This window comes from Daldinia loculata (assembly GCF_022478755.1).
Source record: "Daldinia loculata strain CBS 113971 unplaced genomic scaffold F4817scaffold_44, whole genome shotgun sequence".
NCBI classification, from domain to species: domain Eukaryota; kingdom Fungi; phylum Ascomycota; class Sordariomycetes; order Xylariales; family Hypoxylaceae; genus Daldinia; species Daldinia loculata.
In genome coordinates, this window is record NW_026054898.1 from 1 (window position 1) to 258,569 (window position 258,569).

The following is a 258,569-nucleotide window of genomic DNA, read 5'->3' on the forward strand; positions in this document are numbered from 1 at the left end:
AATAACCCGCATCCTTTCGGTTACTTCTTTTTTCTTCTCTATCCCCCACCTCGCCGGTCCGGGGGGCGCCCCGACCCCGCTTTGCTGCCCCCCCCCCCCCCCCCCCCCCCCCATAACTCAATTCTCTTGAAGGGCGATCCTACCAGCGAGCCTTTCTACTTCACACATTCGCACATCGCTAACTCCTTCCCGACCTCGCCAAATCGCAACCCTGGCTCTTCAACCTAAGGCCTTCGGCGAAGGCCCTGAAGCTGTGGCCAAAATGGCCCAGCCAACAGGCGAGCCCGTCGAGGAGTACGAGTATGTTTCCCCTTCCTCAGGCCTATCACTCAATAATAGACGCCAGCATGATGGTTATACGGGATACTGACTTAGACTGCCTCACTAGCTATGAGTCTCTGCCCCCTAATTTCTCCTTAGCCCAAAATATGATCGCTGGCGCCTTCGCCGGTATTGCCGTAAGCCCGATTACTTTTGCCTTTCGGGGTCAACCCGTGATTGCTAACAGGATGCTAGGAACACACAGTTATGTACCCAATTGACGCGATCAAGGTTCGTCACGCTTAAACCTATCCGACTATCCGACTTAATACTAACTAGGGATATTACAGACGCGAATGCAGATACTTAACCCGGTGGGGGCGAACGCAGTCTACAAAGGCATGATACAGAGTACCATGCGCATAGCAAGTGGAGAGGGTGTATTGAAGTTATGGCGGGGGATGTCAAGTGTTGTCGTCGGAGCTGGTAGGTTCTCCTGAGAGACTGATATAGCTCATTTCTCACCACTTGGACTATTAGGGCCTGCGCACGCAGTCTACTTTGCGACATATGAGGCCGTTAAGCATCTTATGGGTGGCAACCGAGCTGGTGTACACCACCCACTAGCAGCAGGTATGCTACTAACCTCCCCAGCTTGATCCTCTTCCTCAGCAATACATGTCTAACATTTACCCTTTTTCTAGCAACAAGTGGGGCTTGCGCAACCATAGCCAGTGATGCGCTTATGAACCCCTTTGACGGTATGGTAGAGCCTTGAAGACACTAATTGGTCGTATCTATCTAACTCTGACCATAGTGATCAAGCAACGCATGCAGATACAAAATTCGAGCAAGATGTACCGCTCTATGATGGACTGCGCTCGATACGTCTACAGAACCGAAGGTTTATCGGCCTTCTACGTCTCATATCCAACCACTTTATCTATGACTGTACCCTTTACAGCCCTCCAATTCCTCGCATACGAATCTATATCTACGACAATGAATCCCAGCAAGACGTACGATCCGTTTACGCATTGCATGGCAGGCGCCGTTGCGGGGGGTTTCGCAGCAGCTCTAACTACACCAATGGACGTTATCAAAACTATGCTACAAACCCGAGGTACAGCTTCCGACCCGGAGCTTAGGTCGGTGAATGGATTCACGGCAGGCTGCAGGCTAATGTACCAACGGGAGGGCCTACGCGGGTTCTTTAAAGGAGTTCGGCCGAGAGTGGTCACCACAATGCCGAGCACAGCCATCTGCTGGTCAGCTTACGAAGCTTCCAAGTAAGTGTACCTTTGTCTAATACTCTAAGTCGTCTATACTTATAATTATGTCAAAGGGCATACTTCATTCGTGCCAACACGTCATCGTCCGTGATGGGTTGAATCAGGCAACAATCCAGTGTTGTTTTCTTGAGGTATCCATGAAGACTCCACAAATCGGCTCCCTTTGTTGCCGATCCTCCCGCCATCAGGATATCTCCGAGGTACAAGACCGAGCCCGAGGCTGCGAAGTCTGTTATCCTAAATTTGTCTGACTTGGGCTGCTTGGGCTGACGTGCCCTGTCGCACAAGAAAAGCATTAGCCTCATTCTATAGGCTCACCGAACCCCCCGCAGGCGTCATGTGAAATGCAATGAAGATGATTAGTTTCCTGGATTACCTGTATCCATTGGAGTTTTGCGTGGGGTTGTTTCCCGTGGACTTCCGAGAGTTTCCACCCTTTCCGGGCGACGACGCAAAAAGATATTTCACGAGCAATCGGGAATAAAATTTCTAAAAACGGGTGGAGAGAGGGGGCGGGCGGTTAAAGGGGGGGGGTTATGTGTCTGGGTAGACACTAAAATCGAAATGTACATATCAACTTGCTTTTTCGTACCAATGTCCTCGGATATCTGCCTCATAGGCCCAGCCCATAGGTTGGAGAGAGGATCGAAATGAATGATACTGGCAGGAGTTTTGCGAGAGGACCGGTGTTCTACTCAAGTTCCCTGATTTTTTCCCACAATCTTTTTATTCGCTTATGATCCTCGAGTAACGATTCAACAACCGATGCTCGGTGCCAGATGGATGGATAGAAATCACATCATACATACACACATACTACGAGGCTTACCTATAACTATAGGGAAAAGGAGATCTGATTGATCTGGTAGTGGCAGTGGTAGGATTTACTGCAGATTTGGGCTCAACTCGCCGTGTACAGATATATTGGTTATTTAAGACTGTGCACTAGTGCCGTACGACATAGACGGACGAAGATGGGATGGGACTGGACAAACGCTGATTTCACGCGGTACATGCGGTTATAGTTATGATTTGCAGGTATGTCGCCGTCAATGCTGACGTCTGAATCGAGCAGTTCACCTCTGAATCTGATTTTTACTGCTTAACTTAAGGCAGAGTAGATGAATAAGTGGCTGTTTATCCGTAGATATGGATATCGTTATGTGTTATCCTATGCTGCTTATCGGAGATGTCAATGTGAGGCCGAGGACTTTCATACACATGCTCTCCCTTAGATCCAGTGTCCCCTGAGATCTTAACCTAGATGCTTGGAAGATAGGAAGATTATATGTTATAGTCTTGACATATATATTTATTTATACATTAACGCTGATATGATATAATATGATGTGATAGATTGGGGGGTATATAAGCCTACTTTCTTGCACTGAGCAACTTAGAGCTCAATATTTAGGCCGAAGAGATGTATACCTACGTAACCTAAAGTATGTAAATTATTTATTTGCACGCAAGCCTATACTGTATAATCAAATGTAGATGAAGCAAACTAACACCAATGGTAGCGCATACCTAACTCTAGTAGTCAAGTTACTAAATGAATAAAAGAGGCAATGTGCATTTGTAAATCTACTAGGTTAGTCCGGAGTCCATAAACTCCAGCTCCGCCGTGATGTGCCGGCCGAGAGATATCGTATTGCCTTATACGTAATATAGTCTCGGCCTAGATATCTACACACATATATAATTATATATTCACATGTAAGGGGAAATGTAATGCAAGCCAAGTGCGTAAATACCTAGTTACTACTTGATTATTAAATATAGTACTCGAGAGAACCTAAACAGATTGACGAGATCGCCATCTCGATAACCTACCTCCAACCTACGTAAGTATCTAAGTGGACGGACAACCAGATTCACCCACCCGCCAATAAAGCAATTCCAATTACAAAATATACAACAACACGCATGTCTTACATCTTACACCTACCAACCTTGCAATATGTAAATCTCAGAATTACTCAAAAAGCATAACCATATCAACAGCCACAAGGTTGAAAACCCGCGTCTCTTATACTACTTAGTTACTGATAAAGTACGCACGTACCTAATGTATATATACACAACCAAGCAAGAAACATGGCTTCGACCGCTCCCTTGACTAAACGAATATTTACTTTACTTGACCTCCTTGCCCCTGCCCCTGCTCCAAGCCTTCTCGAACTCGAACTTAAACCCAAAACAACTCCACAAACTCCAACCCGCCTGTGCCAGTGCATGCAAGAATTCTTCATCTTCATCTTCGTCTTATCTATTCTCGTTGTTAAAAACCCCTTACTCTTTCTTAACCGAACGGGAAACCACCCGGGAAACCACCACCTCCCGAACCAAACTTGAAGTGGAACTGCTGGCCGCCGCCTTGTTGGTACATGAACGGTTGGCCCTGCTGGAACGGATTGCCCTGCTGTTCGTGAGAATTCGGGTCGTCACCGCGATCGAATCTTTCACGGAGCTCGGGGTTGCTCAGCACCTCGTACGCCTCGTTGATCGATGCCATTTTCTTCTCCGCCTCCTCCTTGCTTAAACCCTGCTTGGCCGCCTTGTCGGGATGGTGAATCTTGGTGAGTTTTCGGTAGGCCGACTTGATCTGTCGTTCGTCCGCGTCGTGCGACACGCCGAGGACCTTGTAGTAATCCTTTGTCTTGCTGCGCTTGAGAGCGACCTGGGCTTTCTGCATTAGGGGGTTGATGATGTTATTCTTGTCCGGTCTGGCTTCTGCTGCTTTCTTCAGAGTTGCGATGCAGGGCTCGAAATCTTCGGCGTCTAGCTGCGTCTTGGCTTTGTATAAGAGACCGTATAGAGAATTCTCATCTAGTGCTAGAGACTTTGGACAATATATGCTGGCCTTCTTGCTATTTGCCTGTAGAGTAGTTAGCGACTTGTTGTTTTCTCAAATTTGAAAAGATAATGGTAGTACCTCGTAGTAAGCCTGGCAAGCAGTCTCGACTAATCTAGCCAGCAACACATTGGGTGCGAGTTCCGGGATGATACCAGCCTTCTTGTGCTCCTTAATCTGCTCTTCCACCTCGTTGATCAGACCCGGTTCATCACCAGACGGTACTAACAACTTGACGGCGGTCATAGGCTGATTCCTCTCCAAAGCCTTGTTAACTTTTGCTAACGTCTTATCGATGTTCTTTTCTTGCTTTAATAACTTCTTGCAGGGCTTAGACTCGGGATCGGAGTGCAGACACTTCTTGACCTGCGCTATACCCTGTTCTATATCTCCTAAAGCGTAAAATGTAGTAGCTGAGATCTGTAGATAAGGAGTAGTGTCGCCCGCTTTCATCTGCAGGATATGTTGTAAGTCGCCCATCGCGCCTTCAACCTCTCCTTTCTCGAACCGACACTTGATGCGTAGTTCTCGCAGGTTGGGGGCCCGGTTTGCGACGAGGATGGCATCGCTGGCCTGACTTATACATTCATCCCAGTTTCCCTTTTGCGCGGCTGCTTCTGCCAACTTAGCGGCGCCCTGTGCTTCGACCAGTTTCTCGAATTCGGAGGATCCTTGCTTCTGCTTGGCTAAGAGGTAGTGTTCCACAGCTCCATCCCAATCAGCACCTCTGGCCTTTAACTTGCCCAGTTGCAGATGCGCTCCTTCGAAGTCCGGCTTCAGCTGTAAGACCTTGTTGAAGTCCGAAGTAGCCTGCGACGTGCGACCAAGCGAAAGGTAGGTGGTAGCCCGTTTGAAGTACGTTAGGTAGTCGTTTGGATCGCGGGCAACAGCGGCATCGTAGAACGTTAGAGCCTCGTTTGTTTCGCCCTTAGTTAAGTGTGATTGCGCCGAAGAGAGGAGGGTCGAGATAGGAGTGTCGGCGGGGATATCCGAAGCAGAGAGGGCTTGAACGAAACCGGTAGAAGTGAGCGCAGTGGCTGCGAGAGCCAGCGCTGATAGAGGGACAATCATGATGACGCGATAATTAGACGATTACAATAGACTTGATTGCCTGTTGGCGCGGACGCCGTCAGGTTTTTGTTTGCAGGAGCAGAAGAATTAGATATGTAGTATTACAGGAAAGACGACGAAGAAGTAGGAAGTAGAAACACAGAGAAATATAGAAACGTGGAAGTTAATGAAGGTATAAACGACTTAAAAGGTCCAGATACATACAAAAGATTAACAAGTGGCTACTACGCGTATCTAGCACTATCTGCTAGTCAAGTACTTGAAAAACTATTCAGTCTAGGCTGTTACTAGTAAGTACTCGCTAAACAAATTTATCCCTGCATGGACAACCTGGCCACTTCTAACTGCCTTTTAGAGGCGACATGAACAAACCCGGCGCGAATCTTCCAATATGTATTGTCCATGTGGACTACGTACCGATCATGCGCCACAATTAGCTGTTTCCTAAAGAGGCAAGAGGGGCTACAGGACCCGACGGGGACTGCAGCCGGCCAACTTTACCCCACCAATCCCCAATGCATCCCTGCCCGTCGCGTGTATTCGACGTGTAACTTGTCGACGTCTCCAAATTTGAAGCTTCATTAATGTTATCAATAAAAAGTCAATTCTCCAATTCCACACATCTCTCAATCTAATTATATAAATAATTATATAAATGTAACCAAACAAACTTCCACATCCTCACAATGTCGCACCTCCCCCCCTCCCAAGCAATATTCTCCCCCTCCGTCGCCCGCGCCGCCGCCTCCACCGCAAAAGACTGGTCCTACATCGACACCTGGCTGCGCAGCATCTTCGCCAACTCCTCCAACTCCTCTTCCAACCGCGCCTCCCGCCCTCCCCCCTTCGAGCGCAACCCCGAAACCCTGAAGGCCCTGCTCGCCTTAGCCACGGCCAACGAAGCCGCCGACGAGCACCGCGAGCAGCTCGCGCGCGTCGAGGAGGCCGCGCTGGAAGAAGTGCGCTCCGTTGAAAGAGAGCGCGAGGAGCGGCGGAGGAGGATTGATGCTCGAAAACAGAAACAACAGGAAGGGCGGGAAGAAGCAGAAGAGGCGGAAGAAGCTCTCGACGGTGACATCCTAGCCACAGACCTGCTCTCCGCGCTCGAATCCTCCCTAAGCAAAGACGGCGCCGCAGCCCTCGACGCCATGGCCTCTATGGCCGTCGAGCTAGGCGTCGCGTATCCCACCCCCGAAATCCTCGGGTCCAAGTTCGCCGAGCTGCAAGGACGAGCATTCGAGCTAGAAGACGGAATCGAGAGGGTAGATTTACTACGGCGGTACTTAGACCGGGAATCTGCTCGCGCCGAGACCTTTCTCGCAGAGCTACAGCAGTCCAATACCGACTCCAGCCTCAATACCCACAACGATAACGACAGCACCGTCGGCGGTAGCGGTAGTGGTAGCAGCGCCAGCATATTCACACTCCCCCCCACTCTCCCAAAGCAAAACCTCTCCCTGCAACGCCTAGTCAAGAGCACATCCAGCCACCTCCCCGACCTAACCCACCAAGTCCACTCTTTAGAAAAAACCATCGGTCTCCCAAGTCTAACCGTCGACGACGTGCGCGCCGACGAGGAAGCATACCTAGACCTGCTATCCCGCAAAAAGGATCTCGACGCGCAGGTCCGCGCCTTCGCCGGCCTACCCCCTGATATCGACGCCGCACGCGCTGAACTAGAAGCTTTACGTTCCGAGCTCCGGCACGCGACGGAGCGGCGCGATGAGGACTTTGAGAGGTTGGTTGAACGGGAGAGTCCGGTGAAGAGTAGGAGGAGGCCTAGACTAGACTAAATTAGATTATACTATCCTCAAGTAGGCCTCAAAACAGCTGCAGAAATACTCATCTCAGTATATAATGCAATCCAATATGTGCATAAAAACGCCATTAATCATTACTTATCTATTTGAACTCTCAGGTATCCTCGCTGTACACAATCATATGCTGACAGTACTCGGTACAAGACATAATAATCTATCTGGAACGAATCGCTTCTTCAAAAATCACCTCCCTTGTAGTAAGTAGGTCACCCTCTCTACGACGACGTAGATGAATGACTGCAAAACCCGACGGCATAACCAACTTCACTTCTATTGGGGCTGCGATCGTTTCCCTCTGCCTGAGACGGACGCGCCCAGTCGTCCAAACTGTTTCCCTAATCCCGAACGCTTTGGCGGCGGCGCAGCGGGCGGCGTCGAGTCTTTCGGTGGTACGGACGGGGCCGGGAGAGGCCGTGGGGGCTCTCGTTCTGTGATACGTAGTCCGCCGAAGTCTAACCCGTCGTCGAGGTTACTGCCGTCCTGCATCCTCTGTGCCCGTCTCGCCTTTTCCTGTACGCTCCTGAACTTTTCCAAGAGCTGGTCCCATCGTATCGTATTGTCTTCGCGGCCCTTCCCCAACCTGTTTGGGCGGTCATAATTTGAAGCGCTAGGTGTAGTTGCAGGACTAAGAACGCATGAAGAATAAGTGTCATGGACGCTTTTGGAACGAGGGTGGTGGCTTTGGTAAGAGGAGATGGCTTCGGCCACTGAACCTTGCCAGGGGATTGTCAAAGGGGCAGTGAGATAGGGTACATACGGTCGAGGCCCGGTCTGCAAGTATCCTATCGCGCTTACGCTGTTCAACCTATTCTTGAGAGCCGCAAAAGCAGAGGACTGCGGCAAAAGCATCAAAATTCCATAAAGACATTTATAGAGGTATGGATACTTCTCGGGTTCGAGAAGCTGGAGTCGCAAATCTAGTAGTCCAACATTGACTCGTTAACGTATATAGCCAAAAGCAGGATGAATATTAGGTAACTCACATGTGAAGACGGGAGACTCAATCAGTTGGACAAGCTTGTCGATCTGGATGAGAATGTGGACTGTCATCTCTAGCTCCGCACTTGTATCTGTTAGTGGATTGTCCAGTAATTATGTTTCCCCTATTCTACAACACTCACAAAATCTGCAAGAGATTGTACGCAGCTTCGTATGCCTGAGCGAGTAGACACAAGGAGAAGGTTGCAACGGCGTTGTAACACCAAGAACGGAACAAGGCGACGAAGAACACCTGGCCCTCCTATAGAAATAGTCAGTATGGCCTAAGCCAAATTACTGGGTGGTTAAACAACGTTACCTTCGTCTCTAGGTTCCGTAATCGTTTCCTCAAGTCGGCTAGTTCCGGCGCCGTAATTAGGTTATTGTTGAGATTCTGCACCATTATGCTGGCAAACTCAACATCCTCTTCTTTCTCAATCGTTTCGGCTAGAGTACGGTATATCCTCTCGGGGCTCAGAGTCATACATAATTGGCGTATGATCAGGTTTCCTCGAGTCTCTAGTAGCTTTCTATCAGTAGAGAAAAGTTGCAGAAGACTGACCATAAAATTAGAAAAGTAGTCGTCTTCGCTGTTTCTAGATATTTGAGATAGTAACTGTAAGTCCTTGGTAACGACAGCTTCTGCCGGGTCTGAAAGCGTCTTGAGGAGGGCAGGGAATGTTCCGTCGTTGAACGCAACGATTTTCCTAGGTGCTTTTCGGTGCAACATGATGAGCCAAGTTAGTGCAGCAACGCGGGTTTCCTCGTGGTCATTTAAGAATAGCAAGGTGAGAGAATTAACTGCGGCAGCATAATCCAAGTCTGGCTGAGGCTGAGATGGTTGAGCGGGGGTTGATGCTCTGCGGTTTTGAGCCGGTGTGGGACTGCGTAGATCTATTTCGCGATTGCTCGACAAGGAGGCGCGTGTACTGGACGCTCCTTCGGGGCGGTCAGTAGCAGGTGCAGACAGTCGTGACGTTGACGGGCCCGGGGCCACTTCGGTTTCGTCTGTAAGAGAGACAACATATTCCATCAGTGATGTGTTCACTCTTGTCGCAGCCTGGCGAATCGGCTCGACCCCGCTAGCCATCGCTGGGAGAAGGTGGGCTAATATTTTAGGAGTAAATGGTAAGACTTCTTCAGGGCAGATATCTAGAAACGATACTATCCATCGTAGGCTTTCTAGAAGGCTGTCTTCCTCTATCGCGATATTAGTATTCATAATCATATTATCGAGCCAAGAGCATTTACCCAGGGGGGAATCAAGGGTCGCAGTGAGGATCTCAAGGATGGCCTTATAGTTAATCTGCACATCTTGTCCCGGAATCCAGTCATCCTCACTGCTAACTTCATCATCATCCTCGTTGGCCGTAGTAGAGCCTGCTTCCTCGGCGTCATCTGCTGCCAGACGCATACTACCGCTATCGACAGAGTCCTCCCGCTTCCTCTTTCCATCTCCCTTCGACTTTCTGCTCTCGGCGATACCCTTCTTCACTCGGGCAATTCTCTTGATCTCGTTCAAGAACTTATCCAGACAGGCCTGCGTTGCCGCATGGACGTCGGCATTGTTGCCACTGAGAAACTTGAGCAAACCACCCAGAAACTCGGGCAGGTACGTAACCAGTTCGAGATCCGGAATCGAGTCGAGTAGAGTAATCCAACCGACAAGGAACGTTCTAGTAAACGGGTTCATAACCCATATCCGTTCCTTTAGGAGAGGGATAAAATCTGGGAGGGAGAAAGCTGTTGGGAGGTTCGAATTAGGGGAAGCGCCTTGCTCAGAGTCCTTCGCATCATAAGGCGGGGGAGGTTCACTCTCGAGCACGGACACGTAAGTAGCCGCTGACTCGGAGACAATATCCTTGATTAGACGATCGAGAAGTTCGGCGCCGTTTTTCACAGAAAGTTCTGAGTCTGCGCCTAGCTGTGGTAGAAAGAATAGATGTCAGATCAAATGAAAAGAGTTCTCGGATAGAAGCATCGAATTACCTTGCATAAAGCATCAAAAATGTGGTTAAAATATTTCAAAATCTCGCCTTTGGCAACCTTGGCAATGTTATACATAGACTCGCATGCATAATATCGAACGCGAGCATCTTGGTCGGTAAAACAAGCCAGAACAGGCGGCACGATAACCTCGAGATATCTCGGCAGCTCCTTAACACGATGTCAGATTAAACAGTATCAAGAGAGACAAGAAAAGGCGTTCCGGAAACAATAGGACGAGAGAAAAAGAAACATACTGAACCGAGGGCGATGGCAGCAGCGGCCAAACCGATCAAACCTCCATTTCGTGCATGGGGTTGATGGACAGCATAAGCGTATTCGTTACACAACTGCTCAAGGATATCCTTAACCCTTTTGTAGTCCTTGGCCGCTGTCAGCTCCCGAATAGAGCGTTCGAGTCTGTACTTAAGTTAGTAAACTCAATTCGATACTATCTACAAGTTTAGGGGGGTATGCAGCATACTCAAGGGCACCGGTCTTCCTCTTGTCGTACAGCTTATCGTTAAGAAGGCGCTGGACGTTGGGTTCCATTGCTGCGTCTTCGTCTCAGCAAGCAGGTCACGTTACCATGCTGTGCCGGGATGTGGATAATGTGGTTGGGTGGTTCATCAATGACGCTGGGTGGAATATCTGATTGATTATTCAAATTCAAGTGGTTGGATAAATGGACAATGGACAGCTGACAATGGACTTGATAAGAAAAGAAGGACAGAAAGGCAACAAGTCGGATTACAATAGTGTCTGAATATTCTATCAAAGTATTAGGACTTGCTGTAGTCGGTATTGAGATAACCTAACAGTTTAAGAGTTAGAGGGATTGGGATTGGGAGGAGACGACAAGGCTGAGTGATGAAGCATCAATGATGTATGTGTACCAAGTAAAATGTATGGGCGAGTTCTCATGTCTGGGTACATCTTGCTGCACTTTCATGCAAGGATTAAGGTTTAGCGGGGGGGCAGCACTAACCAGCTGACCGTTAAAGGCTGACGAGGCTGAACCTTATCTGTAAGAAGGTACTAGATTCTAACAAGAGCACAAGTAGAACCTTAGAGAAGCTGCTTGGAAGTACTTGCTTATCGGCGAGATGTGGCGTCTGCGCCAAGGTCCCTAAGCCAGTGCGCTGGGACAAACTCAAAGCTACGGACGTTGCAACCGTTGACTTAAGACACCAATTGCAACAGCTAAGGCGCTGTCAAGATTAGCCTATGACAACGGCCAGATTCAGTCGCATGGCGCGCTTGGATTGAAATCTAACCAAAATCAACCCGTTTGATTCAGAAGCATGCACTTCCAATCATTAACTTTATTCGAAGCCACGAGAAAGCAAGCCAATAAAACATCTAACCGATTCCATTACAACCTAATGTTATAAACAATATACGATAATACTCCGTGATATTTATTACAGCTGTAAAAGCCATGACTACCTACTTACTACTTAACTTTTCTATATATCTCCCGATGATTTATATATGAGGTACTCAAGGTATATGACTCCGGTCTTCACCGAGTTACAAGTTATATTCTCCAAAGCTTCCGACCACATTACGGCCGAAGCATATGTATAAGCAGTGATGTTATCACGAGTCCTTAAGAAGGTCAGAGCACTCAAAACGCATTGTCGGCGATGAATTAAGGAGGTGAGGGGGGAATACCAGCATGCCGAAGTAGCCCGGCCGTGTAAAAAAGTGCCTAAATCAACCTCTCGCGTTGGGAGTCAATAAGTCGTTCGACTTTTCTACGTCTACCTATGGTCCTATGTTGGCTTCTGTTGGCTTCACAGGGTGTATCTTCCATCGGCCATTCGCCAGGGGTCAGTGAGCCGACAGCAAAACATGGGCTCCTGTTTGCGTGCATAACATACCGAGGGTCCCGACGGTATAGGTAGCGAGCCATCTTACGGTCCTAGCCAATGCAAGAGTTTCTTCTTTAGCCGCCGCAGCCACAGCCACAACAACCCCGTCGGCTACTCGCGGATACGAGTCTTTTATTTGCGTGCTTCGACCAGTTTCTCGCTCCCTCAGGGTGCCGGGCGGATCAAGCGATATGTGAATCGGCAATGGCAATTTTTCCTAATGTCACTGCTGCTAGGATGGAGAAGATCAGCCCTAGATATATTAAATATATGCCTGCTATAATCTAAGATCATAGCAGATCCTCTGCCGAGTAAGACAATGCACATGTACAATGACGTGGAAAGATGCTACGCATTTAGTCCCGTCCTTGTACTAGCCGACCAGATCTTCAGATGAGCCCAATTTATCTGGAGATCGGCTGCTGGGATAGTTAGCTGTTCGTTACTTCAATGCTTAGATAATTTATATGCACGTATTTTAGACGAACATTATATGTAATGGATGCTACAGCTTTGTGAGACGTTTGCTAAAAGATGATATGGGATCAATTTTATAACGCTCTATCAGTCAAATAAGCGGTGTGAATTTAGTTGTGTGTTAGACTTAGGTCTCAACTTTATTGGTGAATCCGTATGAACATGCGTTATTTGGTATTGTTACTCTCGGAGTATCATCACTATTATGTTTTTATCAACTCTCATATTTTTTCTTTTGGTCCTCCTATTTTCGTCAGTTCTATTATACACCTTTTACTATAGCCCCTCATAATACTACCTATAATATCACATATTATATTATTAACATCATAAATGCGTTTTCACGGTAGCACAAGAGAAGCAATCCCGCCTATACATCCCCTTTTCAGGTAGGTAAGCCGCATCAATTTGGAGATACCCAGACCCGATCAGCTGGTATAGATAGGCATGTCACATTGGATACAAGTTTAATCTGCTGCCTGGGCTGCTTCTAAAACGACCTTGTTGGGGTACTTCGTACCTAAACACTACCCTAAAACTGGAATTAGGCATATGCTGATCTTGGTAACGACAGTATGCTCCCCCTTTTCGACCGGAGAATTCTCGAAGCAGCCAATCGTGAAAGATGAGGTAGCCTGTACAAAAACCATCCTACCATACTCGACTAAGCATACCATAGCTGACCAAGCCTACCTACGGCGTCAAAGAAAAAAAGGAAAGGAAAAAAAAGCCAGGCTTAGCTTATCCCGATATATCCCGCTTCCCGTCCACGATCATGTGCACCACGATGGTGACCTTGATGCCACCTCCTACTTACAACTCTTTTTCCGCAGCTCTACCAGTCCAACGCGGTTCAGATCCTCATCTTCAGCTAGGTAGCTAAGATAGCACTTGATGATCTATCACAAGGGGCCCGTCTAGATCTTCAGTTCCTAGCCTCTATCCAGCAGAGCTCGCGCCACTATCAGCCGTATAGATCTGCTGATTGGACCGGGGGAAGCCCCGAATCCTTTTACTTTTCTTGGCCACCGTCCTTTTTCTTCTGGTTCGAGTCGCTCTTCCGCCAGGATCCGTCCGAGCTGTCGCCCCTCTGATCCTTGTTATTTTTAGCGGCCATACCTGCACGCTTTGCGAAAGGGTCCTGCTCCGTGGTGAGTATCTTGACCATTGTTCGGAGGCGGTACCTAGGTGTAATACGGTCTTCCCGCGGGACTTAGCGATCCGCGCGGCTGATTTCTCATCCATCTTAGTCGGTCCCATTTTGTGATGATCAACGTCCCGATGACTTGAGAACTGTATGTGGAAGAACGACCAACCCACGGTTGGGTATAAGTGTGGCTGAGGAGGACTAAACGGTAAGCAAAAAGAAGAAGCGTGTCAGAGGTTGAAGCAGCGAGGCGAGGTTAGTATATATAGTCTAAACTATGCCGTCAGGAAAAGACCGGTTTATCAACCTTCCCGAATCCGAACCAACCGTCAGGGTCACAAGGTACTTGCTTTTTGCACTTTTCACTGAAGATATCGTGACCGTGCACATAAGGCAAGCCTTGTCTCTTTCGCTTCTAGCGCGTCACTGGCCGCGGAATCTTGAGCGCCATGCAAGGAAGGGAAGCTGCAGGAAGCACGGTATATGTAAGACTGTAGCAAACAATAGAGTAACTGACATGATGTAGGGTTATATGCGAGGCACATTTCTGCCAATCTTGTACTCGGCCCCAGATCACTAATGTATCAGAGCAGAGTATAGGATCCAGGGATCTATATTGGTTGGCGAAGGACCGCACGATGTCCTCTCCCTCTCAGCCGTGTAGCAGCCGCGGATCCAAACATACGTACCTGGGTATATTCTGCTAAGCCGGGGCCAGATTCCTGCGAGAAACCGACGGGAACAGCCGTGTATCGACTTATGATGCACAATGCCGTTTGGCAGGCCAAGTCTTCCGACCTCGCAGGATTCACGCGGCTGTCAAGGAGAGCATTTCTTTAGCCGCCGAAAGACAAAATCCAATAAGGCTAATACAAGAACGAGAACCGTGACAGACGTAAGTAACAGAAGAGGTAATCGAAGCAAACCACCACTAATAACATCTCCGCGGCCTCAGCTGTCTATACTTGGTTATACGTAACCTGGATTGAGACGCAAGGGGCCAGTGAGCGTTGCACAAGAGCATTAAATCAATCTATATGATAATTGCCAAAATCAGCTCACAATAAGGCAACCTCTCAGGCACGCATATGTCCCTCTCGTCCGGTAGGGCAGCAACGTAGTCGACTGTCTTCTCTATGACCGTGGGAACCTGATTTGGATGAAAACCCCTACGATAGCGCAGCCCACGGCTCAATTCTAACAAGATAGTTGACAAGTCGGAGACAAAATTACTAGACCTAGGTTTGATTTACCTGGCTAGACATCGTATTGGTTCGCTACGGGATGCTTTCGTCTTGGAACCTGAAAGTTATCAATTTTCCATTCATCCAGAATGGTTAGATGGTCCGACTGCAATATCGCTAAGTTTAAGAACACCATCTCTCGTAAGAATCCCAACGACGTTGCATTAGGTTTTGAGAGGGTCGTAAGGCATAACGTCTGAGAAACTTCTCCAACATCATACCGAGTCAACCCCATTCCATTTTCCGTTGGTTGGCCTCCGCCACGGGAAGACACCGCTACCTATTTACAGGGCTTATCAAAAGCTACGACAATATGGGTAACACCATGCTAAAATATTAATGATGGTGTCCATGAATTGCATCCTCGCCCTCGGAGATGACCTTCTGACACTTGGCAAGGATGGCTGCTTGCCTCGATACTTCGGCTAGCGTGCCAACAACCTGCCTATTCCCATCCACGAAGCCGTATAATGCGTACGGGATACCAACATCGTTACAGAAATCCTGTACTAGCTTTTGCGTGCGGCGGAGATTATGACGCGGAATCCTGGGGAACAAATGGTGGATGACTTGGAACTGCAGGCCGCCGTGGAAAAAGTCCAACCATTGGGGGCATTCGATGTCCATGGTCGTGCGGAGCATCTTCTGGGGAAATGATTCGTGGGGCCCCATATCAGAGGTGCTCATCGCAAAGTGGGAAAGGCAGATCTGCGCGTGGACTGGCATGGGCACCATATGGCTGATCAAGAAGAAGACAAGTCGATCCGAGTTATTAGGAATCGATTTGTACAATACTCCATAGAAGTACCAGGTGATGAAACAGAGCTGTCCAGTTATCTCGAACCACCCGTGCCACCAAGCAGGTCCTTTCGTAGGGCCTCTGCGAGCAAGCAAAAAGTCCCAGGATAGGCGGTAGAGGTTCAAGCGCCCAAAGAGGAGAAGTATGTAGTAAGTGTAAGGTTGAATTCTGAGCATGAATTTTGCTACAGCATCGTATTCCATTACGCGGTCGTAAAAAGTGGAACGCATCGATGTGAAGAACCGGTGAGACACAGCCATGAACGGCATATGTTCGATATCCGGGTCATGCTCCGGTGCATTTGTAACGATGTGATGCACGTTATGGTTCCGCTTCCACCATCCTATTGAGAGACCACCGAAGAAGTCAGCAACGATGATGCCGATAACCGTGTCCGTGTGGAAGCCATGGGTAATACCCATGTGACCAGCATCGTGAGCCGTGAAAACGAGCTGATGCCAGAATGCGCCTAAACACACCGCACTCGCAACGTACCAACCCCAGTTCAAGAAGAGGAAGGTGAGGCTGAAAAGGATTGAGTATCGTGTGACCTCGATTGCATACGCCCAATAATTGCATTTATAAAGATCTTCGGCCTTGATTCGCTCGCCAAGATCGCGATACTTGGCCACGATGGCATCCTGGGTATCAAAATCCAGGGAGGGATACTTTTCCAAGTCTAGAGTCGTCTTTTCCCTGGTAACGGTGTCGAGGTATGACATGCCATCATCATCAGGTTCCACCGAAGATACGGAAGATGTAGATGAAGATTTCGGTACTGATCCATCAACGCCACGTCGCTTTCGAATCACGGCTTCTGCGCTGTCATCGAAAACCGGGGAAGGCTCCCGGGAACTTGGGCTGCTCGACACGCCCGTAGAAATGACGTCGCCTTCCTCAACCTCGTCCTCAACCTCGTCGCCGTCCAGCAATGGTCTGAATTTACCGCCTTGGACAGGGGGGATGAAGTTGGTCCACCTTCCTTCAATTCTACCAATTCGATAACGGTTCATCCGCTCTCTTGTTTCGGGGGAATGGAGACTATAGTAACAAGACATGTTAGAGACAGATGATCCTAATGCAATGCTCGTATAGGGTTATACAGGTGAGGGCAGCACTAACGCAGTGACTTCGTCGGTAGCATCTCGACCAACCATGTGTAGGATCGCCTTGTCACCGCCTGGGTGATACGGTAGCCATGGATCGGCCTTGAATACGTATTGGTTGGCAATGAAGATGCGTCGTCCGTCTGCGATTAAACCTTCGATCTGCCTTCTCGACAGTACTGGGTATGCTTTTTCGGCCATTGTCGTCCACCAGCCTCTTTAGGCTCTTAGGTACGTATAGGAAAGGGACACAAATGGTCTAGCTCGATGTTCCCGGTGACAATTTTACGCAACCATTTCAATCTATCGCGAAAGGGAGGGTATATGGAACTATGAGGGGTTGTACAAGAGATTAGGCACGTTTTATCAAAAAAGAATTAAAACCAATTGACATTAAAATGTTAAAGATTAAGGTACGCCCCTTGTCAAGGGAACCTTGGGAGTCTAAGCAGTCTCGGACGAAGAGCTTTGGGAGTTTGGGAGCTAAGGAAGAGCGGTGGGAACCGAAAAATGGGGGTTAAAACTCACCGTAACTATCTGCACATTTCGTTTGGGTGAATCCCCTGAAGGCCTGGCCAATGAAATAGGCCAATTGAGCCACGACGCTTTCCCCACTACCTCCACCTCCCCAACTACATGTACATAGGTACCTACAAACTTACATTACATAGTACAAACCCAACCCTAGCAAGACCTTCCATTGAAGCTAAAATCTACACAGCCACAACAACTATCAACATTTAAGAATTATCTTCCAGTTAACTAACTATCACTTGTTAACCTATGTAGTATCATAGTATCATACATCACGTAAGGTATACAATTATGAGGGCAATCGAAAAGGTATTAGTTGAAGATTCAAACAGCTGCTTAAGGCTCTAAGGAATCCTTATCATCAATGCACATACGCACATACGCACAAACCCAGCTGATCCAACACTTACAAAAGCTAGGTTCCGAGCTCTCAACTACATATCTAGCTCATATGTAACTGCATGGGACGACTTGCAAATCACATCCTTGCAGTCGAATGACGCACAAGCACGCTAGATTCCGAAGCAATAAAAAATATCTTTCCATAACTCAAGCTCCTCGAATCACAGGATTTATCTGAAAAATCGATCAGTCACTTATAAGTATCCTTATTAAGCTGCAGTAGGTATTATATCATCGTTGAATACAACGTTGAGAGTAACTAATAGTCTAATATCAAGGTTGTATCATTCTAAATAGCTTAACCGGTGTTACGTCAATTGGAAGACGATATGTATAGCACCCTGTACCCAAAATACTCAACAGGCCATGATCATCCGAGCCAATTTAAAATACAACTTCCCATTTTGATTAACTAGTTAAGTCTTAGTTCACCTATCATTCAAACGAGCCATCTATTGGCAACGGTAGACACGTTTTACCTTGGCAACAGGATTTCCTCAATAATTGTAAAATAGAAACCACATTACAAGGCAAATCATCTATACGTTTACCCCATGTTCAAAAAAAAGGGGGAAACCTCTAGGGGTAGGATACCTACAAATTGCTTCGTAGTCCATGTTAGTCTTATATCAATAGACAGAACATGGAAGTCTCCGTCTATGCTATAAAGCTTCCCTAATGGTGTGAATCATAAGACCTTTGAATATCAGCTGGGTCAGAACAACCACAATGTTCGTTTTGAGTTAGCCTACTAGGCATTTAATACTCATAGACCATCCTCCTTCCACTAGCCTTGATAACGGTGACCCTGCTGGATACATACTATAAACGTCGTTTTCTACCCCTTTCACATGAATAGGAAAATGCAAACTAGGTACTAAGCCAGCAAGCCCAGAGTTCCTCTTATATCAATACATAAGAAAGCGAATTCTATAGACGCAGGAATAAGTCAAAATACCACAGGCATACTACATAAACTTAACAATATAATAACCATACATCGTGTTTACCCAGGTAGTCAATAGTAACGTCGTAAATGTACATGCAGCCTTATATGTGCTACACCAAGCGCTCGAATAGAATACCTTATACCAGCCAAGTTTATCATTAAATCAAGAAACCAAGTTACATTTTAGAAAATGCCTTGGCGCGCGCCCCTAAAGGAGGGCTCGAGTTACAATGTCGGACTCGCGAACCGGATCCCGCGTCGTGGTATTTCGGGGGGTTCCGCCGCAGAGAAGAATGGTAACATACGTAGACGTCAACGGTTTTGTTAGAGCCACCAAGAAAATATATACCCGGTGCCGTGTTTGCCGTGGCCGGGTTAGTAATCATGTCAACCTATACGGCCTCCGCAACGACTTACGGAGAATTCCCAACCTCGAAATAAGAGGAACTGTGAAATGGGTATAATCTAACCTACCTAATGTAAGGGTGAAGAGTACACACGCAGACGACGACCTTGAGTATTAAACACTAGCAAGAGCTGCATAGACTTGGCCTAGCAACCCATCATCCAAACCAACCCAAACGGAATCTTCTACCTATATAAGCAAGACATACCTTCAAACTCCATCACATAATCTGATATAACACATAAAATCATACCAATTTATATAGATAAAGACGAAATCAAATTACGTTTATATAGGCCTAGATATATTCCTATTCCAACTAATCCCCATACCCATATCCATCCCTTACCCCCACCCCATCACTCGTAGTCCGAACCATATCCTCAGACCTTCTCCCATACCGGATAATGTTGAAAAGTGTTTCTATCCCGACTAGAGATTCTTTAAAAAAAGAAAAAAGAGGAAAATCGCGTATTCGTATTGCCGTCTTAGTGTTGAGCTGCTTCTCAAAAGCGCTTATGGAAGACGTGTGGCCCAAGAATATATTGAAAGTACGCTTGATGAAGGCTACCGCTCAAACATACTGCGATCGCCTCTCATGTCGACTCCCAATATTACTAATACTATCGCTCGGTGCTACACTCCCCGCATCATCATCATCCCAGACTACATAGCCGCTGCCGGCATGGCTCTCCGGACGCCTCACACTCCGTGATCTGTTACCCCCAGACCCTTTAACCGAATACCGAGTTCCGGCTTTCGACTGAGGTCGCGGGGGTGAGGTCCGTGTGCCGCGAATCGTGCCAGCCGATTTGTCGGTGCGAGCTGAGACATACGTCTCGTTCTCTGCCTCGCGCGGCCGCGACGACGCAGATGTGTGCTTGGAACTTACGTACGTGCGCCAGTCTGACTCCGAGTCAGGCGAGTGTCGCGAGCTCGCGTGGCTGCGGGAGTCAGGGGCGGGGGCGTGTCTGGACCGGCCTGTGTTACTGCGGTACTCTGATTCCACTGGTCGCCTCTCGCCATGTTTCGATCCGGCACCACTTCTATTCTCATGCTCGTCGATAATTAGTGGGCGTCTGGACGAGGATGCCTCGCTGCGGCCGCGCGACCGACTTCTGGTAGTGTAGTGGCTTGAGTAACGACTAGCGCGGTCGTCCATGTTTTCGATCGCCCTGCCTCGCGGACTACCAGCCTGAGAGTGACCACCATTGTAGCTACTGGGAGGGTAGTACCGTGGCTTATCCGGAGATTGGTCCGGGTATGTGGACCGTCTAGTAAAGGGCGGCATATCATGACCCTGGAACGCCATATGCTCTTGCTCTTGCTCTTGCTCTTGCTTGTTCTTTATCGAGTTATAGGTTAGCGCGCCACCGACAGCAGCGCCCACCGCCAGACCGAAGACGGCACCCAGGACGGTGGTAGTATTCAATCCTTTTGGGGCCTCCTGAGGTGGAGTCTCGATGGTTGATGATGTCGTAACGCTTTGTCGCGCCATAGTATAGGACTCGCCGCTAGAAGCGCGGCTGCCCACCGTGGTGCTAGGCCCACTAGATCCGGCGATAGACCGTGGTAAAGGAACCAGGGGGGCGCCAACATCTAGAGTCCAGTCAAGGACACGACTGGTTTCCTGGGTAGAGGAGGGTTGAGACCGGCTTACCGTCGAGCCCGCACGACTCGAGGCATACTTCTTGGAAGAATTAGCATGGACAACCTCCATGATGTTTCCGTCAAAATCGCCGATGATAGCGCGGCTCTCTTCGTCTGGATCTGAGTTCTGTATGCGTAGATAGTTGACGCTGTAGTTGCCGTCCTTTAGTTTAGGGTTCGAACGCAAGGCAGCTCCGTGGAAAGCAGCAACAGCCGAGGGTGATCTCGCCGAAAGAACTAGGCGACAGGGTTGCACAAATTGTGAGTCCGGGTTGGTATTCTGCTTCACTTCGAAGACCGGTTCGGGGGAAGACGAAGAAGTATCGCCAAACACTATTGAGGTGGGAGTGGAAGATATATAACGGAGACCGAGGGGTTGAGCCACAGCGGCGTAGAACGAAGCCGAGGGAGCTAGGTCTTTGACTTGGACAAATGGTAGGACATGCATATCTCTAGGAGATACTGGTCCGTGACAAATTATCAGATAAAGTAGAATGGGACGTTAAAACGACTAGGTAGTCGAAGCTGAGTGACTCGGAATACAACTGGCTCTGGTGATAGCAGTATGCACGAATACTGATCGAGAAGACGGAAAAGCGTTGCAAGGGAGATGCAGCTAACCAGCCAGCAGCGATGTGGAGCAGGCCTGAAGGTATGAGCAACGAATGGTAAGGTAGAAATCGTAAAATCGAAAAGCCGAAAGTAGTATATTAGGTGGGACAGGGTGGAAACGAAGAGTGTTGTCGATATTCCAATCTAAGTGTATAGGCGTCTTGATATGCAAGCCAAGTATGGCGTGTTTTAAATTCAAGAGGGGGATTTTATAAGTAAATATTATTGAGTTGATAGAACTCGACGTTTATTAGATATTTCAACTTCGGTCTAATAGAATTAATAATTAGAATTAGAACGATGATGAACGAAAAGAAGTCGAGAAACGAGCAAATTCATGAGTAGAAATATACCAACCTCAATACCCACCTGGTATCATGGCGGGAATATCCATGTGTGAGCCGCCAATAGACGAGCTTCTCCCAAAAAGACGATAGTTAGGTACTGATGCAGGAGACATCTTTGACCTGTCTTTCAGAATTCTCCGGAAGGTGATCCACCCCCAAATAATCCGATGCAACTGGATACCTGAGTTGGTCTAGTTGCGTCTATCTCACTCATTCATACACGTGTATTGTGATAGATTGAATGATGAACAACCTGGCGGGGGTTTTGTAGTGGCAAGACGAATATCCACTATAGCTGTATGTGCACGATGGCCCATGAAAAAGATTCGCGATCCATGGTTATTGATATCGTAGAAATATGATTCAGCTGAACCATAGGAAGATACGAGATGGGTGGCTCGAGTCCGAATGGCACATGGTGGTCTTCATAATGATGTTGCGATGCAGATAGCAAGCAGGCTGCTTGAAGCGACTATTGTTTTTATGATTTTTTGGCGGGAAAATGGCGCTGACTCTAAAAATGTCTACTATGGCAGCGGCGGAAGGGCTGCCACGTTAGATTTGTGCCCTATATTGAATTGCCGCATGCTTGAAACACCTTCCGACACGAACTTGACTCGAAATAGGTAGCCAAATATGAATAAGCTGATTGGACTAATAAGTCCAATAAGTTGGTCGAGGGGAATGTAGGTAGACTTGCAGTAATGTGGAATAGTTTAGTGGAACAGTTTAACTAAGTGGAATAGATGCGTGCAAAAATATAGAAAGGTAAAGAGGGTAAGTGACTATCCCCCTCCGCGGACCAAACAGAATGGCACTTGCCCTACTAAACTACATACTCCAAATTCTTAATGCAGACTCTCCACAACCCCATTCGACTTTTAGACTTTCTACCTTAGGCATGTATGGTTATATGTAGTTACAGTTACACATCGTGGAACTTGACAACACAATGTCTAGTACGCTCAAGTACAGACCAGCGTCGTGTGAGGTGGGTGTAGGTACACGTAAGGACCAGATAAATCAATTTTAACAGGCATTCCCAGTTTGACCTTGTGTATTAATTGCGTGGCTCTGAAACTAGGTTCCTATGAGGTAGGTATACATAGACCCATGATGGGAGATTATGTATGTCTAGTATTACATCCCCCCATTTCCTTGCCGAAGATTCGTAGATTCGCAATCCTGACCGAGACCGACATTAAAACGGCTAGGTGTGATCGACGCATAATAATGCCATCCCCCCAGACGCAGACTTAACCATAAGATCTTCATCTTGCACCCTAATACATACATATCCATCTTCCAACCAAGCATCACCAGATTAAGGTATCCAATGCCTACCTAGAAGTAGATCAATAGTGAAGAGGATTATGAGGGGACGCTGCCCCAACGAACTGATGCCTCCACCCTGCCTACTTTTATCGCTGACGCCGATGTCCGTTCCTAGAAGCGGATGGCTCAACAGCAGATGCTCCAATATCCAGCTCACTCTTCCGCAGCTTAATCCGCTTGAACTCATCTGATAGGCACGGCGTAAAGCCGACGTATTGTTCTGTTACAAAGATTAGGTCCGCTCTCAGCTAAGCCATGAGAACCTCGTGAAAGGCGGGCTGCACGTCTAATGACTTTGGCCCCAAGCACTTGTCTTGTCCCATGGTCGACGCAAATCCTGGTATCGGACTAGAGAGGTGAGCTAGCATAAGGGGGAATTTGTTAAAAAAGGGAAACAAAGAAAGAGGGCTGTGGGCCAAGTTGAAGTGGCCCACATAAGACGGCGAAAACGTCTTGGATCTCATGTTGAACGCCTGATGTTTTGGTTGCAAAAACAGAGACTGAACAAAACCCGTAGACCCAAGCTCCGGGGATACCTGCGTCTGCCACCATGTTGTATGGCGGGTTTCGCAAGGCACACCCGCTTTATCATTCATACCTAATACGTTCCACTACCTACCCTCCTCTTACTTTCCCCTTTTCCTCCTCGAGGGGCTCAGCTTAGGAGACTATCTTAGAGGATGTCCCAGACGTCCTCAGCAGCGTGGCAAAACTTGCTGCATGCAACACTAGCCGAAAGACTGTATTGGCTAATTGAGATCTTCTCGTCTACATACTCGTCGGCGAAGTTGTCTGGGCCTTTGGCCATGGCACCCACGAAGACACATATGCTTTCCTTTGGTCCAAGCGTTTGGATGTAGTCTCGTACGCGCACGGTGGCCGAGTCAAAGCTTAGCGTGATCTTGCGGCAATTGGGTGGGAGATGGTCCGTGATCGGGTTCTGGATGACTCGAAGGAGTTTCTCTTGCGAATTGGTCGAGCGGATGGATAGGCGATGGAGCAGCTGAACCATCAAACCAGCAAATCGCTTGAACGTTCGGGGAATGCGGACAGTAGGTGACACCTCGATGAGGACACCCTTTGCAGTCTGTATATATATTTGCAGCTTGCCTGCTTTGTTGATGGGCGAATCCAGAAGGGTAAGGAGACACTACATCAGTGGGACACAACGTCAGCATGTTGAATGCCAACCTAAGACTAATGACTTGTTGAAGAGTAAGCGAAATATGGTGCTGTAGCGTACCTGATGTGTAATATCCGGTCGGGCGTCGCTAATATCTCGGTTCATCTTGCGCATCACTCCTATGTGCTCGTCGCTGTTGAGAAGCGAGTACTTATCCTCACGCTGCATACCAGCACGGCCAGCACCGTTACCGTGGGAGGCCTTGTATGTCTCTAGACTGGCATTGGATAAGACTACTATGAGTCTCTGGCTGTCCTTGTCATTGGAGGCTATGGGTACGTGCTGTTCGGCGACAAGCTGGGGGAGAGCCGGAGGTGGTAGAGATTGGGTGCCTGCGGAAGTAGCCATTGTCGTTAGAAAAGTTGTTTATAATTGTGAATGGGCGGAGAAAGATGGAGGGTTGTGTTTGTAGATGTATGAACTCCCAAGGGGCTTTGGCGCGGCCAAAGGGTTTCATTTAATCCAACAGATCATAGTGGTGTGGACAGGTGGACAAGTCGCAAAGTACAAGTGTGCGGCTGAGTTGAGGGTAAAGCTCGGAGCAACTAATATGCAATAGGTGAAACAACCAAGATGATTTCCGTCTCTTTCCTTTTACCTAGAAACAGTAGACGGGAGTAAAAAAAAAAAAAAAAGCAATTGTCGAACTTACGAGGTCGCTTCCCAGCGCGATATTCTACTGTAGAAGGCATGGTCGATTTGCAAAGTAATAACACGAGGTGATAAAGTTTTTAGCAGAGTTCGTTAATGCAAGAGCAATATAGCGTATAGTGACTGTAGTAAGTAGTAGTGACAAATAGTTATGTTTCGTGAGAATGTTGTATAAAACTGAGAGTGAAAGGTCGTCAACGGGGACGGAGAATTGAAGTGAAGAAATTGTTAAAAAGAATTCGGGTTAAGCTACGGATGTGGGGAGGATTTTTGTTTGTACATATCGAGTCCGGTTTGGACCCCACCGGTTTGGACCCCGCCGGTATAAAGGATTGGTACATAATAAAGGATTGTTATCGGTGCAGTGACTTCCTTTTTGCCCCACTACAGGTGCTACCCACTCGCAGTTGCCCTTGCTGAAAGCTTAAAGGTACAGCACGTTGTTCTAAAAAGACAGTTATTCGGGTACCTTATCGCAAGCACGTGTAGTATGTATTCTGTTTTATCCGGCATTCTTATGCGAGTCTCAGTGTTATTAATCTCACTTTTCTACATCTTAGGTGAAGATAACTACTTCGGTACCTAGGCACGCTAAAAGGAAAAGCAAACTCCCCTTACTGCTACCTATGCACTAATATGTAAAAGTGTTTGCGCCGATAGGATTGGATTATGTAAATCACCGTTCTTTTAAACATCGCCAGCTTGTTTCTAACTTACATATGCTTACGCTTACCCCTCCCATGCCTATGCTTCCTACCGTTCCGGCCTAGAATCGGGATATATAGGTGGCATCATGTGTTGGATCCAGTTACCAAACAGAATTTCATCGGAGTACGGGTTCCATTAGAAACAACGCTACGATGCAAGCCATCGGCTCTATCCCCGAGCCCGACCTCCGACTCCGTAATTTTCTACACTCCAACATATATGTCGTCTTTAAAATCTACTAAAAGCAAGCAGAAAGGCAACGAATAAGCAGTATAATACTTCCTCCCGGTATCGCAAAAAATAAGCGAGCTCGCTTCTTCCGAAACGATCTGTCAGATGCGAAGGATTATGGAAGTGCTTATGGTTTAACCCGTAGGCATAACCGATGGAATGGTGAGCCTTACTCAGCCTGCGCCCCGGTTCCTACGAATAGGGCTTCAAGCCTTTCGGACAAACTCAACCGGCTACCTGCAGTTAGAACTTTCTGCAGGTGATACGAGTCCCGTCGCGGGGAAGCTTTCTAACTTCTTGAGGTGAAAGAAAGGTCTGAGCTCTAGCAATCAGATCATACCAATAGTGCCACATAGGTAGTCTAGGCGTTACGACTGTATGTCTTTCCTAATATAAAAGAACTAACGTTATCAGGTATGATAACATCGAGATAGGCATATGTTCTCCTCACGCGAGCTGGCTAGCTCCAAGCGTTTTAAATTATATTAAAATAGCTTCCCTGCGCTTCGTAATAGACTAGGAAGGGATGAGTACCTATGCCCTGATAGTATAGTTGACTAAGCGGTAAGTATGGCCATGTAGATATTAGACGCTAAGGGTATAGAGGGTCTTATATAGGAAAGATATTCGAAAGTTATCCCGAACACACATGTAAGCTGACATACCCCGGGTTTATAGAACTGACTGCTTCGGCCGAGAATAATCCTTGCATGATACAGCAATCAATATATGTAACTAACAATCAAAAAATACGTATATTTCATATACAAGCCGTTATTCGCCGATCGAGATGCATCCAAAGGTCAACCGGCAGTTTGCCGCTGTATGAATAGTATATATTTTATGCAAGCCAGGCTTAGAACTTTTCCGAATAAGACCAGCATGTCCGAGCGGGATATCCAGACTCGATAAGCAAGTGCAGGTCATTTATCACATCCCAATTGGTTCTTCGGGTTTCCGAGTTCGGTCCTGGACGTTTATGGTAAGTATCAGCTCGTAACGTAGATGGCTATCGTAGCTAGGTATACCTATTCACGGTTTCGAGTTAAGAGAAAGGGGTCTATTAAGAGATAAGAGTAACCTAGGTTAAAGAGATAATAAGCAACATTGGTAGTATATACGATGAGCTAATTGCCTCTCTACACATCGCGTATGGTCATTTTTGCCCGGTATTATGACATGATCAAGTGGAAACATTCAATGTTAAACATTCAAGGTAGAACTCCTAATCCTCGGATATGGTTCATATTCCGTAGCAATAGAAGGTTTGGTTGTAATATTTACGGTTTATATCAAACGACAATGTCACTAGTAAGTACGTGATAAGTCTACTCAAGGTGCTGCTTGACGTATACGGCATTCGCCATCAAAGTATCATCATGCTAAAAGACTATTGAACCATGACCAACTAAACTCCTTATAGAGGCTTAGCATCACAATCATCTATGTACTAATGTAACACATTTCATAGGCATTTAATACCTTCTTAATCACCCCTGAGCCTTAAGCGCTCGAGAAGCCAGCAAATACATATGGGAGTCCACCGCCATCTAAAGTTACCAATAATAAAATTTCATATGTCTTATGACGACTTAAAAGGTTGAAGATATAATATGAACATTAAGGGTGCAATTGCCAAGCATTACGGTCTATAAAACGTCTCTTAAACGTCTATGCAGCTTGGGTCTACTAATATGAGAAACAATAGATCATTTAAACTGGATAGGATAGTTATAGAGAACACCTAGGTAGGTATTCATAATAACGAAAGGGTGCGATAGGATTAGTGTACGTCTGTAACTAGTATGATGTTAGACGTATTCACCTTGAAAAAAGACACCTTGAAAAAATTAAGTTGAACTTGGAGACGGTTTCGAGAATAATGATTAGTTACCGTATATCTAACAGCATCATGATGAGTCAACAGCATTCAGAGGATATTGACAAATACGAATAAGGGGTTCTCCGTATGCTCAACCCCATACGGTGGAGCGCTTTAAAAATGGTGGCGATTATTATTAGAATACCTGAAGGTAACTATTTGAGAAAAAAGGGGAAAAATAAAGGGCACCTATGGGGTTCGAACCCATGATCTCTCCCAAAGTTTGCAACTTGAAGTTACCCAAAGGGAGCGAGTTTCCACTTCTCCAAGGCACCGCTACGTTATTTGGTTGTGATATTACAGATAGCAAGTAGGATATTTAACTTGCTTGCTGTTGCGCTGGTACCAGATACGAGGTACCAGGCAACCAGGAAGCTATCTGCAACTGCAACGAGATGTTAAGGCCCATGCGCATTCTAGGGCACTTGGCGTCATAACTTCATGAATCACCCCGTAGACGGTAATACCCTTAATCTTCAAGCATACCCCCTTATTTATATCCATCTCAACACTCGGGAGAGCCATATGGATGAAGAAAGACTATAACATCGGCTGTCCTATGGTTTAGTGTTACACAATCTTTCAACCCTATACATGATAAGTTAAAGGTTTGCGTAATATTGATTGTACAGCTTCATCAAACAGAGCAGCTTCAGAATTAGTTTACCTTGGAGCAAAAATGGCGACTTATTTGGCCTCAATACAAGTGCCTATTCTTATGTTATGTAGTTGTTACTAAATATAAGACTAAATTTATAAATATATAGACCAACCCTTCTGTCTATATCATTCCTAGACGTACTTCTTGTAGCTTCTAGGTTTACTACAACGCGTCTCTAAAAACTGATATCTAGACCATAACAAGGCGGTGAAGGATTTGCTACAGCCCCAATGAACGAAAACTTATACTTTACATCCCGTATCAACTTCTACAAGCTTACTCCATTCCCCGGAACAACAAATATTCTAAGGAAAGGACATAAGTCTAGAATATATCAAGTAACCCAGAAACTTTCTAGAAAATACTCATGCCGCCTTTAAAAAGACCAAAATCAACAAGCTAATTATCCAATAAAAGCGGCCCGTGATGTACCCATTAGCAGGAGAAAAATCCCCCAAGCAAAAGTATTCTAAACGCAGCAACAAGAATTGTTCCAATTAGCTACCTAGGTACCTAATGTATTAGCCAGAAGCCAATTTCTTCAACTGCGTGACTGCAACACCACGTTAGCCAAGAGACAAGAACAGAGAAAAAAAAAATAAGCAACACCAGGTACTCACGATCGCCATTAAACGTATCCGAATCGCCCCCATACTTATACGCATCATTAAACTGCCAAATCGTATAATACGGCCACCCCCCCGGCAACGCACCCGCGCTACCAGCATACCGCGCAAGCACAAGCGGATTCGTATTGACGAACGCGCCCGACCCGCCCGTACAACTCGACCACCACGACGGATTCGTATACAGCAGGGGATACCGCCCCGTCCTGCCGCGATACGTATCGCTAAAGTCCCCGATCCACGAGACCATGGCGCTGGTCGACAAGCCCGCGCAATCGCCTTCTAGGTCCAGCATCCCCGGCAGCGTGATCCCGTCGCCCGACCACCCGCCGCCGTGCGCGAGGAAGTACGTTGCCTGGGCGGCGCCGGAGGACGAGCCGGGGCGCGCGAAGTGGTAGCTGCCGCGGATGAGGCCGGCTTTGGTGGCGCCGGTGTAGTGGGTGCTGAAACTGGGGTCTTGGTAGGTGGTGCCTTCTGTAGCCTATTTTCATCTGGTAAGTTCCGAGGGGGGTATGCTTTGGTTCGTAGATATATGTGATTAGGTAAAACTCACTTTGATGATAACGAAACGAGCTCCAGAGCTATATGCTGCCCCAAAGTCTACGCTCGACTGGTAGTGAGAAATGTCAAAGCCCGGGACAGCAGCGAGGGCAAGGCTGCTGAAGCCTAGACAGGTAGCAACGAAAGTCTTCATGTTCATGATGATTAATCTAGTGTCTGTACTCTAATGCTTCACATTCTGGGAATATGTAAACGCCTGACTTGTCTCTACGGCAGGCTTTATAGTTCTTGAGACAATCCGGAGGATAGCTATAATATACTAGACTCATAGTTATGATGAAGAGTATGGCATGGTTAGATAGGGGTTTAGACTATCTTGATCGAGATGCAGGGTTGGCAGTAGGTAGTATAATTTAGACATCGCTTGGATACTATTGGCTATTCAGAGTTGGTATTCTTTCAGCTCGACTTGGAAATTGTCGATCTTCCTTAGTCTGGGAAAATGCTCGTGAACATTGTATCGTGGTCTGAAATTTGTATATGCACGATTATGATTCTAGCAAGTTTAGAAGAGTTCCCTTCTAGCCAAATAGCCATGTGAGACCATGTCTTGATGTCGTGACTTCAGCTGCTTACTATATCGCCGTCCTGTCTAAGTTGAAAACTTAGCTAGTGTTGTTTTAACTAACAGAAATTCGGATGTTTTCGTGCTTTCCAAGGTTCTGAAGTGGTATGGTATAACATCCGGACGCACATGTACTACTTGGTTGCTCTTAAGGAGGCAGGTGGAGCAATGGTTTACCCGACTCGACTAGAAGAGCTGAGATCCTTTCGAGCGAGTATGTTACAAACCTCATCTACGCTCCTTCCAAAATTGGTAAAAGTGGTGTTCGTACGACTGGATGAATGACGAAACTGGGTGGTTAGTAGCATCACTTAATTATATCACTAACCCCATCTTGTAAGGAGAATCTGGTCGGCGAGTAGTTATCGTATTGTGAAGTCAAAACCGCGGAATGCTTCCGTACTGACAACATGCTAGGTTGAATGAAGCTAGCATGTTTCAGTCACCTTCTTAATTTGATATCTGCTGTAGAAAAGCACTTTTACGTGAGGGTTAAGTGTAATAGGGGGGGATAAAGCTGGGTGATCAGGGACTTTACATATGTATTGACGCTTCGAAGCTTCCATTCATTGTAGGCTGTTATTTTAAACTACAGGTGGATCCTGCCCTACCGCCGATCCCCTATCGATAACACCCGGTGGAACCTTTTCCCTTAGTGTACAGTCCCGCCTGCAGTTATCTTATCCAAGTACGTACCGCCAAAAAGATTTTGGCGCATTGGTGGGATTGTGGAACGAAATAGCAGCAGCAGCAGCTCGACGACGACGACGACGACACGACACGACTTTGCGCCCGACACAAAAAATACCACACCAATTGGATAAGGCAGCGACAACGGAAGACATCGCTAGCGGGGTTGGAGCGGAAAACACCAAAAAAAAAATGGCGTCTGAAGTCGCAGCCGCAGCCGTCAATGTCGTGCGGCGGGCCGGCAAGGAAATGCACGGCATCGTGGTGTCCGCCGGGCTCATGGACAAGACGGTGAAAGTCAAGCTGGGGGGTCTGCGATGGGAGCCGCGGGTGCAGAAGGTTAGTCTTGCTGACCTTGAACCCCCCCCATATATTATATACTACTCTACCCTCCCTACACCAGCCAACTAACTAACTCTCTTCTTTTCTTTCTCACTGTAATATAGTTCTTCAAAGAACCCCGATTCAAACTAGTCCACGACCCAGCCAACTCCGTCCGCCAAGGCGACGTAATCGCCATCGAGCCCAGCTGGCGCGTCTCCCAGCACGTCCGCCACGTAGTCAAGCACATCATCGCGCCCTACGGCGCCCCCATCGAAGAACGGCCCCCAGTCCCCACCCTCGAAGAGCGCGCCGCCGAACGGGCCGCCAAGCGCGCTGCGAAAGACGAGCGTCGGGCTTTGAGGCGCGAGGAGCAGGCGAGGATTGCGGAGGAGGAGAGGGAGGCGGCGCTGGAGGAGAAGAGGATAAGACTGGAGGAGAGGAAGAAAAGATTGGAGGAGAAGGAGAGGGAGAGACTAAAAGGGGCAGAGACGAGCTTGAGTGATGTCGACTGAAATGAATGAATGTCTTATCGGTCGGAAGAGGGAAGAGGGTTTATGATCTAGGGCGACAAAGCCCAGGCTAGCTGACCAGCTACGACGACCGAACTGCGACTGTGACTGTGACTGCGGAAGATAACTACAGTTCCACACGGTAAACCTGTATATACCGGAATCGCCTATACATGTAACATACCTACATATATGTACAACCACCGTTCAGTACGGCTCTAGTTTACTATCATGTGAAAAGGTGTGAAAAGAAGATGTCAGTCACATCATCGACATAATTCATATTGAACTGAACAGACGGTCTGGTCCCAGACCTAGGTATCGTATGCCAACCCGTCGCTGCCCTCCCCAGAACGCCGATGTTACGTACGCACACAGCCGGTTATTTCGGTTATTTATATCTACCTCTCAAACAGTCCCCCTGATCGCAATGAGTATTGATTTCACCCGCCACGCTCTCCAAATCTCCTTGCCCAGTCCTCGTACTCCCTGAGACCCTCTCTACTAACGCTCGGGCGGATATTGCGAAGACTAGCTTTGAAGTCGGCCAGCTCTATGGGCCGAATCTGGTCCATCGTCATGTGCAGGAGAGCCTCGCCGAGCGCGCGCAGGGGGCCCATTGCTGCGTCCTTTGCCAGCGCTGTGATATCCGAGCCAGAGAAGCCTATATAGATCGATTAGCGCCCTCTTATAAACACAATGTAACTGTTAATTAATATTACCATCTGTTAGGTCTACCAATTCCGCAATATCAGCATCCGTAAGACTATGCTTCTGCTGGCCTAGTAATGTTTTCAACTGGGTAGTCCTGGTTTCTGCCTCGGGCAATGGTATATACTGGCGCCTTACAAACCTCCTCCTTGCTGCTTCGTCGATCGCCCATGGCAGGTTGGTAGCCGCTAGCACGAGGACTCGATTCGGATCGCCTCGCTCCTTATTTGTCCCGCTATTGCTCTCGCGTCCCGCTGCGGCCCGCTGTAGATCGCTCCACTGGATGAGGAATTCGGTCTTGATCCTTCTTGTCGCCTCGTGCTCTCCAGACCCCGACCGTTGTGAGAGAAGCGAGTCTATCTCGTCCACAAATATGATACTTGGTGCCATCATCTTAGCCAATCCAAATAACGCACGTACGAGCTTCTCAGACTCGCCAAGGTATTTACTCGTTAGACTACTCGCCGAGATAGAGAAGAAAGTAGACTTCGACTCTGTCGCGACGGCACGGGCTAGCATCGTCTTCCCCGTCCCTGGAGGTCCAAAAAGTAGCATGCCCCTAGCTGGTTCGCGAAGGCCCATGAATAGGTCCGGTCGTAAAAACGGGTACACCACCGCCTCCCTTAATGCATTTTTTGCAATTTCTAATCCGGCGACATCGCTCCAATGGACCTCATCCCCTTGCACAACGATTTCATTGAATATTGCCTTTGCGGCTGCCTCATCTACACCTGCCGGTAAATTCTTCATTATTTCCTTTCTCGTCTTTTCCCAATCGTCCTTAGTCTTATCCCCTTCTTCGGCAGCTGAAGTTGTCGTGGACCGGTCTTCAGTATCGGACGTTATGAGGGATTCCTTCTGCTTACCCTTAAGCTTCCGGCGGGAAGGGCTCGCCCGAAATTGATCGTCGCTAGACGATGCTTCCTCTCTTTTTCCATCATAATTAGATATTTGCCGGCCGACTCGCTTTCTAGCGCTATTCGGCTCAAACACCTTATCATGGGTCAAGGGTTTTCTCCTTATTGAGCCACTCTTAGAACTTGTTCTAGGGGTGGTTTCCAGAGACTCCAAGACTCGAGAGGTAGTATTATTTCGTTCATCATAACTTAAGCTGCCCGTTTTCCTTGGTGTTGGTCTCCGCTCTGTTCGAATTCCTACAGAACTAGGCTCGTCTCGGTCTTGAATGGTTAGAGCTCCCAAAGCACTCGATGCAGCACCAAGGGCGAGAGAGGATGGAGCAGGAGACGAGTAATCGGCCGAAATTTGCATCGAAGCTTCAGGACTTGGGCGGGATGGTATAGATGTAGAACTGGACGCTTCGGGAGAGACTACCAACCTTCTCGTGTGGCTATCCCAATGTCTTGGAGTTGGTGTAGAACTCTTTCGCCCTTGCTCGTAAGACCGCCGTGCCTCTAAAAGTCTCAATGGACTGGTTGCATCAGCAGATGTTCCCCTCTCGAGGCTACTCCAAGCCAATGTGGCAGCCTTGCTGGCCCCAGGACCTTTGGTTATCTTGGCTGGTGTATGCCGGGATGACCTTGAAGATTTGTCTTGTTTGCTTGTCCGCAGCGTCGTTCGCATCGTGTGCTTTTCCGGACTAGGCGATCTTGACGATCTCTTTCTCTGGGCGGATATACCATAAGGGGGGAGTGAAGGTGGCGTAGCTGCCGAAGATGATAGCTCTTGGTCTAGTATCGCATTACGGAGTCCAGCAACTGCTTGCTCCGATGACTTTCTGGAAGGGAACGACGGTCGTTTGGGGAGTGGTGGCTTGGACAGCTCTGTATACGTTATGGCGGGTATTGTTCCGTCACCAATCCATCCTCTTTCCGGCGTGTTGGTGTTCGACCGTGTGCCCAAGCTTCCTTCGGTGCCGATACTCGATTGTGTAAATTGGAATGTTGGGTCCTCCTCTCGGGATATTCGAAGGGCTTCTAGTAGATCGATTCTCTCTTTACACTGCACCTCCAACTCGCGCAAACTTTCTAGCAAAGCACGTTCTGTCTCGGATTTGGGGGAGTAGATGCCCTGTTTCTTATTCGTTGTGCTCTGCCGTATTTGGTCGAGGGCGTTCCTCCAACATGACATCGCCTCTTTTTCATCCCCCTAGATGTAGAGCAACATAGGTAGTTAGCACGATTAGACATTCGTCGACTGGCGGTGTTAAACAAAGGGGGTCCTGGTCAGCACGTGTACATACCTGGCTCTCATAGTAGACAGCTGTCGAGCACTTTAGATAGGCTTCATCGTATGTTTTTTGGAGACTAGAAACGCTGCTACTGGGCCACATCCTTGTCTTACGCTTGCTTATTTGTTGCTTCGTCTAGAACGAGGGTATGTGGTTCCTTAAACGATGTCGCAGACACATAGGTTGCGGAGAGGGAGGTTTTATGATTGCATAGGATAAGACATCACAAGAGTAACCTTCTAAAGCCATGTAACGGACGCGTAGGAGGTTTGATATTTTTGATATTACAAGCGTAAGTATCTTAGAGCCGGATCCAGAAACGACGTTGAAGATCTTAAAGTCCAGATTCACGGTCCGGGCCTTACATACATATTTTAGAATGACCCAGTGACGTCGCGTCGTGATTCTTAGTGGGGTTTGATGACCCAACCCGGTGTGGCTCAGGCGCTTTATATAGTGGGGCGTCACTAATAGGTACAAGTTACATACACCTATACACTACCTAGATGTACGTACTATCAAACCAGACCCCTTTTCATCTTGGTTCACTAACCTCATCAACTTACAGATCAGATTGAAAAAAGATAAAACTAATCAATCCTCCTCCTCTTCATCCTCATCCCGGGGAAGCTGTAAACCCATCATACCAAGAATGTTACCTGCAGGACCTGCCATTCCGGCTTGGCTCTTGAAGCTTTCTAGCAGATTCTTGGCGAGGTTATAGTCGACATCAACCTCATCCTCACTGCTCTCTTCTTCGTTGTCAACTTTTTGTTCCAGACCAGCTTTCCCTTTCCCCTTAGAACCGTCTCCATCTTTTGCTTCTATTGCTTTCGTTTTTCCGGCCTGAGGATCAAGTTGTAATGCACCATGCTCTTTCAATTCGACTTCCATCTGAGCAGCCAATTGCCTTATGGCATTATCCTCGTCTTCTTCAATAGTAGTACCGTGTGTAGCAACGGATGCTGAGGTCCCAGACACTTTCTCCGAATTCGTAGGCTCCACAGTGGGCAATCCCATCATCTCCCTCATCATCTTCGAAAACTGCTCTTCGTCAAAACTGACTTCTTTATCCTCATCGTCGCTATCTTCCTCCTCATCCGAGATATCATCATCTTCATCCATATCTTCCAATTCAGCACCTTCTACGCCGGCACTTTCGTCGTTCAGGAAAGCCTCAAAACGGGATACGATCTTTTTCAAATCTGCCTGCGCCGAAGGATCGCCAAATTCACCCTTCGGCCGGCTTCGAGGGCCACGGTTTCCTTGCAACTCGTCTTCGAAGTCTTCAAAGTTGATGTCTAGCCAAGATTCGTCGTCCTCTCTGTGCACATCATCCCAAGTTTCGATATCTTCGTTAGTCGGGAGTGCCTGAGCCCCGTCTTCTTCAACATCTTCGAGTAGCATAGCAAATTCACGCGCAAGACGATTATCTTTTGTGTCTGCGTTAGTAGCAAGCATCTCGAAGCCGCTTGTTACCTTCATGCCCATTTCTAAACTCGCTAAACTCTTTTGCTTATCATCTGCGTTAGAAATATGCTTCTCGGCAGCTTCAAATGCAGCGCTCCATATCGGAGGCGGCGAGAAACGCTGGGACTTGAGCTGTGCGAAAAGTATCTTTGTGAATTTTATACTGACGGTCACAAGGTCCTCGGGTGGGAAATGTATCTTCGCAGAAGGTGATGTGAGAGGTTTCATTGCAACTGGGTCTCGAAGGTAAAACGCCTCGATAGCAGGGGCAATAGTGGAAGGCTTTTCGTGCAATATATAAGCGAGCTTTCTAGGTATCGTAACCAGCGAACGGTGTATTGAATCTGTGATTTGACCAGGGTACTTCTCCAACCTGTAGAAAGCTTCGGCTTCGACGAATGCAGAATGCACTAGGGAGTTGGGATTCGACTTGATATATCGAACAGCTTCGGTTAAGGATAACGGTCGCTTCACTCCCGAACTTGCAGCTAGGGGAAGTAGATGAAGGTTTCCACCGTGGATCCATGATCGATTGCTATCTATCTCCGGGCTTAACCATTTTGGTAAGACGTTAGCTGCCTCGACAAGCAGAAATTCGCCATCATCGTCGAAGATTCTGACCCAAAGATTGGGAAAAGATTTGGTCAATTCTCGAAGTAGGTAGACTATGAGCCATTCATCCTCAACCGAGTCTCCGTAGTCTGTGGTCCCATGCAGGTAGACCAGATCCTGATCTCTTTCGATACGTAGTTGAAAGGAATCTCGTTGCCATATGTATTCCTTAGCAATGCTATCGCAGAGCTGTGTAGCTGCTTTTCGGATATTTTCAAGCTCCGAGAGAAGGTTGCGCGATTCAAGTTTACTGTCGATAACGAATAATAAATATTCCACACAATTTTCTGGTAGTCCCCTGGGGAACTCGTTGAACCCTCCCTCGGAGAATCCAATATTACCTTCAGAATCCATCGACCGAGACTTAGTAGGTACCAAGTGCGAGAAGATAGAGTAGACTATCTCAATATGGTAACTCTTAGAAATGATAGAAAATTTGTGGTTAAATGCCCCAGAAGCATATAGTGTTCAGATGGCCAATAGGGATAGAAGTGACAAAGAGTCAAGTCGATAGGTGAGCTTTGTAATGAGAGTTATACTGGTCGATAATGCTAGGCTGATGTTAGTGACGTTAGGATATAATCATAGAAAATATGTGGGTAGAACTTGTTTAGATTCACATACGTTATTTAAAAAAAAATTTGTTGAGCATTATGAAGCATCCTTCTTAATTAGTATAATAATAACTTTAGTGAATAATCGCTCTAACCCTTTTCTCTCTCTTTAGTTTGAAGCCATCTTGATACATGCTGATACAAGCACCTACCTAAGGTTAGGTAACATCTGAGGTAGTTCAGTACCTCATTAGTTAGCAAGGTTTTCGTTAAACCCCTGCTATTTGAAGAAACTAAAGGCAGGTGGGGCAGGTTCCTTACGAGGTACATAGTACGGATTACGTACATATATATAGTGGGCACGTTACCAGGGTTCGCGCCTGACAACCGCGTCTCAATTGTCGCGTCAGGTTCTTTACGAAATTCGATTAATTGCATTTACATACTAGTCCATTCCGTTTGAGTCTCTCCCCGTTTGACCATATACCCCTTTCCCCCGTTGACCGTTACCCACAATGACCTACCCTTTCTGACAATAGCAATTGTCTTACCCCGGAGGATTCGGCCTTCTTCTATGTAAAATCTAAGACGAGCCCCTCAATTCAGTTAGCATAGCCAACCTATAAAGCAAACGAAACAGTCATGGCCCCCGCATCTACGAAGCGCTCTCGCGGCGCTGCATTCGACGGAGATGAAGAAGATGGAGTTACTATTGCCCAAGCTAGTTCTAGTCTGAGAAGTGAATCCGTGAGTAGACAATCCCATTCCATGATGTAAGTACACCCCGACGAATTGCGATCTAACATCTTGTATACAGCACCGAAAGAAGATGCGAACCTCAAATGCCGGTCCAAGTAGAAAATCAGCTTGGACGCCTCATCAAGAAAGTACTTCTAGCTCTGATGAGGACGAAGCGATGCAGGAGCCCGAAGAGCATCCGAGCCCACCAGCTGCAACGCAGTACGAGATGATGCGCGATGCCGGCTTTAGACATCTTGAGAATACCGATTTAGATGATCAGCGAGCAACACAACGTCTAAAGAGCCGTCCTCATATACTTGGCGAAAACCAGGTAGCCCTCAATGCTATCATCGAAAGCATCACCTGCTTCAACTTCATGTGCCACACAAGACTGCATGTCGAACTCGGACCTCTGCTCAACTTCATAGTGGGAGAGAACGGAAGCGGCAAGAGCGCTATCCTAACAGCAATAACGCTATGCTTAGGCGGTAAAGCTAGCGCGACGAATCGTGGCGGAAGTCTACGGAGTTTCGTTAAGGAGGGTCAAGAGAATGCCGTTCTAATCGTCAAGATCAAGAACCAAGGTCCCGATGCGTATAAGCCGGAGCATTACGGGGAGTCTATAATTGTGGAACGACATTTCAGCAAATCTGGTGCGAGCGGGTTCAAGCTGAAATCATCTACCAATCGGATTATATCGACCAAGAAAGGCGATGTAGATGATGTCGTTGAGTACTACTGCCTTCAAGTCGATAACCCTCTTAATGTACTCTCTCAAGATAATGCACGCCAATTCCTTAATGCTGCTTCCCCTGCCGCCAAGTACAAATACTTCGTCCAGGGTACCCAGCTAGAGCAACTCGACCAGGATTACCAACTTCTTCAAGAAACGCTTGAAGCAAATGAGACAAGACTTATAGCGTTCCAGGATAATATCACGTTTCTCAAAGAAAAGAGCGAAAAGGCTGTAAAACTGAGAGACGCACTCACAAAGAGTGCGGAGATGCGAAGGCAATCCAAGGTTTACTCGAACCAGTTGGCGTGGGCCCAAGTCATGGAACAGGAGGCTATTCTACAGCAGAAAGAGGACGCCATACTGGCATCTCAAGAAGATATTCGCCGAATGGAAGTGACGATTGAAGAGAAGACAGGAATCCTCGAAAATATCGACGATAAAGTCCGAGAAGCTAGTGAAGCCTTGGACTTACTTCGCCAGGAAGAAGGTCAATTCAAGGAGAAAGAAGAAGAAGCCAAGGCAAACTATGAACGTGCAAGGCAATCGATCGAGACAACCCATACGCAAGAGAGGGACATCCATCAGCAACTCAACAATGCTTCCCAGAAGGTCAAGGAATACGAGAGGAAGATCCATGAAGAAGAGCGGCGTCTAGAGGAAGTAAACGGTGGCGTCCTTGCCGAGAAGCAAAAAGAACTAGACGACGCAAAACGTGCCGTGGAAGATATCAGAGAATCGCAGAAGACCCATGCCGAACGCAACTCTAGTCTCTTCAACGAACGTGACGAGGCCCAGAGGAAAGCACAAGAGTCTGAAGACTTGGTCGGACAGAAGCGGCAGGAAGTTTCAGCTGCCGAATCTCGGATACGCATTCTATCCCAAAACCGCAGCGACCCGTTTGCAGGTTTCGAACCGCAAGTGCCCCAGCTTCTACGGCTCATCGAGAGTGACAACGGGTTTTCGCAGAAGCCTATTGGCCCTATGGGCACCTATGTTCAGTTAACTAAGCCCAAGTGGTCGTCGATTCTTGAGAAGATATTCGGAGCAAGTCTTAACGGGTTCGTCGTTACAAGCAAAGCCGACCACGCCCGGTTATTCTCACATATGGAGAGACTGAAACTCCGAAATTGTCCCATCTTCATAGGTTCAAGGACTGTGATTAGTAACTTAAGGGAGCCTGATAGGAACTTTGATACGATATTAAGGGTATTGAAAATCGACGACCCGCGCGTAAGAGATCAACTGGTCATCAACCACCACATTGAGCAGACTATCTTGATCGAACAACGAGAAGAAGCACAGCGCGTCATGTTTGACGGACAACTACCGGAGAATGTCGCAGCGTGTTTATCCTTTCACGACAAGAAAAGGGGCCACGGCCTACGACTTTCGAGACGCGGTCAGAGCATAGCTACCACCCCGGTTGCGCCTAGCAATGATCAAAAGCCTCGTATGAAGACCGAGGATGTAGAGTCACAGATCAATTACTTCAAAGAATCCCTTGAGCAGCTTAGGGCGGAGTATCGGGAGTTGGAGATTTCCAGAAGGTCCTCCCAGCAAGCGGTCCAGCGTTGCGTCCAGGCTATTTCTCAGCACAAGAGGCAAGAAAACGGGTTCGAGAAAGACTTGCGCAACGCCCAAGCTCGAGTTACTCACATCGAAGAAGAGCTCGACAAGTTTGAAGGCGTCGACAACAAACTACAAGGATACAGGAATGACCTCCAAGAAGCTATGAGTCAGAAGGACCACTACGGCAATCAGTATGGTGAGCTAGCCATGCAGAAGCGGGAGATGAATAAGGAGGTAGAGGGTATGAAAGAAGAATTCAACAAGGTTAAATTAGCCTATCGGGACTACAAAGCCAGAATCACCAAGGCTGAAGATAAAGTTAAGAGGTTCGAGGAGACTCGGCGCGTAGCCCTGGTCGAAAAGAATCAAGCTTACGAAAATCTTGACGTGGCGAAGGAGGGCAAAGCCGACGCAGAAAGGTCCAAGAAAAGACAAGAGGAATTGGTTGCCGATTATATACGACAGGCGAGTGATGTCGCCGCCGAGCGTGCTTACATACCTGAAGGGGAAACTGTCCGAAGCATCGAACGCAAATTTGAGTCCATCAAGGAGCAGCTAAGGAAGATCCGCAGTCAGCTCGGCGCATCAGATGAGGAAATTCAGAATCGTGCCTCGCAAGCAATCCAGGAATACCGAGAGGCCAAGAGAAACCACAAGAACCTCACTTCGCTTGTGGACGAGCTGAAGAAGGCGCTGATGGATCGACTACGCAAGTGGAGGACATTCCAGCGTCTTATCTCTGCACATGCCCGATGCAACTTCAACTACCTTCTTAGCGAGCGTGGCTTCAGAGGCGAGCTCTTTCTCGACCACAAGGCCAAGAGGCTTCGAGTTCAAGTCGAGCCGGATGAGACGAGGAAGAGTAGCGCAGGTCGAAATACGAAAACTCTATCTGGTGGAGAGAAATCGTTCTCATCCATATGTCTTCTTCTTGCCATCTGGGACGCAATGGGATCTCCCTTACGATGTCTCGACGAGTTTGACGTTTTCATGGACAACGTCAACCGTGCTATTAGCACAAACATGCTGGTAAGTTCCTACGTCTCTGTGAGTGACATCATCTTGCTAATTAATGCCGCAGATTACCACCGCTCGTCGCTCCGTCGGCAAGCAATTCATTCTCATCACCCCTAATGCTATCGAGGGCCGTGCAAAGATTGACAAGGATGTCAAAATTATCAGGCAAGTCCTCATTCTTCAATTATCACCATGGCATGTACTAGATACTAGAACTAACAGTATACCAGGCTCACGGATCCACGACAACGGCTTCTCGCTGACCATTAATATAACTCGGTCTATCATTACGGCTATAGGAGTTTCGTGTAGGGTTAGCACAGCATCCATCCGGCGGCTAAGGGCATTCGGTGGTCGTGTCTCAGGGAATCATGGTGTTAGAGCGTTTTTGAGGTAACTTCAGGCCCTCGTGCCGGCATGGTATTAGGAGGGAAGGAAAAAAGTAAAGGTCCGGACGTAAACTAGTGTTGGCTTCATTGCCTTTTCGAGTATATTGTACAAATAGAGCCGAGCTGTTCAATATAGATTACGCATATATCTGCGACTTGACTACCGCTGTAGTCTTGATCTCATTTTGTAGACGCCACCTGCCTGTAACCGTTACCAATAGTAATTATGTAGAATACATACCGGGTTTCTCTATCGAGTACGCCTTCAGACTTCTGCCCTCCCACAGGCTAGTAAGCCCGCCCGGAAATACTCAGACTTCCTCAACTCAACTTAGTTATCCCAACTTATCTTATATTCTAACACCCTTACTCCTCAACACATTCACACCCGCAGACGCCGTAAACCCAACCCACTGGGCGACGCTGCCTAGGGCACCGCCCACGGTGCTCGTCTCGTCGAGGCGCCGCTGTAAAAAGGCCCGCGTCTCGCCGTACCCCGGGGACCGGTCGTTGGTCATGAATAGCTCGGACGAGGCGTAGATGACGGAGAGAGTGCCGCGCTTCGTGTACCAGGATGGGTCGACTGATGTGTCGCCGGAGAGGAAGTAGATCTCGTCGGCGAGGAGGGCGAGTTCGTGGAGGGAGGAGGGGATGTGGGAGGGTTGGGCCATTAGGGCTAGGGCCTGGAGGAAGGGGAGTTAGTATAGATGTCATAGGTTTGAGCAGAGAAGACTAGACTAGACTAGACTAGACTGACCTCCTGCCACCGATGATTAACCTCCGAATTCGATACCAATCTCTCCCACGTCAATCTCTCCACCTTCTCGGGCACCTTCAACAACTCCCCTTGCTCCCCCTCGCTACCGAAAATGGCCTTGGCCCACGGCGCCAGCGCCTCCCGTTTTGTTACTAGGTGGTACCGGATCAGGCTATACGGTCCCTCGGGCACGACGTTCGTGCTGATGTCCGGGTACCCGGCGTCGCGGGCGCCGAGGGCTAGGGCGTGCTGGGTGAAGCCGTGCTCGGGGACGTGCTTGTAGGCGGAGGAGAGGATGGCGCGCTCGGCGGTGCTGAAGGTGCTGGGGGGTGGTGGGTGGTCGTAGGAGTGGTAGTGGCGGGGGAGGATGGGGGTAGTAGTGCGGGTGCGGGTGCGGGTGGTTTGGCGTAGGAGGGTTGTTGCCAGGCGTGTTGGGGCCCGTGATGGGGCCATGGTTTAATCTCTAATCTCTAAGGTATGCTAGCCGAGTTTATATGTTTCAATTGGTTGGCTAATTTGACCCAATGGACTAGAAGTCAGATCGTGAAGCTCGGATGTAAGTGACGATCTTTTTTACTATGTAGAGACGAGATTTGTTAAATCGCTCCGGCTCCAGCTGTCACGGACCGTTCGGGCTGGCCCGCAAAGCTTTGACCCGGACATATCCCGACTTCTCGGGGGACAGAAACTTGGTGGTGGATCCCCTGGCAACAACATGGATAAATAGTGTAAATCTAAGTCCCCACATGGCTCTTCTTTATGTACCATGGTACCGACTACAGTCTACATATGAGATGCTACTATGTAGGTAATACATACAAATTCCAGTTCCAACAAGGTACCTACTTGATTACCTCGGTACTTAGACCTCAAAAGGGCAAAGGGATAAAGGAAAAGGGAATACGGATATTCTAGACCTAATACGGAATTTTTGAAGATTTTTTTGGTTTTGTTTTGCTTTTTCCCTTTTCTGCGCATGGGGGTAAGGCCGCGACGTTGGGTGACCTATCCCTTTTGCAGTTATCATCCCGCTTTAAATCGTCAGCTCCGAGAAACGTCTATGTGTGATGAGATTCGAGAAGACTTTGCTATGGGAAGAGCAACCTTAGGTGGGTTTTAGATAAAGTGGTTAGTTAGGGGTGGGTTGAGGACTTTTCTGATATTGTCAGATTTATAGGGGGGGTACTGGTAGGTATTAATGGCATTTCTATTAATAATAAGGGTGGTTCTAGAAGCTATACATAAGCTATGTCTTTATCATGATCTTAAAAGTGTAGGTTTGGTATTAATGGTATGGATGTTAGTCCCAAGGTTTAAAGCCTGTTATAGAGGTACTCTTTTCGATAATCGACAATAGATCTAGGTATTGTTCCGGATCGCTTCCCTGTTCTGCCTTGATTCGTATTCCATTTCCACGGCTTCCTATCCATACGTAGACCTCCAGCATAGTAATAATCCTTTGCATATGTACCTAGTTCATGTTAGCAGCCCTACGAGGACTTGGTAAACGACGGTCGATCTTCCTATTGGATTCCCTATTTGCGGAATAGCGGTGATGTGACGAAATATCCTCTGAAGTGGGTAGCGACAACCAGGGGCGATGTGACTTGGCGTTGTCATCCTTATTAGACGATATAGAAGTTCACGAACGCACATCATTCTATCCGTAATAACAGGTACATACATAGGTACATAGTAAACCAGTGCTGTAACAAATGACACGATGAGTTCGCCGGTTTCCCGGGAAGTGGTAGCAGTGAAAAACGCCACAGCGCCTATTCCCCTGACGTCCCCGCTGGTAAGATAGGCATCGGGGTCTGGTATTGGGTAACTTCGCGTGCTATGAGAACCTATCACCTAGTGTTGCCTCACGGCGGAGCAGGGGTTTAGCAGGCATGAACCGTAGCCCCTCAGGTCTCCTCTCGCGGTTACGGGTATGTCTATGTACAAGAGGGGTCAAGGCTCTGAGTGCGACGGCTTTGGTCGGCGCCCATACAAAAAATCTATTCAACTATATGTCTTACATGCTTGTCCTGACGGCGGATATGGAAGTGACGGCAATATCTTCACGGCTTCCAACTATAAGCAAGCCATAAGCATCGTAAAGTAAAGCGCCTATCGGCAGTAGCATTGTGATCGAGGACAAACATTATATGTCGGTTCCCAAGCTTGTTGTACATGCATAGTATGGGGGAGGAGATGCGACTAATGACCTGCTTTTAATAGGCAGATAGGCAGGCTTTGGAAGTGATGCTACGAAGCCATGTTCCCTTCTAGCTAGTAAGGGAATAATCTAGTAACACCACGTCTGCTGTGTCACCACCGCGTTGCAACTGAGGACGAATATTGGCTCCTGGTCCTAGAGAAGCGGCACTTTGCGAAGGGGCAGGACGCCAATCACTATTGGAGCGGCCTCTGGGTGTGTGAATAGGGGAAACTCCTTATAGCCTAGCCACCTACACGCGAATTCGGCAACGATGATGCTACCGCTTTTGTCCTGATCTGATATAGCGATTAGTGACAATGATGATGGACCTGTGTCATTGCACCGGATGTCTTGAGTGTTAATACTGCCAGCGGAGATGCAGGGGTATTTCCGCCAGGATGTAACCCGCTTGAATCAGTCTTATTTTTCTATGGCGGTGAACTAGAGCAGGCTCGCCGGTGAACTATACATACATACACGTTGCTCTTCCATCGAACCGCGTAGCAATTCGTAGAACCTGCTAGGATTTCTGCTGCGATCTAGGTTCGTGTCTATCCGTAGTAGGAATGTTGATGCAATATGGGGCTAGGATTCCCAACTCATTCAAGTGGCTAACAGTTAGTTTCCCACAATGGGTGAACATTATGGATTTTTCCGGTATTATTCTCGACGAAAACGGATGGTTTACTATCCGCTAACCTCCTTCTGAAGAACAAGGAGATCGATCACCGCGGTACAATACTAAGGACGGGATAGGAGTTATAGTTACGATTTACACTAACGCGCTATCGTATATGTAACCTAATCTGCTAAGGAGAATATTTACTATTTACACGCTTACGAATCGATTGTTCGGAGAAGCTGGTGGAATATATATAAACGGTCAAGGCGACGAGTTGGTCAGATATAGGCGTAACATCTAAGCCCGGCACGACGCGCACCAACGAATACACACTTGAAAACTCTTTTGTATATACAGCTAGTTATAGAAATGTAAGAACTTTCTGCATAAGCAAATCTCTAAAGGCATCGTGCGGAGGCTCGGAGCCGAAAAGTAGAAAGACTTGGTTCGCGCTGCAGCCGACCATTTAAGGACCAACGCTGCATTTTGATGTGATAGATCAGAAAAAGAAGAAGGAAAAGAAAAATCTGGGTAAGCCCCCTAGCGTCTTAAGGTGACTAAACCGACCAGTTTTTGCATCTCGAATCGCAACGAACTGCCATGCCTGGCGGGCAAAAATTCAAGTATCAGGGTCTTCGAGGGGGCCAATCCACTGAACGCACTTATTATATATTAATAGACAAGCCCGATAGAAGCAGGCTACGGTCCTGTCCTGTACGATGGGGTGCTGTGTGCGTGTGCGTGTGTGTGCGTGTGTGTGTACTTTGCATGGTTTGCATGGTTTGCATACCTAGGATGTGGATGCGACTGTGGCAATGATCCCAGATGTTGGTACATACATAAATAGTATGGGCATACCTCTATGGGAGGTAGGAATGTAGACTTGAGACATGGCTGGCTGCAGCGGGCCGACCTATCCAATGCGGTGGCCGCGGCACCAACCGCCGTTAAGGCTTGCGTGCATCGACCAATTCATGTTTTGCACTACTCATACATACATACGCAAGAAGGGTCGAGGAACTGTAGGGTTGTCTCGTGGGAATATCTCGTATGGATCGGAGGAGAGGTAGACTTGGTCGTAGATGGAACAAGAAAAAAAAGAGATCCATCAAGGTACCAAGCTTGGGCCACTATGGCCGGGGTTTCCGGAGACGATGCCATCTCTAGAAAATCCTACATGAGATACCTATCATATATACATTAGATATAACTACCTATATAATAAAAGGCCAAGGTTATGGTAGATAACTGAACACCGCCCCTTTTTATATAAGTAACAGGTATAGCACTGAAGACTTTACTTACGCTACTTTCATATAACTAGATACTTTATTCCACACATATCTTACCTCTAGGACATCACATGCTTAGGTATTTATATCTTGTCGAATACCTATATGTAATCGGATAGGTACCTGTGGGATGACGGCAAGTGCCAAGGTCGTGCGTTCTTCAGGGATTTAAGAGCGGGAACTATTTAATCCTTGCTCCATCACTAATAGAAACATCCAGATACATATACATGTGCATGTACGTACACGATGTGCCTACCCGTTGCCTTGACTGTAATATGTTGTGCTTCCTGGCGTGAGGTATTCCTTACGAAAGGAACAGAATTAGGTTACCCTATGCACGTCCTAAACATGGCGAATAAATAGATAAGGACACCTATAACATCGTAAAGTGCCTGGAGATTGTCAAGCTCAGACACGAAATATATACATGGCATTGGGTAAGATTTAGATCGAAGTACTCGACAACGGATTGGCCAAACCCTTCTAGCGATACCCCATACGTCCATAGTATGACATATGTAGCGTCGATAGTTTCCCGTTCTACAGTATGTAGTAGTTACGGTAGGGCTAGCCTGTCAGAGTCCCGTACATACCTAGGTATTGTAAAGTACCTAGCACTCCCGGATCCTAAGCCAAGCCTATCTACCTCTTATAGAAAGAGGCAATCGAAACTTACCTCACGATCGGCACTATTTGGATACTCAATCCTTGGATACTTTACCTTGTAAACCAAACAGGCCCCAGGCTTTACTCCTCCAATTCAGGATTAGTAGCTACGATGGTCGACAGATTTGGGTCCGTGTTTGGGGGACCGTTCTTACCAAGCAAATAGGATATTGGATTGGCACGTGCTTCTTACATCAAGCAGAGTTACCTTGCATTTCTGTACATAAGTAAGTGTGTCGACTTGCAAGACCCTGGCATATCTCGCCCGACCATAGCCAAGCCAACATAATACCGGTATGTAAAAGACCAAACAAATTGTACTGACTGGATCTTCAGCTCTACGTATGTTATAACTGATATATATCAATTTGTTTGAATAGCCAGTTTTGCCCATAGCCGGTGTGGAATTCTCATGACAGCCTGACAAAGCGGCCACGTAAGCACCAGCTAAAATACACAGTTTGCACATTTGTATATAATATAATGAATAGGTATATTAGGTGAGTAGTCCATGGGTGGGTAGGCTTCGGGCATAGCTAAAAAGTGGAAGTATATATGAAAACAAAGAACATGCCATCGCTAACATTCAAGGAGGTAGATATACCAAAGATATTGCAAAGCTTCCACCATGTTATATATGCAAGTACCTAGCAAATGGATCTAGATCTTTTGTTATAACATAAGAATAACTTGAATCTTTAAAATATAGTTAACAGGTAAGATTGCATAAGACTAATAGTTGAAGTATTAATATTTGGGACAGTAACCAAAGTTGATACATATGTAAACGTTTAATGGTAAGCACTTAACTAACGAAATAAACATTAAAATAATTTTTTAGTACGAAGTACGGTGTAAGATGCGGTTAAACACGGTTGATGGAAACTGTATCTAATTTAGTGACAGGGGTAGTAAAAGCATAACATATGCATTAGTGGAGAATAATCACGATTACGGGGCTAATTTTCCTGGTCCGAAAAGGCCAGTTGCCCTAAAATGGACCAATGGCAGCTAGCAGTTCAGCTGACTCGGACGCGGTAATCTTCCCTTCCTATTTTGGGGGCCGCTTTTTCCAATCGCGTTGCTTTCAGCCCAATTCCCATCCCATCCACACACAACCAGCCATATTCACACATCGAACGCATCTCCCCAGATTTTTCCCTTTCCCTTCCTATTCTCGTCGATATTGGGGACTGGTACCCTCTCCTGCAGCACATCACCGTTCAAGTTCAGGTACGTACGTATGAGAGCCGCCGACCATCTGGTCGCATATGCACACCCATCTAACCCCCAAGCTACCCTTTTGTTGTTTTATTTCATTTTTTATTAATCATATTTTTATTTATTCCCCAACCTTTTATTTTGCCCGCGCCTAGCACCAACCAAGAAGTCGCTGTACACACCAGATATCGCGCGACACCGTCAAACAGCACCTCGCCTCACCTGACATTGCATTCAGAAAAGAGATACACACGTTCGCGTCTCTAGCCTCAACTATCTATAAACAGCACAACAGCAAAACAGCTAGCGCCCTCTCGGGTGTACTACCGCGTATCCCCAGGAGTCGCTGCTATTTGATGGTTGCTTGTTGTTACGGATAGTGGGTAGGCTGGAGTTGGTATCGCTGCCTGTGGTCACTTTTCTCTTCCTGCATGCAATACATACATATACATACCTACCTACATCCTACATACCATACCATACCATACCATACCCATCTACCACCTACCCGTATACGGGACCAACCTAGAGAGGCGCTCTGTCAGCACTGCCTATTGTGCAATACGAATGCAGATGCGCTGAATCACACCCGATACAAGCACTCTTGTACCTCCTACACTCTTGTCCTTTTTATTCTCTCAGGCCTTAGTTCCCCCCCTTTTTATTCCCTCCAGCTAGCGAGGGGTCCCAACCTGTTGCTGTCTAATAATCCCCCCCGAGAGATTCGACACACTCCTTGTCACTTCGAAGGCTCACCCCTCCAATACAGATATACCTCTCTTCCCGGCGTTCTCGTTGGTACACTACTGTCGTCGGAGAAAAAAAATCTTCTCAGACAAGGCGGCCAAGCTCGACAAAGTGCTTTCTGAACATATTTAACTATGGGTAAGTCCACACCACCATCTTGATATCTTCGAGCTACACAAACGTCTATACAACGTTGTGGATTGTTTTTCTACTCACCGGGTCTCGCGCGTCTTCCGAGTCCTTCTCGTTCTTCCTTTCCCTCTCCTTCTCTTTCATAGCCCATTATCCCTATCCATCATATCCACATCCCACACTACCTATCCAACTTTGTACAGGCGTACGTACGTACATACATACATACTACCTCCTGCACTCGCATACTCCCCCGGTTGCCGAATCAGATCCTGCCCTGGCTACCCGTTAACGGTATTCCTTACCCCAAAATCTTGCCTAGAGGCATAAAACAAATGCCTCTGCGACGTGTTACTACCTCTACCTTCACGTCTGGCTTGTAACAGCCCACAGCATTACCCGCTCCCATATTCCTACCTTCTCCCAAACCCCCCACCACCCAATCACACTCTTCCCTGGCACCCTTTGCTCGGTTCACTCCACAGGTTTCTCTATCATCACTGCCAGCCTACCTACCCTCTGTGCCGTTTCATACAAGCCGCAACCCATCCCGAGGCCTTTAATACGCCGCGTTCCCTCCCCACCCCCGTCCCTGGACGCTTTCCCTTCCCGATCCACTAATGGTCTGGCCTTCGAACACTTCCGTATGCGACCACGGCACGTCAGATCGCTACAGTTGAAACTTTCCAATTTAACCTATTGTTCATAACAATTGCTTCTTTTCATATTCGCTCTTTGGGATTTGGCTTCTAACTCGCGACCTTTTGAATAGCTGATTCCGGAGATACATATCGCCCTGTGAAGGTAAGCAAAATCAGCAGTCAATTTTCTGAGTTTGATCGGTTGGAATCTGGATCCCAGCCAAGTCCCAGAATTATTTGTTTATCACCTTCTTTGGCGGGTCGGTTGCTTTGAATGACGGCAAAACTTTAAATGAATAATTCGCCCGTGCAAGGGGGAAATAGTTGTGCCTGACAGCCTTTCTCCACGCTATCTTTTGCTTTTGAGCTAGAAGGGGTACCAAGACAAATCGAGTCGACTCTAGCATATAAAGTTTGCTCCCTCCCCGAGGAACCGCGTGCAAGTTTTTGAACGTTGTATCCTCCACCGAATCGAGGGATTTTCTTACCACAGCTTAGCAAATCCGCCCAGAGAGAATCCAGGCCCCAACAATTGATTCCGTCGAAGCTCGCTGGCTTAACGGCGTGCTGATTTCTGCTTCTAATGTCATTCATACCCCACCTAGATGCTGACGAGTCGCAGCGCGAGAGATCTCGCTCTCCCCGACGTGGCCGTTCGAGGAGCCCGGGCCGCCCAGGTCGCCGCCGATCATATTCGCCACGGAGCCGGTCTCGAAGCCGGGACGATTATCGTAGATCGGATAGACGATCGCGATCTCCCATGACTGGAGCTGGGGCGCCAGTTGGAGGATCAGGTTCGGGTTACGGTGGACCACCTCAACGGTCGTACGAGGAGCGTGCGGCAGCACGAGAACAGATGATGAATAACATTCGCGAGACGTCGCAGCAGGACCGACGTGTTTACGTCGGCAACCTGTCCTACGATGTAAAATGGCACCATCTCAAGGATTTTATGCGGCAGGGTAAGTCATCACTTATCAGAGTACTAATCCTGAAAGAGTGATTTCATGGCTAACGGCGGTTTGTCTTATAGCTGGAGAAGTTCTCTTTGCCGATGTTTTATTGCTTCCGAATGGGATGTCTAAGGTGGGCTTCTACACGTGATTCATGGCTGGTTTTCTCTTTGGTTCCTTCTCCTCTGGCTCTTGTTGGAATTGATGGATTGACGGGTTGGGACATTGTCCACGGGTTTTTGTAGGGATGCGGGTAAGTCAAGACATTCACTCGTCGGAATTGGATTATCCAAGGTTACTAATACTGTCTAGAATTGTGGAATATGCTACAAGGGAGCAAGCGCAAACAGCTGTCCAGACTCTCAGCAACCAGAATTTGATGGGACGACTCGTCTACGTTCGTGAAGTAGGGCACCCTCCGAAGTTCGTTGTTATGGTAGATACTGAAGGCGGGGTTAGGATCGAGAAGCGGAACCACGATTTATCGGCGCAACCGGAGGCCGCGGTGGCTACGGCGGCGGAATGCAAGGCGGCTACAGTGCCGGCGGCGGTGCTGGAGGCGGTGGAGGCGGTAGTGCCTACGGTGGTGGTGGTGGTGGTGCCGGTGGCGGCGGCGGCGGCGGCGGTGGCATGGGTGGTGGCAACCGCCAGATCTACGTGTCCAACGTTTGTTTATTCCCGCTCCTTTCTCTCCCGTTACTAATTTAGGTGGCTGTTTTTCGTATTAACTTCACATGTAGCTTCCTTACACCGTAGGCTGGCAAGATCTTAAAGACTTGTTCCGCCAAGCTGGTCAGTTTCCCCGTTTAATTAACCAATATGTATATGTCGCGAGTCCGCTGCTGATATCAGGTGACGATAGCTCGAAATGGCCAGGTGATCCGAGCCGATGTCCACCTAGGTCCAGATGGCAGACCGAAGGGTTCCGGAATTGTCATGTTCGAGCACCCCGAGGATACGCGCAACGCCATCCAGCAATTTAACGGCTTTGAATGGCAAGGCCGTCTACTCGAAGTTCGCGAGGACCGTTTTGCCCACCAAGGAGTGGGAGGATACGGCCGAGGCGGTTTCGGTGGCCGAGGAGGCTTTGGCGGCTCTTATGGTGGTCGCGGGGGCTTCGGTGGTCGTGGTGGCTTCGGCGGCGGTGGCGGCTACGGAGGACGTGGAGGTTACGGCGGTGGAGGCGGCGGTGGTGGGCCCGCTGGTGGATTCGATGCCACCAACACTACACCAGCCGCTCCAAACGCGTTTACGGATTTCGCCACCTCAGGAACCGATCCAAGTGAGACAATTTACGTCCGAAATGTATGGTTGCATGATCTCCCTATTTACCTCTTAATTTGTTGCTGACATAATCTTCGCATTAGCTTCCTTGGTCTACCAGTAATGAAGATTTGGTTGAGCTCTTCACGACGATCGGCAAGGTCGAACAAGCTGAGATTCAGTATGAACCCAGCGGAAGATCTAGAGGATCCGGTGTTGTTCGTTTCGACAGTACCGCGACTGCAGAGACCGCCATTTCTAAGTTTCAGGGTTACCACTACGGAGGACGGCCTCTTGGCCTGAGCTTCATCAAATACGTAACCCCAGGTGGAGGAGACAGCATGGAGACGGATGCGCATGGTGGTCTGACCCAAGATCAGATCATGTAGAACACTACCTTTCCGGTGTTTATTCTCGCTCTGCCCCGATCGTGGGCTTCCCTAGGTCGTCCGACATCGCTAGTATCTCGATAGTTTCCATACGATAACTATCACATGGGGTGTATCGATCTTCTATGGAGATTTGGGTGGGATGGAATGGGCGGGGGCCATGTCCGTTTTGCATATCTGTACTATTTACTTCGTTCTCGTTTTCCGTTTAGCACTCGCTTTGTCTCTTTCTATTTCTATTCAACATGTATCCCTCTACTGGAAGTGGCAACAAATCCGAGGTTCTCATGGCGAGGAATTGCCGCGGATTAAGACCATTGTTTCGGCGACGAGCTCCTACCATAACTAGTAATTTACGAAGGAGGGGAATGACTGACTTTGCGGTCCTCTATCGATATGACGCGACGCGAGGGCGAGCGGTCAACGCTCCATGCTGTTCGGCGAGGCACAGAAAAAGGGTTATTTTCTTCTTTTTTTTTCTTTGGGTTCTTCCCCTTTTCTTCTAGCGTTATTAAAAAGGGCGGCGATGATTGGGGGGTGGCTTTTTTATTAATGAGACGCCCCTTACAACACTACACCTACATGGAAACGAGAAAGCTTGAGACGCATAAAATTAGATTGTACCTCGCGAATAGCATTTCGGATTTTTCTGGACGTGGGCTAAGTGAGGTTGTTGTTGGCCTGGCTTGGTTCGGGCTTTATCTACTATCCTGGCCTGGAGGCTTTAACTATAAGGGCAGTGGTTAAGCTCGGTACCGAGGTCATTGCGAGAGTGAGAGTGAGAAAGTCGTAGGATTGATTGTGGTAATTAATGTGTAGTAGGGTGTAGTGTAGGCAATGAACACGAACGCGAAATTTCGGGCGGCTTGGTGTATGTGTATATATGTGTATGTGTGTGTCGTTGCATGTCGTACGTCGTTGTATGTCGTATGGCGGCTACGGTGCATAGTAACAGACAGAGACTGGTCTAATGTTGAGTCAGGAGTGCTAGTGGCATAGGATAGAGTCTATCGTCGTCTACGCAACTTCATATAGGCAAATGAACACGACATGTAGAAGAAAGCCTTCCGCCATGGCCAGCATGACAGTTCCGATTGCATCGTATATGTATGTCATAAGTAATAAGTAGCGTTTCAACGAAGGCTATAGAGATACTTCCACGGATAGCAGTAACCTAGAGAAGTAGTAACTGCCCACGTACACCGAGAAAGCTCACGTCTACTCGTAAAGCACGATCTGATGTAGGTGATGCCTCAAATATACACACATACCGTAGAACTTAACTATGATTCCGTTTTGAAGCATCGATAATGTGGGTTGACTTGTAGATGGATATTTCCCTGGCCGTGTGTACCTATACATAGCTTATTTACCTAGGATATATTATGACATGTCGTCGCGACTCTTTACACGAAGTAGAAGAGAAGAGAAGATCAAACTGAAATGTATGTTTTTTATAGACCTAAACTCAACTTACTTACTTGACATCTATTTACTCCAAGCAGTATCAAAGTTAACCCAAAAGTGATTTAAGCTTAGTTAACAGTAATGTGATCATCTATTCCGTAGTCTGATATTAGCACTAGCACTGATACTGATACTTTCTGTACCTATGCCAATGCCGATGCCGATGCCCTAACCAAAGATAAAAACAAAAACAAAAAAAAACAAAAACACCGCCTGAACTCCATGTCCGTTCCCTCGTAGCTCGTTGTGTAATGTTATGTTATATTAGTTAACCCTTGCTAACCAGCTCTCTTATACAGACAGGGTATGTATGTTAAGTATGTTAAGTAGGCAAGCAAGCAAGCAAGCAAGCCAGCAGAACCACCCTTCTAAACCCAAACCCCTAACCTGGTTTGCCCGTCCATTACATAACGCCCCGCCGATCCAAATGCGCCTGCTGGAACTGCTTCAGCATCGTCACGACGCCCGGGCCATCGTCGCCATCGGTAGCATTACTCCCCTCGCGGCTCATACCGTGCCTAGGCGAGCCCTCCCACGTAGACTCTCCCAATCGCGCCACGCTTTCTTCAACATCGCCGTCGTCCGTATACGCCGTATCGTGCCGACGGATAACGCTTCGCGAGGGCCCATCTTCCGTCGATTCCTCGATGATATTCGTGTCACCCGAGGGCATGCCACGCTGCTGGCGCGTACGCTGTGGGGTAGTCCGGGTCGCGATGAATGAGGCGGAGGGTTGGTGGTGCGGATCGAGGAGCATGGAGGCCATTGGCGAGGGCGCGACGGCGGGGCCGAAGCGTGGTGTTCTGCTTGGGATTGGTGCTCGGCTTCTAGGTCGCTCGCTGGGTCCGATGCGCGAGGAGTACATGTCTGCGGCGAGGGTAGGCGACATGAGGCCTGGGAAAGCGGGCGGGGGGTGGAATTGGTGACGTCCGACTGGGCCCATGGCGTGATTTCCGGGAAGACCAGTTCTAGGGTGGTAGACGTAGTTATCCAGGAAGCCGTGGACGGAAGCCTGCATCTTCCCGTGTTTGGTAGCGTAATAATCCTCCCTGGCATCATTCATATTACCGGGCTGCTGCTTTGTCGTGCGCTGGTCTTTCTGGAAGTCGAACACGGCAAACGAGCACACGTAGCCTAGCCCGTCGACGTGGATTGTAAATTCGCGGAAGAAATCGATGATCTGATCGCTGCACTTTGGCAAGCTGAAGAAGAGCACCAGGGGCGTGACCAAGACACTGGTGATTTCCTCCAGGAAGATGATGATTCTCGACTTGTAAAGTTCGGAAAACTCGGCCTTGACCTCGTAGCTATGGAGTCTACCTTTCCACTGATCTGGTTGGTAATGCGTGTATTCGATGACGCTCTGCATCGCAAATTCGGGATCGAACACGTCGTTCTCTTCGGATATCATTCCACGAGCGACGGCCCATGTTGTTGTTAGAAGTGCAACGAAAGCGAATGTATTCATCCCCGGGAACAGTTCAAATTCGACAAACATCTCGGGGTCGGAGAATCCCACGATGGCCAAAACAGCAATAAGTGCGCCAGAAAAGAACTGAACCGTTCGGGCGGCTGACTCTGTCTTCTTTTTTGGAAACTGGTCTATGTAGTGTTTCGCGAAAGGATACGACATATTCAAGCGTTCCTCGAACAGGTGTGGGAGCTCGTTGAACTCGCGGAACTTCCACCTGGCAAGCGGCGTGTACTGTCTTGCCCCTAGAGATGAGGTATTGGTTTTGAATTCCTAGTGAATAGGTAGGTAAGCATAATGCAATTCATGCGTCCGATCGAACGATACTCACATTGTAGTACGTGAAGATGAAGTCAACAAGGAGGGCAGATGCTACAAACGGGGCGAATATGAGGTTCATCACTGCTGCAAATGCAAATCTCGTTTGCATTTCCCTGCTGAGGTGTCCACGATGATCGGATTTGAGGACTCGTTGATGGACCTGGCCACCCTCGTTGAAGACTAAGTCTAAAACGCCGAACTGAACCGTCCACTCTAGAGATTTCGAGAATAGTTGCCGATTTCGTAGAAATGGAACCGGGGCCGTGAGATCTAATACGTCCTTGTTGAAGAGAGCAATGATATAGTTCTCTCGTCTCATTAACCTGTTTGCAATATCGTGGGCATCGAGTCTTTCTTTTGATTGGCTTGCTATGTGATGTCCCAGCTGCTTAGACAAGAAACGGCGTTGCGATGGTGTTATATTGGTAGCTGTCTTCACATTCTCGTCGCGAAGGGCGGTGATCTTGGCCACAACATCCTGCCACGAGACGGTTTGCATGTCATCCTCGGGGATTTCCAGGAGGTAGACGAAGAAATCGCGGATGTGCATCAAACGCGGTATATCAAGAATCCACTGAATGCTCTTCCAGACAAAGTAAAAACTGCAAACCCAGAGGCTCAAGTTCCATATTCCCCACATGTGCTTCGTGCACTGGGGAATCATGATCTGCGACAGGCTCTTACTATCGCGGATCTTGCTGTAATCTATACACTGCGATAATAGTGTGAGTAAAGTCGCAACGAAGATAACCTTTAATAAATGTAGGACCCTGTCGAGTAGGATACACCATATTCCCGCTCCTAGGTAATAGTCGTAGACATCCCTGATGAAGACGTCTAGATTGGAGACGTTAGCCCATCTAAACATAGCCTTGTCTTTGGGGCTGCCTATGAATCCCGGACCCCTCACAGTGCCGCCTCTCTGGGGCTGGTCGCTGGTTGACGGACCGTATTCCTCGTCTTGATGTAGCCTCTGATGCGCCTGCGCAGTTTCCCACTGCGCTTGTATCCTCCGGTTCGAAGAGTGGCGTCTAGTAGAATTCCGTGCCTGCTGAGGGCTTGTCCTGTATTGGTTTGGCTTGGATGCGGTGGCATCGGGACCTTCTACTAGGAGAGAGGCGGGAACATCGTTATCCATATCGTCCTCTTGTGTAAGCCATCGCGATCTCGCCTCGTGTGGGTTTGCTCTCGCAGCGGTGCGACGAGCTCTACTTGCGGCAGCGACAGGGCTGCGTGGTGCGGAAATGTGGCTATCATCGAGACTAGGACCACCGGCGTGGTCGAGGTCATCATCTTGGAAATGTTGGGCTAGGTTTTCCTCGTCTAGGTCGAGGCCAGCTCTACTTTCGATATCGTCATCTTGACCGTTTCTAAGTCGGTCGTACAAGGGTCTATCGTCGCCGGACGGTACGAAGCGGGAGAAGAGGTTTGGAGGCATCGTATCGGCTCATGGGTATGTCGAGTTTAATAGGGTCCGTGTTTCTTCCTTATCATGATCAAACCGGCTGCATGGGAAGAGTAGGGTAGATATATTATGTAAAAAGAGGAGCCGTCGAGCGTCTCAAAGCTTAAGATGAATACCTAAGCTACCTGGGTTAGGTTTAACTTGTAGCATAGGGCAAAGGTTATAATATAAGCTCTAACTTAGAGCTTGAACAATATGAAGCATAAGGACCTTTTACAACATGTACATGCCATTAACCATGACATAGAACATTAAAGGTCCTATGATTTAAGGATGTCTGTAAAGAAGAGGCTAAGCATCAGGTGTGCTTTTTACTAAAAATGGTGAATAAGTTGTAGTTGGTCATTCGGACTCTGAACTGTCAAACGGACCTAATGACTTGATGTTCACAGGCAGCCGCGCGCGTTCATGGGTCAAGTACCTGTCTGCCCGAGCGTTACATACTAGTATCCTTATCACTATCGTTATCGTATAGATGAAGTCATTTGATTCGATAAGGCGTAGCATTTCCCAGCATACCTTGTACGAAGTACCTAAGATTAGGTACCTATTACACCTATTAAACTTGCACTAATCTCTCCAGCTGTCAGACATAATTTCCCAGGTGGCGCCTCTCACACAGTGGACATATTCAACAACACAACAACATCCTACGATATTCGAGATACTCCCTAGCAATTTGGCGCTTCTTTTTTTCTTGAATCTTATCCCTTAGTAAGATGGAAATGAGATGACGTAAGTTAAGCTAGTCCGGGATCGTTTCAAGTAATTAGAAATATGAAATATGGCCTCAGATGGCCTTGCCTCACCCCGTCTACCTGGACATGATGGAATACCGTTGTCGCCCGCGAGCGCCTCATTTCCGGGCCGATCATCAAATCCGCTGTCGTCTAAGGTGACATCTGTTTTATCGACTTCATATGCCGATGCTGAGTTCCGCGAGTCTCTGGCTTTGCTGGATGAGCGCGGCATCAGCAACACGGCTGATACCCGGAGACAGTTGCGGCTAGACGTCCAGAAAGAGGTCATCGATAGTAATGGGAAAATAATCACAGAGTTCGGCCGGGTAGCCGAGCAATTAAGGAGAATCGGCACAACTATTAATAAGCTCAACAAGAATTACCAAGAGATGAGAGGTCATGCCACAGCGGCTCACGAGTCGACTTCCTCTATACTCGAGGAAGCATCTTCTCTCATGACCCAGAGGAAGAATATAGAGACGAAGCAGCAGGTCTTAAAGGCCTTCCACGAGCACTTCCTTCTATCGGAGGACGAGATCGCCTCTTTGACTTTAACGGCTGAGCCTGTCGACGACCGCTTCTTCGCCGTCCTAGCCAAGGCAAAGCGCATCAGGAAAGACTGCGAATTCCTGCTCGGTTTCGAGAGTCAGACCCTAGGCCTAGAGATCATGGACCAGACTTCCAAGAACTTGAACCTGGCCATGCAGAAGCTGTATCGCTGGGTCCAGAAGGAGTTTAAGACGCTCAACCTCGAGAACCCCCAGATCAACTCGCCTGTGCGCCGCGCCATCCGCGTGCTTGCCGAGAGGCCCTCTCTCTTTCAGAGTTGTCTGGATTTCTTCGCCGAGGCCAGGGAGCAGATCCTATCTGATTCTTTCTACCTCGCACTGACAGGTACATCCGCAGCCGGTAGCAAGGATAACTCGGTAAAGCCGATCGAGCTCGTAGCTCACGATCCGCTACGGTATGCGGGAGACATGCTGGCGTGGACGCATTCCGCCGCTGTCAGCGAGCGCGAAGCCCTCGAGATCCTGTTTATATCCGATGGTAACGAGATTGCTAAGGGCATCCAAGAGGGCCGGGAGAACGAACGATGGATGATGATGGCTGACGAGGCAGATGGGCCTCCGGAATTCGACGCCGTCAAGGCCCTGAACGAGCTAGTCGACCGGGATGTCTCCGGCGCAGCGCGCATATTAAGGCAACGAGTTGAGCAGGTCATCCAAACCAACGAGGAGACCATTCTAGCGTACAAGCTAGCCAACCTCCTCGGGTTCTACCGCGTGACATTTTCCAAGCTTCTCGGCGAGGACTCAGTCCTGCTCCAGTCAATGAGCAACTTGGAATCCGAAGCGCTACGGCAATTCCGCTCTCTAATGCGCGATCACATCACCACCCTCGAGGGCGAATTCCAACACACGCCGTCGGACCTCGGACCACCCGAGTTCCTGCAAGACTGCCTAAAACAACTAACAGCCATTATGAAAACCTACGAGACCTCACTCGCCGCAGACGGCGACCGCGAGGCGGACTTCGAGCCCATCCTAGCCGAATCCTTCGACCCTTTCTTCGCCGGCTGCTCTAACATGGCCAAGAACATCTCCGCACCGTCTAACTCCATATTCCTCATAAACTGCCTCCTCGCCGCCCAGACCGCCTTCGAGCCCTTCCAATCCTTCACACGCACCCGCCTCGAGCGTCTACGCTCTACAATCGCCGACCACAGCGCCCGCCTCGTCGAAAACCAATACGCCTTTTTCCGCACCGAATCTTCCCTCGAACCCTTATTCACGGCCCTATCCCCCCTAAGCGACGCGCGTCCCTCCGACGTAGCCAAGCTCCCCTCTCTCCCGGAACTTCAACCAGAGTCCCTAGCGCGCGCAGCCCAGGGTCTAGACGACTTCCTACCGTCGGCCGTCATGGACGCGCTGGAGAACGTCAAGAACCTCCAGGACGCGCGGCTGGCGCGCGAGGTTACGGAGGAGGCGGCGGATCGGTTCTGTGCTGATTTCGAGCATGTAGAGGAGTTGCTTGTTGCGGCGGATGAGGCGGCTGAGGAACGAAGGGGAGGGGATAATGGGGGGGAGGAGAGGGCGGGGTTGAGAGCGATGTTCCCGAGGACGACGGGGGAGATTAGGGTTTTGTTGTCTTGAGGGATTGGAGGGGAGAGGAGGGTTATCTTGGTATATAGAGGGGAAAGGAGAAGAAGTAGGTATATGAGTAGTCTGGTCCGTATTGCGTGTATAGTTTAGTATATATATTACTATATACTATTCACGGCAAAGTATAGGTAGGTAGACAGACAGGAAGCAAACAAATCCAGAGGGAACTGGAATTATAAAATCAGGCACGATATTACATACAAACGCTAGCATGGCAAGATTTCTCTTCATGATTACCTATATCGTGTTATATATATGATATGTCCATCTATCCATACACATAGTCTCCAGCTACTTACATGTATCTAGGTAGGTACCTAACCTATGTACGAAGTATGTAATTAGTATCCCTCCTATATACAAGACCAGCAATTAAATACATCAAGGCCCACGTATATATTCATCTTTCTCAATCGACTCATACACCTTTTCCTCATCTTCCTCCTCCTCCTTTATCCTCCCCCTTTCCATCCCCCCACCCCCCTCCCCTTTTCCTACATTAACCCCTTCCCCTTCTCTCTCTCCCTCCCCCTCCCCCTCCCCCCTACTCCTCTTAACAGGCCACGCCTCCACATTCGCACTAGGCCTCCGCGCCCGTTTCCCCACAATCTCATCGTCGACATCATCAAGCTGCTTCAGCGCCGCAGCCAGCCGTCGACGCGCCGCGATCTCGCGGTCGCTGCTGCTGGGGCCGGGCCGGTAGAATTGCTGCACTACGCCTACGGTGGCGTGGTAGCACTCGTAGAGGAGGAGGCGCGCGGAGGCGCTGGCTGGGTCTTCGATGAGGTTGGGGTGGTTGTTGGGGTGGTGGAAGCCGCGGAGGAAGTCTGGGGTGGGGTCTTGGCTGAAGATTTCGCTGAAGAGAGGGTCGCCGAAGATGCTGTTGCTCCAGTCGCGGAGGCCGGTGACGGTGATGGGGTGGTGATTTGCGTCGGGTGGTTCTATGGTCTTGTCTCCTGGGGTTTGTTCTGGTATTGTTCTCTCGGATATGTCTTCTGTTTTGATTTGATTTGTATCTTGGGTGGGTATTAACTGTTTGTTGTTCTCGTCTTTGCTACCATTCTGGTTTGAAGTCCGCGATACTAGTATGTTTAAGTCATCGGCTGCATCTAGTATTACCAGCCGGGCAGTGGTTACACCGTCCAGGAGGTGTCCTAGTCTATTGAAGTAGCTTCTGATTGGCTCGTAGCTAATTGTAACGGCCATATCCTCCGCGTCTCGTAGTACGCCCTCTAGGAGAGAATGGAAAGTTTGTTTCCACGTTCTCGAGTTACGAAGGCCGAGATTAGCTAGTTGTGCCGCGTGTAAGTCGGTGGACGGTGGCTGTGGACTGATAACCGCCGTAGCCGGTCCGAAGAGCCCTTCCGGTGACACGAAGCTCGAAAGTTGTCGTACGAGTTGGCCTTTTTGAAAGTCTACCATACTTCTCTCAGATGGTGCTAAGGGCGTAGGGAGTTCACGAATAGTGACCCCTCTTGCTGGCTCGAAGATGTTGAATGGAGAACCCAACTCCGTCGACGAAGGGACATGGGTGACGAGGACGGGAAGACACTTGAGCACATCTCGTCTCAAGCTCATTTCCCTCTCAAAGCTACTCTCCAGTTCATCCTTCACCAGTGTGCCTTGAGCGTGCTGATCGGAGCTGATATTTCTCCGGGCTATATTCTCAACCTTAATAGGAGGCTCAAGTACTGCTTCAAGAACCCACTTTGTTACAAGGGTCTCTGAAAGATTCAAGCTCCTCTCAGACCGGAGTAATCTCAGTGTCGGAGGTGGTGGCAGGCTGAGAACTAATGCTCTGCCATCCGAGATCTTAACGTTGAAAAATCTTAGGAGTCGACAGGTCGGTAATGGGCTAACAGACTCGACGGTAATATTTGGCAACGCTTTTTGTATTGCCAAGCGTATTAATTCGAGCGGGTTAATTCGGTCCATGGAGGATATAGGAAACGATCGCTGGGCTCGTGAAACAGAAGATGGTTGGTGACGTGAAGGAAGCCATCTTGTGGAACAGAATAGGCCGGGTACTTCGAGGCCCCCTTTGTACGGACGAGCTTGAGTAGGAGACTCGGGAATATGGAGTGAAAGAAAATGGCCACCGGGGCCGACGTAGCAAGGGTCGACTGGTGCTGCTAAGGCCACCCTTGAATTTGGGTGCATTACTTGTACTTGTTGCATGTGCCTTTCTATAGGATAAAGTACTATAACAAGGACAAATAATGGCTCAAAGTAGAAGGTTGAGACGGGTGCTTGCTCTTCGGTGAATGATAGGAATACTCAAACCGGACATATGCCGAGACGAGAACCTACTTAAATGAACTCGTCAGCAAATTCCTGAACCTGCAGATCGGCTTGACAACCCCAGATCTGCAAGTCTTATGTTTAAAAAAAAGCAGGCAGCTAGTTTGTGGATCTGCAGACGTTGGCGTCCAGGATATAGGCTCTTAGACGACTCTAGGTAGCAAACGGGCAGGACAAAGTAACATCCTAAAATAGTGAGCAATATCGTCGATTTAAGAGCCTTTATACGAGGAAACGGAGGCCATATACAGCCAGCTGTCTCGGCATAGCAAGCTAATAGACGAGCGTTGTCCGATGGGATCCGCAGGACATGTTCAGCCCAAGGGCAAAAGAGCGGTATTACACGATACGATAGGTATGAAAGGACGACAGGAACATCTACACTAGCGAGGCTAATATGGGATACATCAACGGTTGTTAGCGAATAAGGCGTGGCGGCCAGGCGAAGAGAGAGACAATCCGACTCGCGGCTCAGAAGGGAACTAAGGTAATAACAGGTAATACTCGCCTAAGTAAGGCGCAAATAGGTCAAAGGAAGTGGAGCTAAAGATCTCGAGTGGCTGCAGCCCATGTACATTGTACGTCGAAATGGACAAACGCATGTTATCCATGGTGAAACGACGAAGTATGATGGAAGTGTGTATTCCGCTCAAGGGCAATAAGTATCCGAACGCCAAGGCGCCAGGCGAGAGATTCCAGACTTCTCGAAGCCCGAGTTGCATTACTTGAGATTCCCACGGCCGGGATCCCAGCTAGGGTGCGGCAAGCGGGCGAGCTGAGAAAAAGCTCATGAGGAGGCAGGCGGGCTGCTGTGGGACTCATTTTAATGTAGTCCCACGCGTTAATCCGTATATGACTATTATAGTGTATGACGCCAAAGTGTACCCAAGGTTAAAGTCCAAAGCCCCGAGTTGAAATCGGGATTTGTAGAAACAGAATAGCTACATATCCGTCATTGGGTTTTGACAAGCGATGTTGCATTGGCACGATAGCTGTCTCAATATCCATCAGGGTTGCGTACCAATCCAGCGGTGTGCGTAACAGAGTGCCACGAGAATAACACGATGGTTAGGTAGGTAGTTAGTGATTAGGTGATTAATTAGTTGCTTAATCTAGGTGGTAGTTAGTTGCTGGCCTATACTAGGTTTAAAGGTTAAGGGTTAAGGGCAGTCGAACTTGGTTAGATCTTTTTTTTTGATAGATGTATGTAATGAGCAACGTGGGACTGTGGGTTTGAAGGTTGGCGGTTTGATTAAGCTACTACGTATGTGGTAGGTCGAGATCATGTTATGTGAGGTAACTATGTCATGTACTTGGGTATACTACCTCATAATGTAGATCCGTGGAGGTTTCCCAGCATTGGGTACGTGAATTACATAGTACATACATGAAGTTGCATTAGCAAGCGAGACGGGGAATTTCTGATTGGTTGGCAGTAAGCGAAAATGGTTGAAAGTAGTAAGGTCCCGAGCCTGAATTATGGGTCACTCCGTTCCGCCCTTGCACCTTAAGCCTCCTTTCTAATGGGGAGTCCGCGAATCTTTAGTACCTACATACTTTAGTACATGCGTAGTATAATACTACCCATCCACCCCTGTGCTGCTGCTGCTGCTGCTGCTGCTATTGCTGACTCTACCATTCCATCATCAAATATGCCAATCTGCCAATATGCGTATGCTCATGTAAGAGAGACGATGCATGCTTGGCCTATCACATCTCCAACGGTATTCGATATTTCTCGAACTTGTCTACAGTCTTCTTACATGTATCTTACGGCCTCACGAGATATTTCGCCACTAACTACTTACACAGAGTCCAGTACTGCAAAATCTTACTACATACCTAAGTACTTGCTCTCTAAGTCCCCGTCTTAGGTAAAGAAACAAATATGTCCATTTCCAGGTATACATCTTACACGTAGAATCCCATCCCGGTCCGGCAACTATATTACTTCTTTCGTAAATATGTTATGCCGTCTCGGCTCCTTCGATGCAAGGTGATGTGCGGTGCCGGCAGCACGGAACAATCCAGACCTCCATCGTCCCCGCGTAATATACGCATATGTGCGTACATGGCAGTTTTAAAGGCTCGAGACATCGCCATTCTTAATTTTCACTCGCCGGAATACGCAGTAGCATCCATCTACCCGCGCCATGCCGGCTCCTTCACGATCGTCAACGGCCTGCAACGAGCAAACAAATGATAGCTCAACCATAGCGATGCTCGCAATGGTCCGTATGTATGTAGTTTGTCGTCAATTCTTCCGCAACAGGGCTTAGCGCAGCTGTGCCTCGGTCTGCTCGGTGAGGGATGAGGGCTTCGTGTTAAAAATGTAAGGAGGGTTTCGCAAACACGGCCTGTTCCTTTATTCCTTGAGAATCCTTTACCTACGATCCACACAGCCTCTCTTGAATAATCGAGCACGTTGTCATTTTTAACTCGGCGTGTCCGTGCCCTGATCCCTTTATTGCGTATTTTGTTTTTAATGAGCAGGCGGTATTAAGGAGTAGTGGCTGATCCCAGTAATCACAACTCAGGTTCATTGGAACGTTACGAGAGTTCGGGATTTTAGATAATAATAGCTACCTCGTAGGCCAATCTCTTAGTAAACTAATAGTCTATTGTTTCTATAACCCCGTATTATGAGTTAGCGAACTCCCAGCGTTCAAATATGGACAAACCCCAATTTACATTACCAAAAGAAAACCTGACGGCTTCTTACATCTCTATCTAGTTAGTATATAATAAGCAGGTAAGTCCTTCGGATTCTTCTATAAAACTACAAAAAATGGCAGTCGGATCACTCCTTGTAATTGATCCAAAACCCAGCTGAACCTAGATAAGGGGTAAAATTTAACACGTAGACGCGGTCATCTCATGGCGTTGGTCGTATTATTGTGACGTGTTAGTCTCCTGCCCCTTAAATGTTCCAAGTAATTGTATGTGGCTTAAAGGCAACAGCCCTAGCTTCACGCATAGGCAGGATATCATGATACCAGACGACGTTATTGGCTCAGATCTACCTATTCGGCGAAAGCCACTAAGGGTCTCCAACAACCCCCTAGAGTAAAACACCAGGTCAAAAAGTTGAGCGAATCATATACCCCATCCCGAACAAACGAAAGCGAGTATGAGTAGCTGCACCTCCCAACATTTAAGATGCCATTGGCCTAGAGTATGCGCTACTTGAACCCCATATAAGCAGCCGGGGCGTTCCATCTCCGGGCTTCGATCATCGATGGAGTCAATGTGACCCTCCACGAATGGCATCTTTATCGGTCCCGCGAAGCTAAACGGTAATCTTAAGCGAAAAGCCCCTGTTTATAGCTAGGATAGCTTGTCTTCCCCACATCCAAAGTGCCTTTGTAAGGTCTTAGTCCGGGATGCATTGCCGTTGCCAAGTCGAGATAGGCCAAAGACTCGGTTCTCTAGCTTCCAATGTAACGCTTCCTAGGTAGTGGTAAACCGACGAGTTTAGTCCATCAAGGGTTCGCTTGTTAAAGAACCTCACCTCACCACTTCCAGATAGAAAAATGGTTACATCCCGAGTCTTAACTCTAGACCAAGGTATCGACTGACATACCGGTGCTCTCAGGCTCTTTTGAATAGAGACTCAACTGGTGAAGGCTTTACCTCCTTTGTGATAGTATATAAGCTCCTCTTGGGTCTTGCAGGGCCTAGCACAAATCAAATATCAGCCTCAGAGTACCAATCCTTGGCGATGCCGGTCTAGTTGACGTAGATCTATCGATAGAATATGTTACGCTCGGGCATCATTCATAAGTAGCTTGTGGGTATGCCTGCATACATCCCCATCATGTTACCGGTAAAGCATGACAGCTGAAATTTAGCTGTATGGTGTGGATACAGAAGTTAAAGCCTTTCGGTATTACGTTGCATTTGAATAGCATTTTGACAACGTGGGTCCATTAAATAATAGAATTCGCTGAAGGGATAATATTGCCACACATGAGTCTTTAAATGGCTTAAAGAGGCATACCGAGTCGAAGCACTACCTATGTACATGATGCCATTCCAACTTACTATGTATAAGAGTGTTGAGTTTAACTGGAGCCCATTAAAAACGCCGTAACAAATATTTAATAATCCAACGATGATGTCTAACAAGACATCAAAAATCCCGGAACCTCCCAAAGCTTCGGTACTATGTCGATCACGCACCAGCACAACAAACAACCCGTACTCAAGTGGATACGGTCCCATTCCCCGAGTCCAAAACCTAGGTACGATCCGGGAGATTCGCAAATCGATAAGATCTCGAAGCAATCAACCACTTGTGATATGCAGCTAAACTAGTAGAGCCGCCGATCCGGTTCGCTTCCAAGCTTTTTGAAATTTAAGGGGCTTCGGCGCCTCGGCATTCGGAATCTAGGGAATTATGATGCCCCTACCTTACGTTGAAGCTGGTGTCGCCGACATACCCGGGCTTAACGTCGCCGACTTGTTTAACGTGATAATCGAGTAGTATGCTCGCACTAACAAAAATGCCTCGCTAATTCTTCTAGGTTAGAGAAACTTAAGTGTATAATAGATATTGAGCTGGAGCGATGTTCTTGAGGGACACTATGGCACTCCCTTCTCTCAGGATTGCAGACCAGAAGATTCGCATATTTCCAACTGTCAGATAGAAAGAACCTTCGGTTGATGTCATACATAGATTGAATGTCGGGATAGTCGAATTGAATTATTAACGCCTGGCCCTCTACCTTCTTCCGAGGGCGCTGCACGCCTTTTATATATACCCAATCCTAGTAGGTCTACCCCTGAATCTACCCCTAACCCACTTATTCCCTGACACCAACCACTCAGAGTCTTAGGTATTGATTGGAGCATGTGCCGACTAAGTATGACAAGAACTGGCAAGACGATGATGTCTATTTCCATATGTCAAGGTCTTAGAAGTAGATCATAGGTATTGCAGATAAGTAATATATTCGATGAGCGCTTGTAAAAGCTCTTATTCTTAGGGGTATTCAGCCAGAACTATCAACTAGCCCTACCAGGCCGACAGACTAGTTGCTATACCTACCACTCCTTTAGAATTAATAGCAACGCTTTCTTTCCAATGAATAGTTATTACTATCCCATACACTCTTATAAACAAATTATCCAGGAGCACTAGTTACATTTCATACGATGGTGGCTCGTTTCCTTACGATCATCAGTTACTTGTGAGGCTATCCAGCTCTTAGGTCGATAAACGCGATATTTGCAAGACTTGAAACTTATTTGTAGCCTTTTTGAACTGTCTCCTTTATTTCGAGGCGTATCTGATGCGTAGCATAAATATATGAATAGCTGCTAAAGTAGGCTAAGTAAGATACCATTCGTTCCCAGAAAAGGGGAAATAATTACCTAGGCTAGTTGCTAGTCCTGTAAGGCTGATACCTCAGCAAACTACATTAAATACTACAATTAGCTATAACCTCTCCTTTTAAACCGAATTATAACTCTTCTCCATAAAGTTATTTCAGCACCTCTCTCGAAAACTGCCAGCTCCGGCGTATCACTTGGTGGTATACCTACCATTAGGCTGACCATCGTGGCGGGCGTGCCTCATATAGCCAGCCCCGACAACTACCCTGTGAACTACCCCGTGAACTATAATAAGAGTCATTTAGAACAAATGATACTGTCAGTATATATAGCCGTAAGCTCCCATAGTTAGCTTAAAGTTCCTCGCGGGACAGTGAAGTTGTTTCCTTGCTTCTTGCTCCACCTCACGACAGACGCATTTAATTCCTAAGTTATATTCATGAATTTGTTATTTTTTTCATTCCTTTAATTGAACCAAAAGCTTCCTTACGAAAAGGACGAAAAGGGTATATCATGCCGCAGAAAGACTATCAACTCTAACCTTCTCAAACCCCTCCTCACGCAACCGATCCTGGAAATTCCGTCCAAGCCCCTCATCTCGAATAAGAACCGTAAACTCCACCCGACTCGACAGCAGCTCAAGCGGCGCTACGATCTTATTTATCATGCAATACCACTCGTCCTCTAGTAAAGGGTGTTCGAACGCCAGCACGCGAATCGTCAGGCGTCTCAGGCCCGTCATAGCTACGACGGCGTCGCAGATCTCCTGCCAGCTCTCGTTGTGGTTCAGAGGCGACCCTAGAGTCTCCTTTTCTTCGAACCGCGCCCAGTAGTAAAACCCGGACCAGTCGAGCTCAATCGACCGCACGGCTTCGAGGCCCGCTGTTGGCGAAAGTACGAGAAAGCGGTAAAACGCCTCCATCCTCTCGAACTTGAAGTGTCGTCTGTATAATAGACCTAATGTCTCCCAGTACCTAATTTTTTTCATGTTAACATCGGTAGTAATCTTATTTCTCTTCGAAATGAGTCAACTTACATCCGTTTGCAGCTCTGGAGGGACGTCAGCATGTTAAACTCGGCCGTTACATCATCTGCCAGGAACCGTCTCTCAGCCCCGGCCTCCCTCCAGAGCGGTTGGTAGGCGCGTCTCCTATTCTGGTCCGCCTCATCGAGTCTCCCCTGGTCACGCGGAAGCACGACGTGCGCGAGCTTATTTACTTTCCTCAGTATGCACGCGTCGTCGTCTCCAAGCGCGTACTCCCATATCGCAAGCCGTATCTCAGGCGGCATTTGTAAGAGCAGACACTGGCTTTGATCTGAATAGGATACGGTATTTGCCAGCCCCAGATAGCCAGCTAGTCGTGAAGGCGCCCATCTGAATCTCCGCCAAGCCTCGGATGTCGAATTCGGAATCCATCCGCCTCCGTCCGGGGATTTCTGCTCGGCTATTGTTCCTCTCCGCCTCTGACAACAGATATCCCTCCACTCATAACAATATTTAGTACTTGGGTGGAGACGACCCATGGTTTCGTGTCCTGTAGCCTTGTCTTACGCCGCAATGCGACAGTGTAACATACACCAACGTCTTTGCGGGGAAAGAAAAGATACTATGTAAAGGATGGTTTAGCTTTTAGATTAACTAGAGCCTTGCTTTTTCTTCAATCAAATATAAACGTCGAGTAACACACTTAAAGCTAAATAAGCACTAAAGTTCCATCGGTTTTTATATTTTAACAAGTCCTGTTACCTGCTTGTTTTAGTAGGCGGTAATAAGACGGTATCGGTCCGTTCTGATTAATAATGTTAGTGTAAAAAGTTAAGGGATGTAAGGGATGTACGGGATGTAATAAGGGATGTAAGGGGTATTAGTGGAATGAGGGAATAATTACTCCCCGCATGCCATCGGTTGGTCAATCTACGTCACATTCAATATAAAACATACATAACGACTTACATCTCGTACAGCTGCTGTCACGTCACGTAGTAGCATTAGCATCGCATTATTATGCCTCTTTCAACATTATACGATATATACGACGCATATATGTTTCTTCTCCCGACGATACGCGTCGCGCGCTTAGTACCGACCACCTTAACTCGAGTTCGTAACTCGTAAATAAAAGAGAAAACCAAAAAAATAGATGTCATCGTATCTCGGAACGAATACCGGCTAACCAATCATATCAATATTAATGTCTTATTATAGAAAGGCTCAAGTCTAACCGCCGGCAGTGACTTAAACCGCTCCAACGGGGCCGTCGGGCACTGTGCATTCGTGGGGAAATCAGAAGTTAGGATTTAAGCATAATCTCCGACCCAATATTTGTGTGATATAGGTTCAAATTTTTTGATATAAAAGGCAACTCTCTAATTCCTCGATGTTGAGTGATATTGGTTGCTTCAATAGGGAATCCGCGTGTCATTGGGGGCGTTTCGTACCATGGGATTTCTAATAGGTAACATGCAATGACTCCTTTCCTCTAAATATCTCCGCGGCCTTGGGATCCTGAGGATGAGCCTTGTACCTAGTAATCCACTGCATTGGCTTAGACAGGCAGTTCTTTTTTAGCAAGACTCCGAAACTCCCTGCTAACAGTGAAGTTACAGCATATGATCTCCAAGAAAGCCGGGGAGTCATAAATCGTGTTATGTCCGTTTCCAAACAAGATTACGCCAAGATGTGGTTGACAGTGAATGTAAGCAACATTTCTCCCATGGCTACCGCCTTAGAGGCTCGGTTACCATAGCGCGTAATGTACACGTTGAAAGGGTAGAATAGATGAAGTTGGGTTGTCTCACTTGACTAAAGGGTTTACTTTTAAGCAGAATATAAGTATCAAGTACTGCATCGACTATAGTAAAAGGGGGGTATTAAGGAAGCGTATAACATGAACAATACATGCACCTAAAGTATGCTTTAATAACGAATTACCTATCAAAATACTTAGAAAAAGGCCGGTCAGGTACCTTATAATATACCATTATTGCTTTGGGGTAACTATACAATTCTCCAAACGTAATATCATAACCTCTTCAAGTGAGAAATTCCCACTTGATAATCAACCACCAAATATTCACCATCTGTCAACCTTTATGGAATATGTAAGAGGTACCTAGGCAGGTAGTCGAAAGAGGGTATAGGATTAGCTCAGCAAATCGACCTGAAATCCGGGGTAGGACTAATGCGTGCAACGCAAAACACCAATTACCTCTCATAATCAAATACTAGTGCATAGTCTACGTTACATTCCACGAGTATTAGCGCAGTTTATCTAATGTAGCATCGCACTATATGGAAGCCTATCATATTCTGTAAATTATAGCTTTTTACTGGCTTCATGTGAGGCTGGTCTTGATGTTTGAGAGTTATAATAGTGTGCGAAGGGGGGATGTAAGATACAAAATAGAACACCACCTTCTAGTTCTTATATTATTGATGACATAGATTAGCTCTCAAGCAGCGTAGTCAATATAATGATTTATGTTAGGTACTTTTCTTTTTCTCATTGTTGTAAGCATCTTAGTATGTCTCTAGATAGTACACGAATGATAGCATACACACAGAGCTATAACTTGGCTCTCGCGCGGCGCGCAAACTTCGGCAACACCACACGATTATATACACCCGAAGACATTTTGCGCGGGGGCCAACTCTAATCCTTAGATTCTTCCGTCTGTACAACATTCTCCCGCTTCTTCTTCTCGTCGGGCCCCAGCGCCGACAGGTATATCTCGTGGAGATTATATCGCTTCAGAGACTCCCAGTCTCCGTCGACGACGCTCATGCCGCAGAATGTCTGTGATAGTTAGTTTGGGGGTTTTAAGTACGGGGGGTAATTTTGGGGGCACAGATGTACCTGGTAAATGTCGATAAGAATGACCTTGTCCGGGGATGAGAGGTTGACCTTGTGGCGCGGCGCGATGAGCGATGCGACTTTCTTGATCACATCGTCGCGCTTGAGAGTGTTGTGGGCGCGGAAGCTAGGCCGAATGGCGTACTAACTCAAGCTGTCAGTAATTTCCCCCTTGGAGGCGAATTGGGGAGTGAGCGCACCGAATAAGCATCCCCCTTAGGGACCTCCTCCTGCTCGTCCTCGCCTGCAAGCTGGAAGTGCTTAGCTAGGACATTCTTGGCAACCTCCTCAACGCCAGCCTCGGTAGCTTTCGCAGTCAGCGCGACGGGGGTAAACCGGTTGATGAATCTCGTTCGCCGCTGAGACTTCTCGGTAATCTCCTTTGCATCCTTGCAGATCTGCTGAACGAGCGCGACGGGGTCGACAGGCGGCTTCGTCCGTATGAAAAGCAAACAATCGAGATTCATGCGCATGGGCTCGAATACCGAGTCCTTCGATTTGCTCGCAGGTTTCATCTCTTGGATTTCCTTCTTGATGGATGATTCGATATCATCATCATCCTCGTCATCCTGGGCTTCGGCGGGTTCTTGCCGTTTGATGTCGTAAAGCTTCTCTCCGTACTAGATATAGGTACGTTGAGCATCGCAGAACAAGATGGCGGAATTAAGTGATAGGAATACCTCTTCGCAAAGATCCATCATTTCTCCTAAGGCCTGTCGCTCCTTGCCTTTAACACATGTGGTCCAGATGCCCATGTCACCCACTTCTAGACTTCTGCCTTTTATGGCCTCGAGTTTGGCCTTCTGATGAGGTGTCTGCCATCTACCATTGCTACCTCCCTGCAAAATGGTAAGATATTGAACATATAGGCTAGAGACGGTTATATATAATCTCACTTTGCTTTTTTTAACGGGACGACCGTCGGACCCATTAGAGGGAGGCTGTTTTCTCTTCTCAGAAGAATCCATGGCTCGGATGACGGTATTGAATTAGGATTGAGGAAGGTAATTCTTGCTGATTTGACGCTAGCTGTATTATGAATTGGAGTTTGGTTCGTGGTGTTATAATTGTGATTTAATTGCAGAGGCAAGAGGTACATAGCACAAGTTTATGATTATGGTGGTCACGTGGGTCGCACGTGCAGTGCACATACCACCTGATATGGATTCTGAATGTGGATACGTAGGTAGGTACGTACTTGGAAGCTTATTTGAATCCTAGGGATTCCCCTCTGCATTTAGATTTGCCTCGTCCTCTCCCCTATTCGAATGTCATTAAATCTGTCACGCGATAGGCGGTACTGCAAGGCCTCATGTAAGTGCACATTTTTAAGCAAAGTTATTTACTCAACTACCTACATAAAGTATATTAAATAGCACCTACTTAAGTACTTTTCTAGGTTAGCCAAGGTGCTTTAAGCTCTTAAAGAGCATTATACCCAATCTATTTACGAAGTAGTATCGACTAATTGGGGCGGGTATAGGCCATTATACTAATTAGGTTTTATTATTATATTCGTAAAAACAAATACTGGTAACTGTTAATACTTCATCTAGTAATATCGATATAGCGAGTGTGTTAGTGGCTTGTTGTCGCGATATCATCACCGGTGAGTGCTACAAGCTCGACAACCCCTTACGAACCGTGATAGTATCCCTTACCCTTAACAGTAAAATCCCGTCAACATTATCTTTTTTTATTTCAGAGCCATTAGTAGAATTTGTCGCGAGGGCATAAAGCCGATAATTATTGTAATCGTTCGAGGGAAATCTCCCTTAACGGGATAATGGCGTTCAATACATATACGCGCCGACACCTTGACTAAGCTTAGCTGCAAACAGGACTAGGAATTGTATTATAGTTTTTACACATAATTATAATGTGGCTCTGTTATCAAGCTATCTTAGGATCGACAATATAGTACATCTTGATATCTTAGTGTCATGTTGTCCTGACCCCTTCTATCCGCACAGGTATGCCTTAGCCTTGGGTTGCTTATAAACTCGGTGACTAAAAAGTAAGCAGATCGCCGACTGCAGAGGGATGATCCAGTACTACCAACTGACTCTCAGTGGCAGGGGTACATTAATATGGATTCCCATTCCTCAATGCTTCCTCGCCCATACCGTGTTACTGTAGGTTGTATGGTAGATCGGAAAGCCCTTTTCGTGACATCGGGCGGGCGCATCGGGCTTTGTTGGCCTGTGGTAGAAGTGGGAGATGAAGTATGGATCTTGGATGGCGCCAACACGCCGTTTCTCCTGCGGAATCCCCCGATAGATAGCCCGGATAACCATCGACTACTGGTGGGAGACGTGTACCTCTATGGAGTAATGAAAGGAGAGGTCGTTGATGAGGCTCAAGCGAGTGAACCAGTCATTTTGGTGTAAGACTCTAGATAATTTCCGTTGGCCATACTTCGAGCCTATAAGTGTTGAGTCCAGCTTCCACCCAGTATAACTAGGGGCTACACCTCTTACTATTAACGCAGAATATACCATATATACTTGTAGTGAACTTCGAGAAATATGTATGAAATGATTGTGGTACATAGTAGATCCGAGGATCAAAGGATGTTGTATTGTGTAAGTTTCCAGGTAGGATGGGCTCCCCTCAAGATCTTGAATACCCTTTCACAGTACTTCGACTTCGTACTTCCCTTCCAATTGAAGGTAAACACCTAGGTATCTATAACACTAAAGTTTAATTCATGTGATACCTTTACACTCGGTTTCTCTGAATCCAAAGAAATCACCCTGTAATTCGAACTCCTCAATCAACGACCAGATATGAAAAAGGGGTAACATTAAATCTCATAATCCACCTCGTCCATGGCCCCTAGAAACCAACTCTTACCATATCCATCTATTCGCTTATATTTCTAGCCTCACCCTATTGTCATCTATAGGATTCTATCTCCAGCTAATATCTATTCCAACCATCACCACTCCTCCAAGCGCAGAGTAACACATATGCATATCGTCCCAGTAAAATACAATACACTGACTACCCTATAAAGTATACATATCATCTCAGTCCCTTCATTAATATTTATTTATGACAACCATATTTTGTTCACAATTCCAGTTCTAATCTAACTCGTCATCCCACGTTAGACTTTAATCCTCCTCTTCGTAAATCTTAACATTATCCGCATACTCGCGAATATTACTAACGATATAGTCGTCAATCGTGGAGCCCTTTCCAGCTACAACGCGTAGGATTAATTCATTAAGCTTCTGTCGCCCCAGGATATCCACGTGGTCTGCTGTATTGGGCCCTCCGCGAGGATTAAATCTTTCAGGTTCGTGAGGCATTTCCACGACGGTGACCTTGGCGCCAGCCGGGTTATATCGCTTCATACGCCAGCCCTTAGAGCACATGTAACCGCTACTTAGAAGATTAACTGTGCCATCGCCTTCTCCCATGACAACACCGTGATCAATTTCATCAACGGTCAGACCTGTATCGATTGTGACATTTAAGTTTGTGAACGCCGGGTATTCCGGGCTGCGGTAGTAGTATGCTCGCTCAGTTGGTTTCCCCACGCCGTAAAAACAATAAATCTTCAAGTTCGGAGCTAGGGGTAGCCGCGTCTCCAGGGGATTGCCCCATTTGCGACTGTCAAGCTCATTGGCTTCTACCTCGGCAGTGGTATGAGCCACTCCATGAGAGAAGCTCTTCTTGACCTGATCTCGGTACCAATCATCGGTCGTGTCCATGAGATATTTCATCGAGTCGCTAACGGTGAAGTTTTGATCCGGCGTGGTCCAGTTAACACCACGACGGAAGTTTAAAAATGAACCGAACGAGTTCTTCTGCCCTGGTTGGTCATCTGGTGCCCATGTTAGATTCCCCCAGACCGCATCTCCACCAAGTGGTAGCATAGCCGACATTCCTGGCATCGCTCGAAATATTTCAGCTCGTTCATCTTTGCTGAGGAACTTCTCGAGCCCGTACACTGCAAAGGAATTAAGCTGCGCTGTATCGCGCATCTCGCCGGAGAGAATAGCGGTCACATCCTTAACTGCACCTAGCATACATCCACTAATATTGATCCAGGCTTCGACATGACGCTCGACCCAATCGTCACCGCCTTTACCGCCTTGTGCAGATGCTACCCAATGGAAAAAATAGAATAGAACTTGGCTGCCCATACTGTGGGATACAAGAACCACCTTTTGACCAGAGAATTCGTGTGCCAGCTCCACATAGCTTTTCAACCTCGTAAAGTATTGGTCCCGAAGCTCAAGGTTTTGATACGTCAAGCGCCAATCGTAAGCAGCCGTGAATGAGTTGGTTGGGTCGTAGCCTAACGATGCCAGATTCTCCACGATTTTACTCCAGATCCAGTACCCCGTAATGAAGAAGTCGGTCGCATCAAAGCCCTGCGCAGCTCTCAATTTGATATTCGGCGGATCTAACCCGGTTTTCTTATCCAACATGATGTGCTTCTTCCATATCTCCTTGTCCATAACTAGCGCTTTCATCATAGTCCAGCTACCCCAGAGCCGCTTTCTAAAGTACGGACGAGATATATTCGCAGTGCCCCAAGATTCGAGGCCTGTTGAGATGACACCGGGAACCAGAATGACGGGATGGTGAACGTTAAGCCCTTCGGTCCGGGCTTTCACCCCTACGGAAAAGGAATCGTAGCTATCGACAAATTCCCGCTCACCTTTCTACAAATCACAGAGCTTATTAGTTTAGTCGGACCCTCTTTGAAGGCAGAGACGTACCATAAGATCCCTCATATCCTTAACTAAACCCGCTGGTAACACGTCAAGAAAACTGTCCATACTAAGTTCACCAATCTCCGGAAGTTCAATTAAGTCATTATTCCTAGCCAGGAGGCCGGCAGCTATAAGACCGAACAAGCTACCCATTAAGAAAATAAATGTATTACGTCTCTTGCCCGTCTTCGGCTTATGTTCATGATGTACGATCTCGACCTTGTCGCCCGGCTTTACCGGACTTTCGTCTCTCGGCGTAGGCACCAGCGACAACGAGGTTTCGGATGAGTTATCGGGGGCGAGCGCCCTGCGTCGGAGAGTTGATGCCATCGTCGGGCAGGCCTACATGACCAGGCAGAAAAGCTCGGTGTGCAAAAGTGGACGGTGGAGAGAGAGGGGAGATCGGACACGGAACCGCAGCGGCGCTGTCGGAATGGGGCTTGATCGTCGTTAAATGGGACCAAGCAAGCAACGTCAGCTACCGTATTGTCGAGCGGTATGGAACTTGGGGAAGAGAGGTGGGAATAATGTTTTTGTTCTGCTAGGTTCGCGGATAATTCATGGCTGAAAGCTAAAAAGGCTATAAAAAAGCTAAAAAGGCTGTACCTGATCAAACGGTATCAATTTGCAGCAGGTGAGGAACATTTGAAAGTCTAGACAGAAACAATAACTAGCATTGAAATTGGTAGCACTTTTGACGTCAGTACATTAGATAGTGGGTCCCCGTTACCATGTGCTGCCTTCTTTCTTCAAGTACCGACCAATCAGCAGTCCAGAACGGCAGAAAAGCTCGGAACGTTTCAGGCCGTTGGTCAGTAGTGCTTTCGGGGTTTTGGTCTTCTGGTACCACTGCATGACAAGCATGGATTACATTTAAACTCCATCTAAACTCAAATCGGGCGGCCCCGCGGAACTATTCCTATCCTAGAGGTCAGCTCGCTCGAATTCTTTTTGGCTTGCATGTGAAAGCGGCCCGTCTTGTCATCTTTCGTCTCAAATCTATTACTGTAACGGGCCATCTGTCCGTCTTAGTCAACTCATGTTTCTAGTATATCAGCCATTATAACGCCCCGCCCCGGTTTCTCAACGGCGCGCCTTTTAGAACTTACCTTTGGCTTTACTCCGCTATTGACCGTGTGTGCATACTAAGTTTACAAGCCCGACGGACGATACCGATAGCGGCGCTTAACTTCTTGGATCTCTTGCTACCGACAGACCTTCGTACCCAGCCCGTAGAAAAGCTATGGAAATAGCTCGCGCGAAAGAGCTTCCGGGGGAACTCTTATATATACAATACGAACATGCACTAGAAGAAAAGTATCTACCCGCTATCCGGGCCTTGATTTCGAAAGATCTCAGCGAGCCCTATAGCATATATGTTTACCGGTATTTCTTGTACCAATGGGCTCACTTGTGCTATATGGTAAGCTTATGCACGTGTATTCGTACTGCCGTTAGGCGTTTTACTAATATTTCGATACCCTGATACCAGGCACTTAATCCTGTCGATAAATCTCTTATGGGCGTCATCATCTGCAAACTCGAACATCATGCCTCGCATTCACCCCCGACCCATCGAGGTTATATAGCTATGCTCGCCGTATCGTCTGCCTTCAGGGGTCACGGCATAGCCACGGCGCTAGTGAGGATGGCGATCGATGCAATGGCTGAGCGCCATGCCGACGAAATTGTCTTAGAGACCGAAGAAACGAACGTACCGGCTATGAGACTATATGAGCGGTTGGGATTCTTACGATCGAAGAAGCTCCATCGATACTATCTAAATGGTAATAGCGCTTATAGGCTTGTACTACTCTTGAAGTCGGCAGACCTCGAACCTGGCCAGCAACCTGACTAGAGGCGGGTTGGGTTACTTCTATACCGTCGGCGCGTGAGCCGTGGATATATTATGATTAGAACTAGCATGCAGAACGCATGCAGAACGCATGCAGAACGCACGCAGTCTCAACGGTGTTTCAGACTATCAGCAATTTATTGAGTCTCCCGAAAGACTACTGTGGAAGGAGGGAGGGTGGTACGACTAGGGTGCCGCAAGACCAAGCTGTGGAATTTGGATGATATTAGCATGGAAGGTCAATGCATTGGTGGCGTTAAAAGGGTAGTAAGTAAGCATTGGGATCCTATTTGGGTCACATTCAGATTAGTACTTGTACTTCTCAAAGTCTCTGATTATGCATGAAGCAAGCTTTCGGTGGCAAAGGGTATCTCGACGAATTCAACTATTTTCCATGAGAACTCATATTTCTCCATTTTCTTCGATTCTGGCTCTCTTCTCCCATCCTACCCTTTCTTAAGCATAGAGGTACTATCGTATATAGAGGCCCTTATCTCCCAAGGATTGCCACGTGCTATGCCTAGGTAAGTGTACACATCTAATCTGGTAAGCGTCGTCCCGACAGAAGCTGTTCAGATAATAAACTTACCAGGTTTGTAGTAAATTGCTCGATCCCTAGCCTGGATGAGTCCGAGCTGCTTCAACTTCTCGGCGACTCTCTTGACGTCCTTCGTATCGGAGAAATCGGCAGTGTAGACGCAGATGAGCCGGTCCGTTCTCTTATCCGTAGTCGATCGTGGCGCAACCTTGGCGCCAATACCAAGCTCATTATTTGCCGTAGCTTTGGCGACAGTCTCCCAAACCTCGTTAACCTGGAAGACAGAACAGAAGAGCATCCACTAGCATATATCAGGAATGATGGTTCAAGCATATACTCATATGTGATGATGTACTGACCTTGCCACATCTCACGCGTAGCATCCTTGCGAGGTTGAGAATATCTTTGGCCGCGTCCATCCCGGCTTTTCGACATTCTCGAGTGATAGCACCTGGCTGGTTTCCGGACTTCTTGCATGCATCGATGAATTCTGAGGCAAGATGTAGTCTTGCCATCCCGCCCTCAACCACACTAGGCAAGTCTGCGCCAACCTCTTCGGGGGCTTCGTCTTCGCCGCCGGGGATCATTTGATTACTTGCTTCATGTTTCTTTTTGCGATTGATGTATGGATTACAAACCCAAATCCAGGGGTCTTCTGGAGTTTCGTCTGTTGTTGCAGGCGGAACGCGTTGTACGAATTCTTCAATGGTCTCGGTAAGTTGCCAGGCGTTCTTAAGACCGGCATACGGGTTATGGAGATGAGAGATATCTACGGTTTCCTTCTTTTGCGCCTGCATCTTGAGCGGTGTATCGAGAGTTCGGTATTGTTCCCACCAAGCTTCAACGTCGAATACCTTTACTTTGGCTTTGAGATCTGCCAGAACTTCGTCGTCGCCTAAGGCCGCGAATTAGTAATCTAGCGTTAGTTAAATAGACCGAATATCTCCACCATAGAAATCGGAGTCCTCGGAACTCATGGTCGCAATTTAAAATAGATGAGTATGTACCTAGGTACGCCAAATTGATAAACAGTAGTTCCTACGATGAGAATAAGAACGGAGAAGAAATGAAAGTTATATAATAAATATTGTATAACTAGTCGAAGTCAATTGTCAATGATACGAGTCAGGCTTAGAAATTGGAAACATGAGGTATCTATCTGGGTAGGTTGGAAGGCCAAGTAGTTGAAGACGATTTAAAAGTAAAAGTCCTTGCTCCATGAGACCGGGGGTTGTTGAATAATTGACGTGCTCTTGCCAACCCAAGTGTCCGACTCCCCTCGTTCTTGCAGCTTCGATTATTACCACAGTATTTCCATAAGAGGAACATTGAAATGGCTGCAAGTCTGCAAGTGAAGGAACCAGGCGCTCGGGCACTAATTGGACCAGGTCCAATAATAAGGCTGGCTAGCTATACTCCAGGGTTTACATATACCGCATCTACTAAAAAATAATTGATTCTAGGGCACAGACTAATTAAATTAATGGCAAATCAATAATATATGTTTAAATAGGTTAATCGTATAACATCCACTTTTTTCGTAACTTTAAAATTATAAAATACCATTTAAAAAATTAATTAAATTAATAAAACAATTTTAAATAATTTATTTAATAAAATTAAAATAATTTATTAATTATATTAATAACAATTATTAATATATTATATAAAATCCTTTATTTATTAAAAATTTAAATATTAATATATTAATTTAAATTAATTTTTTTTAAACATTTTAAAATTAATTTTAAAATTTAATCATTTTTACTTTTATAATATATACATATTATAATACCGTATATCTTTTTCCTTATATTTAAATTTAAAAATATTTATAAATAACTTTTAAAAAATTCATTATAATTAAGTTATAAAAAAAACGCGTTATTACGTTAAATTATATTTATAAGTTAAAAAACGCGTTTAATTAATAATTAAACATATATATAATAATTAAAAAAAAATTTATAAAAATAAATAAAAATTATATATAAATAAAATATATAAAAAATGGAAATTAAAAGTTAAAACATTTAATATATTAAATAATTTTTTAAAATTTATTAAATTTAAAAAAATTATTATAAAATATTTTTTTAAAATTAAAATTCCATTTAATTTTTTAAAAATTTAAAGGTTTAAAAAAAAAAAAGTTTTAATAAATTTAAATTTATTACCTTAAACGCATTTAAATTTTTATTTAAATTAATTATAACCGTTTTTTACTCTATAAAAATCTTTTAAAAGAAATATTTTTTATTTTATTTTTTTAAACATTTAATTAATTTAACTTTATTTTTATTAATTTTAAATTAACATTAATAATAAAGTTTTATTAATATAACTTTTTTTAAAAAACGGTATAAATTATATAATAATGTTAAAACTTTTTTAATAATAATTAATATTTCGATATTATTTAATTTATTTAATATTACATTATATTAAAAATCTTTAATTAAGTAAAAAACAAACCAATTATTAAGGTATAATAAAAATAAATTAATTTTTTTAATATAAATTAAATTATTTTCGTTTTTAAACGGGTGGATAATTATCCCGATATAAATAAAAAAATCTTTAATTAAAACTTTATTATAAAATTATTTAAAATATTTTTATAACTTTTTAATAATATAAATAATTATAATTTTTTTATTTATAAAAACCCACTTTTTAAAAAGTTTATTAATAATTTTTAACTTATTTAAATATAACTTTATTTTTTTTTAAAAAACTTTTTTAAAAAATCCATTAATAATAACGTTAAAAAGTTAAAAATAAAAAATTAACCTTAATAAAATTATTGTTATAACAATACCATTATTTTTTAACTTTAATTTTAAATCTTTAATTTTATAAAATATAACCACATTTATAACTAATAAAGTTTTTTTATTATTAATATATAAAAGTAACTTTTTATTAATTTATTACATAAATAAAACCTCGTTATTATACGTTATATTGTTAAATTTAATAATAACGCTTAAATAATAAAACCGTTATTTTTTTTTTTTAACAATACTTTTACCATAAAAGATAATTTTAAAGTGTAAAAACATTAACCCGTTTATAAAAATATATAATATTAAAGTAATTTATCTTTTATTTTAACCATTTTTATTTATTTTTCCAGTTATTAATTTAATTTTTTTTAAATTATATATATATTTTTTAAAAAATTTAAATAATAAAAAAGTTTTATTTATATTAAAAATTAATTTAAAAAAAAATCGATAAAAAGTAAAGTTAATAATAAAGTTATTAAATAAAATTATATTAATAAAATTTATTTTATAAAAAACTTTTTAAATATATTAAAAAAAATTATTTATATATTTTATTATTTTATTAAAAGGTTTAAAAGTTATATAAATAATTTAACGTTTTATAATTTAATATTTTCGAAAAAAAGTTATAAATTAACCGTTTAAAAAAATAAAGATTTAAAAGTATTAAAAGTATAAATTTTAAAATAACGTTTAAAATTTCTTTTAAAACTAATATTATATAATTATTTTATAAGTTTTATAAACGGTTATAAATTAAACCCATAATTAATTTTTTAATAAAAGCCATTATAATAAATACTTTTTAGTTATAAACTTTTTACTTTTAAATAACTTATATTTTTTATTTCACCAATTTAATATAAATTGTAAATTTTTTATTAAAAAATACTTTTAAACTTTAATTAAATACAATCGTTTAAAACTTTTTTTAATAATAAATATACCATTTAATAAACGTTTTAAATATATATATTTTTTTATTTTATTACTTTTTAATAATATACGATAATTTTTTAAAAATAAAATAACTTTAAATTTTCGTTAATAAAAATAAATACAATAAATTCGAGAAATTTATTTTAATAATATATAATTATTTTAAACAATAAACTTTTGCTTTTTATTTTAACATATAATAACAACAATAATAAAAATTAATTTCATTTTTAATAAATAAATTAAAATATTTTACATTATTTTACATTATTTATAATAATTTTTATAAAAAGTTAATTTTTTTCGTAAAATTTTCGTAATATTCACTAAAAAAGCCACAGCCGTATATAGTTTAAGTTATACCAAATATAGTACGTGGTCCGTGCCCTAAAATCAATTGTTTCTTAATGGATACGGTATAACAAGTATGATTCCGAGCCGCTGTTTAAAACCGGCATGTGTGAGATGTACCTTAGTACATCTCAACACGTGACTGCTCGTCACGTGTCATTCAGACATTCAGATTCATCTTGAGTGTTTGTAAAAAAAAATAATAATGTTTTATTTTATTAGTTAGTTCAATAGATCAATTTATCCAACAGCATGCATGCTGTAGCTGTGTATGTGTCCCACTTTTAGTATAAGTCTCCACTATCTCCTCTAAAAAAGCAACTTCAAAAAATTGAGGGGGTAGATTTCCTCTCGACATCTACATACGCGGGGCTTAATATCTATATGTCTTATGTCACTAATTGCTGACATATTCTCCGTTGACGAATATAAACGTGGTAGAAACGCCCCTCAAAAGTGCAACGTCATGGATACGCACGGACGCAGCATCATGCCGTTGAAATCATTAACCCTGGACCTCCCCCCAAGCTGTATCGAATTCTGTCCAGGTCATCCGGACTATTTTGTCGTTGGCACATATAACTTACAGAAAGAAGATAATGCAGATACGGGCGTTTCTTCTGGAGATGACCAAGAACAACATCAAGTAAAGAAGACTCAGACTCGGGATGGAAGTCTTGTTCTCTTTAAGTTGTTAGAGACTGTAGATATGTAAGCTAATATACCCGTCCATCTCAATTATTCAATTTTAATATCAAATTTACCATTGGATAGAAAGCACGTACAAACTGTCCCCTACCCTTCAGCTCTCCTTGACCTTCATTTTCACCCTAGTCGAGAAGACTCTACTGTGCTGGCTGTCGTTTCCAGTACTGGAAGCCTGTCGTTCTTCAAACTTTCCGCTTCAGAAGAATATCCGGCTTCCTTAAAGGAAATCGGTACTCACAAGCCGCTTAGTGATGATGAGGGAGTTCTACTCCTATCATGCTCGTGGCATCCACATATTCCTGAGCTCCTAGCAATTACAACCTCCAACTACGAAGTCCATATCCTGCGTGTTACTGACTCATGGGATGTCTCTAAGACGAGTGATGGGCCTGTGATAACTCACACCCTTGAAGCTTGGACAGTGGCATTTTCATCGTTGACACCAAGCAAGCCTAGCTCGGATGCCGCAGGTTCTCCAGAGGAAAGCTCTGAGCAGTTTGCAGTATTTTCGGGAGGTGACGATTCTAAACTCCTTACTACAAATTGTACTTACTATTCAGCTCGCATTGATACTGAAGAGAGCTTGGTCGAGACCTCATACCCGCCAATTGCGTTCAAGGGGCACGAAGCAGGCGTAACTGCTATACTCCCTCTAAACCTGCAAGTTTCATCGCACGATTCCGTGGTTGTTACTGGAAGCTACGACGACTACATTAGAGTATACGCGATCGATGAGCAGAGAAAGGGAATGCCACCTTACAGGCCCAGGTTATTGGCAGAGCAGAACTTACAAGGAGGTGTATGGAGACTTAAACTGATAAGATTAGAAAAAGCTACGGAGAACACCAAGGGAGACAGCCAGCATTGGAAAGTCTTTATTCTTGCCTCATGCATGCATGCGGGATCACGGGTACTTGAGATCTCGGGTGGTACAGAGTCTCAACTTTGTGAGATCAAAATACTCGGACGGTTCGAGGAGCACAAGAGCATGAACTACGGGAGCGATTTTCAACCGGGTTCCGAAACGGGAGGTAGAAATCTCCGGTGTGTATCAACAAGTTTTTATGATAAGTTATTGTGTTTATGGGAATATCAATATTTATTTTGAGTGTTGAAATTGTTTGATCTGACCTTGTTTATGTTACAACCTTTATACTAGTGATAAATACCTAATGTCAATAGACTCCTAAGCTAATAAACACTACGAATTAACGTGAGCTCGGTGATGTAATACAAATAGGTAGTCTCAATACCACTTTGGAATGTGACGGATGCGGTTTCTTACGTTTCGCTTAGTTATTCTTTAGTAACGTATTGTAGAGAATCGCGATCTCCCAAGCTATATCATTGTATACTTATACAATCTCTCCATCTTCAAATAAGTCGGTATAGTTTGATTTGTCGTTGAAACAAAATGAGAGCTATGCTTGGCAGAATGAAGTAGACAAACAAATGTTGTAGAATGTGGAGTACAGCAGCGCCATGGGGCGTCTTAGGTGCAATTTTGGAATTGTTCTAGTGCTTCCAGAACAGCGGTTTCCCTGCTGAACCAAACAGCTAATTGGTCATGCGGATAAGTACATAATAATACATGATAGGTAACAAGCCTATGAAGGTGGAGTTGCTGTATGGCAGGGCAAGGCAGGTACACCCTGATAACAATGCTTTAGTATATGCATTGTACATGGCAGCATGATTATACTGCGCGGAGAGGTGAAAATGTACCTACCTGAGCTTAAGGACTAAGGACTCAGGACTTAAGGTGGACCCACCAATAGTCGCGTGAAGAAGGCACGGTCTACATATGTACTGCCGCCGAGCTGAAGCAACATTACCACATCACCTGTAAATTTCCGCCAGAAACACGAACCTCAAGCACGGTACCTTAGTTTAGCGCATAGGTAATTTATACCTAGGTAGTCATCGTTCCACCTCAAGCAAAAACATATCGAGAATCTAAAAATTCGTCATCCTATCAACAAAGGTGCTCCTTACTGAATTGCCATTACTAATTCAGTATACCCTCACTGCCTTTCCATCTTTCATTCTACCTCATAACCAATCTTATCTAGACTTTGCCTGATGATTCACACCTGAAGCAAGGTTGACCTATAGCTCCCGACAGCTCCCGCCCACCCCTCCAAGATCGTCGCCGACCGCGCATCTCCCAGTTCCCCCAACACGATGGCTACACATACTGCGATCAATGGTAATATGGGATCGGGCGGCGTAGGTTTTGGCGCCGACAACATGGAGGTCCTGCCGAAGATCCACAAGGCACTAGAGGTCATTCATAATCCTCACTCTCCCAACGATGCACGGCAAGATGCTCAGATGTTCCTCGAAGACGTAAAGAATAATGGAAATGCCTCTTTTTACGGCTTTCATCTCTCCGTCGACAAGACTCAGTCCCCTGTGGTGCGACATTATGCTCTATCACTGCTAGAGTATGTAATCAAACACAAATGGGCTGATTACACCGAAGATCAGGCTACCGATCTGCGTAACGGCGTCCTGGAGCTCTCCCGAGGTATAACGAGAGATGACCCGGCTTATTTGAGAAACAAGATTGCCCTGTTATGGGTTGAGGTCGCAAAAAGGACCTGGGCTGGAGAGTGGATGGATATGGACGCACTGCTTTGCCAACTGTGGTCAGGCCCTGCGGTACACAAGGAGCTTGTCCTGTGCATCTTGGAGATGCTATCCGATGATATTTTTAGTGGCGATGACACAGTAGTAGCAGTTCGCGAGGGTGTCCTTAGCAAGGCATCTGTTGAGATCTTCACACCCGCCGCTGTCCTAGTAGAGACATTCCCTAACCGGCAGGCTGGGCCGGATGTGAGATGTGGCAGTGAAGGCTGGCTTGCAAGAATCACAGACCTATTAAGTCGTTGCTTAACGGAAGATATACAGAACGACTCGGAAATACGAAGCTGCGCAATTCGTGCTCTCGGCGTACTCTACTCTCTGCTGCCCTGGGTCGTCCCCAACGCCGTCACCGCTACCCAGTGTGTACCGGTAATGTGCGAGGCACTTCGTGCAAACCACATTGAAGTCCAGAAGGTAGGTCGTGGCTCTGCCAATCTTATATGTACCCGTAGCTAATCGTCAAAGGCATCTCTAGAAGCTCTACATTCTCTCTATTCAAGAACAAGCTTTGTCGACCAGGAGTTTATAGACCTCGTTGTCCCGCTATACAGCAGCAAATATGTCGATCTACTCAGACAGCTTTTCCAGTGGTCGGTTGTTGATCCAGAGGATATTGATGATGATAAATATCAATTCTCTAAGAAACTATCTGAGGTAAGTTTGACTGTGAAGGTCTACTTGCTATTCCCGCTAATAATATAAAGGTGATTTCGTTCCTAGGTACTTATATGGACCGACGTTTTAATGTTCTACCAAACGACCCGACCCGCATCGACTTCCAAGGATTTTTGCAACTTCTTCTGCTGGTTGCCCAGAGTCAGAGCCTGGTAGTCTCAATCCCTGTCCTTGTAACATGGACTCGACTCCTGAATAACGAGTCTCTCGGACGAAACATTGCAAGTCTTCCTTCGCTCATTGGTCCTCTTTTAGAATGTTGTAGTTCGAGGCTCGTTCGATACGAAAGCTTGCCTGAAGATACCCAGGATCCTACGTTTCTATTCCTATTAGAAGATACAGACACAATCCCCGAGCGCCATGCTTTCCTGGGGAACTATAGACGCTATAGCTCAACAGTGATCGAGCTCATCGTTGAATTGCAGACGACTGATGCAATGCAACACATCTTGGGCCAAACGGATAATATCTTAGAGCATCTTTATGATGAGGGACCGGCCTTTAATAGTATGTCTTGCTCGAGTTTGTGAAGATATCGGTCTAACTCTTAGCAGTGGCAAATTATACCAAGACATCTCCACAGGTCCTCCGGGTTGATGCTCAAGCAACAGTAATTGAAGCAGCTTTAAAGGGGTACGGAAGGTGGCGAGAATTTGTTGTTGCAGATGAGGTTAGTATGAGCATATATAATTTCCACTTGACACCGAAATCTCTACTAACGTTTCGTAGCAGCAAAATGCGGTAGAAGCAAGTTTAGAGTCCTGGTGTAATCGTCTGCTGGCGATGAACTTTGAGGTGCGTATTCCTATTTTGGCATTCTGCAGATGTATACTTATTGCTGTAGGACCCTCTGATCCGAAAGCGAATTCTGGAGCTTCTCGTCGCTTTCTCCGTCAATGCGCTTCATCGGAATGCAGGATTCATGCTGAAAGTCCTAGAACACATTCTTGTAACTTGGCCAGCTACGCATCCTGATTACCGAGTATATACGGATGCAATTAAGGAGTTGCAGACGGAGAGCATGGTTGAGCTTCAAAGGCTTGCAGCCAAGATGCCCAACCATTTGCTGGTGAGAATACAACGCTATTTATTTAATACACCTAACTACCTAATATATATTAACGAGGATTCTAGGATGTTTATGACCAGATAGAAGCAAAGGTAAACGAGATGATTGCTTCGGGGACACTAGACGAGAAACGTCAGATTACGTATCAGACTTTTCTATTTACTATAGTGTAAGCTCCTAATTCTGTGCCATCTTGAAGGCGTACTAACTAGCCTAGCCACCGCTCTACTCGGCTCGACCAGGCTACGAAAGCCCAGAAGCTACGAGGATTCATTGACCCCGTCGTGGCTCAATGGCAAAATGACCGCCTCAAACAGGCGTTATCATCATATGCGGGCTTTTGCGAACTCATGGCTCTTGACAAAGCACAGAACTATCTTGCACGAATGCAGATGCAAAATATCTCGGATTGGGGTTCAGTTGAACTCGATGCCGAGGGACAAGCACTACAAGCCGAGCTCGAAGAGCGACAAACTGTTAGGACATCTCGTATCTCATGTCGGAAATTGTTCGCTAACGCAGCGTGCAGGTTCTCCCACTACGACCTACAAAGTCATTCCTGACTTGTTCCGCCGATAAGGTAGAGAAGGATAGCGATCCTTACCAAGTTTCGTGCGCCTTGTGGCAGGATGGATTCCCGGTTATCCTTCCTCAATTGCTTAATTTCTTGAAGTAAGAGCCCCACGGCTTTCACATGATGGCAAACAGACTAACATTCGTATCTAGCCATGCGCACGCTTCGCATACCCCTAACAATTGGACAGGATTGCCGCCCGAGATGAGATCGATCGTTGGCCGCGTCCTTACTGATAGATTCTGGCAAGCCGGTATTTCAGAAGGTAGTAAAGATGAGTTTTATGCTCGCGTGCTTGAGAAGAAGCTCACACTGGAGGGGCTTGCCTCGACGATTCGAGGTTCTATACGCTTTGTGCGCGAATCGTGCTACGCAATAATCTACTGCATGACACGCTTAGACGTGCAGTTCTACGGCTTTAACGAGCTGCCAGGACCCTTGGCTCATGCACTCCTTGCCGATTCCTTCAGTCTTTCAGCCCACCAGTTAATCAATGTCCTTAATCTGGTTAGATATCTGGTGGACAATTGTCCAGTTCCTCTGCGAGAGCATTTCCTCCCTCCAATTCTAGCTGCATGCTGTCAGCAGATGGATGCCAGGATAAACTCCGAGTGGATGAAACTTGAGCATCAGCAGGCGGTGAAAACGGGAGGAGATGCTCTGACCGAAGAGATGAAGGCGGAAAGCATCCTAAGACAATTGACGAACGCAGCTGTAATGATGGTTGCGGACTTCCTAGACCCAGCCCGGCTCAGTAAGTTTAACTCATCAGCGACCTATTTGCATGAAACATAGATTCTAACTTTGCGCCTAGACAGCAATGATGCAGGAAATCACCTTACGCTTCGAGAATTTTGCTTGGAGCATTCCTCCGTCGTAGAGCCCCTCCTGATGTTCTGCACTCATGCGATAAGGTGGCATGATTCCCGGTGCTGCGGTATCATGCTGAGGGTTTTCCGCTCCATTATCCCGGACTTTACAACAGGCCTTCCACCCGCAAGCACAGCTGCCGCCATCCGCGAATACATATCGTCGGATGTTGTAAAAGCATGTATCACGTCTATTCACGAACCATATTTTGTTGACTTGCAAAAGGAATTTGCTTCTCTGATCGCCACGGTCCTAGTGACATATAACGACTTCACGAAGACAGCCAGGGATGTACTACTCTCGCTCCCCAACGTGAAGCAGGCCGACGTCGACAGTGGGATAGAATACATGATGAGGAAGGAAACAAGCTCTCGTGGTCAACGAGCAGTCGTCCTTCAGTTACTAGGTGATATAAAGGGTGTGAGCGTGTCGGAGATGGGCAAGTTAAGCAAAAGCACCAGAATGCCTACCAAGGCACCTTCGGCAAAGAGACCATCCCGCAGTAGAATGGCCCAGCAGTTCATGACTGTACCAAGCCACGATGCGTCGAGACCAGGCGCCACAAGCAACGACAGAGAGAACGGCAACGGAGACAATCTAGAAGGCCTCGCCAGCCTCTTTGATTCGTAGCGCGCATTGGGTAGCTGGCACTGCATTCAAAGACTGGATTAGTCGTGGTCAACTTATTCCTCGTATTTTTGTTGTATATTGAGTTCATATGCTCATTGACACTGGTATACTAGCAAAGATAAATTCGTAAGAGGTGGGGGCGCGATATTGGTGGATTGGCCACTACCAGAGCCAGGACGACACCGGTGACAAGGTCAGACAGTCAGACCAGTTTGCCAGAACCTTACTTTGGACCGTTGACGCTGACATGCCGTGGCAGGGTCTCTTCCTGGATCCGGACACTCGTGGCCCGAATGTAGATATAGTTGATCTGTTACTGAACTCTGGCCGTACCTTAGTTAGGTAGCATTTGCAGGCGTCTAAACTTAGCAATAAACATGAAAAAAGAATTCATTTATAAATAGGTACTTAGGCAGTTAAGGAAAGATAGAGCCTAGTACTTAGCAAGTTTAATAGTAGATGATGATTTGGTAATTATAGCTGCGGTACCTTTTAGTTATTTAATATTAATACACGTTTTGTTGGGTTATCCTTTCATAGTTGTCTCTTTTATAAGACATAGTTACTATATAGATTATAAGGTCTTGGAATAAATATGTGACTACCTGGTTAAGACCTACAGAAGCTTCAACAAGACTACATTAAGAGTGAACCAAAAGATCCCTGTTTAAGAAACTTTCAGGTTCGGTCTTTTGATATATTTTTAAACCTAGGTGCTGAGTAAGTAAGATATGTGACGGAGGGAGGCTATGCTCGAAGTTGGTACATCTGATCAGTATTTTTCATTGTGTAAAAACTTGTAATCATTGATGTAGTAAGATTCAACCTGACGGTCGAGTCAGGTGGTATTGTATTATAAAGTTGGTTTCTTTTAAAATGATGGTAAATTAAATTGTACATGTCTTACAGGTATGTAGGTAGAATGCCAAGTCCTAGCCCCGCAGTTTAATTGTGATAACCGTTAGATTAATACATAAGCTGCATAGATAACAGAACATCCCTTTGGTTATGAGTTCATAAACCTAAAAATGGCTTGTGCCCGACGCGGGGAATTCGTAGATGACCCATGGGCCATGGCGAAAATGGAAAATACCCTGCCCTTTTTTTTCCTATTCATCCACTAAACCCGCCAACCCATTTTATTGTTACAAGCACGTCTGATCGGCGGTTCAACTCGGTTTACCCTCAGACCCTTCACATTACGGGGACCCCCAGCCACAACACGAACTCCTAGGTTCGGTTATGATTCCACATCGTAGACCCGTTGGCTATTTATCATTTGTTGTCTTATTCTATTAGTATTCATTGCGCGCTTTCAGATTCGTCCCGCTTCGTGACGCGATGCCGGACACGTTGATGGGGTTCTGATCTTCAATATGGCCGACTCCGAAGACAGTTTCTCGATAGAGAGCGAGGAACAATTATGGACTGGTTCGTTGAGGATACTTGGTTATCTCGTCCCCTTTAAACTCAGCTAATCTTATTTCTATAGAGCTAAGTAAAGCTGTCGCTACTAATTGTCCTGCCGAAGCCCACGAGACCATCGATGATGCCTTGCGATCGTGGTTATATCTCGCGTCGCGATGCCGAGACGAGTTTTCCCAGTCCGAAGATGACGTAGTCAATTGCTCGCAAATACTCCTCCATGGGAACCTCTTCTATATCAACCCGGACTACGTGCGCACGCAGATTATCTATAGTTTACTGCAGGAAGATGAACCCGGGCCCCTATATGTCATCGCTAATTTCCTTCTGCTCGATGGTCGAGCAGATGAAGCAACGTTCAAAAGGATGATTGAGGAGAGTTGTTTCCACCGTCTACTCGAACTGATCAACGGGCGAAAAGACAACGATCCGGGTTTACATCGACTGCTATTGGATTTGATGTACGAGATGTCGCGAATTGAACAGCTTCGCGTCGAGGATCTGCTACACGTTGACGATGGATTTGTTACCTATCTATTCGAACTTATTGAGGACTTTTCTGACGATGCACACGATCCATATCATTATCCCATCATCCGTGTCCTAGTAGGTTGAAAGCTATTCATGAAATATAATTAAATATACTTCATATGCTAACTTGTCGCTAGCTTGTCCTCAACGAGCAATACATGGTCGCATCCACGGCCGCGATGAATGACCCCACGCTGACTGCGCCGCTGACAAACAAAGTCGTTAAGTGCCTTAGCTTACACGGTCCGAATTATAGGACATTCGGCGAAAATATTATACTACTTCTCAACCGCGAAACCGAGACATCTTTACAGCTTCTCATCTTGAAGCTCTTATACTTACTTTTTACTACCAAAGCCACATATGAATATTTCTACACCAATGACTTGCGAGTACTTCTTGATGTCATCATCCGCAACCTTCTCGACCTCCCGGAAGAATTGATGGCTTTACGACATACGTACCTTCGTGTGATGTACCCCTTGCTTGCCCATACGCAACTTAACCAGCCGCCTCATTACAAAAAGGACGAGGTGCAGAAACTACTCAGAATACTAGCCGGGTCGGGAAATACCCACTTCGCTCCAGCGGACGAGACAACTCTGAGGCTTGTAGACCGCGTATCTAAAGTCAAGTGGCTTTCTGATGAGGGCACCGGTGCTGGAGAGATCGCGCGCAAATTGCTCGGCATTAGCCTCTCGCATGCGGAAACCGCCAGCAACGTTAGCGTCGTGCATGTGGCGGCGGTTATGGAGAAGCCGGGCGTTCAGACGCCGAGCCGGAAAGCCGAGGCCGAAGCCGTAGCTAAAGATGAGGCAGAAGCAGAAACCAAGACTAGAATTGACAATGGAGTAGAAGTCAAGAACGAAGTACCCCGTCCAAGCTCCAGCCGTGGGGAAGCTAGAACGAAGGAGACATCAAAGCCAAGCAGGCCGAAGAAACCACTTCCTGAGGTGCCGAAGCACCGGCACGGAGTACCGTATGTTTCTATAGGACATGAAAATAGCACTAGGAGTGTTAAGAAGGCACCACCCAAGGCGCCGCCGCCGAGACGGAGAGGAAGAATTAAGCATACTACAACTACGGAGACGGTGAGGTCTATATCAGAGCTAGTTTGAGGTTTAGGAGCTTTCCAAGAAAGAGCAAGGATGTAATTTGATTAATTATGGGCGGGGGCACTCCAGCGGTGGAGATTGGACCTCGTGTCGTGTGGGAACGACCAGCAGAGAATGGCATTTTTGACATGGGAAATGGCGTACCGAGTAAGCCGATGCTTGAGAATCGATATCCCAGAGATAGCATTTGCATAGGCGAGGCGTTTAGGAAAGGGAGGACGGGGAGAGGTTTTACTTTCTTGGAGTCGAACAAGGAATAACCGAATGACGCCTGCGCCCTATAGTCCGTAAGAAATAGTTAATGTTCATGATAATTTTAGTATTCACAACTATGTGTGGGTTTCTGAGGGCGAGCTGTGATAGATTGATGAGAATGGTCCTTTAATATAAGTCTCCTGGGTCTTGATGCAGAACTGAGTATAGAGTGTTGTAGACTTGTCTCGTTTTAATATGTGTATGCAGGTACGACGTAGTAGTACAGCATGGCGAAGGGCGATTATACACATGGTTGTAAGCTCATGATGGTGATGAGGGACGTAGGTGGCTTGTACCTCTATTAGAGGTGTAAGCAATAGAGGGTATCTGGGGGCAGTATGGGGTTATGAACAACTATTCTTGCATTTACTTCTACAACCCTGAGCCAATGATGGCCTTATCAAATATCCATCTATGCAGAGTAGGGTGTGCTGCTTCTATTGGACGGGATTCAGTGATTCTGATAGACGGAAACGTGCGGAACCTTGGATTCACATGCAATGGATGGTTGCATTACTTAAGTGCGTATATAAAATAGATAGAGGAGTCTACCTAGGTAGATATCTAAATTGGAGCGAGTCAAAGATCCAAATATAAATGAGTATGACTCTGGTGGGCTGGCGGTTATTATATTCATAGAATTCGTAAGGTTGATTAAATGAGGCATCGGGACAAACATACAAAACTTGGTTTTTGCATGGAAGCCTGTGTTATGTAGTGTATTAATCTTGATATGATATCTGATGTGTGATGCTCAGTTACCTAAAGAATCAATAATATGTAGAAGACACATGCGGATATGTCCGTATACGCCGACGGATAGGCTACGTCATAGTATTGTCTGACAAAGACTCGTGCAATAACGCCAAACCCCGCCAACCCGCCTATGTAGTGGGCCGACTTTGCCGGACCCTTGCTGGCTCGAAATTCCGAATGCGGATGGTACGAACCGACAGCTGGTAAGCGTATGAAGTTTTACGTATGGCAGCGGCCAACGGTACATGCGTTATGGTAGATCCTAGCTAAGCTAAGCTCTTTTGGGCCTGTTTGTGAAGAGAATCGGGCATGGCAAAGCTGGGGGGGGAAGTCGCAAAGGTGACGACAACCACATCATCGTCACTGCGCATCCCTCTCCGAGCTATTCTCTTTTTTCCCTTTTCTTTTTCCATGTCTACATAGGGACCCGACCCTATTTTCTCGTCGATACCCATTACTCCAGAATTCTACCACGAATTCCACTTCAATCGCGAGACTATTAGCCCCGTAAGTATGAATGACCCTTACTTCATACTAGAGCCCAATTGAGCTGCCGCCCAACTTCCAACGATAAGGATATCCTGAATCGTGTACGAAGTACGTCGACCCAATTTGTGACGGTCCTTTGAGCTTATCGGCTAGACCTAGCCACTTTTTGATACTTCGACTTAAACATTGAGATATTCCTGACTGTTGCAGCATAGAACAATGCCCAACGAAGTAACTCACTAGGTGTACATGATTTCTTTAGGCTAACTTGCTAGTCATTATTTAGGATTAAAACATTGCTTTAACAAAAGTCAAAGACGCCATTCGTTACCACAATCTACAGCCATCTCAAACCCTATGCACCTCGCCTCGCTACTATCCACGAATCTACGCTGTCAGTCGGTGCTACTTAGTCGCGCATTCTAAAAGATCCAAAAGTTCTAGGCAAGGTACGCTAGTGAGACTTTGTAAGACTAAGACTGCTTAAGCCTACGGGCTTGTCGCCCTCTATTCATTAGTCTTAAACCTTCTCGGCTGAATTCTCTCTAACCGGCACTTATATCTAGAGTTACGTCAACGCTTTCATGTCCGCCAAGCCTTTACTACCTCTCGCTCCGCCCACCATCGAACCCAATATGATGAACCAGCCCGCCACCACTACCCTAGATCCCGTAGCATTCCCTACCAACGGTAACACAGGTAGCTACTCGAGGTCCAACTCTGGTGGCTACTTTCCGTATCACCAGCCACAAAGACCTCAAGTACATGACGAAACTCTGTCCAACACGCTAGCCAATTCTCATATTACACCACCCCAGAACGATAACTACCAAACTGCCAATCGTCAGACCAAGTTTACCGAGGAGTGGGATGCGAGTGTGAGAGGTGACTCGGTCGTCGACGGTCCAACATCCCAGCAGAATAATTACCAGCATTCCACCATGCAACGCTCGAACTCGATATCCTCACGACCCGAAATCCTTAATACCGGCGATGGCGCAAGCACTCACGCCATATCCCTATCGAGGGGAAATACCCTAAAGAAGAAGAACTCTCTTCGTAGGAGTGGTAGTCTCAAGCGCAGCAGCAGTCGCAGGAGCATGAAGGCCGGCAGCGTGAGGAGTCTCGCTTTACAAAGTTCTCACGATTCAGACGAGGTCCACAGCGCATTCTATTGCCCTGTACCGACTTCGGGTAGCCCGACAGAAATACTGGCCGAGAGATTTCAGTGTAGGTTGTGACGTCTTCCGTGACTTGTTCGTCTCGTATATGTTTCGTTGCCACTAACGTTAATGTGTAGCTTGGAGGAAGATTCTCAAGGATCTCATCGCATATTTTAGGGAAATACAATCGCACTACGAGCATCGATCTAAGTCGCTTCTTAAGCTTGCTAATGTTCTTAACAATACGTCAACGCCGCCCGGCTTCCTCTCGTCCGGTGGGCTGGATGATGCGCTCCAGATCTTGAGAGACCATCACAAAAACATGATTATAGAGGCCAACAAAGCCAAGGAGATTGAACAAGATGTCATTCTAGCGCTAACCGGTCTAAGAAGCGATCTTAATCAGAAGATAAAGGAGATAAGGGGCCTATCCAGCGACTTTAAGAATTCGGTCGAGAAGGAAATGGACAGTACCAGAAGGGCTGTCAACGCGTTGCAAGAAGTCCTAGGACAGAGCGAGTTAGATTCCTCTACGACTACGGGAAAGCAAGATCCATATCTCTTGAGACTTGCGGTAGATCGCCAGCTTGAAAGGCAGCTCGACGAAGAGAACTATTTGCACAAGGTAAAACAATTCCCAATACACATAACTGGGTAAAATCAAAATCTCACAGAAGTACAGGCATACTTGAACCTCGAGTCGTCAGGTAGAGAGCTTGAATCGATTGTCGTTGGTGAGATTCAGAAATCGTACAACGCGTACGTAGGTATTATCAAGCGGGAAGCAGACGCGGCGTACAACGCCATCGACGAACTCCGCGCCGGCCCCATTACGATGCCTAAGGACTACGAGTGGATCACCTTCATTCAGAGAGACTCGCAGTTCGTCGATCCCGACGTGCCCCTAAGATCGGCCGAGCATATCCATTACCCAGGTCGAGATCATTTCGCTTGTCAAGAGATCCGTGCAGGTCTTCTTGAGCGCAAGAGCAAATACTTGAAGAGTTATACGGCCGGATGGTGAGGTGTTCCTTTTCGAAATCATAAACTGCGAGTAAGCTAACATGAAGGGGTAGGTACGTATTATCGCCAACTCATCTGCACGAATTCAAATCTGCAGACAAGACTCAAGCGCCTGTCATGTCTCTGTATCTTCCCGAGCAGAAGCTGGGTTCTCACTCCACAGAAGGTGGTTCTTCCAACAAGTTCATCCTCAAGGGGCGACAGACTGGGGCTATGCACCGCGGTCATACTTGGGTCTTCCGTGCCGAAAGCCACGATACTATGATGGCTTGGTATGAGGATATCAAAGCTCTTACGGAGAAGTCTCCCGAGGAGCTTAGCAACTTTGTTCGGGGCCACTCTCGCGCGTATTCGCGGGCTTCGCAGCGTACTACGAGTTCAGATGGTATAGTAGACGATGAGGACGACGAGCCGTTTTCGGTCGACCCCGCCGTCGCGAGCACAGGTTCTCGACAGGACTCTATGCAAAACAGGCCTGAGCCAGGAGGTCGGTTCCCATCCGACATACAAGTCAACGCACAGAGGGGCTTACAAGTACCGCGCTCTCCCAGTAGTGTCGGCTCAGGGCTTGTAGGGAACGAATACGCACTTAGCGGCGCCAACGGGGACATCAACCAAGATCGAGTCGTAATCGCAGCCGCGGGCGCATTACCTGGAAGCGGCATGGGCGAGCTTTATCCTATGAATCGGGCATCGCAGATAGTTGGCCAGTCCTACGGGAATACTCCAAGCGTGAGATTGGATCAGGCGCACAGCCAAGCAGTAGTTATTGACAATGAGGCGCGAGCAGATGGCATAAATCCTTATAACGGAGAACCTATCCAGCAGCAGCAGCAGCAGCAGCAGCAGAGAGGACTGCCCAGCCGGCCCGCCATCATCTCCGGCCCGACGTCTAATAGCACGTCGCAGAGCCTAGAGACTACTATCAGCCAAGACTCGGGGAAACCCGGCGCATACGAAATAGCTACCGACGTGCAGCAGAAATATACGCCGAGCGCGGAGGCGGCTTATAGCATACCAAGCAAGGAGCAGCCGCAGATCGTCGGCGCAGGGAACGGGTTCGTGAAGCCGTTGCCAAATCCGGCTACAGGTATGCCGTTTTCGGGGCAGAATGGACAGCCGAGGCCGTACGGTGATGGGACGAGCAGTAACCCTCATATCCCTGGTGAGTACCCGCGGGGCACACCGGGGAGTACGCCAGGTGCTTATTAGATGCCTGGAAGGATTTGATTAGCGGCTTGGACAGAACGGATATCCTATTGCAGTGGTGGATTGGAGATTTTGCGCTATAAAGCCTCGGGTTCCCTCCTAGATCGTTTGGACAGGGCGAGCGAGTGCTGTTCTTAGTTTATGCTCGATAGAAAGGGGATGATTTAACTGTCTTTGTAAGCGATGGATGCTGGAAGTATACCTTTTCCTTTCCCTTTTCTTTTTTTTTTTCTGCGCGGCGTTGGTTTCTCTCGTTTTTTTGTATACCAGAGCTAGCCGAGGTTGCAAAAAAAGGGGACGGGGCGGCGGCGGGTTGAATCCTTGTGTTGGTTTGTTTTTCCTTACGATGGGATTCTTAGAGTAGGGGGTGGATAGATACCCTGCTCGTACGAGTTGCAGGATGCAATGGGAGTTGAATTCGTGATGTGCGGGTGGGTTGGGTTAGGTTGGGGATAAGTGGGATATGAATATTGAATATTGAATATTGATATAAGTATGGATAGGGATGACTACGAGTACGGGGTATGGGTATGGGTATACGCAATAAGAAATATGATTTTTTTTTTCGAATTGTTTAGAGTGAGTGCGGTGTTGCTGTGTGAGTGTTTGTTTGCGTGACTAGTGGCTGGGTAGTTGTTGTGATGACAAAGTTGAGAAATGTCTAAGAGAGATAGATATGTTAAGTTACGGGATACGTCTCGTGGCTTGAGTACCTTAGTTATGCTTAGGAGGACGTTGGATCGAAAAAATCTCCTATTAACTTGATTGCTGGAAATATATCACATCGAGCCTCTTGTCCAATTTAGAAAGTTAATATTACCGTGGCTAACCTCAAGACTTGGCTAGCTCTTACGTTTGGTATATAAACTGATGTGGTCACTCACTCACTCACTCACTCACAGGTACCTATACTTCTTGGCTGGCTGGCTCTGCCATGGGCTCTGAGATCCGGAAATATAGTCTCTGAACGTTCGGCCAAGTCGTTGTGTACCTAGGTTTCGATCACTTTATTTACGTATTACTGACTTCCACCAAAGCATATATAGGATTCTAAACAGGTAAATTGAGGCTATTAAGATTTACCCCAACATTCACGTTCAATCTCTTATAGAACTCCAAATACATAGGTATATATATCTATGTTTATGTCTTCCTGGTTACTCATGACTCAAGGTCTTTCATCAAACCAGTCGTTATTCGAATAGAGAACCACCCCCTTCCTTAGTATCTCCGGTAAGTTAGGTACTTGAAATAGCTCGAGTTCGATATATATAGATATATATAGATATAGCTATCTTGAGATTAGGAAGTATGTTAGAGCATTTCATAGCCCAACACTTCACAATTTAATCAATTAATCAATCAATCAATAATACAAACTAACAGATCAACACACGGTAACTAATACAAATTCAACTACGTTCACGCAATTCATATGCCTACCTAAACACCCGTATATTTACAGCCAACCGGTAGGTATCCCGGCCTAACCAACAGAGCATTTCGTTCGTCCGTTCGTTCGTTTGTTCGTTTGTTTATTTATTTACCTTGGGGTAGGTACCTATATGCAAGCAAGTGCGAAAGAAGAAAAAAAAAAAAAAAGACAAGACATTTTTAAAATGAATCAGAACTTCCTCGTAACGCCATTCCCGTACCACGTGAGAACATTTGAATGAGCGGGCCCATTACTACTACTACGACGACGGGTCCGTGGTGCATTTCGTGTCGTGTCCGCCAGGAGAACAAAATCGGGAGGCGGGGGGCGGGGGGTATATCTATCTCGCTCTCAGCTTTTAGAATCGACCTCCTCGGCTGAAACCGCCCCGTCCCCTACCACCACCACCACCACTACCGCCGAAGCCACCACCGCTGCCGCCGCGGCTAAATCCACCGCTACCCCCGCGACCACCACCACCTCCCCGGCCGCCGCCGAAGCCACTGCCGCCAAAGCCGCCGCGACCACCTCTCGACGGGCCCCCTCTCCCGCCGCCAAATCCACCCCGTCCACCGCCTCTTATCGGGCCACCACGTCCACCACCAAACCCACCACGACCGCCCCCGCGACTAGGTTTCTTGACCTTAGGCGCGCCGGGCGGGGGCTTAGGCCTAGGGAGGAACTTCTCCAGGGGGAGGAGCTTCTCTGAGCCGATGAAGAACTTGTCGCCGGGCTTGAAGGAGGTAGCCTGGATGCCCTCGGTGGGCTTGATAGTGAAGTAGACCTGGTTGATGGGGCCGAGGACCTCGTCGACCTTTCCCACGGCGGTCTTGTTCTCGAGGAAGATCTGCGCGTTGAAGTGCGGTACTTTGGGGTTGATGCTCTCGCACACCATTTCCCCCTCGCACGCGTGCAGGAAGCTGCCCATCTCTAGGATCTGGTCCGGCGGGCCGAAGTCTCGCTGTCCGAAGCCGCCGCGGCCTGATATTTATAGAATACTTTATTAGCCTTGCGCGCATTATATTTAGGGGTTTGGGAGATTTTATAGTATAGAATTAAAGCTGCAAGAATAAAATCAACACGTACCGCCTCGACCACCTCCTCCTCCGCGACCTCCACCGAAACCACCTCCGAAGCCGCCCCGTCCGCGCGGCGCTCCTCTCGACATAGTGACGTGTGTTGCGAGGTCAATTGGCCTCTACGGGGTTGATTGACGATGCGCGTTTTCGCGAATTGGGAAATTTGTCGAAAGGTTTTTGAAGCTTCGGAAACCTCGAATAATAATTTTGCTGGAGCTAAAGTTCCCACCTGCACTTTTTTCTCGGGCGGAAAAACGTGCGCGGATGGATAAGGTGTTATCGATAGTGGTTGATAAGAATTGTGCAGCTGGTGGATTAGGTAATTAGCACCAAATCACCTTCGATACGGTATACCTAGCTTCAATTTGGTACTACATTGTACTTACACCATCACAGATAACTAACGTAATTCGTGCCTTGGCTGTAAGACAGATGCAGGCAGACGGTCTAGACTGGACTGCTTGTCAAACACCCATCCTCCTCTCATTTTGCTCAAAACGACTTGTTTCCAATATCGAGCCAATAGGAGCGGGTGAAAACAGGTACTCAATCCTGCTAAACTTGTCCTTGTCCTATAGCAACGAGGGGAATCCCTTCGAGAACAACACTCCTGATTTTAGTACTAACTAAGCAGGTTTTCGTTCTAGTTTGTCATCCACGGGGGCTATGTTAAGGATTTGTTGTACTTCCCCATCGGACCGTAATATCAAGTCTTTTGACAAATGATTATGTCTAACCCAATCTTGCAGAAGCAACCCGGAGGCCTTATCCGATGTAACTCAACTAACAAGTTTTAGAAGCACAGAAACACAGAGATGTCTTAGAAATATAAAAGTCATGAAACCAACCTGTTCCCTCAGGGGGTGTTTGTGACCCACGAGATAGACCCTCGATGCGAGCCATTCTTAACAGCCTCCTGACTGGTTCACTGCTGTGTTGCTTCGGGATTTGGCCAAATAGAGGGCCATCATTTGCCATTTACACCACAGCCCGGGGTTATATCAAATGACAAGCAGCTTTGTCATCCTGTAATAATCATGGCTCAGCATTGTGTCGAACAAAACAAGACGCAAATGCCCCCCGTAACCACAATCTGTGTTCTTACTCGTAGGCTTTTTGCTGGTGACATTGACTAGCCGGCTCTGACTTTGAATGAGCGGCCGGCAATACCTATGTTAAGCAGCTAGTAAAAGCCGGCTATACTTAGTATCACAAGAGATGTTTGACTTCAGATCATGTTAGCTGTCAAGTCAAAAAACTCAACTAAAACCTGTATCGTCATCGTCATTATCAATACCTAAAATCATCCTAAATCCTCCTATGATGAAATCACTCGAGAATATCAGCGCTGTTATGAGATCGTCATGACGTTGTGGAACCATCCGAGGATGCGGGATGGAATTTAGGATTTGCCAAGTCACGTTGCCATTCCTTTCTGCAAGCCCAAAGCCGAAAAAGTGGGAATCTCATATGTACGTGCGAGTCGAGATCGGCCCCAACGCAGGTGTCCGTGTCCCTGGTGTCGTGCTAGGATGGCGGTCTTAGCATCATGGTGAGCCGGGATGATCTGTGGAACGCGCCTTGTACTGCCATAGCGAGAACGCATAGGGATTATTATGGTCTGTGCATAAGGCGATACTAATCCGTACATGTTCTCGCTCTAGGGTGTGTTAGGGCGAAACTTGGCGGACTGCTAGCCTTATTACAGGAGGTCCGACAGGATAGCCTATTGATTTAGTATAACGTCTACTATTCAGGATCCATAGGCCTGAGTCAGGACGACTTTCCCAAGAGAATTATAAAGAATATGGCCCTTGACGTCGCATTTTCCATATCGCCGATTGTTGATGTGTTGGTTATAGATCTGTATGATCTAAGTTATGCATAGTAAAAGCAACCTGACGGCATTGCATAGGCTATAAAACCCTCGCAAGTCTGAACCATTATTAGAAAATTAGGCGGGTCGCTGGTATTCCTAAGGATTGCATCACCATTTGTGTTATGTAGATAGCGCACGTCAGCTTTAAAACCTTTATTCCTTCAAAAGCCGACTTGCAACTTGCAAAGTTGTCCTAGTCAAGCTTAAAGAGTTCAGGCGGGTTTTGCTGACAGATCCCTCGCATTTAATTGAGTAATTCCGTCGAATACGGTAATAAGCATAAGGCTGGCTTTCCAAGACACGACCAGCTTAGCTTATCTGGGGCTACCGTACCTTCAGCAAAGTTGGTCTAAAGATGTATTTATTTTTTCTCGGCGTTCCGTGGCTTGCAGATGTAATGCTTATTTTGATGTTCTGGGTCTAGACCGTCACCTCGTCTGGTGTCAGACGCTTATGAGTCCATTTCGGCAGGACTGCCCATGTGCAGCACAGAAGCTTTTGCTTCAACATGAGTGAGGTGGCCTAGTCGTCCCTTTCGCTTTCTTGCTCCCCCCATGCGCAAAGCTGACGAGATAAATTATGCGGCCGCACGTGTCAATGCTTGCGGGATTGCGGGATTGCGGTCAGAAGGGTCCGTCGATGTGGTCGAAGCTAACATAGCCCCCATCGCGCTCTAGGCACCGATGTTGTTAGAAGAGGCAGAGAGGGTACAATTCCGTGATCAACACCGTCTACTCCTTTTAATTGCTGATCAGAGCCGATCACAGTGGCAGGACGTAGGACGTAAAGTTTTAAACAGCGCGGTCTAGAAATTCGAATTAAAAATAACTAGCATATTAATAGTGAGTTAGTTATTTTAGTAATTCTAGCTTGAAGTTAGAATAAATTAGTACGTAGTATCTCGCGTATTGGGGCCGTTCCTGGTGGGTAGTTATCCGAGCAAACCCGGATATTTGCTCTAAATGCTACCAAGCGTCGTGCAGCTGAATCGACAAATGCGGATGGTCGTCAGACCCTAGTGTAACTCACCCTGGTAGATATGCGCGTGTCGAGGTGTTATGCAGTCAGTATCGTGTTCGCCTCGTCCAATGTGATTTATCAATGATCAATGGGGGTTTTGCAGACAGATGATAGGCTATATCTATACGAACTGCTGAGAAAAATCGAACTACTCAAGCCGGTGATTCTTTAGGATGTAGTCTGGGTGTGGTTGTCTGGACCACGATGATATCGATTGCGGAGAGTGAACGAGTAGGTAGATAAATGTACTCATGACGACAAAGATGAGGATGAGGTTGCTGTACATATACATACACTAGTATCACTGTGTAGTAACCCCGTGGATCTGGTATCAATGGAATTGTATGTGCCGTGTGTCCACGCAGAGATCGGCACAAGTTGGATGGAGAAATAGAATGGGATTTTCAGATTACATAACGTTAGATAATAAAGATATACATTTACAAGGTAACTAATGTACACTAGACCCTGTATCCATGTATATATATATAACAGGATCCATGTAATAATGATGAGGTGGGACTTAATGGAGACTTACACTAATGATGTGGGACTGGAAAGAACCATGAACTGCTTTGAAGGATCCCCTAACTTAAATCTACCTACCTACCTCTTAGAAGCAGCTAAGCAACACTTAATAAAGTAGTATCCTGTAAACTGCCTAAGCCAACTCAACCTTTCGACCCATTTTGCCCATTTTGCCCATGCGAAGGAATATCTCTTACCATAGCAGTTAAGGTACCGTGTAGATTGCACCAACAAAGTCCTACGCATTCTAATAGCGGAAAATAATTATTAACTGCCTGAATTGTCGCCATCTTTTCTCTCGCCCCTCCCATCCCATTTCCTTCACACCCCTAGTCTATCGTTTTTAATTTATTTTCCACTCGAATGTCGCCAATGACCTTTTCCATAATATGACCCCTTCGTCAACATCATTGTCGCCGCAGTCGTCGTTGTGGACTTGACATTGATAGAAACGCCTATATGTGTCGGCGTTAAGTATCCTACCACATCTACATAAGGGTGTAGACTTAGAGGATCGAGGTGCATATCCTATCGACATTTTATCTTGGCAATACGAACATCTCGGTATTTTTGAGCGCGTTTCGCACGAGTTGCAAAATCAAAATGAAGCAACGAGAAGAGGATGTCGAGTCCCAAGCTCAGCTGCTTTCCAAGGAGAGTCAGTCACCATCGAGCGAAGAATTCGATTACGACGAACCCGAAAACAGCCACCAAAATCAGTCATCACGCCGCAGACGTCGGATAGAACAGAATCCTTTATGGCGCCGTATCCAGTCGTTCGCCTTACCTATCTGGGCGCCTTGTCGCAAATTCAGCCCTAAATACTACATCTTCGCCATTGTTGTCTCCTTACTCATCACGCTGTTCATCTTCAACCCCTATTCCCCGACAATACCTACTCAGCACCAGACAGACGTCGACGTGTCTCCCGGAACGCCAACGAGTACTGTCGTATCCTCCACGAAAGCCGCAAAGCCCACCGAGAGTACAACCCCTGCATACAAACCACCAAAACTCGAGGCCAACGACAAGTATTGCACCACATGGCCCGTAGGCGAAGATGGCCGGTACGAACCTAAGGGAGCCAGCCGAACCGACAAGATCAAGATAGATAGCATTGCTCCTAAAGGTGGGTGGAAAAAACCCGCTGGTATCAAAGTCATCGGTATGGTCTTTTATGGCCGTAAGAGATATGTCGACCTCTTGGATTGTTACCTTCAGCAGAATCTGGCATCGAATGGCGGCTACTTTGACGAGGTGTGGTTTATGGCCCACACCAAGGAAAAAGACGACGTTACCTGGATAGAAGATCTTGTCAAGAAGACTCCCGGTTATAAGATTGTGGGCAAGGGAAAATGCGAAGGTGAAAAGTATAAGTGCATGTGGAATTATGCCGTTGAGGACAAGACTATTTATGTCAAAATAGATGACGATATTGTGAGTAAACCCCTACATCCAGCAGGATGGTATTAAGAAACTGGGACGAGTTGTTGACTGACCTAATTATGCAGGTTTATATCCACCCCGACGCCATCCCTCAACTCGTCCATACACGCATTGCCCTACCTCACCCGTATGCCATCTCGTCGAACCTAGTTAACAGTCCCGTCACGGGAATGGAACAATACCACTACGGTGCGATCCATCCCTTCCTCCCGGATCCGAGCAGCAAGCCTTCGTTTCACGCTGCGGAGACGTGGCGCGCTTCCGAGAAGAAGAAATACCCTAAGGACCAACTGGTGGACGAATATAAAATCATGGACATGGAACCGTCGTACCGCGGCCATCCTTGGCTCCTTATATCCGACGACCACTATGACCTACTGAAGACACCTATGGGCAAATACGACCAGAACCGCGGTTCCGACCCAATTGCATTCGGTTTGGCGTGGAAGTCGTGGGGTATCGGGGCGCAGCAGCAATATTCTCTCTTGTACAATCTTGAGCAGAATAAGATGCAACGGTATTTCTTCGGCCGAAATATCCGATACCCAGAAAATGCTTTGGGACCCAATGCTTCCGCAGTAGTCCTCCCTAACGGGGATGGTCCCGGTGGTGAGCAGACATATGATACCGGGTACAACCGGTACAACTTGAACTTCTGCGCCGTATGGGGTTCCGATATCAGAGATCAACTGCCCATTGCCGACGATGACGAGCAAGATATCACTGCAAATATCCCTAGACGCATTGGACGGCCATTCGTGATCGACACCCGCTCCGTAGTAGGCCACTTCAGCTTCTTTACCCAAAAAGATGGCATCAATAAGAGTGACCTTTTGGATCGATGGCGAGCATTCGCGAACGAAGCGGTCTGTACCGCAAAAAACCAGAAGAAGCCGTGGGATCTGATGTGCCCGGACTTCAAAGCCGAGGGTGGCATGGGACGGTAGCAGAAGCTTCGACAAAGAATCGAAAAAGAAAAAAAAAGTTATGAGAAAAGCTAGCGGTGGTAATATTTCCTCACCTGATGTTCCATGACATTTTGCGTGGCGTTCCTGGGTTCTTGCATACGAAACGAAACCGGCCTATTCTATACCGTACTATGAGACGTTTAAGGGAGGCTGGTCGTCGTAAATGGAAATAGAATTGACGATGCGCTGCGTTTGGGAGTTTTATACATACGGAAGGTCTCATGAGAGGACGGCGAGGCGTAGAAATATCGTGGAATCTTTGCATGCATGCGTTCCTCTTGTATATAGATGACTGACTACCTACCTAGGAGATAGGTTAGGTCATCTTGGTCACGCCGCGGATTAAATGAATAAAATAGCATTGCAAGAAATTTGTGTTTTCAGCAGCCTTTTTTTTTATATAAAAGAAGGGGGGGGGAAGCCCACCCGGTGAAAAGAAGGATATATAAAGTATATAAAATGTTGGTTGTACGCGCGTCCCGAGCTGTCGGACCCCGTACCTAAACCTTGTTGAGTTCGCTCGCAGGGGTTGGTTTGGGGGGAACCGGTGGCACGATAAGTTTGTGGTATTTTTGTTTTGGCGAGTCGGCAGGCGGCACGGATGTATAAGTAGTAATATGTATGTGAATACCTACATACAGATGTATGTATGGATAGATGACTGCAGTTAAAACTTGCGCGTCTCGTGTGATTGGGATTGCGGGAAAAAAGGTGGGTCCAAGCGAAGTGAATTTATAAATTACGGTCTATAAATGAGAAGGAACCCGTGAGGTCTTAAGGAATAATTCCCGGCGCTGCGTCTGGGTTTATATACCCAAGGTAAGGTAAGGTAAGGTAAGGTAAAGTGCTGTTGGTTTGCGAGACATGATAGAAAATTCCTCATGTAAGGACCCGACAAACTTCTGCAAGGATAAAGCCAAGTCGGGACGTCTATCGCTACTGATAAGAGCGTCGTTGTTGCGTTCCCTTACAGCAATAGGTTCTTGATGTGCGGCTCCGGGAGGTGGGGTTTGTTGCACAAGACGGGTCGAGATGCCGGGATGGGGGGGTCGAGGTTGGGGTGGTTAGGTAGCTAGCCTTAAATGATAAGTCATGTAGGTTGCTTTGCATTTATTTAGGTATGTTTGCTAGTATAGACGTTAATTAAACGGGAGTGGATGGTATCGGATATCGCGTTTATTTACGATAGCTGGAAGTAAAACTGGGTACGTGTAGCTGGGTAAGTGGTATTTTATGCCCAGAAATGAGGCTTAAGTTAGGTAAGCCGTTTTATATAAGTGGTAGTTAAGCCAAGAGGCAGCATCGCGAACCATTTATAGACAAAGCTGAAAATAAGAATAGATAAAAAAAAAAAAGGAAACAAAAATAGAAAAAAAAGAAGAAAAGAGAAGTGGAAGAAAATTAATCATTAAAAAAAAAGAAGGGAGAAAAAAAAGTTGGTCAAAATGGCAAAATGGTCAGTCATATGGTAGTTGCGAATTTGCTAAATAGTCCAAACATTGTCCCGAGATAAATTCGAATGTATATGGTAAAGTATATCCAAGAGATGGCAGATAAATTTGTGAGATGAACAGTTGAGCTAACTGCAGTAGATGGCGGAATAGATTACCAGTGCTTTGTTGTTAAGGTATATGAGGTTTACTTGTAGAACGTTGCATGTGCGCTGCGCTGCGTTAGGTACCTAGGTACCTCATAAGGTTCGTGCATTAGGTGTCTGTTATTTTTTTTATTTGCTTGGTACATGTACTGCTGGTTGTGGCTGTGAGGGAAATATGCAACGGCTTTAAGTTACGTGTAAGTAGTTAAGAGATTCAAGAAAAGAGAATGCTGGTAGTTGATGATTAAGTGCTAGTTTTAGTAAGGGGTCTAGATGTGGAAGATATTAAAAATAGTTACAGCGTTTCGTACCTTTTTTACCAGCACTTTCCATCAACATACCTTTAACTGTACCAGCATGAACCCCCTTTTACGAGCTAGAACAGTTATTGCCTTGTCTAAATAAATAACTAAGTAATACCTACCTTGCCCTTATTCCCCCTCGTATAAGTGACGGGACGAATCTAACGCGAACCACAGAGAATGATACAGCATATTAGAGCAGTTCATCACCTCAGTTCTAGACATAGCGGTTGATAGAATATATTTCAAAGTAACTTAATATATCAGAACATATAACTAGTCCTTTAATATAAAGTTTTACAGCCCAAGATATCTCACACTTGTTCCAGAATACCATAATCCAGCTCCCGGGACTACAACAGGGAGTAGAAACATGCCTGCCTTTCGTGCGGTTGTTATCACTATCGTTAATTTCCTCTTAGTATCACCTGCTCTATGAGTCTTCCTCTCGTTCACGCGTGGGAAAGGTACATTCGGGACATCTTTCCCTAGAAACGCACATAGCGGTTCCTGACCATCGCCCATCTTATATTCCAATCGTCTCTCAAGGGGTACCACATCCCCTATCCTTCTATAATATGTATCATAAGACACACGCGCGTTAGCTTCGATGCCAGCTGTATTCGAGGGACCCGTAAGCTTCGGCCGAGGACCCCGTTGCCATGCGAAAGAGAGCTACGTGGATAACACGCAGGTCTTGATGTTGCGTCTTAGTTGTCATGATTACCTACCTAGTGTTGGAGAGTGGTGCTAGAGCGAGCCGGGAATGAAATCAACTGGCGACAAACCTGAAGCCACTGTATCTGGAAATTTGGACCCGAGGCTTGATAGTTGTGGGTGCAATCGTGTTTCGGCCCGGTTAGCGAGAATCGGTATCCTTTTCCTTTTATTGTTTAACATAGTTTCGTTTCTATATCGAATTCGGTAGTTTCTTACGAAGTTCATCGAGACTTAGATCATTCATGCGGTTTTTTAAGATTTAGACATAACTAGGTCAAGTTGACTGGGAGCCTTTAAGTATGCCTCTCTACGCATAAGACATATACCACAAAAGCTACCTATACCGACGACTAGGCTCATACCAATGTTGTGTATGTAATTCTAATAGGTGGTTGTGATGCCCACCAATGGTCCCCTTTCTTGATAATACGTAGAGACGTAGGTATTTCTATCCCAATGTTCAGCCCATTAATATAGGCATCATATAACTCACAATAAAAATTTTGTTGAAAGCACAACTTGACTCCAGTATGATTTATCTTAAGGTTGATTGCTACAGAGGCTTGCTGTAAGGGTTATGATGGGGGACATCGACTGCATTAATTTCATACGCATTATAATAGGAGTTCACCTAGAGACGTTTTATTCTAACGTAACTATTGCGTATATTAATAAGAGTTTATGATAGCTAGGGCTACGTAGAAACCATAGTCAAGTTGCATCGAATAGATAGGTATATGTAGTTCGACTTCATTCTTGGCAAAGCTGATGTAAGTTATCAGTCCTACTTACTCAAGTACTTCTGCACATTACTACGCCACAGGAAGCATATAAATATAGGTAGACTGGATCTACTAGAAGTTATATTTCTACGAACAGTAGGAACTCCATGATGGAAAAGTCGGCACCCCCGTAATAGACACCGAAAGCTAACAGTGGATATGTTTCTACGCAGCGCCGACCAAGTCAGGGTAGATTTTAAGAATTGATTAGCATCGTCAGCAACTTAGCAAATTTATTAAGAAGCTATACGCAAGAATGCTTCACTTTATACATGACCCAAGCTTTATAAGTGTCCGAGCTCGGATCTCCGATGAATACTTGGAGATTTGAAAACCCCAATTGTTTGTTGAAAGTTTAAATTAGAAAGAAGGAGCAAACTGAACAACCAAAAAGTGAAGTGATGAAAACGATGCTGCTTACATGTACTTAGAGTCTTAGCAATTGGATTCTCATTTGTAATTTTTGTAATAGTATAGGAACAGCACAACTTCCAAATAGCAGGGTGTTTCCTAGTTCCTTCCCGTCTCAAATGCGTGGGTTCCACCTTGCTACCTACTGTCAATTAAGATAGAAACACCCTGCCACGTGACTGCGCGTTTATATGCTCCTGCTTCCCAAGAAGTATCTATTCACAGAAATTCACGGCCCTTCTTGCCAGAAGCAGCTGCACCCCTCTCGGGCTTCCTTATTTCAATACTTTCCCGATTTCTTATTCTGCTGAAGACATCCGCTCACTTCTATCATTTCTATCAACACCTAATATCTTCCTACATACATACATATGCCCATCAGCACAACAAGTCTTCTCGACACTATTACGAAACATACTACAACCACTCTCTTTTCGAATCTCAACATCATGTCTACTCCTACCAAGTCTGGCGCAAATGGATCCGGCGAAAAGCTCGAGCTGAACCAGCGCGAGATCGAGGTCATGGCCATGGCATTCATGTGCATCAGCGATGTCAAAGACGGCGTGCCCCAGGTAAGGAAGACCCTCCATCTCATTAGTACCTATCGCACACCATTTCACTATCTTCTTCCACCCCTTGAAATATATGTCTCGTACACATTTACCAAATACAACGCTCGTCCTTGAGATCAGACCGTGCTACAATATATCACGTGATACTACTTCTTGATACCTACTAAAGACCAGCACACTGACCATATAATGCGTGTAGGTGGACGCTAAGAAGCTCGCCAAGATCGGCAATTACGCCAGCGCTGACTCTGCTCGTCACATCTGGAGACCCATCCAGAAGAAGCTCATGGCCCATGCCAGCGGTGAAGGCGACGGCTCTCCCTTCATAGCCACTTCTACTAGAGGCAGGGGTACTCCCAAGAAGCGCAAGGCCGACGGCGAGGCTGGCGAAGGTACTCCCACTAAGAAGCCCCGCGGCAAAAAGGCCTCTAAGGTCGTACCCAAGAAGGAGGAGATCGAGGACTACATTGACGAGGAACTGGCCGATGGCGAGGCTTAGGCGTGCTCTTAGGGGTGGATTTCTTCATCGGTAATATCTAGGCGTTCATTTCCTTCAGTTATTTCGAGAGACTTGATACCGGCAGCAGTCTCTACTCAGATTTGATTCTATTCTAATGGAGGAATTGCGTTTCAGCTGGCATGAAGCAAACGAAATCTCGGATTACAACTACGCGGCGTTGACTGGAGGCAATTTGCAGTGGCCACTACGGTTGGCAGGCATGATGCGCAGGATGGTGCTGCCGGATCTGCATCGAATTGGCAGTAATTTGCGTTGATATTAGCAGCATACTAGATAATTTTCTACAATCGGAGTGACATGCGTACCACTTTCGGTATTGCCCCAAGATCTTCTCGTAGAATTTGGTGATGAATTAATTATTGCTGTTATTATAGTTACGATAATTGGTAAGGATATATGTCGTCGTGAATCTGGTCAGTACTAATAAGCATTCGGGTTGGCTGAAAGATGTATTTCCGACGGATGTAAATAACACCACTGGAGGTTTGTAGTAGCCACTTGTGATGCTTTGGACCCTGCGTACATTCTGGTTCGCTTAAGCTATATATCAAGTTAATTTACGGGACTTCGAGAGTAAATAGATCAAGCTGGGATACGAGCAGCCTCTTACTCATAAGATACCAGAATAGAAAGGATGATAGGAATAATAGGGATTATATATTGGAGTTGTTATGTAGTTGCTTACATGATACACATCCAGAAGATTTCAAGCCCTAGGTAGCGGCTTGAGTGCTCACGCCCTAAAATACCGGATGACATAATTAGGTACCTATGCATAATGGCTGCGACGGTTAATTTGTATAGTTGTATATTAGGTAATCATGAGTGCACTTGTTGTTGGGTTGCTGTTAAACTTGCTTAAAAAAAAACAATATAGAAGATAAAATTGAATAAATTCAAAAAAAGATGGGCTCAACCGGGAATTGAACCCGGGACCTCTCGCATCTGCGCTTGGAAGCGTAGGGACTTCGGTGGCCCGAAGCGAGAATCATACGACTAGACCATTGAGCCGATTTCACCAGGGACCATAATCCTTGTCTGAATTTCAGACTGGAGAATTCGCCTTGTTGTGGAAGACTGAGCTGCTATTTTGGTTCTTTTGTCTGCATTGGCGGGGGTGGGAACAGTTGCACCTGGTTGGAGGCTAGGGCCCCATTGTTTTTCAGGCGCGGGTGGGGGCTAAGCTACCTATTTGTGGCTAGGCTTGTAGGGTACGTACCTTGGTTTTATACATGTATTGGCTGTTTGTATGCGCTTGATTGACATGTGAAGGATTTCTAATGCCTGTGACATTGGGTATAGAATAATATTAAGGGTATCTTGTAATTAGTAGTTTTGTTGTAGTGATTAGTTTCTGCTGTCTGTCACATATTGTCGCATCATTAAGGTGATTGTGAGGAATTATGCAGTGAGCCGAATATCAGCTAGAGAGCCATGACCAAGAAGACGATATTAGGAGGTCGGATGTCTAACGGCTAGAGCCTAGAGGTTTCATCAGCCCGAGTCTAGTACTGCATAACTCTCAAATAATACAACAGGAACCGGGCATGGCTCGGTTGATATTGGTATAGGGATTTTGAATAATCATTTACACCTACGAGAAAATCGGCATAATTATTCGAAAAGGGGAGATCCATATATAAACCCCCCAAGGCAGTCCCAGAACTCTTAAAGCTCTATGAATCAAACTTCAGTGGGAGAGTCATAATCTCAATTATGTTGAAAGTATGGTCTTTTAAAAGGAGACCCGTTGTCACAATGTGGATATAAGGAACATAGAAACGACCTCGTTGTTCCTCGAGGAACTCTAGACCTAAGCAGCTGATCATGATATTCACCGGATTTAACAGTTCACATGTACCGCCAACGCCAAGGGAAATCTTTTCTGTAGTATGAGCTATTATGATAGCATCTATTAGGTATCTATTATAAGGTGACGACTACGATGATCGTAAGCACACGGAGGAAACAGCAGAGAAACAACGGAGCGGTAATAACACGATACCGGAGGACCGACAGGGTGATCTACCCCTATATACAATGACTCATCTTCGGGGGGGCTATCCCTCAGACTGACGAGTTTCAATTCCATTACGTAGGTGGAGACAAGGCTTTTCTAGGGGGTTGGTATATACCTCGCATTTTGCGGAGCTCTTCGACTTAAAAGACGCCTACTCAACTCTTCAAAACTATACGAGCCCGCATTGCTTCGATACGATGAACACTGAAGAAATGAGGCCGGGACTTCTCTCGAAACTCCATAGTTCCCAAGCACCCACCGCTAGGATTGAGGAGTTTGAGAGTAAGGCAGTGACGTGTGCCGGATCAGATTTAGTCTCCAAAAACAGGTGCAAATTGAGAGAATTCAAGAAGGTAGATTGGTGAGAAATGATTGTTGTGGCGAAGATGAGATGGGAATAGACTTAACATGCATAGCTGTCGGGTGCACAAGACCCGAGACGAAGGGGACAGCCCATTAGTGTTTAACTTGCACTAAAGGCCAATGATGCTCGCAAGCAGATGGCCCCTATCAAACTTCAAGATTAAATTAGGAAGTATGTATTATAATTAAGAGATCACTGATGTTATGCCGTCCTAATAAGGAGAGAAAAAAATTGGCTTTCGCTTCTACGTAATTTACATAGTGACCGATGACGTTGTTTCTAAACTGCCTAGGCAATACTTCTCGACTTGAAAGTGCTATCCACCATGGATCGCGTAATCCAGGTAGCTACTTGTGCTATGGAATATGCAGGTGGCTAATAATTAATAGAAACATCAAACGAATGAAGCTGCTAGATATACCTATTAGTGTTAGATGGTGCAGGATAACGGAAGCCACGATAACGAATAGATGCATAGGAAGCCACACAAGAATAGAACGGACCATTTGAGAAGTTGCAATACGTACTCTCTATCTTGGGTATCTAAAACCTGGGATTCGGATAGATCTTCATCCCTGATACAACAACGTATAGTACTTCATCAGCTTACATTGTCGATAGTTTCATAACATATATGCCCTCAGACCGTATTGTTTTCAAACCCGGGGTATCTGTATGCAGTAGTGCCCAAGATTGTTATTTCATACTACACACCGAACTGGAATTTACTAGAACCCTACGTTCAAGACTTCAAATTCTTCGAGATACCAGTCAAAGCACCTACTACAGTTCTGAGGTAACAACGACAAGGAAACTTCCTCCTGAAGACGATGAACCCACAAAAACGAAGCCCTAGCTCAGTTGAGCCTTTGATGGACTCTACAGAAGAACAGAATTTTGGGGAGACATCTGCGAAGAAGACTCGGCCCTCGGTGGAGTACGCTCAATCCTCAACCGAGCTTCAATATGTTACGGCAAAGAGCAAGACCCCGGGAGAAAACGATTCGTTACTTCCGCCTAAGGAGCTTACGGAGAGACTCCGCCAGGTACTTAAGGATGCTGCTCCTTTAGTAAGGGTTAGCCAACTAAGTCATAATGAATTCACTGATTTCATAAACTCCCTCTGCTCCATGAGAGAACAGAGTATACCCTCTCTTCAGTCCTCTTCGTATTTAGAGGATAAAAAGGTTGACGTCCCCTGTCTAGTATGGGTCACCGCAATCACTAACGCCTGCAAACCGCTGCCGAAACCGATGACCTCCCTTTGGAAGGAGAATATAGAGACAGAGTATAGGGCATTTCGAGCATTTCTGGGTCCTATTTTAAGGCTCTGGAGGTTGATAGATGCTGTGAATGCTGCTGTGCTAATCATGGCGGGACGTAAGCCGACATATAATCTTGAGGGCTGGGAAGCGCATAAGGACAAAGATGGCAATTGCATTGCAGAAGGACCATTTATTCAGGAATGTAGAGGCCTTCACCTCACGGAGGCTCATGATCTCAAAGACAACCTCCTCGGTCTTTATGGAGAAGCGGACCTCCATAATCACCTAAGGATTTCACTCACGGAGTGTATTACGTCTACTAGAAGCACCAACAAGCTAGACCGAATGCCGGCCCTGAAAGCACTTTCAGGATTATGCATACCAATCACCAAATACGCCCTTTTCTCCATGACACACCTCCGCATCCTCGGAGATAAAACCAATCAAAGCTCGTTTATGTTCGGTTCCAGGCAGGTACTTGAATTGTACTTTAGCTATCTGCTCTTGCAAGAGCTCGTCCGCGACGAGAAGTTAGCCACTTCGGATTCTCAGAACCCCCCGTCTACTATCATATATGATCCTTCTCCTGGGGTCCGACTCTTTATGATTGCTATGCTGGAAAAGGAGGCCGGGACCTACGTACATGAGACCTTCCGTACCGACATTTTGAAGGCGGTCGGTAATTAACAGTAGTCAGTTGACTGACGGGGTGTGGCATTCGGGAATTCCTTTGCGTTTCTGCTAGGTTAGAAGTAGCAGTCGGGCTATCTTGGGGGCAGTTTTCAGAGGAGGCTCTCACATATAGTATAGCTTAGGTAGTCAAGCTCGTAGAAAACAATCGATGCGTTTTAAATAATTACTTTCTGAATCGTAAGTATGGAATTAGTAAACGTGCCTGTTGACATCGTAAGTGGCTATATCTCGCCCTGCCATATTGATCGGCAACGGATAGGAAAAACAATCTAATATATATACCTTTAACATTTGGATTGCATGTTTATACTATAAGGATGCACGTATGACTTAATGATTAAGCATCAGACCAGTCTCCTCAATATCGAGGCCATTCCTCAGTCTATTGCTAAACCAACTGGGTTGGTCAGATAGAGGAGGATATGACACAAAGTCGGTTCCTTATAACAAATTGCCAATGGCATTTTGATATAGCATTAAACTTTAGTGTCACATCAATCTCGAAGTCATGAACGCCAGAAAATGTAAGCATGTAGGCCGAGTGGCATCCTCTTTCATTTGACCACCATCATGCCCTTTAAACATCGTCTACTCATTTAATAACAAGTTGTTAACCGTCACAAGTGTTGCAGAGCTTCAACCTATCTGGGTAGGTATACGGACGCATGTATCGATGCAAAATATTTCTCTGGTACCCAACGGCAGCTCCAAAGGAACCACAACGGGCCAGAGGGTAAGTGATCGAATATAATTCCCTCTCTCCTCCAATTTCCCCTCCAAGACCTGCCATTGAAAAGCTCCGAAGAGCGACGAAAGCCAGAGTGAATATGAAGGATTTTAGTTTTATGATGAGGAAAAGAAAAAGAAGAAAAGAAGAAAAGGCTGTTGCAAGAAATTTCACTTTTATTGGATTGGTAAAGTGGGGCTTAGAGACTGGATTGCCTTAGCGGCATAACCTTTTTCCATTAGATTTTGTCGAATAAGCATGAACGTAACTTGCTTACATGCTAGCCATGTGCTGGTGTCTAAAGCTAATCGGACGCTGGCCAATCAATGGCGTTATAATTGATGGTCGACGTACATAGCGTGCTAGCAGCTTACATACCCCACCATTCAGGCCTTGTTCTTAGGGACTTCTGACTGCCCTGTGCAGCGGTGACTGCAGTGACTACTACAGTAACGGCGCTAATAGTAAACTGCAACGGCAAGAGCCAGGCTTTATCGCGTGTGTTGGAGTACCACCGTCGTGTGGTTTTTTTGCCCCTCTTCCACCAACGCCGTTTGACTCAGGTACGTCTTTTACTCATCTCAACAACCTATCTTTTATTTTATAACTTGTTCTTTTGCTTTTCTTGTTTCTATTTACTCACTGTTTGCGAACAATAGAACTAAAACCTTGAATCCTTCCAATTTCACAATCAAATTGACTTGGATTGTTTTGCGCCATACCGTATTTATTTCCAGTCGCGATCCTGGTTTATCTACCCCGCCATCCGCCATCCCACCAATCGTCATTCTTACTACCATCCTTCAACGCCGTCATCATGTCTGGACGAGGAGCACCCGGTGGCAATTCTCGTGGCCGTGGAGGCAAGTTTAGGAAGTTCACTCGAGGAGGTATGTCCTTAGTAAAATTCCCTTTCGATTTACAAGCTTTCGGTCACTAATTTTCCTTTCTCTAGGCGGAAAGCACTTCTCTCGTGACCTCCGACCCCTTGACGCTGATGGTAATGAGATCAGCATGTGGAGCGCAAATGCCAAAAAGGATGACGAAGACGACGATGAGGAAGAGAGCTCTGAAGAGGAAGACTCGGAGGACGACGACGATGCTGGCCCTTCCCAACAGACGGCCGAGTTAACTCGAGAGGAGCGCAAACAGGCTAAGAAGGCCCAGAAGGAGGCAGCTATTGCCAGGAAGAACAAGACTGTTCAAGTCGGCGACCTGCCTACTGATTCTGAATCTGAAGAGGAAGATGACGATATGCCTGCCAACCCGAACCACTCCAAAGCTGCACGAAACATGGCCAAGGCCCCGTTGTCAACTAACGATGTTGAGGAGGCTACCGAGGGTGTCAAGAACTTGTCGACCATGAGTCGAAAGGAGCGCGAAACCCTAGAAGCCCAGCAAGCCAAGGAGAGGTACCGCAAACTTCACGAGGCTGGCAAGACAGACGAGGCTAAGGCTGACCTGGCGCGTTTACGACTCATCCGAGAGAAGCGAGACGCCGAGGCTGCGAGAAAGCAGGTTCGTAATCATAAGCGCTTAACACATACAATTATAGTCTACTAACGTGTGAATCTAGGCTGAGAAGGAAGAGAGAGAGGCACAGGAGAAGGCCCGAAGAACTGAGATTGAGGCCAAGGAAGCAAAGAAACGCGAGGCTGCCCTGGGCAAGAGTGTTGGAGGAAAGAAAAAGTCAACTAAATGAACGTAACCATTCATGATGGACTGCGGTTGGCGTAGTCTGCATGGCCTTGAATCATTCGGGCCATTTCACATTGCATATCAATAAAACACTCTTGAGTTGCCTTGCAGGTTATTGTCTCTAATACTTGTCTTGTGTGCGTAGTTGTGAATGTCCCATTTTGCTAGTTCCTTGGTATTAATGTGCTCTTTCTGTCTTGGTATTTTAGTTTTACTTGTTTTGTGAAACTCACTTGTGTGGTGTCTATTAACCCGATGGGTACTAATGTTTTTCATTTTCGTATGTTGCAGGATTATGCAGCTGAACTTGTCTACTTGAGCATTCGCACGTCTTACATGTACTCTCTCTATGTGATGCTATACATAGGTACATAAGCTAGCAACCAAATAATGAATCAATCAGTTGGTATGAATGAACTTGTTGACCATTAAACTAACCCGAATATCTGCATAATGTGCATAATAGTATATATACCTGTCTATTCTAAACCCTCCTGTCTATATCAATTACATCCCAGGAGTAGCAAGACCACTCTGGCCCACACTCTCCTCCCAAAATTTATCAAAGTCGATGCCCTCCTTGTTGAACAAATCTCTGATTTCCTGTGCAGTTTTTTCCTGTCTATCTGTCGTGAAACCACCAGGCCGTGTTGATTCAAACTGTATTATCTCAATCCAGCGGTAAAACAGAGCCTCCTTGCCAACGGCAGCAAGTGCATCTCTGAACGCGAACACCTGGCGTCTCCTCTCGTCTTCCACATCATTCTCACCAACTGTCGTGTCCACGCAAAGCCATCCGTAATTCTCGTGGAAAAGCAGGATGACCGTCTTAAAGGCCTCTATTGCAGCCATCTTCTCGTCCACCATCATAGTGGCGTCAACCATGGCGGCCCAGTCCAGGTCCCAGTCAGCAGTCATAAGAAGGTAGCCGGTCTTCTCGTTGATAAGCATAGGTGCTGTCGCCATACTGATACGCGATATGAAGAGGCTCCTTGCCCCTTCGTCGTTGACAAAGTCGCCAGTAGTTTCGACCCATTTCCTACTTCTTCGCACGACAACCTCCTGGTTTCTGAACCCGACGTTCCACCGCCACATGACGGGGCTTCCGTGCTCGTTGCCAATAACAAAATCGATAGGCCAGGACCAGACAAATACAACAAGCAGGAAGTCCAGCATGAAAGAGAAGGCACGCTTGGCGACCTCGGGGATGATCTCGTTCCACTCCATCTCATCGACAACCATGGTGGTCTCATTAAAATAGCCTAGAATAGAGACGAAGATCCGTAGGTAGTAAGGCGCAATGTACCATATGCGATATAGCAGGGCAGCTGTTAGGGCAATGTTCATGAGCACGGGGACAACGAAGATCTTGCGCTTGAAGTTCCGTTGGTGGTTGTCGATGTGTGTGATATATACGCACTTCTCATCGAGCGTCTCGATGAAAGGCTGCAGGACATCGGGGGGTTTCTTAAAGGGGGCTGGCGGGCCGGTATCCTTCTTCTTGGTGGAAGTCGACTTCCCCGAGCCTCTTTGGCGAGCCATAGTAGTGAGAATTATAGGAAAATAGGAAAAAAGAGTTAATGATTGAAAATGAATGATCGGTCAGATAGGGGATGAAAGTTGTCAAAAATTCGAGATGACAGGGGTTGTGGCTGAAGCTACCCCTGTTCCGTTCCGTGGCACTTTAGGTACCCCCTGCATTTCTCGTGGCTGACAGATCCGTTTTCTTGGCATTGATGGCCCCGCGGCTTCATCCCTTTGGTCCCACTAAAAAGTTTTTGGTATCCGACTTGACGTGCGTTGCCGCTTGCGATACGGAACTTTTTATCTCGATAAAACTCGACTAGGATTACTCTAGCTTCAAAAAGTCGCATGACGATATGAAGCAGCCACTTTCACCATGTTGAGAGCGAGAGTATCAGGGGTTAGTTCACTTCATTTTGGTTGAATTTATTCCAATTATATTTTATATTTACTTTAAATCTGATTCTAAGCTAACTAATATGTTGCGCAGCGGGAGTCTTCAATATGCGCTTTCTGTCGACATCGGCTTTCGCTACGGCCAGCGACCCCGCGGACCGAAAAACACTTTTCAAACACAACGATTTTGAGAGGCGATGACGGATGGGGCGGCGGATGGGGAAGTCAGGTTAAGCCTCAGACGCAGTCTAAGCCGGATGACTTTCTCTCCCCGCATGAGCTCCTAGCACGCCAGCAGCTACTTGCGAAACAGCAAGCCCAGCAGGCTGCCGAAGCCGCGAAGCCGAAGCCAGCTAATAATGGCCCCCGGGCGAGATTTATATGGAACGCACAAAAGCAAGAGGCGATTGAGGAGAGCCTTCATAGAGATGGCATGACTATACAAAAAAACCCCGCCTTTATAAGAGACAACGGGCCTAGTGAGAATCGCGCGAGGCCGGGTGTGATTGCTAGGCGTCCTTTGGCTTCGGGGTTCAATTCAGGTACGCCTCTTACCTCCTTACGGCCTAACTCAGCTCCTAAACCCATTGTTCAACCTAACTTCCCCGACACTTTAGGGCCTAATTCATCCCGTTCGCCGGAGTCCAACTATTCCAGGAGGGAGGGAGACAGAGGGTCAAATTCTAGATTTCTAGGAAACATAATAACAAAGTACGATGCCAAAAATATCATCACACCCAACCGGGATATATTTCAGAAAGTACTATCTATATCCCGTGATGATAGGCCCGAGCCAGTACGGGCAACGAGCCAGGATTCGGGAATACCCAGTACAGACCAGGATCGACAGCCGCCGCCAGAACCGACGTCCCAAGCCGCTCCGGATAATACTATTAAACCATCTCCTAAGCCAGACAACAATTCGGGATGGGGCTTATTAGCACGAAAGCAAACGCCTAGTAAATCTGATGGTGAGGACTTTTGGGCTATTATGAATAGGAGTTCTGGTGGCTTTCTAGGGCCGAAGCCTCAGAGCTCAACGGCTCCAGAGCAAGCTTCGAAAACGTCTGATGACAAAAATGACTTAAATTCGACGCAGCCTCCCAAAAAGGACCCTTGGGATGCTATACAAAGCGACCCAGTTAAAAAAGAGACGGGATCCGATTTGGACGATTGGGGGAAAGAATTTGATAATGTGAAACCCAAAAGGAGAGCTAGAGCGGAAGAACCCTCGGTCGAAGAAGATGCAGAGAAAAAGTCACAGGCTATACCTGAAGTTAGTGTTGGTTTCCTGGGCGAGGATCGAGACCGTGGCCGTGATAATCGACTGGGTTCGTTCGATGAGGAGAGGCGAGGCGGAGGTCGTGATAGGCGTTCACGGCGTAGTTCTAGGCGCGGAAACGACGGAGATGACGAGGGGGGCTTTGACTACGACCAGTATCAAGAGAAGCGTCGACAAAAGGCACAACGCAGAGCGGAACGCGAAGCTGAAAGGGCCGGTGCGGTACCCATCTTACTGCCAGAATTAATCAGCATCCCAGCATTGGCCGAGGCATTGAAGGTTGAACCCGATCTATTCTTGACTCAACTTGGCGAGTTAGGCTTCGAGGGCGTAACGCTGGACAGCCTTATGGCAGGAGAAACAGCTGCACTTGTTGCGCAGGAGTATGGCTTCGAGCCGACAGTCGAGTCTGGTGCGGAACATGACCTCAAACCTCGCCCTCCACCTGCAGATCCGTCGGTTCTGCCACTACGACCGCCGGTTGTGACAATTATGGGTCACGTTGATCATGGAAAGACGACCCTGCTTGATTATCTACGCAAATCGTCTATAGCAGCTCAGGAGCACGGCGGTATCACACAGCGAATCGGTGCCTTTTCTGTGAAGCTCTCCTCCGGGTTGCCCATCACCTTTCTTGACACCCCCGGACACGCTGCTTTCCTTACGATGCGCCAACGAGGTGCCTATGTGACGGATATTGTCGTCTTGGTCGTAGCCGCGGACGACAGCGTCAAGCCACAAACAATTGAAGCTATTAAACATGCGCGCGCGGCTAAGGTGCCGATGATTGTGGCTATAAGCAAAATTGATACGGATGGCGCCCGTATAGATCAGGTTAAGCATGACCTTGCGCGTGAAGGAGTTGAGATCGAAGACTTTGGTGGAGACGTCCAAGTTGTCTGCGTGAGTGGCAAGACGGGCCAGGGTATGGAAGACTTGGAAGAGAACATCCTTCTGCTCTCTGAAATCTTGGACCATCGAGCTGAACTCGACGGCCCCGCAGAAGGTTGGGTCCTCGAGAGTAGCCTTAAGCCCTTAGGGAAGGCCGCCACCGTTCTAGTCAAGCGAGGTACTCTGCGACCGGGTGACTATATCGCAGCTGGTGTCACGTGGGCAAAGATCCGACACCTGCGCAACGAGGCTGGTCTTGATATAGACGAGGCGCCGCCTGGCACTCCGGTCGAAATCTTAGGCTGGAAAGATCTTCCTGCCGCAGGCGACCAAGTTATCCAGGCACCCGACGAGGGTCGTGCTAAAGATGCGGTAGAGTACCGCGAGGGTCTTCTCGAGCGGGAGAAAGACGCTATCGCTCAGGCAAGTATATCTGAGGCTCGCAAAGCACTCCAAGAAAAACGTGCTCGCGAGAAGGCCGCCGCAGCTGACGAAGCGGTTGTCGAGCCCCTACCCGAAGAAGATAACGGCCCGAAGACGGTCAACTTCGTAGTCAAGGGCGATCTCCACGGCTCCGTGGAAGCAGTATGCGCCGCGATCCAGGAGCTAGGCAATCACGAGGTGCAGCCGCGCATCCTGCGGTCAGGCACGGGCCCCATCCGCGAGTTCGACATAGAGCATGCGGCAGCGTCGAATTCGGTGATTGTTAACTTCGCTACGACGACGCCGGGATACATCGAGCAGATGGCAGAGGAGAAGGGGGTGAAGATCATGGACCATACTGTTATCTATCATTTGGTGGACGACATCAAGGCCACTTTGAGCAAGTACCTGGAGCCTGAGATCACTAGCCGCGTGCTGGGCGAGGCGGAGGTGCTGCAAGTCTTCCCGATCAATATTAAGGGCCGCACGTATAAGAATATTGCCGGGTGTAGGGTGCGCAACGGGCAGGTGGCGAGGAATAATCTCTTCCGTATTATCAGGGGTGGGAAGAAGATTTATGACGGTGAGCCCTCTCCTTTTTTATTCCTTTTCCTTCAACATCTCCTTTCTTCTCGGTTCTTCCCGCGCCGATATATATTCTCCCAGTTCTTGTACTAACGCCCTATGCAGGCAAACTTGAAACCCTAAAGCATCTCAAGAAGGATGTGGCGGAGGTGCGCAGGGGCACCGAGTGCGGTATCGGCTTCGACGAGTTCCAGGACTTCCGGGTCGGCGACCAGATTCAGGCTTACGAGGAGGTTAGGACCGAGCGCAGCTTTTGAGTGACTAACCTAGTCGGCTATAGCGACGATTATTAGAAGCTGGAGGGAGGTTGCATGAGAGGTTTAACTACCTTAGGTAGTTAGCCTAGAAATAAACTATGGAACGCCTTGTATGATATGGGTGTATATGAACATGGATAGACGGTGCACTGCATATCGGGGGCTGGTCACGTTCATATATATATATATATATATACATCGGTAGAAGAAAAGAGCATATGGAACTAGGCAGGACATGATGGGGACTTGGGGGCGGTACTCGTTTCCCGTCAGTTGTACCATATTGGGCCGAGTAATGTATCTAGGCAGGCATTGCCTACTCGGGTGCTTGTACATATGGATTTGCATGTGGTATTGTCGTGTATATATACACCTGTCAACTCTCTCCAATTGGAAATGGCCTCGATGAAATGCGGAATATAACAATATACTTGCAACTTAGGTATGTATGTATTCTTCTAGTTCCAGGGAATCTCGACTTTGATGTAAGTAAATCTTGTAATTGATGAGCATCAAAGTCCCTTACATACCTTACATACCTCTGAAGTAAAGCATCATTTTTCAAGTCGTCTGGTCTCGAGAGTTTGATGGGCTGTTACTTAAGCGAAGGAAATGGGGTGTGAGTTAGGTAGGTACCTAGATACCTAGATATGAAGGGAGAATATACCTTAGGTAGGTACTTATATAGAAGAAGAAGAAGAAGAGTATTGCTGTCTGCCTAACGAGGACGGCGATGGCGTAGAGGATACATAGAGCTACATAGCAACGGAGTAAGCGCAAGTCTCGAAGAGCCAAGGCCCTGGCCTGGATCAACCCATCTACGCGCCGTAACATTCACCATTAAACAAAGACAGAAGAAGAGAAAACGTAGAATCATATGTAGAAGGGGCGTCAACGCGGAATTGTTCATTCGAATCTACTATTACCCCCACATTTCTTTTCCATTCCACTTCCACTCCGACTTGCATTTGCACTTCTTCCTTTCCTACACACACACACTCACACACACCCACCCACCCACACTCCTTCTTACCCCCTATATCCCCACCTATTTATCCTCATCGTCGTAGAATCACATCCGCCAGCTCACGCGATGCTAAACTCGGGTATCTCGCCCATCTCGGCCTTATTCTCGGCGCCCAGGGTGTAAGAAACGCGCCACCTGAGCTTGATGCTGTCGACCTTCTTGGCCCGGTCTCCCGCGTGGAACACCTCGACGGACTGGGACACGCCGTCCGTCTGCTTGGGCTGCAGGGCGCGGCCCGTCTGCGGCTGGAGTTGGAGTTCGAAGCCCTGCGGTTGTTAGCTACTTTTTTTTTTTTAATATTTTGGGATAGGGGTAATGGGGCTAGCTCACCTTTGTCACGGCTAGTTGGAAGTGAAGATTGCTTATAGGTGCGGCGGTAGTGTTGGAGAAGAGAAAGACTAGCGAAAGGGCGCTTGGCGTCCGTGACCTCGCTGCGTTGAGATGGATTTGCAAGGGGCCGTCCTTAACGTCTACTCGGAGTTCCTTGGGAAGGGAAGATTCGGGCGGTAACGCGGAAGAAAACGACCATTCATCGTCGTCAGCTGTCGCAGGAGGCGCTGCGGGTTTGGGGGTAGCTGGCTTAGATGAGAATTGGGGAGAAGCGAGAGCCGCGAAAGGATCGATGGGAGCGGGTGCCTTCTGGGGTGGTGGCCTGGAGAATGAAGATTGTTGGGATAGATTTAGTTGCGGAGTGTTCGACTGGGATCCCGCGGGATTCGATGTGAATCCTGAAAAGGGAGAAAAGGGCGGAGGAGTAGGAGACGGCGCTCTTGCGCTGTTATGTTGGGTTACTGATGACAGCAAAGCAGGCCCCGGAACATCTAGACGAAGATTAGCGATACCCTTCATTTTAATAGAAAGTAGATCTGACATACTCTGATTTGCCCCGAAGCCAAGTGATATTCCACCACCTTGACCGAAACTATTACTACTATCTCCTAGGGAGAGACCTAAAAGATCGTTCTCGAGACCGCCAGCTTGCGAACTCGATCCGGCAGCATTGTTACCGGAACCGTTCGCTGCAGCATCCCCATCAAAGTCGATTAACGACAGCTCGCCTGCGGCCGACGTTGACTTCCCAGCCGTCGCGGATGATGTGGCGACGGGTGCGCCCGCGGCTATCTTGTTGGCGCCTTCTATATCGCCCTTCTTGAGGAGCTTCCACCGCTCGACTGTCCTATGTATACTGTCGTTAATCTCGAACAGCTTTGCTACAGCTTCGTGGTCGTCGGACTCTTCTTCGCACATCTTCTGGATCTTGGGCTGCGCGCTTTGTAGCGACGAGGCCAATTCTTCGAAGACGTCGCCATCCTTCATGGAATCGCCCGGCTTGAACGCTGCTAACCTCTCCTCCAGTAGGCGCGCCTTGGCTTGGATCTTGCCAACCTCCTCAGCTGCCTTCGCGCGATAGTCTGTCTTAGATCTCGTGTCGTAGCCGGCCATAATCTTCATAAGTCGGTTTGCTTCTTGTAAGTCTTCTGGGGCACCTCTCCGTATTAGTTCTTGTAGCTTAGCGGACTGTGCTTCTCGCTCTTCCTCCTCCATTTCCTCAGCCGATTTAAGATTCTAAAACGGTTAGCTGGATCGGTCAACATAACAAAAAATGCGCTGTGGCCTACTCACGTCACTCGGATTCAAAACGGCAGCATCATCCCTCCGGACCTCGGGAAAATGGTAACCCTTGTAACTCAACAAACGGTGCATATCCCGGATGAAGCCCAAGTCTTCCTTGTACCGGCTGGTCTCGCATATCGTGCTCCTCCATTCTTCAATAGCTTCCAAGATCTTAGATTGGACTTTGGTATAACGGATAGGAGGCCTCTCGGGAAACCTTCTCACAAGCTCGTTTAAGAACTCCTTAGTACTGATCTGGAGATGAAAGGGGTATCCGCAGTTTTTGACGCATATATCAAGAAGGCTGATGGCTAGGAGGCTGACGTTTGGGTTGCGCGAGTTGATATAGTTGACTATGGCGACTGCTGCCTCTCGGGGAGCGCTGCCTTTCTTGCTATTGATCAGATCCGAGATTTCGAGGTTCAGCGCAAGGTTCGGTTCGTAGTTCTCGGGACTGCAGGCGCTCGCTATAAATCGTTGAAGCTGGGATGGTCTCGGGAAGCCCATCTCGCTCCAACGATCTCTGGCTGCCGCTCGAGCGGAGGCGGCCTCCATCTTGACGGGTTCAAATCGGGTTGTCACAAGCGGGAACTGATATAAGACGATATAATTGGGTGTTTATTGCAATGCGCTTAGGGCCATAAGCTCATCCATAGATATAAGGTAGCGCGAGATCGACGATTGGTATTTTTATTCATTGGCAACGATGATGTTTTGCTGAGTGACGAAGCTCAAAAAGGGTTCATTCACTAAGATGGTAGGTTAAGATGTTACGGTGTTTAATGCGGCGCCCATTAAACTAAATTCACTAAATTCATTAAACCCACTATGTAATTGGAAGCGCTGGCTACAAACTCCCGAGTCGCATCCGACTTCCCATTTGGCCCATTTGAACCTTGGCTTGTGGCACAGTACGGTGCACCATTAGTGCGCAACCGACAAAACAAAAAAACGGATGAAAATTCGTCCGATTGGCTGGCGTAAGCGCTATAATTATAGCGCATTTACTTATTAAACACTTTATAAATATAAGGTATTATAATAAATAATATGTTATAATTATAAAGTTTATAAATTAAAGATTTTAATTAATTAATATTTAATTAATTATAAATAATTGTAAAAAAATTTTAATTTAATTTTTAAAAAAAATTATTAAATTTATTATAATTATAATAAACTTTTATTTTAAATAACTTTAAATCCGATATTTTCGAGGTAAATTTCGCCCGTTTATTTTGTTATAAACGTTATGTAACGCGTGGTTTATATATTTATATTTATAAATTATAAGTAAAATATTTAAAAATATTTAATTTAAAGTTATATAACGTTACAAAAGTTTTTAACGGTTTTATTAATAATAAAAAAATTAAATATTATATTTATAATGATTTAATATATTATAATAACGTACGAAATAATTTTAATTTTAATAATTTAAAGTTAATAATATATTTAATTTTTATTTTTATTTTTTTTATATATTTATATAATATTACGTTTTTATATATTAAATTTTAACGTTTAAAAATTTTTAACGTTTTAATTATTTATTTAATATTAAATTTTATATAAAATATTTAAGTATAATAATTTAATATTTTATAATTATGTATAAAATTTTTTTTTTTTAATAATTTTAAATTAATAATATTATTATTTAAACTTTTTAACTTTTTTTATTAAATTTTAACGTTTATTACGGTTATTATTACAGTTATTATTACGGTTAACGTTATAATTAATGTTATAACCGTTATTACGGTTAATGCGTTATAACCGTTATAATTATTTTAATATTTTAAAAAATTTAAAACGCGTAAATTTAATCGATAAATTTAATAATAAAATTAATAATTATTATATAATTAATTATTATTTATTATAAATATGCGTTAATATTATTATTTTAATAATTTTATTAATATTATTGTTTTAAAATATTAAACGTATGTTTTTAATGTATAAAGTTTTAAAACTATTTTAAATTATAAATTTAATATTGTTTTAAAAAATTGTTTTAAATTTTAATTAATTAAAAAATAATATGGTTAAAAAAAGTATAATTTTATAAACGATATTAAATTTATGGTTTAAATTTATTAAAATAAATGGATTTAACGTATATAATTATATATAATATTTAAATTATTATTTTTATAAAATTATTTAAATGTATAATATATAAAACAATTAAAAATTAAATTAATAATTAAATTTTTTAATTTAATTAAAAAATGGCCCGGATATTATATAACCTCAGAAACTTTTTTTAAACACTATAATTTTAACAAATGTACCACTGTAATGCCCTGTATTTATAAGGAGCTTTAGCGTATGTAAGTGCTGTAATTATAGTGCGAGTGCCAAGTCGGACGAATTTTCATCCGCTTTTTTGTTTTGTCGGTTGCGCACTAATATGCCACCGTAGGCACAGAGCTGTGGCAGCGGCGCGGCGAAGAAGACGAAGGAACCCGTAGAATTGTACCTATGTACCTTTCCGTACCCGAGAAAAAGGTACTACCGGACTATCGAGTTTATCCGCTGTACATTTTAAATCCACATGCGGGCATCCATGGATCCACTGCTGTAAACCCCGCCAAGAGCCAGGTTCAATTTCGGGGTCCAGGGTAGATATCTGCCCCACGTTTCGTCATCCAACATCATTTTGAAGAATTTAATAGTCCCCGTCCATAGATACAATTGGGACATATTCTCTACATAGACGATTGCTACCTATTTCCCCTTTCTTCCGCTATTACTATTCTGAAAACAAATATCCCCAAAACATGGTTCGCCACAAGAAAGACAAATTCTCATCTCGAGGTGGAAAAGGTCATGGAAACGCCCGACCTCGACCGCGCACTACCGAAGAGGATCCCGAACAGGGATCGGATTCTACTAAACCTGCCTTTAAAGCTGCTTGTTGGGATTTGAATCATTGCGATCCGAAACGATGCTCAGGGAAGAAGTTAATACGACTCGGCCTCATGCGAGACCTTCACCTAGGCCAAAGACACAATGGTGTCATTATCACACCTAACGGGAAGCACAAGCTCTCTCCCGCCGACAAGGAGCTCATGGATCAGTACGGCGCCGCAGTGGTCGAGTGCTCCTGGGCGCGAACGCAGGAAGTTCAATGGAGCAAAGTTGGCGGCAAATGTGAGCGCCTACTACCGTACTTAGTCGCTGCAAATACCGTCAATTATGGAAAGCCTCTGCGGTTGAACTGCGTAGAGGCTCTGGCTGCTTCGTTTTACATATGCGGACATTCCGATTGGGCGGAGGAGGTTCTACGACCATTCAATTATGGCGAATCTTTTCTGGCTATCAACTCGAAGTTGTTGAAGAAATATGCAGCTTGCGCAGACGAGGACGAGATTGTACAGACAGAGAAGGAATGGATGGAACGATTAGAGCGGGAGCATGCCGAAAGCAGAGAGAATGCCGACGACGACGATTTATGGAAAGGTGGCAACGTTAATCGGCGGATTATCGTCGACTCGGACGACGAAGAGGAAGAGGAAGAAGGTGATGACGAGGAAGAAGGTGAAGACGGAGATAACGACAGTGTCGACGGAATATATCTGGGCAAGAAGCCGACTCAATGGCCAAAACTAGGGGAAGGCGCAAAAGATGAGCAAGAGGGAGAGACCAGCAGGGATCCGTTCGATATTTCAGACGACACCGACGACGATGCTGAAATGGAGGAGATTCGACGCAAGGTCCTCGCGTCAAAGCCATTCGCCAATGCAGATGAGATAGACCGGAAGCCGAAGCCGCAGGCGATACCGCCCCCGTTCCAACAGCAAAGATATAAAGTCGACTCCGACGCAGAACCGGACTCGGATAACGGATCGGACAACGAGGGAGATGATGCTTTCGATAATATTATCAACGCAACGCCTGTCACGGACAGGACAGGGCTGGCGAAACTTGAGAAGGAGAGATCGAGAGCAAATATTATGAGTCGGACTTTTTCGTCGGGTACTGCGGAGGCACCGAAGAGGTGGTGATCAGATAACTATGAATGAAGTGTATCTGGTTATTCTGTCACTCATATTATGTTCTTCAGCCTTTAATGGTGCTATGGGGACTCTTTTTTAAGGTGCGTTCCTGATATCTGCGTAGGTCGTAGTATATCGATACGGGAATAATTATATCGTAGATAATACCGTAACTTTACGGGTGATGTGCTCCTTGGAAGGTAAGTAATTGAGTGCGGTTGAGGTAAGCTTTCTCTTAATATATCGTCTAGGGTACCTCGTATATGCCGTATAAGTGCTCAACATTGCTTGAGTAGCAAGTCCATCATATACCCCTTAAATTATCTGGACCATTCCATTACTCTAAATTCTGGAATCTTATTTCGCCACTACTATAAATATATTCTTTCTATGTTATTAAGTATAAATCGACATTACACTGGATATATTCAACATTCAAAGTTAGTATATACAAGCTATAAAACAGATTCTAGTTCTACCTCTACCCCCCAACCCTAATCAAGAGCTTGACGAGCCCCTATCATCATCATCATCACCACCACCCTATATACAAGTAAACATCCTTACTTCCTAGCTACCTCATACATACATACCTACCTACCTACCTCACAACATCTCAGACCGTCCCCGCTAGCATAAATCACCGCCCCTTCCACCTCAACCTCCCCCATCAACAACTCCACCGTATAATACCGCCTGGCCAACTCCTCACGCCCCGCAAACCGATGCACAAACCGATGGGCACGTCCCCGCACAGCCACGCCACGCCACGCTCTCCAGGTCCGTCGCCGCCCGATGCCACCCGCGCTTGACGCCCCCTTGCCGCCGTGCACGAACCGCGGGATCAAAGTGGTGGTACGAGAGAGCGGGACCCAGGTCCCGCCCGCAGAGCTCGCATCCGTCGTCGTCTGCGTCGGGGAGGGTGGCGCGGGGGGCGCCGTCCCTAGCGAAGATAGGAACGTCGTCGTTAGGATGGGGGCGAGGAATTCGTCGGGGCCTTGGGGCGGATTCGCTGGTTATGCTATACATATGTGGATTAGGGAGTCGGTGGTGGGCGAAGCGGGCTTGGAGGTTGGCGTCGTTGGTGTATTCGTGGTAATCGATGGTTTTGAGTTGTTCGGGGAGGGCGCGGAAGGTCTCGGTGGCGATGTAGTCTGCAAAGTCGGCTAAATCGTCTGCGTTGTTGAGGTCTGCGTCTGCGATGTCTTGCGTCGACGCTGGGGAAGAAGAAGAAGAAGAAGAAGTGGCTTTCTTAGACTTGGATCTCCGTTTTGGTTTTGGCTCGGGACGTGATATCTTCTCTATAAGTGCGGCTGAGAGACAGTCTCGGAAGATCTCGTAGTTTCTTTGCTGGTCTTCTGGTAGTGATGTCATGTTGACATTTTATCTGAGATTATGTGGTATGCTGTAGTTATAAACCCGAGATCTGTATACATGTGTAATACAGTATAGAATAGAGATTTATGTCAGGGCATGTAAGTGATATAAGAGAGTCCTAGTATAATGAATCCGAAGTATACACGCGGCGATGCCTAATTTGTTAACTCCTATATCTACCTCGAATTAATAAAGATGAAGATATAGAATAAACACAGCTTAAAGCTATCAATTCACCTATCCCAATCCAGTATCTAGCTACCCCGCATAAACCGGCGAATGTATAGCCCATGACAACTCATGACGATGACAAAGCGTATGAGTTCTCACCAACAAAACCTCGGGTGAGTTATGGGGTGAGCGTGTCGTCTTCCTTCACTAATTGACTCATTCCCCGGGAAACTCCACAACGAGCGCGGTTCTTAAATGGCGGCCAAGAAGACGGTTATCGCGTTTGATCTATACGGGACGCTACTATCTACCGAGTCGATAGCTCACGAACTAGCTAAGATCTACGATGAGGATAAAGCTAAACAATTGGCTGCCTTGTGGCGGCGGTACCAGCTGGAATATACATGGCGGATTAATAGCATGGGTAGGGCGTTTCGTTCTAGCCTCGACAGTTACGTCGAATATTCTCTAACTAGGGGTATTAGGTGAATATAAGTCATTTAGCGAGATAACGCGCAATGCGTTAGGTCATGCGGTGGCAGAGTATGGGTTGACACTCTCGGCGAAAGACGCGGATACCCTTATGAAGTCGTATGACGCATTACATGTCTTCCCCGAAATTCCCTCTGCGTTGAAGCTTTTGGAAAACAATAAAGATTCGGTGGATGCCTACGTATTCTCTAATGGCACGGATGAGATGGTTGGGAACTCGATCAAAACCTCGCCGGAACTGGGAACGCACGCAGAGAGGTTCAAATCGTTAATTACAGTTGACAGCTTAAAGTGTTTCAAACCGGATAGGAGGGTATATGATCATCTAGTCGAACAAGTTGGAAAACAGGGGGAAGCAAGTGATGTTTGGGTTGTAAGCGCCAACCCGTTCGATATCGTCGGGTCGAGGGCGGCAGGGCTAAAAGCAGCATTTATCGACCGGGTTGGTAAAGGTTGGATAGACCGGCTAGATGAAAAGCGCGCACCTGTAGTCGTAGCATCGGGGGTTGATGAAGCAATCATCTCAATCCTGAAGGATTAGTGTATTAGATTACATATATATAGCTAGGTCATTCTCGTGAAATATAACTCTTATATATCCACTGAAAGGGGTATCGACAATCTGGTATCAAGAGACTGCGCTAACGCAGGAATAAGAGCATCTACACAATTTTGTGGAAGCTCTCAAAGAGCTTGATGATCTCCTCGGCGAATAGTTCCGCGTCACCGGGATATCGAGCACTGATGTAATTATACTGCTCATCCTCAACAGTGAACCTAGAAACAAACAGTGAGCGAAGGAGACTAGGCTATAATACGATCGTAGCCTTAAAGATTAAGAGGCGAATGAGAACTTACGGGCCGGGATTTAAGCTGGCCTTGAACTGGGCTGGGTCGGCAAGAACCTTTTTAATCTGTGAATTGGTTTAGTTGGATATTAACGTCGACGTCGTTTCGCAGTTTGGCTTTCATACCGATTGCTCAACGTCTTCGCTTCCATGACCATACGTCTTATAGTAGTCGCCGAGGACTGCCCGGGTACCCCAGTATGCGGCTTGTTCGAATTTCGCTGGCAATGCTGTCGTGATGCAATCCCGTATGACACTGTTGCCATTGGCATCTTTTGACTCTGACAGGACCATGACCCCATGGCATACGGCAGCAATAACCTTCTTGCTCGGCTTCTTTGTCTTAGGAAAGTAGTCTACTACAAGTTTATGCACGATAGGCGACTCGATGATTTGCTTCATTCCCTTATCGTGACCTCCAGGGAAGACGACGAGATCAAAGGGATCGAGGGAGAAGCCAGGAGCAGACCACGAGAGCGGGTGGCGCATCTCATCGCTCACAACCATCTTCTTGTACAGGCGGATAACTTCCTTCTTTGCGCCCTGCTAATATATTAGGATAGCTAGCTCAAACATCTGGTAAGCCGTCATGAGCTGTCATGGCGTACGAGTAGCTTTTGAGTAAACCCCTCCAGCATTTTCTTGTCGCATCGCGGATGATTTCCGTTCTCGGTCGCGAACTGGACTTTATAGCCCGCGTTCTTGAATGCGGTGTAAGGTACGGCGGTTTCTAAAAGTGTTTGGTTAGAGATCGAACTATGCATGCGCAAGATAGATATCTCAAAGGTGGCGCACCCGTGGGGTCATGACCATAGTCGGCCATCATGATAAGAACCTTCGGCGTTGCGACCGAGGTCCCCGGGGAAGTAATCTGCGGTTCTTCGATTATCTCGTCCATTGCTCCAAGTTTATATCGACTTCGCTTTGATTTAATCACGAGTCAAGAGATTAAAGAAGTTGGGTTGAAGTTGACGAAAGAGAATTGATGTAACCACAAGCTACCTTAGGTACCTACCTAGGTAGGCTTAGAAAGCTTAGAGACCTACAGGTACGTAGGGCACCTACCTAACTGAGTAATAGCGCTAATACTACTGCGACTGCCCTGAGCACGAGTCACATGGCACTTGGTTTGTCCATGTAGTACGACCTGACTTTGTAACACATCCTTAAAGCCTTGGATTTTTATAGCGGCAGCTGCCTGCTATGAGTAAAAGGCCAGGTATGTACCTAACATATAGGTATCTCTTTGTGTACCTATCTGATTAAAACCACCTATTTATATGACGTAATGTTGCCTACCCCAGGAAAAAAAGCAAATACGTAAGAAATGGCTTAATTACAGCCCCTCGGGATTATTAACGAATCAAGAGCTCGATTAGAGTAGAAAGGGCACCTTTATAGAAGAACTCCCTCTTATTTTATGTATCCAACCCTCCACAACTCAAAAATGCTCCAGCGTCTAAGCTCAGATGACCCGAATTATGACCAACTCACACATCGTATACTACTGCTTATTGGTTATAAATATAATTATGGACGCCAAGAAGCGAAGTTCCTCAGCCCTGTAAGATGTCGCTACCTAGGGCCCTAGCCACGATGTCACGGTTCAGTAGCCACTCCGTGCCGTTGCCGACACCATGGGTACTACCGTGCACTTTATCTTCCCTGTGCCACCGACGTTTGGGGGGCAAGGCTTAGTTACCTAGGTAGTGCAGCTGAAAAGATACGAATATGGGCATCCTGGGGGTTATAAAAGAATGCTGCACTCCCCATCCGGGGTCACTCTTTTCTTCTATGGACTTTTCTGTCTACTTTAGCTGCGTTCTCGTTGCTATGGTTGGTGGTCTTCTCTACTTGTCAAAAATCTTCACGAGATCAAATGGAGCGAAATCAGGACCCATCATGGATCGTACCGAGTTTGTCGGCTCGCAGGTCGGCGGCGAGTCCGTTATTAACTACAGCTATACCGATATGCCCTGGCGGCTGATGATGTGGGATGTGAGATACTTCTTCACCTTCGCTTGGGCCCTACCTTGGATAATCTGGCCTCTCCGACCCTGCGACGGAGACCATTTTGATGAGCTTTCGTTTACTTGGGAGAATATATGGTGCATGATCATCCACGCGATTCTTGTGGTCCTTCAGTTGTTATTCATATTAACGCTGCCTTTGGCTGTCTTATTTCCGGTCTGGATGGTGGCAGCGGGAATGACGGCCTTCTTTACTTTGAACTGGTTTTTATGCCTTGGCTTGAATGGTAAAACTATTACCGTCACTTCGGACCCGAAATATGCGCCGGCTCTAGAAGAGCATGCACATGAGCAATGGATTTTCCTAAATGGCGTTGCTGTCGGGTATGTGTGACCCCATGACACTCTGGTGTGTGCCATTTTTCGCTAACCCCAAGACCTAGAGAAGCTTGGCTTAAGAGCAACATCAATCGTCTAGCTCTCACTTTCAAGCGACCAGTTATTGGTGTTCACAACCGAACTACGGGCATCATATTTGACGTTGTCGAGTGTCTAGTACAACGTAATTTCGGATACGCTACAAGCGACATTCGTGCGGCTTATAAGATTATCAAGGAAAAGCTATATAATCCACAATATACCAAAGTGGTTTTCATTTTGCACTCGCAGGGTGGAATAGAAGGCGGTTTGGTCCTCGACTGGCTGCTTCAAGAGCTACCACAAAATCTCTTATCAAAGCTTGAGGTATATACGTTTGGGAATGCCTCTAATCATTTTAACAATCCGCATCGACATGTCCTCTCTCTGGATATGGAAAAGAAATGTTCAAAAGAAGGCACTCAGATCCCCACTACCATTGCCGAAATCCCGCTCACCGACTCTCCAGTCGAGGCCCAATCATTATCATTGAGGAGGCGACCGTCAAGCGGTAGTGGAACTTCGTTTGAAGTAAATAGACGGGTCCCGACTCTCACCTCGCTCTCGAAAGAGTCAAGCGCGTCACATGCGACGGCTTATACCGTGCCGGCATCCGATCGCGCGATTGCTCATGTCGAACATTACGCCCATACGACCGATTTTGTCGCTCTATGGGGAATTCTTCACTTCGTAACAAATGAGCGCGCATCACCGGAGATGCCTCGATATATTGGACGCGTATTCAAACACACTACTCCGCGGGGCGGACATCAGTTCTCCCAGCATTACCTGAACGAGATGTTTCCGCTCAAACGAAATGCCAAGGGAGAATTTACGGGCTGTGCTGACCGCAATGACTTCATGAGCAGCGTTATAGAAGTGGCTGAAGAGGGAACAGAAAAAGATGACCTGCGCGAAGCTGTCGAAAATAGTTGGTCCTTGATCGAACTTGCTGGACGAAAGGGAACTATTGCTCAGGGTGAAGTTGTAGTACACGGCAGTTTCTACGAAAACAAAGATGATATTGATGACGGAAAGATCAGAGTGAAGGATCTAAGTCGATTGTGGCAGTACCGAAATGGAAAGAGTCCACCTGATCTTCCTAGGGATCTAAGAAGGATGACGCTGGAATAACGAAGAGCTACGATATATGAGCTGTGGTCCTGTGGAAGCAAAGATTTCTATTTGGGGCCAACCATGGCGTTCACTGATTTCAATAGATTGCATCCTTTTCAATACCCTAACGAAAGCATATTCGGATGCAGCATCTTAGCATGGTAGGCAGGTAGTTTCTAAACAGGTGTAAACTATGGCATTATTATGCATACTTGATCTTAAACACCCAGCTGAACTTCTCTTTATCTAACAGTGTCTCGGTAACCTCGATCTTGAGTATCGTCTGGCTGCCATGCCCCGTCACTCTCCATGTCAGGTTCTCACCACCTTCAACGGCCAGCAAACTGACCTCATCGCCTTCTACCACCGGCACCGGCGCCGCAATATCAACAACGCCGCTTTCAAGCACCGGCCGTTCCAAGAAAAACACATAGAACGCCCCATCCGTCTGCGTAAACCTAACATCCGCCCCCCCAGCAATCTCGCTCTGCACAAACCAATACGTCGTATCAAAAATCGCCTCCCCATGCCCGCCAATCCACCCCCCTGCTTCTACCAAGCTATCCACCTCGGCCTGCACCAGCGTCCCATCCGCCCGGGGCCCGATATCCAGCAATAGATTCCCGTTCTTGGACACGATGTCTAGGAGCGTGTGGATTATACTGCTGGCGTTCATGTACGCGGAGTCGGGCGTGGCCCCGTTGTACCCGTAGCTGAAGGGATCGAGGCCCCGGTTGCTTTCCCACTTGCGCCGCTGCGCGGACGCGAATTGCTGGTACTCGGGCGTGTCGAAGTCGGCGGCTTGGGGGACCCCGCAGCGGCTGTTGGTGGTGACTTGTCGGTTGGAGGCGCGGGCGGCGTTGTACCAGTGCGCGGCGAATGCGGCGGTTGCGTTGGCGGCGCCGCAGTCGCACCAGAGGATGTCGGTGTCGTAGGTATATGCTAGGGTTTCCATCTGCGGGAGCATGATGTCGGAGAGGAAGTCGGATACGGGGATGTGGCCGGTGTACGGCTCCGTGGCCCCGGTATACGGGTTTGGAGCGAGGATCCCGGGCCAGGTGTCTGTGCCGTAGGGGCCGTAGGACGGGTTGAACCACTCTGGTAGCGAGAAGTATGTCCCGCGCTTGAGATGGGGTTGGTGCTGCGCCGCGGCGTCGAAGAGCTCGCCGAGTAGGTCCCGATGCGGGCTGTAGTGTAATGCGGAGCGGTTGGTGGTGTCCCCGGTGTCGAAGAGCGCGAAGCCGTCGTGGTGCTTGGATGTTATGACGAAGTACTTGGCTCCGGCGTCGGCGATCAGGTCTACCCATGCTTTCGGGTCGAAGCTAGATGCGGTGAAGTTGGCGAAGGTGTCGTCGTAGGCCCAGTCTTTGCCGTAGGTGCGCAGGCGGTAGTCGAAGAAGTCGGAGGGGTCGGATTGGGGGTGGTGCGTCGAGTACCACCTGGGTTGGGTGTCTTGGTTAGAAGCTGTGTTTACCTATGCCAATGGAAAGATTCCTAAGGGGTATTGCTTACCAGAACCATTCTGCGTAGCTCTCGTGCGGTGATGAGTTGCCCCATCCCGTTACGGAATATGGCCCCCAGTGGATGAATATCCCGTATTTGGCATTGTTGAACCATTCTGGGCTTTCGTGTCTTGCGAGGTTGTCTAGGTCGGTGGTCCATTCGGTCAGACCAAATTGTACGGTCTCGAATTCAAGAGACCGCTGAGTAACGCCATCGTCAATGATTACTGAGGCGTTGAGTGGTTTGGAAGAGTTTGAATCGACCCCTATTGTCACGATCTTCTGGTCTCCTGGGCATAGCCGCTTGAGATGCCCTTTGTCGGTGGTTCGAAGAGTTTCACCAGAGATTGATAGAGTTAACCCATCTCCCGCAACGCAATCGGGTCCGGCATTATTGACCGTGACTTCAACTACTTGCGAACCGCTGCTAAGCCATTTTTGAGTTGGACGGATAGATTGCACGTCTACTCCCGCAGCGGCTTTCCATAAAGAAACGGCGAACACATGTAGTCGGCCATCGTCAGCGCTGGTTGCTTCCGGTAACGTGATACCGCGAAGTTGCTTCCCAGGGTCCAAATGCGCAGTTCGCTCAAATATATGGCTGGTGTTGTAATCCACACCGGTCGCGGTGAAGCGACTCGGGAATATTAGCTCCCCGCGATTAATAGTCAGGAAGCTATACCAGTCCAGAGAGCGCAGTTCATACACCGACGTGCTGTTGTCAGTATACGTAAAGGTCACATTACCAGAAACTATTTCCCCTTCCTTGTCCTCGGAGACTAGGAACGAGACGGAGAAGTACGACCCGGGGGGTACAGCTATGGCTTGGCTATCGCATATGGTATTGTCAGGCTTGTCGGGTCCGGTGTATCCTGGGAATGAGTATCCTATGCCTGTATCGCTTGAGATATAGTAGAGCTCATCTAGATCCGGCACCGGATAAGATTGGCCTAGAGTGTCGAAAGAAGCCTCTCCTGGATATGTGCCAAATGCTTTATTGTTGTAGAGAGGCGACAGGTCAAGCGGGATAGACTTTTACAGCATTAGTTCTACGATAATTCCCGCCCCTGAGTGGCATAAGGATATGCTACACTCCTGTACTATTTTGTAGGAGTGAAGTCTCGTGGGAAATACATGAAAAGCACCATACCTGCGATCCAGACGGTCCTAATCGTTGTCCAATGCACCCTGCGGCGAAGACCGTCACATGAAGGAAGAGGCCTGCGAGAATGCTATTACCCCTTGTCATTGTCATTCGAATTTCTTGCTTTTCGCCGTAATGTTCTTACATCAGGATTGATAATCCAGCAGAATAGGTAGATGCTTAGGTTTTTTTTTTTTTCGCGCCGGCCCTCAGGTCCGTCCTCACCTCACCCGCCTGATCGGCACCCGATCGTGGCAGGGTCGCATTCCGACAGTTTTAGGCATCTCCCGAGATCTGCTGCAAGCATGATAACGGCCTGGTTCGGGATCGAGAGATACGATATGATTGGACTGGCTGGTCTCGGTTGCTGATTTCGCGAAACCCCGCCGAGTCCCCATGGGGTTGGATCATTGTCGCGATATCGCGAGGGGATTACGCAAGATTATACTGACCTCACTCGACTTATGATAGATTTTGCTTAACTGCCATTAAATGGATACGGAGAATCTGCAACGTAGATGAAGACATGTAAAACATAATTTGAGTTATTTGTCATCGATCGCATATAATTAATATCTTCTTACTCCTTGATAACAAATGTACTCCCCACCACTGCTCATCTTCTATAGATTAACCCCTATAGATTAATCCCCAGCAAAATTAATCAAATTTCATCTCATGTGCGGGTGGCCCGGTTACAACGCATACTCACATGGCATACCCAGTCCGAAAGGCTAACTATAGCCACCAACGAGGTTTTTTTGGCAGAGTCACTAGCCAGCGTGTTGGATTCCCAGGTATGCTGTTTCTTATTCTTAGACTACCTACCTAATAATAAAAGCAACAGCTATTATTAGATACCCAGATATAGCGAACGTTGAGATCGAAAGTGGTATTACCTATAGAGTGTAGTTCTTGACGATGATGTCAAGTATAGAATAAGTATTCATGATTGTCGTCAGTCTTGGAGAATTAGAGAACAGATTTTAACAGGCCGGCTTGTTTGGCTTAAGTTTAATTTTATCAATCGACCGAATCGCTTTATGCTCTCCGAAGTGGCCGATATTGCTGACGTTTACAATCGATAGGAAGGCATATTTCTCATTAGAGTTAGTAGCGAAGAACTCTAAGTGTCCTTGTGACTCAACCAAGTTCGGGCTTTGAAAGAGAAAAATCCATCGATGCGCGGCTTAGGCTCGGAAACTCTTGTGGCAACCTTGATGATTTGCCGCCACCCATGAAGGGACTCGATAAACAAGTTGCGTGTTTTATTCCCAGAGCATATACTAGTCAACTTGGTAAGTGAGTTTTTCTTTATGGAACGAGAAGTTTTATGATGAGGTAACAAGTTCACTCAAATGGTAGGTAGGAACTGGAATATCATTCCATCTAACCGACGATTATTCTCGAGTATTCCAAATGTTACGAGCCTTTTATCCCTTCAACCCGGATTGAAGCAGTCCTATAGACTACATTGTGACTCAATAGACTAAGCTATTATCTATCTATCTTGCCCAACAGTCATCCATCGGCGATCGTATTCTCTCGGGCTTACTTTGGGCCATGTCTTATCCGAGTTGGTATTTTCGCTTGGGAAACTATGGATGCAAAGTCATCTAAGAGAGTTACTCCGTTTCTCCTATACGATGGAATGATTTGGAATTCCCCCTTTTTTCTCCGCTATGGTGGTCCTCGCTCAGGAGTATGCCCTACGGCACAGTTAACCGAATCATTACGTGGGAGCTTCAACTAGGAGAAGGCCATGACAAGCAGCCGCAATATCGAGGCAACGTATTCGTTGGCTACATGTTTCATCTTACAGGTCACATACGCACACACGCACCCGCGGCCCCATCACAAGGCACCAACGACAATACCATGGCCTAATATAAATGTCTAGGCGTGCCACCAATGAATATGCTTACCGCCAGGGCGAATCAAACCGGCAACTGACTCTATTTTCTCTTCGGGCATGACGACACTAGCATGTGTTCCCAATAATATCTGTGGTATGGATGCCGGACCAAGGCCTATAATATGTCTCGGCACTGCTTCCTCCTCTCTACATTAGGGCCGAGATTTCGACCGGATATAGTGAAGAGCGGATGCTCTTTGTGTATCATGGTAACCCTCGCCGCACGCTCGGCCATAAGGCTATCCACGGTTGTCGATCAGTCGTCAACAGTAGCGTGGGGAGATGTCGACTAGGCAGAACATGTAACCCGATAACCAGAATAGCGGACTTTTGACGGTGAAGGTTCTCGATAGTGCCTACAACCATGGTACGTCTCAACAGGCGAGGCGATATGGAAGATGATGTTCGGTAGCCTAATTCAGGTCGAACCTAACTTACACGTGTTGGTATACATACGGATGTCAGTGGCAAAGAGGCATCTAAGACGCATCCAATATTGAATTCGAGTTTGTTCAGACCCATATTTCCGAGTATAGATGCGGCTTTTTACTACGTTGCCATTTATCGCGGTTCTATAATTGGAGGTGTAAATAACCGGGTAAATGAGATACAGCCAGAAGGGGGTGAAAGCAAGGCTTGGGGATCAATCAACACACGGAGCCATGGCTGCCCTTGACCCCTAATGCGGAAATCGATGCCAATCAAGTTGGGAAATGATCCTAGCCAATAGTTTTGCTGCGCCCAAGTGAAAGAATTCTTCGAACGAGTTCTTCGCGCTCGGCAGTTCGTGGACGCAAGCCAGCGAGAGAGCCCTCTCACGGATCATACAAGTACGACGGGCATCGCGAACTTCCCCAGATTTTAGATCCCCGGATTCTACTTCTGCAACCGTGCATATCGCTGCCTCTTCTCAGCAAATCATCGTTGCTCGCTCAACGTCTCACTCATTCTCACCCCCTTTAAGGCTCATCGATCAACGTCTTCGGTGAAATCAGTCACGATGCAGCTGACTTCGCTCGCTGCCGCAGCGCTCCTAGCGCAGAATGCCGCCGCCCAGTTTGGAAACTCTATGCTGCGATTCGCATGCTCCCAGTTGGTCGTTGACCGAATCGACCCCTTGGTCAACCCCGGCATGAAGTACACTCCTCATCTTCACCAGCTGGTCGGTGGTAACTCCTTGAACGTCACCATGGACCCTCAGGTCCATGATCTGGCCTCCTCCACCTGTACATCGTGCACATTCAAGGAAGACAAGTCCAACTACTGGACCGCCGTCATGTTCTACAAGGCCAAGAACGGAACCTACAAGCGTGTCCCCCAAGTCGGCAACGGTGGCCCGCAAGGAAAGCTCATTAACAAGGGTGGTCTCGACCTTTACTATATTCCCAGCGGCAAGACTACCGCCTTCAAGAAGGTACGAGATAATTAACAAAAACCCTTTGATAGAGATTGCCTAACCGAAACAATAGGGTTTCCGTATGTTGGCTGGTAACGCCGCCAACACCGATCCCAACAAAGTCCAGAAGTCAAACATCTGCCACCGATGCTGGACGTCGACTGACGAGAACACCTTCGTTGGTGGTGCTCCTTGCTCTGGCTCCGACACTGTTGATATCCCCAGCTCCAAGAGCTGCAAGATGATCCGACAGACCATCATCTTCCCTACGTAAGTAATAAGCGCATTTATCACTTCTCGCTCAAACTTGCTGACCTGCTTTATAGCTGCTGGGACGGAAAGAACCTGGACAGCCCCGACCACCAGAGCCACGTCGCCTACAGCTCAGGCTCCGGCGCCACCGGCGGTGGTGCTTGCCCGTCCACGCACCCCGTCAAGCTCCCCCAGATCATGTACGAGCTGATGTGGAACGTCACCGAGTTCGCCAACGCCGCCGACTTCCCCACTGACGGCTCCAACCCTTACGTCTACTCCATGAACCTTGGGTAAGCCGAAAACCCTCATTTTTAAAGACCATTATTGTATAAGTAATTAACTAACTTTCTACAGTGGCCCTGCCGCTCACGGTGACTACCTCTTCGGCTGGGAGGGTGACACTCTCCAGAAGGCTATGGACAACATCGGCTCATGCGGTCTCAACACCGACTGCGCTACCGCCGGTATCCACGCCCAGACCCCCGACCAGTACAACGCCTGCACCAAGGAGCAACAATCTCCCGAGGATGTTGACGGATGTAAGTTTTTCTCCCCCCCTTCTATCGAAAATCCGCAAAGTATAAGAGAATGTCCTTACTAACAAATCTTAGGGCTCGCGGCTCTCCCCATGGGCGAGATGGCTATCAAGGCTTAGACGGAACTTCTTTAGTGCGAAGCTTTATAGGCAGGGGGAATCCTACCGGAGAAAAGTTGATTTCGGTCAAGATGGCATCGTCTCCTCGACGAAGCTTTGCTGGTGGGATTTCCCCTCTGTACTAGCGAGAGAGATAGAGAAACATTCATTTGCACGCGCGTTGGTGTCAATGTTTGTTTTTGTTGAAATTGTTAAATATGTTAGACGTTAGCCGTTGTCATCGACATCATTTCACGTAATTTATACTTTCAATTTTGAATCGACCCTCATGGAAATCTTGTATGCGAGTGATCTTGTGAGGTAATATAATGGGTTGAGTGAAACTCCCACTATCTGGGACGCATATGTACCTACATATGTATATGCGTCTATAAATACTTAGACTATAAATACTTCAATCACAATGTCACTTGACATGCCGATTCTGCAGTCGACACAACAGTACCAACTGAGTTTCCTGGACATGTTTGAGCCTCAGGTCGAGACGTTATCTTTTGGAGGGACAGAACAAAACTTAGGGGTAATTTGTTATATTCTCTCATATAGAAGCCTATAGTAAGTGTAAGACCGAATCCGGATAATCTATTTGATATACACCAAGTACGGTATCCTCGGCGGAAACGACAGTAGAATAAATCACTCAAGCGCCTCCCTCCCCAATTTCTTCCTCCCCTAGGTATCTTAAGTACCTAACACATACATGTACCTACAAAAAACCCCCATTCTCAGCGCAGATATTATACCTACCACGCTCTTACATCATATCGAGAAAAAAAAAAAAAACAACACGCACCCTTACTACACGACAGCGCCGCCCCTTCTCCGCAGATTCGGGCTTCTCGGTGGTACGTATGTAAGCGAAGAATTTCTTAACGCAAAGACGGTGTTAGAAGGGGTTCTCAAGGCTTGAAAAGTAAATAAATAAATAATAGGTTTATTTCTTTCATCGCCATCATCATCATCATCATCATCATCATATTCATCTCCCATCCTTTCTCGTCTGCTAAGAAAAAACCCCGCCCCTAACCCTAACCCTAGCCCTAAATGCCTCACCTCTCGAGCTAGGTAGGTAGGTAGGTAAATTAACAGGTAGGTACTCAAACTCACAAGTTCTTGTCGACCAGGTCCTGGAACCCGGTGTTGCCGGCGGACGCGAAGTCGTGGTCCCAGTAGCCGAAGAGGTCGTGCACGCTGATGGGCGAGCTGTCGGAGCCGGGCTGGCTGGGCTTGGTCTTGGAGTACGCGAAGGCTAGGCGGTTGCTGCCGGCTGGGTTCAGCGACTTGGTGGTGGTGCCCGTGGTGGTGAATTGCGTGCAGCCCGTGCATTTGGCTGTTACTTGCCAGTGCGTGCCGTTGCTCTTGGTGCCCGTTTTGAGGAGCTGCACTGAGGCGCCTGTGTATACTGCTGGGGCGGTACGGGTGCTGTGATGTGTTAGTTTTTTGGGTGTCTTTTTACTAAAAGAAAAAGGGGGTAAAGTATAAGGCATATAGGTTAGGTTAGGTTAGGTTAGGTTAGGTAGGTTTCTATATGTGAACAACTATTCAACTTACGTCGCTCGGCGCATAGATACCACGCCGCTCGCACCGTTAGGCCAGCCGAGAAGCAGGGGGTTGTTCAGCATGGAAGCGCCCCAGGCGACGCCAACCCAGTTAGCAACAACAGGGGCGACGATCTGAAGTACGGTATCGTAGGGCTGGCCCGCGGGCGCGGGGCTCGGGATCGCAATGCGGAACGTGATGTAGTCGTTGTTCGTCGTAATCGGTACGTCCTTCTGAGAAAACGAGAACCCGGTGTCGGGATCACGGAATATATCGGCGCTGGCTTCGGATACTATAAACAAATATCCGCCGTAAATGTTAACCAAGGCTCTTCGTAACTATTGACGTCTGAAACTCCTCCGATATCTTCAAGATGCTTTATTGTAGGTACGCACCGAAGCCGAAGAGCGCAGCTGCGCATGTTAAACCCAAGTTCCAACGCATATTAACGTCTTAGCTTGGAAGCTTTCGGAGAACTAGCTATCGACGCTGAATAAACGAGTCTCGACGAGTACTCGACTACCGTGACCTTGAATACTACTTGAGAGTACTGTGCACAATGTTAGATAAGAATCTTTACTCTGATATATAGGTAGGTAGTTCTATAGGGGGCTTACAGATTACACGTGGGTATCAAGCAGCCACTCCTGATCTAGGAAGACTATTGGAAGCAACAGAGATAGGAATGAGTTCACATGCGAGGAAGATATTCCTGGCACTTAGCAATTAAATACCCACTGAGCGGCTCATTATAACGTGAGCGAGTTTCGACCCCCGGGGATCCCAACGTCGTAAAATGATGCGCGGCGATATAACAAGGAGTGCGGGCCGGGGCCCGCATGCCTGCCTAGGTAGATACCAGCCAGCAAGGCTTAGGAAAAGGGGTACAGACACGCTTTGAGCCGTCTAAACTGCAAGATCATCGTGGAATTACGAATTGCGTATTGCGTATTTGAAAGCATTCTACATACGGTAGCAGCGTCGAGTCTTGGCCAGCGCTGACAAAATAGCCTCCGTCCCGCGAACAGCCACTTCGTTTCGGAAAACGGAAGGCCGTAACAGGTATCAATTGGAGTAGCAAGGGCCGAGGAAATGACGGTTGGGGTAGCAGAAAGGTGACGTTGAGAGCGCGCCATCCATTTAGCCGTATATTGACGGACTAGGGGGGTGGTTTACGGGGGGGGGGGGTTATCAAAGCCGGGGTAAAATGCAAATAGAAGCGAGCGAGGCAAAAACAAAACGAAGCTTTTCTTCTTCTTACATTTTCTACCCGCATTGATTATAGCAGAGCGAATAGCATCGTCCCTAAAAGGACACCAAGGGGTCGGCTATGGGGGTTACAGGGGGGAAAGCCCAGAAGGAAAAAAAAAAACCACCCCCATGTTGTAGGGATAACCTCGTGCCTGCAGGCCGACGATGCATCATCACCATCCATCGGCTCCACGAAAAAAACAAAAAGGGAGGGCTCGGTGGCTAACAAATAGACCAAGCAAAAGCGCCATATTTCAAATCGCCCCGTTACACACACGACATATCGTGACATTTCTCATAGTTGACTAAGTCGAGTCCGCGCCGCCAAGCTTCGCAACGACGACGTCGTCCGGAGCCTGAGCTGCTTACGTGGTAGCATCGTAAAGAAAGGCTCCGGGAACACCATCACAGTATCCGAAAAAGATAATAATAATAGAGAAGTCTTGTGGAGCTTTGGACATATTCCGCGCCTTGGAATCCCATCGTGGTACAATTTGAATAAGCTATTTTTGGGATCCGACTACTATGGCAAGGTGGCAAGGTCAGGCGACGCGGGAGAGCTCAAGTCTAGACTTCAGCTCCGGGAGTCTAGAGTCATGACAATTACCAGCATTGCCATTCGATATTGCAGACATGCAGCGCTCGGGTCGGTTCCGTGCTCCTCTGTAAATTGCTAGATCCGAGATCCAGGAAAGCAAGCTCTTTTGGTACGCGGTGGTTGGCTTAGTATTAACTATGGCTGCTTGATTGGCTACCTTCTCTCGAACCTTAGTCCTGGATCTTCCCAAAGAAAGCATGCAACTCGACCCCTCCGAGCAATAATACCGCGAGTAATAAGGTCCAACCTCCTCATGGGGCTCCCTTCACCGTACTTCTGACCATGTTAGGTGATTGGTGTAATGATTCACGAGCGGCTACGATATAGCGTAGATCCCTCGCGAGCTAGCCTCTGAGGATATTGTAAAAATGCTTGGTTGGCTCATGCAATAATAGGCAAGAGGCCTAGTCTGTAAAAAATTTCCTTCCCTATTAAGATAGATTCCATATATGTGATTCTGGCCCTGCGGCGGGGTGTCTTGCTGTGTCTGATACGTTTGCGCTGTCGTAGATACGATCCTGAAGGCTGCGAACGGTGAAGCCTAGACTCGAGATATCCGCACGAGCCTTTCCTGGGTCCTGGAGCCGAATATTTTCCAAGCCCGACTCTATAGTGTAGAGCCACTTCTCAATTGCAGCTTGAGTAGCTGAGTTGTCGCAAGAGCTCACGGCGATGTCGTAGTCCTTCCTTAGACGAGTAATGGGAGAATTATAAATGGCCGTCCACTGGGGACACTTCCGGGACATCTCATCAAGGAACAATTTTTGAAGCATTGTTCGCGACCATTGTAGCACATGCTTGGCGAAGTCGTCTCTGGCCCCAGCCAACCATTCGCCCTCTTCGTCCAGATAGTCTCTCTCGTCAGGCTCCTTGGTACGTGTTATTCCTTGCAGGAACTTAGGAAGTTCGCACCCTTTCCATAGTGGAAGAGCGGATGTATGCTCCCAATCCACTACCCCGACTAGTCTATTGTGATTCATCATGATACTGTTCGGGCCTATCTCATAGTTCGTGAGTACGGCGGGCTCGAAGAGTGTGGAATCAAAGAGCCTCTCTCTCAATCTCTTCAAACGGTCGATGATATGTTCAGCTTTGAGAACGCCGTTTGTATTCGGGATGGCCAGACAGTCTCTGTGCTTCATATCCAAGCGTGTTTTGAGCCACTCGGAGCTGTTTCGAAATGGACCACGGCCATGGTCATATTTCTGGTTCTCCTTCATATAGAACTCTGGTGAGACGATGACACCAACTTTGTCATCTTCTTCCTGGACTCCGGTCGCACGGCCCATATATAGATTGCCAATTGCGGATAATTGGTGATCGAATGTCGCGGAATAGAAGGACACAAATTGTCGTATCAATGACCGCTTCTTCTCGTTGCCTACCATAGCCCAATTTACTTCGCCTACCTCGGCCACGACAGGAAGTACTTGGCCTTGGAAGCATTCTAGGACAACCCACTCGAGCCCAATCTGAGTAGTACCAGTTGGATCGAATATCAAGACTCTGGGAACTGGTAGCGACGTATACTGTCGGACCCATTCGATAGTAGAGACCTCGGCTTGCGTCTTGAAATAGGGGTCGACCGGTAGCATCACTCGTATGATAGTTTTAACAAGCTTGTTTTCCTTGGGCTTCGTAATTAGATAGTTATAAGCATGAGAATCATTTGACAAGAGTGTAATATTGATATCATTGCGACACCATTCTTCGCCGAGTAGCAACTTAATGTTCTCCTCATTTGGTGCTTTCGCACAGGATCCACGGAACTCGAATTTAGCCCGCTTGACTTTCTCCTCGGGCGATCTAGTTACATATCTACCCATTTTGGACGTTGGAGGTCTCTAATGAGAGATGATGGTACTGTAATGTGAGATAATAATTAATTACCATTCGTGTAATGATCTAGAGTTGGAATGTTGGGGAGAGAAGAGAAAATATCATGCGTTTAATTTTGGGAAGCACTCGAGGCATCCTTTAAATTAGGCCTGAAGTCATCCCAACGCATATTCTCTATTGGAACTTGGATCCGTATAGATCAGGAACTAACGACGATGATTATTGGAAGCTGGGAAGCTGGGAAGCCGGGAAGTTGGGTATTAGTTGAGGTTGCCTTATAAATTATAGATTGTAGGTTAAGGAAACTCTAGACTCCGGATAAGTTTCTAATAGCTGCATGTTCTTTGTATGTGAGGTGCTTTAGAGTCTGTAGCGAAACCCAAAACTGTTCCAGTCCGTTGTATCTTCGTAGTCTTCTGGTCTCAGTTGAATCTCATTGGCTGCTTCGGTCATATTACGTGTATCGGCAATGTCGACCACTTTTCCCCCACCAACAGCGCCAGAAGCTCCGGCGCTCCCTTGTATCCCTTCTTCTCGTTGTCTCCGTTTATTGACTAATTGTAAATATACTCTGAGGATCGCGATGAGGCATATCACTAAAGCGTAACATATCATAATTGCACGGAACGCCGTGTCATACGTAGGCTCTTCGTCGGATATGAACAATTGAGGGCCGATAATACTAAGGAGGTTAGTAGGCGGTCTCTGAAGAAAGAACTCAAGGGCCCAGATCATTTACATACTTTCCAGTGCAATAGGCAATAAAAAGCAACGCAGTCATAGTCATCTTCTTCGTGACACCTCGAAAATTGGACTGGACAAGAGACAAAAGTAGAGGTAGCGCAGACGGTCCGGTGGATAGAAGAAAATACCCAAATAGGGAGACTCCATGGGGAATCGAGCTTCGGCTCCCGATTAACGCAGATCCGACAACCGGTGGAATAACAATAAGACCGACGAGGATACAATTCATCGATCGGAAGCGTCCGGCTATCCACCCGGTTCCGGAGATGGCTATCACAGAAATGATGGAGTAGGGGATATTAATGAGTGTCGACTCAAGTGACGTAAACCCGAACGACTTAATAACCAAGTTTGCAAAATTCTGGGTGCCACCATTAGGGATCTGGCAGAGTAGTGCGACGGACCATATAAGCCACGTCTTGGGATCTTGCAGACACTCTCGCATCTGCTCCCATTTCCAGGTCGTATTTTCTGTGCGACCTGTACCGGCTATCACAACTCGGTCCCCTGCCCACTGTCGCTCTTCCGGAGTTAGAAATTTGGTCCCCGAAATAGTATCGGGTAATAGGAAGAGTATCCCAAATCCCAGGAGGAAAGTGGCAACGCCTAGAATGATGAACATCCAACGCCACGGGTGGATATTATCGGAAATGTGACCAATTCCATAGGCAAGGAGCGACGAGATGATGCCTCCTACAGAATTTCCTGCGAACCAGATACCAGTCCTAACGGGAATCTCGTCTCGGGTGTACCACGTAGACGTGATGAACATCAAAGCCGGCGAAATAGTTGCCTCGGCGATACCGAGGAAAAATCTCACTGTAATCAAGCCACCAAAGCTCGAGCATGCAGCAGTTAAGGCGACCACCGCGCCCCATACGAATGTGTTGGCGGCAAGGTATTTTCCTATCGGCAGGCGAGCGACTAACAATGTCGTGGGGTACGCCCAGAGGAAGTAACCGAAGTAGAAGACGCTTGATACCCAGGAATAATTCGAGCCCTCGAGGTGAGTATCTTCCCTCAGACCAAACACCGACGCACTTGACAAGATAGTCTTGTCCATGAAGTTGAAGGTGTAAGCGAGGAAGAGAAGCGGCATGATTCGCCAATCAATGCGCCGCAATATACGGCGGGCCTCGTCAGGTCCAATATTGCTAACGGCACCGCCGCTACCATTCGGCACGGGATTCTCTTCTGCTACAGCCATAGTGAGATGGGTTTGACTGCGGCTCGACTCTGGTTGACTATGCTGAAGTAGCGGTTCTTGCTCGCTCGGCGACGGCATGGTCTTTGTAAATACCTACCTACCAGGTGGTTATGTAGTGCGAGCCGAGACGACAATCTCTAGCGAATCAACGAGGTCGATCTTGACCGGCCATTTCCGGCGCTACTGATGCAGAGGTTGCGGTCGCGATAACGTCTTCCCTAAGAGGGTAAACGGACTGGGATGTGTTGCGCCCAGACGCTTTGTACTCCTAGGAACTAAACTCTGTAGGGATAAAGAAGAAGAGGTTGCGACGGACATTTCCTAACTCAGGAGATAAACCATAATAAACTTTCGTAATATTGAGGCCATTATACCGGTATCATAACTGGTATCTTGTTAAAAACACCTTGACTTTCGATTTGGTGATGGGGATAAAAAGGTACTCACTAGCCACATGTCTTAGCCACATTGCTGATCAAATTCAGGGGTGTTGTGGCTGGAGATGGTCAATGAGTAGGTCCCTTGAAAGGAGACGAATGTCTGCGTAACAACAAACAGGAATAAATCCACAATATCACAAACACGATATTTCAAACCTAGGAAAATTGTCATAGATGACAAAAGAAATAATCTGACTTATGATGGCTACCTATTACTATTCCTATTACCTTTCCTAAATTCTGATTCATATAAGCCATGTACATATATTGCATGTCCCACGCCGTAAGCTAATACCTACCTACGTCCGTATGTGCGGTGACATTTTCATTATTACGCTGTTTGTCAACCAGCTTCCGTGCTGTAGACTAGATGAGATGGATGCATTCCAATCAATTTCTTCTTCTCATTTCTTCCTTTTCTTCTCCTTCTAATCTCCTCCGCTACTCACTACTCCACGTCTCCCGACGCGCTCGCCACCAGGAACAAGCCAAGCGGGCACGCGTCAGTCGAGTCTTGCGCGAACCATAGTGAGGTTTCACTGCCGGACGCGCTGCTTAGTTCGACGACTACGTCTTCGCTCCTGTTACACTCGAAGGACTCGATGATGTACGCGTTGCCTGGTTCGATGGTGAGGCGGTCGTAGCTCTGCGCCGTGTCTGGGAGATTGTTCTGCGTTGTGTCTAGATCCACGTGGCCGTCGAGCCGTGAGAACTCGACTGTTCCCGAGCCGGACAACGAGGTCTGTGCGTCTTCCCTCTCGGGGAAGAAGAACACGAGCTTGCATGTCTTACCGCTGTCACTAGACGGGACGTGGAACTGGAAAATGCTGGAGATCGTGGATGTTACCTCGCATGAGGTAGACGATCCGTATGCCTCATCCGGGCGCGAACTGTCAACGGGGATTATTAGATCTGGTGACTCCCATTGACCGGTCAGCTCGCCGGGACAGGTTAGCGAACGCGGAGCAGGATTGAAAAGGCCTGTCGCTCGTCTAAGAATTTTAGACGGTGCCCAAGCTGCGTCCTTGGACTGTTCGGGGGCATTATTTCTTGCCGATGGGCCAGTGGGATGTTCGTTTGGCGTTGTAGGGGATGTTCCAGGAACCTCAGGTGTTGTGGTAGGAACCCCGGGTGTCGTGCTTGGAACTTCCGTTTCCGTGGTCGAGAACGAACCTGTTGTAGTCGTGCCGGGAGTTGTTCCGGGAGTTGTGCCTGGAATCGTCTCACTTGTAGTGGTAGGTACACCTGGAATACTAGTAGTGGGCGACTCTCCTGGTGAGGTTGAAGTTGTTGGACACCAACTAGTGGTTGTGGTCTCTACTACTGTTGTAGTCTGTGGAGGACTTGTCCCTTGAGTAGTTGTTGGTGTCTCTGGCGGAGGAACAACCGTCGTAGGATATCCTGGACTTGTAGGAGTCTCCGGCGGCGACGTTCCGGGGCTTGTTCCTCCCGTAGTTGAAGGCGTCTCCGGTGGTGGTACAACTGTGGTTGGATATCCCGGGGTGGTGGGAATTGTGGGTGTCCCTGGAGAAGTTGCAGGAGGGGTCGTTCCAGGCGGAGGGAGCTCCGGTGTTGTCTCTGGAGGGCTGGTTCCTTGAGTGGTGGTTGGTGTTTCTGGTGGAGGAACAACCGCCGTGGGGTAACCTGGGCTTGTGGGAGTTCCCGGCGGCGATGTTTCAGGGCTCGTTCCTCCTGTGGTCGTGGGCGTCTCAGGCGGGGGCACTACTGTTGGTGGTCCAGGACACTCAGTAACGGTAGAAACGCAGTTCGTGTTTGGCACGGTAACGAAAACAGTACTTGTCATCGGCACACAGGGACCTGAGCCGCTTCCGGGACCAGTCGACCACGGTGGGGGAGCGCCTCCACCAGGTGGCATAGTGCCGGGCGTCCCAGGATAAGTCGAGCCGGCGCCCGGAGGGCTAGCTCCCGTATCTCCAGGTCCTGTAGTTCCGGCCCCGCCAGTAGGAAGAGCGCCCCCTGTTCCCGAAGGACCAGCTCCTCCTGTTTTACTTGGGGGTATATTCGAACCACCGCTCCACGGAGCTGTACCGCTCGCTCCGGGGTATGTCGAGCCTATACCCGGAGCAGTTCCCGAAGCGCCAGAACTTGATCCAGAGCCTGGACCCGAACCCGAACCACACGATGAAGGATAACACCCGCTCGCTATCAAGGAAATCTGGTTACAGTTGCTTCCTCCAGGTGAGAGGTATATGATCACCACACCATCCTCTTCCGTGGCGCATTGCCAGAAAGTAGACTGGCCATTGTATGTCAGCTCCCCATTGCAACCGATAGCAAATCCGCCTTCGGAGTTTTGGCCGACGTCACATTGGAGCACGGTACTCGGCGGCGTCCACCAACAAACGCGGCCCTGTGAGTCGGATATCGTATCGCCATTCAGGACAAACCCAGACTGTACGACGCTAGTTCCGGGAAGTCCACCTTTAGTCTGACCATCGTCATATTGGCCGACTTGGCCGGTGAATGAGCCATCTGTCGAAAGCGTGAAGCTACATCCACTCTGGCGCGCAACGAGGGAATATGCGCCGCTCACTATGGAGGACAGAACAAGCGGCTTGCTTGCCCGTATCATCTTAACGGTATTATCGCAGCCAAACACTCGGGCTCCTTTTCGAAAATTCTTGGGGTCAGATATAAAAAGTTTCCCCGAAACTATAGACTGAAGAAAAAGAAAACTTAAGCTGAAGCAAAAGGCAGAGGCCGTCGAGCTTATATCTCAGATACTCGGGGATAAGGGAGACCCTAATACGAGAAAATTCTGAAAACTTGATTTCCGTTCTAGTTTTAGAAACATTCGAGAAGCAACGTCATGAACTAACAGTCTATGAATGTTTGTATTAGTAAATAGGATAAACCACGGTGCGGCTCATCATTCCGCAGGCATATCCAGTACTACGGACAATGAAGGCCTAATGATGATATTCCAAGACCTGTGGTCACACTTCCAAGGCTAGCACGGGGATGTACATCCTGGTGTTTGTGAAGGGGAGGTTGGCAGAGAGGACTCCGCATAGCGCTGTTAGATCTCACGAAGTCTGGTGAGATATAATATGTTGACGCAATTCGAACAGAAGAATGATGTGTTCATTATGCGAGGCTCGTATTTAACGTTGATCAACCCCTGACTGACTGAGTCGTGTAAACTACTCTTACCGTAATGAGATATCGAGTGCCTGATCATGATTATAGTGTGATCTGTATATACACGGCGTCGACGATTCGGAGAATAAACACATGTTTCATGGTGTAGTTTCGTCCGGACGTATCAAAGTGTGGACTATACCCACAGCATGATTGTATTACCAAAAGGAACCCTTGGTTTGATTGATACTCCAAGAATAAAACTACCTATATAAGGATTAACTCATAAGAATAAACTCTAGATGATTATTTAAGATATCCCATAAGACGTTTAATTTTGCTCCTTCATGCTCAACTTAAGTTCCTCCTCCACTGAAAGGGATGTAAATTCGGCCCTACAAGGGAATTCTACCGTCAATATCGTATTTAGAAAGTGTTCAAGCTTTTAGTGCTAACCATCCCTAGAATTGCATTCTACTTAACAGGATACATCCTTGGCTAATATTACTAGAAATAGCTCCTTATATTGCAGCTCCTCGAGGTGACTTAGTTATATTCCCTTTGAGATTTGACTGGAGTGCCCTTTAAGGGTGTTTCCTACCCCTGATCCATGTTAAACTCTATATTACGAGATATAAAACGTTCCCGAACTAGCCGAGTACTTGGCGTGCCCATCGTCCTTATTTTTAAGTTTGACATCGTGTTGATACTATTCCATAAGCAATACCCGTATTCAGATCGGTGAGTCTCTATGACGTTTGCTTAATAGTTATTAGAACTAAAAGGATAATCCTAACCGCTCCATAGAATCTTGGTTAAGTGGACAACCGCCTTGGAGTCGATATAACGGAGCTGTATTCCGGTAGAGGAGCCAGGTCGAAATATTCATCCTAACTCTATGAAATGAACCATGCGGCCACCGTTCATTTTAACTTCTGTCACATACCCAACCGCCAATCACTTTCCTGACCAGCCTCTTTAATATTTCTAAGCTGCGTTTGAATAAATATCTAATTGGGCCGGCATCGGCTACGGCCCGCAAGGACAACCCGCCACTCCATACATAAACTACCAAGTTCTTATATCTCCGCTTTATTCGAGGAGGTAAAAATTACCTCGTTTAAGTTCGGTCCCGACTGCAGCAGCACAGGTAGAGTTAACAATACGCGTAGGATCATGGACCGCAATGATTCGTAATAACCTCCGCAGCAGATAGCAATACGACCATAAATTTCTCAAGGTATGGGGCGATATAAAAAAACTCGAGAAACGTTGCCTCATTTCCTCGAAGGTTTCCTTTGGGCGAATTATTTCGTCAAATTCCATCATATCGGCCTCGTATCGAGAGCCGCGAACAGGTTATCCCACGTTATCGAATCGGGATTCATCTCGCTTTGACTTGCAAACTGCCAGAACTCGTCGAATGAACTGTCAAGGCCACCTTCTGCGGTTTGCATATCCAGACTAAGCTCGGGCTGCATCTGGATGTCAGGAAGAAGACTGAAGCCGCCAGCGTTGATCTCACTAGCAACGCCAGCAGCATTCTCGGATGATGAAACGGGTTGATGATTAAGATATACTTCATGCTTCTGCAAGACGTCGCGTAATGAACTTAGGAAACGACTAGGAAGCGGAGAGATGTGTCTGTCATCATCAAACTTCTGGAAAGCCGCCCTCACCTTAGCCTTAATCTCTGTCCCGTCTGCTTCGTGCCTATTGAAGCATAAATCCATGACCATAACTACCAACGCAAGATGCATGTAGTGCATAGCCAGTCCCATTCGGGCTGTCGTGTAAGCAGGGGAGTCAAACTCGGCCGGATCTTCGTACCCCTCAATGACTGCACATGCTGATTCTAGACAAGCTAGTCTCGAGTAAGAATACCTAGAATCACGAGATTGCCGTAGTAGAAATCTTTGGTGTAGCTTGCACCGTCTACTGTGAGCTGCGTTGGTGATGGCATATCTCATATGAGGGATGTAAGGATATACCGTCTCGAATCTCCTACTCTTCTCCCGACTTTCGGGATCAGTCTTAAAGAAGAAAGGCAGGCTTGAGATAAAATCTTGTAATTTCTTGTCCAGAGCTATGATATTCTCGTATGGAATCTGCATAGCCTTTGAGGCCTCCAATGGCACTATGTCAGCCACTTCTCTGCACAGATGCGCAAGTCGAATCCTTTCGAGAAGAAAAGCCACGCCACTTGGCGGAGGACCATCTATGGACTCATTCTCCTCGCTCAAGGAAATTTCGTCATCGAAATGGTATTTTGGAAGCTTGACATTTATATGATTTGGATGGATGAAGTACATGCCCTCTTGAGGTCCGCTAATAGTTGACTGTAACCTATGGAAACATTAATATTAAAGAGTAGTATATGAGATGCGAAGCATACCAGTCTTCGGCTGTAATATGCCAAAATACCCTACGTCTAACCTCGCGATCTATCAAAACACGAATGCTGGGCACCTTCTCAGCAGTGTTCTCGTCTTCGGCATCTAATCGATGTAGACGAAGATCCCTAGCAATAGAGGCCGCCGTGGTTGATAGAAGACGGCCTCTTGCCGAAAATCCATCAAGATGGAACGAAAGGAGAGACATGAAGATGTAAGCTTGGACATCTTCCAATGTACCTGACGTATTCCTGCGTGAATGGTCTAGAACATCTAAGGCCGTCTTGCCTATGACCTTTGAGATATGGACGGCCTCTTGTTCACTAGTTGCTATTTCGGAATCCTCGGAGCATCGATAGAAGAACCCAGAAAGCGCAAAGATAGAAAGCAGCAATCCAGCTTGTCCAAGCGGAACAGATTCGCCTTGGCTAATTTTCATATAAACCGTTTTTATAAGAGACCGAATAGTAGGGATGTGTAAAATGCGACACATGTGATCTATATTCGATTCAAAATTCTGGAATAGTAGGGTTGCTTCTCGGTATGTTGGAAATGTCACAACAGTATTGGTTAACAGATATTGATCCGGGATAGCTACTGCTTGCTGGGTAGCAACTCTTTCTTTATGGATTTCGTGTGCTCTGCCTATTCTAAAGACTAGGCTACAAGATAAGGGAGAAATCTACTTGGATTAGGGGCCTATGTACTTGAAATAAAGTGGGAATTATTGTACATACTAGTTCATCTTCTCTTGTTGCAATATTCTCTAGGAACTGTGAGTCTTTGTCTCGATTATGGTGGACGTCGGGCTCCACGATGTGGCCTGAAATGGGTGTGAATGACGATAGGTTTGCGCGACGAAGATTATCATCGGACGCATGCTGTGAACGAGCATCGCTAGGAGGCGACTGGAGAACAACAGACTCTAATCGCTGAATACGCCCTATAATATCCGCAGGATTGTATTCTGTAGCAGCCGTCTCTGATCGTCCCAGGGGCGGAACTAGGAAATGACAGTTGATGCCGCGTGCAGCACAATTCGAGCACGGCTGGATCCGATTGCATTTCAACTTTTTCGATCGACATGATTGACATGATACCGGGTCCGGACGCGCCTTGGCTTTCTGTCTAATTGACTGCATAATAACACGATGATATCGAGAACTGCTGGATAGAGGATGAGGGTGTGAGGTCCATGGAGCTCCGCCTTAGGATCCGCGGAGTCCGACAAATCCCTGTCAACCAACCCCCTGACTAAAATGGAGCACGAAATATCGGGAGATGGACAATATTAGTCAGATATCTAGGGTTAGCCTCATCGACGTACCTGGTGAACGAACCAGTATATGGTTATCTCCGAGATATATAATCATAAGAGGACATTACAAATAATGTGTTCCTTCTGTTGGTGGTATCTTCCGAATATGCTACGTAAGAGGGTTGACCTCCGCGGACCCTCGATCTAACGATGGGGAGGGAATGGTAAGAGAAAGGGGTATATATAGGTATGTTGCTCATGAATAAGATATTGCTAACTCTACCAGCAACATCTCACAGCAGCTAAATCCCAACCATTCAGAATTCCACTGATTCTAAATTCTTCAATATCTCACCATGAAAGAAGTAGTTATCCAAGGCTCTCTCGATGCATTCGAGGTTATCGAATCTCCTATTCCCACCCCGAGGGACAAGTATGTTGTCATTAAAGTCATTGTCTCCGGAACGAACCCAAAGGACTGGAAATACCCTTACTGGTATGATTTTCCTAAAGTTAACACCGGTACCTCTGGGAATTGGTAAAGCTAACTTCTACATAGGAGCGGGAAGCCTCTGAACAGCGGCGATGACATCGCTGGAATCGTTCACTCCGTCGGCAAGTATGTCTATGAGTTCAAGCCAGGCGACCGCGTGGCAGCGTACCACGAAGCCATAACAGCAAATGGCAGCTTTGCGGAATATGCCGTAGCCCCGGACTGGACAACCTTTCGTCTTCCGCATAATGTGTCCTTCGAAGAGGCTGCAACTATTCCTACTGCCGCTCACACCGCTATGCTGGCTTTATACGTTAACTTGAAACTTCCTTCTCCCTTTGACGAGAGGGGGTTTCCAGAAGGGAAGAAAGTGCCTTTCCTCATATACGGCGTCACGTCAGCCTGCGGCGCATTCGCTGCTCAACTCGCCCGACTCTCGGGTCTTGGTCCTATTATTGGAGTTGCTGGCAGAGCTGGCGGCTTCGCAAAGACCTTGGTTGACCACGTCCTTGATTACCGGAAGGGCGAGGATGCATTAGTCGCAGGTATCGAAGAGATCCTCGCAAAGGAAGGTCTAGGCAACAAAGTCCCTTTTGTTTTCGACGCAATTAGCGAGGGCGAGTCGTTCGAAGTAACTACTCGGGTTGTTGACCCTAATGGCGGCAGCATTGCCACCGTGCTACCTTTCCAATATTTCGCGAACGGTCGAGAAGATTTCAAGTTCCCGGATGGCGTGGATGTTTCCAACACCGTTTCTCTCAAGGTCTTCTCGACGCATAAGGATCTCGGGTTTATCTGGTCCAGATATTTCGGGCGTCTATTGGAAGCTGGAAAATTGAAGGGGCACCCGTATGAAGTTATTCCAGGCGGGTTAAATGGTGTTCTGATAGGCCTGAATAAGCTAAAAGATGGGCAGGCTAGCGGATTGAAATATGTCTATAGGATTGAGGAATCTGGAGATGTCACTACTGGGTTGCATAAGTTGGATCCTGCCCTGGTTTCCCACAAGAATTCTCGGAGGGTTGAAGAGTTCTTCAGGTTCAAGCTTCCTTATTAATACTTGGCAGTACTACGCGAGGGATACGGATATTTATAGTCACGCTAATACCTTAAGTATGTCACATTAACAATATATCGGCAGTTGGGACTGAAATCATTTTGTATTTTGCTAGTCCACGTAATAATGCGGCAATGCTACCTCGCACCAATGACCTGGAGTTCATGCCTATTTCCTCCGCCTCCTTTATCCTATCTTGGGCTCTCAAGTATGATGGCAGAAGTATGTAGCATTGGAAGTAGTGCGTCCCTTTATTCGCCCATGCTGCTGTCAAGGGCCTGGAGGGCGGTCAGACGTCCCTGAAATAGCTCTGCGAATTCTAACCAGAGCGTGATGATGTACTGAATTTTGGACCGGAGAGAATCCGTTATTTGGGCAGCTACCTCCAATAGGTCGACGGCTCTGACGTCCATATTCGCGAAGGCGTTGAGCGTGGATTGAAGAGCACGAGTCATGTTTGCAAGATCGGTGACTACTGCCATTGTATCGGCGGGTGTAGTGCAGCGGCAGAGGAAGGCTTGTATATTCTGGTAGATCATGTCCAATGTTAGTGTATTGGGTATTTTAGAGTAAGAGCAGGTTCTTAAACGATGGCAGTACTTACCTCGACTAAATTTTGGGTGGCTGTAACCCTGGCATTGGCATCCTCTAGGTCATTAGGGAGCATGTGGGTTGATACCCATTCCGGGAGAGGAACAAAGTGAGCCATGCTGAATTGGTAAAAACACTTGATGGGGGATAAGTGGTTTTGCAGGCGAAAGGTTGTAGAGGAAGTAAAGTGTTGAGAGCACACCAGGATCCGCGACGGAAATAAGCATGTGTATGTGTGCGTGTGTGTACTCGGGGTAGATAAATAAAAGTTGAATGACTGAGGCAAGAGACGGGACCCGTAATACTGAGGGGCAACGAGGTTAGTCTGCTACCTAGGCGACAACATGTTTGTTGATGTTGTCGGGGATGATCTTGGAACAACGCGGGGACTTGAACTACCTAGGTAGATACCAGGTTAGGTACATACTATAATCTCACACGATGTGTTATGTTTGCCATTTATTTTCTATGTTACGCGTTGCAACTTAACAGGCGTTGTTAATAATATATATCATCTACCCGTTGCGCCTTCCCTCACTGCCTGGTAAATTAGGTACCTATCACCGTGGACTTTGAAGTGATAGCGTCCGTCGTCTGTGATTCCATCTTCATGAATGAGGCACCTAAGGGTAGCCCGTCAGTCTACCGCCGAATCCGTGAATTACCAAAACACCAAAGACAAAGATCTCCCAGCTACCTGTATTAAAGGTCTGGTCTTATATTAGTCCATAACTCCTCTCACTCAACAAAGCCGATTCTTAGCTAAACAGATATTTCTAGAAATCCCTCCTCTAGCTTTCTATTTATTTACCTCTCTTCACACTCTTTAGTATTTCGCAAATCCACGTCATTAGTTATTCTAGTAATCTTTAATGGGTGGGTCAAAGAATTTGTAGAACTAGAAGTTACAAGAACAATTCAGATTGTAGAATTATGCTACTAAGATCCGGGGATTTAGTGGGTCCAACCCGGTACACCCGGTCCGGCTGGGTCTCCGCCCGGTGTGGGGCTCCTCCGGAATTGATCACGTCCTACAAAGGCTTTTCTGTTGTTGCAGTCTCGAGTTAGCTATTGATGCCTACCCGTCTCCTTGACTTGTACAGGAAACACGGTCCCTTGAATCCCAATTAGTTAATTATTTAAAAGCCAGTGTAAACTTCTATTCTAGGGGTTCAACAAAATTCTCGAATAAGGTATTAATCTTTCAAGGTCCTCGAAGCCGGCCACCATACCCCATAGTCCAGCCTTGGGGAAGCCGAATCATTGGGACGCGATGTTCGGTCAATCCTCCCTCTTCTACATCTAACAGCTGGGCACCGATAGTCGCCTCATACGACCATAAGTTACACGAAACGTTTGTCAATGCAAGCCATTCCACTTCCGTTCGCACCACAGGTGTAACCGGGCTGAGATGGGTCTTTTTGGAAATATATGGACCAGGGATCCGAGTCCCATTGCTGGCTTGGACCCAGGCGTACCTTTCTGTAAAAAGTTGCAAGCCCTCTCTGGTTGATATAAGATCTTGGCCACCTTCCTCTCTTGTCATACGGATAAAACATGCCTCCCTATGGAATTTTCTGGTTTCATTTACAATCAAGTTTTTGCATGGTAGGGTCTTGCTATTCCCCCTCCAAGATATCACGACGTACCCATGCCTCTAATGTTTTGTAATAATGCTTGTAAGATAGAGCATCAATAACCCATAGCTTTTGGAGCCTAGGCGCGTTTCCTGAAGACTTTAATATGGTCAAGTAATCCGTTAAAATGGTCACGGTGTGAACGCCGGGATAATCACATATTATAGAGCGGAAAACTGTAGAAATAATGAGATTAGTCTGCGCTACTTTGATCAAACACTGCTCCAGCTTTAACATTTGGATAGGCTGAAAGCTTTCATTGTCCGTTGACGGCTGGGCCGTAAAGCCATATCCAAAGGCTTCAGGGCACAGTTTTGGGAGGCTTAATCGTAGGAATTGTAGCTGAGGGAGCACTCGACGAATAGAAGGACATAAATGTACCTGATCATCGTCGGGATACGTCTCGTAGCTCGTACTCATGATATCAATTTCGAGGCATATGCAAGTAGGAGGCAGGTGATCAATAATCGGAGCAACCAGTCTCCTCGGCACCCATAAGTTGGCAGACGCACCATACGACGTAGTGAGCGAAAAAGATTTCAAGTTGGCCATTTTCGCGAGCCGCGAGGGAAGCTTCAGAAGGTCGTCATGTAGTTGGTCAAATTCATCAGTTTTATCGTCTGGCCTGTTTCTCACTAGGTTTATGTGTAGAGTAAATGTACTAATAACCACATCATTCGAGTCGGAAGGGTTCTTAGTCCATTTAGAGAAGGTCTCTGGGGTTAATGCGATGTGCTTGTATAATATAGGGGAAGCTAGACGTGACCATCGTTTGCAGCAAAGCGTACATTGAAGCAATGTTGCAGGTAGTAAATCGTCGAAGATGCATAATAAGAGCTCGTTCGAGAGAGCTGAGATGGTCATATATTGGTCCTTCAACTGCATTTTTAGCCATTGTAGAGATTCTCGAGTCCAGTGAGCCTGAGCAGCCGAGTAAGAGGAATGGAGACTACGATAGTTGGGGACTAAAGTCGGCATTATATATATGATAGCTCGGAGGCCGAAGCCTATTAGCCTACCTAAGTGTGGGTAAGATAGGATTCTGTGTTAACCAATAACCAATACCCAATGAAAGAATAAATCATCTGATACTGACTTATCTGAGGTCTCTTGTTTAAGTGGAGATTTCGGCTGCCGTTGGTATGTAGTAGAGCTGTATGTGATCAGAAGGCGCTACATTCATGCGGCCAAGGTAACAAGGGTTATGCTCTCTGGTACAGTATGGATTTTACGAGGTAAGGAACCATAACTAGCTGCTTTCCCCCATCCGCGCAAGCCACGGATGAGTCTGGCCTCTGATTAGCTAGCCAAAGCTGCTAACTGCAGGGCGATTATAAACATCTGATTGGTTGGAAAAATTGTGGTAGTACTAATAAAACGATTTGCTATATTGACGATGTCATAAAAGACCTATCTAAATCGTTCACAATTTCAAGGTCTAATTCGAAGCCCACTGGCTACCTACCTAGGTAGGTAGGTAGGGTTGAACAACAGTTGTCTTACTTGACCTAGGTACACCTGAGTTGTTATTAGATAATTGAATGTCATGCATAGTACAATATGTCATTATGACGATGCGACAGTCTACCCCCAATGGTCTAGAATTTGAAGCCTCTTCGTATTACTTATGCTGCCATACGGAGGACATAAAGCTCATAAACCATTCCAATATCACTCCTAGGCTTGATCGGCCATGTACTTGCTTTGATTCTAAGTGTCTACAATGATAATTTCCCCTTATGACCTCTTAGCCTGAGAATTCCAAGTTTTGCATCTAATACTTTTACTTTTAATGAAGAAACGGCAGTCATTAAGTCGATGAAGCTGGTTTATTCGAGGCAATGGGTACAGGCATAGGCATCATGTCATATGGCTCGGTCTCTTGGGTAGTCAGTCACTTTAAAGGATTAGAGAAGGTAGTCTTTCCACAACTCACTATCCATCTTCTCTCCAATAAGTCGACATGTTAATACTCATATTACTTCATACTGATCAATTTATGGTTCACCAGTTGACTGGATCTATTCTAGGTCAGTTACCACAGTCAAATCCCCACGTCCTGCCAAGAGCTGATCCTGTTTGAACGATGTACAATGATCTTGTATCCCCCTTTGTTCACCCGTCACGCACGCCTTGTGATACTCTCGGCATTTTGTCTCTTATAGACCCTTAGGAATATCAGACTTTTAACTATCGCATCTTTGCCCTGAAAATACCATGACCCCCGTACCACTATTACTTGCCGTTGTACTTGCTTCGTCAGCTACTTGCTCCGCATGATGTAGTTACTCGATACACACACAAATCCCTCCAATGACTGTACTAATTAGCGACACATGCTTTCCTTGCAAATCGTTCGACAGAAGATCGAGTCGATCAGACTTGTTGATGCTTGTTTTTAAGGGCAGCTAAGATATGTCTGAGACTAAAAAGGGGGAGCACACGGGTATGTGCTCACCGGGTCTTCGCAGGGAGCCTTAGGTGCTTCTTAGCGAGACATGGTGGCTAAATAACTACCATCAAGAGAAGATGCATTCCTCAATTTGGAATGGATCGGTACACCATTGCCAAGCCGGAGATTTCACTGACTTACACGCAAATTATCCTTACCAGCGGGTGTAGATCTACACGTACATCGTTATTTCATTCTAGCTTGTGATTGTCTACTTCGTTGTATTTCCTTGGCGCATCCCCCTGGCTGTTCCATATCAAGGATCCAAGTTAGAACCAAACCTCTGGGTCCTTCTTTACGCACATACGATTGACCTACGACTACGACGACGCTAGACATCGCGATGCCGTCCCTAGATGTGAGCGAGCTGAACATCGTCGTTTCTGTACTTGGTAAGTTCGCAAAGGTTCTAGTAGAATAATAATTCTGACTTATTTTAGGTGCTTTCACTGTGATATACGGCCTGGTAGCTGTTAAGTTAAAGGGTGTTTGGTACCTTGGGGAGGCATGTCAGTGCGCTTCTTAGAATGCACCATCTATTTATTTACCTACTGCTAACTATCCAAATATCCATCAGTGCCAGCAGTCCTCACCGGCACGATCTTAGGACCTATCGCAGCAAGGTTCTTAGACGCGAAACGATGGGGATCAGCTACCCCAGACCAACAAGATGCGATAACGCTTGGTGTGATGAGGGTTATGATTGGTATTCAACTGTGAGTTCGGTATAAGTACTTTCCCTATAAAGGTATTCGGCCTTTTCGAATGAACTCGCTTGTCTAACCGGGTTTCGATTCCGACTATTGTAGGGTCATTGCGGGATACCAGCTACCCGCCAGATATCTTCAACTTCACCGTAAAGCATTAATCGTCTGCCTTGTTCCTATCATGGCATTGATGTGGCTGGCAACCTCCGTTTGCGTACTCGCAACGATCCCGAAGATTTCGTTACTTGCAGCTCTTGTTATGGGGGCTTGTGTTACGTCTACAGATCCGATCCTCTCACAAGCCGTCGCCAAGGGCCCGTTCGCTGACAAGTACGTGGCCCGGCCTCTCCGAGAGATCATCTCAGCTGAAGCCGGTGCCAACGATGGTTTCGCTTCGCCTTTCCTCATGCTTGCTGTCAACCTCCTACGCCTTACGGAAAACAGGGAGGAAAAGCTTGTCGAGCGCGGTCGAGGCGTTGGCGAGGATACGCGTGATGTAGGCATTGCCTTGGGGAACTGGGTCATCGAAACTCTTATCTACATCGTATTACTAGCCGTCGTATACGGGGCTGTTACGGGGTACTGTGCTAGAATGGGAGTTAGATTCTCACTATCTCGAAGATGGATCGACTCGGAGAGCTATCTGCTTTTCCCGACGGCGTTGGGTGTAAGTACTTCTGACAGTTCTCCCTTTCATATTTAAGCGATACTGATGAAGTATAAAAGCTATTTATTGTTGGAACTTGCGGAGCTATCGGTACAAGTGACCTTCTTGCTTGCTTTGTCGCAGGTTGCGCATTAAACTGGGACGGACAGTTCCTTGCAGAGACAGAACGCCGCCATGACGAAGTTAACTCGTGCATTGACGTTATGCTCAACTTTGGCGGCTTCATGTATATCGGTATTGCTATACCTTGGCAGGAATTCCATCAACCCGCTACTACTGGCATTACCTATCCTCGTCTCTTTGGTTTAGGCGTCCTCGTTCTCCTATTTCGACGAATCCCTGCTTTACTTCTTACATATAAGACGATGCCGGCAGTAGTAAAAAACTGGAGGGAAGCGTTATTCATGGGATATTTTGGCCCGATAGGCGTCGGGGCGGTGTACTATCTTCAGCATACACGATTGCTGTTCCCAAAGGAAAAGGCAGCCAGTGCGAGGGAGCGGGAACTCCTTGACGCCATATGTCCGGGTTAGTTGTGTTTATTTAACACCCCCATACCCGTTAGCTAATCTATTCTCTAGTGGTATATTTCCTCGTCCTCTTCTCCATCGTAGTACACGGCCTTTCAATACCAATTCTTAGTGCCATCTACAAATACACCAACGTCCGACCGATTACCGAAGATGCTGTTGCAATTAGACGAAGGAGCATCTATATGGCGACTCCGGTGAATGCTTTTGCGGGGGATCATGATACGTTCATCGTTTATAACCGATTCTTCCGCCCTCTTGTAAACATGGCGACACTTCCAATTACGCGCTCTCGTAATCGTAGCGACAACGATAGTATCTCAACAGAAGCTGAAGAGGATAAAAGTCGTTCTCAGTTGGTTAGTATAAATAGAATGATTGCAAGACAGGAAAACTGAAGAGATGGGAAGTTTCGTATGTTTAGTTATAGAAGACATCCCCCTGGAGTGGGACTTGGTGGAGAGGTATGACAACCTCCATTGTACGAAATTATGAAGCTATTTTAGACGATCGTCTCAGCCTATTGTATATAGACTCAATATTTCATTACTGACTATGATAGATTTCTCGCTTGGAGATTAACTTAATTATGCCACTGTCAAAATATAGTTCATCCTAGCAGAATGTGTGCTGCCATTTGCTCGTTCCAATGGTTTATCTCAAACGTTGAAACCGTCATAGAAGGATTTAAATATTACTTGTAAGTAAACTATCTATATATCCCGAGCAGGACCATGGCTCCCTCGCCTTTTCCCTTTGCTCTCCTCAGCAGAGTACACACCAGCCACCATCCCAATTCTTACCTCAAGACAATATCAATAGCAGGCTCAACGAGTTCCATTGCCTCACCTTCCATTATTCCATCTACATAAGAGGATCCAATGAAAAGAAGTTCATTGGTTGACAATGACTGCCCTTCACTTGGTCTCAATACGAACGGCATTTTGCCACCAGGCAGGATCCAAACCTGGTCTCCAACTTCTGCATGATGAGGGCCAAAGCCCAACAAGCCCGTCTTAGTTATAATCATTTTCCTGTGGACAAGGTTTGCAAACATGCTATAGTATGTCTCGTTTCTGCTGCCGGTTCGAACGAATTCCTTTGCTAACGCTATATCTTCCGACGTGGCTGGACCTTCGGAGAATGAATCTGAATCGAGTTTGATATTAGCCAATAATCCTTTCCAGAAAGACTCTGGCCATGAATTTGTGTCGTAGATTGACTCATGCCGTGGTTGGTTTTGATAGAATTCTTCGGCAATTTGATACCAGTCCTGAATCATCCGAGCCACGCCGGCACGTGAAAGATTGGAAGTGTCAGGCTCTTCGCCGCGTGGCCTTGGCCCAGCCACTGCTATGGAATCAAGCATGCAACCTGTCAACTCTAGGGCGTTCAATGTCTGGTCATATCGGAATCGGGACCAATCAATCGTGGTTGCGCCGCAGGCATTATAGCAGTCGTAGGTACTCATTAAATACCAGCCATAGTCACCCCCATCTAAAGTGAATGCGAACTGAGGACCACTGACGGCCAAGTCGAAAGCCCAGCGCGGTAATTCTGGTGTACTCTGTGGAAGGTTACGTAAATATCGTAAGGCGATGGGATGTAAGCTTTGGTGATGTTCAATCAGGTCCGCGGTGAACATAGCATAGAGGGTAGCTGGGGATAGTCCATAATCGCATGCTCGAGCCCGGGGGAAAGTTCCGGGTGGGAAAAGCCCGATAAGCCCATAGACCTTGTCAAGGGGGTTCGATGCCCCGCGAAAACTCCAGCGGAACGCAGTGTCTAAAGGCCCTTGACGATTTTCCTTGGCGAAAACAAGGCCCCTTACTTGTGAGAAAATATTGTAGAGAGTATCATAATAGGCGTATATAACAGGGTCATAAGGAAGAGATATCCATCTTGAAGCTGCAGAAACGATTGTTTCCCATTGTATGGATAATTGACCCCACAAGACGCAGGCTTTAGGAGGAAGAACTGCTTCTTGTAGCGTCCACATTCGAGCCCACCACGGGTTGTATTTCAAGCCGATCGAATCCAACGCTCGCATCGGTCCTCGTAGAGCTTCCACTGAGTCAAAGTCGACAGAAACGCTCAGTTCCGAAGTTCCCTCCTGCTTTCGCTTGCCCTCGCTGACATAGTAAATGAAGTCTAGCCCAGTCTGAGCATCAGAGAGTGAAATATCTTGCCCAATCTCGCCCAACCAAATCAGGCATTGACTTGTCGTAGAGTATATGCGGCCCATAAGAGCGACTTGGTTAGCCTTCTCTTCCTCATCCTGTTGATTGATACACAGCTGATCTACCCAAACAGTCCGAATCTCGCCTACAAGACGAATGCGTTTCAAAACGGCCGCAAGGTTTGTTGTAATTGGGACATCATTTCCATCGACACTAATATTTATGACATCCTGTACGGTTCCCCATACATATGATAGTGTCTCAAAATCAATATCCGTAGGAAAAGGAACAACTCGAGATCGGCATTGTATCGGGGCGTCGCTATTATTCAAACCTGAAGAAGGCAACAGGTCTAAGATCCGTATCTCGGTTTTGGATAGCATGATTGCCGAAGCATACGGGGGAGGATAATTGGTGGGGTCGTATTTGAGTAGGGGTCTAGAGACTAGAGTATGTCCTTGGAGGGAAATATAAGAGATGCTCTTCGATACACGCCTTAAGTATAACCATACGATATAGGTTCAGCAGCCCTCGTCGCCTGCACGACACCGCTCGAGTAAAACCTAAACCGGACTAGGGCAGTTATAACTTTCGGCGCTTATAAGGCACAGCTTATTAGGTTGGGTTGCAACCAAATCCAGAACGGGGAAGACATGATAGGTACCTACTTATTTACTAGGTATATTATTAAATAGGGGTTTTCGATAAGTATTAACGTCCTACTATATGGAGAAGGGGCTCCAAGGCATTTCAAACAGCTACAAGGAGAATTTTTACGCCAATATAAAGATTATAAATTATACTATGTATATCGGCCTAAACTGGGACATATTCTTGACTGACAGCCCAGCTGACTTCGGCAACGAGATTTTGCTTGACCCCTGACAATAAAACTTTCGACGATCATTCTATCAGAACAGACTTGCGTAAGCTTCGCCACCAACCAGAACCCCATATTCGATTAACTCACGTAGAAATATGATCAGTCATTTAAGGTGCACTATAACAGTGTTGATTAAAGAACTAAGTCCGAGCTCTGCTATTTATAGTTTAAAGATCGCCTTATATAGTAGCTCAGCTGATTACCTAATGTAATACAATGAGCTACCAGCGTCTCAATCTTTCTCGTCTTGGTGTGGTAGTATCCCTTTCATGCGAGTTCCCAGTCTGTTCGCGTTTTTCGAAGTGGTCAAAAAGTTCGTTCCTAAACCAAAACGTCCTGTTGCAGGTCAAACAGGTAAATTTAGGCTGTAGAGAGTTAGAACTGTCATAGGGGTTCCCTGCTCCCCTCTCTCTTTCGGGCTTCATACCCGCCATCAAGTCTGGCATAGACTTATGCGTCTGGGAGTTGGTCTCGTGTTGAGAGCGCAGCTGGTCCTCGAGTCTTGCAACACGTTCTTTATACATATTTTCAAAGGATACCTTGAGCTCTTGTCGATCTCGGTCGAGGGGGGTCTCCTTACCTAGGTAAGAATATACACAACTCAAGATCAATACACCCATAGGCACGAGTTAATTATAATAAGAAATGCCTTCGTTAGGTAGCATTGACTCCGCATCTTAGTATGCTATAACGTGACTATGATAGCCACGATACCAATATGAGCCATTCCAATCTCTACACCTAACAACCATTTCGTCTACCACTTAGCAAGGTCGGCTGTATGGACTAGTGTCAGTCTCCGTAAAAGATGCTCATCCTTACACTCAGCTTGAATTGTCTTACGAGACTGATGTCGGCGTAAACCCATCTATGTGGGATTCTGGGCCGTATAGCATCGACTACGATCGAAGTTCTTATAGAAAAAGGTTTCGTTCGAGATCTCTAATTTTCTACTCAAAACTCTTCAAAAGTTAGGTGGGTAGAAAGGCAATCGGAAAGGAGACCGAATATTAGGCCAGTATTAAGCCCCTTGATAAGTTCCTTTGTATACTGAAGGATCCTTTTAGTTGAACGCTCAGTTAAGTTACTAGGTATGTTCCTAGCCCGAAGTTATAATTGTTAGGTAAGTAAAGCCAGGCCTATAATTACTTCTATCGACTCCTGGAAACCTTTGATAACATTGTAGACAACATTTACCGTCTAGGTTTCCTTAACTCGATGTCCCTTCGGAAGATCCAAGAAGACCCATCAACCGATATATTCTTGTAACCTAACACACTCTCAACAAAAGGTAGCACAATCATAGGGGATACGAGAAAATGTGGATTACGGTTCTGGACAGACATTGTTAGACGGTCATACGTAAGACCGAACCCGAAGGACGACTGATGTAACTCGACCTCGACCGCGGGAGGCTGTACAAATTCGCTGTCCGTTAGACATTGCATATATGTTGTCACTCTTTTGGGAGGAAGCACTTACATGTCGTGTATCCTGATGATTGACCTTGCACCATTTCTTCAGATACTCTGCAAGAAGCTCTAATGTCGGGCTATGACTGCACTGAACTTCGACTGTAGTCTTACCTCCGCCATAAACAGTTAGATGATACGGTGGCTTGAGAAGTAGGTCGTCCGGACATGGTAGAAGGCTGATATTTGGTAGTATGTCAAATGATTTATGCTCGTCTGCTATGGCCGGGCGTTCTCTTGTAGCTTCTGTAGAAATGTCCGCCCAGTCATCAAAGGAAGGCTGTGGGTCATCAAAACAATCAACGAGTTGAATTTTGAATGAGGACTGCATCTGAATCGCCGACGGCATTGTGCCCTTAGGGAGGTTGACTTGGAAGCCTACGCTTTTTGTAGACCAAAGAACCGTTGGCTCCTCTTTCTTAGAGACCTAATCTCAAGTTCTTAGCACCAATCTCTTTAGTCAACCTTTGAAAGTTTCTCACGCCTATTAGAAGTTTCAAGCAGCCATTTGCATTCTCGAGAAGTGTATTAGTCCATTCCGGGTTCAGATCGGCATCCAATATCTCCCGCAGTCCGTCGAGGAATGCCTGGACACCAGCCGCGATCGAAGGAACAAATGTAGACTTATCCGGATAGTCAGCACTTAAATGAGAAAAGACAATATCCCAGTTAATCTCAAGTATTACGTCGATCCCAAGAGTCTCCTTTAAGGCAGACCGCGTCGCTTGGAGGGGGGCATCGACGTTGTCCCAGTGATCACGAATGCCAACCCGAACTTTCAGGGGTCTACGAACGGTTTAATAACTTGGAAGTTTCTGTCGCAGGTGAGGTATTAAACAACTTACAGCTTTGATGATGCCATGTTGACAATAGATTTTTTTAATATATACCTAGGTAACGAATAAATCTACATCGACCTCCTATTCTAGGACTCTCATAAGAATGAATCAACAGGAACAAGAATTGATGGCGCTCCTATCTATATAGGGGTTAGTCAACGCCATCTTACCACTTCCAACCGTCCGTTTGAAGCCTAGGTACGTAGGACAGCTCAGGCTTACTGCAAGGCGTTTCGTAGGCCGCAGCTTCTACTATGGTTACAGGCCAAAGTTTAACGAGTGGGTCAGGTACCTGTGGCTGTGTCCGGGACAAGCAGGTACATCAAAAAACTTATATCAAATATTACCATTTTTCAACCAAATCAATAGATTTTTTAATAAAAAAACATATCAAAATAATCCTTAAATAGCCTAAAATCTTAATATTTTATCGCATTAAATTTATCAAGCCAAATGCAAATTTTATACAATTATGTTCATATAAGGTCGCGCTATACTGTAATAGGTGCAGCACGGGCCGCAATACCTGGCCCACTCGTTAAACATACCCATATAACCATAGTAGTTACAGAGATGATCCCTGCTTTTTGTTTGTCTCCGGGGCTATCAGCCAATCATATCCGCAATCGTTTTCCTAATATGGTGTAGATTTGCAGGACATATCTGGGTACGTGCACAGCCCATCTCACTTTCATCGAGATACCCCCACCTTTGAAGATATTGTTAAGCCAAGCTGAACGTCGGTAGATCTTTATCAGGTTCTAACAACTCCAACGCGTTTGTCTCGAACACAATGCGCGTTTACTACACTCTTAAGGAATTGTCTATCTAGGTACTCACATATCCTAACAGATTTGAAGTTTCGAATATAGTGACATTTCTTGTTTTTATTCTTGATCAGAAATGTAGGTAACCAATGCGAAACTTCTCTTGGTCTTTGACATATATCCACTATTAACAGGACTGACCGGTAAATAGTTGCGGCTGAATAACAGCGAACTGTATGAGTCAATAGCGTACTTAGCGAAGCAACTAAAGATGTAGACCGCTCGGTTTCATTTCCGTATCGGAGGCAATCTGTTTGCTCTGATGCCTCAGGGCTGAATCTATACTTGACGAGCGCTGTATTGCCGAGGCATGTAAGTGTGTGACGCGAAAGCTGTCGATACTAGCGTAGCCGTTGCAAGCGTTAGTCCAAGGCAACCCCTTTAATCGAGCAGTAAATTAGTGGAAAATGAACCAGCAATACGCCACGACAACGGGGAAGGGTAGATGGTAATAATCAATACTAGTTAAGACCTAACCACCCAGTTGATTTTATGATCTCGTAAAAACTATATCACGCAATCCATCACTCCATATTCTCTCATAATACTCTGAAACTCTCCCAAATACCAATTATCATATTCGACATGTCTAGGCTACCATCTGTTGAGAAGCTTCCTCTTGCCCTGCGCAAGAACAGTGAGTCGGCATACCATCACCCCCCTTCGTCAAAGCTGACTTAGTTTAGTTCGCGATGAATGGGACAATAAGAAGTTTGATCTTGAGCAGAAGCTCTCAGATACTCTGACAACCTCTTGGACTGTTGACGTGAACCCTAACCAATTATATGCCTACGCCGAAGAGGGGTATGCGAAGGAGTCCATTGGCAGTTGCATCGCAGAGTAAGTGTTAGGAGGTATTGTATCTAATACTATGCTTACTCTTATTTAGATATATCAACGGGGCGATATATAGGCTCAAAGAATTTAAAGATAATGCGGGGGAAGATGGCTTAAAAGAGCTGAACACCATTTGCTACGCTCACGTTATAACCATTGACTTAGATGAGCTGCTACGTGAGGGCTTCCACGAGGCTGTTGAGAAAGGCGAGATCGCATTCCGGATTGTAGACACGCTCAAATACGACTCATATTGCGAGTGCGAGATCGAAGACGGCATTTTATATCTCCAAGTAAATACCTTCTTTTCTCATGGATCTTCTTGACTTCGGCCGGAACGCTGTCTAGAGAGCTATATATGTAGATCTATGCTAACTTACCGACAGTGTACCGCTAAAATTTGGGGGGCGAATATTAACAATGCTGCCCAAGGACTCGTTGACAGATTATAAGCTTCCTTCGTGTATCTCATAATGCTACCCCACAAGAATGGTTAAACCCTGAACGGTAAATAAACTCGATTCATAGGTAGGTATATATATCTTAGATATAGGGGGAGGCACAGCAATGGAGATATTATACAAATCAGGTAATATCCCGCGAGCTGCTAGAGCCTCGTACGGCATCTTCCAGTACATAAGCTATTCAATTTAGGCCTGTATCCTTTTTTTTTTAGGACGGCAAGGCTAAGCGATTTTTACCAGCAACTACGCGTGATAGAATGGAATTGTTTAATATTTTGGTAGATAAAGCCCAAATTTAAAGACAGCAACTACCCGTTGCATGCGATGCTTCTAATCATTGGCCAAATCTGCTTAAATAGTTTGACGGAGCATGTGTGCAGCTACTACCCCTTAATGATACAAGCGACCTCGACAAAGTCAATACTATCATCGAGGCCCTCCAGCGTGACTATTAGCTAATAAGAGCATGTCCTCTCCATATGCTAAACATATTCTGTGGGGAGTTAGACAGGCTCAATGAAGTGTACTGTCAACCGCCATCGCAGCTTCCAGAACTGTGAAAAGAATATGGATATTTTCTGCAAAGCCCGTGAGGATAACTACAACGATCCTGAACTCTCTGGGTTCAAATCGGTTCATGCCTTTATAAGCCCGGGCCGTTTCGTAAAACGTCGCATGAAACATGCGCAACCCATCGCAAGTCGTACAAGACTTAACTTAAATATTGTGAAACCGAGGGTCAAGTTTAGTAAATAAACTACATCAAGATGGAATAGAGAGTAAAAGCCAACTCCTAGGGATGTATGTAGTACATCATACATCTATAATCATCTCTTCTTACGTGAGCAAGCGCTAAAGTAAAAAAAAAGGGGCTAGATAGGGGTAAGTTCGGACGTGGCGGTTTGATTGAAACCACACCATCTTTAAATAACTAAGCAGCTTCTCTTTGGTAATAAATCAGACTATAATACTATTGCAGAGAAAGGAAACGAATTAGCATAGAATGACCATCCGATTATCTGAGTTTCCCATTTAAATAACAATTTTCTAGTTCAATTCATGATTGGTCATTGGCCGGTCTTTCGGATCTCATGATTCTTGCATATATCACTGGACTAAATCCACTCAGTTACTTACCAGTCCTCGTGAATGAAGTTGGAATGTCATATGGCAGGTGCTAGAACCATTGTAGATGGGCCCTAACTACAAAAAGGCTGTTAACTTCAAGACGCGTGCTGCAGACGTAAGTAAGCAAATCACTAGGTCTAGGTATTTAGCACCTTAGGTACCCAAACATACCGTAGCAATCCAACCAGATGGCCTCACAAAATCACTCTAAATGAATGTTTGCCTTCTATCCATTTTCTATCCGTCTATTAACTGGACCGATTAAATCCAATCTAGTGAATCAGTGGCAGTATTTTTCACCGCAAATCACGCGTCGTTACTTATGATTATCGCGACCCAAGCAAACTCTAAAGCAGAAACGTGTCGCGGGATAAGACTTACCTAAACGGATAATCCTACCATCTATTCTACTCTTTTGAACCCATATTCTACCACTTCTTTGTCGCCTTTCATAGTAGCCAAGATGGCTTCTGCCGACGTGGCTTCCTTCATAGGAGAGTTAACTGACATGGGCATTTCATTCATAACACCGACAGACCGTGATTGGCCTATATATTCATCAACCTATAACCTGCGCCTCCCAGTCACCCCTGCTGTTGTTGTTCTTCCATTCATAGTCAAACATATCAGCAATGCCATTACTTTGGCAGGCAAACATGGATTCAAAGTGCAAGCCCGATCTGGCGGGCACTCATATGCCTCCTACAGCAATGGAGGCGTGGATGGTTCTGTGGTAATAGACCTCGGAGAAGTTCAATTCCGAAGCACCTCGGCTTCAGGCGACCTCTACTGTGTTATAGTTGGTAGCGGTATGCGATTGGGCGAGTTGGCTCAAACCATTGACCAACGTACGGGCTGGAAACGCGCTCTTCCTCATGGCACTTGCGCAAGCGTTGGGGTCGGCGGGCATTTCACACACGGGGGATATGGATTCTTCTCCCGTGCTTGGGGTCTTGCCATGGATCGCATCGCAAAGATTAAGGTGGTATTAGCAAACGGCCAACTGGTCCTTGCTGATGAAAACCAGAATCAAGATCTATTCTATGTAAGTCCTGATGTTCTTGTTGCATTCCCCCCTTTAACTGGTCAGCTTTAACTAACCATGTAACTTCGAAATAAGGCGATGCGAGGCGCAGCTGACTCCTTTGGCATCGCTGTAGCATTTTATCTTAATACAGAGCCTGCACCCGAATCCGTCATACATTGGGACTTTAAGGTTAGCGATGCAACAAAAAGCATCGAGAGTGCCGTCAGAGCCTTTCAGCATATCCAAACATTTGTTCACGATAACTCTGTCGTCGACCGCCAGTTGGGGCTCAATGTGACTCTATCATCGGACTATTTCGCAGTAGGGGGTACCTACTTAGGATCTCGCAATGATTTCGTACGAAAGGTCATACCAGCATTGCTAGAAGGCATTCCCGAGTTCCCAACTATTGAAGTCAAGCAGGTAGATTGGGCAACGTCTCTCAAGCTACTCAACCAAGGCCGAGAACTAGACTCTCCGACGGATTTCTTAGAGCATGCCAATTTCTTCGCTAAGAGTGTTACCATACCCGAGCCGGGTTTTACTACCGAATCGCTGACGGACTTCTTCACATACCTCCTCGACCAAGGCGCACGCGCGCCTATCTCGTACTTCATCTTAGTAGACTTGTACGGTGGCGCCGACAGCCAGATCAACGCCAAAGATCAGAGCTTCTCCGCCTTTGCACACCGTGATGCTCTGTGGGTCACCCAACTATACGGCTATGTTGACAACGAGCAAGTATTCCCACCGGAAGGTCTCGACTTCATCAACGGACTAGCAAGCGCTATGACAGCGCGCCTCCCAAGTTACGGCGCGTACTCTAATTATACCGATCCGAGTCTGCCAAGAGAAGAAGCAAATGATCTATACTATGGTAAAGAACTTCACAAGAAGCTAAAGCAGTTGAAAAGGGTTCTAGATCCGAACAACGTTTTTGCGAATCCCCAATCGATTGAGGGATAGGGGGTGGAAGCACATGTCCAATTGAGGCGCTGTCCCTTTTTTTCTTCTCTTTAGCAGGCTGATGTACAATTGAGTTTTCGCGTTATGCATGGCGTTGGGGATTATGAAAGAAATCTGAAAAACAGATGGATACGGTACTTGAGAGAGCTAATTTGTTCCGTGACGTATGGCTTCGAAATTAGTCTTACTGGCAATTATTTCGTCATGGTGCTAGTTAGGGGTCTTAGCCATACATATCTAATAATAGAACCGCTCTGTTTTATGAAAATACTTTCACATGTGATAACTACTTGATGAATTTTGTGCTTCAGTAAATTTGAACAATGTTTGAAGAAATGGCTTCTTCCTGGAGGTCAGGTGCTGACAACGCCCAATGTATTCACATGCCTTACAAGAGCACTATCGATAAGCGATAAGGATGTTTCAGCATGTGTCACAGCAGTGTCGTCAGCTCTCGCTTTATTGCATATAGCCAGCTTACAGGTTACAACATCAAACTCCAAGTAGAGTTGATCGCTCTTCAGCCTGTTCATCCTACAATACCTCAAATAACGATGACATGGAGTCCCAAAATCGCTCCCCCCGAGTTATGCGACCACTACAAAGGTTTGGTTCCTATATCTTAAGAGGGTTAGTTGCAGCTTCATACCCTCTTCAAGGCATCTACTACTTCTTACGTCATCCGGCATACTATCCTCTATTTCTCAGTCGACTACTTCCTCTCTCAATCATCTCGTTCCTAGTCTATACGATCCTCTTCACGTTTGCATTTCTGCCTCAGTATGCATTCTTAGCCATTTTCCACGGTTGGAGCGCATGGATCAACGCTGTGGTGTTGGTGCTAGGCGAGGGTCTAGTCATTATCCAGGGATTGTTCGAGGGTTTCTTCGTCGACGAATGTCGCGTAGATGTGTTTGATGTATGTTGATCTACTCCGCAGAGATTCCCATGAATATTCATTGTCAACTTGGCAGCATTAAAATGCTAACATTTGTCAGGCAACCCTTCTCGACAAAGATCTCGAGAGCCTCGTTGCGCCGCATCGACTACTATTCCCAGATGCACCCAACTCCGTCAAGAAATTGGGCAAACCAACAAGCTCTGCCGTATACCAGCCGTGGAGTCTGATCCAGATCGTCGAGCTAATCGTCTTCCTGCCGCTCAATCTAATCCCAAAGGTCGGTACCCTGGCCTTCATCATAATCACAGGCGCCCGGTTAGGAACATTCGCGCATTACAGGTGGTTTGAACTAAGGGGCTTGACGAAGAAGGAGCGAAAGCAGGAGATTAGGAGTAGAATGTGGGAGTACACATGGTTCGGTACCATAGCGATGATACTCCAGCTCATACCCATTCTATCTTTCTTCTTCCTCCTTACTTCGGCGGCGGGCGCTGCGATCTGGACAGCGAAGCTCGAACAGCAGGCAAGAGGACTACCTACCCCTGTCCCTACTACTGCCCCTACTTCTTCTGCTGCTACACCGCTGAGAGATCCACAGGAGTATGATCCTGATGAGCCTCCTCCACCCTATGTGGATAACCCTGTATGATTATGTGCGACTTGCGTACGTTGACTAATGATAAATTTATGAGGAATTATTCACTTAACCTTACTCTTTTTGAGTTGGTATTGCGGTTAGATGTAATAGGCATTGAGTATAGCACATACTGACGATCTCACTAAAGCTCAATCCCAACTAAGATTGCTGTGTCTATGGAACTATTCAACAGAGCATCTAAGGGATACGCCCCTTTTCAGGTGGAATAAGGGGCTTTTCTACAGTTTTCATTGACATGACAGGTATGTGAGGTATCTCTAAATTCTGTCTATTGAGTTCACTAGCTACCACATCCTCCATGAAAATAATTCAGATTCAGAATATCTCATTCCAACCAGTTTAACTTAGGTACCTTAAGTACGTTTGTAGCCAACATTATAGGTACCTCCTAATTCTATATATCTGCATTGGAGATAAGAGATGGCATAGTTGAACTCATCAGTCCAACTGCACTAACAGTACCTAATGTACCCAGGTAGGTGCCTCCCGGTGTCCAGCATTCAACTCAACAGTTTCACCATCGAAGATTCCATTTCACCAAGTCTCCATCTCTCCATACAGACTAGCAACTTCCTGGAAAATATAACACCAAATATACTATACCTACGCACCTCCCTATTCATTCCACACTATGTGTGGTCATACCAATTGCTAAAGTTTTTTCAAACTTAGAGCCTTGGGAAAGGACCTACATACCGACTGCCTAAGCATGTCCACATAGTATGGTGTTGCGTCATCCTTCCTAATCGAAGAAGCTATGCCTCGAAAGTTCCGATATCTTGGAAATCACGATTGACGCCATCACGTCATATCCGTATCACACAAGCAGAAACTTTAGGTGAAGATGCAGGCACCTTCTCATTGCCTATACTACTTACATCTTCCCATCAATCCGTTGTCTACACGATTCAGATATATACATGCAGTTAGATTGGGCATCCTGATTGAATATATAGGTACCTAATATACCTGTATATGTGACAAGTTAGAGCGCTCAGAGACACTTGTAACCAAGAAGTGTTAAAGTAGACACCGATCACCTCTGGAAGTTCCTGCTATATTTACTTACACCCAGATCGAAGTATTGTCTCGTAAAGTACTACATGTCCTTAACAGTTGAGTATATGTGAGGGCAAGCGCAGTACCTACCTATAGAAGCAAGCTCAACAGACATATATTAGGATGGAACATGCCGAACATACTTCCCACTTGCCATCGAGACTTCCAAGTTGACATACTATGACACACAATTTGATGCTAAGCCATCAGCTCTTTCCTTCCCACTCCTGGCTGGGAGGGAGACTTCCATATTAGTCGGGAAGGCACAATAGAAGCAGTGTTTCAACCCAACAATTTACTCACCCAGGTTTCTATTCTATTCTCTCATCCCTTAGTCTCCCACTCTTTCGTCTCTTCAACTCGTCTCTATCTCTCATCCTCATTGTGTCTCTACCATCAATCGTTTCATTCACCACCACTTTACCAACCTAACCAGCATAAACTGAACTGTAGATCACGTTAAGATGCGAAGAAACGCCCTTCTTGGGGTCCTGGGGGCCTCTGGGCTCGCGGGATTAGCCGCGGCTCAAGAGTACGGAAACGGGAACGGGTGAGTGATTGATTGATTGACCAGCTTCATGATATGTCTATCTGCCTGTCGGTGATGCTAACAAGTCTCGGAAGACCTTCTTCGACCGCTGGAGGCGGAAGTGGAAGCGGAAATGGAAACGGTGGTGGAAATGGAGGTGGGAATGGCGCTGGAACCTGTCCTGCTCATACCATCTTCGTTACTGTTACTCCGGCCAATCTTCCCACTGTTGTCTCTACTGTCATCTCTACTGTTATTTCTACTGTCACTCCTGGCCAAGGTGGCCCTGGTGGCTTTGGCTCGAATTCTGGCACCAATGTCTTTCAATCTACTTCACCTGTGGCTTGGTCTCCGTCCAGAACGATCACTATCCCTTGTTCTACTGAATTGTCTGGCACTGTTCCCTGGTCTACTGATTTCCTCACCATCACTCTACCTCCTGCTCCTAGCAACACGGTTCCCGGCGTTCCCATCACTTACACGATTGTCAGCCCTGGTGGTGGTGCTGGTGGACAAGGTGGACAAGGTGGGCAATCGACAGGAGGCAACCCTGGAGTCTCAACTATTCCTCCAGGCCCATTTGGTATCTCTTCTTCCCCCGGCCAGTATCCTGCCACTTACACTGAGACTCTCTCTGGAGGCGCTGGTAATACTCCTTTTGCTACGATCACAATCACAGCTCCTGGAGGCTCACCAAGTGGTGCTGGCCAGGGAGGACCAAATGGCCCAGAAAGTTCTGAGACAATCGTTGTTGTCTTCCCTTCACAGACTGCCGGAAGTCCCGGTGGTTCTGGTTCTGGTTCTGGCTCCGGCTCTGGCCCCGGTTCAGGTTCCGGTTCCGGTTCAGGCTCGGGTTCTGGTTCTGGTTCCGGAAGTGGTCCAAATGGTCAAGGCATCTCACCAACAGCTGCTACTACTACCCCTTGCGAATCTACTGGCAATGCCGGAGGTTCAGGATCCGAAACTGGCCCAGGCGGTCAGGGCGTCCCCTCTGAGACCACCATTTGGGCTGCGCCTTCTGAGACTGGTAGTGGTCCCGGCGGCGCAGGTGGCCAGGGCATTCCACCGAGCATCACTTTGACTGCACCGGGCGGGTCACCTAGCAACTCTGCCGGCGGATCAGGCCCTGGAAGTCCTGGGGGCTTTGGTAGCCAAAGCACCCTCGAAACGATTACCTTAACCCTACCTGGAGTCTCTGGTGGCCCAAGCTTTGTCGATACACTCACTATTACTGCACCTGGAGCATCGCCAACTGGCCCTGCAGGTGGCTCCGGAGGCTCTGGAGGCCCTGGCGGTCCAGGTGGGCAAGGCACTCCACAAACCATTACAGTGACAGTCCCGAGCGTATCGCTTGGTAGTTCTGGAACTTCGCCATACCCAGAAGGAAGTGGATCCGGCTCTTCCAACCCGAATGTCGTTACAGTTACCGGCACTGGCAATGCTCCCGGTGGTGGCGCTGGAGGACCAGGTGGGCAAGGCCTCCCTTCAACAATACTTCCAACAATCACCATCACTGCCCCCGGAGGATCTCCTAGCAATCCTTCTGGCGGATCTGGAGGTTCGGGAGGCGGCAGCAATGTTCATACCATCACTCTAACAGCTCCCGGGGAGTCGTCGGGTACAGGAGAAGGTTCCGCTCCGTTTGTCATCACTGTCACTGGTACTGGAATTACTCCAGGTGCTCCAGAAACCATTACTTTTACAGTTCCCAGCGGGCCGTCAGGTAACCCTGCAGGTGGATCCGGAGGTCCCGGTGGCCAGAGTATTCCTTACACTATTACCGTGACAGCACCAGGACAGTTACCAAGCAACACTGGTGAGGGATCCGGAGGCTCAGGAGGTGAGAACCACCCAGTCCCCCCCGCAGGACATCATACTAATAGCGCCAGGTGAATCCCCAAGCGGCTCTGCAAGCGGGCCTGGAGGTCCAGGTGGCCAAGGTGTTCCCCAAACCATCACTGTGACAGCGCCAGGTGCATCAGCAGGTAATCCTGGAGGGTCGCCCGGAGGTTCCAATGGCCAGGGTACAACACCATGCACCACGGGTGAGTCCGGTTCAGTTTCGTACCCGTATGTTACCACTATCACCGGCACCAACAACGGCCCTGGCGGAAGCAATGGAGGTGCTGGCTCTTCACCAACAGCAATCACCGTCACTGTTCCCGCAAATCCATCCGGAGGTCCTGGTGGCAATGGAGGAGGGAATTCACAACTGCCTACCATCACTGTGACAGCGCCTGGAATTCCATCAGAGGGAGCTGGTAGTGGCTCATCGCCGCAGTCCTCTGCAGCTGGCCCTGGAAATCCTTCCGGGGGTTCTGGCGGCAGCAATGGAGGTAATGGAGCCAGTGGCTCTCTGCCTACAATTACCGTGACCGCCCCATCAGCAGGGCCGAATGGTGGTGCGGGGGGCCAAGGCCTTTCTAACTCACCGTCTTTGTCATATGCCACTCCTGTCGGGTCTGGTGAAGTTACTGTTACTGTTACAAGCCCAGGAGGTTATGGAGTAAACCCTTCAGGACAGCCACCCGCAGGTTCTGGTGCATCTTCAGTCAATCCTGGTGCCGGCCAGGGTTCTGGTGCTGGTCAGGGTTCTGGTGCTGGTCAGGGTTCTGGTGCTGGTCAGGGTTCTGGTGCTGCTACACTCACTGACTCGATTCCGCCTGGGGGATACGGAGCTGGCCATCCAACGCCTCAAGCTAGCGGGTCAGCCGGGGCTGGAGCCGGAGGACAAGGGATTTCGAATACCGGCGCAGGGGCGAGTCCTTCGGAGACTATCACCAAGGTATCAACCAGACCAGGCGTCCTAACCCACACTGTGACACTTCCCGAGGCAACAGGTAAGACCATGCCCATTGTTTGTTTCGCACTCCCAAGCCTCCCTGAAGACAGAAAATAGAATGACGACTGAATATATTACTTATAGAAACCGGGACTCCTCTAGCCCACAGCGGCTCCGTTCCATGCGATGAGACTTCTGGCACTGGTAGGTCGGGAGATCTTCCAACTGGCACGTCCACCTCTTCACGAACCCCATGGTCCATCGTGCCAACTAATGGGTGGAATGCAACTGCATCCAGCGCTGACTCTACTGTAGCCATCTCGACATCGTGCACCGAGTCGGAGTCCGTCCCTACGGTGTCCCTTACGCCCATGCCCAATCTACCACCACCTGTTTCCGCACCACCAGAGTCATTGCCCGCCGCGACAGCTTCCGAGGTTGCATCGGAGCTCCCTACTGGTGCTACTGTCGAATGCATATCAATGACTACGTTGACGATGTCTTCGAGGACATTCTCATGGTGCGCTCAGGTCGCAACAATAGAGCCAAGCAACGCAAACGCGGCCCCCAGCCAGACTGCAGCCCTCTCGACTCCCAATTCTGGAGGCTATGCCTTTTCTGCCCGAGATAACCTTGAACTTCCTGTCCCCTCTACATTGTCAACAGTTATTGTGAGGTCGCCTAGCTTAGCGCCCAGATCGACCGCCGGCAGTGAGGCTCCTTCGTCAACTGCTTGCGGGAACAAAGCTGATGTGGGAGACTTTACGCTCAATGTAAGTGGCGAGTATCCTATCGTCAAAGAGTGCCAAGTAACGACTAATACTGTAACCAGTTCGATGATCTCCCACCCCTTGGGGTCGGATCTGGTGTAGACCCTCACGATGTTAGCCCGATGCCAATGTTGAGCCCACACCATCGGTTCTACTTTTCGCAAGGATTCAGCGTCCTTCCCCCACCTCCCACTCCGTTTGTACCATCTTCCGGAAATCTGATGCTCCAATTTACACCATCGTCCATGTCGAATCTGTCTGATCCAGGTGTGCCCCGAGACACAGCAAGGATTAGCGTTGGGCCCCAAGCCTCGTCGTCCTGCTTCTCATTCAATATCAACGGCTTCAGTCTTGGTTGCGACTCCAAGGATTCTCCTTGCGTTTTCAACTTCACAGGGCTGCGATTCGACCAACAGTCCCAGCAGGAGAAGGAAGTGGCTTGGCTGACGGTCGATGTCCCAGCATGTACTAGCACGGACCATTGCGAACTTGTTCCGGTTGTGTTCAAGGGATTTGACAACTTGACATCAGTCCAAGTCGCCCTCAAGGTGGACGAGAAGGCCAAGGTCTGGTGGGCAGATGATCTCGCACTTGGATGGTCTGATAACCAGTGCGAGAAGGCCATCTGCCGATCGAAAGTCCGCGATTCTGTTCGCAAACGTGACGGATTTTCTAGTGGCCGAAAACCGAGATCGAGGCTATTAGACTTTGCTTTGTTCCGTGGTTGAATCGCCGCACTAGAGTGCCACAGGTGGGCACCCCCTTTAAACATTCGTCCTAGTTTGCTACTTGCCAGGAGGTTTTCTTGAGATGTAACAGGAGCCCAGTTGTGAATGGGGTTATTGCCCTAGTCTATGGGATAATAGGTATGTGGGAGGAGATGGAAGAGATGAAGTCCAACGTGGTGGCATTTTTGGTCGGTTCTTTGTCCTCATGTACTATCATGACTTAATCATTTACATTAGATGGGAGGAATGTCACTAGACATATTCGCCTAGATACGAGGCTAACAAATGCATTCTCATGTGCTGAGTCGCTATCCAGCCATCGCTCGATGTCCATCTTTGCTCGCTTATCTTATGTACTGAATGAGCTATTCCTTCAAGTATAATGTGATGCCCAACATCGTGCCTTGTTAGAATGATAGAAGATGTAGCCATAAACTCAAGACTACCTCGGCACGCGTATAGCCGAGCCACCAGCGACATCGGAAAAATAGATGTATAATGGTATGTAAATATTCACGTAGTACGAAGGAACATAGGGCCATAGACCCACGTCATGTTCATGGCTGTTGAGCCTCTACACTAACCATTAGCTTACTCTCGGGCCTTGGGCAATTTCCATTACATACCTAGAGGTAGGTAGTTATTTAAGTGGAGGGAAATTGAGTGCGGGGCGGGTGATATAGACGTCTCGGGAATAATTCACTATCTTGGGTGAGCTCGTAAACTATTTCCATATACGACTACCAGGATAATTGGACATTGTAAGGGATTCGGGAAGCCGGCTCTATTACAAATGATACACGTGAAATTCCGGGGGAAAATATAGAGCTCGATTATAATTTATAAATGCTATTTAACGGATTTTGAGTGAAACATATCCGCGCGCCGCGGAAATATATTTGTAGCAGTCATAACGAACCAAACCTCGAGATTTTACTCGGAGCTTGTCTTAAAGAAGTTACATTTCGGTGGCTCTCCCGTTCTCCGCCGCCGCTCCCTTGCCCGACCTAAGGGGAAGGCCTAGTTAGATTTTTAATTTTACGCCGTCTACACGCGCGCAATGTGTTTGCCATCTCCGCTTTGAACCCCGTTGTATGAGACTCGCTCTCTACCCGAGCGGTGTGAGACCGATAGCCGGCGGTGCCCGGGTGAACAAGGCCCTTTTGTTAAGTAGATCTACCGAGATTTTAGTGCGATTGGTCCCCTCTGATTATTTGTTTCGATCTCGGTTGACTCATCGCGGGCTACTGCTATATTATACATAGGGTAGCTGGCGATCTGGAGGAAGAGTAAATATATACGGTATCTATTCGTGAGGTATCTTAAGGATTCCATTTAATCTATTTATTCGTCTTAAGATGAGTTCGGCATACAAGGATTTTACAGCAAGACAAAGAAAATCCTGCTTTATACCGATCGATACGTCAATTAACCGCTCGCGATAATGCCGCCTCCTTCGTCGCCTAGTTCCAGCGAAGGCGAGCTCCCGGTGGACGTCGAGAAGCAGGCGATCCCTATTCCTGCGGGAACTGAAGGTTCTAGCCAGTGTAAACAGGATGAAGAAATAAATATTGATAGTCCTGCTGAGGGGGCGGACGACTGGCAAATTCAGCCTGAGCCCGATATCCTTAACCCGGATGCCGATGGCATGGCCGGAGCCGTAAGCCGGGTGCTGAGTAGGATCTCGACGAAATCGAGCTGGAACCCTGGTCCGCCGCCGGATGGTGGCAAAGTCGCGTGGCTCGCATGTGAGTCTCCTTTTCTCTTGGTTCTTCACCTTTAGACTACCCAAGTATCCAACTGCTTAGGATCGATCTTCTAATCTCGGGCACAACCAGGTCTCTGCGGGCACTTCGCCATCATGAATACATGGGGCTTTATCAACTCGTTTGGCGTGTTCCAGGCGTACTACGTAGCGCAGCTCGGGCGCCCGCCCTCGGATATATCATGGATCGGCTCCATCCAGGTATTCCTAACCTTCTTTATTGGTACCTTCACCGGCCGCTTCACCGACGCTGGGTTCTTCCGCCCCGTGTCTGTCTGCGGCATCGTGTTCATGACCCTCGGCATCTTCACTACTTCCGTCGCGACGCAGTACTGGCAGCTCATCCTTTCGCAAGGCTTGTGCATGGGCATTGGTAGCGGGTGTGTCTTTTGTCCGTTCATTTCCACCGTGTCGACTTACTTTAGCAAGAAACGCTCCCTCGCTATCGGTCTCGCGGCTAGTGGCTCTGTGACCGGCGGCTTGGTCTTCCCAGCCATGGCACGCCAGTTGCTCCCGACCGTCGGCTTTGGATGGGCCGTCCGCGCTATCGGATTCGTGCAGCTGACCACGCTGATATTCGCCGTGACCTTTATGAAATCGCGGCTGCCGCCCCGGCGCACAGGTAGCTTGGTCGAATGGGCGGCATTCCGCGAGCCCGAGTACACGCTCTACGCCATCGGCATGTTCTTCAACTTCTGGGGCGTGTACTTCGGCTTCTACTACCTAGCGGCCTTCAGCCGGTCCGAAATCACACCCTCGCTGGACTACACGGACTCGCTCAACTTGCTGCTCATACTAAACGGCGTGGGCATTCTAGGCCGCGTCCTACCAAACCATCTCGCGGACCGGTTCGGGCCGCTCAACCTCATGATCCCGGCGTGCGTGGGGTGCGGAATTGCGGTGCTCGCTTGGATGGCGGTGCACACGCCATCCCAGCTGTACGGGTGGGCGGTCGCGTACGGGATCGTGGCGGGCGCGATACAGAGCCTGTTCCCCGCGGGGCTGGGCAGCCTGACGACGGACCTGCGCAAGCAGGGGACGCGCATGGGGATGGCGTTTACGATTGTGAGTTTTGCGGTTCTCACGGGGAATCCGATTGCGGGAGCGATTATTGGGAGTATGGGTGGACGGTACGAGGGCGCGCAGGGGTTCACGGGGGCGAGTCTGCTCGTGGGTGCTATGCTCTTGTCTAGTGCGCGGATTGTGAGGATGAGGAGGACGGGGAGGGGGTGGAGGACTAAGATTTAGGGTTTGATGGATGGGGTTTGACTGCTTCTTTAAGCTGAGGTATGTAAGGTGGGTGTGATGCGTCTATGCGTGAAGTGCTACGGGGAGAGGTATGGGTTGGAGATGAGGGAATGTTATGTGGTGGATGGAGATACGGTATATGATGATGATGATGATGATGATGATGATGATGATGATGATGATGATGATGATGATGATGAGAGTCTCATTATGAGACTAAGGCCAAGACCTTGTTTATATAGGCCAAGTTTTTGTAGATATGTTCATTTATAAATGTTTATAAAATAGGTACCTATACAATTCTCATATGAAAGCAATTTTGGTATCGTTGTAGTGTTTTTAGTGTAAGCATTCTCTTATAAAGAGTATGACCGGGCTTTGACTATTATTTAGGATTGTCTTAAGTACTAGTAAGTTGTTGTAAGCTGCTAATTTCTTTTAGTTCTGCGAAATCGAATGGACTCAATAGTTTGGTGTTCTACAGAGGTCACATTCGAAACGGTTTGAAGATAACAATTCATAAAACTCACCATGCTGGATGTCTCAAATGAGAATGACGAGTGCTACGATGAGTCCGATCTCATAACAGATCGAGTCCATAATAACATGTCACTTATAAGTCGCCAGGGTCTAGCTTGGACTAGGGGTAAGACTTCACACCATTGGCTAAAGTCATAATGATCGACGTCTTCTCGTGTATAACGCGAACATGGATCGATTGACCACGCTGGGTAAATGATACATAGAAGATGCGTGTCTTGGATGTTTTCGTCGCGGTGGCGTTAGCGACGGGAGCTACTGCAAAATGTGCAGTTGACGATTGCCTCCGAGGTAAGTCTTAAGAGTTTTAGATACCCTCGACTTCTATCATACCGACGCTTAACAATTTAGCTGTTCAGGAGGCGGCTCCGTCGCTGCAAGAAGAGGATTGCGAGTCATTTATGCAAATTACAATAACTCCAGTTATTGCTTAGGTATTACCAACCGGGGAAGGGTATAAGTTAAATCAGGACTGACGATGAAATCAGGACTATCTCCAGTACTGCCGTGGTCACAATAACTGGAACTACAACCAGGACAGCTACGCAAACTATAGCTAGTTCCGCATAGCCGTCAAAACGATGGCTGGAACGGCACGAAGTAGTCGATGTGCTACTTGGTAGGACTATAAGAAGCAATAGACCGAATGCTACTGTATATCTATCAAGCATCTAGTGATGTCAATACTCATAGCTAATAACTTCTTAAGCATCATCTTAGCCGTATAGTTCCCATTTTTCGGGAAAGCCATCAAATAATGCTGGAGCTCTGGTCATTGATCTTCGAGATTGCTTCGGTCTAGGCGTGCGGTTAACTATAAGGTTATAAATGAGAGAGGAGATTTTACGGTAACCTACATTTTAGAGAATTAAATGGTGCTTTGCAATGCGCACTCGTTTGCGTCTTGCTTGTCAGTTCAGTGTGAGCCATACATTGGTCCACATTCCCTACAATCACAGTTCGGTAACCATCAGCACTAAAAGGCATTACAAGGCAAAGAACCGTCGAAATGTTGTGATGTACCCTTTATGCATAAACTTGTCCAGCACGGTCTAAACGTAAATTAAGCATCCACTATTAACCTAAAGATCCTCCATAGAGAACATCTTCCGTTTCTTTCGTAGCCTTGGACCGGAAGCTGACGTGTCCGATGGGCCGCTGTTACTGGATAGTCCGTGGCTTGAACTAGACTGATTCTCGCGTTTCCCCGTGTCATTCTTCTTTCGTATAAAACTGTAGTGTGCCTGAAAAAGAGTGGCATAATCCTCGCAAGGGCATGGTGTATTCGGGATGGGATAGAGCCCCTCCGTTAATCGATTGCTCATATGAGTGCAGCACGGACCAAAGTTTATCGAGATATAAGGCCTGGGTGGAATAAGACGAAAGTTGTCTATAACAAAGGCCTTATCAGTATCACTCACGCCCTGTGTAGCCAAGTCCCTATCCGACCATAATCGGCCAATCTGGCAATAAAGTAGGTATGCTAAAAAGTGAAGACAGATATCATAGCATATATCATACGTTTCTGATACCGGGGTATCGGGTTGAGACGGTATATTATCCCTCTTTAGGATCATAACCCTCTGGGCCCGGGCGCCTGGCATCCCATAACTTCCTACCCCGTGGTTTAGTATAGGATGTTCCGTTGCAAGAGTATCATGAAGCTGCGCGACTGGGATAGGTATGGGACTTGGGTAATGCTCATTAAAGTATCTCAACATCAAATCGTGTAGGTCGTAAGTGTAACGATGTCTATACCAATCAGAGTCTAGAAGTTGCAGTTGCTGATCCCAGTCTCTACGCCAGCCGGCGACATCGTAAACAATAAGAGAGGGAAATTTTAAGAGGTAAGTTAACGATCTAAACGTGGTGAAGTCATGCCCCCAGATTCTTAAGACTCGAAGGACGGGAAACGGGTTTGGTACCTCGGACCAGTGTCTGATTATGGAGTCAGTTATGCGAGGGAATGTTTGGATACTCGAACGCTTTGGCTGCAATATTTCCAGCACACCCAGATTTTTAAGAAGTGCCAGCGATAGAAATTCATGTTCGGAGAACAAGGTGTTACAATGGGCGAAAGTAAGATGTACGATGAAATCGAAAGAGTTTGACGTAAGTGGTTTTAAGTAGGTGTTCAAGGGCCCAAACGGAGATGACACGGCATAATTGAAGCGAAAAATACTTCCCGGCATTGACCGGGACATTTCGTCTTCCCGGTGTTGCTTAGCAAGACACGTTGCGAGAACTATATATGATTGCAACGGTATAGGCCTAGGATAATACGAGTGATTAGCATTGACTAGAGAAGTGTGATGGAATTGTCGAATTTAGAAGGCTTACTGGCGGTCTCGAACAAGGAGGTCCCAAACGCGGCATGTTATTCGAAAAGGGATGCCGTCTAATTGTCCTATCTCGAGAGCGGCGGCATTGTCCGCGACGACTCTGATTATCATATCAAGGAAACTGCGGGCCCCTTTTTCACTACGGCCTGGCCTAGCTGATGTCCTTCCGACTGAGCTTAGGCTAAGAGGACGGCGATGCCATTCGGTGCTATCATGCTTAAGCGGATGTATTTTCCAATGACGAAATCCCACCCCAGCCGCATTGTCGTAGGTATACGCAGGTCCAGACCCGGTAGGTTGAGACATGCTGATATAGTGTGTTTATCGATGCAGCGACGATAACGTAATTCTGCAACCACTAAGAGGTTGACTATAAGTACCTATTTCAGGTGCCGAATCTCTATTTAATACTGATTTTATATTAAAGTTGCAGTTACATATACAGCGATGGCCATAATGTAAAATAAACTGGATGTTGTTGTTTTGTCTAGGGTTTGTAGATGCAATTACATACGCGTTTTGAGAAGTAGGTACTTAAGTTCACGTTGCCCCCACATTCTAAGTGCAGGTCATTACTTCCACCATTTATTCAGTGATTATTCAATATAAGGTACCTAAAAGCATCTTCCCAACCTCACATACTTATGTAGGTATGTACAATACCTATACTCGATATATATCACAGGTAGGTTATTTACATGTAAGTTATTGACCTATATACCTAAGGTATATACTTACAAAGGTATTCTGCAGAAATCCATAGTATACATTTTGCATTAATATTTACACCTACATCCCCATAATTCATAGCATCGGCTTGAGATCCTCCGCAACGTGGAATGGCGCCTCAGTCTTGCTCTTTATCTCATCCACCGTCACGCCGTCCGCGATCTCGATCAAGGTAAGACCGTGTGCAAAGTCAACATCAAAAACTCCCTAAGAAACATGTTAGCAAAACCATATAGTCCAAATACGTGGATCAGCTACTAGGTACTTACCAGCTCAGTAATGATCCTAGACACGCAAGCCCGGCCCGTCAAGGGGAAAATACACTGTTTGACAATCTTCGGGTTACCCTTCTTGTCTGTGTGTTCCATTGTGACAACAACTTTCGTTGCGCTCGGGTTGCTGACCAAGTCCATCGCTCCACCAAACCCCTTGACCTTTCCGGGCAGCATCCAGTTTGCAAGGTCACCCGTAGCACTAACTTGCATAGCTCCTAAGATGGTCAAGTTGATACGACCGCTACGAATCATACCGAAACTCTCCTCGCTACCGAAGACGGCGGCACCCGGTTTTAGCGTTACGGTCTCCTTCCCGGCATTGATAAGGTCGGCGTCCTCCTCGCCTGGCCTTGGGTATGGTCCAAGACCCAAAATACCATTTTCGGACTGGAGTTGCACCTCGACTTCGGGGCCCACGAATCCGGGCGCAAGCATAGGCATACCTATTCCCAGGTTTGCGTACATGCCATTCTTGAACTCCTTGGCCGCCCTGCGAACAATCCTCTCCCTCTTAGCTGCCGTGTCGCCTGAGCCCAGCACCTTCTTGGCATCTGCGTCGTTTTCATCCTTCGTCCAGGTGAATTTTTCGATGTTCTTCTCCGCGGTGCTTTGGATAACCCTCTTGACGTAGATACCTGGTAAGTGAACTGTTTCGGGCGGGATCTCACCAGGCTCGACGATGTGTTCGGCTTCAACGATGGTCATCTTGGCATTTCGGCCCATGGCACCGTTGAAGTTATTAGCAGCAAGGCGGAACTGACAATTTCCGAGCTTGTCTGCCTTGTAGGCCTTGACGAAGGCGTAGTCTCCGGCAATAGCGTGTTCCAGAAGATAAGACTTGCCGTTGAAGACCTTCACGTCTTTCGGGTACGAGAACACGTCAGGAGTTCCGTCGCTCTTATTCTTCAGGGGTAGCTCGCCGGTTTGTACTACGGTGCCGAAAGCCGCAGGAGTGTAGAAAGCCGGGATGCCTTTACCGCCAGCGGCACATCGCTCGGCCAAAGTACCTTGAGGCGTGAGTTCCAGTTCAACTTCACCTGTGAGGTACATCTGCTCGAACGTCTTGTTCTCGCCTATATAACTAGCGACCATCTTCTTAATCTGTTTAGTCTTCAAGAGTTTTCCTAAGCCAGAGGAATCCGTTCCGGCATTATTTGAGACTGCTGTAATGCCTGTGATTTCGGGTTTATTTAGAACCTCGTTGATTAAGGTATCTGGAACACCGCAAAGACCAAATCCGCCACATAATAATGTAGAATCTGGTTTCATATCTTTTAAAGCTTCAGTGGCAGACGGATACACCTTGTTAATCTCAGCGCGTCTAGACGTCGCCGAGAACGTCCTAGCGAGCATCCTAGCATGCTAAAGGATCAATTAATCGATATTCTTATAATGTATTGGATAAGTTGCTTCACTAACATTCGATCCGTAGCGAGAATATGCTCTCAGCGTTCTCATGCACACAGCTGCGGAAGGCATTGCGGCAAGTACTCAATATGATCGTCTACGTGACAGGGATGAACAACTAGCAACGTCGAACACGGCTCAGAGTAAGTACATATAACAACAAAATCGCCGGACTCGCTGATAGTCTATTCTAATAAATTAAACGAAAGAAATAAAAGAATCCTCTATTCTAAGCAGAAAAGCCATGCCCCTTGTATTTACTTCGTCTCCGCGCTCGGCAGTGCTCGGCTAGGGATGAACTCAACTAAGCCGCTCACGACTAACAGAGATAGTTACACGGTTTACTCGATATTACCCACGGGCTAGTCATCTTTGTATGCGCTTACGGTTAGTTATGAAGAAAAAGAGGCGTATTCCGATGGGGTAAATTAGATTCCGCGATTGTATGCGCCGGAGACAACCAGCGGCAGTTTCAAGGGCAAAGCGGAGCGTGGGGAAGCCGGTTGGATCTACGCGCATCGCATCGTTGTATTCCATAGGTACCATCACTGGGGAAATTACTGCGGCTTTACGCTGCTTATTTTCAGCTCGGAAAATAGCGGCAAACAATTGTTAAGGATTATGTAAACACAGGGTGCAGCAGCAGCAATTCGGCAGATGACGTTGGAGGATCATGCAAGAATTGGGGAATCCATGGATGATCCATGGATTAGCCTAGGTAGGTACCTAGGTACATACATATAGGTAATGGATCAATTCTATTAACTAGCCACAATCAACAATAAATAAGCCACAACATGGACCTTTATCGATACTGCGTCTCTAGTAATTTTTTTGAAGTTTGAGATGGGAACTTGAGGGCCAGTGCTGTCAAAATCTCAAAAATTGGCCAGGGGATACGAAGAGTTAACTTCAACAACAAGATCCGTGCGCTTTCACTTCTCGGATCTCGGACCCATTCGAATACGAAATGGAGTCCAATACAGCAAAGCGACGCAAATTGGAACATGCAGATGGTGGTCCAACTTTCGAAGCCGTAAATGCGACAGCTTCGACCATGGGTGCTTCCGGCGCAAGCGCATTCGTCTTGGAGACCGAAGAATTACTAAAGGAAGTGAAATTTGATTATGGCAAAACATCCTCCGATGTCGAGGATATCTTGCGACAGCTTAAAGATGTTATTGAAGCTTCGGAACCTCACGAACCCCTTCCCGTGAGTCCAACCCCTTACAGAGACCATCTAGCTAAATGCCATACATATCTAACTTTCATGTCTATTTCGCTCCTCTAGATTGGTGAGGTGTCGGCGAATTTTGAAAAGACAAATCGAATTACCATTCCGTATCCTGATCCGCAACCCGCGAAAGATGCCCCGTATAAGCTCTCCTTCGACAAGCCAGCTGAGGTCAACGTAGCCGGCAGCTGGATTCTGAAGACCAACACAAAATCCCAACCGGATATGGCAGTTGACATGATCGTTGTTATGCCTTCCTCCATCTTCCAGGAGAAAGACTACTTGAACATGAGATATTTCTATAAAAGGGCATACTACTTGGCTTATATTGCCGCTGGTCTTCGCGAAGAGCTGGGTACCACTATTGAATTCGCTTTCGATCATATGCATGGGAACATGTTATTACCGATACTGGTTGCTCGACCAAAAAACACCGCGAACAGAGATGATGGTTCAGAGAAGTCTAATTCCCGTCGAAAATCGATCCCGGCAATCCGCATAATCCCATGCGCTCCAGAAGATTACTTCCCAGCAGGAAAACTCACGGCAGTCAGCAATGCTATACGACCAGGCAAATCCGAAGGAGGTGAGGACAAGAAGGCGCCTACACCTTTTTATAACACAACTCTCAAAGCCGAGGGCTTATTCCCCTCTTATTTGCGATTACTATTTCGAACTGTAAAGTCTTGTTCTGCGTTTAAAGATGCATGCGTTCTAGGGCGAATATGGCTCCAGCAGCGTGGATTCAACGGTAATATCAGCAATGGCGGGTTTGGTCATTTCGAATGGGCAGTCTTGGTGGCTCTTCTCTTACAGAGCGGAGGCCGAAAAGGAGAGGCGGTGCTTTCGCCTTCGTTACATAGCACGCAGCTATTCAAGGCGACTCTGCAATACATCGTTTCGGCGAACTTGCAGAAGAAGGCTTTGGTTATTGGCAAGGATCCCGTCGATACAGACTCTCTTCGTCAGGCGATGCCAGTCCTACATGATACAGCTCGTGGAATAAACATCCTCTACAAAATGACGCCATGGTCTATAGCCATGCTAACCGAACAAGCCAAGTGGTCACTTTCTGCAATAAACGACACCCCAAATGACCAGTTCGATCCCTTATTCATCGTTAAAGTCGACCAACCTCTACAGACATTTGATATACTTCTGAGCGTCAAACTTCCCACCTCGAAGGAAGGGGTTGAATCGGTCGATCGCAAAGGGTTTGTTTGCGATTTCAGCACGAAATTATATAACACAGTAAAAAAGGCGTTAGGCGAGCGAGCACAGTTAATCCACATTAGCATACCAGAGACGGCGACGTGGCCAGTTTCGGCATACTTGCCGAAGACGAAAAAGGCAAGCCTCCTCGTTGGGATTATCATAGATCCCTTGAAGGCATCTCAGGGTCGTGATTATGGTCCACCGTATGAACAGAAGAAAGAATCGACTAAATTCCGTGAGTTCTGGGGTGAAAAGGCAGATCTTTGGCAATTTCCCGACGGGAATATTGTTGAGAGCCTTGACTGGACAGAATATAGCTACCTGGGCTTCCCCGGAATATGCGAGGCTATTATACGATATATTCTAAAGCTGCGGCTCCAGGTAGGTGATGGCGATCTTGAGTTCTACGGGCAAGATATACCCAAGGTCATATCATTTGCACCCTCGGAAAAGGTGGCCTTCGATACCGCTAAACAAGCGTTCGAGAATCTTGAGCGCGATATTCGCAATCTAGAGGACCTACCATTGCACGTAAAGCAAGTAGCACCTATCAGCACAGCTTTGCGGCGTACATCACTATCTGTACCAGAATTCAACTTCAGAAAGCCTTTACTACAGCCAATGGAGGTTGTAGTTTCTTTTGAGGTATCCGGCAAATGGCCTGAAAATTTAGCGGCTATTCAGAGAGCCAAGATTGCGTTCTTGTTGAAAATTGCCAGTTCCTTGGAAGAAGTCAAAGAGGATGTCAGGACACATCTTGGACTAGAGAATACAGCCCGCGACGACGAAAACCTGGCATTCTTAGACATAGTCTACGAAGATGGTGCTTCTTTCAGACTCCGCGTCTTTAGCGATCTCGAGGAAGCCCTACTTGACAGGCGCACGAAGGACCAGACAATTGAGCGTCACGTTCGTACTGAAGCTGCCGAGCTACTCGCCTTGTACAAGCGGATGTATACCAACTTACCACTCCACAACCAAACCATCTCTACATTCTGCACTAGATTCCCTGCATTATCCTCATCCATACGCCTCACCAAGCACTGGTTTAACTCTCACAAGCTATCATGCCACTTTAACGAAGAGGTCATAGAGCTGTTTGTTCTACAGGCGTTCCTCAAGCCATACCCTTGGCAATCTCCCTCCAGCGCGATAACCGGGTTCCTTCGAACGCTCTTGTTGCTATCGAGATGGGACTGGCGTGACGAGCCCCTTGTTGTCGACTCAGCGGGATCCCTTTCAACCTCGCAACGGTTAGAAATCGGTACTCGGCTAAAAGCATGGCGGAAAATCGACCCCAATATGAACCGCACGATCCTCTTCGTAGCTACGTCTCACGATGTAAGCGGCGTCGCATATACGCACGACGGCCCAACCAAGGTCGTCGCTACGCGAATGACTAGCCTAGCGCGATCCGCATGCAAGGCCGTCAAAGAAAAGGGAGTCGACCTCGGCATGCGAAGCCTCTTCCAATCCCCGCTACGCGACTACGACGTCCTACTACATCTGTCCTCGAAAGCACTTAAGAACATCTCCCGAGGCGACGCATCCAGGCGCTCGCAGTACAAGAACCTCGACGAGGAGACGGGGATGAGAGCGCTCCCGCTGCTGGAACCGCCTACCCAGAGTCTTCTCAGGCAGCTCAACGCGATGTACTCCAGCCCCCTGCTGTTTTTCCACGGCGGCCCGGATGACACTGTGATTGGGGGGTTGTGGAATCCGCAGCTGCATCCGCGCGCGTTTACGGCGCATATGCCGTGTTCGCTTATGCCGTCTGGGGGTAGTGGGGGTGCTAATGGGGATAGTGGTGCAATGTACGAGGTTAATAGGAATGCTATTCTTGCGGAGATCGCGCGGGTTGGGGGGGATGTTATTGAGAAGATTGAGGTGGTTAGGGAATAGCCGAGGTTTAACTACCTACCTAGTACCTAATGTATGCATTGTTCTAAAAGGGTGAGGTGGCGGGAGAGTACGGTTTGCATATAGAGATTACCTAGGTACCTCATAGATGGACATTAATGATGATGATACCAGTGTCTAGTCTGGATAGGTTGTACATGCATGCAGTTTATTGATGTGATGTATTTGATGGTGAGTGGGCAGTGGAGTGGATAGCTACGTGAATAGGTGATTCTTCTTAGGTTGTTACGTAGGAAGTTGGGAATGGTTGATAGTGCTTCTACATTAAGTTGTAGAGAGAGATGAGTTTGACTTATGTTGTTTGTCTAACGTACGTCTACCACTATCAATGGCTTCGAATTATACTATTACCGTTGCAATAGTCTTAAGTAATGGAATCAATCTAAGTACCTACTTGCTTTAGGTAGGTAGATTGGGAAATTCGTCTAGTCACGTCTAAACAATCAGCTAACCTAGGTAGGTAGTTAATAGACTCTAATAGACTCTGTTCTTAGGCTTCATCTGTGTATGCGGTCAGTCAGTCAAGGTTAGACATCATACTATAACTACCTCGGCACATGACAGCTAGGTCAAAGCGGTACATAGGAATACGACTAGCTGGTAGGATCAGCTCCCTAGGTAGGTTGGACAACACTCCAAACACCCATGCCCCAATAGCCTCAAAGTCGACGGCCGAGCCCGATAGTTCGGCGCCGACAAACTCGGAATTATCAAAGCTTAGGTACCTTATGTATGTAGGTACACTCACATTGTATGTATGCCACTCCCCAGTAGAAAATACACCACCATATGTAAAGTAGTAAATGCTCACTAATTCATTCGTATAATCAATATCCTATCGCACACCATATTATCATCAACTTATACTATCATCCCCGCAAAACGCCTGCACGCTTACGGCAAGCCAAGCCAAGCCAAGCAGACCAGTTATCCTTCCAATGTATCGGTACATATTAGTGTTGAGGTGAGAGTAGTAATTCGAACGCAAAATGGGAGTATCTTTCGAAGCCGTATCGTATCGTTGAGGGCTTAAGCATTATTAGAGTTAAGTCGTAACAAGGTGGGTATATATAAGAGAGAGTGTCTGGAGATGCCGTGCCCCAATACTGTGGGGAATAGGCAATAGCCAGGATTAGGAATATACGAAGTCAGCAGCTGCTGATCGAAAACGTAAGTAAGTAATAGTAAGTCATCCGTTAGTCTTCAGGGTACATCTCCTTCATGTTGCTGACGAAGACGCCCCGCTCGCCATCCCAGCGCTTGAAGAATTTGCCTGCCATGGGCATCAGATCTTTGATCTCCGGCGGCAGCGTCTCCGGGCCACCACGGAAATCGACTATTTCAATGTTGTCTTCTGCGATGAGGTGCTGGTCTAACCCGTCGGTGCCGGACCTGCGTTTGTGTCAGGATAAAGATAGATACGTTATAGTAGAAAGCAAATAAAGAATAAACTCACATGCACCGGTAATACGGCTGGGTGTAATAACACCATGGCCTCTGTGTTGGGGACAAGGGGTCGTCGAGAGAAGAACCCTCAAGGGTCCAGCCTAGGATCAGGCCGTGATACTCGTAGCGCTTATGCTTGAACACTTGGCCGACGCGATACTTGATCTTCACACCCTTGGCGAGTTCGCTGCGCCGGCGGGCGGGCATCACTGCTGCATCCACCCGTCTCATACTCTTGATCTGATCCCGGACGCTCTTGGAGGGAAGCTCCCAGTTGTTCCGGCGACGCGACGGAGCCGCGAAGGTGTCGTACATGGGACACACGTACTTCTCCACGAGCCACGCGTCCTCGGGGAAATGCTCGTAGAAGGCCGAGAGCAGGTCGCGCACGTCTTGTTGCCAGTCCCAACGGATCTCGTCGCTCTCCGGCAGCACGGGGACCATCATGATGCTCGCCCAGATCATGCTGTACAAGGCGGGCTGCAGATTACGGGCCCAGTCGCCGCGGTTAAGTTCAATCATGGGGATGATCTGGGCGAAAGGTCTGTCGTGAGTTCGAAAACTAGTGAATGACGCTCGTATGTTTTGCGCCGTGCGCATCACGATGAGGTCCGTGGGCGTAGGGTTTAGCAAATTATTATGGCCCGTATGGATGCCGAGCCTGTATAGGAAGTCGATTATTCGATCCAGAGGGACTTCGTCTTCTACAGTATAAGGATCTAGGAACATGTTCTCTTGAGATTGGGACAGTTCTTCGACGAGGGGTTGATCATCTAGCGTCATGCCCGGTCGTGACAAAACTGTGGCATGGACGTGACTAGGCAAAGCACAAGGATACGCCTCTAATCCGAGTCGTGATGCTAAAGCGGAGTAAATGGCGGCAGAGATGATTGGCAATGATGGGTGGTGCTCATCTCGAAGAGCCCTGCCGATTAAGCAGTTACGGAGATAACGATACGTTTGCTCTGTAGGATCGTTCAAGCCCGTCATATTGTTCGAGCGCAACCATCGAGTCAAAGCGATGGCCTTTTGACGGGTGGTCAACTCGTCGAAGTAAGGATGAGCACTTCGGAACCGGTCTGCAATATCATCCAGCAATTCGGTAATCTTACAAGCATATGGGGTCAGTCACATAATTAGATATGATAGGATAGCTAAACAAACCTCTTCTAAATCACCCTCATTATCGTGAAGCATGAACATATCAAAGGCGCCAAGGGCGCGCTCGAGGCGCATGCCGCAGTTTAATCTTTCGCTATATGGAGTATCTTCGTCAATGCGACGTGCCGCAAACTTTTGATACTTGGCCCATTCTTCTATCGCAAGGCTTCGATGTATGCTATCCAGAATGGAGCACGAGTAATATCTATAGTTTGGGTCGAACGCGACTCTATTAGGCTCAACAATTCAACATATGTATTGTAGGTTAAACGAGCATACCTTCGCGCCAAAGCATCTTCAGCCGAATCGGGAGTCTGGCACTGACTTAAAAGGTAATCTTTCGCATCGTAACCGTATAGACAGATCTGTTCCATTCTCTGCAGTCGGGAGACGCGAGACGCGACAATACCATCAAGGAGGCGTGCGATATAGGCATTACGTCCAAGTCTCAGCAGGAATAGTCGGCGCCAGTCGGTACCGTGTAAGTAGCCTTTCAACCTCTCTTTGAAGTGATGACTGGCTTCCCAGTATTTGAAATTATGCTCGCAATAGCATCTCCATAGGAGAGGTTCATGCGCGACTCGGTTGAAACGCTTTGATAAATGTGCGATCTTAGATAAAGTCTCTTCCGGAGGTACGTAAAGTAAAATGTGGTGGACGATTTCGTCGGGTAAAGAATTGATAGACGCCATATTTTACTCTGAGTCTGATCCCGTCCAAGTAGAAAGTTAGCTTGTTCAAGTCTTCGGGAGGAGAAATATAGCTAAATAGTGGCGCGTATTTTATCACCGAGAGGGGGGGTGTTAACAAGTTTGCGCCGAGTTGAGATTGTATATAGACAAAGGGAAGCATGCGAGTCTTATTATGCGACGAACCAACTGCGATGAGAGAAGGATGTAATGTGAATTTCAATGGGTCTGATACGTCAAGAGCAGGCAAGAGGCGGTAATTCTAGGTAATTCTAGTGGGACACGTAACGCTAGTACATTTAGAGAATCCATGTCTCAATCCCCCACCTTCAGCCACTGGTCCTCAGGGTTCTCGTAGAATGCGCTAGTCTTAAAGAAGGCTGTCACACAATGATGCATGAGGCTAACGCGGTTACGGTTTAGTGACTTTCAATCTTTTCATGAAAGACGTAGGTACATAGGTACCTATGTATCTTGGTACATTTATCATGTAGCGTAGTACCTTAGGTACCTAGGTATTCTTTTAAGCTCTTTGGCTGTTTGGCTTTAAGCTCCGGACCACTTTGAACCTTGCTACGGAAGTAAACACGGCCAAAACGCGTCGTTGATGAAAACTACCTACCTACCGTGTTGACGGGAAAGTATCAACTTTTCTTTTTCAAGAAATTCTGTAATTCTGTACAATACAACAAACAATACAGCATTCAACTCCCAACCCTCAATTCAACTATATTTACTGTCTCATGATTAATTAAATTGGCAAGCCGGCACATCACGATATTCCATCCCACTTGTACGGCACTATTATACCCATCCCACCTCTCGCGCCGTCGAGATGGATACTCCCCGAACCAACTTAGGTGATGCCACCTACCTAAGTCGGGCACCTCCCGACTTCGATATGACACAGGAATCTTCTTTTCATTCCCCATCTAAGGATAACAATATTGTACAACAATTACGAAATGGCCGCGGCGTCAACTTGCGAACACCACGTGGGAACAGTCGCGCGCCTTTAGGTGACAAGAGAAACCTGCCAGCTGGGATAGCCGGTGCAGAGTTCACACCTATGCTTAAGTCTGCGACGCGAAATAGTGCACGTCGATTCGGCAAGGAGAATACGAATGGCGTATCTACGCCCACCTTAAGCAAGATAAACGAGGATATAGACATGACTAACATTCCTGTCGAGACCTCCTTATATGGTCCTTCGAGAGGAGAATCCTACGTCGAGTCCACGCCTCTACCTCAGGTAGAAAACAGCAGCGCAGCATCCACACCACTAGCTGTATTACCGCGACGCGGTGGAAACAAGGGTCCCTTACAGGATGGAAACCAGTTGTCGCTTCGGGAGCAAGAGAACGTTATCGATAGGATCGAGAAGGAAAACTTTGGGCTGAAGCTGAAAATTCACTTTCTCGAGGAAGCATTGAGAAAAACCGGGCCAGGTTTTAGTGAGGCCGCTTTAAAGGAAAACACAGAGCTCAAAGTCGATAAAGTCACGATGCAGAGAGACCTTCACAAGTACAAGAAACACCTGGCTGCAGCAGAAAAGGACCTCGAGACCTATCAGCAGCAGATATTGGAAGTTCAGGAGAAGGCCAAGAAGAAATACGCGGATCAGAACCAGAGGGCTGAGATCGAAGCATTACGGCGAAGTCTAGAGGACAAGGATGCAGAGATCGAGAACCTACAACGACAATTGCAAAGAGGAAGTAAGGATCAAGGTACAATTGATCAGTTACACGACGAGATCGGCGACCTCGAGGCGGATATACGCCAAAAGGACCGGGAAATTAACGAACGCGAAGAGGAGGTGGATGGATTAAAGAATAGGCTAGAAGAAGTGGAAGAGAATTGGAGGTCTGCTCAAAACAAGATCGCCGATCTTGAAGCGCAGGCGCAGTCCCCTGAGGACCTGGGAAAGTTGGAGGAATTACAGGACAAGATTCGCGACTTGGAAGCAGACTTACGAGAAAAGGACATGGAAATCAACGACCGTGACGAGGAACTGAACGAATTAGAAGAGAAGCTAGGGCAGGCAGAAGAGAAATGGAAGTCCGCCCAAGAAAGAGTAGTTGAGCTTCAGGAGAATGCCCGATCAAGCGAGGAACTCGACGAAGCGAAAGGCACTATTGGAGACCTCGAATCTGACGTCCAGCAGCTCGAGCAGCAACTCAATGACATGAAAGAACAACTTGAAGCTGCAATATCAGATAAAGACCGAGCCGAAGCAGACCTTGAGGAACTCCAAGAAGAGATGTCTAACAAGTCCCTTGTCACCAAAGGTCTCTCTCGTCAAGTTGAAGAGAAGGTTACCCGCCTGCAAACCGAAGTGAGCCGTTGGCAGGAGAAGTACGAAGCTCTTGAGCAGGGTGTAGCCGAGAAGGATAGGTTCAGCACAGAAGTAAAATCCAGGGCTGAACAACTGCTACAACAACGGGAATCATGGGATCACGAACGAAAACTTCTCATGTCGAAACTGGAAGCCGCGCAGCAAGACTTAGATACGCGCACAGATGAGAAAAACCTTCTGCAGCTCCGTCATGACGCTCTAGGAGACGAGTCGGCCTCTCTACAAAGGGATATGGCACGACTCCAAAAGCAGGTTGACGAGCTTGAGTTTAGCTTGGATCAGGAGAAGGCGCACGGGTTACAGATTGAACGCGACATGAACCGCAAGCACCAAGCAGAAGTTGACCGGCTGAACGATGATATCGCAGACCTTCAAGATGAAATTCAACGGGTCCGTGACGAAGCATCCGGTGGTCAGTCAGCTTCGGCTTCTTTGGAGCGAGAAGTTTCACGATTGCAAAAACGCATAAGCGAACTAGAGACAAGTTTAAGCCAAGAGAAGGCTCGTGCCCTGCAGAATCTATACGAAGCTAATACGAAGCACAAAGAAGAGGTCGACCGCCTTAACAACAACATTGCCGACCTTCAGGATGAGATCACCCGGGTCCGTAGAGAAGCTGCGGGAGGTCAATCAGCGTCTGCGTCGTTGGAGCGAGAAATGGAGCGTCTGCAGAAGCGCGTCAAGGAACTTGAGACAAATCTTGATCATGAAAAGGCGAATACTCGAGTTCGTCAATCCACTTCTGGTGATGAATCCACTTCACTACAACGAGAGATCACTCGTCTACGGAGCCAAGTTGGCGATCTAGAACTCAATCTAGATCAAGAAAGGAGCCATGGTCGTCAGATCGAGCGGGATGTTCGCAACCAGCTCAAATCCGAAATTGACCGCCTCAACGATGATATTTCTCAACTTCACGCCGCTATTCGCGAAAAGGATAACCTCTACAACAACGACAGCGAAAAATGGGAGGCTGAGAGGCGTAACTTGGAGGCGCAAAGAGATCGCCTCGAGGAACGGGCCGCTGGACTTGAGAGGACTATCGACCGGTTACGCGACGCCGAGGGTACGCTCTCTAGCAAAGAGATGAAGTTGCAAGACGCTTTGAACAGCGAGGCGCAGCGCCACAAGAATGAGGAGGCCGCACTCAGCCGCCAGATAGACGATCTACGACAAGACTTAGAAACGCGACAATCCTCTCTAACGGCACTACGAAATGAGGTTGCTGCTGTTCGCGAAGACCTTCGGCAGAGCCAGCTGGACTACCAAGCACAGGCTGAAAAGGTCGAGGCCTTAGAGGACGAGGTTGAAGTTCTTCAAGCTACTCTGGACGAGGAATCGGAAGACGCTGCCCAAAAGCTGAATGAAGCTGACCAAGTTTGTCAAGACCTTAGACGTCAGCTTGAACTAGCGAGACGTAATCAGTCGGAGAGAGCCGAGGATCTCGGGGAACAGCTGGAAGAAGCCAATCGGATCTCTGAAGACCTTAGCCAACAACTCCAAGATGCGAACCGAAAGCTGCGCGACGTCGAGCGCCAATGCGAACGTCTAAAGCAGCAAGCGGAACGTGCTACTCGACACGAGTCTAAACAGTCGGACCAGAAAGTAGAGCAGGCCAATCGTGTTGCCGAAGGGCTCAGGCGAGATCTGAACCGAGCGACCAGGGAGTCGGAGAAGGCGAATCGTTTGTGCGAAGAATTACGAGAACAGCTCGAACTAGCAAAGCAGGATCTAGACTATGCTAGCCCGCTATGCAAAGAACTCCGCCAAAAGCTCGACCGAGCACGAAACGAACGTGCCGCTTATAAGGCGTCGGCCGAAAAGCTCCAAGCTGACTGCGAGCGGCTGCAAGAGGGCGCAAAGGAAGCACTAGCTTGGATCGAGGCGAAGAACTCTGAGCCCAACAGCTCTTCCATATCTTACACACCACATATAAACAAGAGGGGCACGAAAGCTAGCTTCCGGTATGGCGACATCGTGATGGACGTGGTTGACCAACGGGACCACGAGGCCGTGATCCGCGCAGCGGATGCGGCAGAGAAACGACATACCAAGGAGATCCGCGGCCTAGCATTGCAAATGCAGTGGATGCAGGCAAGATGGGAGCGCGAAGCCAAGCTACGAAACGACGCCGCGTTCGCCAAGAAGTTCCTAGCACTACAACTAGAAATTTCCGAGGCTTGGTAAGTTTATTTACCCCCTTTACCCCTTTACCCCTTTACCCCCCATATTAAAAATGAATAAAACAACTAACAATCCCACAGCAACAAGGCAGACCTACGCATCCTAAGGAACATCCACAAGCAGCTGGGCATCAAATCGCCAGACGCGCTGCTCTCGTCCCGAAAACGCGAGCAATCGGCCAAGAAGGAACCAAGCAAACTGAAAGTCTTTGCCAGCGTATTCCGCGCCGTAGCGCGTATGCGGATCGGCGCTAAGCAATGGGGCCAGCACGAGCAGACGCGCAAGAAGCTGATTAATGCGTGGGAGGAGAGTAAGAGGAGAGAAGAAGAAGAGGTCGAGCTGATCTAAGCTTATACCCGTTTTCGTTGATGTTGTCTCCAAATTTTATACATATTCCTCTTTCTCGTGGGATTGGATTGGACTGGACGTTACGTTACGTTTAGCTAGCATGGCTCGTGTACGCACGGGTTGGGCGTTTGCGCGTTGATACCTATCATCTGCCTTTCTATGTTTTTTTTTCTGGGATAGGGGCTAAGGAGCCGGGGAGGGGGGGAGGGGGGAAGGTATATGGCATAGGGAGGGAGGGACGGTCCTGAATACCTACCTAGGCACCTTTCTAAGGATATGATACGTGCGGTTGTTTGGTTTTCCCATCGTTTGGACGGAGTGGTTGTCTAGATAAAAGGAAGTGAAGCTTTACGAGCAAGCGAGGAGACGGAGAGTGGAATGAATGGAATGGAATTCACGTTCTTTGTGTCTTGTCAGTTGCATGTTCATCTATGTGATTTGTGAGTGGTGCGTGAGATGTCTTCGAGGACCGTGGCATTGTCCGGGCTGGTGTCTACGGGGTGCGTTGACACCCTTATGCTTGTGAATATGGTCTACTCAGCGATTCTGTACCAGTTGAGGTAATACCTAGGGGAGAATCAAGAGTATAAATACTACGATGAGAAGTCGTACTTCCAACCTTCCTACCTAACCATCTTGGTTATTACATGAGAAGGATACAGAAGTAACTTCCAACAGGCCTATTCCTCATATATCGGCCGGTATGAGTAAGCATAGGTACCTAGGTATATTAAGTACATCTAGCTATAGGTATGGATATAGTATCCCCCTAGCTTAATAGGAAGTAAACCTATAGCTCGGACAAGTTTTAGCGTAAGATATCGGGCGAGAACGTTGAGCATTGAATGTCCTGTCCAGACCGTATTTAGTGCATATAGCAAGGGGATCTACATATATCTATGTCTATTCTCGAGTAAGGACATGCTTAGTTATATATATATACCTATATATATATATATACGTTCCTAATATGTATAAGTGAAGTGAAGTGGTCTACTATAGCTCATCTTGAATAATCCCAGTAACCTAGATTGTTCGACATATCTTTAGCCTAGGAATAACTACCTAACCCAAACCAAGTAGCCTGTGTAGCCCCCAACGTACATACCTAACCCGAGGTAGCTCTTCAGTTTCTAGGGAAGACGAGCACCGACGCAAGTCAAGGACACAGGCCAAAAAGGCTATCAACTTGTTAGATCGAGATATGAACATGCTCTATACATTCTACACTATCACATAATTCCCAATAATAACCAACCATCGAATTCAATTTAACCACTACAAGCCAATAAAAGCCGACCCTTCTCCTTCCCCATCGCAGAGCCCCTATCAGCTATATAAGATATCACGATTCAAAAAATAGGTTACCATTAAACCCAAAACCCAAAACCCAACCCGCACCGTACGCATCACAAAATCCCAATAGAGATGTATACAACCGCAGGTATCAATTCAGCTACGTACCTAAGCGATAGAACATGTTTCGGCAACTTCATTAGTTAAAAAAAAAAAAAGGATAGGCAACCAAGAACACCCACGTAACCCAATTCAGTTCTCCCTCTTTTTGTAGAGCCTTGTATCATAAAAATGAAGAGCGAGTAAGAAGAAATGGCCCTTTCCCCCAAGAGCCTAGAATGCTGTACCAGAACCGTAAACGCAGTAACCACGTAGTAGTAGTAGAGAGAATAACGCAACGCAACGCAACGCAAACACGATCGTAGTTACACGTCAGAAAACCCCCATGCATAATTTCATTTCGTTTCGATGTCCGCCCGGGAGACACCCGTCAACGTCCCGTTCCCGTCTTAGTCACATCACAAATAGCAGGTTAGTATCTATTCAATAGTTTAGTATGTTAGCAGACAGCGGTGGTCATCGCCCGGGAAAAGAGGAGACCAAAAATCCAGACGTACTCAGAGGGTGGCTGCACGAGAGCTGAGGTTTCTGGGTGTACCGCGTGGATAATTCATCCCGGATGCTGTTGAGCAGTTGTACGTAGCTTTGCTGAGGGTTCTTCTTCAGGGCGGTAATAAAGGCCCACGACATGGCGCCGGTAGCCTGAGAAGCAATTGTTGCATCGGCCCTATAAACTCAGTCAGTAAACTCAGTCAGTAACCTATGTGCTACCGTAACAACAGAATGGTAGTATAAAAAAGGGGAAAGGGGATGTTCATTCTCAGCCCCTAGGCCGATCGAACGTAACCCGGCGCCCCAGATGCAAAGCCACAGCACTAATAGCTGCGCTTTGATCTAGAGCGTTCAAAAAAAGGGAAAAAATAATATACAAATAGCCCCTCGTCTAGACTCAGACGCCCGAATGTATAAGTCTCATGCCCCGCCAATAGTCAAGCCGTCATTAAAAAATACATTATAAAGTGTACATATTTCATGCCACTAGGCAATTTCATGATATATCCGCCCATCGATTGCGAAACAAAAAGAAGGGATAATCTAAATAAAGTGGTAGACGAACGAAGTTTGGTCATCTTTGCTTCCGGAAAGCATAATAACGTCTGCTGCCGAGGTCTTGGTCGCCATGGCCCTGTGATGCGCGTCTTCTCCGCTGGTGGCCTTCTTGAAGAAACCCATAATGTTGTTCGCGACGCCTCCAAGATCGCCTTGACTGTAGGAAGATATGACACCCAGAAGGCCCTGGCCAGCTTCCTTGGCCAAGTTTGGTTCCTTGAGAATACCTTGGGTAGAGTAAATATACGGGAGGTCGAGCGCAGTGCCGGAATGGCATGAATCGAAAATGGCCGTTAACCGTACTCCCGATTGCAGCGGCTTAACCATGATACGGTGCATCTCGTCGTCGGTAATGTGACCAGTGTGCCGGAAATCGACAGGGTATATAACTTCATCGTAGCCATCAGGTTCGTCGCCATCCAGATCCTTGGTTTGTCCGCCATGCCCTGAGAAACTGTTAGATATCACCACACAACTAACCCGAGCGTCATCATACCCGAATAATGGAAGAATAGTGAGTCATTGGGCCGCGCATCCTTCACGAGCCAATGCATGGCTCGTAGAATGTTTTGCTTTGACGGCTGGCTCATTGGGTTTTGTTGGTCATCAGTGAGGATGACCATATCCTCTCGCTTGTAGCCGAAGTGTTCAACAAGGTATTGCGACATGTTTCTGACATCATTGATACATCCCCGAAGTTGGCCACGCTGGCCAAAGTAGTTTATGCCAACTAGTAGAGCTTTCCTTCGACCGGTACAGTTACTATACTGAAACGCGTAGTTTTGAGGAGCGCCGTGACCGAAATGTTGGGGCCCAGAGGGCGGGGGAGGAGGTGCGCTATAATTTCCATGGTTGTAGGAGTTCGAGTTCGCCGTAGGCAGTCCTAAACCTCTTTGTTAAACTCACACCTAAGAAAGGCAAGCTCCGGAGCTGTCTTACCGGGTCTACCGTATTGACTCGGAGGTTGGCCGTAGCCGCCATGTTGCGGTGGGCCCTGACGATGCTATGTCAGCAATGGGCTCTATAGACGAGCCGACAACTCATATAATATATAAATTCACCTGGTTGTATCCGTAAGGTTGAGGAGGGGTTTGTTGTTGTTGCTGTTGCTGTTGCTGTTGCTGTGGGTATCCGTAGGGGACGGGAGGAACTCCTTGGGCAGGAGGATATCCGTTATATGGCTGGGGTGGACTAGGGCCATGTCAGTAGCCGTCGCGATGCTCGTGACCGTAGAATATGAGAAATTGATAGGCCATCATACGGTTGATAATAATTGCCGTGATACTGTTGCTGCGGCGGACCGTATCCTCCCGGGTAGCCGTAACCTGACATATCAAAAAGCTAAGCTAAGCTGTGTATGTCTACTATCCGTGATGCTGAGTCGAGTAGTTAGCGAGACGAGCGAGCGAGTTGCGGTTTGGTAGGCTAGGTTCGTAATAGGAATTCGTGATATGAACTCGTGGGGGAGGGTATATAGGCGAGTATAGGCGAGTATAGGCGGGGAAAGGATTTTGCCGTCGGAGGGGGGTGGACAAGGTAGTAGGTTCTTATAGGCAAGACTTAAAGCTCGTTGGAGAGAGGAACGGGAGGTATTCACGATGTTATATCGTTTGTATATCGTCTCGCGTGTTGATAGTGGGTATGATGTATGTATTGATCGGAGCTGGTTAGTGTAGAAAGTAGAAAGTAGAAAGATGTAGTTATGTATCTATCTATTGTGGATGTAAGCGCAGCCCCATGCAACTACTACAGTACTATGACCTTTTTTTTTTTTTTTTCCGAAAAGAATTATAATGCCAAGAACTTCCAAGTCGGGTTATAAATGTACTTCGTATACATCAATGTGTGTACGAAGTACACTTACACACTAGCAAGGGAAAGAAAATACCAGCACAGCGGTCAAGCGTTGCGGCGCAGGGAACCTTGACCAAGCAGCCAAGTGCGCATCACACAGACACACTCACCTGCAAGCCTGCAAGCAGGGGTCTACCTTAATATTCTCCAAAAATATACCAAATATACCAAATAATCGGAGATTTCGCAAACGGTAAAGTCTTCCAAGTTACCTTCCCGAGTAACCGTGTAAGAGAGAGAGAGAGAGCGGCAGGGGGGAGGTAGAAGCGTAGAATAGCGTGCGTGGGCTTGAGAAAAGTTGGGTCTTGGATGCAACAAGGAGACGGACGAAAGCGACCCTAAAGATGTGCGGAGTTAGTAGATAAGGATATGGACCATCAGGACCATAGGATAACGATACTCAAGTAAACGGTACGTACAGCAAAGTGCGGTCATAGGCTTTTGGCTTGATTTAACTAGTGGTTTTGACGGTTTAGCTTTAAACTGTTTAGGGAAACTTTGGCGCTTGTTCCAACCCCGACACGCCGATAAGTGTGGGGTTCTCGGTCGTTGTTGGCCTTGTGTCAAACTTCTTCTGTGCCGTGGCCCGTGGCTGCGCAGCAAAAAGGTGTACCTTAGGTAGTCTAAGTACCTACAAAGTAACCGTAAGGAGTAATAAGCTATCGTCATCAAGCTAGGATAGGGGTCTAGCCACATGGAAATATACATCATAATATACTTACATACGCGGGTAGTAATAACCGTAAGATCTAACCCTAAATAGGCTATCGCAGGGATTCAAAAGAACAAACAGAAACCGAATGGACAGGAAAAAAGCAATTCGGCGATTGAACCGCGGCTTCTCTTTTTTTTTTTCCTTCCTTTCTTCATAGCTCCATCCACAGCATCAGTTCCAATGCGTAGGTAGGTATTCTTCGTTTCTTCGTATTCTTCGTACTTTCGTAGGTTCCGTACCCTCGCCTTCTGACCAACATTATAGCCAACAAAATCCAATAGTCTAACAATGGATTTACAGCACCAAGGATTTCATCAAGGATTAGACTTTTCTTTTTACCCATTTACTATTCAGCAGCGTAGAAAACCCCCCTTGATACCTGCTATATGATCGACACTTATAGGCCATCAGGTGAAGATAATCCTCGACGTTCAAGCTCGGAGCTGAAGGCAGTCCAAGATTGCATCGCCGTCTTCCGTTATACAATAGGTAGAATGCCCATGCCTAGGCAATGTGTCTGGGCATTAACATAGCAACTATAGCCTTTGCGGCTCTTAAACGCACTCGGTACGGTGGAACACGTCAGTACTGTTACAATGCAATTTCTCTGCAGCATCTTCCTCGGGCGAATGAGAATCTTGGGCTGCCTTGTTACCGCAAGCCCGATCGGCGACCTAATAAGCTCAAATACCTAAACATTCACTGTTCTAATTAGTTATACATTTGTCATAACTAAGTCTAGTTGCAGTTATGTCTTTACATATTCAGAACTACCTAATACACCAAACTCTTCACCGGCGAAATCCGTCTTGTATGGCGTTATATAGCAGCATGTCCGTCATATTACTAAGGTCCATCAGCCGCGTCGCATATTGCATGTTGGTGTAGGTTGGGTTAAGTTAGGTATCTACCTACATATCAAAACATTAAGCGAGTTCTATACTCCTAGCGTCGGACGCCATAAGCCGCCTCGAAAGTCAATATATACATTGCATGCATGAAGATTACCTACTTTGTAGTTTGTACATAGTTATATTTTGGTATGATGTAGGTATGATGTATGAGGTGTTATGTTTGGCCGTGACGGGTCTTGAGAATGCCGGACGGTAAGGGAATTATGAATTATCCGGACCTTTCAAGCCGATTTAGGATACGCAGCAATTGCTCGGGATACCCGAACATGGTGGCTGACGTGCAGCAGCTTCCGAACTTGCTTCTCCGGCCAGAGTTTAACCGCGCCTATACTTTCCTAGTGTGGCTGCAATATGCATGCCCAGGTGGACACCGCATATTCTGCAATACGTGGGGATCTTATTAGACGGTTATCTGGACCGAGTTTCGCTTTCTTACACCACGCATGCACTACAACGTACCAAATGCAAAAACAAATGCAAACCACTGCAGACAACTGCAGACAACTGCAAAATCATCGTGGCTATGTGGCTATGACTTCAATGTAAAAATATCATCCTACCGAATTTCTACCGGAGATGCATCCACCAACAATTCAGTTCCGCGGATATTCAGAATGATTCTCGGTCTTGATTTTGGAAGACTACTTTTACTCGTATGTACCTAAAGGTCCTGGTAGCGGTAACGGGGATCTCCGCTAGTCAAGTTCAGAAATTGACATGTTCCTCGGTTTAATAATCAGAGGTAACTAGAGACTGGAGGTAACCAACGGAATCAAAGACAGTTTACGTACACAATCACCGAACATTAAAGGTTTTGTTTCTTATTAACTAGTTAACTAACTAACTAACTAACTAACTAAACAATACCAAACGGGATCATTGCCGTAGATCATCCAGGTACAAGGTCCAGGTACAAGGTGTAAGGCGAGGCGTCAGAGAAATTCGTCTCATCTTTCATACAGACGCCACATGCATCGTCCCTAGACACTTCCCAGGTCCTTGGGATGAAAGAATGTGTGGAGGAACCAATCGAGGTGAAGCCGAGCAGCACAGCCGCAATATCCTACCGCGTCTTCTGCAAGGTCCAAAAATTTTCGGGACGGCATGGAACAGGAAATACCAGCCCTATCTTAATAGGTGTCTGCGAGTCAACGGTCTACGGTCTGATACAGGCTATCAATGTTCAAGGTTCAAGGTTCAAGGTATAGCGTGTAGCGTGTCGGTTGTGTCGGTTGTATCGGTTAACAGTGCCATCCAGCCACCTCACAGGCTCACCCACGCACACGCATGCAGCTATTTACCGCCGGGAGTTACTGCATTGTAACCCTCTTAGAGGCTATGCTAATACTATATCGATTAGTTGTGCGTCGGGATGACAGCACTTTTTACTCTAATTCACCCCAACTCACCCCAACTCAAGCGCGCTTCAGCTTTGACAATACGCAAGAAGGGTCTTACGCTATACCCTTTCTATCTTTTCTCTTTTTTTCTTTCCTTTTTTTTACCTTCCCCATAGGTCGAAGCCGTCGCCCTACCTTAGCTTAAGGCGGCTCAGCTACCAAAACGAGGCGATTGAGGCGATACAGCTGCTGTAGCTATCTTTAGCTCCGAGTTACATATTTCGAGCCTCATCTTCCTTTTAGAGACTTGTTTACATCTCAGCCCAAGAAGTCTCTATCTCATTGGTAGAGAAAGACTTTTCCATGTAAAAGCAACGTTGTATCTACCTCCCTACTTACCTTAGATACTAAGCCTAAGCCTTTTCAACGTGTTCGACTCGAACCCGTCTCATCAGCGCTAGGCTATGGAGCGTGAAGCGTGGAGTTACGGGTCCTCCCGTGATTCCGAGGACGTTAGATCAACGACGTCGAATTCATCTGAGACCTAATCTACACCAAGGTCTACATGTCTCACGTTAGGGCACGGAGAGGTTTCGGTTTGCGTAGAAGTGGTCCGTGGTCCGTGGTCTTCCATCTTACTACGTCATATTCCACATTCGTGATCCGAATCGTCTGCTGGTGAGGCAGCCAAAGGTAAAGTTAAGACGATCATGGAACTATTGCGAACTAGATTCGTAATATCTCGTACAGACACGAGATAACATACATAGCATACATGCAGGCTAGAATATCATATCAAGGATTAGAACGGACGCTACTCGAATGGAGACAGCATCGCCACTCGGGACGCGACGTACGCGTGCCCAAGGCTGGCGGCAAAACTCCGCATCACAGACGCACTATTCGATAAAACCTGGGGATGGGTTAGCGCCGACGTTGCCGTGTATTTATAGCCGGACGTTTCATTAAGCCGCTCGCATTTTGATCAATGATATCGAAGAGCGAGCCAAAGCACCCGCCTAGCGCGTCTAAGTCGTACGTTGCCACGACTATTCTACCGAATAGCTAGCCGAGCTCTTCGATATCGCTAAGCTAAGCTAAGCCTGCTTGATATGCTTGCTATCAGGCCTATGGGGAACGAGACTCTGAAGCCATCCTCATAACTCAATTCTCACCTCTGCTGCTTAATCTCTGGCTACCTCACCATACCTCGTCTACCTTATTTTGATTACCTAGGAGGGCTAGCTGGATCGTAGTACAGAGTAGATGACAGCAGACATGTAAGTGCTGATATTGGGGGCCGTGATACTGCCCGCGGCATCTACTCTGCGGAGCCGGATGTGCATACACACGTATCTGGAGGTATATAATACGCCGTATACAGTCTAGTGTTTCATGAAGGCAAATATAAGGGATGATCATAAAGACAAACCTACCTATTTAGCATGTCCTATCAAGAGTAACTACTAGTTAATTGTACATAACCCTGTATTAGATCTAGAAAGCTACCTACCTACCTATGTATGTACAATAGTTTACAATTCCTTTCCGTCGGCGTAGGCTTGCTTAATAACCGAAGTATACGAGTTCACCGAACCCCCTACCTAAAGTACGTATCATTGTCTCATAGCAGACAAATACTACCTACCTAATAGTTAAACCGACGAATTATCAATCCCATTTGTAGTGCCCCTGACTTATTAATACACCTAGGTTAGTTTTCCTTGCGTTGAAGGTTCCGGCCCCTTCAACTTCTTCGGTCCGTTGACTACCTACATATCTACAGCCTGCCTACTGGGTACTTCAGGTACTCGCTAACACAGCTATTACCTACTGACATACACAAAATCTACCTACCTATTTATTAATCGTAGGTAGGTAGGTATCTAAAGAAATAAAACACATCGGCATATACTTCCCCCCCAGCCCCTTACCGCCACCCCTCCTGCCCAATTCTCACAACTACAACACGAAATGTATGTATGTATTTATGTATGTATGTATGTCAGAACATTATATGCGTAGCAGGCAAGTAAGATATACATACATACATGTAAATGCACACGCATAGGTAACTTACATAGGTAGGTAAGCAGATTACCTACATCCATCCATCAGGTACATACATACATACATACATACCATACCTACCATACACGCTGCGGATGACGGGAGGCGGTCAGCGTCTTATACACCGACGCATTTCGAAACTCTATAACTACCTACCTAACATTCATTAGTTATCCTGTTTTTAATGTAGTATAAAGGAGGTATAAATTTGACGAAGCGAATGATCAGGCTGCGCATGTTGATATAATGTAAGGTAAGGTAAGGTTAATTAAATACCTACCTATGTACCTAATGTATGCTTACATGCTGCCCGATATCACTTATACATATGAAAGGCTGGAAGTTTGTTAGATTTCACGTCAGATCTGCAAGTGTATACTTGCTTTGCAGTTTGATTTACTTGCCCATCGGCTATTGCATGTATTGGCGGTGTAGGATTGTAGAAATGAATAGTATATTGAACTGTCTAAACTTTTTACTGGGAACATTAACTAGATATTCTAGGCAACTGTTTTGATTATATATGCTATATAAAAAAGGCTATGTTTTTGATGGTACGCAGTATCCCTACTTGAGAACGAACTAGGAGATGGGCTAGATATAGGTAAAACAAAGGAACGTAGTCTCCGTACTATTACTATTCATCATATGCTTCATTCATGTCTATCAGATGGGTGCTAGACATCCTAGCCACCGCATACTCTAGATCCAATAAGAAGTAACTGACTTCGTAACTCAAGCTTGTGGCTCCCGTACCTAGGATGGCGCTCGAGTAGTTAATCCACAGAGTAGTCTAAACTCGACTGGAGTAGACCTTAAGCATCCTTCATGGCAACATCCTCGCCCGCGTTTGCGCTTCCGCTTTCATCTTCCGTGCGCATAACCCATCCCATCACCCCCCAAAGCAGGCGCATGGCTTCGAGCCGATCTTCGACGATGAATAAGTCGTACCATTTGCTGCGCCACGCCTCTAACTTGCCCCAGCTCTTTAACTTCTCCCCCTTCTCCCCTCCCGCTTCAACTTTGACATTCCCGTCCGGCGCGCCAGATAACACCTCGAGTAGGCGGTTAGGCACGCGCACGCGGATCACACACAGGTGGTGGAACAGGCTGCTGAGAAGGAATACGTCGTCGAAGTCGACACCCTTGATCTTACCGACGGCTGTGTACTTGGTCTTTTTGTCCCAGTTCGAAGACGGTAGCCGCACCATGCGGTAACTATCGTAGATGCTGAGGTTTTTACGCGGCTTCTTGCTCACGGGCTGCCCGCGCACGGGGACGAGCACCGTCTTGCCCCCTACTTTTATCTCTCTAGTAGCGCTAGTGGTTTCCGGCACTGGCACCGGCTTCACACCTTCAGACTCCTCAGGGTTGGATCTGGTGGAATCCTTGTCGCCTACGATGGAGTCGTTGTCGATCTCCCGTCCTATGGGACCACCTTCACCTCCACCCCAACGCTTCTCCGTGGCCCACCATTTGCCCTCGCCGAACCGTTTTTCAGGCTGACCTTCGCGGGAACGGTGCTGTGCGGTAATCAGTGCCGCGACAAGCTCCCGCCCGAAATCTAAATTTGCCTCCGCTGAAGTGGGGAAATTGGTCGTGTTACGCGCCGACACCGCTGCTATGGGGCCTTCGACGATACCCGCACGAGCGGCTTCGCGGGTCATCGGCGCCTTACACAGAAACACGCATCCGGATGGAAAGTAAGATGCTACTTGAGGGTAGTATCGCACCTTTGATTTCGAAACTACTTTACATGGAGGCGAAAACAGCTGTAAACGAGGCTCGACTCTCGGCGGGACCACATTGCAGCCGAAGTCGTAGGCTACAAGTTTGACGAAAGACGAGATTAAATTGTGGCGGAATTCGGCCGGCATGCTAGAGCCGCTATTAGTGCGGTAAGTAACTCGTTCGGGGGTCTTGGGTTTGGCTTCCGAGCTCTCGGACGAAGCACCAGTAGCCGGCAGCTCGGAATTTGGGTCAGTGGGTGGTGACTCCTCTTGACTATCAGTAGAGAGCGGTGGTAAGGAGGTGTCGTCCCAGTACTGCGCCATCAACTCCATCTGCCTGTAGAACTCATAGCAATTTCCGAGCCGCGGTGCTTGAGTCCCTGGTTCGGGCTTGATACGACGAATGGTCCGAAAAGCGGCTTGATTTGATATAGAAAGCTCAGTACGGCGGTCCATGAAAACACGGGCCTCAGGAGAAAGCCTTCCATTAGATAAGGTGCGTCGGAAAGTTGGATCCCTACGCCGGGCCTCGTCCAAGTCGATGCCGACCCATTCGGAGGCTATGGGCAAGAAGGACGGGTCCGGAACAACGTCCTCAGGCGGGGCGTCAGAATGTAACTGAACGCCAAGAGCGGCGAAGTGAGACTCGTTAAGATCATTAGGACGCTGCAGCTGTTGCAGAAAACGGACAAGGGATGGGTGAGAATTTGCGTCAGATGATTGAGGCTTGTATTGTGGTAATCTGACAGGAGTAGCTGGCGGAACGTCCTTAGGTGGCGGACCGATTTCGTGCGCGTTTGGCACTAATAAATAGATGAGATGATGAACAGAGATAGATGAAGATTATGTTTTTTCATTCTTTTTTTTTCGAGACTTTCGTAAGTTAACTATTAAGAGAGAATACTCATACAACACTCTCAGCTTACAATTTAAAATGCATTGCTGGCTGCATATACATTGTATCTCAGCTGGTTCCACAGCATACTTCACGATAATAAATGAGAAAATAGAAGACGCTAAGAGTTGACTTACCGAAACTGACTATCGAGCCCAACATTCTTGAACAGGTTGTCGTATATAGAGGTAGGCGTGTGCACGTTTAAGTATAGTAGTAACAGTACGTATACGGTTCTAGCGAGAGATCCAGTGAGAGGTCCAGTGAGAGGTCCAGTAAGAGGTCCAGTAGGGAAGTCCAGTAGGGGAAAGAGTCCTAGAGTGTGCCTTGCAATGATGCTTATGGGTGACACAACTCTCCAAAGCTGGCGGTAAGCTTGGCCAGTCAATCAATCGATGTGATTGTTTCTGTTTCAGTTTCAGATGTTATTCGGACCTAAGAACTAAAACTAATGGAGCTAAGTTCCGCTAAGTTCACGACAGGTTTCCCGAAAAGGAATCGAGAAAGGTGTGGTTGCTCGTGACGCTTACTAGAGCCGGAAAGACATGATGGGAAAGACCCTGTTGTAATCGGTTGAGATTTAGAGCGCGGAGTTTGGTAGTTTGGTTTTGGTTTTTTGCTCTAATTACGGATTATTATTACCTGACTTGAACATTTTCTTAGTCAAATCTGGTCTGTGCATTTGTTGCTTGCATAGCTGCATAGCTTGCATAGTTTGCATAGGAGGTAGCTTCCAAGGTTTTTGCTAATGTTACATTTTACCTTTTATGTAAATTGAGCATGTGCTTTGTAACTGTACCTTCCCGACATGCAACGAGATGCAGGTGGTTGGAGCAATCGAATCAATTAATATGTATACTACTACCAACGGCCGACAACCGATGTGGATTCTTATTGGCTGGTTGTCTGTAGTGTATGTATGTATTTGGGGTATTAACTTTTTGTTGGTTCTTCTAAAGTGGACCAACCATCCCCCTCTTATGTTTACCGTGCAAACGAGAGAATGCCATACCTACACACTCGAGTGGAAATCGGGAATTATATACAACGACCTCGACATCGACAAACAAACAAACAGTAATCCATCAAGTTTGATGCTCGGTAGATCGGGTCGTCTAAGTGGATTACATGCACAGAATACTACCACGTCGCTGCGCAATCCCCCTTCGGCAGCTCGGCAGCTCGGCAGCTCGGGAGGACATCAGATCCGATCCTACTACTCGTTTGTCGGGACTCGTCTATATCATCATACTGCTTGCCTTGAAACTCGGAGTCGTTCCATATGTTTTCTTCTTTCTAGCCTTCTTCTCAAACAAACGAAAGAGGAGACATTTATCTTTACCCACGGTTCACTAGTGTTCAAACGTTGGAACTCCTTAACAATTCAACCCGTGCCAAGTCCACTCGCCTCCGGCCCCGGATATCCATATACCTATATATCTCTTAATCGGTAAAATACTACCTGGTTACTATCGATGAGACAGGCCCCCAACCCAAGTCGTTAATATCATGTGTAAAAATAATGCTAAGTAAAACCTCAGTATTCGTTCCAAGTTTACTAATACCTTGCAAATAGGTAACTAGTAATATTATAAGATATAAGATATAAGATATTATAATATAGTGTGGCTTATCGATGCGGCTGAAGGGTGACCCCTCGCTGCTTCAGATTTGTTACAAGTCAGGGGTTCAAGCGTTTTACCCCACATCTACAAGAGGGAATTCTGAGGCTATCAACTCTCCTTAAACGACTCACAGGACTCATTGGAGCTTTTACATAGTACACGGCGCTTTGGAGGCTACCCCTGTCTGACTTGTCCAACCCATCTCCACCGTTTTTGTTTCTTCAACGGCGACATCAGCCAATCTTGCCCCCCCATATCCTTACCACCAAACATACCATACAGGGACCATGACCTTTGCGACAGAATCTAATGGACGTGCAAACCCTTAGCACAGTAGTAGTAGTGCACGTCCGCGATGTGGTTATCTCGGAGGTGGTAAAAATCCAGGGGGCCATAGTATTCTCGGTGACCTGGTCGTTAGGCGAGCCTTGGTCCCATTCATCTTGCAATTCTCTCGCTTTCTTCCGACAAGGAGTGGTGCTTTTCTTTCCGAACTTCATTCTCAGATATCACTATTACGTAGAGCGTTTAATCCAAATTCATTCTGTTTTCCCTAAGGGAAAAGACGGGATTTTTCTATTCTTTACAACCCGTTATTGATGATCTGATCATCGTAGCCCGGCCGCTACGGCCGTCTCCTTTTTCTCATTCTCATTCTCACAGCCTCATTTTATCTATACCTCATTTGCCCAGAGCGGCGCTAATTATTTCGTGTTCGGTTTGCGACTGGTATCGCCTTTTCATAGTTCACGATCATGGCGTCTATTACGACTCGTAAGGGAAGAAGGTGTACGGCAGTGCCGAAATTAGTACATATCGAAGCAGTACCTGGAGCTTCTAGTTCGACGTCGACATCGGAAACATCTTCATCAAGTTCAAGTTCAATTTCAACTTCAACTTCATCTTCGTTGTCATCATCATCATCATCTTCATCCTTACCACCCTCTTCCATATCTAGTTCGACTGCGGCCAATACTCCACCCGCAATTGAAAACCCAGCCCAACAGGATACTCCGCTCCCTCCAGAAATATTCCCAAGCCCAACAAGTATCATAGCAGCGCAGCCATCGATAGACCCGGCTATTTCGGCAGCACCTCCCGCGCCAACCATAACCGGCACCGACGAGGTCTCTTCTTCAGCTGCTCTCCTTACCGACACGGCTACTACTCCGTCCCCTACTCAACTAGATGCGCAAGTGTCGAGTTCAGCGGGGCAGGATGATAATCCTGTACAACCGACATCCTCGTTATTTGAACAGCCGGTAGACTCTTCCTCATTAACTAGTTCTGTTGAAAATACCTCATTACCGACGATAGGGGTAACGCAAGCTTCTAGTTCCTCGGTAGAGACGGGGGCAAAGGGGACAGGGTTGCCAAGTACCCAAAAGGCAGCAACTGGCAATGCTATCACTACGGGACAGACGATAGCCATAGCAGCTGGAGTAGTTGGTGGGGTCATGGCAATTTCGCTCATAGCATTCACCATCTGGTTCTGGCGGAAGAGGAGACAAGAACGGAGGAGTAGTATGTTGACGCCTATGTCCCCGAGGACAACATTCCGCGATGATGAGAAGGGATCTTATCTCATAAGCCGGACGTCCTTGGGTCCGACATCGCTCCCCCAGAAGCTCTGGGCGACCGTCGAGGCTAGGTATAGAAGACTGCGTGGACGGGTTGGCAGCATTGTGGCGCGTAGCAGTAGTCCGAGCCCAAGCGTTAACCTTGACCGCGGGAATTCCCAATTTGGTCTGCCCGAGCCAGCACATAGCCGAAACAATTCGAATACAGGACCATCAACTGACAAGGGCCGTCCTGTGGATTGGTGGGGTCGGTTAACGGAGGATGAGAATTCTAACTGGCAACTACGTCGCGAGTCGGAGAACCATGGGCCTGCATTTGGCTTACAACCCGGGCGGGAATTAGAAAAGGCGCAAGGAAGTGTAAATGGCAATCGGCGCCGCTCAACATCCGTGGGCGACGAACATTTCCTCGGCGGCCTAGGATTAGATTTCGATTCAGCTGACCCCTTTTCGGATGTAAACGCCATAGGCAACAATACGGCTAAGGCTAAGCCTCTGATGGTTTCCGCGGTCAATAATCCATTTTCGGATTCTCATGCTATTGCGGCCCCGTCGGGTGCCGTAAATGGAGGGATCGCAACATACGTGCAACATTCCCGACACTCCCACAGTCACAGCGTGAATGGTAGCATCAGCCGCCAGACGAGCAACGCTAGCCACCGCACGAGCGTGGGCACCATCGGTACTCGACGCAACAGGTTCCGCTCCGACCCCTTTGATTTGGATCGCCCGGATTTTCTACGGAGCGCCAACTCTAGCATGGATGCTACCGCGGGATGGGCCAGCAGAGCCAGCCGCAGCAGCACTGATATCGGGAGTGTACCCGATGCTCCGCAGCAAGCCCATATGAGGAACGCAAGCTTCTCGTCGAAATACTCGAGCGGCGTAAGCAACACGGGCTGGAGCGAACCGGGGCCAGATATTGGTCCGGTAGTTGGGCGGTACACACTAAGTCCAGATAGCCGACCAGAGCGACGGGATTCTGACACAAAAAGCGGCAAGAGCCAGGGTAGCGTAGGCAACGCCCTATAGCATAACCTACACTTACACCTAAAACACAAAGACGCAGTAGACGTAGCGTATAGCATAGAGCGGGGAGAGGGTTAGATGACGAGGCATGAAGCAAGCGCTGCAGCTTGATTATATACAGCATAGTTATCGAAAAGGGTAGCTCGGAGTTTGACGGTGCATTGCTCTTTTTTTTTTTTTTTTTTCCTGTTGGGATCCATGATACCCAGCAACCACACACACTCACTTATGATACCATAGGGAAGGGAGAAGGAAATGGCGTGTTCCCTGCTTAACCCCCATATATTTATATATATATATAGAATCTGTTCCTTTTTTTTTATTGTTATTGCTGTTCGACATGGGGATTATTGTTCCCCGTCCCATATACCCAAGCGAGGGAATTAAGAGATGAGTGTACATTAGCACGAGGCCTACATGTATGGCTCGATACCTATATAGCTAGTTGGATAGAGTACGTATATTGTGTCGATGAGGATATAACGTAGGTAGCCGAATCAAAAGTTTTGACGTTAGACGCTTGGCTTTAGGATGGTGCTGCGTGTTGTTGAGAGTTATTTGTCTTTGTTGTAGTGAAGGGAAGAATAATATATAGTTTAGATTAACTAACTAGATACTTTAACATTGATGTATGATATAATTACTGGTTATGAAAACAGTCTTCCAACTCAATTCGTAATAGGTATTAATCATGGCGTGTATATTAGGAGTATTGGGAATAGCTAGCTAATTGGATAATTTATGATTGCTCCAACATTTATTCTTTTACTTCTGATTGTAAGGACGATGTGAAGACTGATTCTGTAACACACACGTCTCTTACATACATGTATGGATGTATGTAAATATGTAGGTACCTACTTATTATGATTCTTCCTTTCACTTTCACCGTAGTTGTGTTACTACCTAGGTACCTCTAAAACCCAAGTCTTTACATATTAAATACATGCCCTTGATTATAAAAATTGGCTTGGCCATTCTTTAGGTAGTTAATCCCACGTCTTGAACCTCTACATTCTTGTCTATGTACTCATCAGCATAAGCATTAGTTCATTACTACAAGCATATAACTAAATTCAGCATAAGGAATACCTTTTGTTTATAATTACCTACTTATATCAAGCTTTCGACATCTTCATCAACTATTTACATGTAGACATATCACCTTATGTAGGTACCTAGTACTTATAACACAAGCAAACCTCAAAGCTTCAGACAAAAAATAAAATAACTAAATAAATACCTTAAAATATACCATCAACAAAACTTCTCCATCCCAAACGGAGAATTCCCCAACTCAAAGTAACCTTATAGCTCTTTCTACCGTTCATCTCATCTCATAAAAGGATCCCTTAAGCATACCTACCTAGCCTTCCACTGCCAAGATACCCCGCTCTTCGTCTCCCACCACACATCCATCCATCCATCCATCCATCCATCCATCCAACCTACCCCACCACACCACACCAAACCACACATGAGGTACCTAATGTACACAAAGTACCTCACCCAAGTACCCTCCCCATCCCAACCTCCAATCTCATTGGTCTGCCCTCCCTCCATTACGCCAAAAAACGCGAAAACACGAAAATTCCCGCCGCGCAATTAAATCACCACGCGTCCGATGCAGATCCCAGACGCGTCTGCCCCGTACAAAAAAGGCATCGTATTGTCGTCACATGCATCCCTTCCATAAACATCACATACCTACCTGACTCGAACAATTCACCAGCACTACTGCAACAGAACGAATTAGTCCATGGTTTTCACTTTCAATGGCCAATTACTCCATCAATCGACCGGCTACTGTTTGTTTTGTGTTTGTTTACTCGCCCCGGATCGGATTTGCAAAAACAAAAAGACTCGCATTGTTTGTTTATTTGTCTGTCTGTCTGTCTGTCCGTGAGTGAGCTATACCACACTACACCGGCTTGCTACGTAGTTTCGTTTGTCCGTCAGTCCGTCCTTCCATGCCGCCCATCCATACCCTACCATCAAACTATCGTCCAAAACTACGCATGCGCAATAGCTTCCCTTATCTCGCGGGAGAAGAAAAAACAACAACAAAATACCCGTACGCAGGGTGGGTGTGAAGCGCAATATCGTGCGAAGCATTACCGAAAACAATGGGTGCCGTGACCAATAGACTCCACGCATTCCACGTTGCTGACCTCGGGATTAAAAGACGGCAATATGAAAAAGAAAAAAAGACGTAGTCCGTGTCCTGTGTCCTGTGTTGTACAACCATACCGGCCCTTGCTGTCCGTCCATCCATACCTCTTGGGAAACATACTAAGTGATCATGGCGAAAGCCGGGTATTGTCATGTGTGCGTGTGCACATCAAGGTGAGAAAAAAGGTGTAGACGTAGAAGTGAAAAAAGGAATGTAGCGTCGTTCGTAGGTACATATTTATCCCGACGTAAATTGCAAGTGATTAGGCATATCTAGCTGAGGCAGCTTTATAGCCCAAGTGCTGGGTCATCAAACGTTAATCGTCGTCTTGCTCCGCTTAGTGGCGTCTTCGCTGTAGGCGTCTTAAGCGACAGCGGTGTCTTCCACGGCTTCTGCGCAGGGCTGGGTGTGATATTGACAAAATCTGACATGTCAAAGGGTTGGCCTGGTGTTGTGGGAAAGAGGGTGCCACCTCCAGGGGTTGTCATCATCGACGACGGCAATGCGAGGTCTTTCTTCTGAGGTGGCGTAGAGGGAGGCTCCATTCGAGTCTTTGTCGAATGTACTGCCGGTGAGGGAGATGCTGCCAGATATAGCAACAGATCTGCGCCTTCTTCCGGCTTCTCCCCGTTCATCATACCCCTATCCTTATTTCGGCGGTTTATCGATCTGCTACGCATAGGCGGTGTTCGAGGGGGCGATGTCCGATTGTGGTCGTGGCCATGATTAACCATAAATGAATGTGCGGGTAATAGGTCGTCGTCATCGTCTGAATGTGCTGCAAAATTTTGTGCAGTAAAATCCACTGAGGGGCGGCGGGAACCTTGGAAAAATGACACATCAGGCCCCGTAGAAGTTGTAAAGTGTTGTTGCCTTCGTGGCTTGATAGGAGAAGACTGAGTTAGTTGACGATGTGCTTTCCATGACCTATGTGGAGGCTCGAAGGATTTGTATGCGGTAGGTGAGGTACGGAATCGCTTGGTTGGACTCGACATGGTTATATCAAACGAAGCCATGTTGTATGTGCGTTTTCGATGACCGGTGCTGCCGTTGCTGGATCCAATGGCATCTGAAAAGAGAGGGGCCTTGAGCGGGGAGCTCATAAGTGTAGTTCTGCTGCTAGGGTAAGGCAGTTCTGATGTGCTGGACGAGGAGTCGGAGAGTACATCGCCGTCGACAAGGCGTCTACGTCGAATCTCCTCTTCGATCTTGGGCTCGATCGTATCGAGTGTCAAGTCCTCCCATCCGTGCTTTGTCTTAAACTGTGCTAGAGCCAACCGACCCTGTAATCTTCGGGCGATCTACAAACGTGAAAAAAAAATCTGTTAGGTCTTGATTTCTCCTCGCTCATCCGGTAGGTGAACCAAATTTATGAACATACCTTGCTAACTTCCACTCGCTTGAGAACTTTATCTGCTACAGCCTCAGGCTGTTTCTTCAACGGCGACGACATGCTATTTTGCTTGGACCAGACGTAAACTTTCTTTTTTTCTCTCTGGATTTTCCCCCCTGAGTGGAAAGTGACGTTTGTCGAGTGATTGTCGAGAAAATATTGCGGGGAGTAAGGATGATTGGGTCGACTTGTAGGCCAGGCGCTTGCTGGTGTAAGCGAAGGGGGGTTGATGGTTGCTTCGGAAGGATCGAGGATGTTGATAGGTATGTACGATTTGGATGAACGTGAACGAATAGAATTAGGTATTATTAGTATACCGATTCGTCTGAGTCGCAAATTTTATTAAGATGGCTCTCGAAGTCGATATGTACAGTGAAAAGTCCGAGGGACAAAGAAGAACTAGAAAGTATAGTTTGTATACTGTGGTAATGTAATGAACGACGACAGTGAGGCAGTACGTAGGAAGTGTGTAAGGAAAAAAAGTCAATTAGTTCATGTTGGCGGAGGTACGATCTTGCTTGGATACCCGCAAGGAAAATAGGCAATTGCGCTAAAAGTTAGGAAAGGGCTATTAGGTAGTTCCGTCTACATAAGGTACAAAGTAACGGTACTTGTTGCTTAAAGTGCTTGACTAAGCCAATTATGCTAGCTAAGCTAACCTGGACAGGGCTAACTTGGGCTGACTTGTCGCATTCCTTCCCCGTGGAAACCGGCTGATGCAATATTGGAAATTAGGAAGTCTTAAAGCCCGAGCTCAGCTTCCCTTGCTGCCTTGGGTGAGCTCACTGTTGGGTCACTAACTTTCAGCGCAAACCCAGAATCTCATAGGGCCAAATGCACTGATGCACTGATGCAGCGCCCACTGCACGGTAAGCTACGTCTTTAGGGGGTTTATTGTGACCACTAATCTACCAGTTAGATACCATTAGTTAATACAATTACTTCTAAGCGACTAGGATATAACTTTTGTAACCAATTATTTCTGCAACAGCTTTAGGTACCTACCAGGCTACAGGTGGCCTGCGAACAAGTACATAGACTGGCGTTTATGCTGTGAGCCTATAAGACAAGCTTACTGGCGTTTGTCCGCCCTTGTCTTCTCAACCTACACTAACATGCATGGTCTTAACAAAACCGCGGGATATTGAGCAGAGCCTTTGATTGGGTTTTAACCGGTGAAACTTAAAAGGGGGACGGTGGGAAACACTTAAAGCTAACATACGTGTTTATTAATGACAAATAGGAGAAGCTTCATGTGGACAATTTTGCTATAAGCTGATCGGAATGAGATGGCAAGTTCACATATCCTATTAGACAAGGTGAGGACAAATGCAGTAACGTCCTCTAGACATGACATTTCTTAGTATCATCCCTATTTACACAACAGGTACAACCAGCTGCCGGGTTACCTTAATATCTGGAAATAAATCATATGCAGACTCGATATGGCGGGATTGACGACACTGTCTTAGTAAAAAAGTATTTTATGTGAGATTTCAAAGCCCCTTTTTGTTGGGTATGTTGATGTCATAGGGCTCTCCTATTCTTATCAAAGACCCATATGAAAACTTCCGTGCCTAGGTTTTAAGGAGGGAAAAGATTAAGAAGGGAAATTCCAAGATAATGGCCGAGCTTTTATCATGGTCTGATCCCATCGAATATAGGAGATGGAGAGCTTTGTGGCATGCGACCGCTCATCCAAAAATGGCAGCCAATTTAAACCCCTGTCGGACGAAAGCGAGGCTAAATGCTACGAAAACGTGTCAAACCCGCATTTTGCTGCAAGCACTTAAAAGCGTCTTAAAGCACAAAAGGGCCTGTTCTCTCTTGTCTCATATCAACTCAAAAGAATCTTTCTGTTGATTAAACACTTGGCTAAGCTGTTGAAGAGACTTAGTCTTGCGCCCGTGTTATAGGCAGGAGTCTTATAAACGATTGATTTTAATGAAGAGCAATATATGGGATACCGCAAGTATATAATAGAGCAATCGGTTTACTGACTAAAGCCTGTGTATAAAAAGAAGCCGTGTAGAAACTTTAAATATTCGAGGAAATCGAAAGTTTCGTATCTTGCATTGTCAATTTGAATAGCGAACGCATGATACGAACTTTTGAGTCTTGATACGATAACTAGTGCAAATCCACCATAGATTGGGGCGGTAGAATAGAGAATACGAGGTTTTGTCGGACGAAACGCATTCGTCTCCAACTCGACTAATCGGTTATATCGTAAGGCCGGTATGCAAACATGCTACGGACATGCAGCGATGTTGATCACGGAGATCATGGGGAACATATAGTATACTCCGTTTAGAGCCCAAAATATCGGGTGTCTATTACTAGGGAGAACAAAATACTATATTTATAGGTATCTTAAGAATTGGCATACAGACATGAGATGCTATGTGAAAAGCAACCTTACAAGATTGAGTTATGCCGGGCCGGGCCGGACAAACAGATGCGGAACACCGAAGCTCTTAATTGATGCTGCTTACTGCGTCGAATATCCGATTATTGCATACCAACCACCACCTTTTAATACCTGTAACCTCCAACAAGTTGTTATTCTGATAACCTCTTGGCTTCGCGATACCAACTAAGGATCAATTTATATGTAGGGTTTCAAATAAAGGCTCTCCGCTATGACGGCAGAATCATTGCGAATCATCGCGAATCAAAACGATGGGTCAAGCAATTAACAAGCTGTATAATCCTTCGGTTTCTTGCTTTCGTAACAGCGAACCGGCCTCATCTTATACGATGTGCATTTTGCAGCTGCAGCCCGTCAAAATCTATCACCGGGTGGCTGCATCTTTCTAATAGTATAAAACTACGCTAAAGGGTGTTATTCTAAGTGTTACTGCGCACAAGATAGTCATTCCATCAATCGCTGTAGTTCGCATTTCGATCCGGAGATCTGTAATACTTCACCATACATCAAAACATCCGACAACTAATTGATCGAATCTATCGCTTTCATATAAATGTCTTATAATGATCTAGAGGCCCCCCGGTTATCGTTCGTGATGATAGATTGGACGAAATCATCAACACTTGCCCTATCACCGAATACTATGTAAAAACTAGTACCTACTTCGTAGAATATATTTATATCGACATCCTTGTAACGCACTGTAACCTTGGCCCGGCTCTTCCAAGCAGACCTTGTTCACCAACATGCGCATTGGTGTACTGTGCCACTTACCTATCTACGGGTAGCACAGTCCGATGGATTCCGAAAACCTCCAGTTTTCCAGCTCGAGGTATGCATCGTGGCCGCTCATACACCTATATCAATATTCGGAGGCGTAAGTACGCGTGTCAGCTTATGCCATCTCAACGTTTCTTTTTGCTTGTGTACCTAGCGTTAGGTGGTTTATCGTTGGTGTGGATGAGTGTATGTTTTAGGTATGTACAGTAGCTGGTTAGCAACTTCTCGTATCCAAGTTTTTCAACTTCCCTGCTTCCAAATACATAGGCCAAGCGGCCTTCCTTGGAAGGTACATGTATGGACCGATGCAAATTCAATGCAATTCCACATGCAGGGAGTCAAAATAATCCCACTAGTTTCATAATCCACTTTAATCTGTACCAAACCAGACCAAACCAGTATTAAACTACCCACTTATCAGCCGCGACGTCATCATCATTCGTCAATTCGTCAACATCCCGCCCGTTTCCCTCCCGCGGACACACCACATGTCAATCCACAATCTGCAAAGCTATGATCGCTAATGATCGCCAAATTTAACACAAAACTCCTGTACACACCCAGACCACCCAGACACCAGCCCGCCTGTTGTTCTACACCAGGATACAGTTGGCCAAGTAATCGGCCCTACAACTAAAAACAACTTATTTTCTGTCATAAGAGTTGGCAGAAAGATACGTTTAACTCTTAACTCACCTTTTATTTTATTTTATACCCATCGACGTTTGAAAAGAATAGTTCTAATAGAGCCAGGCTAATGTAACTTCTTTGATCATCAAAAGTCCAAGCTCCTAATGTCCGTCACAATAGCCTATCCTTGATGATCTATCTACATTCCACTATCGTTTTTATCTCGCCCAGCCACACAACCTTCGCTTCATTACCTCCGAGTGAATATTTGACCTACCTTCTTTTTTTCCTACTTTAATCAACTTGGCTAGTTTGTTCGTTCGCTCTAGAGAAGCTTACTAGCTTTCGTTACTTAGACTGACTACGTCTATCTTGCTCCCCCTTTCCTACAATAGCTCCGGCGAGGCTACCTTGGCAGTTTAACTACCTAGCTATACCGACCGACGACATAAAGCTCCGTTACCAAAATTTGTCTTGTGCCAATTGGCATCTCCTGATAGTTTTATACGACGGTCACTGAGGTTAAGCTGCCAGCCATGGCGCCCTCTTTCCTAACCTTCAAGGAATTTCGAAGACGATCGCGAGCTAGTTTCCGTACCGATCGTTCTACTGACGGTTCAAGCTACGACGAACACCAGAGTCAGAACACAACTCCCACCAACGGTTCCGTCACTCCTCCTTCGATAACAGCCCAATCCGATCCAGGATTTCCTACGCAATCCAAAGACCAGCAGCAACCCCCTCCAATTCCACCTAATAGGCCACCACCTCAGCCCAATTTCAACCGATACAGTGTATCGGGAATGGCTGGGTTGGGATCTCCTGTGCTCAACGGCAAATCCTCACTACCCGTGTCGCAGTATGCCCCTCGAATTACTAACATTGGGGATAATACCTGGGTATGGTGAAAATTTCATTTGTTCAAAATGAAAATGCCGTTGGGCGTTCTTGAACCCATGAATTGGCAGAATTAAGCAGAATTCCAGTTCGGATGTTGTTTCTTATATATATATGCTGATCAAAAAGCAGGTCTCGCAGAAAATCCTTCTTATCAATGGTATGATTGGGGAAGCAGGTCAGCAGGCACCGGAAGGGACTGTTACGGTTTGCAGACTAGACGATGGATTCCCACCTACATATTGGCCGGTTTGTGAGTCGCAGTTCAAAGCGTTGGTATATCTCATGCCCGGCGCAAACAAATTGCGTCTCGACTTCTCGAGCCCAAAACTCGCAAACAGCGGTTCTTCAAACCCGATACATTCGTCCTATATCACCGTGCATATGGTCCCTCCTATGAACTCGCCGCCATTACAGCTTGCCATCTTACTCGCGAAGGACTCTCCCGGCACATTTGATGCTGTCCCTGCTCGGATTGAGAAGGAAGGAAATGATATCGATACAGCCATTCGCAAATTCCGTATGGCTGCTTACCTCTGGCAAGCGTTTACTGCCGAGCAGATGTGGAGAAATAAATTCGGCCGACGGGTGTTCAGGTTTGAAGAGGAATGGACAACAGGCACCTGCAACTATCGGGATAGAGAAATGGGCGCGATGCGATCAGAAGCGCGTATTCACGTTATTCGATCAGATAAGACCCTAGCCGAGATCAGGGACCTTAACCTGGCACAACAGAATCCTAAGGCGACTAAAAAAGGTGATCTTTACGGCATTGCTGCTGACGCGCTTAAGAATTACTTCAAGCCTCTCCCAGGGCAAACGCAACATGTTTCGGTGTTACTTCTAGACGCTCACTGGGATACGAATTCGAAGGTCGTCACGGGTCATGCAGCTTTAGGAGGGAATGCCGGCGACTTACACATGGCCATTTTTGGCTCTCACTGTCTACAGAGTTACCCTACGAGTTTCGAAGAGGTCGTACCGGCGTTTACCGACTGCACACCTACTGACACCAAATTTGTTGCAAACGACTGTAACGAGTCCGGAAGCTCCTGGGAAGCTGCCAATATTGGCATCGGCGCCCATCTCCACGAAACCGGCCACCTTTTCGGATGTCCGCATCAGGAGAGCGGGGTCATGCTAAGAGACTATGTCAAGTTGAACCGTTCATTTATATCTCGGGAGGCTTACTCTACTCGGACCAAGTCGAAGGGAGGGCCCGTGTCTCAGGCTGACGAATGTACCTGGCACCGTCTTGATTGCCTTCGATTCCGCAGTCACCCTTGCTTTAAGCTACCTAATGATCCCATCTTGAACCCCGACGCAAGTATTCAGGCTTGGCCGGTTGAGAATGGGCATGTTCAAATCACAGCAGCTACGGGGGTTTCGTTTATAGAAATCTATCCGGAGGGTGACGACTTATGCCACACGTGGATCGAGTATCCGTTAGAAAACGGCTCTGTACAACGTAACCTGACTCTTACGGAACAAGAGCTCCGCGACAGACTACCCGAGAATAAGCGACGTTCGAAGATGAAGGTCTGCATCAAATCGCATGGCGGTGGAAACCTCGATATCAACGACTTTCATAGCCTATGCTCAAAAGCATCTTCTCTAAAGCTGTCTTTCGGCAAATCGGCCTATCGTAGCGACAAACTCGGCTTCTCGCAAATGGAGGGAAGTCAACCGCAAGAATTCGTTTTTACGAGCGCAACGCAGAAAACCCGAGTGCTATCCCGCGTTGTGGTCTATCACGGTTTTGCTTTAGATGGTATTGAATTTTTCTACGACGATGAATCTAGCCAGTTGTTTGGAAAGCGTGGGGGTAAACCTGGCGGCGATACGTTTGAAATGGGTAGGTTATAGCAAAGTCCCCCACCGTTGGCCCTTAATTCTGACTTCTCCTAGACCGCCGCCGTGGCGAGTATATTACCGGCTTCTTCGTACGGTCAGGACAGTGGATAGACGGCATTCAGATCCTTACAAGTCTCGGGAGAAAATCGCCAATTTACGGCAATGCGCACGGTGGCTCTCCGTACGTTTTATAGAATCCCCCTTAACGTCTAATTAAGATTGCTGACAATGATAATCAGTCATACTCTCCTCCCACCGCGCGGTTACACGGTCTGTGGCGTTTCTGGGTCATGCGCAGCCTGGATCGACGGCTTCTCAGTTATTATCGCTCGGTAACCACAGTACTTAATACAGGACCTTCTCGGATGTCAGAAGGCGATAGCAGAGAAGAGACTGTGTTCGCTAGAGATAGAATACCAGCCTATCCATATGGGAATCCCCCAATGGCAGGTTGTACGGATTCCCACATCTGCATATTCGTTTTGTCGTAGCATTATATCCCCGGGCATACACAGGATTCGCGACTTGGCCTTTTTGTTTCTTCGTTTCGCATTAACATACATAATTACTGCGTCCAAAGGGAAGATTGGACCTGATTCAGTGAGCATGGCAAGGCGGACGGGTTATCCAGTATCATTTTGGTGTGCGCAAGACGGTTGGGTTTATGGACCATGGCTGGGCTAGTTATTTGGACAATTCCAGGCATACAAAGGCGAGAGACACGCAGGGGACGTTGTCTCGCGAAATAATAAGTGTTTATACAGGACCTTCATTAGTCGAGCTGGGTAAAGGGTCGAAGACGGGGGATGGGGACGGAGATGACGGGGTTGCTGCCCGAATCATTGTACATAGGTAGGCAGGCAGTCAGCAACCCCAGGAACTAATAAGGTGCTCTGCTTCTAAGAGAGCCATTCGAAAGATGCGTCGTGTTGGGTCGTGAATGGTGGAGGTTACATGGCCAATTAACAATTAGTTGTCTCCTTTTCGAAATGAGTCGATAGTAAACTCGAGTAATTATTAGTCCCGCAAATACTTGAAACCCGATGAATCCTAACTTGCTTTTTTCACTAACCTAAGGTATTGAGTATGACGACTTTAGATCTTGATTAGGTATGTTTGTCCCACGCGGGCATTAGATATTGTAGGTACGTATATTGCTGATTACCTATGTAAGTGATGTCGGTCTGGTGCTACCTTAATTTATGTAACTTCACGTATGTAGCACAAAGATACCTCAACAAAGAGCCGGTTCCAATGGGCTCGCTATTCCTCCCCGAGACGGAAGCCACTTGTCCCAAGAGAGACTAGCGGGACCTGAACGTGTCCAAATGACGGCATCAATGATGCTGCGCCTGCCGAAGCAAAAAAATTAAAAAATAAAGCCCATATGATTCAAAAGTTGCTTATTTTCTACTGCCAAGATTTTCGACAACATCTATTCACCGTTTCCTCTCAAACAGTCATCACCCCGCCGTCGTCGATACCCACGTAAATCGACCCTTGCCGTGCTTAATAGCTTTATTTCTGAGCTATCGAGGATTTTTCCACGCTGTCGGCTTCTCGCAACGAAGATTCGGTGAAGGAAAGAAGATATATACCTAGATACGCGGTTTTTGCAATAGGGAGAATAAAAGCTTCGACAGGCTTTTATACCTGAACTGGATAGGGAAGTGGAGCGAAGGGACTTTGTGCTGCTAGAGTAAAGGATAAAGACGAAAGGATGTCGAAACGATCGAGCGGTGCGAGCAATGGCGCCGCGGCCAAGGTCAACCAGACGAGCGTTGCGGATGAGCCTTGTATGTTGTCTACCCAGTACGGGGCGTGTTATCGAATTATGTTAATACTAACACTATGATTGTATAGCGTATAAGAAGCAGAAGGACCTTCTCTCGTCTACGGGCCATTTCTCCTTGCTGAAGGCTTTGCATATGGCGGACTATATTACTGAGCTGAATGGTATTTCCCCCCTTTTAACAAATTCAAATGATATTATATACTAGAAGAGAGAGAATCGTTACTAACAAGTGTCACTCTTCGCTATACAGGCGCTTGCGGCATCCTGTCCGTCTTCTCTTCCCTGCGCTACTGCCTTGGCGACCCCGCGGACAAGACAAATGTATACCTCGCGCTTGCGTTTCTGCCTTTGGGGCTATTCTTCGATTTCATGGATGGTCGGGTTGCAAGGTGGCGGAAGAAGAGCAGCATGATGGGTCAGGAGTTGGATTCGCTGGCGGATTTGGTAGGTTTACTCCGTTCTGCCCTACATTGTTATGTTTTGTCTACCCCGCCACTCTACAGAGACATCTTGGTCCTACTTTGACTATTACGGCCATTTCACTAGGCTATAGAAAGACAATAATAGTGTCTGAACCGGTTCACTAACTTGAGCTCCTACAGATTTCCTTCGGTCTCGCCCCAGCCTGCGTAGCGTTTAGCATCGGTCTGCGCACAACACTCGACCAGGTGTTCTTAGCCGCTTTCGTATTATGTGGTTTAACGCGACTAGCACGCTTCAACGTCACGGCAAATAGCGGCGATATCCCCAAGGACGCAAGCGGAAAGGCCACCTACTTCGAGGGCACTCCCATTCCCACGACACTAGGTATCGACGCCCTGATGGCGTGGTGGGTGAGCAAGGGCTGGGTTCTTGATCAGGTCCCCGGCGGCACGCTATTCGCAGGCACCAACTTCGAAGTCCACCCCATTGTCGCCATGTTCCTGATCCACGGGTGCCTGATGTGCAGTAAGACTCTACACGTACCTAAGCCCTAACAACGGTCTATCATTTATATCTCCCTCTCTGCCTTGTATTAGCAGGTAGGCAGACCAGGAGAGTAGGCGGCAGGGTAACTTCATACGGTTAGATTTGGTTTTTTTTTCGGTTCGGCTCGGAGTGTCGGGGGAGAATAAATACCTACTCTACTTATTTGTTAATGGGATGAGGTGTTTTGCCATACGGCTAGCAAAAGGGGGGAGAAAGGAAACATAAATACTGCTGCGCGAGGAGGAGGAGAGCGGCGAGGGGGAGGCAGGAGAGAGATATTACGCATATATTACGCATGGGCAGACGAGCATACGTATAGAAAGAACACTTATGGTAGACAGCAGAGCAGAGCAGAACAGAACAGAACAGAAGAGTGCGTTTGTTTTATGTTAACTGGTGTATCTTGAGGGTGTGCGTGTTTTCCTTTGCTGACTTAGTCTTGTCGGTTGTATGGAGCCATGGCTTACTTTGAACGGGCATGTTCTTTGGTTAGGGGGTTAGAAGAGATTACTCAAGTCGCGTAGAGAATAAAGCAGATAAGGGCAGGTAGTTATGTTAGTCGGCAAGATTACGAATACTAAACTTGCAAGTCTTGCCATCTACCCCTTTTTTACTTGGGTATACATGATTGTTACCCAGAGGCGGACTGGTCCTATGGGTTGGGATGTAGTATGTATGTATGTGTAAATAAATATCACGTAGGTGCTTGAAGGTATGTAGTAGGAACATAAAGAGGCGATATATCCCGGAGCAGATGCCCAAGTGACTCAATAATATACATATATATAACCTGGATTTGTTTCCTTGGCTGGATTTATCTTGGATACCTAGGTAGGTACCTGATATAGAGGATATGTATTCTCCATGTTAGTGTATATCACGATTTCACGGTAGACGTATTTCCAGACGTATCCCATTTTAAAATTATATCCTACCCTTCTGGAGCATAGTCCACATCTCTTGTATTTAGGTAGGTAGTGGAATGGTATTTATCATCTTTCCCATCGAAGCTACCTCATATATGTCATATCCTTATGGCGGAGGACGTCGTGAATTTGTGACGAGACGAGTAATCTCTGAATTAAGGTCCCTATCTTCTATGATACATCTCCTGCTTCCCCGTGTCAGGTATGCATTGGTCATAATGCTGGCGTTCAAAGTCGTAGTATCATCAGGCTAGTAATCTAAGAACGAACGGAGATTCATATGTCTCTCCTTTCTCCATACTAGCAACAATCCGTTGCATACTAAATCCTACCTATCCAGCCATCACGACCCCATATCCTGGATCAGCCCCCTTAGCACACCCTTCTCAGCAAGAGCCCGCACCCAATGGTGTATCGCAGGTGTGTAATCCCGCTGCCGTCCACGTATTATATCCACCGCTTCATCTACCGTTGCCAGCTCGGCAACGTACTGGGCGTCAAGAGAATCCTGCTCGGTTCTTAGTTCTTTCCCTAGCTTCAGCGCTTCATCCGAGTTGAAATCCGGGTGGCTTGTCCTGATCCTGTATAGATCCGGAAGCTCTCGAGATGTGATATCTTCGCGTGTCAGGTTTCGCTGGGCGAGATGAGAGGCGGGGAAAGCTTTGAAGGGGTCTGGGACGGTCCAGTTGGTATTTCCGCTATAGAGCTCGTGTAAGGCGTGGGAGCAGGCTAGACTAGTAGCAAATTCTTTGGCTAGAGTCTGGAGAGGAGATTGGCAGATGGCTAGGAGGCTGAACTCTGGAATCTCCGAGTTGCGCGTCATACGCTCTTTGATCGCTGTGCTTGCTGTATCGATCCATGAATCCGATATAGGACCTATAGTTATCATTAGTTAGCAGAAAGTTGAGACGCTTTATTCCTAACAAGATGGCATACCAAGACATAATGGCATCATTTCAAAGCCATCAAGTTCCCAAACCTGGCCGTTCACGGGCACGTAGGCGATGTAGTGATAGTTTGTCTCGACGAGTCCCTTGCGTGGGGCACGGGTAGACTTCTTTTGCGTTCTTCTTTTTTTCACCGTTACTGACTCTTCATACTTGTTGTCAAGACATAGATCCTCAGAGAGGAGATCGATACGTCTGTTTGTTTAGGTTAGATAAAGCCTAAGTAAAGAAGAGGTATAGTCGTACCTTGCAACGGAATTATGGACGCTTCGGATGAAGTCATTCTTGTCGAGGGAGCTGCCTCGATGGGGAGGCGGTAGTTCTTTTGTTGATTCTCTGAACTTCTGGAGTTCCGTACCAAGGGTGACGTCTTGAGCATTCATTATGATATTCATGAGCGCTACGGTAGCACAAGCATTTGCTGTCGTCTATAGGTCTGTTAGTCGACATATAGCCTAAAGGCTTAAGAAGAAATACATACCTGATTGGCAAACCAGAGATAGTCGGGACACTCCTGGCGGTTTACCTCGTTGCTTGGCTCATCAGATCCATCATATTGGAATAAGAAAATGAGACCATGAACGGGTTTGCTGCTCCTTGTTAGTATTGCTATATCGAGGATATGGGGTACTAATCTTACGGTAGGAATTCTAGGATGTCTGGATCCAGACTGTACACTTCTTGCACCTTGAAGTCCTTAGCTTCAAGCTCTTGCAGAATGGCATTGAAGAATCCCTAGATATGTTAGCTAAACAAGTAGGAGCGAGACTATAGCTTAGGTACACAACTTACAGGCTCAGATTCAAGTTCTACCCAACCACCATACTCTTTGCGCTCATCCTGGGACATTCGACTCAGGGCCGCCTCTAGGAGTGGACCAGGATCTTCGGGAATGATATTCTCTTTTGCAATCTGAGCTGCTTTACGCTTTGGGCGGGTTGACGGAATGGCAGGCTGGATAGGTGCTTTATAAGCAGGGATGACATACTCCTCATCGTATTTGGTAGGTGCCTTTGTCGCTCTGCCTGAACGACGCGTGCCGTTATTAGGTGTATCGGTATTCTTCACTTCATTGCTATGCGCGTTGTCTGGAGACACGGGAGGTGTCCCAACTTGCTCAGGTTCCGCCATTAATGCAGTGAAATAATCTATCCTGGGCTTTGCTTTTTATGAAGCAGTGTTATGTAAAACGAGAGCGAAGATGGTAGATGGCGCTGCGATGCGCTTAGTAGTAATGTAATGAGAAGACGGAATAAGGCAAGCCGTCAAAGAATGCCTTATAGAAATTGAGTATGGATTTTAGGAATGTTCTCAAACGAAATAAATGTCGGGGATCTTATTCCTAAATCGATAAGATTAGGAGGTAGATATTTGTGCTGAGGAAAGTGTAAAGTGTGGATATTAATTGGCAACAAGGCGTGGCAGCGAGATGTAGGTGTAGACGTCGCAGACGTTGTGGACGATAATTTAAGCCTTGTTCACTAAAACAATATAGGAAACGGCAACCGCAAAAATATTTCTTTATTTATGCGGCCCTGTACTTAATCTATCAGCAAGATATATATATATATATGTATATATGTATGTATATATTTCCTGGTTAAAAAAATTAACATTGACTTACATACATTGGCTCCGAGGATGGTTGAGGCTCAAGTGAGGCTATAAGAACAGTATGGGTTTCTATCAGGTACTATGTTCTCCATCCTGCTGGATTTTTAGACCGGCTGTGAGTTATGTTAACTACCTTTTGCATAAATGACTCAGGGGCTTTAAAGGTTAGGAAACACAAAGGCAGCAGTTTGATATACCTCTACGAACACATGCCTGATACATGGCACGGCCTGCGTCTTTCCTTCTTATTTCTTTTTAATTCATTTACAACACAAGCTCTGCTCGTATTTACCGTATAGATTAATAGTTTTAGTCACTGCTCTCTTTGTATATGTTGAGGTTGGTTGGCTCGGCTAGGAGAGGCTGAGATATGGTTGAGCTGTGTCGATGTCACCTGTGATGTGATTAAACTGAGGGGATGAAGCTGATGTAACGGAATAATTTCCGACTATCCACTGATAATATGTATGAGCAGTTTAATATTATCAATTGATTGTACTTTTACTGTTGGGATATGTTTAGACCAAAGGAAATCGATGGATGATGTCCATAGCAGCCTTTTGGTTGTGTATTGTGTAATTGATTGTTTATATGTTGTATGTAACACTGGAGTAACATTGAAGGTAGATTGGTACAAATATTGATTGCATGTACCTGTAGCTATAGGTACTTACCTCCTACCTAAGCTTATGATGTAGCTACCCGCTCCCTACCAACGGTATATACCCACTTTTGACAGCTAGTGCATGTACCTACGAAGCCCTAAAACGTCTACCTATACTTTTCCGCCTGTACGGATTACTTTACTTGAATGTCCCACTTGCCCCACGCTATAAGATAGAATGTCATAGCTCCAGATAACTAAGGAAAAAAAGAGCTTCCGAGAAATGCTATGCTAACGGTTGGCAAGCAGCTGCGTGTGACAGTCAAAGCCTTGGCACCATTCAGAAATTTAGAATTTCTGAACGCGCCCGCGTCGTGATGTTGCTTGCATTTTATTGCCAGATCAACCCTAAAATCTCCGCCCACTCTCGCCCACTCGCCTATTCGACGAGCTCAACAAAGGTATTTACATACCTCCCTCCTTCGCGCTGGCTCGACAACATAGACAAAGTTAAAACAACATATAAACATACATTTGGCTTGATTAAACACCTTTACTGGTCGAATTTAAGTCAAATATATCTTGACACTTTGTCTACTCTCCCAACCAAGATTTCCATTTGCCCGACCAATCGATCAACCGATTTACCAACTTGGTCGATATTTCGATATTTCGATATTTTCTTCCGCTCCTGATGGTTCGTCACCATCGCGGAATGCAATGAATCCTGGGACGCCGCGCGTGGGCGCTGGAGGTTTCCCTCAAACACCAGCCGCTAGAGCTCAAAGACCACGTCAGGCACAAGATGCTAAACCTCGAACTTCTCTACCAACCGCTCCCGAAAACCAACCTACTTCCTCTCCGAATAGCCAGCCGGTAATCCCTACTACCATTATCGACGCACCCACCCAGCGATTCTATGCCTTCGCCATTTACGTAGCCCTTTTAGGATGGCGCTTCTACGACTGGATACAAATACTAGAGGATAATGGCGGCTCATTCTACTTTTTCTGTAAATGGGTCATCTTTGACTTTATTTTCTTCTTCTCTTTACCTTCGATGCGCATACCTTGGTTGGAGCTGGCCGCACCGACGGTTTCTATGATCTTCTTTGGCCATCTAGTATTTAACTGGCTTCTAATGTTTAACATTCCCGTGCCTTGGCATTCCTGGCTTCTCGGTCTTGTTAAGGTCTTCTATGACAAGGAACTTGCTATCTCTGAGCACAATGTTAAAGTCTCGAGCATTCTGCATAATTCCTCTCTTATCATGGGAAAGCAGATCATTAATATCCTTCCTGAAGGGTAAGTCTTGGTAACCGTGCTACGTACGTGTAGTAGACCGTTTCTAACTTATTATGATAGCTCTGCCCTTCTTAATCCTGAAAAGAATCCTTACTGTCTCGGCCAAGGCCAGAATGTAGCGACTGTACCCATCTACTTCAACGCTACAGTTCCCGTCGAGGTCGAACTTCTTCGCTTCGATCTGGAATCAGATTCTCAAGAGGTATTGAAACTCAGCCGTAAAGAGATTAGGGAAATCGGCAAGCAGTCAGCGAAATCTATCGAAGATGGAGCACTGGGGATTTACAGATACGACATTGCTATAAAGAAGCCAGGTGTTTATCAGCTAAACAAGGTCCTTGATGAGTATAAGCTTGAGGTTCAGAGACTTACTGAGCCTACATTCATTGTTCCTTGTCCGAGAGCCCGGGTTCGTACGGCGCAGTCGGCAACGAAGTGTATCGGTGATCTATCCAACATATCTCTGGATGTTTATGGAACGCCGCCCTTAAAGATCGTCTATAGCCGCACCATCAACGGGAAAGATCACAGTTTCCATTTTCAAAGTCTTCAGCCCGACGGGTTCTCATCTCCCCTGCTTACTCAGAGATCGACTATAATGCCCTTGGGGGAAGAGGACTATACCTGGGCCAGGTTACAGACCGTCGAGGTAGGCCTGAACGAGTCGATGAATTCTGCAGGGGAGTGGCAGTACTCCATTGACGAAGTTCACGACGTCTTTGGCAATGTCATCCAGTATCCTCAACCTGAGGATCCCGACGCGAAGCCTAAACCGAAGCACCTGTTTCAGAATTTTGTTGTGCGAGAACGCCCCAGAGCTACTATCAAGGGCTGTGACCCTAGTAACCCCCTCAAGGTTGCTAAGGGAAAGACGACGAAGCTTCCCGTCAAGATTGGGCGCCCAGGTCAAACTCCGGATAGTGTTTCCCACACTCTGACCTGGCATTTCTCGCCAATCAATACGCTTACTAAGAGTGGCGATCATGGCGACGTTGTCGAGGTGGGTACATTTACCGCCAAGAGTGTGGACGATCAACCCAAGATCAGTGCGCCAGGTTTGTATACCCTGAAATCCGTGTCTTGTGACTCCTGCGAGGGAGAGATTGAGGAGCCCTCATCTTGCTTACTGCTCAACCCTCTTGAACCAACATTATCGATCCAGGCCGAGGAGATTCCAGACAAGTGTGCTGGTAACTCTATTGGACTTCGGGTGAATCTGGATATGATCGGAACTCCTCCCTTTAGAGTTACATATACCGTGACCAGCGATTCTGGACAGAATAGAAGGGAGACGGTTGAGATCAGAGGCCTCAGACAACAGATCGACCTTCTGCCTAGGGACGCCGGGCGCTACCAGTATCGCTTTAGGAGAATCGAAGATGCTATTTACACCGTCCCCCTACCTTTATCGGATGAATATTATTTGGAGCAGAATGTTAAGCCGCCTGCGACAGCGTATTTCAAGTCAGATCGTCGTAGCATCAATGCTTGTTTGGATCAGCCGGTCAAACTTGACGTGGCTCTTCTCGGGGACGGTCCTTTCACGCTCGAGTGGGAGCTCGTACACGAAGGTAAAAGGAAGTCTGAGAAAGCGACTGGCATTGAAAGCGATACCTTCACTATCGAAACTGCTCCGTTATCGACCGGTGGCGAGTACACCTTGGCCCTGAAGAGCATCCGAGATAAGACAGGATGCCGCATATTCCTCAAGGAAGAGGCCAAGATCTCTGTGCGACGCCAGCGACCGCGGGCAGCATTTGGTGTTATTGATGGTAAGAGGACAACCACGGTTGTAGAAGCCGCTGTGGCCCGTCTTCCCTTGAAGTTGTCCGGTGATGGGCCATGGATAGTGAGCTATCGCAACCTTAACAGTACTTCTGAGGAACCAGGGGTTCGCATTGCGAAGACTGGCAACGACTTCATTGAAGCGAAGGAGCGGGGCATCTACGAGATTATTGATGTGAGGGATCACGGGTGTAGTGGCATCATCAATCCCCAAGCCAGTACTTTTGAAGTTAAGTGGTATCCGCGTCCCGAGCTGTCGTTTTCACCCAGCGAATCGATTCAGCCCGCAGATAAGGAAAACAAGTTCATCAAAAGAGATGTCTGCGAAGGTGACGTGGACGGAATTGAAGTTTCGCTTAAAGGTAGGCTACTTTTATGTTTCTGTGACCCTTGAATTATGCTAACAACGACCTTAGGCTCGCCTCCGTATCACGTGGAGTATGAAATCAAACATAAGCCGAGGGCAGGCTCGGGCTCGGTGGCCCGAAAAGAGTTCGATGCTGCTCTCGGGAAAGCATCCATTGCCCTAGAAACATCCAAGGCCGGATTGTACACTTACACGTTTTCTGGCTTGTCGGACAATCTCTACAATGACAAGCAAAAATCTGAGCCTCTCACACTGGAGCAGACGGTCAACCCGAAGCCGTTCGCTTCCTTTGTCAAACCCGGTCAAACATTCAAGATGTGCATGTCTGATTACAGCCCGCAAGAATCGATTCCTATCAGGCTAGAGGGCAAAGCACCGTTCTACGTCGAAGTCGAAATTAAACAGCATTCTGGAAATTTACCGGAGATATTCAGGATTCCTAACATCCAGACCAACAATTACGCCATCCAAATCCCTAGGCAGTACCTAAGGCTTGGTGGTCAGCAGATCAGAATCCGCAAGGTACGCGACGCCCGTGGTTGCCAACAGAAGACTGAAGGCGGTGGTGGAGTGGTTCATATTCAGCTTTATGAAGCGCCGTCTATCTACCCTCTCGAGCAGCGAACCGATTATTGCGTCGGTGAGCGCATCGCCTACACGCTTTCTGGCACGCCTCCTTTTGAAGTACACTATGAATTTGCCGGCAAACAGATGAAGGCCAAATCCCAAACCACCAGTTTCCGTCGTATTGCCGAATCGCCTGGTGACTTCACGATCAATAGTATTAGCGATAAGGGAAGCGAGTGCCGGGCAGCTGTTAATCTAACTAAGACTATTCACCCCATGCCGAGCGTCAGGATTAGCAAGGGGCGTGTCATCCAAGTCGATATCCACGAAGGAAGCGAGGTTGAGATCTTGTTTGAATTCTGGGGTACGCCACCTTTCGAGTTCACATATACTCGTAGTACCAACGCTCGGAAGGGACAGAAGAGCCAGATATTAGAGACGCGACATGATATCAGCTATGAGCATAGCAAGGTGATCACGGCAAACTTGGAGGGCACGTACGAGGTGGTAGCTATCAAGGATCAGCACTGCGCCTTTTCGACACTGGGCGTCGAGGGTAGGGACAAGGGCCAAAGTCGCTGAAATACTGAAAAGCTACCCAGCTTATCGAATTGGCGGGGGAGGGTTGGACATTGGACACGGACATGGACATGCGGAACGAACAGGCCGCATATGAAGAGCATGTGGAAATAATGTAGAGCGACGGGGAGGAACAGCTACGTGCGGCTGTTGGGGCATTGCATGAGCATGGCGTTCCGGTAGGATGACAGCTTTTCCTGAGAGGATTGCCATGGCAGTCCAATATAAAATGTGATTCTATTGTAAACCCATGAGCAGGACATGAGATCGTCGTTATGTGTGTATGACTGTGGGACTGGGTAGCCTACTTTTAGGTTAGGACGGGCATGATGTGATGCTAGAGGGTGAACTGGAGATATTCCGAGATGGATATATCCAAGAACGATTGTTTGTGCCTAGTCGTGTAGTTCGAGGTATTGGAATTCAAGTGGGTGACAAGTTATGAGCAAGCGACCTATGTACCTAGCATACCTCATTAGGTGGGCAGGTTAAGTATATAGGTTCTAACAACTCCTTATTCAACCACATACGACCATAGGATCTGGAAAACTCGGGATCCCGTCCGCTCTCCCCGTTGATAAACCCGATACCGCCGGATCAGTAGTTGGGTCGGTGACGACCAGCGAATCCCCGGTGTTGTATGTTTTTTTTTTGTTAAGATTCTTTTTTTTTTACATTTTCTTTCTGCTCGTTCGTCTCTTTTTTTATTTATTTTTAAATTTATAGTTAGGCTGTGTGTCGGGTGCCCCGATGTCGAACTACTTCGTTAGCCTAGGTAGCTCCGTATAGCTGACGGATAAGTTCCGTGGTTGTTCGGGAGTTGAGATCGGTAGACGAGATGGGAGTGATTATGGGGGTTGGACACTATATGCCGTTGGCGAAGAGGAGATTCCGAGATGGAGGTATTCTTTTTGATGTAAGATTTGGTGATCTATGAAGCTTGTTTATGGTCTCTGGCTGGAGGTGGTCTAAGATACAGGCATGGAGTAGTATAGTACCCTATAGGAAGTTGGTAGGGGAACATAGTCAAGCATCAAGTCTCTTAGTACACCAGTACCTAGGTATATATTCATCTTTAAAGTTTATTCTAACCGATCGAATCATCTGGTACACGTAAGTGAGGTCAAAGCACTGGTGGCGTGCCTCCTGTCCCTACTATAACGACGTAATCGGTCTTTCACATGAAAGGAACACGGGTGAGATTAGCTCGATGCCAAGGCTTCATCGCGAGGCGCCCCAAGTCCTCGGGTCTCATAGCCAAGGCTGCTATCGGTATACTATAGTCTATCCGACAGAAAGACGCTGTCAGCCGCAGAGTCGGTGTATCGTCGCATTCCATACGATCCGTTATAATCTACGCTCGCACCAGGCCGTACCGCTCCAATAGGGTGTCTCCCGAGAATCACCGATCGAAATGTCCCTGGATGCTAATCCTTCGGCTATACGATGTTAAGCAAGATGGCCAGCTTAGGTCGTCCTATTATAGTACCTTAGTAGCTAGGGTCGTTATTTGGGACATTTAAGATCTGAACGATCTACGTAACGGCGCCCGTTGTGGATTTGTTTCTTTTCTCTTACTGACTGTTATCATGGCTGAACTGCTGTAGATAGATACCTATATATAAGAAAGGAGGTGTTCCTACACGACTAAACTAATAAGCTATTGCTAAAATAGCGAACTATCAGCACTTCCGAAAACCAAGGGTTAGCTTCTCACCGAAAACGAGGCGGGATCAGCGAACTCTCCACGCAGCTAGTTTTCGTTGGCCAGCTCTACATTCGCGAGGCTGCCTCGTTCTATGGTTAAGGCTGGCTCGAGTCTTCCGGGGAGAATTTTCTCCCTCTCTCAAGTCGTTATCAGCTTGGATTTTTAAAGCTAGCGGCTCAACATCCGGCGGCTTTATGGAAGTTCAACTTGTCAACTGACTCGATAGTCGATACATGTCGGGAGTCACATTCAGACAGCTATCAGAACTCGTTTAGTCAAGATAGTATGACAGATGTCTTTTATTTGACGTTCTGCCTGAGCGCGGTATTCTTATCGTCGAATTTACGAGCCATTGTTTTCACCGGGTTGGAAGATGGGAAGATAAATCATAAAAAGTGATATGTTATTTTTGTAGAGAACAGAACAGTATGCAGTATTTCGAGAAGGCGGAATTTTCCAGACCCCTCGATAGTGACGCCTTAATGAAGTGTCTTTATAGTGGACTTTGGCGAGACTAATGGCTTTACTACATATACCTCTCGAGGCTAGTCGTCCTAGTTGTCTCCCTTGCTTTGAATGTCATTACAAGCTTCTACCAGCTACCGACGCGTTTTCATTCTCCACTTCGCTCATCCTTGGCCCTGGGGTTATTTATTAATCGCAACGGGTTTCTGATATTCATTTATGCTTGACTATCTCGTCGACTTCTCTTTCTTTTTTAACTCACCCATCCATTTATTGGAATAACGCCGCGGTGAAGAAGTAAAGACGATCGTACGACGAGGGGCGCGGAAACAATCCGAGTTACCAATTGGAGCTTTTTCAGGGGTTTCTCAACCAATCACGTTCTCGACTAGCCAGGGCTACCCCGGATCAACGAATCTCGTCTATCCTCGGCCAAGAGAGTTTTACCTATCTGAGCTACGCTCGGCACGTACACACCTGAAACAGAGACGCCGGCATTGACCAGAACCCGGCTTCGCTGATACACAGCCTGCATATACCTAAGGCGTCCAAATATCCTTATATCACAGGCCTCCTTTGGTACGAAACACGCTACCACGTCAATGTGCTCGTAAAAGCAGATATCTATTCCGTATTATCCTTGGAGTTGGAGTTGGTTACTGTGGTTAATTTAAGCTGCAAGTCATAAGAATAACCTGGTATTTGTCGATCTTGAACTTCAGTTCTCCAATTCCCCGCTCACTGTCAACCTGGAACTTCTCATGGATCTTAATGCATACACCCTCTTTTTAAGTATTACTTTCTTAAATGAGAGCCTGCTAGCAAGATACTATATTATTTGATCTTAGAGCCTGATATCATACTTCGGTTAACCTAAGTTCAATAGCTTCCTGGGACTTGCTACTCTCTCGTGTCCTAGTGTTTCGACGATAAACTTTGAAATAATAGGGACTACCAAAGATCGGCTGTCTTAGGTTAGGTACCCAACTAACATTCGCGGTGGTCTGTTTAGCTTATATAACTTGACCAATCTGCAATTGCTTCGAAGGTGCGACAACAAAACGTTGCTATCTAATTTCGTGAAGATGGTTTATTGCGGGAAACCCTCAAAGGGTTGTCAGATGTGTAGGACGAGGAGAATAAAGGTAGGTTGCCATACAGGTAGCATACCTATCCTCTTATACTCCCTCGCAGACTAATTGGTACTCTTTTCCAAGCAATAGTGCGACGAGACAAAACCAACGTGTAATCAATGCACCAAATCACGCAGACAATGTCCTGGATATAAGGACGAGTTTGACCTAATCTTCCGTAACGAGACACAGGCTACGGAGCGTCGAGCGCGGAAGGCTAGTAACAAGGGACTGGCGATAAAGACGGGGACAGGGAAACCAGACTCTACGTCGGGGGGCATGAAGGTGTCCTTGATATTCACCAACACCACCAAACCATCCATAAAGCAAGCAGTCGTTCGTCCGCTCAACATCTCCATAGAACAACAGGCTAGTTGTAGCTTCGTCTCTAATTTCGTCGTGATACCTGGCGAAGGAAACGGGCGAGCTTTCATGGACTTTATCATCCCGCTGCTGAAGGAACATCCGCAGGGCCACTTACAAAATGCCTTCAACGCGTGCTCAATCGCTTTTCTAAATAATCGAGGAGGCGTGTGTAACAGGTTTTCGGACAGAGCGCTGCATGAGTATACGAAGGCGCTTAATGGGACAAATGCTGCTTTGAGAAATCCCGAGACGCAGCTGGCGGATACAACATTGGCTGCTGTTTTATTGCTGGGCTTATTCGAGGTACGTCTATCTTGCATTAGAGTGTCATATATTATACAGTATGACGATGTTCTAATATGGTATATATATATAGAGTATTACGGCCAAACAAATCGGCATGTTAAACTGGGGTTCACATACCGAAGGGGCCATACAGCTCGTCAAAGCTCGAGGTAAAAAGCAGTTAAAGACCAAAATTGGCTTAGGTCTCTTCACCGCCGTTCGAACCCAAATGGTATGTTTATTTTCCATTCGGCATATAATCAACTTACCTGTGACTACTAACGAGACAACCAGATTATCCACAGCCTCACGGCAGGAACAGCTCCTATAATGGGTGCCGAATGGTGGATCGACGACGCGATCAGGGATAAGACAGCAGCATCATGTCACCGGCTCATGATCAAACTAGGAGAGTGCCGAGCCGAAGTCACCCGGTTGATGAACAGCATGGCGCGAACCCCCGACAACATCGAAATCATGATGGACATGCTCCGGCGAATACAGACAGTCGACCAAGAAGTCGTAGCCTGGATGCGCAACGTGCCCGAAGATTGGCGATTCCGCACCGTAACGTGGGAGGACCACGTGCCCAACGGCGACTACTCGAAAGCAGAAGTGTTTCCCGGCCGCGTCGACGTCTACCACGACTTGTACATCATCAGCGTGTGGAATACCTCGCGCACAGCACGTCTAGTCCTAGCCTCCCTCGTCGTGCGCTGCGCAGCCTGGATCTGCAGCCCAGTCGACTACCGCACGACGCCCGAGTACGCGACCGCAGCACGCACCTGCGTGGAGACCATCACCGATATCATCGCTTCTGTGCCGTACCAGCTCGGCTGGCGTCTGAACAAAAACAGCAGATGCTATACCCACCATCACCAAAATCAACAACAACAACAACAGCAACAACAACAACAGAGCGGATTCCCCTGCGGCGAGGAAAACCACCCCAAGGCCCTCGCGGGCTACCTCCTCACGTGGCCGCTCATATGCCTGCACAGCCAGGACTACACGACGGACGCGCAGCGCGCGTGGATCCACGGGCGGCTGAGGTTCATCGGGGACGAGCTGGGGGTCAAGTACGCGCACGTGCTGCGGCAGCTGCGGATTCGCATGCCGAGTATGCTGATACGGCGGGACGCGCTCATGGCGAAGCAGGCTAGCGCGCAGCAGGATTACGTTAGGATGGCGAGGAGGTCGCCGGGGCAGATGAGTATGGGTATGGGTATGAGTATGGATATGGATATGAGTACGACTCTACGCATGCAGGCTTGTTCGTTTGCGCCGCCGTTGCCGCCGTTGCCGCCGGGGTTGTCGGCGGGTGTGTTTGTGGGACAGGCGGCGCTGCTGGAGAGTTGTGGTGGTGGTAATGGTGGTGTTGATGATGATGATTATGACGATGATGATGATGATAATGGGAGCAGCAGTCTTAATAATGGCAATGATGGCCCGTTACAGCATGTCGAGGCGCTGCGGAAGAAATACTTCGAGCAGCATCGTGCGGAGCTGCTGGCGCATGCGGCTGGAGGGCAGGACGCGGGGGAGAGTCAGAAGTGGGTTGCGCAGAGGTGGTTGGTTGTGTGATGGGTTGAGGTTGAGGTTGATGGTGATGGTGATGTTGATGATGATATTGGTGTTTGGTGTTGGTGATGATATTGGTGTTGATATTGGTGTCGGTATTAGTGTTTGGGTTGGAGTTGATGGAGGCGACTTGACTTTTATGATTACAACTTACAGATACCTAAGCTACCTGAGCTACCTACTATAACTATCCAACTGCAAGACAGCACGGCCTAAGGATCACCTATCTACTTAGAGGAGACAGATACGATAGAAGCGCGGATAGATATCAGAAGCCGGATGAGACGGCACTGGCGCTTCGAAGCGTACCGCAACGCTATGATATCTACCCTGCTTCTAACCGAACCCATCTGGTCGATACCGGGGTCTTTGATCAGCGCTGCGCTCACAAGGGTGAGGGTGGATTAGGAGGCCTCGATTGCGGCAACCAGCGAGATATCCATTTACTTGTACCTTTTTATACGCGGAAAACAGTTCGCGAGGACTTACTGGAGCTACGACCGCGAGGCTATTTTACCTATCGGATACGATAATACGTCGTATTTCTTTAATGGTATAGGGACAAGTAGGGGATGGGGAATTTGAATTACTTCAACTCGCACAAGCACGGCTTTCTGCATGGGTTCCTAGAAACGTGTCGCGGGTGTAGATTCACTTTAGTTTGCTTCTCCTTCGGTAGGACTCGAGGTAGTATGGGCAACGCAGTCTCTTGTAAGTTGTAAAGGTATAATCGATAAACTTGCAAATGTCTTTTTTGAATAGTTGATAAAAGCTGGAATAAAAAATTCAAACGCCAAACTCTCTCGTCTTTGCGATTCCTATATAGAGCCATCTACTAATCGGCTAGGGTATCATTATCTATCGTACAGGTCTCCCTTCGCTCCCATCCTTGCGTAGTGGTAGGTGGTAGATTTGAATCAACTATGCGTATCTAGCTGAATCATTTTCTCCGAGCTCGCGATTTCATCCGTGTAAGTGGTAGGTACACGTAGAACAAATATAATAAGAAAAGAGCCGTCAAATCGTATAAGCCCACCGGACGCCTCTGGGGTATCGCGAAGTCGTCTACATCGTATGCACTCGGCGAGCAGAACCTGCCTCATGAAGTGCGCAGTATTTCGATTCCGAACTATTACCTCCTCTTGACGGGAGGCGTAGGGTTCCCCAGATTCCAGGCCTTAACGACCCAGCTCTGAGTCGCATCGACGTATTTCTCCTGCTCGACGTGCTTGACGCCGACCTTCAGGCCGTCTTTGGTGAAGACGAGGTTCTTCCGAGCCATGCGCTTCTCGGTACTGTCGCGGATCTTGGTCGCCCCGAGGTATACTTGGTAGCCGACGAAGGCGACGCCGCCAAGAACGACGAGAAGGATTAGGAGAGGTAGTAACTGTCTGCGCGGCGGGAGGAAGCGATTGCGCTTACGTTAGCGAATGGAACGGGGATCGTTGTGTATATAACGGCAATGGTAGACAAGGCATAAGGCTTAGTACCTGAAAGTCGAGGACTTGGCCTCGACTGGGATGCGAGACTTGTTCTTCCAAACCATGATTTCTGCTGTTGGGGGTCGAATTGGTGATGTTCCTGGATGGTTATACGGAATATGCTGATTCGCAATCTTGGAGAGAGAAAATGGGAAAAAGACTACAATGAAAATAAAGTAGCGCCTAATTTACCGGTAACTAGCGGGAACAATCTGTGTTAGTACGAGGAGTAGGTATTAAGGTTACTTAGGAAGAAGATAGCGTGGTAGTTATATGTAGTGATCGGGGAGATTTGCAGAGGATCACTAGGGGGACTTATAAGTCAAGTATCACGGCCCTCCGGATCTAAAAAGGGATCTAGATAGATGCATGTGGGAAAGGGAAGGTCTAAACACGGGAGTTGCATGTTATATGTACCTATCTTAGGTACCTAAGGTAGGTATGGAGGTCTCAGCTGAAAGCAATCATTGTTCTTCAGGGACCGTCTCATATATACGGTAACAACGTGCTGCTATCGTAACGCAATCGCTAAATGAGATAGGTACTAAAATTAGGCGGATGCACTCTAGATACGCATACGGTAGCACATGGGGAGAGTCTAGCCTGCCTAATCGAGGTTGATTTCGCAGGGAAACAACAGGATCGAGCTGGAAGTTCGGCACGTTTTGGTTTGGATTGGGTTTGGTGCTTAGGTAGGTACGGAATACATGTATATTATGTATGTACAGTGGGATTTCGGAGATGTGGAGGGGTCAATTCTCCCCTCCGAAGGTACGTAGGTACATAACAACTGCCACCTATGGAAACTGGGAAATAAGCTTTAGGTCTTTACATAAGCATAAATCCATGGAAGGAAGCTTGGACCAAGATCGAATAAAGCTACCGTAGAATCGTAGAACTGTAGAACTGTAGAACTGTAGAACCCCGTTGTTAGCATTAACCCGCAGCCTGCCAGCCCGCCGCCAGGTTCACCCACCATTTTGTGCAGTCTGTCGAATCACAGCGTCATTTGGCTTGTGAAATTGACAAGTTGCTGAATTCGGGTAACATCTATCCCATCGCCGGTATAGTCCAAAATGATGATCTTGTAAACCACCTACAATATTTACGCCTCTTGTTTTTTCACCTTTCCCTTTTTTTCATCCTACTTCGTTCCATCTATACACGTCCGCTAGCAGTCTCCATCCCTTTTCGTTTCTGCTTTTTTAAAAACGTGGCCTCCGAGAACCACCCTATCGATTCGTGTCCACAAGTTCGAGCCCTTAGGTACCTAGTCTCACCACCAACACATCTACCTTCGACACGACGAGATATTCCTCCTACGTAATTTATATCTGGTGCGCGCTGGGTCATTAGAACGTCCGCAGAAATAAAATAAAAATATTTGAACTCGAGTAGGAGGAAGAAGAGATTAGGACAGGCCGAGAAACGAGAATATCACTGATCAGTGACCCATTGCGCCAACATGGCTGCCCCCAATGACGGCTACGGCCAATACCCACCACAGGAGTATGGCCAGGAGGCGCCATATTCCGACCAGCCGCCTGCCGGCTACGAAGGACAGACATCCCCCCCTCCTCAGGCCACATCGCACCATGATGGGAAAAAGAAGAAGAGGGGCTATGCCACCCAGGCATTCGAGTTTGGAAGCGGCGCGAACGCTGGCGCTACTGGCCCAACACCCGGCGGTATATCACCTGGATACGGAGGTCCTGCTCCGGGTCCTCAACCCTCTCCGGGCTACGGGGCTGGCAGTGCCTATCCTGCCCCGGATTTTCAACAGGGCGGCTATGGCTCTCCCGCACCCGGCCAAGCACCATACGGCGCTCCGCAGCAGACGGGTGCTCCCCAGGCGGGGTTAGGTGGCTACCAAGCTCCCGACCCATACTACCAGCCGGGAGTTGGACAGCCACCTCCAGGAGTCGCCGGCATAACCCAAGGAATGGCTGGTATGAACATGGGGCCCGGTCCTCAGCCTGCCGTTCAACAACCTGCTCAGCAAGCTCGGGTCGCCTTAAACCAGCTCTATCCAACCGACTTGCTAAGCCAACCATTCAACGTATCAGAGTTAGATTTACCCCCTCCCCCTTGCATCTTACCGCCAAATGTGAGTTCCGTGGAAATATTCTTTGCGTATCTATAATCCATATCCAGGGCTGACTCTCGTAATAGGCTAGTGTCACCCAATCTCCCGATGCGAACTGCCCTCCCAAATATATCCGGTCGACCATAAATGCAGTCCCTACTACGCATTCCCTGCTTAAGAAGTCTAAATTGCCATTTGCCCTCGTCATTCAGCCATATGCCGCCCTTCACGACATCGACGATCCTGTGCCCGTTGTTCAGGATCAGGTGATAGCTAGGTGTCGAAGATGTAGGACTTATATCAACCCTTACGTGATCTTCCTGGACCAGGGTCACAGATGGCGGTGTAATATGTGTAATCTTACCAACGACGTGCCGCAAGCCTTCGACTGGGATGCTGCCGCTCAGAAGAGCGTCAACCGATGGGATAGATACGAACTAAACCACTCCGTTGTCGAATTTGTTGCGCCTCAGGAATATATGGTGCGCCCTCCGCAACCGTTGGTGTATCTGTTCCTTTTCGACGTTAGCTACGCTGCTGTCTCTACCGGTCTTCTTGCTACAAGCGCGCGTACTATTTTAGACAGCCTCAACAGAATACCCAATGCCGACCGACGAACCCGATTAGGATTCATCGCGGTCGACTCGAGCTTGCACTATTTCTCTGTACCCAAGGATGACGACGAAAATGCGGAGACATCTATGCTAGTTATCAGCGATCTGGATGAGCCGTTCCTACCAGTTCCTCAGGATCTCCTGGTCCCCCTGATAGAAAGCCGAAGCAGCATTGAGAACTTTTTGGCCAAGCTTCCCGACATGTTCCAGAATAACCAGAGTAACAACTCGTGCATGGGATCTGCCCTGAGGGCTGGCCACAAGCTCATCTCACCATTGGGTGGCAAGATCGTGGTGCTCAGTGCTTCGTTGCCGAATTTAGGAGTAGGAAAGCTAGAGATGCGGGAAGACAAAAAACTGCTGGGTACGTCCAAAGAAAGCGGGCTCCTCCAGACTGCAAACAGTTTCTATAAGTCGTTTGCTGTCGAGTGCTCCAAGAACCAAGTTTCCATCGATATGTTCCTTTTCTCCTCGCAATACCAAGACGTGGCCTCGCTTAGCAACCTTCCCCGATATACCGGTGGCCAAACCTGGTTTTATCCCGGATGGAACGCGGGCCGCGCCGAGGACGCAGTCAAGTTTGCGTCGGAGTTTAGCGACTTTTTATCTTCGGAAATTGGGTTGGAAGCAGTGCTTAGAGTACGAGCCACGACGGGCTTGCGCATGAGCACATTTTACGGGAATTTCTTCAATAGGTCTTCGGATCTCTGCGCCTTCCCGGCTTTCCCCCGCGATCAATGCTACGTAGTCGAGGTGGCTATCGACGAGACTCTGCAGAAGAACTACGTTTGTTTACAAGCCGGTGTCTTGTACACTACATGCAATGGTGAACGGCGTATCCGTGTCATGACGCTCGCAATCCCCACAACAACCAACCTCGCCGATGTGTATGCCTCGGCAGATCAGTGTGCGATTACGACATACTTCACTCACAAGGCTGTCGAGAGAGCTCTCAGTAACGGTTTAGACGCCGCCCGCGATGCTCTCCAGAGCAAGCTTATCGAGCTTCTCCAGACCTTTAAGAAGGAATTAGGGGGTGGAAGCATGGGCGGTGGCGGGTTACAGTTCCCTGCCAATCTGCGCGGTCTCCCAGTGCTCTTCTTAGGCTTGATCAAACACGTCGGTCTCCGCAAGTCAGCGCAAATCCCGTCAGATCTCAGGTCAGCGGCTCTGTGCCTACTATCTACGTTACCTCTGCCGCTTCTAATGCAGTACATTTACCCTCGGTTATATTCGCTACATGATATGCCCGATAACGCTGGAGTTCCCGATCCAGAAACGAGCCAGATTGTTCTCCCACCGCCATTAAACTTGTCGTCAGAGCGATTCGTTACCTATGGGCTATACTTGATCGACGACGGCCAAACGCAATTCCTATGGGTGGGTAGGGATGCAGTACCCCAGCTCTTGACGGACGTATTTGGTGTAGCAGATCGCACTCAGCTACGTGTCGGCAAAGGCTCGATTCCCGAGCTTGATAACGACTTCAACGAACGTGTCCGAGCCGTAATTCAAAAGAGCAGGGACCACCTATCACGCGGAGTTGGTAGCATCATCGTACCTCATCTATACATCGTACGGGAAGATGGCGAACCAAGTCTGAAGCTCTGGGCGCAGACGCTGCTCGTAGAAGACCGGGCAGATCAAGGGATGAGCTTTGGTCAGTGGATGGGAACGCTGAGAGAAAAGGTAAGTTGAGAAACATTCGATGACCTAATTTTCCCTATGGCACTTATGCTTATTTTAATTTTAGGTTGTGCAGTAGTGTCACCACTACCTAAGTGTCACCACTACCTAAAAATGTATTGAGGGTTTGCAAGACGAGTTCCAACGACTTCACCGATAAAGAAAAGACCTTGGAGAAAAGGGAAGCAAATCGAAGTAACGCCAACGAGTCATTGACTTGGAATTGACGACATGTCAACTAGCGCCTCACATCGTGTTAAGTAGACTAGCATTAATAAGCCTTACAGCGGCTTTATTTCAAGTCAGTGGGTCGATTTTTGTTCTCAGGTCCGTTTCATACGACCGAATTAGGTCTAATACGTGACCGAGTGGACAGCGGACCTGTTACGTGCCTTACCATGTAGAAAGCTCCGCTAGCGAATTACAATCCCGTTTGGTGAGAAGGGATCTCGAGCCGGTGTCTTGAGATGCTAGTGATACGGGTGATCGACATTCCGCCAAGTATTGTCCGCGTGTATCATAAATATGTCAGCAATTCCAACATGCGTGCCCATCCATCTGCCCGGTGTTTACCGATTTACCAGTCTCACAAGATCTCGCTAGTCTAGTAAGTAGCGCGGCAATGCCATAGCGCGTAGGATATGAGGTACATGTAATACATACATATAGAAGATATTCTATCGGCCGTAGATGCAGCACCCGGATCGACTAGATCAGACCCGGTTGGCGAATGGAGCCGAAAAATGCGGGAATGGTGTGGACGAGTTACCCTCATTTCTCCGAAGACACGGTACACAAACCAGTGATATATCATTGTTGGACCCGGCAATCTGGGTATTGGGCGCGGCGGCGGATACGTAGGTAGGTAGCTATATAGTAAGCGCCTCGGCTCTTTTGACAGAGCCGAACCTATGTAGGTCTAGGATTGGATTTGGAGCGGTAACTTGACTTGACTTGACTTGGCTTGACTTTTACCTACTCTTTGCTCGCACAGCCCTATCGGTGGTTTCTGGTACGGAAACGGAAAGTGAAAGTGACAGGCAGGCAGGCAGGCAGGCAAGAGACGGGACGAATGTTCAGCATAGCGAGTGGCCGGGAGGCAGCCGGTGCCGAGGGGTGCTTCAGATCCCTGGTCACATCTTTGGGTTGGGGACACTAGGGGACGCAAGTGTGTCGACCAGTCATGAAACGGACAGGGGAGGCTGTCAGGATGGGTTTAAAACACACGCGCCGGGCTGCGGTGTGCGGCGCTTACGGCGGATGCTTATTGGACGACCTAGCGTGTGTGGTTGAAATCTATCGGCGCTCTAGGGTGTGATGATTTTGATTGTTGGTTGGGGGGTTGTTAGGAATACATATGGGACGAATATTGTTGTGGTGTGATGGGATGGGATAGAGTATTTACATATATTTATTAAGGCTGTTTATAGATGAAGATAAATAGGAAGGTATAAAAATAATATTCCATTGGTTCATGCATACATACATGTTTATGTAGTGCATTGATACAGTTGACGTGTGACGATAACAAGTACCTAACAATAGGTACCTAGGAAAGAAGACCCCGCGAGAGAGTGTGTCTCGATGCACAAACATCCCCTTACCCCTCCGACCCCACTAGCCAATCCTCTCCTATCAATTTAAGGTTCTCTCCTAGCTCCCCAAGCCCCTCTCCTCGCACATCGCGCTTCTATGTATGTACATATCACACTTTCGCTCATCCCGTCTTGAGTCAAACTTAAAACATTCCTCGGGACTAGACTGTATAGTTTAGGTACCTACCTAGGTTAGTTTATTAGTATCGTCAACCTGCACTGGACTTGCCCCTTTATACCGAGCAAACCTGATTTTAGATCCCACGTGGAGAATTACCCGGGACTAACGTCTTAGGGGCGCTTGGAGGTACCTGTCTTAGATATAGATAAATGTTGGATTGATCATTGGGGGGGAGGGGGGAAGTTGAAAACGAAGAGATCGAAAAAAAAGGCTTATTATTATTGAACTGTTCTAAACACTTGAGCCCATACAATACTGCACAAACACACCTGTCTCGTCTTTTATTTAATACGTTTCTTCTCTATATCTCCTGGTCTCCTCATCGGGTGACTTCTGCGGCTGCTGTTCCCACACGCTTGCGTAAACGACGATTTCGTTATCCGGTACTAGTTCTAAGAGGCCGTCCCATCCGTTAGAACTCCTAGTGTCCACTGTCTTGTCGCCGTCGCATTATTGAGGTCCCACAGTCCACCACCCAGCGCGGATTCTATTCAATAGATCACCGACCCATACATACATATATAGGGGCCCGAAGGGGTTTATCCACTGTCGTTGTAACGGCTCAGCTCCCTTTTTGGGTTTGGGTCGAGCTCTTTGACATCTCTCTTGCCCCACGCCCACCCGCCTGCCCGCCCGCCCGCTCGCACCCGCTTCACTTTATTTTTTCTGAGCATCCAAATTGTTGGTTCTACCTACTACATACCTCATAGTATTATTGACACGATCGCCTCGTCTTATTATTATTATTATTGTTATTGCCCGACTAGTTAGTTTATTATACGAAACTCAACTCACCTGGGGTGATTAAACAGTTTTGTTTCTATTTATTTTTATTTTTATTTTTATTCTTTCCTACTCGGTACGAATCACGTAATAAATCTGGAATAATCAAAGTACCTTAGGTAAATTGCCTACGAAGAAGGTACCTACCTACATACCTCTCTACTTCCATCTCAGAAGGCGGGGCTCGTCCCAAAGCTCTTGTCGTTTTTTATTCAACTTTAAACCCAACGCCTTCCGCTTGCCGCTTTCCGCTTTCCAATCGCGCGGTAACTAAACCCAAAGGTAAGAGTTATTTTATTTTATATTTTATTTCCTTCCCTTAACCTTTACCCCTCACACGCAATCACAAAATCCGTGGACGGGAACGCCAGCTGCCAATCTTCAATCTTGAATCAACCGTGCACCATCCGGTAACGCCAAGGATCACTACTCGTACCGGCGCACATCTTCGAGACCCTGCTTCCCCCCCTCCCCCTCTCCCGATCATTGGTACAGACGGCGCGCCTCAAGTTTTGTAACACGGGGTTGCAACCACAGGCACCACCTACACTCTTTGACCCCGACCTTGAGACTCGACAAGTCGTAACATAAACCCTCTTCGACCTTTAGTAATTACCGGCTACGCGAACTACTCTATCTCGAGTAGTTCGTCTTCGTGGGACCATCAAATTCGGCCGAACCAAGTAGCAATTGCAGGTGAGAGCGCCACGATTTACGCCGGCCTAAGCTGCACAGACCCACGGATCAAATCGCTTAACTCCCCACGGCGTCCGATCTTCATATCGGGACGATCAATTATCACTTATTTCCTCACCTTGGTCTCAGCCGCAGTTGTTGTCTTTGTTTTTACGTCTAAATCCTCAGCTAACACATCATCTTCCAGCTCAGTCGTATAACCGCAGCATTGACGCACTAAGCTGAGTTCGACGAGCATAAAGAAGCACCGATATTTCGTTCGCCGACTTGAAAGAACGAAGCGAAGCGACGCCACAATAAAACAAACAACCCGACTCTTTGCGACTATCGAACTATCCGGAGAATTAATCTCTACAAATCGCACTTGTCGCCTCCGCATTCTAGGCGAGTTGGACTCTATTTCGGGAAGTGCGAATAGCGTCGTCTCGTCGTCCAATATCCTGTCGAGTTGTACTCCGCTGAGTGGAGCGTGCACGAGTTTAATATTCCTTGGCAAGCCGAGATTACCTACCTATATAGGCGCTCTTATTGCCCTTGCAGGACCCTAATAAATCCGCTCTTGAGGCCCGAGGCGGTGGAATCTTTAAGCTCTTGGGTTCCCTCCCGCGTTCGGTCTTGAATTCGACTTGAAGCACATATTTTCCTTAGCAATACGCCAACATGTCGCGATCAAATCCTCCCAATCCGGCCGGATCCCGGAAGATTTCGTTCAACGTTAGCGAACAGTATGACATTCAAGATGTTGTGGGCGAGGGAGCTTATGGTGTCGTCTGGTAGGCTTGTAGATATCTTCCAAGTCCAAATCAGGTCAGATTGTTAACCAACCGTGCACAGCTCGGCGATACACAAGCCTTCAGGTCAGAAGGTCGCCATTAAGAAGATTACTCCCTTCGATCACTCCATGTTCTGTTTAAGAACTCTTCGAGAGATGAAACTTCTTCGATACTTCAACCACGAGAACATCATCTCTATTCTTGACATCCAGAAGCCGCGCAGCTACGAATCTTTTACCGAGGTGTATCTAATTCAGGTACGAGATGGCCTTGGAACTCGTGTGCAGGGCTAGTTACTGACGGTGCTACAGGAACTGATGGAGACGGATATGCATAGAGTGATCCGTACACAGGATCTATCTGACGATCACTGCCAGTATTTCATCTACCAGACTCTACGAGCGCTGAAGGCTATGCACTCTGCAAATGTGCTTCACCGAGACTTGAAGCCTAGCAACCTCCTGTTGAACGCCAACTGTGACCTGAAAGTCTGCGATTTCGGACTT

The 258,569-nt window shown here is 46.9% G+C and overlaps 73 protein-coding genes and 2 non-coding genes across 75 annotated transcripts in view; 35 read left to right on the forward strand and 40 right to left on the reverse strand.

Annotated features, from left to right (window-relative positions):
- The first annotated feature begins 92 nt into the window (after positions 1 to 92).
- Positions 93 to 1,834, forward strand: F4817DRAFT_194832 (mitochondrial RNA-splicing protein MRS3). Its single transcript, XM_049298500.1, has 8 exons — positions 93 to 300; positions 389 to 458; positions 517 to 552; positions 612 to 747; positions 802 to 894; positions 966 to 1,022; positions 1,079 to 1,550; positions 1,607 to 1,834. The coding sequence occupies exons 1-8, from the start codon at positions 263 to 265 to the stop codon at positions 1,650 to 1,652; spliced, it is 948 nt and encodes a 315-aa protein (XP_049156660.1). The 5' UTR covers positions 93 to 262; the 3' UTR covers positions 1,653 to 1,834.
- Positions 1,835 to 3,265: 1,431 nt separating this feature from the next.
- Positions 3,266 to 5,655, reverse strand: F4817DRAFT_345012 (DnaJ-domain-containing protein). Its single transcript, XM_049304216.1, has 2 exons — positions 4,492 to 5,655; positions 3,266 to 4,434 (listed from the first exon to the last, which is right to left on the reverse strand). The coding sequence occupies exons 1-2, from the start codon at positions 5,479 to 5,481 to the stop codon at positions 3,859 to 3,861; spliced, it is 1,566 nt and encodes a 521-aa protein (XP_049156661.1). The 5' UTR covers positions 5,482 to 5,655; the 3' UTR covers positions 3,266 to 3,858.
- Positions 5,656 to 6,167: 512 nt separating this feature from the next.
- On the forward strand, positions 6,168 to 7,274 carry F4817DRAFT_360339 (uncharacterized protein; the record flags this gene model as incomplete). Its single annotated transcript, XM_049306268.1, has 2 exons — positions 6,168 to 6,814; positions 6,890 to 7,274. 2 exons carry the CDS (start codon positions 6,168 to 6,170, stop codon positions 7,272 to 7,274), a joined length of 1,032 nt encoding a protein of 343 aa, XP_049156662.1.
- Positions 7,275 to 7,422: 148 nt separating this feature from the next.
- Positions 7,423 to 11,040, reverse strand: F4817DRAFT_194881 (vacuole morphology and inheritance protein). Its single transcript, XM_049298501.1, has 9 exons — positions 10,750 to 11,040; positions 10,523 to 10,685; positions 10,269 to 10,436; positions 9,531 to 10,203; positions 8,599 to 9,479; positions 8,423 to 8,541; positions 8,285 to 8,364; positions 8,059 to 8,218; positions 7,423 to 7,926 (listed from the first exon to the last, which is right to left on the reverse strand). Exons 1-9 carry the CDS (start codon positions 10,815 to 10,817, stop codon positions 7,572 to 7,574), a joined length of 2,667 nt encoding a protein of 888 aa, XP_049156663.1. The 5' UTR covers positions 10,818 to 11,040; the 3' UTR covers positions 7,423 to 7,571.
- Positions 11,041 to 13,631: 2,591 nt separating this feature from the next.
- Positions 13,632 to 13,879, reverse strand: F4817DRAFT_318231 (uncharacterized protein; the record flags this gene model as incomplete). Its single annotated transcript, XM_049300898.1, has 2 exons — positions 13,632 to 13,760; positions 13,817 to 13,879. 2 exons carry the CDS (start codon positions 13,877 to 13,879, stop codon positions 13,632 to 13,634), a joined length of 192 nt encoding a protein of 63 aa, XP_049156664.1.
- A 1,467-nt stretch (positions 13,880 to 15,346) lies between these two features.
- Positions 15,347 to 17,116, reverse strand: F4817DRAFT_360341 (fatty acid/sphingolipid desaturase; the record flags this gene model as incomplete). Its single annotated transcript, XM_049306269.1, has 2 exons — positions 15,347 to 16,850; positions 16,932 to 17,116. The coding sequence occupies 2 exons, from the start codon at positions 17,114 to 17,116 to the stop codon at positions 15,347 to 15,349; spliced, it is 1,689 nt and encodes a 562-aa protein (XP_049156665.1).
- Positions 17,117 to 19,220: 2,104 nt separating this feature from the next.
- F4817DRAFT_195165 (uncharacterized protein) lies at positions 19,221 to 21,791 on the reverse strand. The gene has a single exon (XM_049298502.1). The coding sequence runs from the start codon at positions 21,302 to 21,304 to the stop codon at positions 19,781 to 19,783; it is 1,524 nt and encodes a 507-aa protein (XP_049156666.1). The 5' UTR covers positions 21,305 to 21,791; the 3' UTR covers positions 19,221 to 19,780.
- Positions 21,792 to 23,236: 1,445 nt separating this feature from the next.
- F4817DRAFT_367124 (nucleolar essential protein 1) lies at positions 23,237 to 25,025 on the reverse strand (the record flags this gene model as incomplete). The annotated part of the gene is made up of 3 exons (XM_049307079.1): positions 23,237 to 24,300; positions 24,394 to 24,665; positions 24,986 to 25,025. The coding sequence occupies 3 exons, from the start codon at positions 25,023 to 25,025 to the stop codon at positions 23,824 to 23,826; spliced, it is 789 nt and encodes a 262-aa protein (XP_049156667.1). The 3' UTR covers positions 23,237 to 23,823.
- A 2,963-nt stretch (positions 25,026 to 27,988) lies between these two features.
- On the reverse strand, positions 27,989 to 28,080 carry F4817DRAFT_t123. Its single transcript has one exon. It is a non-coding gene; the product is annotated as a tRNA-Pro (tRNA).
- Positions 28,081 to 28,779: 699 nt separating this feature from the next.
- F4817DRAFT_195232 (glycoside hydrolase family 25 protein) lies at positions 28,780 to 30,042 on the reverse strand. The gene is made up of 3 exons (XM_049298504.1): positions 29,646 to 30,042; positions 29,087 to 29,573; positions 28,780 to 29,019 (listed from the first exon to the last, which is right to left on the reverse strand). The coding sequence occupies exons 1-3, from the start codon at positions 29,790 to 29,792 to the stop codon at positions 28,988 to 28,990; spliced, it is 666 nt and encodes a 221-aa protein (XP_049156668.1). The 5' UTR covers positions 29,793 to 30,042; the 3' UTR covers positions 28,780 to 28,987.
- Positions 30,043 to 30,802: 760 nt separating this feature from the next.
- On the forward strand, positions 30,803 to 31,905 carry F4817DRAFT_195221 (nucleic acid-binding protein). The gene is made up of 2 exons (XM_049298503.1): positions 30,803 to 31,247; positions 31,355 to 31,905. The coding sequence occupies exons 1-2, from the start codon at positions 31,101 to 31,103 to the stop codon at positions 31,742 to 31,744; spliced, it is 537 nt and encodes a 178-aa protein (XP_049156669.1). The 5' UTR covers positions 30,803 to 31,100; the 3' UTR covers positions 31,745 to 31,905.
- A 93-nt stretch (positions 31,906 to 31,998) lies between these two features.
- F4817DRAFT_345062 (AAA-domain-containing protein) lies at positions 31,999 to 35,025 on the reverse strand. Its single transcript, XM_049304217.1, has 3 exons — positions 34,653 to 35,025; positions 32,464 to 34,558; positions 31,999 to 32,405 (listed from the first exon to the last, which is right to left on the reverse strand). The coding sequence occupies exons 1-3, from the start codon at positions 34,740 to 34,742 to the stop codon at positions 32,185 to 32,187; spliced, it is 2,406 nt and encodes an 801-aa protein (XP_049156670.1). The 5' UTR covers positions 34,743 to 35,025; the 3' UTR covers positions 31,999 to 32,184.
- Positions 35,026 to 35,043: 18 nt separating this feature from the next.
- Positions 35,044 to 37,575, reverse strand: F4817DRAFT_345064 (SGT1-domain-containing protein). Its single transcript, XM_049304218.1, has 2 exons — positions 37,347 to 37,575; positions 35,044 to 37,273 (listed from the first exon to the last, which is right to left on the reverse strand). The coding sequence occupies exon 2, from the start codon at positions 37,074 to 37,076 to the stop codon at positions 35,235 to 35,237; it is 1,842 nt and encodes a 613-aa protein (XP_049156671.1). The 5' UTR covers positions 37,077 to 37,273; positions 37,347 to 37,575; the 3' UTR covers positions 35,044 to 35,234.
- A 254-nt stretch (positions 37,576 to 37,829) lies between these two features.
- F4817DRAFT_195322 (P-loop containing nucleoside triphosphate hydrolase protein) lies at positions 37,830 to 42,040 on the forward strand. The gene is made up of 4 exons (XM_049298505.1): positions 37,830 to 38,023; positions 38,094 to 41,351; positions 41,404 to 41,504; positions 41,570 to 42,040. Exons 1-4 carry the CDS (start codon positions 37,919 to 37,921, stop codon positions 41,607 to 41,609), a joined length of 3,504 nt encoding a protein of 1,167 aa, XP_049156672.1. The 5' UTR covers positions 37,830 to 37,918; the 3' UTR covers positions 41,610 to 42,040.
- Positions 41,768 to 43,103, reverse strand: F4817DRAFT_195348 (ubiquinone biosynthesis protein COQ9). The gene is made up of 2 exons (XM_049298506.1): positions 42,486 to 43,103; positions 41,768 to 42,411 (listed from the first exon to the last, which is right to left on the reverse strand). The coding sequence occupies exons 1-2, from the start codon at positions 42,936 to 42,938 to the stop codon at positions 42,079 to 42,081; spliced, it is 786 nt and encodes a 261-aa protein (XP_049156673.1). The 5' UTR covers positions 42,939 to 43,103; the 3' UTR covers positions 41,768 to 42,078.
- A 7,495-nt stretch (positions 43,104 to 50,598) lies between these two features.
- Positions 50,599 to 52,620, forward strand: F4817DRAFT_318241 (RNA-binding domain-containing protein; the record flags this gene model as incomplete). The annotated part of the gene is made up of 7 exons (XM_049300899.1): positions 50,599 to 50,977; positions 51,049 to 51,115; positions 51,281 to 51,365; positions 51,428 to 51,634; positions 51,709 to 51,760; positions 51,831 to 52,273; positions 52,336 to 52,620. 7 exons carry the CDS (start codon positions 50,599 to 50,601, stop codon positions 52,618 to 52,620), a joined length of 1,518 nt encoding a protein of 505 aa, XP_049156674.1.
- A 1,449-nt stretch (positions 52,621 to 54,069) lies between these two features.
- Positions 54,070 to 57,738, reverse strand: F4817DRAFT_345081 (APG9-domain-containing protein). The gene is made up of 2 exons (XM_049304219.1): positions 55,890 to 57,738; positions 54,070 to 55,831 (listed from the first exon to the last, which is right to left on the reverse strand). Exons 1-2 carry the CDS (start codon positions 57,315 to 57,317, stop codon positions 54,491 to 54,493), a joined length of 2,769 nt encoding a protein of 922 aa, XP_049156675.1. The 5' UTR covers positions 57,318 to 57,738; the 3' UTR covers positions 54,070 to 54,490.
- Positions 57,739 to 57,931: 193 nt separating this feature from the next.
- F4817DRAFT_195603 (oligomeric Golgi complex subunit 6) lies at positions 57,932 to 60,504 on the forward strand. The gene has a single exon (XM_049298508.1). It carries the CDS (start codon positions 58,129 to 58,131, stop codon positions 60,235 to 60,237), a length of 2,109 nt encoding a protein of 702 aa, XP_049156676.1. The 5' UTR covers positions 57,932 to 58,128; the 3' UTR covers positions 60,238 to 60,504.
- A 1-nt stretch (position 60,505) lies between these two features.
- On the reverse strand, positions 60,506 to 62,726 carry F4817DRAFT_367136 (uncharacterized protein). Its single transcript, XM_049307080.1, has one exon. It carries the CDS (start codon positions 62,422 to 62,424, stop codon positions 60,628 to 60,630), a length of 1,797 nt encoding a protein of 598 aa, XP_049156677.1. The 5' UTR covers positions 62,425 to 62,726; the 3' UTR covers positions 60,506 to 60,627.
- A 5,573-nt stretch (positions 62,727 to 68,299) lies between these two features.
- On the reverse strand, positions 68,300 to 69,705 carry F4817DRAFT_345087 (uncharacterized protein). Its single transcript, XM_049304220.1, has 2 exons — positions 68,921 to 69,705; positions 68,300 to 68,858 (listed from the first exon to the last, which is right to left on the reverse strand). The coding sequence occupies exons 1-2, from the start codon at positions 69,406 to 69,408 to the stop codon at positions 68,396 to 68,398; spliced, it is 951 nt and encodes a 316-aa protein (XP_049156678.1). The 5' UTR covers positions 69,409 to 69,705; the 3' UTR covers positions 68,300 to 68,395.
- Positions 69,706 to 71,362: 1,657 nt separating this feature from the next.
- F4817DRAFT_345090 (uncharacterized protein) lies at positions 71,363 to 72,835 on the reverse strand. Its single transcript, XM_049304221.1, has 5 exons — positions 72,635 to 72,835; positions 72,419 to 72,577; positions 71,939 to 72,358; positions 71,742 to 71,882; positions 71,363 to 71,681 (listed from the first exon to the last, which is right to left on the reverse strand). Exons 1-5 carry the CDS (start codon positions 72,704 to 72,706, stop codon positions 71,538 to 71,540), a joined length of 936 nt encoding a protein of 311 aa, XP_049156679.1. The 5' UTR covers positions 72,707 to 72,835; the 3' UTR covers positions 71,363 to 71,537.
- Positions 72,836 to 74,259: 1,424 nt separating this feature from the next.
- F4817DRAFT_345093 (LACT-domain-containing protein) lies at positions 74,260 to 77,188 on the reverse strand. The gene is made up of 2 exons (XM_049304222.1): positions 76,478 to 77,188; positions 74,260 to 76,420 (listed from the first exon to the last, which is right to left on the reverse strand). The coding sequence occupies exons 1-2, from the start codon at positions 76,799 to 76,801 to the stop codon at positions 74,858 to 74,860; spliced, it is 1,887 nt and encodes a 628-aa protein (XP_049156680.1). The 5' UTR covers positions 76,802 to 77,188; the 3' UTR covers positions 74,260 to 74,857.
- Positions 77,189 to 77,617: 429 nt separating this feature from the next.
- Positions 77,618 to 78,725, forward strand: F4817DRAFT_195670 (acyl-CoA N-acyltransferase). The gene is made up of 2 exons (XM_049298509.1): positions 77,618 to 77,894; positions 77,964 to 78,725. The coding sequence occupies exons 1-2, from the start codon at positions 77,715 to 77,717 to the stop codon at positions 78,327 to 78,329; spliced, it is 546 nt and encodes a 181-aa protein (XP_049156681.1). The 5' UTR covers positions 77,618 to 77,714; the 3' UTR covers positions 78,330 to 78,725.
- Positions 78,551 to 79,930, reverse strand: F4817DRAFT_195675 (DUF1917-domain-containing protein). The gene is made up of 4 exons (XM_049298510.1): positions 79,814 to 79,930; positions 79,224 to 79,759; positions 78,916 to 79,165; positions 78,551 to 78,864 (listed from the first exon to the last, which is right to left on the reverse strand). The coding sequence occupies exons 1-4, from the start codon at positions 79,839 to 79,841 to the stop codon at positions 78,773 to 78,775; spliced, it is 906 nt and encodes a 301-aa protein (XP_049156682.1). The 5' UTR covers positions 79,842 to 79,930; the 3' UTR covers positions 78,551 to 78,772.
- A 3,253-nt stretch (positions 79,931 to 83,183) lies between these two features.
- Positions 83,184 to 84,868, forward strand: F4817DRAFT_345097 (uncharacterized protein). The gene is made up of 2 exons (XM_049304223.1): positions 83,184 to 83,657; positions 83,721 to 84,868. Exons 1-2 carry the CDS (start codon positions 83,338 to 83,340, stop codon positions 84,760 to 84,762), a joined length of 1,362 nt encoding a protein of 453 aa, XP_049156683.1. The 5' UTR covers positions 83,184 to 83,337; the 3' UTR covers positions 84,763 to 84,868.
- Positions 84,869 to 85,479: 611 nt separating this feature from the next.
- F4817DRAFT_195734 (ARM repeat-containing protein) lies at positions 85,480 to 90,733 on the forward strand. Its single transcript, XM_049298511.1, has 11 exons — positions 85,480 to 86,717; positions 86,769 to 86,957; positions 87,008 to 87,485; positions 87,533 to 87,648; positions 87,708 to 87,773; positions 87,823 to 88,047; positions 88,113 to 88,216; positions 88,265 to 88,523; positions 88,577 to 88,719; positions 88,774 to 89,375; positions 89,436 to 90,733. Exons 1-11 carry the CDS (start codon positions 85,839 to 85,841, stop codon positions 90,119 to 90,121), a joined length of 3,747 nt encoding a protein of 1,248 aa, XP_049156684.1. The 5' UTR covers positions 85,480 to 85,838; the 3' UTR covers positions 90,122 to 90,733.
- A 388-nt stretch (positions 90,734 to 91,121) lies between these two features.
- Positions 91,122 to 93,494, forward strand: F4817DRAFT_195767 (uncharacterized protein). The gene is made up of 3 exons (XM_049298512.1): positions 91,122 to 91,552; positions 91,614 to 92,152; positions 92,215 to 93,494. The coding sequence occupies exons 1-3, from the start codon at positions 91,498 to 91,500 to the stop codon at positions 93,193 to 93,195; spliced, it is 1,575 nt and encodes a 524-aa protein (XP_049156685.1). The 5' UTR covers positions 91,122 to 91,497; the 3' UTR covers positions 93,196 to 93,494.
- Positions 93,495 to 95,330: 1,836 nt separating this feature from the next.
- Positions 95,331 to 98,090, forward strand: F4817DRAFT_360361 (uncharacterized protein; the record flags this gene model as incomplete). The annotated part of the gene is made up of 4 exons (XM_049306270.1): positions 95,331 to 95,922; positions 95,993 to 96,480; positions 96,538 to 96,875; positions 96,932 to 98,090. The coding sequence occupies 4 exons, from the start codon at positions 95,331 to 95,333 to the stop codon at positions 98,088 to 98,090; spliced, it is 2,577 nt and encodes an 858-aa protein (XP_049156686.1).
- Positions 98,091 to 99,766: 1,676 nt separating this feature from the next.
- Positions 99,767 to 100,842, reverse strand: F4817DRAFT_345120 (Gar1/Naf1 RNA binding region-domain-containing protein). The gene is made up of 2 exons (XM_049304224.1): positions 100,609 to 100,842; positions 99,767 to 100,503 (listed from the first exon to the last, which is right to left on the reverse strand). Exons 1-2 carry the CDS (start codon positions 100,688 to 100,690, stop codon positions 99,881 to 99,883), a joined length of 705 nt encoding a protein of 234 aa, XP_049156687.1. The 5' UTR covers positions 100,691 to 100,842; the 3' UTR covers positions 99,767 to 99,880.
- Positions 100,843 to 105,195: 4,353 nt separating this feature from the next.
- F4817DRAFT_360363 (uncharacterized protein) lies at positions 105,196 to 106,421 on the forward strand (the record flags this gene model as incomplete). Its single annotated transcript, XM_049306271.1, has 2 exons — positions 105,196 to 105,465; positions 105,540 to 106,421. The coding sequence occupies 2 exons, from the start codon at positions 105,196 to 105,198 to the stop codon at positions 106,419 to 106,421; spliced, it is 1,152 nt and encodes a 383-aa protein (XP_049156688.1).
- Positions 106,422 to 110,703: 4,282 nt separating this feature from the next.
- On the forward strand, positions 110,704 to 111,328 carry F4817DRAFT_318255 (uncharacterized protein; the record flags this gene model as incomplete). The annotated part of the gene is made up of 2 exons (XM_049300900.1): positions 110,704 to 110,829; positions 111,029 to 111,328. 2 exons carry the CDS (start codon positions 110,704 to 110,706, stop codon positions 111,326 to 111,328), a joined length of 426 nt encoding a protein of 141 aa, XP_049156689.1.
- A 929-nt stretch (positions 111,329 to 112,257) lies between these two features.
- F4817DRAFT_t122 lies at positions 112,258 to 112,360 on the reverse strand. The gene has a single exon. It is a non-coding gene; the product is annotated as a tRNA-Pro (tRNA).
- Positions 112,361 to 114,605: 2,245 nt separating this feature from the next.
- On the forward strand, positions 114,606 to 115,685 carry F4817DRAFT_360364 (uncharacterized protein; the record flags this gene model as incomplete). The annotated part of the gene is made up of 1 exon (XM_049306272.1): positions 114,606 to 115,685. The coding sequence occupies one exon, from the start codon at positions 114,606 to 114,608 to the stop codon at positions 115,683 to 115,685; it is 1,080 nt and encodes a 359-aa protein (XP_049156690.1).
- A 1,283-nt stretch (positions 115,686 to 116,968) lies between these two features.
- On the forward strand, positions 116,969 to 118,226 carry F4817DRAFT_345144 (uncharacterized protein). The gene is made up of 3 exons (XM_049304225.1): positions 116,969 to 117,308; positions 117,374 to 117,936; positions 117,995 to 118,226. The coding sequence occupies exons 1-3, from the start codon at positions 117,236 to 117,238 to the stop codon at positions 118,118 to 118,120; spliced, it is 762 nt and encodes a 253-aa protein (XP_049156691.1). The 5' UTR covers positions 116,969 to 117,235; the 3' UTR covers positions 118,121 to 118,226.
- Positions 118,227 to 118,519: 293 nt separating this feature from the next.
- On the reverse strand, positions 118,520 to 119,727 carry F4817DRAFT_345148 (uncharacterized protein). The gene has a single exon (XM_049304226.1). The coding sequence runs from the start codon at positions 119,656 to 119,658 to the stop codon at positions 118,624 to 118,626; it is 1,035 nt and encodes a 344-aa protein (XP_049156692.1). The 5' UTR covers positions 119,659 to 119,727; the 3' UTR covers positions 118,520 to 118,623.
- Positions 119,728 to 119,930: 203 nt separating this feature from the next.
- On the forward strand, positions 119,931 to 123,941 carry F4817DRAFT_345149 (initiation factor 2). Its single transcript, XM_049304227.1, has 4 exons — positions 119,931 to 120,040; positions 120,131 to 120,578; positions 120,654 to 123,215; positions 123,323 to 123,941. The coding sequence occupies exons 1-4, from the start codon at positions 120,017 to 120,019 to the stop codon at positions 123,472 to 123,474; spliced, it is 3,186 nt and encodes a 1,061-aa protein (XP_049156693.1). The 5' UTR covers positions 119,931 to 120,016; the 3' UTR covers positions 123,475 to 123,941.
- Positions 123,942 to 124,476: 535 nt separating this feature from the next.
- Positions 124,477 to 126,956, reverse strand: F4817DRAFT_196198 (VHS-domain-containing protein). The gene is made up of 4 exons (XM_049298513.1): positions 126,125 to 126,956; positions 125,377 to 126,067; positions 124,832 to 125,322; positions 124,477 to 124,767 (listed from the first exon to the last, which is right to left on the reverse strand). Exons 1-4 carry the CDS (start codon positions 126,668 to 126,670, stop codon positions 124,561 to 124,563), a joined length of 1,935 nt encoding a protein of 644 aa, XP_049156694.1. The 5' UTR covers positions 126,671 to 126,956; the 3' UTR covers positions 124,477 to 124,560.
- A 1,767-nt stretch (positions 126,957 to 128,723) lies between these two features.
- Positions 128,724 to 130,549, forward strand: F4817DRAFT_345152 (DUF367-domain-containing protein). The gene is made up of 3 exons (XM_049304228.1): positions 128,724 to 130,226; positions 130,287 to 130,325; positions 130,377 to 130,549. Exon 1 carries the CDS (start codon positions 128,908 to 128,910, stop codon positions 130,132 to 130,134), a length of 1,227 nt encoding a protein of 408 aa, XP_049156695.1. The 5' UTR covers positions 128,724 to 128,907; the 3' UTR covers positions 130,135 to 130,226; positions 130,287 to 130,325; positions 130,377 to 130,549.
- Positions 130,550 to 130,553: 4 nt separating this feature from the next.
- Positions 130,554 to 132,153, reverse strand: F4817DRAFT_196243 (uncharacterized protein). The gene has a single exon (XM_049298515.1). The coding sequence runs from the start codon at positions 131,497 to 131,499 to the stop codon at positions 130,834 to 130,836; it is 666 nt and encodes a 221-aa protein (XP_049156696.1). The 5' UTR covers positions 131,500 to 132,153; the 3' UTR covers positions 130,554 to 130,833.
- F4817DRAFT_196237 (haloacid dehalogenase) lies at positions 131,724 to 132,948 on the forward strand. The gene is made up of 2 exons (XM_049298514.1): positions 131,724 to 132,097; positions 132,159 to 132,948. The coding sequence occupies exons 1-2, from the start codon at positions 131,929 to 131,931 to the stop codon at positions 132,704 to 132,706; spliced, it is 717 nt and encodes a 238-aa protein (XP_049156697.1). The 5' UTR covers positions 131,724 to 131,928; the 3' UTR covers positions 132,707 to 132,948.
- F4817DRAFT_345158 (class I glutamine amidotransferase-like protein) lies at positions 132,687 to 134,382 on the reverse strand. Its single transcript, XM_049304229.1, has 5 exons — positions 133,809 to 134,382; positions 133,622 to 133,743; positions 133,140 to 133,556; positions 133,024 to 133,079; positions 132,687 to 132,942 (listed from the first exon to the last, which is right to left on the reverse strand). The coding sequence occupies exons 1-5, from the start codon at positions 133,909 to 133,911 to the stop codon at positions 132,828 to 132,830; spliced, it is 813 nt and encodes a 270-aa protein (XP_049156698.1). The 5' UTR covers positions 133,912 to 134,382; the 3' UTR covers positions 132,687 to 132,827.
- Positions 134,383 to 134,915: 533 nt separating this feature from the next.
- F4817DRAFT_318265 (uncharacterized protein) lies at positions 134,916 to 136,534 on the forward strand (the record flags this gene model as incomplete). Its single annotated transcript, XM_049300901.1, has 2 exons — positions 134,916 to 135,367; positions 135,427 to 136,534. 2 exons carry the CDS (start codon positions 134,916 to 134,918, stop codon positions 136,532 to 136,534), a joined length of 1,560 nt encoding a protein of 519 aa, XP_049156699.1.
- Positions 136,535 to 136,718: 184 nt separating this feature from the next.
- F4817DRAFT_318266 (glycoside hydrolase family 29 protein) lies at positions 136,719 to 139,267 on the reverse strand (the record flags this gene model as incomplete). Its single annotated transcript, XM_049300902.1, has 3 exons — positions 136,719 to 137,955; positions 138,029 to 139,050; positions 139,169 to 139,267. 3 exons carry the CDS (start codon positions 139,265 to 139,267, stop codon positions 136,719 to 136,721), a joined length of 2,358 nt encoding a protein of 785 aa, XP_049156700.1.
- Positions 139,268 to 141,760: 2,493 nt separating this feature from the next.
- On the forward strand, positions 141,761 to 143,654 carry F4817DRAFT_196263 (uncharacterized protein). Its single transcript, XM_049298516.1, has 5 exons — positions 141,761 to 142,491; positions 142,547 to 142,743; positions 142,800 to 143,018; positions 143,083 to 143,267; positions 143,340 to 143,654. The coding sequence occupies exons 1-5, from the start codon at positions 142,078 to 142,080 to the stop codon at positions 143,381 to 143,383; spliced, it is 1,059 nt and encodes a 352-aa protein (XP_049156701.1). The 5' UTR covers positions 141,761 to 142,077; the 3' UTR covers positions 143,384 to 143,654.
- A 735-nt stretch (positions 143,655 to 144,389) lies between these two features.
- Positions 144,390 to 145,613, reverse strand: F4817DRAFT_196460 (CBD9-like protein). The gene is made up of 4 exons (XM_049298518.1): positions 145,540 to 145,613; positions 145,318 to 145,472; positions 144,935 to 145,214; positions 144,390 to 144,805 (listed from the first exon to the last, which is right to left on the reverse strand). Exons 2-4 carry the CDS (start codon positions 145,364 to 145,366, stop codon positions 144,487 to 144,489), a joined length of 648 nt encoding a protein of 215 aa, XP_049156702.1. The 5' UTR covers positions 145,367 to 145,472; positions 145,540 to 145,613; the 3' UTR covers positions 144,390 to 144,486.
- A 1,221-nt stretch (positions 145,614 to 146,834) lies between these two features.
- Positions 146,835 to 148,945, reverse strand: F4817DRAFT_196465 (uncharacterized protein). Its single transcript, XM_049298519.1, has one exon. The coding sequence runs from the start codon at positions 148,595 to 148,597 to the stop codon at positions 147,203 to 147,205; it is 1,395 nt and encodes a 464-aa protein (XP_049156703.1). The 5' UTR covers positions 148,598 to 148,945; the 3' UTR covers positions 146,835 to 147,202.
- F4817DRAFT_196450 (putative allantoate permease) lies at positions 148,784 to 150,947 on the reverse strand. The gene is made up of 2 exons (XM_049298517.1): positions 149,354 to 150,947; positions 148,784 to 149,292 (listed from the first exon to the last, which is right to left on the reverse strand). The coding sequence occupies exons 1-2, from the start codon at positions 150,637 to 150,639 to the stop codon at positions 148,971 to 148,973; spliced, it is 1,608 nt and encodes a 535-aa protein (XP_049156704.1). The 5' UTR covers positions 150,640 to 150,947; the 3' UTR covers positions 148,784 to 148,970.
- Positions 150,948 to 151,120: 173 nt separating this feature from the next.
- On the reverse strand, positions 151,121 to 154,335 carry F4817DRAFT_345179 (ubiquitin 3 binding protein But2 C-terminal domain-containing protein). The gene has a single exon (XM_049304230.1). It carries the CDS (start codon positions 153,592 to 153,594, stop codon positions 151,450 to 151,452), a length of 2,145 nt encoding a protein of 714 aa, XP_049156705.1. The 5' UTR covers positions 153,595 to 154,335; the 3' UTR covers positions 151,121 to 151,449.
- Positions 154,336 to 155,428: 1,093 nt separating this feature from the next.
- F4817DRAFT_318272 (uncharacterized protein) lies at positions 155,429 to 157,638 on the reverse strand (the record flags this gene model as incomplete). Its single annotated transcript, XM_049300903.1, has 3 exons — positions 155,429 to 156,449; positions 156,499 to 157,178; positions 157,234 to 157,638. 3 exons carry the CDS (start codon positions 157,636 to 157,638, stop codon positions 155,429 to 155,431), a joined length of 2,106 nt encoding a protein of 701 aa, XP_049156706.1.
- Positions 157,639 to 158,110: 472 nt separating this feature from the next.
- F4817DRAFT_367149 (GroES-like protein) lies at positions 158,111 to 159,304 on the forward strand (the record flags this gene model as incomplete). The annotated part of the gene is made up of 2 exons (XM_049307081.1): positions 158,111 to 158,250; positions 158,314 to 159,304. The coding sequence occupies 2 exons, from the start codon at positions 158,111 to 158,113 to the stop codon at positions 159,302 to 159,304; spliced, it is 1,131 nt and encodes a 376-aa protein (XP_049156707.1).
- A 1,757-nt stretch (positions 159,305 to 161,061) lies between these two features.
- F4817DRAFT_345185 (uncharacterized protein) lies at positions 161,062 to 162,485 on the reverse strand. Its single transcript, XM_049304231.1, has one exon. It carries the CDS (start codon positions 162,415 to 162,417, stop codon positions 161,515 to 161,517), a length of 903 nt encoding a protein of 300 aa, XP_049156708.1. The 5' UTR covers positions 162,418 to 162,485; the 3' UTR covers positions 161,062 to 161,514.
- Positions 162,486 to 163,793: 1,308 nt separating this feature from the next.
- Positions 163,794 to 166,482, forward strand: F4817DRAFT_196503 (Cation/H+ exchanger). The gene is made up of 6 exons (XM_049298520.1): positions 163,794 to 164,376; positions 164,425 to 164,493; positions 164,562 to 164,700; positions 164,794 to 165,358; positions 165,418 to 165,886; positions 165,940 to 166,482. The coding sequence occupies exons 1-6, from the start codon at positions 164,328 to 164,330 to the stop codon at positions 166,284 to 166,286; spliced, it is 1,638 nt and encodes a 545-aa protein (XP_049156709.1). The 5' UTR covers positions 163,794 to 164,327; the 3' UTR covers positions 166,287 to 166,482.
- Positions 166,483 to 166,554: 72 nt separating this feature from the next.
- On the reverse strand, positions 166,555 to 168,761 carry F4817DRAFT_196513 (heterokaryon incompatibility protein-domain-containing protein). The gene has a single exon (XM_049298521.1). It carries the CDS (start codon positions 168,449 to 168,451, stop codon positions 166,688 to 166,690), a length of 1,764 nt encoding a protein of 587 aa, XP_049156710.1. The 5' UTR covers positions 168,452 to 168,761; the 3' UTR covers positions 166,555 to 166,687.
- Positions 168,762 to 169,872: 1,111 nt separating this feature from the next.
- On the reverse strand, positions 169,873 to 171,450 carry F4817DRAFT_196539 (uncharacterized protein). The gene is made up of 4 exons (XM_049298522.1): positions 171,269 to 171,450; positions 170,906 to 171,209; positions 170,434 to 170,850; positions 169,873 to 170,366 (listed from the first exon to the last, which is right to left on the reverse strand). The coding sequence occupies exons 1-4, from the start codon at positions 171,283 to 171,285 to the stop codon at positions 170,145 to 170,147; spliced, it is 960 nt and encodes a 319-aa protein (XP_049156711.1). The 5' UTR covers positions 171,286 to 171,450; the 3' UTR covers positions 169,873 to 170,144.
- Positions 171,451 to 172,030: 580 nt separating this feature from the next.
- Positions 172,031 to 173,276, forward strand: F4817DRAFT_345192 (uncharacterized protein). Its single transcript, XM_049304232.1, has 4 exons — positions 172,031 to 172,167; positions 172,241 to 172,726; positions 172,776 to 172,929; positions 172,979 to 173,276. Exons 2-4 carry the CDS (start codon positions 172,675 to 172,677, stop codon positions 173,250 to 173,252), a joined length of 480 nt encoding a protein of 159 aa, XP_049156712.1. The 5' UTR covers positions 172,031 to 172,167; positions 172,241 to 172,674; the 3' UTR covers positions 173,253 to 173,276.
- A 1,594-nt stretch (positions 173,277 to 174,870) lies between these two features.
- F4817DRAFT_345197 (putative glucooligosaccharide oxidase) lies at positions 174,871 to 176,851 on the forward strand. Its single transcript, XM_049304233.1, has 2 exons — positions 174,871 to 175,563; positions 175,639 to 176,851. The coding sequence occupies exons 1-2, from the start codon at positions 174,982 to 174,984 to the stop codon at positions 176,509 to 176,511; spliced, it is 1,455 nt and encodes a 484-aa protein (XP_049156713.1). The 5' UTR covers positions 174,871 to 174,981; the 3' UTR covers positions 176,512 to 176,851.
- Positions 176,852 to 177,070: 219 nt separating this feature from the next.
- On the forward strand, positions 177,071 to 178,061 carry F4817DRAFT_360385 (uncharacterized protein; the record flags this gene model as incomplete). Its single annotated transcript, XM_049306273.1, has 2 exons — positions 177,071 to 177,430; positions 177,510 to 178,061. The coding sequence occupies 2 exons, from the start codon at positions 177,071 to 177,073 to the stop codon at positions 178,059 to 178,061; spliced, it is 912 nt and encodes a 303-aa protein (XP_049156714.1).
- A 5,271-nt stretch (positions 178,062 to 183,332) lies between these two features.
- F4817DRAFT_360386 (uncharacterized protein) lies at positions 183,333 to 183,938 on the forward strand (the record flags this gene model as incomplete). The annotated part of the gene is made up of 1 exon (XM_049306274.1): positions 183,333 to 183,938. The coding sequence occupies one exon, from the start codon at positions 183,333 to 183,335 to the stop codon at positions 183,936 to 183,938; it is 606 nt and encodes a 201-aa protein (XP_049156715.1).
- An 868-nt stretch (positions 183,939 to 184,806) lies between these two features.
- On the forward strand, positions 184,807 to 187,173 carry F4817DRAFT_345214 (MFS general substrate transporter). The gene is made up of 2 exons (XM_049304234.1): positions 184,807 to 185,686; positions 185,777 to 187,173. Exons 1-2 carry the CDS (start codon positions 185,383 to 185,385, stop codon positions 186,949 to 186,951), a joined length of 1,479 nt encoding a protein of 492 aa, XP_049156716.1. The 5' UTR covers positions 184,807 to 185,382; the 3' UTR covers positions 186,952 to 187,173.
- A 1,387-nt stretch (positions 187,174 to 188,560) lies between these two features.
- On the reverse strand, positions 188,561 to 190,319 carry F4817DRAFT_196659 (uncharacterized protein). The gene is made up of 2 exons (XM_049298523.1): positions 189,832 to 190,319; positions 188,561 to 189,762 (listed from the first exon to the last, which is right to left on the reverse strand). Exons 1-2 carry the CDS (start codon positions 190,137 to 190,139, stop codon positions 188,574 to 188,576), a joined length of 1,497 nt encoding a protein of 498 aa, XP_049156717.1. The 5' UTR covers positions 190,140 to 190,319; the 3' UTR covers positions 188,561 to 188,573.
- Positions 190,320 to 190,443: 124 nt separating this feature from the next.
- Positions 190,444 to 192,761, reverse strand: F4817DRAFT_345217 (coenzyme A transferase). Its single transcript, XM_049304235.1, has 3 exons — positions 192,257 to 192,761; positions 190,832 to 192,199; positions 190,444 to 190,769 (listed from the first exon to the last, which is right to left on the reverse strand). Exons 1-3 carry the CDS (start codon positions 192,314 to 192,316, stop codon positions 190,638 to 190,640), a joined length of 1,560 nt encoding a protein of 519 aa, XP_049156718.1. The 5' UTR covers positions 192,317 to 192,761; the 3' UTR covers positions 190,444 to 190,637.
- A 273-nt stretch (positions 192,762 to 193,034) lies between these two features.
- Positions 193,035 to 196,760, forward strand: F4817DRAFT_345218 (Nrap protein). Its single transcript, XM_049304236.1, has 2 exons — positions 193,035 to 193,457; positions 193,536 to 196,760. The coding sequence occupies exons 1-2, from the start codon at positions 193,215 to 193,217 to the stop codon at positions 196,593 to 196,595; spliced, it is 3,303 nt and encodes a 1,100-aa protein (XP_049156719.1). The 5' UTR covers positions 193,035 to 193,214; the 3' UTR covers positions 196,596 to 196,760.
- Positions 196,761 to 197,072: 312 nt separating this feature from the next.
- Positions 197,073 to 200,127, reverse strand: F4817DRAFT_345219 (uncharacterized protein). The gene is made up of 4 exons (XM_049304237.1): positions 199,500 to 200,127; positions 199,224 to 199,425; positions 198,070 to 199,166; positions 197,073 to 198,005 (listed from the first exon to the last, which is right to left on the reverse strand). Exons 1-4 carry the CDS (start codon positions 199,910 to 199,912, stop codon positions 197,810 to 197,812), a joined length of 1,908 nt encoding a protein of 635 aa, XP_049156720.1. The 5' UTR covers positions 199,913 to 200,127; the 3' UTR covers positions 197,073 to 197,809.
- A 5,886-nt stretch (positions 200,128 to 206,013) lies between these two features.
- F4817DRAFT_345222 (caspase domain-containing protein) lies at positions 206,014 to 209,005 on the reverse strand. Its single transcript, XM_049304238.1, has 6 exons — positions 208,525 to 209,005; positions 208,325 to 208,454; positions 208,203 to 208,257; positions 207,760 to 208,146; positions 207,271 to 207,709; positions 206,014 to 206,880 (listed from the first exon to the last, which is right to left on the reverse strand). The coding sequence occupies exons 1-6, from the start codon at positions 208,593 to 208,595 to the stop codon at positions 206,670 to 206,672; spliced, it is 1,293 nt and encodes a 430-aa protein (XP_049156721.1). The 5' UTR covers positions 208,596 to 209,005; the 3' UTR covers positions 206,014 to 206,669.
- A 5,590-nt stretch (positions 209,006 to 214,595) lies between these two features.
- F4817DRAFT_345248 (uncharacterized protein) lies at positions 214,596 to 216,689 on the reverse strand. The gene has a single exon (XM_049304239.1). It carries the CDS (start codon positions 216,340 to 216,342, stop codon positions 214,972 to 214,974), a length of 1,371 nt encoding a protein of 456 aa, XP_049156722.1. The 5' UTR covers positions 216,343 to 216,689; the 3' UTR covers positions 214,596 to 214,971.
- Positions 216,690 to 219,034: 2,345 nt separating this feature from the next.
- Positions 219,035 to 221,128, forward strand: F4817DRAFT_196806 (uncharacterized protein). Its single transcript, XM_049298524.1, has one exon. The coding sequence runs from the start codon at positions 219,162 to 219,164 to the stop codon at positions 221,016 to 221,018; it is 1,857 nt and encodes a 618-aa protein (XP_049156723.1). The 5' UTR covers positions 219,035 to 219,161; the 3' UTR covers positions 221,019 to 221,128.
- Positions 221,129 to 223,323: 2,195 nt separating this feature from the next.
- Positions 223,324 to 224,889, reverse strand: F4817DRAFT_196827 (uncharacterized protein). The gene is made up of 2 exons (XM_049298525.1): positions 224,570 to 224,889; positions 223,324 to 224,489 (listed from the first exon to the last, which is right to left on the reverse strand). The coding sequence occupies exons 1-2, from the start codon at positions 224,639 to 224,641 to the stop codon at positions 223,476 to 223,478; spliced, it is 1,086 nt and encodes a 361-aa protein (XP_049156724.1). The 5' UTR covers positions 224,642 to 224,889; the 3' UTR covers positions 223,324 to 223,475.
- Positions 224,890 to 228,557: 3,668 nt separating this feature from the next.
- Positions 228,558 to 231,673, forward strand: F4817DRAFT_196848 (putative peptidase family-domain-containing protein). The gene is made up of 4 exons (XM_049298526.1): positions 228,558 to 229,321; positions 229,452 to 231,174; positions 231,228 to 231,354; positions 231,413 to 231,673. The coding sequence occupies exons 1-4, from the start codon at positions 228,959 to 228,961 to the stop codon at positions 231,507 to 231,509; spliced, it is 2,310 nt and encodes a 769-aa protein (XP_049156725.1). The 5' UTR covers positions 228,558 to 228,958; the 3' UTR covers positions 231,510 to 231,673.
- Positions 231,674 to 232,226: 553 nt separating this feature from the next.
- Positions 232,227 to 234,636, forward strand: F4817DRAFT_345268 (CDP-diacylglycerol--serine O-phosphatidyltransferase). The gene is made up of 4 exons (XM_049304240.1): positions 232,227 to 232,969; positions 233,037 to 233,129; positions 233,219 to 233,412; positions 233,571 to 234,636. Exons 1-4 carry the CDS (start codon positions 232,894 to 232,896, stop codon positions 233,943 to 233,945), a joined length of 738 nt encoding a protein of 245 aa, XP_049156726.1. The 5' UTR covers positions 232,227 to 232,893; the 3' UTR covers positions 233,946 to 234,636.
- Positions 234,637 to 235,206: 570 nt separating this feature from the next.
- On the reverse strand, positions 235,207 to 236,941 carry F4817DRAFT_360400 (cysteine proteinase; the record flags this gene model as incomplete). The annotated part of the gene is made up of 6 exons (XM_049306275.1): positions 235,207 to 235,739; positions 235,800 to 236,005; positions 236,057 to 236,238; positions 236,292 to 236,400; positions 236,451 to 236,545; positions 236,603 to 236,941. The coding sequence occupies 6 exons, from the start codon at positions 236,939 to 236,941 to the stop codon at positions 235,207 to 235,209; spliced, it is 1,464 nt and encodes a 487-aa protein (XP_049156727.1).
- Positions 236,942 to 238,261: 1,320 nt separating this feature from the next.
- Positions 238,262 to 242,644, forward strand: F4817DRAFT_196964 (uncharacterized protein). The gene is made up of 3 exons (XM_049298528.1): positions 238,262 to 239,332; positions 239,393 to 241,479; positions 241,534 to 242,644. Exons 1-3 carry the CDS (start codon positions 238,749 to 238,751, stop codon positions 242,631 to 242,633), a joined length of 3,771 nt encoding a protein of 1,256 aa, XP_049156728.1. The 5' UTR covers positions 238,262 to 238,748; the 3' UTR covers positions 242,634 to 242,644.
- Positions 242,645 to 245,888: 3,244 nt separating this feature from the next.
- Positions 245,889 to 248,171, forward strand: F4817DRAFT_360402 (uncharacterized protein; the record flags this gene model as incomplete). Its single annotated transcript, XM_049306276.1, has 4 exons — positions 245,889 to 245,948; positions 246,027 to 246,605; positions 246,679 to 246,819; positions 246,882 to 248,171. The coding sequence occupies 4 exons, from the start codon at positions 245,889 to 245,891 to the stop codon at positions 248,169 to 248,171; spliced, it is 2,070 nt and encodes a 689-aa protein (XP_049156729.1).
- Positions 248,172 to 249,150: 979 nt separating this feature from the next.
- On the reverse strand, positions 249,151 to 249,913 carry F4817DRAFT_196982 (uncharacterized protein). The gene is made up of 2 exons (XM_049298529.1): positions 249,659 to 249,913; positions 249,151 to 249,559 (listed from the first exon to the last, which is right to left on the reverse strand). The coding sequence occupies exons 1-2, from the start codon at positions 249,712 to 249,714 to the stop codon at positions 249,301 to 249,303; spliced, it is 315 nt and encodes a 104-aa protein (XP_049156730.1). The 5' UTR covers positions 249,715 to 249,913; the 3' UTR covers positions 249,151 to 249,300.
- Positions 249,914 to 250,900: 987 nt separating this feature from the next.
- On the forward strand, positions 250,901 to 254,377 carry F4817DRAFT_197103 (uncharacterized protein). The gene is made up of 3 exons (XM_049298530.1): positions 250,901 to 251,756; positions 251,822 to 254,038; positions 254,103 to 254,377. The coding sequence occupies exons 1-3, from the start codon at positions 251,115 to 251,117 to the stop codon at positions 254,112 to 254,114; spliced, it is 2,871 nt and encodes a 956-aa protein (XP_049156731.1). The 5' UTR covers positions 250,901 to 251,114; the 3' UTR covers positions 254,115 to 254,377.
- Positions 254,378 to 257,518: 3,141 nt separating this feature from the next.
- The window catches only part of F4817DRAFT_345282 (kinase-like domain-containing protein), a 2,055-nt gene continuing 1,004 nt past the window's right edge, over positions 257,519 to 258,569 (forward strand). Inside the window, exons 1-3 of the mRNA XM_049304241.1 lie at positions 257,519 to 258,063; positions 258,125 to 258,320; positions 258,375 to 258,569. The exon at positions 258,375 to 258,569 is cut by the window's right edge and continues 187 nt beyond it. Coding sequence (XP_049156732.1) covers positions 257,951 to 258,063; positions 258,125 to 258,320; positions 258,375 to 258,569 — 504 coding nt within the window. The 5' untranslated portion in view covers positions 257,519 to 257,950. The remainder of the gene's footprint in view (positions 258,064 to 258,124; positions 258,321 to 258,374) is intronic.

What these genes read in the sequence shown, in the direction of transcription:
- F4817DRAFT_194832 (XM_049298500.1), top strand. Translation starts at nt 263, where the DNA reads ATGGCCCAGCCAACAGGCGAGCCCGTCGAGGAGTACGA. An exon ending in AAGTGTTGTCGTCGGAGCTG is followed by an intron (nt 748 to 801) that starts GTAGGTTCTCCT and finishes TTGGACTATTAG; the next exon opens with GGCCTGCGCACGCAGTCTAC. An exon ending in TCAGCTTACGAAGCTTCCAA is followed by an intron (nt 1,551 to 1,606) that starts GTAAGTGTACCT and finishes ATTATGTCAAAG; the next exon opens with GGCATACTTCATTCGTGCCA.
- F4817DRAFT_345012 (XM_049304216.1), bottom strand. Translation starts at nt 5,481, where the DNA reads ATGATTGTCCCTCTATCAGCGCTGGCTCTCGCAGCCACTGCGCTCACT. An exon ending in CTTGCCAGGCTTACTACGAG is followed by an intron (nt 4,435 to 4,491) that starts GTACTACCATTA and finishes ACTACTCTACAG; the next exon opens with GCAAATAGCAAGAAGGCCAG.
- F4817DRAFT_194881 (XM_049298501.1), bottom strand. Translation starts at nt 10,817, where the DNA reads ATGGAACCCAACGTCCAGCGCCTTCTTAACGATAAGCTGTACGACAAG. An exon ending in CTGCCATCGCCCTCGGTTCA is followed by an intron (nt 10,437 to 10,522) that starts GTATGTTTCTTT and finishes CATCGTGTTAAG; the next exon opens with GAGCTGCCGAGATATCTCGA. An exon ending in TTGCAGACCGGGCCTCGACC is followed by an intron (nt 7,927 to 8,058) that starts GTATGTACCCTA and finishes ATGCGTTCTTAG; the next exon opens with TCCTGCAACTACACCTAGCG.
- F4817DRAFT_195165 (XM_049298502.1), bottom strand. Translation starts at nt 21,304, where the DNA reads ATGCATGTCCTACCATTTGTCCAAGTCAAAGACCTAGCTCCCTCGGCT.
- F4817DRAFT_195232 (XM_049298504.1), bottom strand. Translation starts at nt 29,792, where the DNA reads ATGAACATGAAGACTTTCGTTGCTACCTGTCTAGGCTTCAGCAGCCTT. An exon ending in CTCGTTTCGTTATCATCAAA is followed by an intron (nt 29,574 to 29,645) that starts GTGAGTTTTACC and finishes AGATGAAAATAG; the next exon opens with GCTACAGAAGGCACCACCTA. An exon ending in GGATACGTTTAATGGCGATC is followed by an intron (nt 29,020 to 29,086) that starts GTGAGTACCTGG and finishes GTGGTGTTGCAG; the next exon opens with TCACGCAGTTGAAGAAATTG.
- F4817DRAFT_195221 (XM_049298503.1), top strand. Translation starts at nt 31,101, where the DNA reads ATGGCGTCTGAAGTCGCAGCCGCAGCCGTCAATGTCGTGCGGCGGGCC. An exon ending in GGGAGCCGCGGGTGCAGAAG is followed by an intron (nt 31,248 to 31,354) that starts GTTAGTCTTGCT and finishes ACTGTAATATAG; the next exon opens with TTCTTCAAAGAACCCCGATT.
- F4817DRAFT_345062 (XM_049304217.1), bottom strand. Translation starts at nt 34,742, where the DNA reads ATGTGGCCCAGTAGCAGCGTTTCTAGTCTCCAAAAAACATACGATGAA. An exon ending in CTGTCTACTATGAGAGCCAG is followed by an intron (nt 34,559 to 34,652) that starts GTATGTACACGT and finishes CTCTACATCTAG; the next exon opens with GGGGATGAAAAAGAGGCGAT. An exon ending in ATTGGTAGACCTAACAGATG is followed by an intron (nt 32,406 to 32,463) that starts GTAATATTAATT and finishes CGATCTATATAG; the next exon opens with GCTTCTCTGGCTCGGATATC.
- F4817DRAFT_345064 (XM_049304218.1), bottom strand. Translation starts at nt 37,076, where the DNA reads ATGGATTCTGAAGGTAATATTGGATTCTCCGAGGGAGGGTTCAACGAG.
- F4817DRAFT_195322 (XM_049298505.1), top strand. Translation starts at nt 37,919, where the DNA reads ATGGCCCCCGCATCTACGAAGCGCTCTCGCGGCGCTGCATTCGACGGA. An exon ending in CTAGTCTGAGAAGTGAATCC is followed by an intron (nt 38,024 to 38,093) that starts GTGAGTAGACAA and finishes TCTTGTATACAG; the next exon opens with CACCGAAAGAAGATGCGAAC. An exon ending in AAGGATGTCAAAATTATCAG is followed by an intron (nt 41,505 to 41,569) that starts GCAAGTCCTCAT and finishes ACAGTATACCAG; the next exon opens with GCTCACGGATCCACGACAAC.
- F4817DRAFT_195348 (XM_049298506.1), bottom strand. Translation starts at nt 42,938, where the DNA reads ATGGCCCCATCACGGGCCCCAACACGCCTGGCAACAACCCTCCTACGC. An exon ending in TTAATCATCGGTGGCAGGAG is followed by an intron (nt 42,412 to 42,485) that starts GTCAGTCTAGTC and finishes CCCTTCCTCCAG; the next exon opens with GCCCTAGCCCTAATGGCCCA.
- F4817DRAFT_345081 (XM_049304219.1), bottom strand. Translation starts at nt 57,317, where the DNA reads ATGCCTCCAAACCTCTTCTCCCGCTTCGTACCGTCCGGCGACGATAGA. An exon ending in TCATCTTCACGTACTACAAT is followed by an intron (nt 55,832 to 55,889) that starts GTGAGTATCGTT and finishes CCTATTCACTAG; the next exon opens with GAATTCAAAACCAATACCTC.
- F4817DRAFT_195603 (XM_049298508.1), top strand. Translation starts at nt 58,129, where the DNA reads ATGGCCTCAGATGGCCTTGCCTCACCCCGTCTACCTGGACATGATGGA.
- F4817DRAFT_367136 (XM_049307080.1), bottom strand. Translation starts at nt 62,424, where the DNA reads ATGCAACAAGTACAAGTAATGCACCCAAATTCAAGGGTGGCCTTAGCA.
- F4817DRAFT_345087 (XM_049304220.1), bottom strand. Translation starts at nt 69,408, where the DNA reads ATGGGTCGTCTCCACCCAAGTACTAAATATTGTTATGAGTGGAGGGAT. An exon ending in CTCCAGAGCTGCAAACGGAT is followed by an intron (nt 68,859 to 68,920) that starts GTAAGTTGACTC and finishes GAAAAAAATTAG; the next exon opens with GTACTGGGAGACATTAGGTC.
- F4817DRAFT_345090 (XM_049304221.1), bottom strand. Translation starts at nt 72,706, where the DNA reads ATGGATTCTTCTGAGAAGAGAAAACAGCCTCCCTCTAATGGGTCCGAC. An exon ending in TGATGGATCTTTGCGAAGAG is followed by an intron (nt 72,359 to 72,418) that starts GTATTCCTATCA and finishes ACCTATATCTAG; the next exon opens with TACGGAGAGAAGCTTTACGA. An exon ending in TTCTTATCGACATTTACCAG is followed by an intron (nt 71,682 to 71,741) that starts GTACATCTGTGC and finishes TAACTATCACAG; the next exon opens with ACATTCTGCGGCATGAGCGT.
- F4817DRAFT_345093 (XM_049304222.1), bottom strand. Translation starts at nt 76,801, where the DNA reads ATGGCATCAACTCTCCGACGCAGGGCGCTCGCCCCCGATAACTCATCC. An exon ending in AGGATATGAGGGATCTTATG is followed by an intron (nt 76,421 to 76,477) that starts GTACGTCTCTGC and finishes TGTGATTTGTAG; the next exon opens with AAAGGTGAGCGGGAATTTGT.
- F4817DRAFT_195670 (XM_049298509.1), top strand. Translation starts at nt 77,715, where the DNA reads ATGGAAATAGCTCGCGCGAAAGAGCTTCCGGGGGAACTCTTATATATA. An exon ending in GGGCTCACTTGTGCTATATG is followed by an intron (nt 77,895 to 77,963) that starts GTAAGCTTATGC and finishes CCCTGATACCAG; the next exon opens with GCACTTAATCCTGTCGATAA.
- F4817DRAFT_195675 (XM_049298510.1), bottom strand. Translation starts at nt 79,841, where the DNA reads ATGAGTTCCGAGGACTCCGATTTCTATG. An exon ending in CGAGGACTCCGATTTCTATG is followed by an intron (nt 79,760 to 79,813) that starts GTGGAGATATTC and finishes TCGCGGCCTTAG; the next exon opens with GCGACGACGAAGTTCTGGCA. An exon ending in TACGCGTGAGATGTGGCAAG is followed by an intron (nt 79,166 to 79,223) that starts GTCAGTACATCA and finishes GATATATGCTAG; the next exon opens with TGGATGCTCTTCTGTTCTGT.
- F4817DRAFT_345097 (XM_049304223.1), top strand. Translation starts at nt 83,338, where the DNA reads ATGTCACTAATTGCTGACATATTCTCCGTTGACGAATATAAACGTGGT. An exon ending in TTGTTAGAGACTGTAGATAT is followed by an intron (nt 83,658 to 83,720) that starts GTAAGCTAATAT and finishes ACCATTGGATAG; the next exon opens with AAAGCACGTACAAACTGTCC.
- F4817DRAFT_195734 (XM_049298511.1), top strand. Translation starts at nt 85,839, where the DNA reads ATGGCTACACATACTGCGATCAATGGTAATATGGGATCGGGCGGCGTA. An exon ending in AATTTGTTGTTGCAGATGAG is followed by an intron (nt 87,649 to 87,707) that starts GTTAGTATGAGC and finishes AACGTTTCGTAG; the next exon opens with CAGCAAAATGCGGTAGAAGC. An exon ending in AGATGCCCAACCATTTGCTG is followed by an intron (nt 88,048 to 88,112) that starts GTGAGAATACAA and finishes CGAGGATTCTAG; the next exon opens with GATGTTTATGACCAGATAGA.
- F4817DRAFT_195767 (XM_049298512.1), top strand. Translation starts at nt 91,498, where the DNA reads ATGGCCGACTCCGAAGACAGTTTCTCGATAGAGAGCGAGGAACAATTA. An exon ending in CGAGGAACAATTATGGACTG is followed by an intron (nt 91,553 to 91,613) that starts GTTCGTTGAGGA and finishes TTATTTCTATAG; the next exon opens with AGCTAAGTAAAGCTGTCGCT. An exon ending in ATCCCATCATCCGTGTCCTA is followed by an intron (nt 92,153 to 92,214) that starts GTAGGTTGAAAG and finishes ACTTGTCGCTAG; the next exon opens with CTTGTCCTCAACGAGCAATA.
- F4817DRAFT_345120 (XM_049304224.1), bottom strand. Translation starts at nt 100,690, where the DNA reads ATGTCGAGAGGAGCGCCGCGCGGACGGGGCGGCTTCGGAGGTGGTTTC. An exon ending in AGGAGGAGGTGGTCGAGGCG is followed by an intron (nt 100,504 to 100,608) that starts GTACGTGTTGAT and finishes TATAAATATCAG; the next exon opens with GCCGCGGCGGCTTCGGACAG.
- F4817DRAFT_345144 (XM_049304225.1), top strand. Translation starts at nt 117,236, where the DNA reads ATGTCTGGACGAGGAGCACCCGGTGGCAATTCTCGTGGCCGTGGAGGC. An exon ending in TAGGAAGTTCACTCGAGGAG is followed by an intron (nt 117,309 to 117,373) that starts GTATGTCCTTAG and finishes TCCTTTCTCTAG; the next exon opens with GCGGAAAGCACTTCTCTCGT. An exon ending in CCGAGGCTGCGAGAAAGCAG is followed by an intron (nt 117,937 to 117,994) that starts GTTCGTAATCAT and finishes GTGTGAATCTAG; the next exon opens with GCTGAGAAGGAAGAGAGAGA.
- F4817DRAFT_345148 (XM_049304226.1), bottom strand. Translation starts at nt 119,658, where the DNA reads ATGGCTCGCCAAAGAGGCTCGGGGAAGTCGACTTCCACCAAGAAGAAG.
- F4817DRAFT_345149 (XM_049304227.1), top strand. Translation starts at nt 120,017, where the DNA reads ATGTTGAGAGCGAGAGTATCAGGG. An exon ending in GGCTTCGGGGTTCAATTCAG is followed by an intron (nt 120,579 to 120,653) that starts GTACGCCTCTTA and finishes CCGACACTTTAG; the next exon opens with GGCCTAATTCATCCCGTTCG. An exon ending in TGGGAAGAAGATTTATGACG is followed by an intron (nt 123,216 to 123,322) that starts GTGAGCCCTCTC and finishes CGCCCTATGCAG; the next exon opens with GCAAACTTGAAACCCTAAAG.
- F4817DRAFT_196198 (XM_049298513.1), bottom strand. Translation starts at nt 126,670, where the DNA reads ATGGAGGCCGCCTCCGCTCGAGCGGCAGCCAGAGATCGTTGGAGCGAG. An exon ending in TGGCTTCGGGGCAAATCAGA is followed by an intron (nt 125,323 to 125,376) that starts GTATGTCAGATC and finishes ATCTTCGTCTAG; the next exon opens with ATGTTCCGGGGCCTGCTTTG. An exon ending in TCCAACTAGCCGTGACAAAG is followed by an intron (nt 124,768 to 124,831) that starts GTGAGCTAGCCC and finishes TAACAACCGCAG; the next exon opens with GGCTTCGAACTCCAACTCCA.
- F4817DRAFT_345152 (XM_049304228.1), top strand. Translation starts at nt 128,908, where the DNA reads ATGGTTCGCCACAAGAAAGACAAATTCTCATCTCGAGGTGGAAAAGGT.
- F4817DRAFT_196243 (XM_049298515.1), bottom strand. Translation starts at nt 131,499, where the DNA reads ATGACATCACTACCAGAAGACCAGCAAAGAAACTACGAGATCTTCCGA.
- F4817DRAFT_196237 (XM_049298514.1), top strand. Translation starts at nt 131,929, where the DNA reads ATGGCGGCCAAGAAGACGGTTATCGCGTTTGATCTATACGGGACGCTA. An exon ending in ATGGCGGATTAATAGCATGG is followed by an intron (nt 132,098 to 132,158) that starts GTAGGGCGTTTC and finishes TAGGGGTATTAG; the next exon opens with GTGAATATAAGTCATTTAGC.
- F4817DRAFT_345158 (XM_049304229.1), bottom strand. Translation starts at nt 133,911, where the DNA reads ATGGACGAGATAATCGAAGAACCGCAGATTACTTCCCCGGGGACCTCG. An exon ending in GCGAAGACGTTGAGCAATCG is followed by an intron (nt 133,080 to 133,139) that starts GTATGAAAGCCA and finishes ACCAATTCACAG; the next exon opens with ATTAAAAAGGTTCTTGCCGA. An exon ending in GCCAGCTTAAATCCCGGCCC is followed by an intron (nt 132,943 to 133,023) that starts GTAAGTTCTCAT and finishes GTTTGTTTCTAG; the next exon opens with GTTCACTGTTGAGGATGAGC.
- F4817DRAFT_196263 (XM_049298516.1), top strand. Translation starts at nt 142,078, where the DNA reads ATGCAGCTGACTTCGCTCGCTGCCGCAGCGCTCCTAGCGCAGAATGCC. An exon ending in CAGACCATCATCTTCCCTAC is followed by an intron (nt 142,744 to 142,799) that starts GTAAGTAATAAG and finishes CCTGCTTTATAG; the next exon opens with CTGCTGGGACGGAAAGAACC. An exon ending in TCCCGAGGATGTTGACGGAT is followed by an intron (nt 143,268 to 143,339) that starts GTAAGTTTTTCT and finishes AACAAATCTTAG; the next exon opens with GGCTCGCGGCTCTCCCCATG.
- F4817DRAFT_196460 (XM_049298518.1), bottom strand. Translation starts at nt 145,366, where the DNA reads ATGCGTTGGAACTTGGGTTTAACATGCGCAGCTGCGCTCTTCGGCTTC. An exon ending in AGCTGCGCTCTTCGGCTTCG is followed by an intron (nt 145,215 to 145,317) that starts GTGCGTACCTAC and finishes ATTTGTTTATAG; the next exon opens with TATCCGAAGCCAGCGCCGAT. An exon ending in GTATCTATGCGCCGAGCGAC is followed by an intron (nt 144,806 to 144,934) that starts GTAAGTTGAATA and finishes AACACATCACAG; the next exon opens with CACCCGTACCGCCCCAGCAG.
- F4817DRAFT_196465 (XM_049298519.1), bottom strand. Translation starts at nt 148,597, where the DNA reads ATGGGTAGATATGTAACTAGATCGCCCGAGGAGAAAGTCAAGCGGGCT.
- F4817DRAFT_196450 (XM_049298517.1), bottom strand. Translation starts at nt 150,639, where the DNA reads ATGCCGTCGCCGAGCGAGCAAGAACCGCTACTTCAGCATAGTCAACCA. An exon ending in ATTGCCTATTGCACTGGAAA is followed by an intron (nt 149,293 to 149,353) that starts GTATGTAAATGA and finishes TAACCTCCTTAG; the next exon opens with TATTATCGGCCCTCAATTGT.
- F4817DRAFT_345179 (XM_049304230.1), bottom strand. Translation starts at nt 153,594, where the DNA reads ATGATACGGGCAAGCAAGCCGCTTGTTCTGTCCTCCATAGTGAGCGGC.
- F4817DRAFT_345185 (XM_049304231.1), bottom strand. Translation starts at nt 162,417, where the DNA reads ATGCAGTTGAAGGACCAATATATGACCATCTCAGCTCTCTCGAACGAG.
- F4817DRAFT_196503 (XM_049298520.1), top strand. Translation starts at nt 164,328, where the DNA reads ATGCCGTCCCTAGATGTGAGCGAGCTGAACATCGTCGTTTCTGTACTT. An exon ending in TTGGTACCTTGGGGAGGCAT is followed by an intron (nt 164,494 to 164,561) that starts GTCAGTGCGCTT and finishes AATATCCATCAG; the next exon opens with TGCCAGCAGTCCTCACCGGC. An exon ending in CCTTGACGCCATATGTCCGG is followed by an intron (nt 165,887 to 165,939) that starts GTTAGTTGTGTT and finishes TCTATTCTCTAG; the next exon opens with TGGTATATTTCCTCGTCCTC.
- F4817DRAFT_196513 (XM_049298521.1), bottom strand. Translation starts at nt 168,451, where the DNA reads ATGCTATCCAAAACCGAGATACGGATCTTAGACCTGTTGCCTTCTTCA.
- F4817DRAFT_196539 (XM_049298522.1), bottom strand. An exon ending in GCTTGAAACTTCTAATAGGC is followed by an intron (nt 170,851 to 170,905) that starts GTGAGAAACTTT and finishes ACTTGAGATTAG; the next exon opens with GTCTCTAAGAAAGAGGAGCC. An exon ending in ATCATCAGGATACACGACAT is followed by an intron (nt 170,367 to 170,433) that starts GTAAGTGCTTCC and finishes GAATTTGTACAG; the next exon opens with CCTCCCGCGGTCGAGGTCGA.
- F4817DRAFT_345192 (XM_049304232.1), top strand. Translation starts at nt 172,675, where the DNA reads ATGTCTAGGCTACCATCTGTTGAGAAGCTTCCTCTTGCCCTGCGCAAG. An exon ending in TCTTGCCCTGCGCAAGAACA is followed by an intron (nt 172,727 to 172,775) that starts GTGAGTCGGCAT and finishes GACTTAGTTTAG; the next exon opens with TTCGCGATGAATGGGACAAT. An exon ending in ATTGGCAGTTGCATCGCAGA is followed by an intron (nt 172,930 to 172,978) that starts GTAAGTGTTAGG and finishes ACTCTTATTTAG; the next exon opens with ATATATCAACGGGGCGATAT.
- F4817DRAFT_345197 (XM_049304233.1), top strand. Translation starts at nt 174,982, where the DNA reads ATGGCTTCTGCCGACGTGGCTTCCTTCATAGGAGAGTTAACTGACATG. An exon ending in AGAATCAAGATCTATTCTAT is followed by an intron (nt 175,564 to 175,638) that starts GTAAGTCCTGAT and finishes CTTCGAAATAAG; the next exon opens with GCGATGCGAGGCGCAGCTGA.
- F4817DRAFT_345214 (XM_049304234.1), top strand. Translation starts at nt 185,383, where the DNA reads ATGCCGCCTCCTTCGTCGCCTAGTTCCAGCGAAGGCGAGCTCCCGGTG. An exon ending in CAAAGTCGCGTGGCTCGCAT is followed by an intron (nt 185,687 to 185,776) that starts GTGAGTCTCCTT and finishes GGGCACAACCAG; the next exon opens with GTCTCTGCGGGCACTTCGCC.
- F4817DRAFT_196659 (XM_049298523.1), bottom strand. Translation starts at nt 190,139, where the DNA reads ATGTCTCAACCTACCGGGTCTGGACCTGCGTATACCTACGACAATGCG. An exon ending in CTCCTTGTTCGAGACCGCCA is followed by an intron (nt 189,763 to 189,831) that starts GTAAGCCTTCTA and finishes GTATTATCCTAG; the next exon opens with GCCTATACCGTTGCAATCAT.
- F4817DRAFT_345217 (XM_049304235.1), bottom strand. Translation starts at nt 192,316, where the DNA reads ATGCCTTCCGCAGCTGTGTGCATGAGAACGCTGAGAGCATATTCTCGC. An exon ending in ATTCTCGCTACGGATCGAAT is followed by an intron (nt 192,200 to 192,256) that starts GTTAGTGAAGCA and finishes TTGATCCTTTAG; the next exon opens with CATGCTAGGATGCTCGCTAG. An exon ending in CTAGGATCATTACTGAGCTG is followed by an intron (nt 190,770 to 190,831) that starts GTAAGTACCTAG and finishes CATGTTTCTTAG; the next exon opens with GGAGTTTTTGATGTTGACTT.
- F4817DRAFT_345218 (XM_049304236.1), top strand. Translation starts at nt 193,215, where the DNA reads ATGGAGTCCAATACAGCAAAGCGACGCAAATTGGAACATGCAGATGGT. An exon ending in AACCTCACGAACCCCTTCCC is followed by an intron (nt 193,458 to 193,535) that starts GTGAGTCCAACC and finishes TCGCTCCTCTAG; the next exon opens with ATTGGTGAGGTGTCGGCGAA.
- F4817DRAFT_345219 (XM_049304237.1), bottom strand. Translation starts at nt 199,912, where the DNA reads ATGGCGTCTATCAATTCTTTACCCGACGAAATCGTCCACCACATTTTA. An exon ending in GAAGATGCTTTGGCGCGAAG is followed by an intron (nt 199,426 to 199,499) that starts GTATGCTCGTTT and finishes CCCAAACTATAG; the next exon opens with ATATTACTCGTGCTCCATTC. An exon ending in CAGCCGTATTACCGGTGCAT is followed by an intron (nt 198,006 to 198,069) that starts GTGAGTTTATTC and finishes ACACAAACGCAG; the next exon opens with GTCCGGCACCGACGGGTTAG.
- F4817DRAFT_345222 (XM_049304238.1), bottom strand. Translation starts at nt 208,595, where the DNA reads ATGTCAGGTTACGGCTACCCGGGAGGATACGGTCCGCCGCAGCAACAG. An exon ending in CACGGCAATTATTATCAACC is followed by an intron (nt 208,455 to 208,524) that starts GTATGATGGCCT and finishes ACATGGCCCTAG; the next exon opens with TCCACCCCAGCCATATAACG. An exon ending in GAGTCAATACGGTAGACCCG is followed by an intron (nt 208,147 to 208,202) that starts GTAAGACAGCTC and finishes AAAGAGGTTTAG; the next exon opens with GACTGCCTACGGCGAACTCG.
- F4817DRAFT_345248 (XM_049304239.1), bottom strand. Translation starts at nt 216,342, where the DNA reads ATGGACCGCCGTACTGAGCTTTCTATATCAAATCAAGCCGCTTTTCGG.
- F4817DRAFT_196806 (XM_049298524.1), top strand. Translation starts at nt 219,162, where the DNA reads ATGGCGTCTATTACGACTCGTAAGGGAAGAAGGTGTACGGCAGTGCCG.
- F4817DRAFT_196827 (XM_049298525.1), bottom strand. Translation starts at nt 224,641, where the DNA reads ATGTCGTCGCCGTTGAAGAAACAGCCTGAGGCTGTAGCAGATAAAGTT. An exon ending in AGCGAGTGGAAGTTAGCAAG is followed by an intron (nt 224,490 to 224,569) that starts GTATGTTCATAA and finishes TCACGTTTGTAG; the next exon opens with ATCGCCCGAAGATTACAGGG.
- F4817DRAFT_196848 (XM_049298526.1), top strand. Translation starts at nt 228,959, where the DNA reads ATGGCGCCCTCTTTCCTAACCTTCAAGGAATTTCGAAGACGATCGCGA. An exon ending in ACATTGGGGATAATACCTGG is followed by an intron (nt 229,322 to 229,451) that starts GTATGGTGAAAA and finishes ATCAAAAAGCAG; the next exon opens with GTCTCGCAGAAAATCCTTCT. An exon ending in CGGCGATACGTTTGAAATGG is followed by an intron (nt 231,175 to 231,227) that starts GTAGGTTATAGC and finishes GACTTCTCCTAG; the next exon opens with ACCGCCGCCGTGGCGAGTAT.
- F4817DRAFT_345268 (XM_049304240.1), top strand. Translation starts at nt 232,894, where the DNA reads ATGTCGAAACGATCGAGCGGTGCGAGCAATGGCGCCGCGGCCAAGGTC. An exon ending in GAGCGTTGCGGATGAGCCTT is followed by an intron (nt 232,970 to 233,036) that starts GTATGTTGTCTA and finishes ATGATTGTATAG; the next exon opens with CGTATAAGAAGCAGAAGGAC. An exon ending in TGGATTCGCTGGCGGATTTG is followed by an intron (nt 233,413 to 233,570) that starts GTAGGTTTACTC and finishes GAGCTCCTACAG; the next exon opens with ATTTCCTTCGGTCTCGCCCC.
- F4817DRAFT_196964 (XM_049298528.1), top strand. Translation starts at nt 238,749, where the DNA reads ATGAATCCTGGGACGCCGCGCGTGGGCGCTGGAGGTTTCCCTCAAACA. An exon ending in ATTAATATCCTTCCTGAAGG is followed by an intron (nt 239,333 to 239,392) that starts GTAAGTCTTGGT and finishes TTATTATGATAG; the next exon opens with CTCTGCCCTTCTTAATCCTG. An exon ending in AATTGAAGTTTCGCTTAAAG is followed by an intron (nt 241,480 to 241,533) that starts GTAGGCTACTTT and finishes CAACGACCTTAG; the next exon opens with GCTCGCCTCCGTATCACGTG.
- F4817DRAFT_196982 (XM_049298529.1), bottom strand. Translation starts at nt 249,714, where the DNA reads ATGGTTTGGAAGAACAAGTCTCGCATCCCAGTCGAGGCCAAGTCCTCG. An exon ending in GCCAAGTCCTCGACTTTCAG is followed by an intron (nt 249,560 to 249,658) that starts GTACTAAGCCTT and finishes CCCGCCGCGCAG; the next exon opens with ACAGTTACTACCTCTCCTAA.
- F4817DRAFT_197103 (XM_049298530.1), top strand. Translation starts at nt 251,115, where the DNA reads ATGGCTGCCCCCAATGACGGCTACGGCCAATACCCACCACAGGAGTAT. An exon ending in CTTGCATCTTACCGCCAAAT is followed by an intron (nt 251,757 to 251,821) that starts GTGAGTTCCGTG and finishes CTCTCGTAATAG; the next exon opens with GCTAGTGTCACCCAATCTCC.